General features: G+C 43.1%; 1 protein-coding gene across 1 annotated transcript; it reads right to left on the reverse strand.

Annotated features, from left to right (window-relative positions):
* Window positions 1-62,825: 62,825 nt before the first annotated feature.
* On the reverse strand, window positions 62,826-242,582 carry LOC126100474 (alpha-tocopherol transfer protein-like). The gene is made up of 7 exons (XM_049911082.1): window positions 242,475-242,582; window positions 160,350-160,491; window positions 102,960-103,119; window positions 94,469-94,727; window positions 69,642-69,752; window positions 69,457-69,559; window positions 62,826-63,329 (listed from the first exon to the last, which is right to left on the reverse strand). Exons 2-7 carry the CDS (start codon window positions 160,489-160,491, stop codon window positions 63,178-63,180), a joined length of 927 nt encoding a protein of 308 aa, XP_049767039.1. The 5' UTR covers window positions 242,475-242,582; the 3' UTR covers window positions 62,826-63,177.
* Window positions 242,583-288,358: the final 45,776 nt, after the last annotated feature.

The raw sequence follows: 288,358 nt of genomic DNA on the forward strand, positions 1-288,358 counted from the left end.
AGCTCCTAAAACGACTGACCTACGTAAAATATAACAGATTTTAGTTATAAATAACCTCTTCCAGCGAAATTCAACACATTACATTTCATAATTTATGTCAAATAAACTTGTGCATTTTCGAGAGTGTACTACACGGGTTCACAATTTCAGATATTGTGGTTCTTAATGTCCAATCGGGTAATTTCATAACAAAAATTCGAGGCTGCATACCTTTATGAATATTATCACATGAAGCAATGTTGAGATACTCGAACTTGTATACTATACTGATACACTTATAACTACGTTGAGACTATCATTTTCAGTTTTCACATTTGTGCATGTTCCAGCCGTATTTCTCAGTTCCAGAACACAGTTCACGTACTCAACGCAAACATCTTAAACACCTTATCCAATCTTCGCCTGATTTATCTACCGGTATGGGACAGAACAATAGATGCATCCCTCATCTGCCATCTGCTCTGTCTTCAGCATCTGTCGAGACGAAGGTAACAGAGCTTTCGAAATCCGCAGAAGATGACAACTCACGTGTCGATTTTCTTTAGCGCCTATTCGTTTTAAACACCTTCGTGTAACTTTTGGATGGCAGTGGGTGCTTAGATATTTTCCCCTTTTTGAAGGTTCTCCTAGATCTTCTAAAATTGTCCTCTTGCGTTTTAGCTTGTCTTGAGCCGAAGGCTCTTCCTAAAGCACATTTTCTGCCTATCCTAAGAGCCTAGGTTTTCTTCCACGTTTCCTCCTTTTACGTAATCTAAAAATGTAGACTTTGGCACTTGAAACACTTTGGACACCTTGAAGACTCTCATTTCCTTATTTCTAATAGTTTCCATAGCCTTCCTCATATTTTTTTCCTCTGCTCAACAATGTGTTTTCTTCCAAACCATCTCCTGAAAAGAAATAAAAAATCAAATCTAGGAAGGGGTGCATTTGTCAGTTAATAGAAATTACGCACCTGTACCATTTGACAAAAATGGCCGAACTACCGAAACATGTAACGAATTGTTGCATTTAAAATGGTTCAAATAGCTCTGAGCACTATGGGACTTAACATCTGAGGTCATCAGTTCCCTAGAACTTAGAACTACCTAAACCTAAATAACCTAAGGACATCACAGACATCCATGCCCGAGGAAGGATTCGAACGTGCGACCGTAGAGGTCGCCCGGTTCCAGCCTGAAGCACCTAGAACCGCTCGGCCAAACCGGCTGGCTGCATTTAAAAGTTGGTAACATGTTTCGTTAAGTACATCGCTAGTAAATAAGACTAAAATCTCTAATTAATTATCACTCAGCTGTGATGCTTGCGTTGTGTCTACAAAATATTACATTCAAATGTAAGATATCAAGAAACAATCAGCTGCGAGCACAGAAAGCGACTGATGTACTTGGCAGCTACTAGGATACTAAAATGGCGGAAGCACGAGGATTTCAACTAGTTTCCTCTTCGGCACCGCTGTACAGAGAGCAAATATCCACCTATCCGGAATTAGGCCACCATCCTAAAACAGGACATCTTACCCTACTGCACAGCCGTTACATTACCCTACCTAGCGACGATAGGCATCCGATATCCGTAAACGGTACCAATCCAGAACACAAACGACGTATCTCTCTGCTGAACCCGTAGAGCAGCGTGCCGCAAAGTGCATTGGTACACAGCCACATCCACACTCATCCGGCGCCAGACAAATCCAGCATTCATCTGTGAACAAAACCACTGAGACCGAAAGCCACTCACTTGTTTTGACGAGCTGAGTACGTACAGGGCTGTGTCAAAAATACGAAAACACCAAAAACACAACACATTGCTGTGTGTAATACGGTGTAGGAAACCAGCTGGCATTAAAAACATCTTCCAGTCGTCTCTAAATGGATAAATACGGGTCCTGCATTGTTTTCATGGGAATTTTATACCTTTCTTCCTGCAAAATACACTCCTGGAAATGGAAAAAAGAACACATAGACACCGGTGTGTCAGACCCACCATACTTGCTCCGGACACTGCGAGAGGGCTGTACAAGCAGTGATCACACGCACGGCACAGCGGACACACCAGGAACCGCGGTGTTGGCCGTCGAATGGCGCTAGCTGCGCAGCATTTGTGCACCGCCGCCGTCAGTGTCAGCCAGTTTGCCGTGGCATACGGAGCTCCATCGCAGTCTTTAACACTGGTAGCATGCCGCGACAGCGTGGACGTGAACCGTATGTGCAGTTGACGGACTTTGAGCGAGGGCGTATAGTGGGCATGCGGGAGGCCGGGTGGACGTACCGCCGAATTGCTCAACACGTGGGGCGTGAGGTCTCCACAGTACATCGATGTTGTCGCCAGTGGTCGGCGGAAGGTGCACGTGCCCGTCGACCTGGGACCGGACCGCAGCGACGCACGGATGCACGCCAAGACCGTAGGATCCTACGCATTGCCGTAGGGGACCGCACCGCCACTTCCCAGCAAATTAGGGACACTGTTGCTCCTGGGGTATCGGCGAGGACCATTCGCAACCGTCTCCATGAAGCTGGGCTACGGTCCCGCACACCGTTAGGCCGTCTTCTGCTCACGCCCCAACATCGTGCAGCCCGCCTCCAGTGGTGTCGCGACAGGCGTGAATGGAGGGACGAATGGAGACGTGTCGTCTTCAGCGATGAGAGTCGCTTCTGCCTTGCTGCCAATGATGGTCGTATGCGTGTTTGGTGCCGTGCAGGTGAGCGCCACAATCAGGACTGCATACGACCGAGGCACACAGGGCCAACACCCGGCATCATGGTGTGGGGAGCGATCTCCTACACTGGCCGTACACCACTGGTGATCGTCGAGGGGACACTGAATAGTGCACGGTACATCCAAACCGTCATCGAACCCATCGTTCTACCATTCCTAGACCGGCAAGGGAACTTGCTGTTCCAACAGGACAATGCACGTCCGCATGTATCCCGTGCCACCCAACGTGCTCTAGAAGGTGTAAGTCAACTACCCTGGCCAGCAAGATCTCCGGATCTGTCCCCCATTGAGCATGTTTGGGACTGGATGAAGCGTCGTCTCACGCGGTCTGCACGTCCAGCACGAACGCTGGTCCAACTGAGGCGCCAGGTGGAAATGGCATGGCAAGCCGTTCCACAGGACTACATCCAGCATCTCTACGATCGTCTCCATGGGAGAATAGCAGCCTGCATTGCTGCGAAAGGTGGATATACACTGTACTAGTGCCGACATTGTGCATGCTCTGTTGCCTGTGTCTATGTGCCTGTGGTTCTGTCAGTGTGATCATGTGATGTATCTGACCCCAGGAATTTGTCAATAAAGTTTCCCCTTCCTGGGACAATGAATTCACGGTGTTCTTATTTCAATTTCCAGGAGTGTAGTTACAAATTCAGACATCGATGACGGAGGTATTTCAGATCACGCACAACTCTCTCCAAACTACGCCACAAAAGCTCAATAATATTGAGAACGGTGGTGGCCGTCCTCGTGTTCACAAAACCAGTGCTGCACGATGCGAGCTGGGTAAACAGCGGCCCTATCTACTTGGAGAACAAACGTTGCATCATGGGGTGCACCTGATCAGGGAAAAAGGTCACACAATCATTGGCAGATATGTGCAGGAACTTTCGCACAATCAGCTTAACAGCTCATGCATCCCATTTGCTGGCAAGAATAATACTCAGTTAATGGAAAAGAGAATAGAAGACCTGTTAGATGACGATCAGTTTACTTTTAGGAAAGGGAGAGGTTCAGGAGAGGCAGTCCTGACATTGTGATTGATAATAACAGAAGCAAGACTCAGAAAAATGAAGACACTTTTATAGGATTTGTTGACCTGGAAAGAGCGTTCGACGATGTAAAAAGGTCGAAAATGTTCGAAAACCTGAGAAATATTGCCGTAAACTGAACAGAAATACAGATAACATATAGTACCATCAGCGAACACCGGCCGAATTTCACTCCTGAGTCGTGAACTCGGCCAGAAGTTGTAAATAGTATGAAGCAAGACTCATCCTACGAAACGACTTCCTTTCATTGCTCCGTCGTCCACGTGTTAATGGCTTCGGAGCCACATCTTCCTGTTACACGCGTTTGAATTACTGATGAGTGGTTTTGGAATGCCATTTTCTTTGATGACAGTTTGTCACCATCACTCAACACATACTTTCATCCGCGTTGTGACTTAGCGGATGATATTTTTTCTTTGCCCTATATGGGGTCTAACATACTGCGTGGTGTCTGTTCTAAGTCGTGTCTCCCTACCACTTTCGCGCAACGACGCTCTGAGCGTGTTTTTTAGGGAATTGACTAGTTTGAACCTGGGACCTGTTGCTGGTAAGGAGACGCCAGACGACACATGACATGTAGAGTTCAGAAGAGTTCAGTGAACCTAGCGATGATATAATCAAATACTTAATGATTTCAGCGTCAGCTCCACTGCACTCCCTGTAAAAGAATCTTAATACTAACTAAATTTAGTGGAAGGGGTTCAAGGCTTTCCTATTTTTTAGTTAGCTGGTAAAATAACGTCGAAGAAACAGTTAAGTTTACCATTGGAAATTTTATTCTACTCACAAAACATGGTTTATAAATTGCACTATTGATAAAAGGAAATATTTTAATACAGGATGATAAAAACCAATTGGGTTCAACAAAAATGTGAACGAATATTCCCTGAATGTGTTTCCAAGTTCTACAATGGATCGAAGGATGACCTATGCCATATCACATCTATAATCTAGATTTAAGTTTCATAAAAGAGAAAACTATCAAAATGGTCTACAGTGACCCTCAATTATCTTTAATTACTTATCTAACTTGTAAATTACAGTGGCTGATGTGGCTTCTCAATAATTATATAACAGAAAAATCATCGTGTTTCAGATTCTAACTTCACATAGCAAACGTGAACACCATGAGATTTAATTGACGATCGACACTAGTATTACGTAAAAAGGGGATGTAACAGATGAGACTTCTGCAGTTCTGAGTGAAGCCTTATCCGCTCAAAAATGCGGCATCGCGTGCGTTCATTATCTTGTCGGTGTTTAGGCAGCGTCAGGGGGCGGCGGGCGGTGCAGTTCCTCACATCTCGCCGTCTCGGAAGCAGCTCTCTCCTAACTTCTCCTTACTACAATTTACCGAAGTTGCTTTAAAAAAAGATATCTGGCTGTGGTTTCAACTGAGCAATCAGGGTCTCAGTGTTAACCTTAAGCTCTGCCTACAAAAATTCTGTCTATCCAATGAGAAACGTTATACTTTTCGTGGTGGGGCAATGTTTTTAATGTTTGCAGCGTAACAGAGACGCGAAAAAGTCTCACGCTAAAACTTGCAGCTGGTGTGGCCCTTTTAACATGGGCTGGGGGCTGGTTTTGTCGGTCAGCTGGCGACGTGGGTGTCTGTCCGTTATCGTACGGCCTTCTGGCTTAACACAGTTCTGCTCTCGGCTTCTGTTCTCGTTTCTCCCCTCGGAACTGCGTCTGTTTCACAGTGGGAAGGTATGACATGCATTTAGGCATTCTTGTGTTAGTCTGTGGCATTCCATTTGCTCACTCATTGATCGTATTACTTTGGTTAATTTAATGTCAGTATTTCTTCTGAAGTATGTGACATACTGCCAGATTTGCTATCATGTCAGGGCTTTCATGGAAGGTGTTGGATTTCCCTGACACCTTACAGGGGTATAAATCTTCGATCTGTGCCTCTTGAAACACCAAACACTTCGACTGAATCGACTACGGAAGTACTCACCATGAGCTCCAACAATTTACCTGCGCTCTAAATCACATAGTTCCGACACAATGCACTCACAACTATACTCTGCTCATCGTAAAAACAATCACGATGTAAACAAACATATACGCAGGGCTGGTCTACGGTAGTTGCACACGTTCACGGGTGTTGTTACGCCGTTGGAAGTAGACCATACTTATGTATTTTGTGTTATATTACCGCAAATGAAACTTTAAGATGCCCAAGAGTATTAACAGACAACAACGGGTTTGTTTTTCACTACTCTAAATGCTTACGCTATGTATTTCCTATTTCAAATCTCAGTGTACAGTTGCTTTCTCTGGATTGTTCTGAGCATGACGTTATGGCCAGTTCTGATCGGTATGTGTCGGCTTGCTTTGTAAATAGTTTCTCAATTTCTCCTTTGAATAAAAAAAGTGCCAAAACGATTAATTTTCCACCCTCTGTTTAATAAATTAAAGAACAATGCTATAGTGTTGTTGTTGTGGTCTTCAGTCCTGAGACTGGTTTGATGCAGCTCTCCATGCTACTCTATTCTGTGCAAGCTTCTTCAACTCCCAGTACCTACTGCAACGTACATCCTTCTGAATCTGTTTAGTGTATTCATCTCTTGGTCTCCCTCTACGATTTTTACCCTCCAATGATAAATTTGTGATCCCTTGATGCCTCAGAACGTGCCCTACCAACCGATCCCTTCTTCTAGTCAAGTTGCGCCACAGACTTCTCTTCTCCCCAATCCTGTTCAATACCTCCTCATTAGTTATATGATCTACCCATCTAGTCTTCAGCATTCTTCTGTAGCACCACATTTCGAAAGCTTCTATTCGCTTCTTGTCCAAACTAGTTATCGTCCATGTTTCACTTCCATACATGGCTACGCTCCATACAAATTCTTTCAGAAACGACTTCCTGACACTTAAATCTATACTCGACGTTAACAAATTTCTCTTCTTCAGAAACGCTTTCCTTGCCATTGCCAATCTACATCTGATATCCTCTCTACTTCGACCATCGTCAGTTATTTTCCTGCCCAAATAGCAAAACTCCTTTACTACTTTAACTGTCTCATTTCCTAATCTAATTCCCTCAGCTCCACCCGACTTAAGTCGACTACATTCCATTAACCTCGTTTTGGTTTTGTTGATGTTCATCTTATACCCTCCTATCATGGTATAGTATCGTTATAAAAATATAACTAAATCTACACATTTGTAGTAGCGTAGTGGATACACGAAGTGACTTGGATACGCAAGGTCGTTGGTTTGATTCCACTCTAAGTTCATTTTTTTAATGTTTATTGAAGTAACATCCTGCGTTGTACACTTGGGAGTAAATGTAATTTGCGGAGGGAAATCAGTCTTTGGATGTGACAATGCGCGGCTGGCCATTCCTCACTTTTTAAGTGGTGATCGTCTGTAAACGAGCGTTCAGTTACATCGTCGTTCTGAAGAAACATCCGGAGGGTAGGATGGTACAAACAAGCTTCCCCCGTTGTAACTACTGAAGAAAATGGTGGGAAGTCTCCTTCCCCCCCCCCCCCCCCCGCCAAAAAAAGGTTTTCAACAATTTCGCGGACGGTCATTGTGGTGGTTCTTACTCGTTCATGTTCCCCTCGCGTACGATGAAAATGGCTGAGACTGTGTCGTGCTCTTTTGTGAAACACAGAAGAAGAACACAGTTGGAAAGCGGTGAAAAACTGATAGTTCAACCATGTTTTCGAGAACCTATCGGAAAATTGTCTGTCGCTATTGGTAAAGGAACTTGTAGTAATGACATCTGATTTCACCGGTGTTTCTGTGACAAATGTAATGTGTGTTCTTGAAGAAAGACGAAATACGGGTAAGCTGTCAACCCCAGGAAAGACAAGAAAATGTCAATCGTATGTTTTAGGAAAATGTTATTATTTCCTTGAAAATGCTGTGTGTTTAAAGATGTACCAATTTTTCTTCAGGAACTAAATGCCTACAATAGACAAGGTAACTCGGGTCGTAAATAATGACAATAACTTCCCTGCATTTAAAAGAACGACATTTTATTAAACTAATAAAAGATACTGGATTTCATTACGAAAGTAGGAAACGAAGTAGCGTATTTACAAATAGAGAGGACATTGCTTAGTGAAGGAGGCGTTACGTCAAGTAGATTCAACAGCTCAGATGCGAGAAACGGAAGATTTATTACCTTGCCGAAAAATTGGTTAACGCAGGACAAGTGAACAAAAAGTGTGCACTGGCAAAACAGTGACTGATAAGATATAAGCTTTTGTTGCACGTCTATCATAGGGGCTAAAAAATCCGACGGGAAAAGGAAAAGGCTAATAATAGCGCATATAGAAAGCAACTGTGGTTTTGTGGAGGGTGCTGAATTGATTTTTGAATAAAAAAAGACTGGAGATCATCATGAAGACATAAATGGTGAAGTGTTCTTAAAATGGTTCAAAGATATTCCACTTAAAGTAGAGACGAACAGTGTTATAATCAAGGACACCGCTTCATATCACAGTGTTGAAACTGAACGGAGGCCACAGAAATTTTGTAGGAAGAAAGACATTATAAACTGGCTTATGGGAAAAGAAGCACTTGTCGACCCTAATGCCATTAAGCTTCAATTACTGAAACAGGCTGAAGCTTACGTTGTAAATCAGTACATTATTGACGAGCAAGTGCAGTCTGTGAGTCACATTGTGGTTTGGTTACCGCCACGCATACTGCAATTTGAACCTCATAGAACTTATTTGGAATCAAGTGAAAGGATGTTGCTAAAAGTGATACGACATTTAATCGACCAGACGTGCTTGAATTAATGTACGACTATGAAGCTCTGTCGCACGTTGCTACCGAACGCTGGTAGCATACAGAATAAACAACACGTAGTAGAAAGAAAGCGAAAATGTGACACTTGGATGGTTTCATAAACTGTGCTGTTGAGCGGCTACTCATCAATGGTGAAGATGGCAGTTCCTCTGACTTTCATTTCATTTCATTACACAGCAAACACTCTTGCAGACACAGTGTTTATGCAAGTACATTTGATGGTATTTCTCTAAACTAAAATATTGTTTCCACCTGGTCCCTAAGGAGTTTATTACCGGAGAGTTACTGCATATTTATCTCTTTTAAAATTTAAATCTCATTTCAAGTTTTATTATTTGTCTGCTGTTGATCGATTTTATTAATTATCTGGAGGCGTAATATTTCGTCTAGTCTGCTTCCGAATGTTTTATTTTAACAATTTTGACGCGAATGACTTCAGTGACCAGCATTTTCAAATACGTATCTGTAAGAAGTGTTAGAATAAAGCAATTGGTAAGATATTGGACGAAACATTACATCTACATCTACATACATACTCCGCAATCCACTATACGGTGCGTGGCGCAGGGTACTTCGTACCACAACTATCATCTTCTCTCCCTGTTCCTCTCCCAAACAAAACGAGGGAAAAATGACTGCGTATATGCCTCTGTACGAGCTCTAATCTCTCTTATCTTATCTTTGTGATCTTTCCGCGATATATAAGTTGGCGGCAGTAAAATTGTACTGCAGTCAGCCTCAAATGCTCGTTCTGTAAATTTCCTCAGTAGCGATTCACGAAAGAACGCCTCCTTTTCTCCAGAGACTCCCACCCGAGTTCCTGAAGTATTTCCGTAACACTCGCGTGATGATCAAACCTACCAGTAACAAATCTAGCAGCCCGCCTCTGAATTGCTTCTATGTCCTCCCTCAATCCGACCTGATAAGGACCCCAAACGCTCGAGCAGTACTCAAGAATAGGTCGTATCAGTGTTTTATAAGCGGTCTCCTTTACAGATGAACCACATCTTCCCAAAATTCTACCAATGAACCCAAGACGACTATCCGCCTTCCCCACAACTGCCATTACATGCTTGTCCCACTTCATATCACTCTGCAATGTTACGCCCAAATATTTAATCGATGTGGCTGTGTCAAGCGCTACACTACTAATGGAGTATTCAAACATTACGGGATTCTTTTTCCTATTCATCTGCATTAATTTACATTTATCTATATTTAGAGTTAGGTACCATTCTTTACACCAATCACAAATTCTACAGTCACTCAACGACGACACCTTCCCGTACACCACAGCATCATCAGCAAACAGCCGCAGATTGCTATCCACCCTATCCAAAAGATCATTTATGTAGATAGAAAACAACAGCGCACCTACCACACTTCCCTGGGGCACTCCAGATGATACCATCACCTCCGATGAACGCTCACCATCGAGGACAACGTACTGGGTTCTATTACTTAAGAAGTCTTCGAGCCCCTCACATATTTGGGAACCAATCCCATGCGCTCGTACCTTAGTTAGGAGTCTGCAGTGGGGCACCGAGTCAAACGCTTTCCGGAAGTCAAGGAATATGGCACCCGTCTGATACGCTTCATCCAATGTTCGCAAGATATCATGTGAAAAAAGGGCGAGTTGCGTTTCGCAGGAGCGATGCTTTCAAAAGCCGTGCTGATGCATGGACAGCAACTTCTCTGTCTCAAGGAAATTCTTTATATTCGAACTGAGAATATGTTCGAGAATCCTGCAACAAACCGATGTTAAGGATATTGGTCTGTAATTCTGAGGATCCGTCCTTCTGCCCTTCTTATATACAGGCGTCACCTGCGCTTCTTTCCAGTCGCTCGGGACATTATTAACATTCAGTTGTAGAATGCCAAACAGAAACAAATGAGCTACCAAACGACTATCTGCAGTTGTTCACATTAATTCGGACTTGACGGACAAGCTTACTCGTTTAAGTGCGCCTGTAAGGCGTTGTGTGCTATGTTACCTTCGCTGAGCGTAAAACATAAGATTATTATTGTACCCGACTATACACAGCAGAAGGTCGGCGGGAAATAAAATCCACTGAGGTACTAGCAAACACGGAAGATTACGTAGCGTGATGTTTACATAAGAGTTGTTCTTATGATAAACAGACTATACACAGAAAACTGTTCAAACCACGTCTGGCACTTACAACGTATAGAAGACATTGCACGCTGCCTTCGTGGTCAAATACAACAGCACAGCCTGCAGGCTTGGGTAGCATCTGCGTTTACGTTCGACCATGTATTTCCATATTTTTGTCCAGCCCTTGTAACTGGTATGACTTTTGTGAAAATAGCCGGAAAATATTCCCCCGATTACACACAATTTTGACACAGGAAAGAATAGTAACGTGAACTGACTGCTATTTGCCTCCTCAGAATTAGAAAAGGCCTGTTTCTTTTTTAACTTAAAGTGATACTGAATACGTATTCAAGTGAGTGTAACATTAACGTCAACACACATTACTCTCGTGATATAATCCATAACTATTATTGTGCCCTTTAGCACGAGGGCAGTTCAATAAGTAATGCAACACATTTTTTTTTCTGAAACAGGGGTTGTTTTATTCAGCATTGAAATACACCAGGTTATTCCCCAATCTTTTAGCTACACAACACTATTTTTCAACGTAATCTCCATTCAATGCTACGGCCTTACGCCACCTTGAAATGAGGGCCTGTATGCCTGCACGGTACCATTCCACTGGTCGATGTCGGAGCCATCGTCGTGCTGCATCAATAACTTCTTCATCATCCGCGTAGTGCCTCCCACGGATTGCGTCCTTCATTGGGCCAAACATATGGAAATCCGACGGTGCGAGATCGGGGCTGTAGGGTGCATGAGGAAGAACAGTCCACTGAAGTTTTGTGAGCTCCTCCCGGGTGCGAAGACTTGTGTGAGGTCTTGCGTTGTCATGAAGAAGGAGAAGTTCGTTCAGATTTTTGTGCCTACGAACACGCTGAAGTCGTTTCTTCAATTTCTGAAGAGTAGCACAATACACTTCAGAGTTGATCGTTTGACCATGGGGAAGGACATCGAACAGAATAACCCCTTCAGCGTCCCAGAAGACTGTAAACATGACTTTACCGGCTGAGGATATGGCTTTAAACTTTTTCTTGGTAGGGGAGCGGGTGTGGCGCCACTCCATTGATTGCCGTTTTGTTTCAGGTTCGAAGTGATGAACCCATGTTTCATCGCCTGTAACAATCTTTGACAAGAAAGTGTCACCCTCAGCCACATGACGAGCAAGCAATTCCGCACAGATGGTTCTCCTTTGCTCTTTATGGTGTTCGGTTAGACAACGAGGGACCCAGCGGGAACAAACCTTTGAATATCCCAACTGGTGAACAATTGTGACAGCGCTCCCAACAGAGATGTCAAGTTGAGCACTGAGTTGTTTGATGGTGATCTGTCGATCATCTCGAACGAGTGTGTTCGCACGCACCGCCATTGCAGGAGTCACAGCTGTGCACGGCCGGCTCGCACGCGGGAGATCAGACAGTCTTGCTTGACCTTGCGGCGATGGTGACACACGCTTTGGCCAACGACTCTCCGTGCTTTTGTCCACTGCCAGATCACCGTAGACATTCTGCAAGCGCCTATGAATATCTGAGATGCCCTGGTTTTCCGCCAAAAGAAACTCGATCACTGCCCGTTGTTTGCAACGCACATCCATTACAGACGCCATTTTAACAGCTCCGTACAGCGCTGCCACCTGTCGGAAGTCAATGAAACTATACGAGACGAAGCGGGAATGTTTGAAAATATTCCACAAGAAATTTCCGGTTTTTTCAACCAAAATTGGCCGAGAAAAAAAATGTGTTGCATTACTTATTGAACTGCCCTCGTATACAGAGGTTACTTGCAGTGAGGATGTAAAACCTCACTTTGTAGGGTCACGGGATCCCGGGTTCGCTTCCTGGCCGGGCTGGGAATTTTCTCTGCCCGATGTCAGGGTGTTTGTGTTATCCTCGTCTTTCCATCATGATTTGCGAGAGTGGCTAGGTTGCACTGTGTACGGATTGGGAATGTAAACGGGCGCTGATGACCCCGAAATTGAGCGCCTCACAAACCAATCATCATCATCATCAACTCACTTCGTATCGTCGAACACATATTCACAATGAACATGATACAATAATCATCCTTCTCATATTCAGGATCAGCATCAATTCTAGTTATTCTCAGCAACATAAACCTCCCTTTTCTCACTGTACAGCGCGTGCAAAGAAATTGAAAATACTTCTGCTGACGGCAGGTTTCCCGCGAAAACGATCCTGCTGAAGTTAGAACGTGTCAAGTGAATTGTGCTCGCATCAGCTACCAATTTAAATAAGAATACATGAGGACGTGGGAACATCCAGGAAAACACTCTTAATTTTGAAGAATGACTGTGGGATGAAAATAACACTACACAACAACAACAAACTTTTTTTCAGATACAGAGATAAAACATGGTAGACCTAACTAATTTGGACTAACTGATTCTGAAAATGCATTTAGATTTTCGCCATCACACTCCAACTTTTTGTTACGGAAGTTTTTAAATGCCTGTATCCATAAACAGAGACTAGATTGGTCTACACTAAATTTAGGCAATATATAACATACTTAATGCCATAAAAATATCTTACTCCAGTTTTCTGGGCCTAATGTACATTTTTACAAGCAAAATTGCAACATTCATGTGCTCGATGATGATGCTGATGCTGGAGGGTTGAATCTTTTTGATGACAGCTTCCTCCTGTGGGATATATGTCATTCACGCTTAAAAAGCTAACAGTAGTCACTTAACACTGAAGGGTTTCCTCTACCTTTATAGCGGCTTTCCATTTGCAAAATGTCCTGATGGAACCTTTCTCCGTGTTCGTCACTAACCGCTCCCAAACTGGTAAGGAAGAAATCTAAATGAGAATGAAGGAAGTGCATTTTTAGTAACATTCTGCATCCAAGATTTTTATTGTTCTCTAAAAGAGTTCCCACTGTTTTCTGTTGTTGTGTTCCCTAGGAAAACTTCAACGGCATCCTTAAAAGAACGCCTGGCTACAAGTTCTAACTGACTTAATTTTTCTTCGAAGTTCTTATCATGCATTAACTTGCTAATTTGTAGCCCAATAAAATGCCCCTCTTTCAATTTGGCGTCACTTAATTCAGGGAACACTTCACGTAGATACATGAAACCATTAGCATCTGTGTCCATTCCCTTGACAAAATTCTTCATATGTAGATGGGGAAGGAAAACATTTTGTGAATCCACCAAAGGTACATATTTCACATTTTCTCTCCCTGGAGCCAATTTCTCTTGTGGTGGCCACTGTTTAACGGTATAATGTTTATCTGTAGCGCGGCTGTCCAAAAGACAAAGGAAACAGCAGTACTTTGTGAAACCACTTTGGAGACCAGTTGGTAAACCAGTCCCCTTAAGATCACCACACATTTTCCAATTTTCTTCGTTATACTTTATAGCTTCAAGTATCTCTGACAAATTTCCGTAGTTCTCTTTCATAGTCGCATAGTACCCTACAGATACAGATGGAAACGTATTACCATTATGCAGTAGTACAGGCTCCGGACTTGCCTTGGAAGTGTCAATAAACAAGCGCAATTTAGTAGCAGTATGTTTTAACCGTTTCATTAATCCTACTACATCACTACAAGCTCGACGTTGCCCACCATACGGTAATATGTCATCAGATCATTATTACGTTGCCTGAAGTGATTAATTCTTGTTTCTTCATGAAGTAAGTTCCATTCCTTGAGCCGTGAAGATAAAATTTCTGCATTCTCATTGGATAAGTATAAATCACGAACACTTTATCATTCAAGTCTGCTTATGTAAATAAATGTAGCCTTTGTTCTGGAAAGTGCTCCTCTTCAGTTGATTGACATTGTGCTTCCTCAGCATTTGTAGATTCATGATCAGAATTAGGGACGTCTTCCCACACTAGTGGAGGGGTTGGTTCAAATGGCTCTGAGCACTATGGGACTTAACATCTATGGTCATCAGTCCCCTAGAACTTAGAACTACTTAAACCTAACTAACCTAAGGACATCACACAACACCCAGTCATCACGAGGCAGAGAAAATTCCTGACCCCACCGGGAATCGAACCCGGGAACCCGGGCGCAGGAAGCGAGAACGCTACCGCACGAGGAGTGGTTGGGACGGGCGGGTCTTGACCTTGGGGAACAGGTCTAATTGCTGAGGGCAGGTTAGGGTACTTAATATTCTTCTTATTCTTTGATGAAAAGCCAGTTACGTAGTCAAACAGAAGTAGCAACCATCAACATGATCTTGAGGCACTCGCCAGATCATTAGTATGTCAAATGGTAAGTGCTCTTTTTTTCCTTTCAGCCATTGTGTTAGTTTAGAACTGCACCTAGTGCAAGTTATGTGAGGTGCCCAGTCTTTATCCTGATCTCCCAGTTGGTATTTGAAGTATAAATGATACGACGTCTTCAGTAAGTTAGAAATTAGTCGTCTTTGTTTCCTTCTCGTGAATTCACCACATTTACATCTACATCTACATCTACATGGATACTCTGCAAATCACATTTAAGTGCCTGGCAGAGGGTTCATCGAACCACCATCACTATAATCTATCATTCCAATGTCGTATAGCGCGCGGAAAGAATGAACACCTGTATCTCTCCGTACGAGCTCTGCTTTCCCTTATTTTATCGTGGTGATCGTTCTTCCCTATGTAGGTCGGTGTCAACAAAATATTTTCACATTCGGAGGAGAAAGTTAGTGATTGGAATTTCGTGAGATGATTCCGTCGCAACGAAAAACGCCTTTCTTTTAATGATGTCCAGCACAAATCCTGTATCATTTCTGTGACACTCTCTCCCATATTTCGCGATTACACGAAACGTGCTGTCTTTCGTTGAATTCGATTTACTCCGCTAGTACTATCTGGTAAGGATCCCACACCGCGCAGCAGTATTGTAAAAAAGGACGGACAAGCGTAGTGTAGGCAGTCTCCTTAGTAGGTCTGTTACATTTTCTAAGTGTCCTGCCAATAAAACGCAGTCTTGGGTTAGCCTTCCCCACAACATTTTCTATGTGTTCCTCCCAACTTAAGTAGTTCGTAATTGTAATACCTAGGTATTTAGTTGAATTTACGGCTTTTAGATTAGACTGATTTATCGTGTAACCGAAGTTTATCGACTTCCTTTTAGCACTCATGTGGATGACCTCACACTTTTCGTTATTTAGGGTCAACTGCCACTTTTCGCACCATTCAGATATCTTTTCTAAATCGTTTTGCAGTTTGTTTTGATCTTCTGATGACTTCCCTACGAGCCACTTGTGTGGTACAGTGTCAAATAAGTTGTCAATAACACACTTCATGTGAATAAAGAGCTAGTTGTGTTTCATAGGAACGATGTTTGCTAAACCCATGTGGACTGTATGTCAATAGACCGTTTTATTCGAGGTAATTCATAATGTTCGAACACAATGTATGTTCCAAAATCCTGCTGCATATCGACTTTAACGATATGGACCAACATATAGCAAAATGAATCGGGATGGTTTGTACACCCACGTTTTGATATCTTCATGTTGTATTTTCAATTCTTACAAAACACTTTTCTGTCGAATGAACTTAGCCAGATCAATTCCTGAAAAAGAAAAGAAAAATTCAAAGACTTGAGATAACATAGAAGGAAGAGTAAGCAAATGTATCTGACTGGAGGGTTTAAATGCACAATGTAAAATACACTAACGTTATATATTATATTTAAAAATTAGTTCACATTAAAGTTAACAACACTGCACTAACTTTCATCAAACTCCTTTCAAACACGAAGAACTTAAAAATTATACAGTAAATTCAGCTATGTTATATAACTTGCGGGTCATAACTTAATCATGACGTAATGTACACTTTCTGATTCCACATTTTATGTCACATTACAATATAGAATTAAGTTTTACATGTATTTTGTCTGTACCAAAACCACTGTTGACTAGTGAACAGACCGTGCGGTTCTAGGCCCTTCAGTCTGGAACCGCGTGACCGCTACGGTCGCAGGTTCGAATCCTGCCTCGGGCATGGATGTGTGTGATGTCCTTAGGTTAGTTAGGTTTAAGTAGTTCTAAGTTCTAGGGGACTGATGACCAGAGATGTTAAGTCCCATAGTTCTCAGAGCCATTTGAACCATGTGACTAGTGAAAAGACATATTGAGTAACACCATACGAGGGCTATCCACAAAGTACATTACGTTTTGGAATTAAAAATAAATAAAGTATTGGAATTTTTTTTATTATATACAGATGAAAGCCACACTTAAATACTACTTTTCTACATAGTTGCCATTTAAATTAAGGCACTTATCGTGGTGATGGAAGAGCTTGGAAATTCCTTCGTCGTAAAATTCGGCCGCCTGCGCCTTCAACCACGTGGTTACCTCTTTTGGGACAGAAAAGGTGTGATTTTTGTGGATTTCCTGGAAAGAGGCACTACAATAAACTCTCAAAACTATTGCCAAACTTTGCACAACCCCAGAAGAGCAATACAAAACAAGCGCAGGGGAAAGTTGGGCTCAAAGATCTTGCTGATTCACGACAACGCCCGGGCCCACACGGCAAATGCCACTCGTGAAGTTATCGAATCTTTTAAGTGGGAGTTGTTTCCTCATCCGCTGTACAGTACCGACCTGGCACCGAGCGACTTCCACTTATTCCCAGCAATGAAGAAGTGGTTGGCTATGCAGCGTTTTGATGACGACCCACAGCTTCAAGAAGAGGTAACCACGTGGTTGAAGGCGCAGGCGGCCGAATTTTACGACGAAGGAATTTCCAAGCTCGTTCATCGCTACGATAAGTGCCTTAATTTAAATGGCAACTATGTAGAAAAGTAGAATTTAAGTGTGGCTTTCATCTGTATATAATAAAAAAATTTCCAATACTTTCTTTATTTTTAATTCCAAAATGTAATGTACTTTGTGGATAGCCCTCGTATTATTATTCAATAAATAGGTGAGACTTTGCGTAGTAAGGTTACGTTTGTCTTCTAACATATCATGTTGTGAAAAATTTCACTGATCATTTAAATTAATACAAAAACGTATCCCACATAATCTTAAATTGCTCAAGTAATAATAAATTAGTGGGATAGTAACGTGTGTCATGGGATACATCACAGACGAATAGATGAAATAACATCGTTGAATGAAATATTACGTTATTGTACGCATGTAAGTCACGATCCCACCGCAAACTCCTGAAGGCTGCAGCATATAAAATAGCCATCGAAATGAAAGACCAGACACTAATCGGAATAATGAAGGCAGCATCCTCGTAATGCACCTTGCCCCGACACTCCTGGAAACACGAGTGTGCTTTGCCTGTCCATCAACTCCAGCACGCTTTTCAATCTCTGCCGCGCCGATTTCGGATTGGTGAGACAGCTACCACTCCAAGCTATATCTTCACTGTACAGAGAAAGACTGTGGCATTCGAAAGCAGACGAAAACAGTGTGCAGTGTTTTATTATATTTTAATTAATTAATTTATTTATTTAAGAAATTTTGTTTAAAAAATTCTCTGCTTCTTATTTATTTTTGGTATTTTTAATTATGATTTCCAGTGATTTTATGTATGTTTTAGCTTTAGTCTTTTAAAAGCTAAAGAATATAAGTCTTTGGTTTTAAATACCACAGGAGAGCTAGATATATGTCCCGCAGCGTCTATCTCGCTGATACTTCTCGTCGGAACTGCTCCACCTGAAATCTCTAAAATGTTTATTTCGCTACAAAGATCGCTCGGCACAACGAAGTGTTATGCTGTATGGTGCATATGGATTGATGTGTCCAACTTTTTTGTCAGCGAAAAGTTTATTGCTTCTGAGGTATTCTTTCGAAGAATATTGACCGTGAAAAGATGCAGGCTAGCAATATCATTCCACACTGCACTTCCGATCGATCTATGTCACGTGATATCTGAAGAATGTTTGTCAAATCTTTTATAAATTTATAAATACACACCTTGAATGTGTATTATTTTCTTGAATTTGTTTATTGTGCCATCGGCTTACTAAACATTAACAGTGGAGATTAACAGCGTCGCACAACAATGGCAGAATCTCTCCATCATAAAACACGTCCGATCTCTGTAATCGCTTCACACAGAGTCCTCAAATATTCATCTTTGGTTACTTATTCCAGAGAGACGCGTCCGTAGCACGGAACGTCCCATTCTCGCAAGCAGTTTATACCACTGTGTACTTTCATCTTGCCAACGACTAATACTACTCATACTGATAAACGATTTGAAAGACGTTTTATAATGGATAGCTTTCAAAGACTTCATTCCAGATGTTCCCTTACGCTCCCTCCATGCACAGCGCAGTGCTCGGTCTTTACAGTATAATTCGTAATGAACGCCTAGAGACCATAATGATCGTAGAGACAGTTGCACACAGCCACTGTGTTAACATAGCCCTTCAAGTGTCCTCCAAAAAGGCAATTCGGTTGTATTTTTACGCGCCCTTATCTGTCTGGTGACGTCAGTTATGAGCTTTTACTACGAGGGTCGGTCAAAGCTAATTTACCGCTCAAGATACGCTGACAGAGTGCATACCCAGGCGTTCCTTGTCCTATTCTCGCGTTCTACGATAGTGCACTGAGAACTAACGTTTACTTTTTACCTCCTATATACGAGTAGAGGTGCCTGTAGGCAGCGAATTCCTGTGGTAAAAAGGGTGTTGAGATCGACATTTGCGATGATGAATCAAATACAAACTATACATACCATAAGAGAGCTGTTCGCCCCCTGTTGCTGAGTGGTCAGTGCGACAGAATGTCAATCCTAAGGGCCCGGGTTCGATTCCCGGCTGGGTCGGAGATTTTTCTCCGCTCAAGGACTGGGTGTTGTATCATCATCATCATTTCATTCCCATCGGCGCACAAGTCGTCGAAGTGGCGTGAAATCGAAAGACTTCCACCCGGAGAACGGTCTACCCGACGGGAGACCCTAGTCACACGACGTTTACATAAGAGACCTGTAAAAGTTTTTTGAGTAGTTTACCATAGGGGATAGTCAGGGCACAAACAATAAATCTGTTGCCATGCCAAATTACGACCGTGCTGTGGATATACAGGGCTATTACAAATGATTGAAGCGATTTCATAAATTCACTGAGCTCCATTCATTTACATATGGTCACGACACACTACAGATACGTAGAAAAACTCATAAAGTTTTGTTCAGCTGAAGCCGCACTTCAGGTTTCTGCCGCCAGAGCGCTCGAGAGCGCAGTGAGACAAAATGGCGACAGGAGCCGAGAAAGCGTATGTCGTGCTTGAAATGCACTCACATCAGTCAGTCATAACAGTGTAACGACACTTCAGGACGAAGTTCAACAAAGATCCACCAACTGCTAACTCCATTCGGCGATGGTACGCGCAGTTTAAAGCTTCTGGATGCCTATGTAAGGGGAAATCAACGGGTCGGCCTGCAGTGAGCGAAGAAACGGTTGAACGCGTGCCGGCAAGTTTCACGCGTAGCCCGCGGATGTCGACGAATAAAGCAAGCAGGGAGCTAAACGTACCACAGCCGATGGTTTGGAAAATCATACGGAAAAGGCTAAAGCAGAATCCTTACCGTTTACAATTGCTACAAGCCCTGACACCCGATGACAAAGTCAAACGCTTTGAATTTTCGGCGCGGTTGCAACAGCTCATGGAAGAGGATGTGTTCAGTGCGAAACTTGTTTTCAGTGATGAAGCAACATGTTTTCTTAATGGTGAAGTGAACAGACACAATGTGCGAATCTGGGCGGTAGGGAATCCTCATGCATTCGTGCAGCAAATTCGCAATTCACCAAATTAACGTGTTTTGTGCAATCTCACGGTTTAAAGTTTACGGCCCCTTTTTCTTCTGCGAAAAAAACGTTACAGGACACTTGTATCTGGACATTCTGGAAAATTGGCTCATGCCACAACTAGAGACCGACAGCGCCGACTTCATCTTTCAACAGGATGGTGCTCCAACGCACTTCCATCATGATGTTCGGCATTTCTTAAACAGGAGATTGGAAAACCGATGGATCGGTCGTGGTGGAGATCATGATCAGCAATTCATGTCATGGCCACCACGCTCTCCCGACTTAACCCCATGCGATTTCTTTCTGTGGGGTTATGTGAAAGATTCAGTGTTTAAACTTCCTCTACCAAGAAACGTGCCAGAACTGCGAGCTCGCATCAACGATGCTTTCGAACTCATTGATGGCGACATGCAGCGCCGAGTGTGGGAGGAACTTGATTATCGGCTTGATGTCTGCCGAATCACTAAAGGGGCACATATCGAACATTTGTGAATGCCTAAAAAAACTTTTTGAGTTTTTGTATGTGTGTGCAAAGCATTGTGAAAATATCTCAAATAATAAAGTTATTGTAGAGCTGTGAAATCGCTTCAGTCATTTGTAATAACCCTGTACATACCATTGACAGGCAGGTGTTTCTGTCCTCACTCCACATTGAAAACCACACGAGGCGATGAATACTGTCTGCAAGAGAGACGCTGCCGCAAGAAGAGCTGGGAGTGATAGCGTGTGAGAGATGTTTGTACATAGACAAGGCCCATCGAAACGATTACTGCCGCCTATAGCTTGAAAATGATGTACGTACATTTATATGCGTTTATCCCTCTACACTACTCTCTCGGCGAATATAAATACAGCGCGATAATTCATCAAGCCATCGCTCCCGAAATGCGTCCTATCGCTTTGGCGAACTCTGCTGATACGAGCGTTGTTATATGGCCCTGCAGGTTGAAACGTCCCCTTAGAACAAATTATACACGACTGTGCTTAACCTGACACACAATATTATTTAGCGCAACGCAATCTGACTACCAAAGATCCCTGCAAAAGAATGGCATTGAGTAACATTAAACTATACCTTTCACAAATAACTTACCTCACAAAAATCTTCATTACTCGAACTACTGCAAAACAGCGAGCGCCACTACTGCCAGCTAAATAAAAGATTCAAACTACGGAAGTCACTAACTACTGATAGGGATAGTTAGCAAATGAAAGATTTTAATAGAGAACAAACAATGTATTTACCTTAATAGTCATAATATATATAGCAGTTCATGACAAATTTCAAAACTCTGCCATCTCTCTCCCCACATCCACCACTGCTGGCGGCTCACCTCCAACTGCGCAACGCTACGCGCTGTTCACATCCAGCTGCCGCTGCCTAACACTTCAATGGCAGACAACAATGCAAACTAGCCACAGGCTGCACACAGCACAGCCAGTGATTTTCATACAGAGCGCTACGTAACGTTGCCAATAAGAAAATATAAACAGCCTACTTACATAGCCCCCACGCTCCCCAAAAAAAATTTTACAAAATATTTTTGGGCAGTGGCCAATAATGATTTGAAAAAATTTTTCATAATTACAAAAACAAAGATATCAAATGCACACACTTATTTATACAATGTTGGTCAAAAGCTAAAATTTTCTCACAGTCCATAAAGATAGTCCTGATCGTTCATCATAATAGTAATTACAGTTTTTGTTTTTCACAAAGTCTCATTACTAAAAGAAATTGCACACAGAAGTAGGGGATTTTCATGCAGTCTTGAAGAAGTGGTGTTCTCCTTCCAACAGAAAGACAGTGCTGACTCTTGACATGCAGACAGGTAATGGGCCACAACAGAGTAAACCCACAGCAGAGTCAGTCGAAGTTTTGAATAATATTGGTAGGTAGGTCATCACAGAGTAGACCCACTGTAGTCCTGGTAGAGATTGTGGTATTGGTGGGCCACCAGAGGCGCAGACCCACTCCAGTCCTTGTAGAAATAATGGTATTGGCGGGCCATCAAAGATGCAGACCCACTGTAGTCCTTGTAGAGATGGCCAGCAGCCATCTGTTGCGATTGTGCAGGTGCACATTCACCATCGAAGAGTCTTGCGGAGAATATAGCAAGTCCATAAACCACCACTCGTCCACTCAAGAATTTTTTTGGAATTGTCCTTAGAACCAGCAATGCTGTTATCCAGTCCCTTGCTGAATTATCAACACACGTGCAAACACTAACAGTCCCTACTTCTCACATATTATCCATATACTATGACCAACGGAAACGTGTGCAGTGAAATGTAACTTACAAGTTACTAATATGATGAACTGGTGTCAATTACAATTTTATAACATAAGAATACTATTACAAAGGTACAAAATACATCATTAAAGAACATAACAATACAGATAACATTTGTAGTACAAGCTTTACAAAAGAATTGAAATAACATATACATCAGTGTTACAGGAATTATAACATGAGTACAAAAATAAAAGATCAGAATCACTTTCGAAACATCAACTTCACACATGAGCATTAAAACAGAACAGAATACATAATGTCTAAACATCTTTACAAAGAAAATACCATATTATTAATGCAATGTATATTTGAGGATAACAGTATTCCTCATCATAGTGAATGTAGCTTAATATTAAAAGAAGAAAAAATTCTATGAAACTACACAGAGACAGGAAGAAAACAAATACACAAGGGTACACGAACACATAGTGGGATAACACAAAAGGAAAGGACAGGGTTTGTTTTACTGCAGTATTTTGCATGGATATCTCCCTTCATTCATTATTATTCCCAAAAGTCCTATCTAAGCCTGCTTTCTGTATTCTGTTCACATCCTCTGTCAAAAATAGTTTTTCTCCACTGTACAGTATCCTTTTTTTTCCCAAACCATTTTCATATATCTTCTCAATACATTTCTTCCAAGTCATCATAGTTAGTTTCTTATATAGTCTACCCCTCTTAAGCTAACTTAAATCTACTGAGCTCAGATGCTAAACTAAGGGACGAGGCAATGCAGCAGCACATAACAAATTAACACAAACCACAAGGACAAAAAATTCAAATTGGCAAAGCAATTGCAATATTACAACTAATATAAGGCACTGTGCAGCAAACTAGAGACATAAATCCGTAGTAAAACTAGCTTAGAAGAGTAAGACAAATTAAAATTCAGTAGCACTACGCCTGGCAAACAGCAGCAGCAACTTATATCTAAACATGACATAGCTCAAGCAGAAAAAATATTACAGTAAAAACAACAATGCAGATAAGGGAAATGTATATTCACATCTTAATGTCTAGGTAATTAAAGTGGTCATCTTAATGTTTATGTAATTAAAGTGGTCATCTTAATGTCTATGTAATTAAAGTGGTGCACCACAAAAACTAATTCTACAAAAGAAATTACCAAGTACTTGAAAAGAAAATTATGTGTTACTGTTACTAGTTCCTTCTTATTGTTCTTTCCTTTCCAAGTGCTCCTTTTTTAAAGAATGTGGATCATAAAATAATTATTTAATAGATCTGTTGACAGAAAGTGTTCACATTAGCAAATGCATCTAAGTTTATTTTATAAAACTAATGCTGTAACACAGCTGGAAACAAGATATTAAATGAAATAAGCAATTACGCAAACCAAAGCATAAAAATATCATTCAATAGTCATGTGACATTTCATAAGTTAGTAGAAATTCTCTCAACTCTCGTAGAAAGATGCTTGTCGTAATCAGGTGTGCAGATGTAAAAATATTTCTCGTCATTTCATTAGGCATTTCAGTAAATATCATAAATTACGAGCTCCACAGTATGCTTTCAACAAGGAAATGTCAATAGCGAGGATAATGGCCTCCCTTTTTTTTTCTACCTGTGCTTCCGGAAAGGCACACCCTAATGGCTTGTTCTCCAGGTGTCTGACACAGCTGTGTGCCGACGACGCACATGCAGGTGGTCACTTAACTTTCTTACAAATATATACGACAGCAGTTTCTGCTACAGTGGCAGTCTCATATAAAAATATTTCACAGGTCAAGAATTTGCATTGCAAATGTCTAGAAACAAAATCTTATGAATATAACAGTGTTCAAAACGTTTTCGTCCGCATTGTGATGCATTTACGCATATACACACATTTCATAACTCTTAAAGTAGGTTTCTTGGTTTCCAACATCCTTTTCATAAATCAGAGTCCCTAAACACTACTCATTATTCCTTACCTTATTCGTCGACACTTCTTCAATATTTCATCATAACAGATACATAGCATAATCAAATAACTCATATAGCATCAGCTTATGGATCATAAACTTACCGCAACAACATAATACACATAGTCATCGTAGTAATAACATCATAACACCTCAGTCAACTCTCAAAATCGTCGTAGCTTTCTGCAATAATTTCAAAACCTAAAGAAAATTCTCTGCTCATTTCAATAGTGTCATCTACCTCAAACGTACTTTAAAAATCATGATCCCATACCAAATACATCATTCAAAGCTCTCATAGTAACACAATGGTTCCAAAAAAATATGAACAGTCCACAAAGTACAGACAAAATACAATTTCGTAACTGTGAAGTTATCCAGCGGTGTAATCACGTAAACATCTGTCACTGACGTAATAAAAAAGTTTGTCTCTCTCAGTTAAATGATCAGATAGCTGTGTAATTTGTGTTAGAGAAATATGGTACCGATGTGTAAAGTTGTATAAGCAAATACCATATTAGCTAGGGCTCCTTGTGCTTGCCAAACACATGATACACAAAGTAAGCGTGTACCCCCCTGAGGATTAATGTAATTATACCCTCAGGTGCTACAGATTACAGCAATGGAATGAAATGTATCATGGAAAACTTTCTTTGTAATTCAAAAATCTTTAAAAATAAATGTTTTAAGTACAAAATTAATCACTCAAATACGTGTCCTGTAGCGCTAAATGTGCGTCTTGCTGTAAGATCATCTCTGTGGAAGCCTCGTAGTTATTGTCCACCGAAAGCTAAGTTCTGCAAAAGTCAATGTACTTACCTCATGATAAACAAAAGTGAAATGCTTTGCGTATAGATTTCTTAGTTATTATGCTTATTGTTGTGATGATGAAAGTACTGTGCTGTAACATATTGTTGTGCTATGGAAAAGGCTGTCTCCTTGTAGCTATACCACAAAAGTTACTGACAAAACATGTTTTGCTGTCCAGAAGAATTCAGAAAAACTGTGCAGATATAAAACAGAAACACCGCAAAATCAATAATGTAAATTATGTCACACATTAGTAGTGTCGTAATTTAAGCGTGTAGCTGTCAAAGAAACCAAATACTAAGTCATCTTTAATCTCACAGAAAGTACTTTAATTCAGAATGTATTTTCAAGTAAACCAAAATGTTGTATTAAAATCTCATTAGCAGTACTGGTATATGTCCTAAGTATGTAAGCCTTATAGTCGTTACGTAATCGTGCAACTAACAAGCAAGAATGTACACACACAATAACACTGTCTCGTCTGTTCGCAATAACAATGCAGTCGTAATTTCTGTTTAAATAAGTTCTCTTGGTTCTTGAGTGGATATTGAACTTCAAAACATTGTTGCATGTTATCAGTTTCTCAGTGTGACAAATTGTACAAGTAGCGTGAAGTGAAACGTTTTATGGCAAAGACAAAGTTAAAAAGCAGATTATCTTTCAATAAACGGTTTTACATGTGAAATGTGGTGTAAACCTTTTGCTCTTCTCAGTATGCAGAGTTTCAACTTGAATGCAATTATCATGCGGTATTCGTCCGTAAAGAATACGGGAATTTTGCTCGAGGTTAGCGTCAATGTTATTTTTCCCTGAGCCAGCCGGCGCACTCGGCAGCCTGCGGTGCGAGTCATTGTCTGTTCCTTTGTTGGCGCGCGTCGTTATTGGGATGTGGAGACCTAATTTCTACAAATTCACCGTGACGAGAATCCCGCCAGTTCTGATGCAGTTCAGGTCTGTCGTTACGATCATATCGTCTGTCGTCATGTCGGTAGATTCCATAGTTTCTTTCTTGTCGGTCACGTGGTGGAGAATTTCTCCCTGAGTCATAACTGCGCACTGGACCGTTGCGTCTAAAGTTATTCTGTCTCCCTTGATAATAATTGTTTTGGTTCCCATATTGTCTGTTTCTCTGATTGTCTCTGTGATAGTCATTACCGCGGAGATGTGATCTTCCCTGTAATTATTACTACTCTGCCAACATTTGTCATACGGGTGATGTCTGTTTTGGTCACGATTTGTGTTGTGAGAATAGCCTTGTCGTGTCCAGTTATTGTTTCTGTCGTCACGGAATTGTGACGGATGTGACCTGTAGTGATTGTTTTCCTGTTTCCACATCCCGCGACTGTCTGTGTCAATTTCTAGTTCTTGTAACAGTCCCTGATAAGCTTCAATGTCGTCTTTGCAACGTCCTGCTAAAATAATATGTCGTAAATGTTCAGGCAGTTTGATTAAGCAAATGCGGATCAGTTCTGAGGGGCTGTATGGGTTTGACAGGTACTGATTCTTGTGCAACATGTCTTCAAAATATTTCACAAGACTGGAAAATTCAGATTGTTCGAAATGTTTCATCATTATGATGCCATGTTTTACTCGGTCTTGTGTGGCTTGAGACCAATATGCTGAGAGGAAGGCATGGTAAAATTCTCCTTCACTGTGACAATCGTAAATGACCGATCGCATTCTAACAGCTGGTTCATTCTCCAAGTAGCCACACATAAATTCTAACCTGTGCTCCAATGACCAGTTGGGAGGGAAACAATGAGAGAATTGATGGAGCCACGCTTGTGGATGAATGTCGTTGGCAGAATTCTTAAACGTTATGAATTTACGTGTAGTAATGAACAGCTTATAGTCAAAATCATAGTGTCGGCGAGTAGCATGTCGGTCATTGTTACGTCGTGTCGGCGGCTCGATCTCAAAATTCGGTGCAAATTGCCAATTTCTTTCATAACTTCCGAAATGCCCTGTGTTATTATTTTGTGGCTGTTCCGTATTTCTATGTCCCTCTTCCCGTATTGGAGCGCGAGTGTCCTCTGAAATACGTAATTCTTGTATTACCTGTGTCAGCTGATCTTGTACTTCCCGGATTTCTCTTTGGTGTTTCATTCAGATCATCATCTACCTTTGTAGATAAGTTAGTGACCTTATCCGAAACTTTGGCTACTTTCTCCGATAGTGTACTTATTTCCTCCATGTGTCTTTCTGAACCAATTTTCAGGGTAACTACTGTGTCCTTTAAATTTTCCTGAGTTTTTGCAAGTTGCGTAACCGAATCGGTAGATGCAACTAAGTCAATTTTAGCTTGCAAGGTCTCATGATTTTCATGAACAATAGTTTGCAGTTCTTTTATGGCTGCTTCGTGATTCTGTAATGCATTTTCATGACGCGAAAAAATAGGTTGGAAATGCTCACAAATTTGTGTTTTTACGTCATTACAGACCTTTTGACATTTCGATTCGATGTTATGTAACTCAGTGGTTAAATCTTCACGTGTTTGTTCAAGTGTGGTGTCTAACTTTTGAAGATTTTGTTCCATTGTGTCTAACTTTTGAAGATTTTGTCCCATTTGTTGCATTAATTGTAATAACAATGCATTAGTGTCTGGAATCTGTTCCTCTACACTTTTCGGCAGTGCATTTGCACCGGCAACATTCACATTTTGACAAGCTGAAAATGTGTCTTGACTTATTTGAGAAAACGGTGAGGACCCAAAACCCAAGTCTACAGTATTTGCAATATTGTGTTCTGTCATTTCGGATTCCTGAGGCGAGCTGTTGCCGACCGATCGATCGATAATGCTTCCCTGTTCACTACCTGTTTGACTGTCTACACCATTATTTGCCGCCCGCTCCATTTGCCTATGCACAATTACCAAATTACTACTTCGAATGTCTGTTAATTCACTACCCAGTGGTGCTGATAAGCTACGCTCGTCGTCACTATTATTTCTCAGTTTACTTTGGAGCCGAGTGTTACGTTTTTCACACGCCATTATTGTCACAATATTTCACACGACAACATAGAAAAACACAATTTGAATAGCAAAAATAGGAGAACACATTAACATAGCACTGAAAATAATATCTAGTTAATTGCAAGCGTAGCTGCGAAATACTTGGTGCAAATCTACCTGCATGCCACAACTGTTTTACTGTACAACAATGAAAGACTGCAACTACAAAGGAGATTCCCTCTACAATTACGCGCTAGCAATAAACAAAATCTACGCTAATTACACAAACTACAAGAAAAAATCAGAAGATTCCAGTGAGGTATCCTAGGCTAAGGGTCGCCATATGAAACGTCCCCTTAGAACAATTATACACGACTGTGCTGATAAACCTCTTACACTATTTGCTTTTCAAACAGCTGAGCAAAACTGAACGTACTCAAACATTCACTAAAGTAATACACAATATTTTTAGCGCAACGCAATCTGACTTTCAATAATCCCTACAAAACAATGGCCCTGACTAACATTAAACTATACCTTTCACAAATAACTTACCTTACAAAAATCTTCATTACTCGAACTACTGCAATACAGCGAGCGCCACTACTGCCAGAATTATACACGACTGTGCTTAACCTGACACACAATATTATTTAGCGCAACGCAATCTGACTACCAAAGATCCCTGCAAAAGAATGGCCCTGAGCAACATTAAACTATACCTTTCACAAATAACTTACCTCACAAAAATCTTCATTACTCGAACTACTGCAATACAGCGAGCGCCACTACTGCCAGCTAAATAAAAGATTCAAACTACGGAAGTCACTAACTACTAATAGGGATAGTTAGCAAATGAAAGATTTTAATAGAGAACAAACACTGTATTTACTTTAATAATCATAATATATATAGCAGTTCAATTTCAAAACGTCCGCCATCTCTCTCCCCACATCCACCACTGCTGGCGGCTCACCTCCAACTGCGCAACGCTACGCGCTGTTCACATCCAGCTGCCGCTGCCTAACACTACAATGGCAGACAACAATGCAAACTAGCCACAGGCTGCACACAGCACAGCCAGTGATTTTCATACAGAGCGCCACGTAACGTTGCCAATAAGAAAATATAAACAGCCTACTTACAAGGTGTGGTGGACTGTGCTCTGCCGAGAGCATCTGGGACGACAGTGGGCAAGATGAGCTCGCCTTGAACCCACCTTCAACAAATTACCGTGAGTGCTTTCGGTCTTCTTTCATTCCATGCTACTAGACTTTGGCGCCGCCACCACAACCACCACCCCCACCACCACCAGAGCGGAAGAAAAGCTACATATCAAAATGGTTCAAATGACTCTGAGCACCATGGGACTTAACATCTGAGGTCATCAGTCCCCTAGACTTAGAACTACTTAAACCTAGCTAACCTAAGGACATCACACACGTCCATGCCCGAGGCAGGATTCGAACCTGCGAACGTAGCAGCAGCGCGGTTCCGGACTGAAGCGCCTAGAACCGCTCGTGCTACATGTCACCAGGCAACAGTATGTAACTTAGCGTATGTTTTCGTAACGTATTTTGCCTTACTGTTACCAGTTATTAAATCCAGGGTGCCAATCCCTTGGTAAGCATACTGTAACCTCGCTCCCCTCCCATCGGCTCTCACGAGTGCGTGGAGCGTGGTGTTTTTGTTAGAGAAAGCTAGACGATCGACGCCACGTGCAATGCCAGCAGACACATGGTGAGCATAAACGCAAATTGTGCACTTTGATGGAAGACAATTAAAGCCTTTACCAGAAAAACTTGCGCTCTTTACATCAATTTCAGCTGTAGTTGTATAAGCGAAGTACAACGAAAAGTGAAATTTCCGCACTCGTCTTTCGCCTGATCGACGTAACAATATGCTGCGTCGCCACGGTTATGAAACCAACATACGTGGACTTCATCCGAATTCAGTGTTCGTTCTAACTGAGAGATACTTACAATCTCTGTAGCTGATATTTGCGAGTGGACTTACTTTTAAATTTTATTCGCATATCATGTCGAGAGATCAGCAGTCAGCCGTGCTGAGAAACATTTACACGCGTACTCCTAATGTGAACCAGCGTTAATTGCGAGAACTGTGCCGAGTATCTAAACTATCTGAACTGTGATCTTGTATGACTGCAGGGCCAGTAATCGAACAGATTGACTGAACAGCGACAATAGGTTCCACCCCAACGGACTATGTAACTGAAGTATTAGTTACAGCTCAAGCAATCGTGTGCTCAACCCATCTGGAACAGAACAGCCAAAGCTATTTTGTTTTACTGCTAGAATATACAGGGTGATTCAAAAAGAATAACACAACTTTAGGAATTTAAAACTCTGCAACGACAAAAGGCAGAGCTAAGCACTATCTGTCGGCGAATTAAGGGAGCTATAAAGTTTCATTTAGTTGTACATTTGTTCGCTTGAGGCGCTGTTGACTAGGCGTCAGCGTCAGTTGATGCTAAGATGGCGACCGCTCAACAGAAAGCTTTTTGTGTTATTGAGTACGGCAGAAGTGAATCGACGACAGTTGTTCAGCGTGCATTTCGAACGAAGTATGGTGTTAAACCTCCTGATAGGTGGTGTATTAAACGTTGGTATAAACAGTTTACAGAGAATGGGTGTTTGTGCAAAGGGAAAAGTTCTGGACGGCCGAGAACGAGTGATGAAAATGTAGCACACATCCAGCAAGCATTTGTTCGCAGCCCAGGAAAATCGACTCGCAGAGCTAGCAGAGAGCTGCAAATTCCACCATCAACTGTATGGAGAGTCCTACGAAAAAGGTTAGTTATGAAACCTTATCGTCTGAAATTGGTTCAAGCACTGTCTGCAGCTGATAAGATTAAAAGAATCGATTTCTGTGATTTTATCCTTGCTCAAATGGAAACAGATGAATCTTTCGTATCAAAGATTGTGTTTAGTGATGAAGCAACTTTCCACACTAACGGGAAAGTCAACCGTCACAATGTCTGTATATGGGACACTGAGAATCCGCGGGAAACAACTCAGTATGAACGTGACTCGCCTAAGGTGAACGTTTTCTGTGCCATTTCAGCCAATAAAGTTTTTGGTCCCTTTTTCTTCGAAGGTGCTACTGTAACTGGACTACAGTATCTGGAGATGTTAGAGAATTGGCTGTTCCCTCAGCTCGAACAATAAGCACAACAATTCATATTTCAGCAGGATGGAGCGCCATCACATTGGCGCTTATCTGTCCGTAACTACCTGAACGTCAACTACCCGAGGCGATGGATCGGCCGCCAGGCAGCCCGTGACAGAGCACTTCATCACTTGCCTCCAAGAAGCCCTGATCTTACCCCCTGCGATTTTTTCTTATGGGGGTATGTTAAGGATATGGTGTTTCGGCCACCTCTCCCAGCCACCATTGATGATTTGAAACGAGAAATAACAGCAGCTATCCAAACTGTTACGCCTGATATGCTACAGAGAGTGTGGAACGAGTTGGAGTATCGGGTTGATATTGCTCGAGTGTCTGGAGGGGGCCATATTGAACATCTCTGAACTTGTTTTTGAGTAAAAAAAAACCTTTTTAAATACTCTTTGTAATGATGTATAACAGAAGGTTATATTATGTTTCTTTCATTAAATACACATTTTTAAAGTTGTGGTATTCTTTTTGAATCACCCTGTATTTGTGGCCCTTATTGTGTGCATACTCTCTGAAGCTCCAGCTAATTAATAACCACTTTCATGACCAATCATACAGCGCACAGCAAGATTAAGGGGCCACTTTTTTGAAACACAGTCATTTGTTCCCATTGAGGCACGGCAGTCTTGAACTTGCCTACAAGCTTCCTCTGTAATGGTACAAAACAGTGACGCCTCGTGACGTCACTCTCGGGCTCGGCGCGTTTCATACTGCCAGGCGTCGACACTTGGAAAGAAAAAAAGGAAAAAAAAAGCCAGAGTTCAGCTGTTCGTGTAAAGTGGGTTAATGATGTCGACAGGCATCAGACTTCATCACAAAAATTCTGTGCAGTGATGTCGTGGACATTTCACGGTCGTCACATCCTCCTTTACCCACATCTCCACTCCTTCTCTTCACGCCTCTGCTACCTGCATTTACGATTATTTTGTAACCTTGAAACGCGTACGTTTCATATGTATTCAGTACCAGCGATGGCGAGCCATGAGAGAATCTCTGACCAGAGAGTTATTTATCGTTGCTAGTCTGCGCTTGACCGCGCGAGACGACAGTAGTAGTCGAGTTCAGTTGCTAGTTGCACTCAGTTCGGTCGCGTGTAGTAGTTGCGAGTGGACGGTTGTACTGAGCGGGCGTCGACATGGGTCGGCTGCGTGCTCTCCCTCCATCTCTGGTCACGGTTCTGGACGAGGTATATTGTTGTCGAAGGTAATGAAGCAGCATTGCGCTCAGCTAATAAAGTATGTTGATTGTAATTAATTTGTTCAAGAATTCCCCCAATAATAAGTTTTTATAAAGTGGATCTTTTAAACAAAGTAATCATTTTAATTTAAAGAGTTTTTCCTATGCATTTCCTCCAAGAATCAGAATTAAATATACGCCAGCATTGCACGGAGCTGTGCCGAATCATACGAGCAGATATTGACGGAGTTTACTAATGTAAGAATTTTGGTTTTTGAGTTCAGATTTAATTATTGCACAGGGCCAAGGGTCAGCGCGGCTGCCCTTATAAAATTTACCAGGTTCATTTCAGCGTTAATTTTGTGGCGAGCTAACATTCTGGCTCATTTGCATTTTTTACTTAACATTGACATTCTTAATTTTGCAACGAGGTTACACTTTCTATATTATTGACTTTAAAAATTCTTAATGGGAGGTTGCACTTAGCTCAATTCCCATTTTTTTTATTATTTTCATTTAACAAAACTATTTTTCTTGGGAGGTTACAACCTCTGTATAAGTTTATGATAGTCTGTGTAAGGTGGTGGGATATCGCCTTTTCTTCGATTATTATACATAGTCTGTTTCTAACGACCGAGTCAAAATGTTCCTGGAAGTAAATAATAGCAACATGTGTTTCTAGGTTGGCTTCATGTCGTTTTTCTGCGAGAATAATTCCTTTAATATCGAAATTATTATCGTTCTCTAGCGTTTCTTCCTAAATCCACTTTGTTCTTCTTCCATAAACACATCTGCTATCGCTCTCAAACGATTATTATTTTAATGCTTCTGAGTAAATTTTGTAAATCACATTTAAAAAAGACTTATACCTCTGTAATTGACACTTGCTTTTCTTTAGCCTTGTACAGGAATAAAAAATTTTAGTGTCACTGATATTAAGCATAAAAACAAAAATAAAAATACAGGCGACGAATAACAATCGACCAGATTACATGAACTGCTGCGTAAAGGCCTCTTCTACACTTTTCCATTAATTACGATATTCTACTATACACATCCACGTTAGTGCTGCTTGTTTTGTAATTTCCTCCACCACCTTCCATTAGCTTCTCGTTCCGATCTCTCATCTCTTGGTAGATGAACTGGGAAGTTGTTTTATGGATTATCTCTTGCATGCCGTCAAACAACTTCCCGGTTCATCTACCATTCTTTCGCCGACCGCGTATAATTCGCAGAACAATTCAATTTTCATTTCGTTCACAATTACGTCTCCTATTCCAATTCGGTCTATTTATTTGTTTTCCTGTCTCTTCCAGTAATTTCTGAAAGGCATACCAACATTGCACACTGAGAAAACCTCAATTATGGGTTTTGCCTTATCAGTTCATATTTCACTACTATAATTAAGAAGACAGTAATACTTAATAATGTAAATTTTCCGTTTCAGACACACTGTAATGTTTCTATCAACAATTTTCAAATAGGTACATGTCCTGCAGAAAACTAAAGTACAGGGTGTTTCAATAAAAATAACGTGCTTTCAGAACTTGATATTTACTGACAAAAAATACTACAAACATGGGATGAATCACAAAACACAAATTTTTAAAATTTTAACTATGCTGTTACAAATGCTCTGTGTGTCCACCAACAGCAGCACGCATAACATTTAGACTATAGCTAAATTCGTCATAAACTAAACACGAGGTACCTGCTTTTATAGAAGTTGTGGCGGCTATTATTCTGCTCTTTACTTCTTCTATGTCACGAGGTAAATGGGGATGAACACGCTTTCGTTCTTACACATACACAATAAAAACTCGCATAGGGTCATCTCTGACGACCTTAGAGGGCAAGAATGCAGTGTCTCGCGGTTCCGTGCGCCCCATCCAGCGTTGGCCCATCTTTAAATGTTGCAGAATTTACTTTTTCCACAAATTCAGGGGATTTCAATGACTTCATTTTCCAAGATGATGAATCTCCACCACATTGGCACAAAACATACGTCAGTTCCTGAACGACACACCGCCTCAACGCTGTATAGAGCGCAAGGGACGCCGAGACTCTACCCTAAATTCTTGGCCTCCAAGATCGCCAGGGATGACCCCAAGCAATTTTTCGTGTCGGTGTATGGGAAGGAAAAATCTCAACTGTGTGGCCTTCATCATTTATGGGTCGTTAATTTAGTTCCCGGCATTACTATTACTGTTATCATATGTCATATGAACTTCATACAGTTTCGCAAACTTGCCATCAGCCAAACAATTTAACGAAAGGGTCACAAGTGTCTAATTTAGGGCGTGTAATGCGACACGTGCGCTTCAACCCGAGACGAGTTTGAGCCAAGACATTTCGACTAAGAGGAGCTGCATGTGATCCCGAACATGTTTGGGATGTTAGCTCAGAATTGCGGGCTCGTCTGGGATAGGAATTTGGAAAGTGTTAGTTGAGGGATGAGAATCTTCCAAAGTGTTGGAGCAGGATTGGATTTTGGACAGTGTTAGTTGCGGAAATGAAATCTGGAAAGTTTTAGGATTGGGTTTGTACACTCCTGGAAATGAAATGGAATGGACACCGGTGTGTCAGACCCACCATACTTGCTCCGGACACTGCGAGAGGGCTGTACAAGCAATGATCACACGCACGGCACAGCGGACACACCAGGAACCGCGGTGTTGGCCGTCGAATAGCGCTAGCTGCGCAGCATTTGTGCACCGCCGCCGTCAGTGTCAGCCAGTTTGCCGTGGCATACGGAGCTCCATCGCAGTCTTTAACACTGGTAGCATGCCGCGACAGCGTGGACGTGAACCGTATGTGCAGTTGACGGACTTTGAGCGAGGGCGTATAGTGGGCATGCGGGAGGCCGGGTGGACGTACCGCCGAATTGCTCAACACGTGGGGCGTGAGGTCTCCACAGTACATCGATGTTGTCGCCAGTGGTCGGCGGAAGGTGCACGTGCCCGTCGACCTGGGACCGGACCGCAGCGACGCACGGATGCACGCCAAGACCGTAGGATCCTACGCAGTGCCGTAGGGGACCGCACCGCCACTTCCCAGCAAATTAGGGACACTGTTGCTCCTGGGGTATCGGCGAGGACCATTCGCAACCGTCTCCATGAAGCTGGGCTACGGTCCCGCACACCGTTAGGCCGTCTTCCGCTCACGCCCCAACATCGTGCAGCCCGCCGCCAGTGGTGTCGCGACAGGCGTGAATGGAGGGACGAATGGAGACGTGTCGTCTTCAGCGATGAGAGTCGCTTCTGCCTTGGTGCCAATGATGGTCGTATGCGTGTTTGGCGCCGTGCAGGTGAGCGCCACAATCAGGACTGCATACGACCGAGGCACACAGGGCCAACACCCGGCATCATGGTGTGGGGAGCGATCTCCTACACTGGCCGTACACCACTGGTGATCGTCGAGGGGACACTGAATAGTGCACGGTACATCCAAACCGTCATCGAACCCATCGTTCTACCATTCCTAGACCGGCAAGGGAACTTGCTGTTCCAACAGGACAATGCACGTCCGCATGTATCCCGTGCCACCCAACGTGCTCTAGAAGGTGTAAGTCAACTACCCTGGCCAGCAAGATCTCCGGATCTGTCCCCCATTGAGCATGTTTGGGACTGGATGAAGCGTCGTCTCACGCGGTCTGCACGTCCAGCACGAACGCTGGTCCAACTGAGGCGCCAGGTGGAAATGGCATGGCAAGCCGTTCCACAGGACTACATCCAGCATCTCTACGATCGTCTCCATGGAAGAATAGCAGCCTGCATTGCTGCGAAAGGTGGATATACACTGTACTAGTGCCGACATTGTGCATGCTCTGTTGCCTGTGTCTATGTGCCTGTGGTTCTGTCAGTGTGATCATGTGATGTATCTGACCCCAGGAATGTGTCAATAAAGTTTCCCCTTCCTGGGACAATGAATTCACGGTGTTCTTATTTCAATTTCCAGGAGTGTATTCTGCAAAGTGTTTCCAAAAGTATTATCTGAACTTCGATGGGTAGGACCTCTCGTAAAAGTTAAATATGACATCGGTTCAGGACGGAATACTAGGTTTCTTTAATAGTCGTGAAATTTCTCACAGTTAACGACATTCTGTGATCTAGGTCCCAAGTCTGCGGCAGTTTAGACAGTTTGATTGGGGGCTCTGAGCTACGAATTTTGCAACAATTGTGTGAACCGAGTTTTAGCAGTGGTTAGGAGTGATAAAAAAAACAGTAAAACGGACGAAGAGGCGACATCGAAAGCACGTGGTTCCAGCCAGCAGCGACATCTTCAACGGCGATTTATCGCGCAGCGGCGGTTGCAGTACCACAGCAGAGGCTACGAGATCTTCAGCGTCGGCTTCAACTGCAACATCGGCGGCAATACCATGGCAGAAGGATCCAGCACGACAAAGCTAAGTATCTGCGCTGACAGAGAGACTATGTATGACTCTTTAGTTCAATCGCCTATAATAGACGTCGCTAATATTAAGCAGTCGGCCAGTTTGTGTGGGTTCGAAAATACTAGCGAGCCGCTTAGCCCCAAGTCGGAGCGGGAGAGCATGATCGACGGTGAATTTAGTGGGGCAAGTAGTCCGAAATCAGGCAAGGGAGATGAATCTGTGAGAGACGTGATGTCGCTATTAATGCAAATGATAAGAGGACTGGGATCCAAAATTGATTTTGTTAAAACCGATAATGTGACGTAAATTTAAAAATTTATTTCGTTCAATCCGATATAGCCTCGATTGTGGAAGACGCAGTAGGTAAAATTGCTAGTGGAATCGAAGAACTGATAGTCTAAAAATTAAAAACCATTCGGGATGAAATGGGCGAAATTTTTGACCAACTTGGCATGCTTGACTCTAAGGCAGATCAAGCGGAGAAAAATCTCAGTGATAAGATTAAGAAGTTGCAGGCAGATCTGGGAGGCAACGTAAGAAATTGTACGAGCAGGCAAGATGCTCTAATGTCTGAGACGACAAAGGCTATTAGCAACTTATCCGTTCGAATAGGTAAAGGGGGGAAAGAAGTAGATAAAATAAAGGAACAAGTAGAATCTGGCATTGAAATTGAAAAAAGTGAAGTTAAAAAGCAAATCAATGAAATAAAAAGCTAAATTAGTTCTTTAGCTGCACATCAAACCTCTACAGTGATCAGTGTTCCGTAGATGAACTCGGGATCGATCAAATGTTTTGGAGACGACTGGAAATATCACCCAGTAAATTTTCTAGCAGTATGCAGGGATGGTTTTATAGGGGGAATGTCCGACGAGGCGAAGATAAAATTCGTGAAAAGACATTTGAAAGGTGAGACGCAATCTTGGGCAAATATACACAGTGATACGTTCACTACCTACAAAATATTTAAAAGCAGTTTCCTGAACAAGTTCTGGACTGAAGCGAAGCAAACGCGACTCCAAAATGAAATTTAAATACGAGAACGGGTCGATGCGAGAATTTTGTAAACGTGAACTTGCGAGATTATTGCATGTGAAACGTCCATTGGGAGTGCTTACTGACATTACGACGTTGAAAAGGCGGTTATCGGAAAATTTGCAGTGGGATTTCGTGCACAGTCCTAGCAACTCATTAAAGGAATTTTTGGACTTTGTAGAAAAATTAGAACAGGCGTTGAAATTTAAACCGCCAAGTAAGCAGACAAATAGTTTTCAGAGTGGAAGTCTTAACTACAATCCGAGTAATTACTATGAAAGACATCCGGGAAGTTATCAACGGAACGCCAGCAGCGGTTCTGATAAGGGAAACGGTAACAGGAACCCATCCAACGATAAATTTCAAAGGGGCAATGGGAAAGGATACTTTTGTGACAGGGAGAGACACCAAGAACATAGATTTGAGGGACTGGCACCTGGCGAAATGAACCAGCGTAATGAGAGATGGAGAAATTAAGTTTCGCCGCATCTCAGGTCCAGAGATGGCAAAATAAAATGGCGATGAATAGGACGGGAGTAAACGGAAATGTGATAGGTATTAATAAATCGGCAGAAAGACGTCAGAATTTTGAAATGAAATTAGTAAGAGATGAGAATGAAATAGGTAAATTTTCAAATCAGATCATACATACATCTACATCTACATGTATACTCCGCTAGCCACCAAGCGGTGTCTGGCGGAGGGCACAGTTCGCACCAAAGTCAAAATCAAATGGCTCTGAGCACTATGGGACTTAACATCTCAGGTCATCAGTCCTCTAGAACTTAGATCTACTTAAACCTAACTAACCTAAGGACATCACACACATCCACGCCAGAGGCAGGATTCGAACCTGCGACCGTAACGGTCGCGCGGTTCCAGACTGAAGCGCCAAGAACCGCTCGGCCACCAAAGGCCGGCACCAAAGTCATGTTCCCCCCTCCCCCAACTGGTAAGGGTCCCACACAGACGAACAATACTCTAATCAGACTGGACGAACTGACGTATTGTAAGCTATTTCATTTTTTGAAGGACTGCATCGCTTCAGGATTTATAAAGGCACATTTGCATGCCGTGCGCGAGTCTCCTCGGAAACGCGAAATCTTAATTAAATAATTAATATCATCATCATCATCATCATCATTTAAGACTGATTATGCCTTTCAGCGTTCAGTCTGGAGCATAGCCCCCCCTTATACAGTTCCTCCATGATCCCCTATTCAGTGCTAACATTGGTGCCTCTTCTGATGTTAATTAATCTCTGACAAATAAATAAAGACTATGGCACAGAACTGCAGCGCTATGCCGCTGATAAAACAAAATACAATTACAACACTCTTATGTTTCATTAAGAAGAAGTAGGTCTGGTAGAATAGCTGGTGCGGGAAGCACGTATATTTTATTAACTGGCACACCGCCATATTTGATGTTCTATAAGAACACTGCGAGTTGCAATCTCACTAGGCACTCGACCCTGTAAAGATTCTATATTTATGAAAGTAAGTTGAATTATTTAACTGTAGGCTTATTCGTTGAATATATCTGATTTAACGAACTGTATAAACTTTTTATGTGTAGTAGAGAGTCACTTCTGTACGACGTATTGACATGGCTGGCAAATTATTCTAATATTGAGATTTTGAGTCCGCACCTACCGCAGCAGTCTTTGGAAACGATTTAAATACGAGGTCCGATTATTTGAGCCTTATTTCACGGTCAACTACGAATAACATTGCATTTACGAAAAAGCCATTGTCAAGCGTCTGATACCAAATAATTATACGTCCACGTTCCAGATAAGCAAATATTAATTACAACCAATCACTATCATGCATATACAATAACCAATATTTTATTTTATTTTTTTATTTATTTATTTTATATTGGCGACTGCGTGTCGGACTTGTTATTTTGTCATTTCTTACATTGTTCTCTTTGTTTCATGTGAAAAATCAACTTTCTGGACCTGGACTTTAATATGTGAGAAATAACAAATCTGAAGACATTTTCCAATTCTAAAATTTTGCGGGAAGACGCAACGAAGCTTGCAGTAAAATAAGGTAAGACGCAGCATCTTTGCATTGGCAGGCTTGACCAGACGCATAATTCAGTGAATTAGTAGATAGTGTAGTATTTCTTTCGCGCGTAGCAGTTTTCAGTGATAAATTTCATTCTCAGTACTTTTCCTTGAACAATAACTTCTGCAACAATACCAATACACGAGTGTTCAATATGGCCGACTTCTGTAGGATACGTTGTAACATGGCCAGCAGCCATTAAGAATAATCCGATATTCAGTTTACATTTTTAAATTAACAAACAGCCATTGGTGCTACGAGCGATTCATGTTCAACTGCATTTTATTTAAAAACCAGTGTCAAACTTTATTTTCTTGAAGTATATCTTACGTGTGGCATGGTCATAACCAGAAAACAATACGCAAAGATGGAACAGCCAAGACATACTATTCAGACGCAATCCGACTCAGACGCGAGACAAATGTTAGAAAATGACTTTACGACAGCTACCGGTAGTGACGATTCATCAAATATTGACGCAAGTGTTAACGGAAATTTTGACAATAGGCCGTCCACCACAAAAATTTCAAAGTCTCAGTCAGAGGCCATGTTAATACATGAAGTCACGTCTAATGACGCGGCGGGGGCAGAGACCTTGCAAACAGTAAACATTGCCAACATGTTACAAATGCTAATGAAACCAAACGCAGAAAATATGGCAACCTTAAAGACACAAAATGAACAGTTAAAGACACAAAATGACGAAATTAAATCTGACCTCATAGCAATCAAGACATGTGATGACACTTTATGTAAGCGTGTGGAACTTATAGGTGCCACACTGACCGAACGGATGACTGAACTCAATACGAAATTTTCCAAGCTTAATACGATACAAGAAAAGACTACAAATGACGTAGCACTTTGCAGACACAAGTAAAAAACCTTAATGTCACGTGTGAAGCTCTTACTGGACAAATTCAAACATATCCTTCAGTACATGACAACCTTGAAGAACGAATTACCTACGTGCAGAATAAATTTGACGATGTTGAACAACACCTGACTGACAGATTACAATCTGATGCCACAGCTCATTTTCAAAATATTAATAAGGAATTTCATGATTGGGTAGAGAACAAAGACAAACATTTTGATAGATGCATACGTGAAAATTTACCAACAATGGTGCACGACTCCGTAGCGGAATACATCACTAATAACAAACAGCTGATTAGTGACGCAGTACAGTCTGTCACTGCACCAATGAAACAATTCACGGATCAACCACAGTCTGAATGTAACGAAAATATCAGTTAAAATGTACAGTTTAGAAACCAATATACATACGAGTATGACGCACACATACCGCACACGACAAACACACAAGAACAAAACACACCACGACAACAACACATACCACGACGTGCAAACACAAACACAAGCTATTATCGTGGTAAACCACAGCAACATTATCGTAATTTCTCGCCATCTGAACATTACAGTAATTACAGTGGAACAAATCCATATCATAATGCAAAGGAAGAAGAAAGCTTAATGAAACACAGGCAATTTCAGACTTTTATCCCAGAAAAACGAACCATCCATCCGGTGATTTTTCTTAAATCTTTTAGTAACGCATTTCCACGCACTTGGAGTGACCGGAAAAAGATTTCATATATTGTCGGCTACATCCAAGGCGATGCAGCTGTCTGGGCATACAGTCAAGCTGACGTAAGTACCACGTACAGTGAGTTCGAGCGTGCCTTTCTGAACAAATTCTGGTCGCAATCCGTCCAGGAGCGACTCAGAAGACAAATTTTAGAACCTGAAACTTTTAACAGTAAAAATGGTAACTTACACAGATATTTTGAAAAATACTTGAACATGGGACTTTTTTGGACGAACCAGTCGCAACACGTGATATACTCCGTGCGTTGAAGCCCAAATTGCCTTTCAACGTTAAAGAAAAACTCTTACATATTCCGGATGACAATCCAGATTATTTTTTTAACAGCTTTAGATCCGGTTGACATGTTGCTAGAAGATCAGCGTTTCGCGCGGCATAACAGCAGCCACAATGTTTATATCAGCGGTATGCAAAACATACAGGCTTGCCAACTCAATTCTGGAGCGCCGACAGTTGGATACGCGGTACAGCAAAAACAGCCAACTCACATGCCGTCTCAATACGGAAATCAAAATCAACACGCATATTCCAATACAAACAACAGTTACAACAGTAATAATACTTCATGCGGCAATCCATACAAAAGGCACCGCGGTAATAACAACAACGGTAACAACGGATACAAATATAACAACAAAAACACAAACAGAAATAGAAACAATAATAACTAAGAGCCAAGACAGCATCAAGGCTGGACTCTTAGCGATCAATACTTTCATTCGAACACTGCTATACCACAGCAGCCACCAGGACAAAATTGGAGCATACCTTATGACCGACAGGTAAGTCATAAGGCGCAACAGCAACAACAACCGCAAAAGTTTGGAAACCACAACAGGCAATATACGATTGTGAATGTAATAGAAGTGGCACCTGATACACAACCTCAATCTGTGTCAGTACCTAATAGAAATGCTAATCCAACAAACTAGAAACAGTCACTTCTGTGCCCCGGGCCGTGGCTGAAGTATTCTTGGGGGGCGACTTCAATGTTAATCAGTTATTTGACACCACCATTGAACAACAAAAAATGGATATGCCTAATAATTGTAAACAAAACTACCTGTTTTATTCATATACAACCACAATGAGAATACATCAGATGAACTTTTGCAAGACAGTACACAATGTCGTTCAAACACAAATGAAATTGTTTTAGCCTCTACTACTGGTATAGTAGGTGGGATTCCAATACTATTATCTTAGATACAGGTGCAGCTGTGAGCGTTTTGTCTTTTAATTTCTATAAAAAGATGTGTGAATTGGAGCCTGTGCCTCAGTTTCCTGCCCAAAACTGTAAAATAACTACTGCTCTAGGTAATAAGTCATGTAGGGTTAAGAAGCAAGTTTTTGTAAACATTAAAATAGGTAATGGAACCGTACAATGGCCATTCCTGGTTGTACAAAACCTTGAGACAAATTGCAATTAGAATTAGATATTATGAGCGAGAAGGACTGCATTATAGACTTCTCCAAAGGTAAATGTATTTTAAATGAAAAAGGCAGTGTAATTATTATTGATTTGGACAGGAGAACTCTAAAGCATGACAAACACTGTACAGGGTACAAGGTTCAGTTAGTACTTGTCAATAACATTGAAGACACGCACACACACTCATCTGACAAAGAGCTAATGGATTTGAAAACATTGATTGATCATAAGATAAATGAAGCTACAGCTCTCAGTGTACATGAACGTATGAAACTACAGGAAGTGTTATCCAAATATTTACAAGTTTTTACCAAACGATTAGGTGTTATCAAGACGTATGTCTACAAGATTGAAGTTAAGCCTCACAAGATCTTCTACCACAAGACATACAACGTACCGTTATCTCAACGACCTGCTGTGTGGCAAGAACTAAAACAAATGTTAGACTGGAAAGTCATTGAACCATTACCTAAGTTGTCAGACAAGGAAATCACACCTGAACAGAAAACAAAAGAAGTATTGACTACACTGACACATCACGCACAGATACGAAACAAACATCACACAAACATAATAAAAATAAATCAAAAATTCAAGGCTGGAATGCTTGTACTACTTCGTACTCATCATAAAACTGTAGCACTCAAGCGACGCAATGCTAAGTGGCGTCTGCTATATGAAGGACCTTATATTATTGTTAACATACCGCATCCTGGTGCGTATCTGTTACAACATCCTAGAACTAACAAAATTATTGGGCTATACGCACACCGAGATCTTAGAGTATTTCATGCTAAATAATGTCAAAGTCATATCCATGAAAACATTGCTAAGAAGCTCGCAAAACTCTGTTTGCTACAACATAGATAATAAGTAGTATAGAAATTTTCATTTCAGCTGTACCAGTGACGCAGTTGAAGACAGAAGAACTTTACTTTCAACGCCGCGGCACTACCAAGAAGATTGAATATTAAGGTAAAATTTATGATTACGAAGCAATGAACGATATATTAATTTTTCACGGAACATACGTGACTGTAGGTACCACTGACTTGGTATGACACCTGACGAACCGACACACGTCATCTGTGAAGCGATCTTTTACTTCGAGAAATAGATTAGACGCACATCTCTCAGCAACAAAAGCTTCTACCAGTAGCCAAGGCCACACAGACGCTATACACACACGCTCAAAATATGAGGAATCTAACAGTTTTCCGCCTCATATTATTTTGAATATTTATTGAGTAGTGACAACGCCTGGTCTTGCCTACTGATGTAATGAATGTTGTGTCTAACCTATCTTAATTTCAGACGACATCACAAAAAACATCGATAAAAACCCAGTAAAACCGTAAAAGAGAATGCAAATATCTGCAATTCACGTAATCAAATGTGACATAATGTAATAATTTATAGCTATGTAATGATTTAAACATGTTTATGTGTAGCTATTATGTTTATGCTAAGAAAATATGTGACGTGTATATGTATGTTTTTTTGAAAAATGATGTATAATGTAACTGTTGCTATGTGAAAATTTAAACGATAACGAGTGCCAAAATGTGAAAATTTTTTTAAAAAATTGCATAGTGAACCACTGTTCAGGGACATTAACGTACATTACTAAGTCTGCAACTACGCAGAAACCTATGTGAAAGAAACTGTTAATGATATTCATCATGCATCGTACCTTTGTAAAAGCAATGAACGATTTCTTTGATGAGTAACTATGAACATTTAGGTGAGCTATATTTAGCAAAAAACTGAAAATGTGAAGTGCATAATTGGTGCATCGTCTAGTGACATTACTACAGTATCTAACTTCAAGATGTTAACTGGATTAAATGGTCACAACGTGCTTGTCCAGAAAACAACACGACGAGTGGAAGAATTTTGGTTGGAACTTCAGGGAATGGAATGTTCTCGAAATGTGACGGACACACCTGGACTATCCAAGGATAGACGCCAGCTGTGTGCCGTCCGAGGTTCTGCAACCAAGCTTCCAAGGAATATCGAAAACGAACTGCATATGGACCCATTACTCGACGGGTCACGTCCGATCTGTAATAACAATGCTTTTTGTCACAACGAACTGCATCACAACGACTTTAATGGAAATAGGAAATGGACATGCTTATGTATCAATTACGTTGTTATACAGCTATGTTTGTGATCGAAAAAATTTTCCACGACTACACTAACCTGTGAAACATTACTGTGCAGCAGATGAATATAAACTGTAATAACGACACGATGTGTATAGGTCAACGCACCTGAAACAAAAAGACATTTTTCTTTGAAGCATTTCAATGCAATACTATGTAACTAAGAATATTCAACAACATAAAGTTGTATTGCATTATAACAAATATCGTAATTTTAAAATTAAGTTACCTCTCATAGAATGTACTCTTCACATGTAACCTTGGTGGAATATTTTCTTTGTGCAACGACTAAGAAACGCGCGCGCACACGAACAATATTGTGCCGAGTGATATAAATTTACGATACAACGGCAGCGCCGGAGTCACATAGACGCTTCTGCGCATGCGCGCACTCTATTTTGCCAACATAAGAACTTTTACGGCGCACGCGCGTCATTCAATTGTTGTATCTAATATACTGTACAATGTATGTCATGTAAATAGTTGTAGATAACTTAGATTTTCTTGTGCCTTTAGGTGAATCGCTCGCCTGCAGGTGTGTCCTTTCGCCTCGCAATTCGGGGGCAATATAAAGGCACATTTGCATGCCGTGCGTGAGTTTCCTCGGAAACGCGAAATCTTAATTAAATAATTAATCTCTGACAAATAAATAAAGACTATGGCACAGAACTGCATCGCTATGCCGCTGATAAAACAAAATACAATTACGACACTCTTATGTTTCATTAAGAAGAAGTAGGTCTGGTAGAATAGCTGGTGCAGGAAGCACGTATATTTTATTAATTGGCACACCGCCATATTTGATGTTATATAAGAACATTGCGAATTGCAATCTAACTAGGCACTCGACCCTGTAAAGATTCTATATTTATGAAAGTAAGTTGAATTATTTAACTGTAGGCTTATTCGTTGAATATATCTGATTTAACTAACTGTGTAAACTTTTAATGTTTAGTAGAGAGTCACCTCTGTACGACGTATTGACATGGCTGGCAAATTATTCTAATACTGAGATTTTGAGTCCGCACCTACCACAGCAGTCTTTGGAAACGATTTAAATACGAAGTCCGATTATTTGAGCCTTATTTCACGGTCAACTACGAATAACATTGCATTTACGAAAAAGCCATTGTCAAGCGTCTGATACCAAATAATTAAACGTCCACGTTCCAGATAAGCAAATATTAATTACAACCAATCACTGTCATACATATACAATAACCAATATTTTATTTATTTATTTATATTATAGATTGTACCAATAAACAGCAATCTAGAGTTCCCCTTGCCCGTTACTTATGTAATCTGATCATTCTATTTGAGATCATTTCGAATAGTCACACCCAGATACTTGACGGATGTTACCGTTTCCAAAGACTGGGCGTTTATTTTGTACTCTTACATTAATGGGGATTTTCGTCTTGTTATACGCAGTAGGTTACACTTACTAATATTGTGAGATAACTGCCAGTCATTACACCACGCATTTATTTTCTGCAAATCATCATTGATTCTTTCACAACTTTCGTGTGATACTACTTTTACATAAAAGGCGTAATCCTAAGTTAAACGCGATGACGATGATTTAGGGGTAAATGATTTGTTTTATGAATGTGAGACGAAAGAGTGTGTGAATGTTAATACAATGAAAGATTCTAAGTGCCAAAAGGAGGCTGAGGTGGAGCTGAATTGGGTGGAGTTAGATGGTATAGAAAATTCAAAATATGTACTAACCAGTGGTAACGATCGTATTGATAAAGGTGATGATGTTTCAGGTGTTATTGTGACTGCGAAAGTTGTTAGGAAGGGCGGCGTAGCACTAGTCCCGTCAGCTGTTGATGAATTTGTGTGTGTATCGGCGGATATTGGTTAATTATTTTTAAAGGAAGGTAGTAATGATGTTTTATGTGTTTAAGTTACGGAAGTTGAAGCTGCTGGTATTGATACTTCTGAAGAAGAAATCTGTGCTTATCTTTCTACTAATGTAGGTAAACCCGAAATTCTGGATAGATCTGTCGATCTTGAATGTTTGTTTGAGAATGAATGTGGATCTGAATTTGATGTGCGATCTGAAATTAATTTGGCGCAGGAGCGTGTGGGAGAGGAAAAGGTATTATGCTCAGGTTTAAATCAAAACACAGTGGAATTTAATGGTACTGCTGATTCTGAAATTGCATGACACTCTAGCTATATGTGATGTAATGGCAGAGGATGGTGAAACTATGAACCGTTCTTATATTGGTGATTTGTCGACGGATGTAAATGAGGTTTTATGTAGCCAGTTGTATGATTTACCTGCAGCTGCTGAAATTGCTGTTTGTGAAGGTGCTCGTAATGTCGTGGAAGTAAAAAGTAATGCTTTATTTCATGGTAATGATGTTGTAGCTACTAATGTCAATAATTTTAAGGGAGAATACAGTGAGTTTGATTGTAATATAGAAAGTGAAATTTGGACAGAATGGTATCTTAAGGAAGAATATGATTTTACTGTAACTGGTTGGTGATGGTACGGTAGAACATAACGATCGTTATTGCCTCATTTGTGGACTCGGAAGAAGTTTAAGATAGCGTGAGGTCTAGAAGGGAGAAATAATGAAATTGAGGCGAAAGAAGCATTTAATGAATTATTTTCGGACGAGTACGAATTTGAGGGGTGGATCGAACAGGATATGTGTACTCTAGAGACGGAAGAGAAGGGACGAGACATAGACTTTGATTTATTGAGGGTGCTGTGTCTAGACTATAAGATTATTTGGAGGGGTAATTTGCAATGTTTTATTTCAGGATTTATTGTAGCTTGTTTGTTGTTTGGTCACTTTTTTTTCCTCAGTGTCTATGCAGTTATAAAGAGATAGTTTAGGTGCACATCTGGGTGCGAGGAGGTTGGAGAACACAGTTATTTGGTGAACGGTCTCAAGTCAAAAGTCAGTGCACAGTATGCGTATAAATTAGGTTTTTGGGGGTATATAAGGGTTTTATTTATGTGTAGGCAGGTGTTAGGCTTAAGTTTTTGAATGGTTTTATGTTTGTTGTAATTTCCAAATTATAAGTTATGGTCACGCCAATTTTGGTGCATGGAGGTCACAAAAATTTTAAAATGAAAATTAATAATGCCTACCTAGGAAGATAGATGTATTTTTATCCACTTATCTGAGAATATTGTGGAGGAATAATTTACTGTTGAATGGAGTATCGATTTGTATGCAGCTTGACTGCACGGAATTAAACGAGGGGTAAGATTTGTTCATATTTGTTGTTAGTTTTGAGTCTAAGGGAGCTGTTTGAATTAAAAGAAAATATGAATTTGCCGATGAAGTCGATTGGGAAACTGTCACGAGATGCATGTCTCTAGTGGGACTTGAATAACGCGTCAGAATCATTGAAGAATTTACGAGCATCTTGCAAATACTGTAAATGAATTGTTTACTGTGTAGTTTAGATTTGTTTTTATCAATTCCACTAGGAGAAGCTTTCAGTGCAGATCCTGAATGGTTTCGGAATGTGTCTGTTTTCTGCTATCAATACCCGATTCGAATTTCAACAGATTTCTTCCCAAAAAGAACGTTGGCGATGGAATGCAGAGCCGTACAGAATTTCAGCGGGACACTCTGCTCTGAATCTGTGGAGTGCCGCTGGAGACTTCGTTGTGACATAAAGGTTCTTTGAAAGTGAGTGCAGTGGCGCTGATATTTCTGCGGCATTTCAATAGACAGTCGATTTTGATAAATCTATAGTTTTATTTGGCATTTAACGAATATGCCGCAATTCATAATTTATGTTAGATATAAGTTATGTTAGATATAAGTTAGATATATTATAAGATGGAATGTAGTCAAATTAAGTCGGGTGATGCTGAGGGAATTAGATTAGGAAATGAGACACTTAAAGTAGTAAAGGAGTTTTGCTATTTAGGGAGTAAAATAACCGATGATGGTCGAAGTAGAGAGGATATAAAATGTAGACTGGCAATGGCAAGGAAAGCGTTTCTCAAGAAGAGAAATTTGTTAACATCGAATATAGATTTAGGTGTCAGGAAGTCGTTTCTGAAAGTATTTGTATGGAGTGTAGCCATGTATGGAAGTGAGACATGGACGATAACTAGTTTGGACAAGAAGAGAATAGAAGCTTTCGAAATGTGGTGCTACAGAAGAATGCTGAAGATTAGGTGGGTAGATCACGTAACTAATGAGGCGTTATTGAATAGGATTGGGGAGAAGAGAAGTTTGTGGCACAACTTGACTAGAAGAAGGGATCGGTTGGTAGGACATGTTCTGAGGCATCGAGGGATCACAAATTTAGCATTGGAGGGCAGCGTGGAGGGTAAAAATCGTAGAGGGAGACCAAGAGATCAATACACTAAGCAGATTCAGAAGGATGTAGGTTGCAGTAGGTACTGGGAGATGAAGAAGCTTGCACAGGATAGAGTAGCATGGAGAGCTGCATCAAACCAGTCTCAGGACTGAAGACCACAACAACAACAATAAGTTTCTTTAAATTTAAAGCATGCTGCATCATCTCCACTACAAATAATTACACTATTGATCTGGCGCTTGGGATATTTATGTTATTGTCTTATGAATTTGTGTCTTGTAAATTTGGGTGCTACTCCGTAACATATACGGCACGGCAACATGTTATGAAGTGGGGGTGTGTGAGTCGACGAGCATTTCACTCTCATTTAAATATATTGCCGAAAGTGTCAGCCTACAGGAATTGTGAAACTAACCCTGTCGTCCAGGACCGTGTGCCACAAAGAGCGCAGATTCGCCATGAGATGGGGAAATTCACAGGCGTCTATTGTGCTGAATGAGCCCTAGGCGCTGTAGTGTGCAAGTGAAACAGACGAGAACCTACGTCATAGGGAAACCCTGTAGAAGCCGTTTGTGGCCAGGGAGACGTAGCAGTGTTAAATATGGTGGACCTAAGATCAGCCAAAAAGTGAAAATTCATGAAAACTATTTAATTCTGTAGTAATGCACGGAATGAAGCCACAGTAATTTTGATCTGCCATCCTTCATAAATTATCATAGTGATCCCAATAAAACTTCAATATTGATCATATCTGTAATAGAAACATCCCCCAGGCTGTGGCTAAGCCATGTCTCCGCTATATCCTTTCTTTCAGGAGTGCTAGTCTTGAAGGTTCGCAGGAGAGCTTCTGTAAAGTTTGGAAGGCAGGAGACGAGGTACTGGCAGAAGTAAAGCTGTGAGGACGGGGCGTGAGTCGTGCTTGGGTAGCTCAGCTGGTAGAGCACTTGCCCGCGAAAGGCAAAGGTCCCGAGTTCAAGAGTCTCGGTCCGGCACACAGTTTTGATCTGCCAGGAAGTTTCATATCTGTAATATTTAGGATTTACTGTTAAAGTGAAATTAACAAGTTCTGTAACACAGGCCCAAATGCTAAAATCTGAATTCTTTGGTCAATCTTAACGATCGACATTTCATATAGAAGTGCATCATTAAAATGACAAACGTTGTGAATATCAACTCTGTAACTCTATTTGTTGAAAGATATAGTAAACTTAAATTATTTGAATTTTCATTTAAGCGTCACGTCATCATTTCCTCCACACAAAACACATTGAACGATGACAGCATGACACCGTATTGAATCATTAGGTAATAGAATATTTGTTGTGTAAAGTTTAGTGCATAATAGTTACTTTTTTTCTTTATTTATTTATCAGAGAGCACATTGGTGCAAGACTACTGGCCGTGACATTCAAAGTTAAGAAGGAAATTCTATTGGTTTTATGTACAGGGCTATTACAAATGATTGAATCGATTTCATAAATTCACTGTAGCTCCATTCATTGACATATGGTCACGACACACAGATACGTAGAAAAACTCATAAAGTTTTGTTCGGCTGAAGCCGCACTTCGGTTTCTGCCGCCAGAGCGCTCGAGAGCGCAGTGAGACAAAATGGCGACAAGAGCCGAGAAAGCGAATGGCGTGCTTGAAATGCACTCACATCAGTCAGTCATAACAGCGCAACGACACTTCAGGACGAAGTTCAACAAAGATCCACCAACTGCTAACTCCATTCGGCGATTGTACGCGCAATTTAAAGCTTCTGGATGCCTCTGTAAGGGGAAATCAACGGGTCGGCCTGCAGTGAGCGAAGATACGGTTGAACACGTGTATCTGGACATGCTGGAAAATTGGCTCATGCCACAACTGGAGACCGACAGCGCCGACTTCATCTTTCAACAGGATGGTGCTCCACCGCACTTCCATCATGATGTTCGGCATTTCTTACACAGGAGATTGGAAAACCGATGGATCGGTTGCGGTGGAGATCATGATCAGCAATTCATGTCATGGCCTCCACGCTCTCCCTACTTAACCCCACGCGATTTCTTTCTGTGGGGTTATGTGAAAGATTCAGTGTTTAAACCTCCTCTACCAAGAAACGTGCCAGAACTGCGAGCTCGCATCAACGATTCTTTCGAACTCGTTGATGGAGACATGCTGCGCCGAGTGTGGGAGGAACTTGATTATCGGCTTGATGTCTGCCGAATCACTAAAGAGGCACATATCGAACATTTGTGAATGCCTAAAAAAACTTTTTGAGTTTTTGTATGTGTGTGCAAAGCATTGTGAAAATATCTCAAATAATAAAGTTATTGTAGAGCTGTGAAATCGCTTCAATCATTTGTAATAACCCTGTAAAAGAATTTAACATTTATTATGTCATGGATATTATTGTTACTTTATTTAGAACGTGAAAGTGGTCATGCTTTGATTAAATATGTTATCGTGTAGAATAAGCTGTAGCCAATCAGACGGACGGCTTCAGGAAAGGAAACTGCCATAGTCAGTTGAGCGACGATGTTTGGCACTCCGGAAACGCGGCCGGGCAGATGCGAGAGCGGACACTTCGGCTGGAGACGCCAAAGTGAACAGTGCTGGTCTGGACACCAAAGGGAACAGTACGGATTAGAGATGGGCAAACTGAAACACGTAAATGTTTCGAAACAAATGAAACAGTACAATGTAATGTTTCGATACGGTGTTTCGAAACAGTGAAACAGTTTGTTTCGTAATCTAATAAACCTACACATTTTATCATCTTGAATGTCTACTGTATAAGTATGTCCATATAAACAGAAATGAGGTGCGAGAGCGCTAATCATATCGCAGAAAGTATGAAACTATCACTTAGGCGTCTTGGTAGTTTCGTATTTCCTGCAGCAAATGCGCTGCTTTTGTGTCATGTGACTTTCATACTTTTCAATTGGCTGAGGAAAGCCGTAGCTGAAGACAGAAGAACCACCATGAACGGAACTGGAGGTGGGAGCAAACTGCAGAAACAACAGATATGCTACTGGGATTCCCACATTCCATTAGTATGGCTAATATACCCATCCTGCTAATTTCCATGCACACAAAGGGAATCACTGTGGATAATAGACACAGTGACTATAGACTCACAAATAACGCCAAATAATCCGAATAAATAACAAAATATAACAGAAAAAAATTGTGTGTTTCAAGGTGTTTCGAACCGTTACTATGAATTTACGATGCTTCCCGTTCACCATTATACTATCAGTGATATGTCAAACAGATTGCTTGCAATTATACCTGCATCAAATTTATATACATGTCTAATAACTGTCACTCTACGCCTTTTTTTTTAAATGTTGTAGTCTTACTTGCGTTTCTTAATATGATTACTGTACATGAACAGAGAAGCGTATGTTATAAAAAAAGTGTAATTTAACTGAATGATTTTCACATATTTACTATTTTGAATGCGAACATTATGCGTTGTTTTATTGTTTGGTTAGTGTTTATAAAGCAGATGTTGCGCCATTTCAAAATAGGACAGTCAGCTAGAAACGAAGCTTTATTTTCGGATATCTTGAGCTTCATGCTATTGCTTGTCAAAAGATTTCGACACTCTTGAAAGTGTTTCATGAAGTGGTATGTTGTGTTTCAGTACCTGTGCCGAGCTCGAATCTCGCTCAGCACAGAGCGGAATGAAACATCACTGTTTCGATACAATTAATCCGTTCCAGGCGCAGGTGGACTGATACAGTCTTATTTTGAAACAACGATACAGTTTCTGTGTCTGGCTCGAGATCCGAGACAGGGGCGAAATGAAACACCACTGTTTCGAAACAGTGAACCATAGCCGTTCCGAAACACTGAAACAGTTCCAGGTTTCGACACACTGTATCGAAACATAGAAACAGTGGCCAAGTCTAGTACGGATTGAGACGCGAAAGCGGACAGTCGGTCTTTAGGCGGCTGGGAGGTGAGACAACTTAGAAAATTTCGCGTTGTGGGGTAACGCGGGACTTGGTCTCTGAAAGGTGGGCAGCGGCGCGCCTGGAGTGAACTCTAACTTTTCGTGTAAATAACGAGGTGGCGTATTGGACTTGGGTTTCGCCATGAGGTTGTGAATGATCGAACTGTGTCCAAAGGGTGTGCGCTCGAGTGTAACAGGAACTCTAAATTCGACCACTTTCGCTATTAATCTGCTTTCTGAATAAACATTATTCTAACCAAATAGCAACTGTGTGGTCTACATCATTTATGGGTCGTTAATTTAGTTCATGACATTACTATTACTGTTATTATAGATCATATTATCTTCATACAATTTCGCAAACTTGCCATCACCCAGACAATTTAACCAAAGGGTCAAAAGTTGAAACGTCTCCTTAGAACAATTATACTTGACTGTCCTTAAACTGATTCACAATATTTTTAGCGCAACGCAGTCTGACTTTCAAAAATCCCTACAAAAGAATGGCCCTGACTAGCAATAACCTATACCTTTCACAAATCACTTACCTCACAAAAATCTTCGTTACTCGAACTACTGCAATACAGCGAGCGCCACTACCGCCGGCTAAATAAAAGATTCAAACTACGGAAGGCACTAACTACTGATAGCCATAGTTAGCAAATGAAAGATTTTGATAGAGAACAAACAATGTATTTACCTCAATAGTGTTCAAAAGTCATAATGTATATAGCAGTTCATGACATCCATTCTGTACTCAAAAATCCGCCATCTCTCTCCCCACATCCACCACTGCTGGCGACTCACCTCCAACTGCGCAACGCTACGCGCTGTTCACATCCAGCTGCCGCTGCCCAACACTACAATGGCAGACAACAATGCAAACTAGCCACAGACTGCACACAGCACAGCCAGCGATTTTCATACAGAGCGCTACGTAACGTTGCCAATAAGAAAATCTAAACAGCCTACTTACAAAGTGTAATGCGACACGTGCGCTTCAACCCCTAGACGAGTTTGAGCCAAGACATTTCGACGAAGAGGAACCACATGTGAGCCCGAACATCTCTGGGATGTTAGCTCGCAACCGTTTAATATCCGTTGATAGCTTGTACTGTACCACTAATTCTGAATCTGTAAGCTTCACTACAAAAACTGTTTTTGTTATGTAATGGATGTAACAATGTATTTATTTCTGACTGATAATTGTAATTGTAATGTGAATTTTGTAAATTGCTGGGTTATAGCCAAGGCAACTTTATTCAAACGTATGGATAGCAACGACGAAATGGCAGTAGCTGTGCCGTTGTTTATCTTTGCGTATGGAGAATCTCTGTCGCACTGCGGCCAGAGAAGAAGCACAGCAGCTTGAATCATGAAAGTGTGCGGAAACTTCTGATGGGCGCTCCCGCAGATGTGGTGTGCAGCTATGATCACGTCAATGTAGGCGCACCTATTTCGTTAACGCGCGAGTATTGAGATGGGAGTGAACAGGGGATGGAAGCTGTAGTTCTAACTATTGCCTGTGTAACATATTTGTACGTGGCTCTGGAGAAGACTCGTTGTTGTCAACCAGAAACAGCAGCAGTTCAGGATTGTCGTCTGCTACATTCTTCGTCGTCCGCACAGCTTCAACATCGTAACACTGTTAACTGACAATATATAGCTAATATTGTGCAGGCATTACCCAGTGGCATTTCTTTCACAAACTTTAATGACTAACCTGAATAATAACCTGCAATAGTTAAAACTTGTAGGGCACTTGTGTTGTCATTGCTCTTAGACATTATTACCCAGCAGGCTGCCTTTTCCTTTCCATGCAGTCACCGAATGTCGTAAGAATATAAAACGTTGATTAGTTACTGCCAGTTTTGTTTGTTTGCTAATGACCAGTTTCAATCTAAATTTTTCTGCCTTTGTAACTGTTCATTCTTGTATTGCGTAACACAGGCTTAACTAACTTGCAATTTTGAGTGTTAACTTCACTGAAAGTAATGTAACATTTCACTAATAACTAAAGATACAACACAAACAAAGACTGCGCATTTTCATTTATTCTGTATTTAGCTTCACGAGTGACTTCTGCTGTCTTGGAACATATTTTATTGTTCTTATGTTACAAGTAAATCAGTTGGTCATTTGCTAAAAGTAAATTCAATTTGATCTTTCAATAATTAAAAGTAAATTTCTTGCCATTTTCCAAATTTTGCATTACGTTACGCTGAAATTAGTGAAAGTTATTTTTTACATAACAGAGTTTTTGTTCCAACCAGTCGCTTATTTAACCAGCAACTTCATTTAAGATTGCTTTCAAAATTTAGTATTTCAGATTAAGTAACTGCGCATTCAGTTCTTTCCGATTCATTTATTTTCTCGTGAACTGTTGTGGGAAAGTGTGACAACCTTCTGATACCACAACAATGATTATTTGCTTAATTTTCTTTGCTATTGACTTTCTTAAGATTCTGGATATTCATTACCCCAGTGGGCTAACGACAGTTTAGGTATGCATTTTTTGCTTATCAGTATTTATTATATTATCAATATTTTTTGTATTAAAATATTAAGCGGTACCCTTTTCCCCCTGTGTAGTTCGTGAGCTATTGCACTATATTCCATCCTTTTCAAAATCATCATCAGTATTTAGATTAGATTTAGAATAGATTCTTCCTTCAGAAGGGTTTGTTGTACGCTTTCCTACTACTAACCGGTATTGTTTTCCTTCGGTCACGATAGCCTTCGTCACTGTAAAATTTCGTTAGGCATATGCGATCACAGTCAATTATATCGCAATCCAGGAAGCCGATTACTAAGGGAGAGGTTACAAGTTGTGGAACTTCATTTGCATTGTTGCGCCAATGCTACACAACATTATTTAAATCTTGTTTAACAAATCTGAAACAATTTATTTATTAAAGCGTCATTTTTTTTAGTTATCGTCCCAAAGATAACGAGGACAGCATCGCCATCGACGTTACAAAAATCTGTCACAAGACCCGTATCAGCCACAACACTGTTGCGCTCCAGGATATTCTCCCTGGTGGACACTAAAAATTCTTCCAAGTTGTACTTTAGTAGTTCCAGGAATCCCAACAGCCTGTGTTGATGACCACTAGAATGTAGGCTAGGGGGAAATGCTGAACGTGTTGCGGCAAACACGGAAGTTGTCGCAGCACTGGGGAATGACCGAGCACCCAAGTCTGTAAGCGAAGCTAATGACTTCACGGAAGCCGAGAGATACCGCCATACTAGCGACAAAGCAGAGTGTCGTAAGGAAGGCTGGGTACAACGCAACAGTAAGTATATAGATGCTGAACCAGCAGCAAAGAGCCCGTGAAAGGTGAAGTTGCGAAACTCTGAAGTCACTTGGAGAGACGACGGTGAGGTAAATCCGGGACACACGAAGTCATAGCCGTCCCCATCGCCACAGAGCGCACTGGGAGCGCCAACATAAATATTCTGCTCTTCTTATCAAATCGCTGACTGACGACTGCCAGTGTCAAATCTGAGCAGAGTTGTAGATATCCTGTGAGAGGGGAAACTGGTGATCGACTCGGCATGGTTAACTGTCTGTGATCGTGTTTCCAGTGAGAGACCAATTTGATGGCCTGTCACTGTAGAATGTTTGACTTCGTTGACGGAGCCACAACCTCACCTCTGCTTGCACCCGTTCATCGCTCTCAAAGTGAAGTCTTCGAAGGTGTTGTGTAAGTTTTCAAAGAAGATGAAAACTGAATGGAGCCAAATCGGCACAGTGTGGAGGATGATCGATGACAGTGAACCCACAGTGTCTGATTGTTGCAGCGCTTGTGTGTAGTCTGGCATTGTTATCCTGTAGGAGAGGGTTCTGTGTGTGTGGATGAACTCTCTGAATCAAAACTCGATTACAGCCAACTGTTTCTCATACGCACCATTATTTTACACACTACAATTCGCGGCCCTCTAATGGCAGAATTCTGCATGTATGTAGACACGAAGATGTAGAATGTTAATAACGTTTGTTTTATTTAAAAAGCTTTAACAGGTTCCGCATAAAAATTTAGAGGTATCATTCTTTAGCTTGCCCCCATATTTTCACATAAATGTCATTCCTATTGTTCACTGTAATATACAGTGCAGTAGGCTATAATGATAATGGAGTGAATGATTTGGTGTTTTAATATATTAAGTATGAATATATTACCTAATTAATTGTAGATTAATTTGAGAGTATGTGGATCTTGACACTTAGATAAAACTGTGTGTGTGTGTGTGTGTGTGTGTGTGTGTGTGTGTGTGTGTGTGTGTGTGTGTGTGTGTGTGTGTCTTTCATAAGTGGTGGGTTCCTGAATGTTTCTTGAAATAAATATCCCATTGCAGAAACACATATCAGAATGTGAGTGGTTTGTACGTAAGTGTGCTTACAGATTTCCACATTGCTCACCTTGGTACCAGGTTGAGTCATGTCACTACACTCATCAGGTAATGAGCTTACATAACCAGGAACAAAAATTGTACCCACACACTGTTCAAATGCTCTTGATGAACTTATGCTACATATGAATCTTACCACAACTTCATCAGTGTCCATTTTATTCGCAACAGGGGGGTGATGTTACATAGTAGCTACTTCCCAAAACTGTCATGCAATGTATTTCTTGATCTTATACGCTCATACCATGGGTCGGTGCAGTCGATCTCTTACAATGCATCACAACTGCAGTCGGTGTTCAGTACTACTAGTGACTGTCAGCTAACTGCTCCTTTTTGCCTTTTACTACTGTGAGGGACTTGTTATATTTCTGCAGGGTGGAAAGCTTATAAGCAGGATGAGGCTGATGTAGCAGTTTACTTAAAAGAGCCAAGGGATGCCATAAATGGGTTCACAGCTAAGGGCTGACTTCAGCACAGGTAGTCGAAGGTGGAAATCATTTCGTCCACTCCTCGCACTCTGGTCGTTACAAAGGGCAAACTATCTGCCAAAGAAAGTATTGTTTGAGGCACGGGGAAGAACCCTTTTACAAAACATAATGATCTAAGCTTGGTACAGCCCTCCACGTATGCTACAGCGCGAGAATCGCTATTTGCCTCGCCAGACTTTTCACAGAAGAACGTTCGTTTAAATCCTTGTAATAGCCCTCGTCATTGGTTGATAGTGTTAATTCCTGTAGAGCGCATGCTCTCTCATACCTGACTTTGCGTAAGGCTTTCTGTCTATCAGCCTCAGAATCGTATCATGGAGTGAGAGAGGTTTCCGGCAACACACCACAGCACTATTGGTTAATTATATTAAAATCTACAGGAGATGGAGTATATATAACCTTTTTTACAAAATAAATAGTGCATAGGACTCGCAAAGTCCGCTGTGTTGGCCAGAGAGATCCCTGCTAGGATAGAAACAGCCAAGTTTCAGAGCGTTGAGATAGAGAACACTTGTGGACCGATGATGGGCGAGTTAACAATTTTCGGCTGACGACCGAAGAGTTAAACACTTGCAGACAAGCGAGACTTTGGGTTGTATAGAAGGATGTGTGTATTGTAGTACTGAGGAGCACACTTATTTTGTAGAGGCACAACGTTGGTTAACTCTCTTCAGCACCTAACTGCTCAATTTTTAACGTTTTGCAGCTTGCTAGTTTCTTCTGTCATGCACTTTGGCGATCTTACTGGTGTTCATACACTCCTGGAAATGGAAAAAAGAACACATTGACACCGGTGTGTCAGACCCACCATACTTGCTCCGGACACTGCGAGAGGGCTGTACAAGCAATGATCACACGCACGGCACAGCGGACACACCAGGAACCGCGGTGTTGGCCGTCGAATGGCGCTAGCTGCGCAGCATTTGTGCACCGCCGCCGTCAGTGTCAGCCAGTTTGCCGTGGCATACGGAGCTCCATCGCAGTCTTTAACACTGGTAGCACGCCGCGACAGCGTGGACGTGAACCGTATGAGCAGTTGACGGACTTTGAGCGAGGGCGTATAGTGGGCATGCGGGAGGCCGGGTGGACGTACCGCCGAATTGCTCAACACGTGGGGCGTGAGGTCTCCACAGTACATCGTTGTTGTCGCCAGTGGTCGGCGGAAGGTGCACGTGCCCGTCGACCTGGGACCGGACCGCAGCGACGCACGGATGCACGCCAAGACCGTAGGATCCTACGCAGTGCCGTAGGGGACCGCACCGCCACTTCCCAGAAAATTGGGGACACTGTTGCTCCTGGGGTATCGGCGAGGACCATTCGCAACCGTCTCCATGAAGCTGGGCTACGGTCCCGCACACCGTTAGGCCGTCTTCCACTCACGCCCCAACATCGTGCAGCCCGCCTCCAGTGGTGTCGCGACAGGCGTGAATGGAGGGACGAATGGAGACGTGTCGTCTTCAGCGATGAGAGTCGCTTCTGCCTTGGTGCCAATGATGGCCGTGTGCGTGTTTGGCGCCGTGCAGGTGAGCGCCACAATCAGGACTGCATACGACCGAGGCACACAGGGCCAACACCCGGCGTCATGGTGTGGGGAGCGATCTCCTACACTGGCCGTACACCACTGGTGATCGTCGAGGAGACACTGAATAGTGCACGGTACATCCAAACCGTCATCGAACCCATCGTTCTACCATTCCTAGACCGGCAAGGGAACTTGCTGTTCCAACAGGACAATGCACGTCCGCATTTATCCCGTGCCACCCAACGTGCTCTAGAAGGTGTAAGTCAACTACCCTGGCCAGCAAGATCTCCGGATCTGTCCCCATTGAGCATGTTTGGGACTGGATGAAGCGTCGTCTCACGCGGTCTGCACGTCCAGCACGAACGCTGGTCCAACTGAGGCGCCAGGTGGAAATGGCATGGCAAGCCGTTCCACAGGACTACATCCAGCATCTCTACGATCGTCTCCATGGGAGAATAGCAGCCTGCATTGCTGCGAAAGGTGGATATACACTGTACTAGTGCCGACATTGTGCATGCTCTGTTGCCTGTGTCTATGTGCCTGTGGTTCTGTCAGTGTGATCATGTGATGTATCTGACCCCAGGAATATGTCAATAAAGTTTCCCCTTCCTGGGACAATGAATTCACGGTGTTCTTATTTCAATTTCCAGGAGTGTATTTTTATCGTGATTACCCACCTTGTGCCAAGGTTAGATTTCGAAGTTATACTCCCTTGTCCAATTATTAAATGTGCAGTTTTTTGTCTCAGTGCGTAATTGTGTGTTGATGCTTCACAGTAACACAACTCATTATTATAGTGACCACTTGTTTCCTTTATAGGTAGATGATACTAGCCTCATTAACATACCCCTGTGTGTTATAGTACTCATATTTTCATGGTTGATTTGGCCAGTCCCATCAATTATAACTCAGTAAAACGTTTCCCTTTGAGTGACTTTAGCATTTCCTTGAAGTTTTTAGCATCTTATGAGGAGGTTCACTTCCCTGTGTGTCACCATAGATCGGACATCTAACATCCTAGGAATATGCTAAAGCTCAACCAACACCCCACAAGTCTACAAAACGTGTTGCGAGCAAACTAATACACTGAAGCGCCAAAGAAACTGGTATAGACATGCGTATTCAAATACAGAGATATCTAAACAGGCGGAATACGGCGCTGCGGTCGGCAACGCCTGTACAAGACAACAAGTGTTTGGCGCAATTGTTAGATCGGTCACTGCTGCTACAATGGCAGGATATCAAGATTTAAGTTAGTTTGATCGTGGTGTTACAGTCGCTGCAAGAACGATGGGGCACAGCACCTCCGAGGTAGCGATGAAGTGTGGATTTTCCCCTACGACCATTTCAAGAGTGTGCCATGAATACCAGGAATGCGGTTAAACATCAAATCTCCGACATGGTTGCGGCCGGAAAAAGATGCTGCAAGAACGGGACCAAGGACGATTGAAGAGAATCGTTCAACGTGACGGAAGTGCAACCCTTTCGCAGACTGATTCAGGATTTCAACGCTGAGTCATTAGTAAGTGTCAGCGTGTGAACCATTCAATAAAACATCATCGATATGGGCTTTCGGAGGCCCAGTCGTGTACCATTGATGACTGCGCCACTCAAAGCTTTACGCCTCGCCTGGTCCCGTCAACGCCGACATTGGACTGTCGATGACTGGAAACGTGTTGCCTGGTCGGACGAGGTTCGTTTCAATTTGTGTCGAGTGGATGGACGAGTACGGGTATGGAGACAACCTCATCAATCCATTGACGCAGCACGTCAGCAGGGGACTGTTCAAGCTGGTGGAGGATCTGTAATGGTGTGGGGCGTATGCAGTTTGAGTGATATGGGACCTCTGATGCGTCTAGATACGATTCTGACAAGTGACGTGTATTCTGTCAGATCACCTGCTAAATACAGAAGGATATGAAGACAATTTGCAGCATTGTGGACTGCCTACGGCAGAGGAACAGCTATCAGCAGACGATTGCTTTCGTCAACGTGGCATCATGTTGCAAAGCAGCATCTATGCATGATAATGTTTTGTGGGCAATAATATCCATGAAATGGACTGGCCGGCCGAACTGCCTAGAGTCCTGATGTGAGCCCAATGGAACACCTTTATAGTTGCAGTCAGGTCTTCGAAGGAAGCACTTGAGGTAAAAATTCATGACATCCATAAACAGGTGACCCCAGTATGCCAGTATCGCTAATTTTGAGAGGTGAATATGGGGACTGAAGATGGCATACTGAATTGCCGAAACTGGTAGCGAAAAATAAAATAACTTCTTAATTTGCACCGCTCTTTGGTGAATTTCTTTGTTAAACCTTTGGGATGAGTTAGAACGTAGACTTTTCACTCTAGACCCCAGCACCCAATATCAGTAACTTCTCTGGTTTCGACTCTTGAGGAAGAATGGATCAATCTTCCTCCAGAGATACCACACTGGAAGTGTTCCCAGAAGAACCCGTCATAAAGATGAAGAGTGGACGCACCTGTATTAACGCCCCTAATAAGTGTCCATGTACAAATAACGTAGGTATCACAGCTATGACACCTAAAACCCCTTCACATCCCGGTATAATTACTATAGGTGATATTTCAGTAGAAATTTTTTCATCAGTCGACAGTATCTGAGAAACCAAAGTCTACTTATCAATTTACAAATCCAGCAGTTTATTAACAAAAACAGAAATAACATCTTTAAAACATTTATTGATAGCTTACAATTGACTGTCTCAGGAATCACAGACTAAAATAAGGAACTGACAGACTCAAGCCACGTCTCCTCAAGCAATGTAATCGGTAGCAATTAGTTAATTTTGGTCCAGCATTATCACACACAAGTGATGCGCTGGTTGACCTTGCTCTGAAGTCGTTTTGCACACGATATCAGTCTTAATGACGCGTAAGATAACAACTTGGGGAGACTGCCGTCTGATTTCTCTTCCCGCAAGTGCACGCTGCACGTGCACTGCACACCACCCGTACTTAGGGCCGCTGCTCAGTCCACCACGAGCTGTCGGAACGAGCCCTCCACGCCGAACAGGTCGCTGCTGGTTTTCGGCTTTCCTGGCCGCTTCGTTTCGTCGCTGCGGTACTTCCCGTCCTCCTTGAAGAATTCTCCAAGGCTCTCGAACCTCTTCCTCCAAGGCGCTGCAACACGTACAGTTCGCAAAATGGGCCTATTGTTGTAGTGCATATATTTTACATATATAGACATTGAGAATGCATGTGAACAAATGCTACGTGTACACACACACACACACACACACACACACACACACACACACACACACACACATAAAAGGCGCAAGAAAAACCGGTCCTCAGTACAAGACAGCTCATTGTCGGCCCCCAATTGTCACCTATTGTTTCTTGCTTGCATTAGCTCAATTGTTATTTCTTCACTACCTAATTATTACATGTTTATCTATTTGTTGTTGCATCTCCTTGTGGCAGGCAACAATTCGTGCATAACTGGCGAGCAGTCTGTACTTGGGGCCGGTTTTTCGTGTGCCACTCTCTACGACTCAGAGGCCAAGTTTATCCCCGGACCCTCGACATTGTCAGTTCCAGCATTTGCCACCGATAAAGGATTTCAGAAGAAAGACAAGAATAAGTGTTTGAACGAGTTCAAAACGGCTCCACATTCTACTGTTACAACCGTTCAGCTTGCTCGACTAAAAGCGAACTAATTTCTTATCCCCCTCTCTTTTCAAATTAGCACAAGTTTGTTGCTGGCCGGTATTTTCACATTATAGGTCTCTACTATTTGGAACTTATTCCATTGTAGATTGTCTCTGCTATTTCATGTTAGCACCAAAGTTTTTAGTTTATTATACTGCTCCACGATTTGTCCTTTTAGTTCGTATAAAATCTTATCCTTTTTTGTAGGTAAACTAATAGAATTCCTACCTGAGTGTAGTGTTTACTACTCGTGACTTATCTAGGTTGTCTGTATGTGGACTGAAATTACTTTAGTTTCCATATTCTTCCCGTCAATCAACTCCTTTGTTTGCAAGACTCTCACCTAAGTTCTCAACATAAAAAAGTCAAACTTACGATTCATTTTCTCTATGGTTTTCTAATATTCCAAAAGCAAAGGCCACACTAATGCAAGATCTTCGTTTCCGAAATCCACACGCGGTAGGCATCTGCGCAACCGATATCTGCATTTTATTATTATTATTATTATTATGGTATACATTTTATTAACGTAATTCATCAATGCCGTTCCCTGAGTCGACACGAACGCTTTTGTTGCCTTTTTTTTAAAAAAAAGTTTTTATCGTATTCCCTACTTTTTATTCATCTGAAGTCATGTACCACACCTATTTGAAAATCTTAACCACCCGCTGTTATTTCAGTTTCTGGTCCACCAGAAGTATTTCCATATTCAGCCCATTGCATCCTGTGTTACTTCTGTTGCTTAAGATCTTCAGCGTTGCACCAGAGTCATGAATTGAAATTGCGGTCTATTTGATTTTACGTTCAGCTTCTGTTGTACATAGGTGTTCTTGATTTAATCTTGTATGACACCGAGATTCTTGTCAGTGAGCTAGAGTGTTACTACCACTGCTTTATTCCTGTCCTCTCAAATCTTTTATTTCTGGACATCTTAAAACCAAATCTTTATCATAAATTCATGACCTTCCTTAGGCCTAAAAATGACAGGAAGAGATGGGAAGAACTTGTCTCTAAACTTTACATTACTTTTTTTTACTCCTACCTTTTTGATATTTTAACAATACTTTAACTAACCAAATTGTTCTAAATCTTTCAGATTTTCGTTTCTAAAGATATTTCAATGACTTGTTAATTGTAATCAGTGCTCTCTCAAATGGACTGCAGTATTATCGCCTATAAACTTCACATCAATTTGATCGTCTTATGGCGATAATGGACACTGCATACTTTAGATTATATTCTGCCATGGTCTGCCGCATTCTCTACATGTGACATCCTATTCGCTGCCTGAAAGCTAACGTCTTCATTGATTACCGGTAATTCTTTGATATTCCTGTATTGCGTTTTATTTCAGTGGTCCTTACCCATTACACTTCTGCGGCCACCTCGTAACGTTACGATGATTTAATTTCTACTCAATTTATGCCGTTGTCTGCTATTTGTATATTTGACATTGTTCAACAGTCTTGAATATATCATTACTGCATTTTCGTGACTTTCCCGCCTCTAGCACAGAGGGGTCTCATATTCCGTTCTAGTTCAACAGTCCTTCCATCTCTATGGACTTACCTAGGTACCACCGCCTGGAATACCTGTAGTCTCACTCTTTCTTGATCCGTCTTTTATATAATTTGAATCGGGTTATTACTATTCGGTAACTACAAGAATGGACATACAACCCGCATTATGCCATGAAGGTCCACGACATCTTTTTCCTAAATGTTGATCTGAATAGGATGTGATGCGGTTGCTATCTTTCAAAGACTGCTTTTGGCAGATACATCTTTTCGGACTGCTACGGGGTGGAGAAACTTCTTTAGAAGCATCTTGACATCTTACAGTGCATGTTCCGACATTCCCGTCTTATGTACCACCCTTGCTATGGCTATCACATTTCAATAACATTTTAAAAGTTCGTAATGTTACATATATTTTATTATTCTGATTACATCTATCTGATAAGAAGTCTTGGAGATTCCCTCCCTACATTCTTAATTTCTGTTAAGTCTATACTCCAAGTTGTGCATACTTACGTTCAGTTTTCCTCTATAAAATCCTAACTCCCCACACTACTAAGTCTCTATTCCGAGACTATTTGCTTCTTTCGTCATCTCACTTTTCCCTCTCTTCAGCTGTCCCCACTTTTGGAGAGAAACAGGGAATTAGTTTACCTTTGGAATTTTTTCTGAGGACGTTGTAAATCTACATTTCCTGCTAATGTACCTAGAAATTCCACTTGAATAATTACAGTCGCCAACTGCAGTTCTACGCAGATCGTCATTGCAGAGTCTCTTTCCAGGTAACCCATATGTTTCCAAATCGGTTCTCTTAGTCATCGTTTCCTCATACGCTCTTAAAGACTTTAGCAGTGACCCAGGCAGTAAAGCGCCGTCAGTGGCTTAGATTTTTAATGAGAATTGTACCAACGATTGGGATGGAACTCTGTACTTACTACTCCTCCTCAGGTGAAGTGACCACTTAGGATGACGCTAGAACTTTAATACTTTTCCTGTCTGGAGGTTTGCCCTTCTCCATGCGTTCCCTGCTCCGACTCCTTTGTTCATCATCTTTTCTTCTGAACACATCTCGTTGCAGCATTTGGGACTCTGACCAACTTTTCTACGTATTTGCTAACTTCCTTATTATCTGTTGCTGTCTGTTGCTTCTTCGAGAGCTAATTCAATATGAGTTTCGTTAATTATTTCCGTTTATTCTGCACAGGTGTCGAAAAAACGTTAACCTCCGTACCCACCGCATATTCTCCGAAATTCCGCTCATGTTCTTGTTGGGCTTCTCTATTCCTCCACAGTTTACACCAGTCATCAGTCCAAACTGCAATCGTGACTTTTCTTACAAGTATACTTCCCAAGGCTTCCAGCTTCTGCAGGCTACAGTTCATCGTGAAGCATTCATTCGCGTAGACTCTGATGACTATTTTAGTTCCTTTCCAGGAGATGAACTACTTATTGTTCATATGTTTCGTCGGCCAGTACGTTCTTTGGGATTCTATGACCAAGACATGCTTTGTCCAGTCCTTTGAGCTGTATTGCATCACCAAGGTAAAGCAAAGCACTTGCATTTTTTGACCATTTCAATCCTCTATCCAGTTTCAAAGAATTTTTGTCCATGTTTAGCGTTCGGATTTTTGTGTGTCTGTCTATTAGGAAAATACAGGGTTTCTGTCGACTGGGAAAACACAGCATTGCACCGTGGTTCTGCGCCCAAGTAAAGTGAAGGGCCCCAGCACTGGCAGGGTGTGTCAGTTCTAGTGTCGAAGGAAGACAAAATGGTAGATATCGAAATAGACGACAGAGGGATAGAGAAACAATTAAAATCGCTCAAAAGAGGAACGGCCTCTGGACCTGATGGGATACCAGTTCAATTTTACACAGAGTACGCGAAGGAACTTGCCCCCCTTCTTGCAGCGGTGTACCGTAGGTCTCTAGAAGAGCGTAGCGTTCCAAAGGATTGGAAAAGGGCCAGGTCATCCCCGTTTTCAAGAAGGGACGTCGAACAGATGTGCAGAACTATAGACCTATATCTCTAACGTCGATCAGTTGTAGAATTTTGGAACACGGATTGTGTTCGAGTATAATGACTTTTCTGGAGACTAGACATCTATTCTGTAGGAATCAGCATGGGTTTCGAAAAAGACGGTCATGTGAAACCCAGCTCGCGCTATTCGTCCACGAGACTCGGAGGGCCATAGACACGGGTTCACAGGTAGATGCCGTGTTTCTTGACTTCCGCAAGGCGTTCGATACAGTTCCCCACAGTCGTTTAATGAACAAAGTAAGAGCATATGGACTATCAGACCAATTGTGTGATTGGATTGAGGAGTTACTAGATAACAGGACGCAGCATGTCATTCTCAATGGAGAGAAGTCTTCCGAAGTAAGAGTGATTTCAGGTGTGCCACAGGGGAGTGTCATACGACCGTTGCTATTCACAATATACATAAATGACCTGGTGGATGACATCGGAAGTTCACTGAGGCTTTTTGCAGATGATGCTGTGGTGTATCGAGAGGTTGTAACAATGGAAAATTGTACTGAAATGCAGGAGGATCTGCAGCGAATTGACGCATGGTGCAGGGAATAGCAATTGAATCTCAATGTAGACAAGTGTAATGTGCTGCGAATACACAGAAAGATAGATCCTTTATCATTTAGCTACAAAATAGCAGCTCAGCAACTGGAAGCAGTTAATACCATAAATTATCTGGGAGTACGCATTAGGAGTGATTTAAAATGGAATGATCATATATTGTTGATCGTCGGTAAAGCAGATGCCAGACTGAGATTCATTGGAAGAATGCAATCCGAAAACAAAGGAAGTAGGTTACAATACGCTTGTTCGCCCACTGCTTGAATACTGCTCAGCAGTGTGGGATCTGTACCAGACAGGGTTGATAGAAGAGATAGAGAAGATCCAACGGAGAGCAGCGCGCTTCGTTACAGGATCATTTAGTAATCGCGAAAGCGTTACGGAGATGATAGATAAACTCCAGTGGAAGACTCTGCAGGAGAGACGCTCAGTAGCTCGGTACGGGCTTTTGTCAAAGTTTCGAGAACATACCTTCACCGAAAAGTCAAGCAGTATATTGCTCCCTCCTACGTATATCTCGCGAAGAGACCATGAGGATAAAATCAGAGAGATTAGAGCCCACACAGAGGCATACCGACAATCCTTCTTTCCACGAACAATACGAGACTGGAATAGAAGGGAGAACCGATAGAGGTACTCAAGGTACCCTCCGCCACACACCGTCAGGTGGCTTGTGGAGTATGGATGTAGATGTAGATGTAGAAGACACCGGTAAACATGAGAACTAGGACCATGCCTAGTAAAGCACTGTGGTATTCAAAACAGTCCGGGCGTTGGTGGCAGTTTTACTCATCAATAAGTCTAAAATAATAAACAGTATTTGGTGGGCATCTTCAATTTTGTTATACTCCTGTTGGTATTACACACAATGCGATAAAAACTTAAAATCTAGTTTTAGAATACGACAAATTCGAGAAAATCATTTTAACGTGTTTTGTCGTTTAGAATTTAGCTCCTTGATTCTACACACGAAGCTTGATGTAATTATTAATGCACTGGCATTCTGTCGGGACCTCTGCGTACCTCTGTTGCAGCACAGGAACTCTGGCTGTGACAGTTCAATCTCTCTGTTCACAGACGACAGAAGAAAAATAAACTGTCATACGGCTTTGTTGCTCATTTCGTCGAAAGAGTTCAAGGGCGCTGCTGACGTGAAAGGGCGTTACTGCAATTGTTTCCAAGTTTATAATTTGGTTTCATACTTTTTTTAGTTAATGTAAAATGATATTACTAAAGCAGTACGTAAGTAACCCAATGAAGTACGTTGCATATATCCGAACAGGACCCTCACGTTGCAGTCGTGTTTTGTACATAAATTAAATATATGTATTACAACGCACTACTCTGTTTTTAGTGTTCTTGGTAATGTTCTCTCCTAATATTAATTCCTTTGAACAGCTTTTCACAGTTTGAGCAGGAAAGGGGTAACATATTGACAGCCTTTACCTACCTCATGATGCCCACTTCAAGACCTGTAAAAACTCACCTGCAACGATTTCTATCGGTCCCGCACTGCCGCCGTACTCATTCGGCAGTATGTCTTTGTCGAAATACTCCAGCAGCGAGTCCAAGTTGGAGTGCATTACAACCTACAGCACAAGGAAGCAAGGATGAAACACAAATCTATTAACAGTAAGAATAAAATCTGATAAGGAATGACTGATCACTTACCCTCCGCCTGATCTTTTCCTTCATCAGGGGAAGAAACAGTCCAGTTAGAGCCTCAGAAAAACTGGGGGCGTTCACGAAGTGCATTGCTTTCATTCTCAGCGGGTATGCATCCTGCAACAAGGGAAAAAATAATTTACATTTGTGTGGTTAAGGTATGGGAGAGGTAGTTGATAGCATGTGGGGATGGGTTGCACTCGACGAAATTCAGCAAATCGCGAATTCCTCTGTTGTGCCAATCTCTCCATTTCCGAGTCGCTTCTACACCTAAGTTTTCAGTTATTTAATTTATACATTTCAGTGTACGTCCGCTTGCAATTTTCACCCACTGACGCTCGTTCTAGTAACATGGAAATTATTCCTGACGTGTTAATAAACGTCCTACCATCCTGTCCATCATCTAGTCACTGGTTTCCACAGAGTCCTTTCCTCATCGATTCTGTGAAGAATTTCATATCAATACCTTTCATTTTCACCATCATTTAACACTACCTAGATGGCTAAATAAAATGTGTGTTATTTCACTCATATCTGTTATTCAGAAATTTTAGTATATCTTTCAGAATAAAATTCAGTCGAAAGTTGCAAATATATTTTCGTTTCACTTTACCGGTTTCAACAAATTAATCTGTTATCTTCAGAAGTCTACAAAACTGGTGATACTATATATATTACAGTTTGGCTATACATTTATGTAAAGTATGAGAACTGTATCAGAGAAACAAATGCTGATATCTTCTTCACATAAGCATAATGCCGTTTTATGTCCAAAAATGTACATATTGTATGGGATTTTTATAAACATAGATGGCAGTAACCTAATCATGTGTGTGTATATTAAGCTGTTGCACCATATTGCATAGCATCTCTTATAGAATGTGATAATTAGATGATTCCTTTTATATACTAGAACTATTAGCAATAGTTTTTAAAATGTATTATTTATAACTTCCTTATATACCTAGATTACACTTTTTATATGCTTTTATGTACGTAATACATCTAAGTTAACTACTTAAACTTCAATTTTTTTTGCTTTATTAGCGATCATTGACTTCTGTGGAGTACTAAACTCCTTAAATGTTAACTTGCTTGTGCTTCTGAAATACTCGATATTTTCATGAGACTATAGTTTATGCTTTGCATAAGTGTAAATGCAAAGAGAAGAGCTAATTGGTTTACTTGAAAGCCATTCTTAATTAACTCTTTAACCAGTATTGAACGTAACTTGAATAGAACAGTGATCACAGTAAGTAGTTATTGACCATTCCAGTTTAAGGGCCAACTTAAGGAACACCTGCTTCTCAAGTTTCTTGAAGCATGTATATTCATGTATTTGTGTATAGAAGTGTTTCCTCATTGTGTGTTACCAGCAGAGTTCGGTTATGTTCTTAGCGAAATAACAGAATAATTTCTCGGTCCTCATCCTAAATGCTGAGCCATAATTACAATTATGACATTACATAGTGTTTATGGATTCTTCTGTTACTTCTTGCTAGAACAGTTCCATATTTAATGTTGAATAACAAGTACAGTGTTTGTGTTAAATTGATTTTTGTTTATTTTGAACTAGTTTTCGTATTATATCTTTATGAAAAACCAACTAGCATGTGGAAGTGACACTGGTTCTTGGGTAATCATACATTATAGGTAAAGATACAATCACTTGCACAGAGTGTGGTGCATCATGCTTGTTCCTTAATGTTGACGTTACATTTTGCAGAATGTAAAATGTTAAGCACAATAAATAAACTATATCACAGGTTAAATGATTTTTAAACATTGTAAACTAAACTTCAGGCAGTGGACAGTATTATACACAACAATTAGAACATATAATCTTACATTATTATAGCTTATATGGTTATCATCCTACAATTTGTGAAGTTGTGGCATTGGGTGAGAGCTATCTAACTGAACACTAGTAATGTACCTCGAGAAACAATCATATTTTACATTTTTTATGCAATGGGCAATATTGAACAAAATACATGGTAAAAATACAAAACATTAAAGTAGTACAAGTTATACTGTTGAAGTTTGTCTGGCCAGGGATAGAAAATTCTGTTGTGTTTTCTGTAACAGTATGTGTCATTCTGGCAGTTTGTGGCTATATGGCTGGTTGACAGCATCATGTGAAGCTTAAGAGTGAGAATGTTCTCACCTATAATGGATCATTCACAACTGTAAGCTAAATGTGTGTCTGCCTCAAGTGCTTCTGATAGGCTTAGTTTTCTTCCTTTGTTGGTTGCACGTAGTACTACTGTGTTAATTTGGTATTTCTGTCCTTCGTTCAACAAAGGTGGAGTCTGATTTACATAATCTCCAGCTGTGTTTGTATTCAATCAGTCTCGTTGTTATAGCCCTGCCTGTCTGACCAATATACAGTTTGTTACAGTCATTGAAAGTGAATTCACTTAAATAAATCTGTTCTGCCCTTACTGTTTAAGAGGATATGGGCTGTAGTGCCTCTTACATAAAATGATTTTCCATAACTGCAGGATTTGATAGCTTTGGCTAATTTGTCAGATAGCTTTCCAAAATATGGGATAGTACACTAGTTGGTTTTGTATATGACTGTTGCAGCAGACGGAGCATACACACAGTGTATCTATTGTTTCTGTGCAAAATGTTAATTCAGGGGAATGGCCACTGTTTAATGCAATATATTTAATGGCGTCTAATTCTGTTTGAAAATTCTGTTGTGACATTGGTATGGATGCAAGATGATATACCATGGAATGAAAGGCAGCATGTTTGTGAGATATTCGGTGTTGTGAACATAAGGGGATTACAGTGTCCGTTGATGGTTTTCCATAAATTTCAAAGCTTTGTGTATTTGTAGTGTTATCTCTGTTGAGGTCTAAGAAGTTAATAGATTTTTCACCAATCTGCATGGTGAACTGTACATTTTTGTGTTGTGACTTTATATGTACAAAGAATGTGTTCAGTTGTCTTCCAGTTACAGTTCACCGACACAGTACATGATCTACATATCAGTACCAATAATTGATATTATCACTGAGAGGCTCACTATGTAGGAACTGTTTCAAAAAGGTCCATGAAGAGTCCTGCTAAAAGAGGACTAACAAGAGACCCCATTTCCAAACCCTCTGTTTGTATAGAGTACCCTCAAATTGAAAATAATTTTGTTGTAAACATATCTGAATAGACAGTTTTATGTCTTCTTCTTGTACAGGATTGACACCTGCCCTGTACAGTAGTTCTGTCAAAATATCAAGGCATTCTTTCATTGGTATGTTTGTAAATAAACTGCCAATGTCAAAGATACTAGTTTTGCACTATGTGGAGGGAGGTCTCTAATTTTGTTAACAAGGTCCACTGAATTCACAATTCCTTAATTAGATTTAAATTTTGTCTCTATTTTCATACAGAAATCTACCTCTTTGGTAATTTTGTAGTTCGGTGTGGTGTAGGCTTGCACAAGAGGTTGTAAAGGTTGGCCTTCCTTGTGATGTTAAGGTAGTCCACACAGTTTAGGAAGTACTGGATTCATGTTGATGAAATATTAGCTTCATTCCCACTTTTAAGCTTCACATAATACTATCCATCTGCCACATACCCACAAACTGCCACAATGACACATACTGCTACACAAAATACAACAGAATTTTCTATTCGTTATGACAAATCTCAACAATACAACTTTTAATACTTTAATATTGTTTATTTTAACCACGTACTACATTCAATGTTACCCATTGCATAAAAACGTTATTTACAACATAAAACATGTTTATTTGTCAACATAAGTTACTAGATCTCAGATAGTTCTCAGCCAATGGCACAACTTCACAACTATGGCATCATAACGATATAAACTATAATAATGTAAGGTTATATAATCTATTACTGTGTGTAATACTGTATATTGCCAAAAGTTTAGTTGACTATGTTAAAAAATAATTTAATCTCTAATTTAGTTTAAATTAATTATTTATTGTGTTGACATTTGCCATTGTGTAAAATGTAATTTCAACATTAAGAAACAAGAGTGATTCACAACACTATCCAAGTGATTGTATCTTTGCGTATTAGGTTATCTAAGAACCAGTCTCCCTTCCATAAGCGTGTCAGTTGTTTCCTGAAGATGACCAAATAAGCTGAAAACTAGTCCGAAATAAACAAAAATCAGTAGAACACAAACACTGTACTTGTTATTCAACCTTAAATATGACAGTATAAGTACTTACATTGTAGGAATCATTTTAATAGTTTTTGTCTTCTAAGGCTAACTGGACGCAACTGTTCAGATAATAGAGTCAAGGACACCATTTTTCATAAATACCATATTTAATGCAAAGAAGTAAATGCTATTACAGAAACCAGATAATAATCACATCAGTTGACATAACCAGTTGAACATCAATTATATTGCAGTGGTTTTTTCATAATTAATGTGTAAAAGCTCCTCATGAAAATTAGTGAAGCTCCACTCTCATACATCGACACTGTGTAATGCACATTAGATTTTTAGTGTTGAATACGAAAGTATATGTTAGACTGATTTTGTTGTCAGACCACTTTAAGGATCCAGCTATGTTACTTATATTTCAATTCTGTTCCAAGGCTTGTTAGACTGTGCTACTACACTCCTGGAAATTGAAATTAGAACACCGTGAATTCATTGTCCCAGGAAGGGGAAACTTTATTGACACATTCCTGGGGTCAGATACATCACATGATCACACTGACAGAACCACAGGCACATAGACACAGGCAACAGAGCATGCACAATGTCGGCACTAGTACAGTGTATATCCACCTTTCGCAGCAATGCAGGCTGCTATTCTCCCATGGAGACGATCGTAGAGATGCTGGATGTAGTCCTGTGGAACGGCTTGCCATGCCATTTCCACCTGGCGCCTCAGTTGGACCAGCGTTCGTGCTGGACGTGCAGACCGCGTGAGACGACGCTTCATCCAGTCCCAAACATGCTCAATGGGGGACAGATCCGGAGATCTTGCTGGCCAGGGTAGTTGACTTACACCTTCTAGAGCACGTTGGGTGGCACGGGATACATGCGGACGTGCATTGTCCTGTTGGAACACCAAGTTCCCTTGCCGGTCTAGGAATGGTAGAACGATGGGTTCGATGACGGTTTGGATGTACCGTGCACTATTCAGTGTCCCCTCGACGATCACCAGTGGTGTACGGCCAGTGTAGGAGATCGCTCCCCACACCATGATGCCGGGTGTTGGCCCTGTGTGCCTCGGTCGTATGCAGTCCTGATCGTGGCGCTCACCTGCACGGCACCAAACACGCATACGACCATCATTGGCACCAAGGCAGAAGCGACTCTCATCGCTGAAGACGACACGTCTCCATTCGTCCCTCCATTCACGCCTGTCGCGACATCACTGGAGGCGGGCTGCACGATGTTGGGGCGTGAGCGGAAGACGGCCTAACGGTGTGCGGGACCGTAGCCTAGCTTCATGGAGACGGTTGCGAATGGTCCTCGCCGATACCCCAGGAGCAACAGTGTCCCTAATTTGCTGGGAAGTGGCGGTGCGGTCCCCTACGGCACTGCGTAGGATCCTACGGTCTTGGCGTGCATCCGTGCGTCGCTGCGGTCCGGTCCCAGGTCGACGGGCACGTGCACCTTCCGCCGACCACTGGCGACAACATCGATGTACTGTGGAGACCTCACGCCCCACGTGTTGAGCAATACGGCGGTACGTCCACCCGGCCTCCCGCATGCCCACTATACGCCCTCGCTCAAAGTCCGTCAACTGCACATACGGTTCACGTCCACGCTGTCGCGGCATGCTACCAGTGTTAAAGACTGCGATGGAGCTCCGTATGCCACGGCAAACTGGCTGACACTGACGGCGGCGGTGCACAAATGCTGCGCAGCTAGCGCCATTCGACGGCCAACACCGCGGGTCCTGGTATGTCCGCTCTCGCAGTGTCCGGAGCAAGTATGGTGGGTCTGACACACCGGTGTCAATGTGTTCTTTTTTCCATTTCCAGGAGTGTATTTTGTGTCCTATTTGGAAAGCAAATTTTAGTACTAAGTATTTATAGTAGTTAACGATCTTAATTAACAGTTAGCCACTTGACTCAGCTTTTCCTAGTTAGACTGGTGGACGTTTTGATCTTTTATGTAAATTGCATTTTACTTTAAAACTTACCACATTTTTTGTTTGAATCCTCTTTACTCTACTACTGTTTCCTACCAGGCACAGCATTTCGAGAAATGAAACGTAGTCTGATAACTATTCCATTAGCATACAGTCATGTTCATTTTAAATTCCTTTCATAGATGTAACATTATTGAAAACTTGCTCTTATAGTGTTACAGGTAAGTAGTATACTTGTCTTTACACCAAACAGAACTATTAGTGATCGGTAGTGTTGCAACTTTAAATACTTTACATACATGTATAGCGAAGGTCCAAAAGTTTGTAGTATCCCTAATATAGTAGGGTTCTGAAGAGGATTAATTTGTCGAAACTGGTGAAACGAAATTAAAAGATATTTGCGACTTCCGACTGAATGTTATTCTTACACTACTGGCCATTGAAATTGCTACACCAAGAAGAAATGCAGATGCTAAACGGGTATTCATTGGACAAATATATTATACTAGAACTGACATGTGATTACATTTTCACGCAATGTAGGTGCATAGATCAGTACCCAGAATAACCACCTCTGTAATAACGGCCTTCATACGCCTGGGCATCGAGTCCAACAGAGCTTGGATGGCGTGTACAGGTACAGCTGCCCATGCAGCTTCAGCACGATACCGCAGTTCATCAAGAGTAGTGACTGGCGTATTGTGACGAGCCAGTTGCTCGCCCACCATTGACCAGACGTTTTCAGTTGGTGAGAGATCTGGAGAATCTGCTGGCCAAGGCAGCAGTCGAACATCATCTGTATCCAGAAAGGCCCATACAGGACCTGCAACATGCGGTCATGCATTATCCTGCTGAAATGTCGGGTTTCGCAGTGATGGAATGAAGGCTAGAGCCAAGGGTCGTAACACATCTGAAATATAACGTCCACTGTTCAAAGTGCCGCCAATGCGAACAAGAGGTGACCGAAACGTGTAACCAATGGCACCCCATACCATCACGCCAGGTGACACGCCAGTATGGCGATGACGAATACTCTCTTCCAATGTGCGTTCACCGCGATGTCGCCAAACACGGATGCGACCATCACGATGCGGTAAACAGAACCTGGATTCATTCGAGAAAATGACATTTTTAGCCATTCGTACACCCAGGTTCGTCGTTGAGTACACCTTCGCAGGCGTTCCTGTCTGTGATGCAGCCTCAAGGGTAACGGCAGCCATGGTCTCCGAGCTGGTAGACCATGCTGCTGCAGACGTCGTCGAACTGTTCGTGCAGATGGTGGTTGTCTTGCAAACGACCCCATTTGTTGATTCAGGGATCGAGACGTGGCTGCACGATCCATTACAGCCATGCGGATAAGATGCCTGTCATCTCGACCGCTAGTTATACGAGGCCGTTGGGATCCAGCACGGCGTTCCGTATTACCCTCCTGAACCCACCGATTCCATATTCTGCTAACAGTAATTGGATCTCCACAAACGCGAGCAGCAATGTCGCGATACGATAAACCGCAATCGCGATAGGCTACACTCCGACCTTTATCAAAGTCGGAAACGTGATGGTACGCATTTCTCCTCCTTACACGAGGCATAACAACAATGTTTCACCGTGCAACGCCGGTCAACTGCTGTTTGTGTATGAGAAATCGGTTGGAAACTTTCCTCATGTCAGCACGTTGTAGGTGTCGCCACCGGCGCCAATCTTGTGTGAATGCTCTGAAAAGCTTATCATTTGCATATCACGTCATCTTCTTCCTGTCGGTTAAATTTCGCATCTGTAGCACGTCATCTTCGTGGTGTAGAAATTTTAATGGCCAGCAGTGTAAATACAATGTCTGTTTACTAGAACGTTTCGGCATCTGCCCTTGTTCATTTTTTTCTTTCCTTTTCTTTGCGAAAATGTCCGGTGTACAGTTGTTACGGTAAGGTACACGTACAGCATTATGTTGGCGCTGCTGGTAGCATGGAGATAGTTGACGGTCAGTGTGGATCTGTTCCTTATATAGATAGGAAGATGCGCCGTCAGAATTCTTTTGCTCCAATGTTTTGAATTTACTTCGAAGCAAAAGAAAGTCGTTCTTTTCCTGGACAAAAAGTTGGAAGTACGTAACAGAATAGGCAACGCAGAACTGCTGAGAAATATAGCTGCAGCTGTGTCAGGCTGCAGGAAGAAACGAAAAGAAACTGAGGACATCTGCTTCAAAATGATAACTAAAGACCGTTTGCAGAACCGGAACACATTAAGGTAAGCAAGATATGAAACGCTCGATGAATCATTATTCGTTTGGTTCAGTGAGAAAAGAGCATAGTGTTCCGATATCAAGGCCAGTCCTGCAGGAAAAGGTGTTAAACAGCAAGCTGCCCGATGGCTATCGCAACTTCACAGCCAGCCATGGTTGGTGGGATAGATGGAAAGCTTGACATATTTTCCTGGGGATACAATGGGCGCAGAAAACTTCAAAAAAATTTTGAATACGCTATATCCTTCGAAAACGTAACCACACACCAGATTTATAATGCAGATGACTTTGAACTTTTTTCTCGTATGCTGCCAAGTAAGATGCTGGATTCCAAACCAGATGACTCGGCAAACGGTTGTAGAGTTAAAATTATGGCGTGTAGCAATGCATCCAGAAGACACAAATCGCCTCTCCTTTGATAGGAAAATCAAAACATCCGCGTACCTTGAAATATATTAACCCATTGCCGTACTTTGATGAATGTGACTCATGATAATTTTGGACCAAACAAGAATATCTCGAATCAGGCTCGTGGAAACTAATGCGGGCCAAACGCAAGCACCACGAGTCTAATTCATGAGAAGAGTATTTACCAGTTACAATCGTGGTTTAGTTATTACCGTAAGGCCGTGAGAAATGGTCACACTTCGTTAAATCTGAGTTACAAAACAAGGTTTTTGAACTCGCGTTTTTGAAGACAAATTTAATACACCCTTACATAGTGTTAAGAATTGGGCGTTTACATGAAAGTAGGGATGAAGGATCTAGTGGTAGCGACGTAGTTGTACAAAATAGAAAGGATGCGGAACGTTCAATTATAGATAACGATAGTGATAGAGAAAATTCAATACGTAAATTACGTCTAATTTGGATTTGGGGGAAAGCGAAAAACACAGACATTCGGAAATAGACTCGAGACATAGAAGCATCTGTTGGACATCATTTTAGTGAAAAAGCAGTATTATTGGAACTATTTTCTATTATATTGGAGACAATTTTTTGGGATACTTGTCACTGAAACAAATCTCTTCGCACCGCAGATAACCGACAACGAATGGGAAAAACGGAAAGTGGACTACAATTGGTACCTCGTCACTTTCAAAGAAATGAAGGCCTACTATGCAGTGTGCATTTTTATGGCTCACGCCAGAAAACCAAACATCCAAATGCATTGGTCTAAAATATCAATATCAGAAACGTCAATATCTTAGAAAGTAAGGCCTTTGAAAAGATTTAAACAAACTTCGAGATTCTCACATTTTTGCAATATGAAACTGCCGGCATTACTGAAAGGCTTCGAAAGATAAGGCCTATCATCAACCTCTGAAATGTGAAATCTACAGAAATTTACACGTCAGTTGAAAACGTCAGTGTAGACTAATCCTTAATGAAATATAAGCGAAACGTGTATACGATATCCACGAAACACGAAAGTGCACAGATGATCGAACACACAAAGAGATTTGTTTTTTTAAAATGAACATGAAACCCAAATGCATCATGGAATAAAGAATGGAATGGGTGATACTGATCGTCAAGATCAGATGTCTGCCTGTTTCGCAACCAGGAGAAAAACCTCAAATAGTTACTGAAACTATTTATGTGCTGGATATGGCGCTTATCAAAACGTACAGTATCCATAAAATAATACACGGTCGAAGAAAGGAAAAATGAATAACAGAGGTAATTTTACAAACCGTCCAACGTCTACGAAGAGCGTGGAAGACCTTCACTAGCTGAGACACCTCTTCGCAATATTGCGCCCATTTACCAAAACATATCGATGCGACGCCTAACAAAATACTCTCAACTAGGATGTGCAAAGTTTGTGTGCAACACCAAGTTCGAAACGAAACGACATGAGATTGCACTGAGTGTAAAGTAGCTTTAGATGTGCCACAATGCTTTCGAAACTACCATATCATGCAGGACGACTAATTTCTGCAGTTGTAGGCATTTTCCTTTTAGAAAATCGTTCAAGGGTAGCATTTATTTTTCTAATTAAATTGTTTGCTATGTTATCTGTATCGTTTGACACACACACTATATATATAGGGTGTTACAAAATGGTACGGCCAAACTTTCAGGAAACATTCCTCACACACAAATAAAGAAAAGATGTTATGTGGACATGTGTGCGGAAACGCTTAATTTCCATGTTAGAGCTCATTTTAGTTTCGTCCACCTACGCTCCTTGGAGCACGTTATCATGGTTTCATACGGGATACTCTACCTGTGCTGCTAGAAAATGCCTTTACAAGTACGACACATGTGGTTCATGCACGATGGAGCTCCTGCACATTTCAGTCGAAGTGTTCGGACGCTTCTCAACAACAGATTCGGTGACCGATGGATTGGTAGAGGCGGACCAATTCCATGGCCTCCACGCTCTCCTGACCTCAACCCTCTTAACTTTCATTTATGAGGGCATTTGAAAGCTCTTGCCTACTCAACCCCCGGTACCAAATGTAGAGACTCTTCGTGCTCGTATTGTGGACGGCTGTGATACAATACGCCATTCTCCAGGGCTGCATCAGCGCATCAGGGATTCCATGCGACGGAGGGTGGATGCATGTATCCTCGCTAACGGAGAACATTTTGAACATTTCCTGTAACAAAGTGTTTAAAGTCACGCTGGTACGTTCTGTTGCTGTGTGTTTCCATTCCAAGATTAATGTGATTTGAAGAGAAGTAATAAAATGAGCTCTAACATGGAAAGTAAGCGTTTCCGGACACATGTCCACATAACATTTTCTTTCTTTGTGTGTGAGGAATGTTTCCTGAAAGTTTGGCCGTACCTTTTTGTAACACCCTATATATATATTGTTGTTGTGGTCTTCAGTCCTGAGACTGGTTTGATGCAGCTCTCCATACTACTCTATCCTGTGCAAGCTTCTTCATCTCCCAGTACCTACTGCAACCAACATCCTTCTGAATCTGCTTAGTGTATTCATCTCTTGGTCTCCCTCTACGATTCTTACCCTCCACACTGCCCTCCAATGCTAAATTTATGATCCCTTGATGCCCCAAAACATGTCCTACCAACCGATCCCTTCTTCTAGTCAAGTTGTGCCACAAACTTCTCTTCTCCCCAATCCTATTCAATACCTCCTCATTAGTTATGTGATCTACCCACCTTATCTTCAGCATTTTTCTGTAGCACCACATTTCGAAGGCATCTATTCTCTTCTTGTCCAAACTAGTTATCGTCCATGTTTCACTTCCATACATGGCTACACTCCATACAAATACTTTCAGAAACGACTTCCTGACATTTAAATCTATACTCGATGTTAACAAATTCCTCTTCTTGAGAAACGCTTTCCTTGCCATTGCAAGTCTACATTTTATATCCTCTCTACTTCGACCATCATCCGTTATTTTACTCCCTAAATAGCAAAACTCCTTTACTACTGTAAGTGTCTCATTTCCTAATCTAATTCCCTCAGCATCACCCGATTTAATTCGACTGCATTCCATTATCCTCGTTTTGCTTTTGTTGATGTTCATCTTATATCCTCCTTTCAAGACACTGTCCATTCCGCTCAACTGCTCTTCCAAGTCCTTTGCTGTCTCTGACAGAATTACAATGTCATCGGCGAACCTCAAAGTTTTTACTTCTTCTCCATGAATTTTAATACCTACTCCTAATTATTCTTTTGTTTCCTTTACTGCTTGCTCAATATACAGATTGAATAACATCTGGAAGAGGCTACAACCCTGTCTTACTCCTTTCCCAACCACTGCTTCCCTTTCATGCCCCTCGACTCTTATAACTGTCATCTGGTTTCTGTACAAACTGTAAATAGCCTTTCGCTCCCTGTATTTTACCCCTGCCACCTTCAGAATTTGAAAGAGAGTATTCTAGTTAACATTATCAAAGGCTTTCTCTAAGTCTGCAAATGCTAGAAACGTAGGTTTGCCTTTTCTTAATCTTTCTTCTAAGATAAGTCGTAAGGTCAGTATTGCCTCACGTGTTCCAACATTTCTACGGAATCCAAGCTGATCTTCCCCGAGGTCGGCTTCTACCAGTTTTTCCATTCGTCTGTAAAGAATTCGCGTTAGTATTTTGCAGCTGTGACTTATTAAACTGATAGTCTGGTAATTTTCACATCTGTCAACACCTGCTTTCTTTGGGATTGGAATTATTATATTCTTCTTGAAGTCTGAGGGTATTTCGTCTGTCTCATACATCGTGCTCACCAGATGGTAGAGTGTTGTCATGACTGGCTCTCCCGAGGCCATCAGTATTTCAAATGGAATGTTGTCTACTCCCGGAGCCTTGTTTCGACTCAGGTCTTTCAGTGCTCTGCCAAACTCTTCACGCAGTATCTTATCTCCCATTTCGTCTTCATCTACATCCTCTTCCATTTCCATAATATTGTCCTCAAGTACATCGCCCTTGTATAAACCCTCTATATACACCTTCCACCTTTCTGCCTTCCCTTCTTTGCTTAGAACTGGATGGCCATCTGAGCTCTTGATATTCATACAAGTGGTTCTCTTCTCTCCAAAGGTCTCTTTAATTTTCCTGTAGGCAGTATCTATCTTACCCCTAGTGAGACAAGCCTCTACATCCTTACATTTGTCCTCTAGCCATCCCTGCTTAACCATTTTGCACTTCCTGTCGATATCATTTTTGAGTCGTTTGTATTCCTTTTTGCCTGCTTCATTTACTGCATTTTTATGTTTTCTTCTTTCATCAATTAAATTCAATATTTCTTCTGTTACCCAAGGATTTCTATTAGCCCTCGTCATTTCATCTACTTGATCCTCTGCTGCCTTCACTACTTCATCCCTCAGAGCTATCCATTCTTCTTCTACTGTATTTCTTTCCCCCATTCCTGTCAATTGTTCCCTTATGCTCTCCCTGAAACTCTCTACAACCTCTGGTTCTTTCAGTTTATCCAGTTCCCATCTCCTTAAATTCCCACCTTTTTGCAGTTTCTTTAGTTTCAATCTGCAGTTCATAACCAATAGATTGTGGTCAGAATCCACATCTGCCCCAGGAAATGTCTTATAATTTAAAACCTGGTTCCTAAATCTCTGTCTTACCATTATATAATCTATCTGATACCTTTTAGTATCTCCAGGATTCTTTCAGGTATACAACCTTCTTTTATGATTCTTGAACGAAGTGTTGGCTATGATTGAGTTATGCTCTGTGCAAAATTCTACAAGGCGGCTTCCTCTTTCATTCCTTCCCCCCAATCCATATTCACCTACTACGTTTCCTTCTCTCCCTTTTGCTACTGACGAATTCCACTCACCCATGACTATTAAATTTTCGTCTCCCTTCACTACCTGAATAATTTCTTTTATCTCGTCATACATTTCATCTATTTCTTCATCATCTGCAGAGGTAGTTGGCATATAAACTTGTGCTACTGTAGTAGGCATGGGCTTTGTGTCTATCTTGGCCACAATAATGCGTTCACTATGCTGTTTGTAGTAGCTAACCCGCACTCCTATTTTTTTTTATTCATTATTAAACCCACTCCTGCATTACCCCTATTTGATTTTGTATTTATAACTCTGTAATCACCTGACCAAAAGTCTTGTTCCTCCTGCCACCGAACTTCACTAATTCCCACTATATCTAACTTTAACCTATCCATTTCCCTTTTTAAATTTTCTAACCTACCTGCCCGATTAAGGGATCTGACATTCCACGCTCCGATCCGTAGAACGCCAGTTTTCTTTCTCCTGATAACGACGTCCTCCTGAGTAGTCCCCGCCCGGAGATCCGAATGGGGGACTATTTTACCTCCGGAATATTTTACCCAAGAGGACGCCATCATCATTTAATCATACAGTAGAGCTGCATATATATATACTGTGGACGTTAACACTAATTTAAATGGTTCAAATGGCTCTGAGCACTATGGGACTTAACTTCTGAGGTCATCAGTCCCCTAGAACTTAGAACTACATAAACCTAACTAACCTAAGGACATCACACACATCCATGCCCTAGGCAGGATTCGAACCTGCGACCGTATCAGGAGTTACATAAGTGTTAACGTCCACAGGAACAGTATCGCATGAAACAAGTGAGTGTAAAGCTACGTACCAAGTATCCGCATGTCGGCTTTTGTTTTGATTGTCTCCGCAACGCGCTGGCCCGTTTAGCATGTTTCGTCTGCAACCACTTTGACACGGATTTTTTAGAACTAAATGGCACAACAAGGGATTAATCGGTCTTGTTTGCCAGTTGCCTACAGATCACAAAGAAGTACGTGGGTTGACAGTGACATTTTAATAAAATGGTTTCATGATCATTTTGTGCCAAGTTTGGAAAGATATTTGGATCATCATCTGTCTAAGGCCGTACTGTTTATGGACACTGTACCGTCACATTCTAGCGGATAGCTGCTCGTTAGTTGTGACATCAAAGCGAAGTTCTCTCCTCCTAACGTAACGGTTCTTCTACAACCGATGGATCAAGGTTTACCCGACAAAATCAAGTGTCTATACAGAAGACAGCTACGGGTAAGTTAAGTGATTGCTGAAATCCGTAAATTGAGAAGATATGATTTTTATGGTTGCATCTTGTTGAGACCAACGTACTGGACCATCAACTCTGAAGTCACGGAAAACAGTATGACCTATGTCTGATTCCACCATTGAAGTCTGTGTAGTTGTCAATACCCCTGAATTCGTTGAAATGTTTACGAACTTTCCTGGTAGTTCGGATGTGGACGAGAGCGGCGGGACGCAGAAAGTCGGAGGCTCGATGACCGATGTCTGAATTTGTATAATTAACCTGAAAATGACAGGCAGGTGCAGTCGAAATATCGTGCGATGAACTAAATGACGACCGGCTCCAGGTCCGAAATTTATTTGAACGTTCAATCCACCGGGAAAATTTTAAAATTCACGAAGCTTAGCTTAACCTTTCATTCATTGTACGGTGTGGTCTTTTGTCAATGTTGTGATTTATCCGTAGTATCAAAAATTTAACGCACCTGTTTCTTATATTTCATTGCTGGAGAACATATTTTTAACAGCTTGTGTAGTTCTAAGAAAAGAATTTTATGTACGGGGTCGGATCAAAATTCAATTATAATCCACGTCGCTTGAATCGTGTATTTTCAATATTTTCTTAGATGCCTTTCCCTTTAGATGACTGACACCAGTATTTATTCCTGTGCTTTGTAGCACCTGGAAAAATAGTGAAATTTGCATCTTTCAACAACGCAAGCGAAATTCATGTATGTATCTCACACACGACCGGCAACAGAATCGTTTAGTCTCCTGTGTCTGCCATTCCATAATGATTTAACTTTCCTATCACGATGATGCATACAAAAGAGAATTTTTTATATGCTACGTTGAATATAATAAATTCAAGAGGTACTGAAAATACTGACAATAATGAGCAAGTTCTCACCGAAGTTAAATGAACTGACATTTCAGTCAGTCTCGGAAAATACCACTATTGAAAGAACCTTTACATAAATAACGCAATGTTTTGCCAAATTCAGATAACATATTCCAAGGTTCAACAGATTTTTCTCGGAATCACTTGAATATCTATTTTTAAAAGTGTTGATAACGTTTAAAACTTTCTTTGGAACGTAGGCTGTAATTCAGTCTTATGAAACTTATTTACTATCGGTTTTCTGAGAACCTGGAGGCTATCTACGAAGGAAGTGTTGTAATATCAATTATCTGCTACTGACAGAAGAAGGCTGTTACTCGTAAAATTGTGAGCACTTCATGGGGCTCCCTTAGAAGTTTTCTTCAATTAACTTTACACACATTTCATTTACCTTATTAGTTTAACTCGTTTTTTACTATAATTAAAACAGCTATGTTATTGTCGGAGTATATTTTTTCTCTAAGGTAGATTTTGATTATCTGATGACTCCGCTAGAACGTTTCAGTGTTAACAGTAATGCCATTTAACAGTTACTTGTGCACCTTCACGCAAGGTACCGATAATATAATTATATATATAATCTTCCAAAATATATTATCTTCCATAACACTACGAAACCGTTTACGCCAATTTTTTGATGCTTTTGGCCTAACTGCACAGATTAATTTTTCAACAACAGTTCTAAACAATCTATGCCTTTGTTGAAGAGCGAATTCCAATTTTCATTGACTCATAGTAGTATAACTTTTCAGTCTGTCTTTTTGGGCTCGACATTTTTTAAATGTTTGACTTTTTTAATGTTAGAGAAATTTTATGTCACACACACACACACACACACACACACACACACACAGTACTTTGACACTTCCTAGTAGGAATGTTTGACACGATACAGTGTTCTGTTCGTACTGTTGTAAGGCATCAACCTCTAAGTGTACTGTCCTGGAATTGAAATATGAAAATTTACGGATATTGGCATTTTAACCACCATCACCATTTCGTACCTGTCTGTTAAAAATTTTGACATTAACACTAATTCAAGGAAGGGTTTAGCAGTCGGATGTCTTAACTGTTGTTGATTCTTCCTGTATTGTATGGTAGTGTATTGCGTATTAAACCGGGGACTTAGAAACGACGGAGAGCCTTCGTCCTGCCGTAGCTCTCAATGGTTCACAACCTCAGAACAGGCCACAGCAGTCCACCCACCCCACCGCTGCCCCACACCGAACCTAGCGTTATCGTGTAGTCCGGCCCCAGTGGAGCCTCCCCTCTTACCAGACGAGTGTAATCCATATGCTTGTGTGGTAGAGTAATTATGGTGTACGCGTACGTGGAGACTGTTAGCGCAGCGATCGCCGACGTAGTGTAACCGATGCGGAATAAGGGGAACCAGGCCGCATTCGCCGAGATAGATGGAAAACCGCCTTAAAAACCACCCACAGGCTGACCGGCACACCGGACCTCGACACTAAAGGTCGGGACACACATGTCCGGACTGTGTCCGTGCCGAGACACGTCCGAGTATCGGCCGTCACCCGGACACCGAAATACACCATTAAAACAAATGTAGCGGGCCCCACTTGACCGGGCCGTGCACGGGGAACGTCAACGGGCCGGAGCCGGGCCGGGCGGGATTCGCCGTGTTTAATTTTTTACGTGACGGACACGGCCTGATGGTAGAATTGTCTTGTGAGCTGTGCAACTACGCAAGACTGTTCTGTGTACAAAACATGGATGTGGAACGACTAATAGAAGAAGTTCGTAAGTTTCCTGTTCTTTACGATCAGGGAAGTGAAAACTACAGGAATATCGAGTACAAAGACAGAGTTTGGAAGACAACTGCAACAGATCTACAGGCCAAAGGTAAGATAAAAACTATACAAGTTTTAATACCCGAAAGATATTTATTTACTTTTTATTTTACAAACAGATGTTTGGTTTATGTCATCGTTATATCGCCAAGGTGACATGTTCTTGCCATTCCACAGTCCCTTGTGGAGAATTCAGGAATTTTTTGAGTTGTTCTCGTACAGCAAATGCAGCATCTGTTGATCTCCCACGAATTCGAGGTAGGTTTCGAAGATTTGATGATCTTCCGGATTCCTCAGCAGTTTCCTTTTGATCCATCCTCTGTTCAGGCACCCCATAACCTTCGATTTTTCGAATAAAGTTGTACGGTACACGCGCAGCCGTCACAATCATTGTAAGGTTATTAGAATCTCCCTGAAGGATTCGAAATTTCTGTTGCATTATACCGAATGCATTTATGAATATTCTTCTTGCCCGACTCAAACAATAATTAAATATAGCCTTGTCATTTGTTAAGTTCCTGCCACGATATGGTCGCATCAAGTATGTTTTGAGAGGAAAAGCTTCATCGCCTACAATTACCATTGGAAATTCAATATCAGTTCAGGGTAAAGTTTTACTCTTTCGGACGCTAAGCGTATTGTTTTCCAATAACTTTCCAAGGTTTGAATTTACTAGAATGCCTCCATCAGACTTTTTTCCGTACGCTCTCACGTCTATTGCAATAAAATTATAACATGGGTTAACCAGAGCAAGAAGCACAATGGAATATGTTTTTTTGTAATTCCAATAGAGACTTCCTGAGTTGTTTGGAGCCTGTATTGTTACGTGCTTTCCATCTAAAGATGAGATGAGAAAATAATGAATCGAAACTCTCCCTGTACTGGTCTTGTTTTCCAGGCACTGTGGATCCATAATTTCTTCTTCTTGTTTGCCTTCGTTCTTTTTCCTCTTCGTCTAAAGCAAGTGCTGTAAGTCCTAATTCACTATTACGAAAATTGGTGAACATGTTTTACAGCGTTCACAAACAGAAACACAGATCACCGCGTCCGAGTCGCTACAAGGAACAACAAAGCCACGCGGCGCGGACTTGTGTGTCCCGACCTTAATCCGCCGGCACGGGAAGCAACGCATTAGATCGCGCGGCTATCCGGACGAGCGAAGTTATGGTGGGGGTCCAAGACACTTTTCTCTTCGTAAAGTTTCCTCCACAGCTGCGCTGGACATTTTCGGAAGTTCTCCTGCTTCTGCCGAACTCCCGTCAGTTGGCAAGACTCAGCGAATCCAGCAGCACATCAGAAAATATCCATCGCAACTCTGGACGAAACTTTACGACGGGAAAATTGCATGGACCATGACCACACAAACCCGGAATAATCAACATTAATAATAATACGGAAGGATTCATGTTTGCAATACAGGATAAAACAATAAACACCAGATATGACAGCAAGCATATTATTAGATATCGCAATACCACAACAGATAAATGCAGACTTTGCAGACAACAGCCGGCCGGAGTGGCCGTGCAGTTCTAGGCGCTACAGTCTGGAACCGAGCGACCGCTACGGTCGCAGGTTCGAATCCTGCCTTGGGCATGGATGTGTGTGATGTCCTTAGGTTAGTTAGGTTTAATTAGTTCTAAGTTCTAGGCGACTGATGACCTCAGAAGTTAAGTCGCATAGTACTCAGAGCCATTTTTTTGCAAACAACAAATAGAAACAGTAGAATACTAGCAAATACAGAATACACTAGAAGACATGACACTGTAGCAAAAGTAATACATCAACAACTTGCCATACGACATCAACTAATAAAACAACACGTTCCCACATACAAGTATGCACCACAAAATGTACTGGAGAATGATGAATACAAATTATACTGGAACAGAACCATTATAAGAGATAAAACAAGACCACATAACAAACCTGACATCATACTCACCAAGAAAAAGAAGAGGGTTGGTTTGGGTTGTTTGGGGAAGGAGACCAGACAGCGAGGTCATCGGTCTCATCGGATTAGAGAAGGACAGGATAGGAAGTCGGCCGTGCCCTTTCAAAGGAACCATCCTGGCATTTTCCTGGAGCGATTTAGGGAAATCACGTAAAACCTAAATCATGATGGCTGGACGCGGGATTGAACCGTCGTCCTCCCGAATGCGAGTCCAGTGTCTAACCACTGCGCCACCTCGCTCGGTAAAAAAAGAAGAAATTAATACAACTACTCGAAATATCCATACCCAATACAACAAATATACAGAAGATGACAGGAGAAAAAATTAAAAATACATCCAACTGGCTGAGGAAGTCAAGGACATGTGGCATCAGGACAAAGTTGACATCATGCCAATTATACTATCAACTACAGGAGTCATACCACACAATACCCACCAGCACATCAACCCAATACAGCTGCATCCAAACGTATATATACAACTACAGAGATCTGTAATTATTGATAGATGTTCAATTACCCGAAAGTTCCTAAATGCTATGTAACATATACCGCACAGTTAAAAGGAAGTCACGGTTGATCAAGGTCCGCGTCACTTTCCATTTTTAATCAGACATAACGTCTGAGAAAGGAAATAAATAATAATAATAATAATAATAATAATAATAATAATAGAGAGAAGCTAATTGCTCACAGTTGCGTGAGATTCCTTTTTTGTTTCCATGTCTTATTTAGTAGCTTGCTGGAGAGATTCAGGTACTCTTCGTCTGCACTAAACACGGAATTCATAGTACAAGATAATTTTGGTCCTTTAGAGGCTATTCTCATTGCATGCTGTATCAACTAAGCAACAGTACCGTAATGCATGAATGCGACGAAAATTTGGGCGGCAGATGTTCGCATTGCCTTTGTGCAGAATATGCTCCAGGAAATGGAGTGTCAGACAATCAAAGACGGCCAGGTAACAGCCCCTGCAAAGGCTGTATTGATTTACAATCAAATATAAACGAAAATCTGAACACATCTGAGATCCTAGGAAGCACGACGCATCCCATGACACAACAGTGATTTCAATATCTTTAAAATCACGAATGTTAATAATTTACAGTGAATAAACATTTACTCACTGAATCTGTAACTTAACTTTTAATCGCTTCATGCGATTTCAACAAACTTTATCTCTTATGACAGAATTTCGCTACAGCTACCATCCCTGAAAATTACGTTGTCGTGTATGTTTTAGTTACTGATTTGGAATGCCTTTTGTATCTGATTATGCCAATGTTCATCAGAACATTGTATCCACCACAATTACACAGTTTCAATACTCCAAAAGTGGCTCAAATGACTCTAAGCAGCATGGGACTTAACATCTGAGGTCATCAGTCCCCTAGAATTAGAACTACTTAAACCTAAATAACGTAAGGATATCATACACATCCATGCCCGAGGCAGGATTCGAACCTGCGACCGTAGCAGCAGCGCGGTTTCGGACTGACGCGTCTAGAACCGCTCGGCCACAACAGCTGGCCGTCAATACTCCATATTGTCATACTTGTGTATTTATTTGATGAACAGTTTAGTATTTTTGCTGCATCTTTATTTCAATATGTTGTTTCCAAGTGCTATTAAAAAACTGAGCTTATTTAAAAGTGTTCAGTCACGTGTTAGCAGACATCACAATTCAGAAAAGAACCATAAGACACTTCTCTCAATAAGGCCCAGATAATTTTTAAATAATATTTAACAATTCATTGTGATTTAATTTTAGCACACTTGTGTAAGAATGCTAGCTTATTTATTTATGAACAACTATAACGTATATTTGTTGTAAATGATCTGATTCTAACCGAATGTTTATGACATTTCTTTATTTAAATATTGTTGTAATGCATTAGTTTAGTCCAGAAAGTGGTCATTGTTGATCAATCCATGTCTATAGAGCTTCAGGAAGATATATTTGTGATGGGGATGGCCTTCAGCCAATAGAAAAGCCGATAGTAGCAGAACACTATTGGAGTCAAGTGGGGAGTGCCACTTCTCGAGTGAAGAGCTCAAGGGAGGTATGATGGACACTGTTACGCTAATGTTGGCAGGAGGGAGACTGCTTGTGGTAACAAGTAGTATTCGATTGTGAAGGTGATTGACTCAGAGCAGTGAAGCCCACTCCGACCTTTAGCTTCTGGAGGGACTTATTTTTCGAGAGGTTTGAATGTGCTCTAGAGTAGGACTCCCAATTGTTCCGCTTGACTTACAGAACTGAGAATAGATAGGGCATGAGTTACTATTTTTTGCACCGAATGTGTTAATTTGTTACTCAACGTGAGTTGAACTGTTTCGAGCTGGTGAATGTTCGTATATTGTGATTATGAAATGGAATTAGTTTTTGCGTATCTTCAATGACTATTTAGTTTGATGATTTTGCTACCATTTTTGCAACGTCTCAACATGAATAAATAAATGTCGTGTGACTAAGGCCTCCCGTCGGCAGACCGTTCGCCGGGTGCAAGTCTCTCGAATTGACGCCACTTCGGCGACTTGCACGTCGATGGGGATGAAATGATGAGGATTAGGACAACACAACACCTAGTCTCTGAGGGAAGAAAATCTCCGACCCAGCAGGGAATCAAACCCGGGCCCTTAGGATTGACAGTCTGTCGCGCTGACCACTCAGCTACCGGGGGCGGACGTCGCAACATAATTTCCACTTCATTTGTGAGGTTACTGTCTCTGAATTTTTACTGAATATCGTAGGAGCACTTCCCATTTATTTGGCATGTCCTTTCTTGAATAATTATCACTCAACGTAACTGTTTGTTGAATAGAACTTTTGTTAGTAAGCTATTCATTTAACTTTTACTTTTTCTTTCTGAGTCTATTACTATCTCGCAATTCTAGCCAACACACAGATTAATTCACTGCAGGATCACAGCTGCGGGTTACTATTTGCAGCAAATTAGCTGCGGGGAATGAAAGCATGTGCGCTCGGCTCGACTCTGTGACACAACGAGCTTCTTTTAACAGAGCCGTGCATAGCCTAAATACCTCTAACGTATGAGCAGTATCAAGCGAAATAGCAACCGGTTTGCTCGTATGGACAGCGTTGAGGAAGGGAAATTACACAGCATTAGCCGTCAGGTACAGTCGACCGGTCCAAAGAAAAATCAACGGTCCATGCATGCCACGAACTTTTGATACCGCAGCAAAATGTGTGGAAGGTTTTTGCGACTGCACTTACATTTCAAACCGTACCGTCTGCCGCTCGTACTACAATTAAACCAAAAGATTGTGGTCGGCGCGTCACTGGATTGGGCCCTGGGGCGAAGATGATGTGGTTCTGGTCCCTTCAAGTTGCCTGACCTAACGACTTGTGACTTTTTGGTTTGGGGATACATTGAGGACCATGTTTACATACCCCCCACTTTCAACGACAGTAACAGCTCAGAGAACGCATCAATGCTGCTGTGGTGACTATTGATACTAACGTATGTTGCTACATAAAGTATGGAACGAACTTGACTGCTATTTGGACCTGAGTCGTGTGACGGCGGCAGGGGCACTCACAGAACACTTTTGAGTGCGAAATGCCAACTTCTTGTGTTTACAGTCCTATTAGTGCATCAGTCTGGTTTGTACCTATAATACACTACTGGCCATTATAATTGCTACACCACGAAGATGACGTGCTACAGACGCGAAATTTAACCGACAGGAAGAAGATGCTGCGATATGCAAATGATTAGCTTTTCAAAGCATTCACATAAGTCTTCTGATAAACCTTGCGGGATGCAAGGTCGTGGTCCAAGAAACTCTTCAGCTCTACTATGATCATTCACACAGGGTTGGCACCGGTGGCGACACCTACAATGTGCTGACATGAGGAAAGTTTCCAATCGATTTCTCATACACAAACAGCAGCTGACCGGCGTTTCCTGGTGAAACGTTGTTATGATGTCTCATGTAAGGAGGAGAAATGCGTACAATCACGTTTCAGACTTTGATAAAGGTCGGATTGTAGCCTGTCGCGATTGCGGTTTATTGTACCGCGACACTGCTGCTCGCGTTGGTCGAGATCCAATGACTGTGAGCAGAATATGGAATCGGTGGGTTCAGGAGGGTAATACGGAACGCCGTGCTGGATCCCAACGGCCTCGTATCACTAGCGGTCGAGATGACAGGTATCTTATCCGCATGGTTGTAATGGATCGTGCAGCCACGTATCGATCCCAGAGTCAACAGAGGGGGACGCTTGCAAGAGAACAACCATCTTCACGAACAGTTCGACGACGTTTGCAGCAGCTTGGACTATCAGCTCGGAGACCATGGCTGCGGTTAACCTTGACGCTGAATCACAGACAGGAGCGCCTGCGATGGTGTACTCAACGACGAATTTGGGTGCACGAACGGCAAAAGGTCATTTTTTCATATGAATCCAGGTTCCGTTTACAGTATCATGATGGTCGCATCCGTGTTTGCCGACATCGCGGTGAACGCACATTGGAAGCGTGTATTCGTCATCGCCATACTGGCGTACCACCCTGCGTGTGGTATGGGGTGTCATCGGTTACACGTCTGTCACCTCTTGCTCATATTGACGGAACTTCGAACAGTGGACGTTACATTTCAGATGTGTTACGACCCGTGGCTCTACCCTTCATTCGATCTCTGCGAAATCCTACATTTCAGCAGGATAATACGCGACCGCATGTTGCAGGTCCTGTACGGGCCTTTCTGGATACAGGAAATGTTCGACTGCTGCCCTGGCCAGCACACTCTACAGATCCCTCACCAACTGAAAACGTCTGGTCAATGGCGGCCGAGCAACTGGCTCGTCGCAGTACGCCAGTCACTACTCTTGATGAACTGTGGTATCGTGTTGAAGCTGCATGGGCAGCTGTACCTGTACACGCCATGCAAACTCTGACTCAATGCCCAGGCGTATGAAGGCCGTTATTACAGCCAGAGGTGGTTGTTCTGGGTACTGATTTCTCAGGATCTATGCACCCAAATTTCGTGAAAATGTTATCACATGTCAGTTCTAGTATATTTGTCCAATGAATACCCGTTTATCATCTGCATTTTTTCTTGGTGTAGCAATTTTAATGGCCAGTAGTGTACTTGGGAAAAGATAGAGCTTTGAAAATGAATGAATCATTTATCGTAACCTTGTAGTTTTTCCCATAATTATTCATTCACTGGATGAGCACTGCCTCATTCACAGAAATGTCATTAAATTACGGAATATCACCCCAGGTGTAGGGAGGTAAAGCTCAGCTGGAAATATCTGAACTTGTGTGCTCAGACCCCACTGGGTCAGTGGAGCGAGGCGGCGACGCACCTGGAGGACGGTGGTGCACTTCTTGACGGACGCGGGGCCGAACATGGCGGCGTGCGACAGCGAGCAGCCCTTGAGGTCGATGAGGGCCACGGTGCCGGTGAGGACGGCCGCGTCGTCCTGCAGCAGGGCCGCGTCGCCGCCCATGAAGTTCATGCGGAAGATGTCCTCGCCCGTCACCTTTTTGGGGTCGAGCTGGCCCAGGCGCAGCACGCTCACCCGCTGCCCGTGCTTGTCCAGCTGCGGCAGGTAAGTGATGAACCTGGCCGGAAGATTGGCGGTCAGTCTACATAGTTCCATTAGAAGTATATAAAATCGATAAATTCGATCGCCACAGCAAGCGATATGAACTGTTACTATTTGGAATCTATACACTTCAATTTCACACCTTAACCGCATTGAGTTCCTTAAACATGAAATGTTGATGGTGCAATCGACATTGATCAATTGACGATCTTGGGAGTGAATTGGCCAACTCATTTGTTAAAGCCATCCTAGACAGGAGGTGCGGAAGCGAGTCGAACCGATCGAGAAAGGTAAGTGGGGAACGTTCTGGAGGGAGGGATGAACGACAGAGGCGAGCGGGAGGGAAGGAGGGAGGGAGGGATGAACGACAGAGGCGAGCGGGAGGGAGGGAGGGAGGGAGGGATGAACGACAGAGGCGAGCGGGAGGGAGGGAGGGAGGGAGGGAGGGAGGGATGAACGACAGAGGCGAGCGGGAGGGAGGGAGGGAGGGAGGGAGGGAGGGATGAACGACAGAGGCGAGCGGGAGGGAGGGAGGGAGGGAGGGAGGGAGGGATGAACGACAGAGGCGAGCGGGAGGGAGGGAGGGAGGGAGGGAGGGAGGGATGAACGACAGAGGCGAGCGGGAGGGAGGGAGGGAGGGAGGGAGGGATGAACGACAGACGCGAGCGGGAGGGAGGGAGGGAGGGAGGGAGGGAGGGATGAACGACAGAGGCGAGCGGGAGGGAGGGAGGGAGGGAGGGAGGGAGGGAGGGAGGGATGAACGACAGAGACGAGCGGGAGGGAGGGTGGGAGGGAGGGAGGGAGGGAGGGAGGGATGAACGACAGAGACGAGCGGGAGGGAGGGAGGGAGGGAGGGAGGGAGGGAGGGAGGGATGAACGACAGAGACGAGCGGGAGGGAGGGAGGGAGGGAGGGAGGGAGGGAGGGATGAACGACAGAGACGAGCGGGAGGGAGGGAGGGAGGGAGGGATGAACGACAGAGACGAGCGGGAGGGAGGGAGGGAGGGAGGGAGGGAGGGAGGGATGAACGACAGAGACGAGCGGGAGGGAGGGAGGGAGGGAGGGATGAACGACAGAGACGAGCGGGAGGGAGGGAGGGAGGGAGGGAGGGATGAACGACAGAGACGAGCGGGAGGGAGGGAGGGAGGGAGGGAGGGAGGGATGAACGACAGAGACGATCGGGAGGGAGGGACAACGGTGGCGATCGGGAGAGAGGGACAACGGTGGCGATCGGGAGAGAGGGACAACGGTGGCGAGCGGGAGAGAGGGACAACGGTGGCGAGCGGGAGAGAGGGACAACGGTGGCGAGCGGGAGAGAGGGACAACGGTGGCGAGCGGGAGAGAGGGACAACGGTGGCGAGCGGGAGAGAGGGACAACGGTGGCGAGCGGGAGAGAGGGACAACGGTGGCGAGCGGGAGAGAGGGACAACGGTGGCGAGCGGGAGAGAGGGACAACGGTGGCGAGCGGGAGAGAGGGACAACGGTGGCGAGCGGGAGAGAGGGACAACGGTGGCGAGCGGGAGAGAGGGACAACGGTGGCGAGCGGGAGAGAGGGACAACGGTGGCGAGCGGGAGAGAGGGACAACGGTGGCGAGCGGGAGAGAGGGACAACGGTGGCGAGCGGGAGAGAGGGACAACGGTGGCGAGCGGGAGAGAGGGACAACGGTGGCGAGCGGGAGAGAGGGACAACGGTGGCGAGCGGGAGAGAGGGACAACGGTGGCGAGCGGGAGAGAGGGACAACGGTGGCGAGCGGGAGAGAGGGACAACGGTGGCGAGCGGGAGAGAGGGACAACGGTGGCGAGCGGGAGAGAGGGACAACGGTGGCGAGCGGGAGAGAGGGACAACGGTGGCGAGCGGGAGAGAGGGACAACGGTGGCGAGCGGGAGAGAGGGACAACGGTGGCGAGCGGGAGAGAGGGACAACGGTGGCGAGCGGGAGAGAGGGACAACGGTGGCGAGCGGGAGAGAGGGACAACGGTGGCGAGCGGGAGAGAGGGACAACGGTGGCGAGCGGGAGAGAGGGACAACGGTGGCGAGCGGGAGAGAGGGACAACGGTGGCGAGCGGGAGAGAGGGACAACGGTGGCGAGCGGGAGAGAGGGACAACGGTGGCGAGCGGGAGAGAGGGACAACGGTGGCGAGCGGGAGAGAGGGACAACGGTGGCGAGCGGGAGAGAGGGACAACGGTGGCGAGCGGGAGAGAGGGACAACGGTGGCGAGCGGGAGAGAGGGACAACGGTGGCGAGCGGGAGAGAGGGACAACGGTGGCGAGCGGGAGAGAGGGACAACGGTGGCGAGCGGGAGAGAGGGACAACGGTGGCGAGCGGGAGAGAGGGACAACGGTGGCGAGCGGGAGAGAGGGACAACGGTGGCGAGCGGGAGAGAGGGACAACGGTGGCGAGCGGGAGAGAGGGACAACGGTGGCGAGCGGGAGAGAGGGACAACGGTGGCGAGCGGGAGAGAGGGACAACGGTGGCGAGCGGGAGAGAGGGACAACGGTGGCGAGCGGGAGAGAGGGACAACGGTGGCGAGAGGGAGAGAGGGACAACGGTGGCGAGAGGGAGAGTGGGACAACGGTGGCGAGAGGGTGTCGCGAATAGTAGAAGATAGAATTAAAATCATGTAGGCTGAGGCTGGAAAATTATTGCTACAGATCAAGCGAGGCGGACGTGACCAAACTATCTCGTGTGTAATGTGTACTCGACTAACAAGAGCGGAGTATGCAGTATCACGAGGCTCAAGCACAGTTAGTGGCAACCCTTGGACACAGCAAACAGTGGAGAATGGCAAGTTCATCACGTATGCATCACATGCTGCCGCGTGACTAGCCTACTCAGGGCTCAAAGTTCGGGGGTGCTAGAACCTGCTAGAACCTTCTAGAACAAGTGGTGCCGGGTGCACTACCCCCTATAAAAGCGGATAGCCGCTAGATCGAAGGACAGTGATGGAGTGAGGTACTTAGGATGCCGGTCCACGTTAGTCTGCGTCGGGATGCTGCAAGAGTTGCAGGAGAATATCGAGCACAGCAACAAGTAGGGACTTAGGCTGAATCGACACAGCTGACACTTAGTCTGGTGCGCTCGCCTCTGCTGTTTTAGGACTTAGGTTTGGGAAGTTAGGAATGGCAACTGCATATCCAGATAGACAATCATTGGAGACTGTATATAGAATCTTATTTAAATCACAAGTGCCAGGGGTACTTCCAGTATAATCATTCTATACATCGAGTGTTCATACATGAAAGCTTCCCTAAGATCCTATCCGAGTTCCGTACTCTAGCTCACCTTGCAGCCTTCTACTACGGAGCAGTGAGGAGTTGGCGGCCCACACCATCGAGACCTCATGCCAAGTAAGTTCTCTGACGCGCACCAACGCAGTCCTTCCACTCCCTCTCAGGACACGTCAGTGGGACACGACAGAGGAGAGAGGGAGGGAGGGAGGGACAACGGAGGCGGACAGGAAGGAGGGAGGGACAACGGAGGCGGACAGAAAGGAGGGAGGGACAACGGAGGCGGACAGAAAGGAGGGAGGGACAACGGAGGCGGACAGAAAGGAGGGAGGGACAACGGAGGCGGACAGGAAGGAGGGAGGGACAACGGAGGCGGACAGGAAGGAGGGAGGGACAACGGAGGCGGACAGGAAGGAGGGAGGGACAACGGAGGCGGACAGGAAGGAGGGAGGGACAACGGAGGCGGACAGGAAGGAGGGAGGGACAACGGAGGCGGACAGGAAGGAGGGAGGGACAACGGAGGCGGACAGGAAGGAGGGAGGGACAACGGAGGCGGACAGGAAGGAGGGAGGGACAACGGAGGCGGACAGGAAGGAGGGAGGGACAACGGAGGCGGACAGGAAGGAGGGAGGGACAACGGAGGCGGACAGGAAGGAGGGAGGGACAACGGAGGCGGACAGGAAGGAGGGAGGGACAACGGAGGCGGACAGGAAGGAGGGAGGGACAACGGAGGCGGACAGGAAGGAGGGAGGGACAACGGAGGCGGACAGGAAGGAGGGAGGGACAACGGAGGCGGACAGGAAGGAGGGAGGGACAACGGAGGCGGACAGGAAGGAGGGAGGGACAACGGAGGCGGACAGGAAGGAGGGAGGGACAACGGAGGCGGACAGGAAGGAGGGAGGGACAACGGAGGCGGACAGGAAGGAGGGAGGGACAACGGAGGCGGACAGGAAGGAGGGAGGGACAACGGAGGCGGACAGGAAGGAGGGAGGGACAACGGAGGCGGACAGGAAGGAGGGAGGGACAACGGAGGCGGACAGGAAGGAGGGAGGGACAACGGAGGCGGACAGGAAGGAGGGAGGGACAACGGAGGCGGACAGGAAGGAGGGAGGGACAACGGAGGCGGACAGGAAGGAGGGAGGGACAACGGAGGCGGACAGGAAGGAGGGAGGGACAACGGAGGCGGACAGGAAGGAGGGAGGGACAACGGAGGTGGACAGGAAGGAGGGAGGGACAACGGAGGCGGACAGGAAGGAGGGAGGGAGGGAGGGACAACGGAGGCGGACAGGAAGGAGGGAGGGACAACGGAGGCGGACAGGAAGGAGGGAGGGAGGGAGGGACAACGGAGGCGGACAGGAAGGAGGGAGGGAGGGAGGGTCAACGGAGGCGGACAGGAGGGAGGGAGGGAGGGTCAACGGAGGCGGACAGGAGGGAGGGAGGGAGGGTCAACGGAGGCGGACAGGAAGGAAGGAGGGTCAACGGAGGCGGACAGGAGGGAGGGAGGGAGGGTCAACGGAGGCGGACGGGAAGGAGGGAGGGTCAACGGAGGCGGACGGGAAGGAGGGAGGGTCAACGGAGGCGGACGGGAAGGAGGGAGGGTCAACGGAGGCGGACGGGAAGGAGGGAGGGTCAACGGAGGCGGACGGGAAGGAGGGAGGGTCAACGGAGGCGGACGGGAGGGAGTGAGAGACAACGGAGGCGGACGGGAGGGAGTGAGAGACAACGGAGGCGGACGGGAGGGAGTGAGAGACAACGGAGGCGGACGGGAGGGAGTGAGAGACAACGGAGGCGGACGGGAGGGAGTGAGAGACAACGGAGGCGGACGGGAGGGAGTGAGAGACAACGGAGGCGGACGGGAGGGAGTGAGAGACAACGGAGGCGGACGGGAGGGAGTGAGAGACAACGGAGGCGGACGGGAGGGAGTGAGAGACAACGGAGGCGGACGGGAGGGAGTGAGAGACAACGGAGGCGGACGGGAGGGAGTGAGAGACAACGGAGGCGGACGGGAGGGAGTGAGAGACAACGGAGGCGGACGGGAGGGAGTGTGAGACAACGGAGGCGGACGGGAGGGAGTGAGAGACAACGGAGGCGGACGGGAGGGAGTGAGAGACAACGGAGGCGGACGGGAGGGAGTGAGAGACAACGGAGGCGGACGGGAGGGAGTGAGAGACAACGGAGGCGGACGGGAGGGAGTGAGAGACAACGGAGGCGGACGGGAGGGAGTGAGAGACAACGGAGGCGGACGGGAGGGAGAGAGACAACGGAGGCGGACGGGAGGGAGTGAGAGACAACGGAGGCGGACGGGAGGGAGTGAGAGACAACGGAGGCGGACGGGAGGGAGTGAGAGACAACGGAGGCGGACGGGAGGGAGTGAGAGACAACGGAGGCGGACGGGAGGGAGTGAGAGACAACGGAGGCGGACGGGAGGGAGTGAGAGACAACGGAGGCGGACGGGAGGGAGTGAGAGACAACGGAGGCGGACGGGAGGGAGTGAGAGACAACGGAGGCGGATGGGAGGGAGTGAGAGACAACGGAGGCGGACGGGAGGGAGTGAGAGACAACGGAGGCGGACGGGAGGGAGTGAGAGACAACGGAGGCGGACGGGAGGGAGTGAGAGACAACGGAGGCGGACGGGAGGGAGTGAGAGACAACGGAGATGGGGCAAATTGAAGATGTCTGTGAGAGTAACACCATCGACACTTTGAGAATGATGGAAACGATTTGTTCAGGGTTTTACAGTCGGAAAGAAGCTTTTGTTTGCCACAGATTCGGATGTCCATGAGGGAATTTATGTCTGGCTTCTCCAGAGTAGCTATACCTTTCTTTTTGCAATGTAAATAAATGTAGAGAAGTGCAGTGTGAACCTATTGCACAGGACATGCGGTCAATGAGTTATGAAATGCAAGAATATTTTCTTCAACGCTGCCGGCGAAACATTGGATTGTAGTGAATGTTTCCAGCAGCATGGAGTCTTAAATATACTCGTCGGTAGAGTGATAAAGTCCTCTGTCATTGATCACATATTACATCAAGAAATGTGTTCATTTGAATGGTAGACATAATAACTTTGCTTAACAGATTATTTTGTGCCTGTGTTCCACGTAGTGGGTCCAATGCACCCAAAGAAGTTAAACCGTGAGTATGTGTTGTTATGCCGACTTAAGTTGGAACACTATTCAGTAAGTACAGTCCGATTTCGTGGCAAAGGACTCTTACCACTGAAAATTATGCAACTTGAAAAATTAAAGTTTAAGGATAAACTGTAGATCACTGAAGTAATCCGTGCTTTACACGGGTAATGGATCAGGGAAGGTCAAACTCACATGCAATATCTTTGTATGGCCATCTTTGTAGAAGATGGTTTTTTCGACGTCGGTTTCTAAATTCGGAGAGAACAGTAGTACAATTTCAGCCGTCCATTCTGAACACTACTGAAGAAGAAGAAGAAGAAGATAATAATGATGATGATGATGTCGGTTTGTGAGGTGCTCAAGTTGCGCGGTCGTCACCGCCCGTACACATTTCCAGTCAGTACACAGTCCAATCTAGCCACTTTTATGAATAGTGATGGAATGATAAGGACAACACAAACACCCAGTTCCTGGGCAGAGCAAATCCCCGACCCGGCCCGTGATCCAGAGGTAGCAACGCTAGCCCGTAGTCCACGAGCTCTGGACGCTCCCTATTGAGATACCAATTTCAGTGTTACATTACATCGTCACCACGCCCCTGCATAAACAACAATATAATCAAATGTAACAAACGATAATAATGAAGGGAACAATTACCTGCTGGACGAACAACTGTTTCAGACAATAGGTCATACAAAAGACATATAAAAATTAATGTAACAGTGACGTAAACAGAAAATAATTGCCAAGATTCAATTTAACCAAAGTGCCTCACCAATGTGGACGTAATAATTAGTTATACTGAAGTGGAATCAGTATACAATAATTACAGTTAGTAGGGAAAAGATGTGCGTTGTACCCAAGTCATATAAAAGTACTGAATTACAGGAATCAGAACGTATCAGCTGAAAGTTAACAGGCGGTAAATGACATATCGAACGATGTATGGTGTTTGATGTCTGTGATAATAAAATAATTTGTAACGGGGTGCTAGTGGTAACTGTAACGAACTTTCACTACTTAAAAATACCTAAGAAACACGTAAAACACAAATAGGTAAAAATCACGAAAAAATCTTAACCAGGTAAAAAGTACATTCATTAAGTGACTGAACCATGTCTGGGCAGGCAGATCCGAGATCAAATTAATGTTGCTTGTACAGGAAGCGACTAATCCATGTGTAAGCAATAACCCCATTACAGAACGAGCTAGGAAGGTGGAAGGAAAATTAAGTATGCAAGTTAAATAAAAGAGTAAACTAAGAAGATGACAGTGAAATGGTCACACAACTTAAAGATAAAAGCAATAAATCCGAAAACGTCGAAGAAAAAAAAAAAAGACAGCTGTGAAGTAGGTGAAGTATCTAATATAGAATGTTTCTACGCTAGAAGTAATATGTCTTGTGTATGCATTTCTGGGATTTTCCTTCTTCCCTGCTGGTTATACCATGGGATGATACCATAAACACGAAACTAAGGGTAATTCTCAATCTCTAGAATTCGGTATTTTCCTAATTAATTATTTTTCTTACTTTTCAATAGGTTAAGATCAAAAATGGTTCAAATGGCTCTAAGCACTATGGGACTTAACAGTTGAGGTCATCAGTCCCTACAACTTAGAATTACTTAAACCTAACAAACCTAAGGACATCACACACATCCATGATCGAGGCAGGATTCGAACCCGCGACCGCAGCAGCAGCGCGGTTCCGGACTGAAGCGCCTAGAACGCTCGGTCACAGCGGTCGGCTCAATAGGCTAAGACAAACACCGAAATTGTACGTTGCCACTTTGTAACTCGTTATCAATATTTAAATTTTTTTGCAATATTTTGCTTAAGCAAGCGTCCTATGAGTTTCCCCCATCCCAGTATATGAACGAACAGACTCACCCTGCATTGAGGATCTCTTGTATCTTGGGCTCCAAGGGGTCCCTGTTGGCGAACAGTTCCGGAGCCGCCGTCTTCATCGTGTAGTACATGTCCATCTTGTGCTTCGTCTTCTCCAGAGAGAACTTGCAACCTCGAAGAAACGTCACAATCCACTGGTCGTCTGTAAGAACAACATTTCGTCTGAGAACAGAATTGGTGTACTAGAGATGTAAGTAGTTTCCGTATTGAGGGTGGGTCAAATGTTTGGGGTCAACATATAGCAGTAGAGGTTCCGAAAATAATTATCTGAGATACAGCTTCGGTGATCGCTAGTAATTAGTTCAGGCGGTACTATGTCTAAATGAGCAATGCGTGTATGGTGCTTGTTTACGAACTACTTAAGTTTGATGGCACTATTTTGGAAGATAGTACGCTATTCTTTGATTGCTTATGAAATTCATAAAGGAACCTGTGGTAGGGCCGTAACTGCTCATCTCAGTGTACAGTAAGCGACACTGATATTTAAGAGAGCATGACAGAGATCTTGTACTCCAGGATAATTCTAGATTCAGGCTGACAGTCATCGCTTTGGAGAGTTGCTATAGACTTCAGTGTATGGCATAGCGTGCAAGTAGTCTAGATAATTAAGAACCTAAATATTTATTTCCAGCTATTACACAGTCCTCCCACATTAATGTAACCAACGCTTATCTTCGACATCAACGTGCAATAATCAATCACAGACAATGTGAGACCTTAGTTTCTCCCGGCGTATAGAATTTTCAAACAACTTTCGGGAATTCAGCCAAATAATATTTACAGTGAAACTTCCTGGCAGATTAAAATTGTGTACCAGACCAAGACTCGAACTCGGGACCTTTGCCTTTCGCGGGCAAGGGCTCTACCATCTGAGTTACGCAAGCACGACTCACGCCCCGTCCTCACCGCTTTACTTCCGGCAGTACATCTCCTACTTTCCAAACTTCACAGAAGCTCTCCCGGTTCGCGGGAGTAAAGCGGTGCGCACGGGGCGTGAATCGTGCTTGGGTAACTCAGATGGTAGAGCCCTTGCCCGCGAAAGGCAAAGGTCCCGAGTTCGAGTCTCCGTCCGGTACATAGTTTAAATCTGCCAGGAAGTTTCGTATCAGCTCACACTCCGCTGCAGAGTGAAAATCTCATTCGGTACAAGGAGTACATCCCGCCATTGTAAAGGCACAAACTGCAACGCACAGACCGGCCAGAGTGGCCGAGCGGTTCTAGGCGCTACAGTCTTGAACCGCGTGACCGCTACCGTCGCAGGTTCGAATCCTGCCCCGGTCATGGATGTGTGTGATGTTCTTTGGTTAGTTAGGTTTAAGTAGTTCTACGTTCTAGGGGACTGATGACCTCAGATGTTAACTCCCATAGAGCTCAGAGCCATTTGAACCATTTTTTGCAACGGACAGGCGATGTACAAACATATTCGTATCTTCGGTTCTGGAGTAATTCAAGAAAGGTAAAACACACACACACACACACACACACACACATACACACACACACACACACACACACTATTGCTACCAAAGATGACCGAAGTCAGAGGTATCGATAGTGAAAGATTACGAACTAGCAGGTGAGGTAACATTGACTCTGTCCCTCTGTTTCTTGGCAAGGGAGAGAGCAAGATTCCAAGCAGAGTTTAAACAAAAACCTCCGTCCTTGTTTACAAGGCTGTTCGCTAATTTAGTCTCAACAGTTTCGTTAATAACACTGTCCCAATAGCTGGCCGTGCATTCGAGTATCTGGGTATTGTTATACAGGGTGAGTCACCTAACATTACCGCTGGATATATTTCGTAAACCACATTAAATACTGACGAATCGATTCCACAGACCGAACGTCAAGAGAGGGGCTAGTGTAATTGGTTAATACAAACCATACAAAAATGCACGGAAGTATGTTTTTTAACACAAACCTACGTTTTTTTAATTCACCACCAGAATAAGAATGCAACGTGTCACACGCCTCGGAGTGTACGTACGTGGTTCGAAGAGCATCAGGATGATTTTACTGTACTCCCTTTCTCACCAAACTCCCCGGATCTAAACGCAATCGAGGAATCTATGGGACCACCTCGATTAGGCTGTTCGCACCATGGATCCCCACAACCGAGGTACCCAGCGCAGTCGGCCATGACATTCCAGTTGGTATGGCTCCACATCCCTGTTGGTACCTACCAGAACCTCACTGATTTTTCTTCCACGTCTGCGGTCTCTTTTCAGTCAACAGACGATGTCAGCGTGTACGCTTTTGTACTGTACGTGTCCCCTAACGTTTCCACTTCACTATGACATCGGAAACGGTGGACCCAGGGATGTTTAGGAGAGTGGAAACGTCGCATACAGCATCGTGAGAGACAGACGTGACACAAGTGACACCCAATCACCTGACCACGTTCTAAGTCCATGAGACCCGCGGAGGGCCCCATTCTGGTCTCTCACGATGTCTAATGGCTACTGAGGTCTCTGATATGGATTACCTGGCAGCACAATGCAACTATATGAAAAATCTATGTTTTTGGAGGGGTCCAGATTCTTTTGATCACATAGTGTATTAGTTACAGTTGCGAACGAAATGTTGTGGAGGTGCGAACCAATAGGCTCCTTTCCGGCTGAGCACGATTACGTGGAGAGTGAAGGGGAAGGAAGAAAATATTGAGAAAGAAGGGGTTGGAGAGAGACAGGGGGAGGGAGAGAGATGCAGATAGGGGGGGGGGGGGAGGAGATGGACTAATAAAAGACTGGAATAACTATACACGCGGGCAACACCGAGTACTCAGGTGGTATATGTAACTGCTAGCCCATTATGCCAACGTGATGGTGGAACTGCACACGAGCCAAACGGCAGTTGTACCCACTCTTTCAATTACGTTCATTTACACAGGTGCCGACGAGTGAGGTGGCCCTGTGATGAGACGCTGGACTTTTATTCAGGTCGGTGTTTCGAATTTCTCTCTGGCCATCCAGATTTAGGTTCCCAAAAATGCCCTTAAACACCTGAAGACAGGTGCTGTCATAATTTGTTCGAAATGTCCCATCCGATTTACTTCCCAATCACAAATTTTGAACTGTTTGCACAACCCACATTGTCTACTGTACGTGAAACCTTAGTAATCCTTTCTCTTACATTATCTCGCGTGTAAACGAAGGAAGAAGGAAGGAAGATTGAGTTTAACGTCCCGTCGACATTGAGGTCATTACAGACGGAGCACAAGCTCTGATTATATGAAGGATGAGGAAGGAAATCGGCCGTGCCCGTGTCAAGGGAATTATCCCGGCATTTATCTGCAAATCACGGAAAACCTACATCTGGAGGCCGGACGAGGGTTTGGAACGTCCTTATTCCGAATGTGTCTAAACGAAGCTGGATGACAGACACAGATACGAAGCGCATCTGGCATACTGCTTTAAGACTCCTACAACAGGAGCTGGAGTGTCCGCTATTTCTTCCCCGAAGTATAGGATATTCATACTTGTTTGCATAGGAGTTACGATAGGAGTGGAGATTTCTAAATAAATTAACTGAAGAACTAGTGTTTACATTTCCCAGTGACCCGGAACGAAGAAAAAGGTGGGCCATAGATTGTCGGTGAGACAACTGGGAACCAGGATGTGGCGCTCAATAGTGTATTGTAAACATGCGTTAATAAAAATTGTAATAAATATTCAAACAAGTTATACAATTCAGATTTTTCACGCAGTCGAAAAGTATAGTGAAGCATTTCATCTCAAAATTTTTGCATTCCTGAGATATTTACGCAAGCGACGAAGAGAAAAAGAATATTTGTGATGTGTTTACACGTCATTATCAGAAACATACATTCACGAACTGAGTAATACTGAACTCCATTTCTCATATAGGTACGTTAGGACGAGTGATGTAAGATATTTTTGTAACGGATTTCTCATTTTAAGGTAACTTGCGCAAGTAACATAACGTTCAAAGAACAAAGTTTTTACTAGAACTCAACAATAAAGAAACCTATCATGAAGCACACAAAATGAATAGTGGTTAAATGATAGACGAAATTATTAATAAAAATTCATTTCACTGTTACTTAAAACTATTCTTTCCCCTCTCTGTACAATAAAAATGCCACATACCTTAAAGTACCTACGTACGATTAAAAAATAAACACCACTTTTGCAAGTGGCTACATATGGGCAAAAACTAATAAATATGCACAGGTTGTACAGATTTGAAGACATTGATACCGAGGTCTTATGGTTCAAATGGCTCTAAGCACTATGGGACTTACCATCTGAGGTTATCATTCCCCTAGACTTAGAACTGCTTAAATCTAATTAACCTAAGGACAACACACACATTCAAGACCGAGGCAAGATTCGAACCTGCGACCGTAGCAGCAGCACGGTTCCGGACTGAAGCGCCTAGAACCGCTCGGCCACAGCGGCCGGCGACATCGAGCTCTTAGCGCATTGCATTTAATACTTACGAACTACCACTCGAGTTCCGAGACTGTATCTTCATAGCCGTGTAATATTACATTTCAGTTTTCCCGTTACGTGAAAAGAGCATTCTAAATATCTCTATATACAGTAATTACTGTTCGGTACACTTCATACATGCTGTATTAAATATTTTATAAGAAATATTGTGTAAAGCTGCATGAACAGGTTTACCACCCACAAGGGAAACATTGCCGAATCTCAGTTTGGGAAAACGTAGCAGGCGTTTCAGCCTATCACATAGGAGCTCTACACTGGTAGCTGACGTCACACGGCGAAAGGTTCTGCTGACGGCACTGGAGATTTCACTGCCGTTTTCCTCCGTAAGTTTCAGAGTGAAACAGCGTACAGTGAAAGGTGGCTACACTGAGTAACAGCGCCAGAGATTGCGCCAAAGAGTATTATTCCGCCGCCTCCAGTGGCGCAGTAGTTGTTCAGAGAATGTCGAGGGCAGTTGTAGTTCTGAGGTTGCGTGGGAAGTGCTTGTTGAGAGGATGTCGAGAGCAGTACTGGTTGAGAGGATGTCGAGAGCAGTTATTGTTCTGTTGGGCGAGAGAGTAGATGGTGTTCGATTGGTGTAAGGTATAGATGGAAGATGTTGCAATGATCACAGTGTACTTTTCGTCAATATATATGGAGGTAACAAAAATTTTTGTTTCAAATTTCCTAAATAACAATGCCTCTTGGTCACAGGTTCAGTCGACAAAGCATCTGGCTCGTGTTCATGTATTAGACTTGTAATTCTGGTTTCTATGTGCAATTATAGTATTTCTGGTTTTTCAATTAGTTCATTGTAGATGGTGTTTAAAATATCTCGTCGTATTGAGGAAGAACCGTGCCAGATACATGTACGTTGAGTCACACTACCACACACAGAACTGTTCAACATTACTGGGTGCCACTGATAGAACTGCTTCCACTGAAATGATGTCACTTGTTGGTGTCTGCACCTGCTCGCCATTGCTGGGTGCCACTGTTGGAGCTGTTTAAATATTGCTGATAAAATGTTAGGGGACAGCTATTTGCACCTGTTGACCATCGGTGGGTGCTACTGTTGGAACTATCAACTACTCTGAGGAGTGCTGCTTGTTTATTGAACTATTGAAAAGATTTTATGTGAATATTTGTATAAACTGATTTTTTGTATATTTACTATTTATGAAATGTTGTGGGACTTTTACCTGCACCTATTCGTCATTGCTGGTGCCATTGATTGAATAATACTTGTGTAAACTATTATGTAAAATCATATGTATGCAAGCATTTGTATTCCTTACTGTATTTTATATATTAGGTTATTGAAGGGTCAGTGCAAAGCCAAAATTTATTTAGTTACGTGATATTTACTTATTAATATTATCTTTTAAGTTTGTCTTCTTTTTTTGGACGATTTTGGTGGTATTTTCACCACCAATGCTGGCAAAAATACCATCAAATTCTAGCCTGTGGAGGAGGGGCATATGAAAGGTGGCTACACTGAGTCACAGCGCCAGAGATTGCGCCAAAGAGTATTATTCCGCCGCCTCCACTGGCGCAGTAGTTGTTCAGAGATTGTCGAGGGCAGTTGTAGTTCAGAGGTTGTCGTGGGAAGTGCTTGTTGAGAGGATGTCGAGAGCAGTACTGGTTGAGAGCATGTCGTGTGCATTTATTGTTCTGTTGGGTGAGAGAGTAGATGGTGTTCGATTGGTGTAAGGTATAGATGGAAGATGTTGCAATGATCACAGTGTATTTTTCGTCAACATATATGGAGGTAACAAAAATTTTTTTTATTTCAAATTTCCTAAATAACAATGCCTTTTGGTCACAGGTTCAGTCAACAAAGCATCTGGCTCGTGTTCATGTATTAGACTTGTAATTCTGGTTTATATGTGCAATTACAGTATTTCCGGTTTTTCAATTAGTTCATTGTAAATGGTGTTTAAAATATCTCGTCGTATTGAGGAAGAACCGTGCCAGATACATGTACGTTGAGTCACACTACCACACACAGAACAGTTACACTTGTGCTTTGTTGTTTCGTAGCTTTTATAGTTGCAGGGGACTTAATGTATTGTGTTAATGGAAATTTCCTTTCATTCTTTATTGTTATTTTGTGCAGTCAGATTGTGTACTAATACTAGTCAGGGCCAACCAGTTACGAGACTTCGTAACCAGACACACAACTCCTAAAATTATTTTCATTTTATAATTAAGCCTCCATGTAACAGTTTAGCACAGGATCTAAATAGTGAAAGTGAATCACGGGGTCCATATGCCTGAGACGTAGCGTGAAGTCACTGTCTAATCCGTTTATGACACAGTGGCAGGAATTCTGACGTGAGAACCATTCACAAACAGAGTTACTTTGTATGCGTTCGAGAGACGACTATTAGAGGTTCTAGGAGATATAAGAAACGAGCACATCAGTCAGTTAATGGACTGGAGATGATTATGGATATGGAGGCGGGCAAGATATGTAGCTGGCGGAATGAATGGTAAATTTTGACCGGATTTTAAGAACTCTATTTGGAGTATAGGTAAATCAGATAGGAAGAGAAAATAAGCTTTAGAAATATGGTGTTGCATAAGAATGCTGAAGATTAAATGCTTAGATCGAATAATAAATAAGGAGGTGCGGAATCGAATGAAGGAAAAAAGAAATTCATGGCAGAATTTGACCGAAAGAAGGCAACGGTGAATAGCACACATCCAGAAGCATGAAGGAATAGTCAGTTTGGTGACTGAGGTAATTGTGTAGAGGGACACAGATGCTTAAACACAGTGAGCATGTTGAAATGCATGTGGGTTGGGTAGTTATGCAGAGATTAATAGCTGTGCACAGGATACACCAGCACGGAGAGCTGCATCGTATCATCAACAGAACGAAGCCATGGACAGGAATCAAACTACAAAAAGATTATAAGTGTTTTTATATATATATAGTGCTCGTGACGCATCTCCTATTAAATGAATGGACAGATTTCAACCAAAACCTGTACTCATATCCCTTACTGTCAGGCAGCAATTGCTGCCTGACAAAAGAATAACCTAGCTATCACGTCCGCAGCTCGTGGTCTTGCGGTAGCGTTCTCGCTTCCCGCGCCTGGGTTCCCAGGTTCGATTCCCGGCGGGGTCAGGGATTTTCTCTGCATCGTGATGACTGGGTGTTGTGTGCTGTCCTTATGTTAGTTAGGTTTAAGTAGTTCTAAGTTCTAGGGGACTGATGACCATAGATGTTAAGTCCCATAGTGCTCAGAGCCATTTGAGCCTAGCTATCACAGTTCACGAGATATGACGTCACAAACAACGAGATACGTGAAAAACTGCCGCGTCATGCGTGACGTTCAAATTTATTACCTGTTTGTTACTATGTTCGCAACATATTTCGCTGACAGTATCCGCATATGCCGCTTAATACACCTACACAAATATATCATTCTACGAAAAAAATGGTTCAAATGGCTCTGAGCACTATGGGACTCAACTGCTGAGGTCATAAGTCCCCTAGAACTTATAACTACTTAAACCTAACTAACCTAAGGACATCACACACATCCATGCCCGAAGCCTAGAACCGCTCGGCCACTAAGGCCGGCATCATTCTACGACACACAGTTCAAGAGATATGGCGTCTTAAACACTGAGATGCGTGAAAAAATGCAGCATCTTTCATTAAGTTTTAATACCTTTATTCTTTACTACTAAGAGATTCCTAGGGTAGAGTCACATAAGGAAATTCGTGACACCCGGGCGGCAGCTTTGACAGCTTTCAACTGCTGTAGATGAAAACAATAGCCGTTCATGGAGTTTTGAAGAGGCGTTGTCATAGAGACGCTTACAAAATCACGCTGTAGACACACAAGCCAGCTGCGTTCAGCGCTCACAAAAAGTCCGATATACTTTACTTATACATTTGTACACTATGCATATTTCCTTCTACGACTGTCTGATAACATTAAAGGTGTTTCCACGATACATGGAAATGAAATTTTTTCGATTCTTCGCTATAAACGCAGCTAATTTTTTGTTTTTGTTTCTAATACAGAAGTAGTAAAATAATACGTGGGTTTGTGAGTTTGTATATTATAACGTTCTAAGGTTACAAGAGATAATACTATGGGCGAAAGACAATCCACAAATTTTACTCAAACCAAACTGCATTTAGAAGAATGGAATTGGAAATAATCGTTTGACTTTATTGGCAGGGGGGGGGGGGCGGGGATCCCTCCTCACTTCAGAAACCGTTACATCGAATTCCGATACCACGGTAGCGTTCAGCAAATGCAAATTTGCTCGGCTGCTGTAGGCGTGTGTGACGCTTATGCTCTATATACCGGTCCTCCACGGCTGTGTTGGTCTGATTACTGTTATAACATGCCGCCACTGCACGGTATACGATTTGACTGATTTACGCAGGGACACAAAACAGGTTGCCCGCAACGAAAAACTTTTTGTCTGTTTCTCTCCCTGCAATTCTAGTGAAAGCAGCTGGTACATTTAAAGAGTAGTAGGATGACTTTTGCTTAAATAGTTTTTTTCGTGAATTAATGATCCGAATATTCTACATCTTTCGTTCTCCAACGTTTCGCACTGGAAAATTAGGAATGGTGTGATTTCAACCCCCTTACTACACAATCCGCACTCACGGTCTGTTTTCTATACACCCATCGTGAGTACGTAGTACTTTAAGTTCCCATGGCCAGCCATCAATCCTAGCACGAGTATAATCTGTCTCCTGATTACAGAACTTCTCTTGAAATATGGCTTCCGCGTCATTAGCTTGCCACATTTATGTTTTTGGATCTTAGTCCAATACTCTGCACAGGCCCTTCTAATCCAGCTACATACTTTTGATTTTACCATCGCCTTAGTGATGGCTCGGACAGGTTCCGGGCCAACAAATGGAGTCCTCACAGCTGTTCTGGTCAGCCTATCAGCTTGTTCACTGCCACTGGTTTCCAAGTGACCAGAGAACCCTGAGACAGTTTGCTTTCCCCTATTCTCATAAGGCCATTGTGGTAAACTGAAACTGTTTCTGATCTCGTTGCTGGGCTGTCTGAATGAATGAATGTAAGCGGTATACAGTAGACACGCGTCTTACGCTAAGCAAGTTGTTTTCAGAGTTTGTGCTCTTTCTGCATACACCATCTTTTGTTTCTGACTGACGTAGCCCCACCCAACCGAACACTCAGTTGTCTTGTTTGTGCCTTCATAATGACGGGGTGGCACTAGGATCAGAAACCGAGCGAGTACAAGAGTGATGTTGCGGGTTGCAAACTTTGCAAATTAAGGCACCACTGCTGCATCGGCGCTAAAGGGCTTCCTTTGTTCCCGCTGTACTTCCACGAGTATGTGGATTCTTAACTGTAGCACTGTGGTTCTTGTTGTTATGGAAGATGAGTACACGATCTTTTTGCTGTGAAGTAGCATTGAAAAAGCGAAACGACCGATTGTCGGGATCCAACAGCCTAAAAAAGCTGGGTTTTGTGAGACTGTGGAAAGTGTAAGACGAAAATTAATTTATGGACCGTGCACAATTTCAAATGTGTTCCATTAGAGTAGAAGCGATGTCTGGAATAAGGTTTACCCAGTAGTCGACACTTCAGGCGAATAAAACCGGGCGAGGTGGCGCAGTGGTTAGGACACTGGGCTCGCATTCGGGGGGACGACGGTTCAAATCCACATCCGGCCATACTGATTTAGGTTTTCCGTGATTTCCCTGAATCACTCCAGGCAAATGACGGGACTGTTCCTTTGAAAGGGCATGGCCGACTTCCTTCGCCATCCTTCCCTAATCAGATGGCACCAATGACCTCGCTGTTTGGTCCCCTTCCCAAAAATCAACCAACCAGTCACACGAGAAATAGACAAATTACGTCCAATACAAACAAAATGGTTGTATTCATGTTTATTCCACCTCCACGGTGAGAAAATATATGTGCTGCGTCACACGCAAACTGTGCATATGGCAATGTCACAGTTATATCCCAGCGACCATAAAGCGCGCTATTTCCGTATTGTTTTGGCCATGGCAAGTTGCGTTTAAGGGCTAACAGCGATCTGTTTATCTCAGCCTACCATTCGTTTCCGCAGATGTCTCGAGGACTGTTATAAATTTGATCTTATAATCAATCAAAATTTAAAGATTACATTTCATCATCATCATCATCATCTCATGTTTCCTGGCGCAGTTGTTGCTGACTCAGTAACGCCTGGAAACAGGAGAGGGGGGACAGGAGAGAGGGGACAGGGGGAGCTTTAGACCTTCTCAGAATAGATATTAAATAACGAAAATTACAGCAGTCGTCAAAAAAGTATATATTTGAACTATATTCACTGCTAATCTATCAGTCACTATATTGCTATTTAACAATATTGTTATGGCTAATGTTTGTTTATATCGTTTAGGCAAATCGGACATTTTATGGCGTTTCAACTTGCACTTATGTACAGCTGTAAAGCCAAATTCATGACTGAGTGAAATAAATGAGTAACAATTTACAGTCTAATTGCGGAAATTCCTTTCAAGATGGTTTCGCATGTAGAGGGAACGCCACGAGTCCGCGATTACAGTTGGGAACTCGTGTACTCGCTCTCCTTCCTGAGCGAGTCAGACCACTTCTAACCGACAGGAAACGGAGCTGTTAAGTGGGCGGTGGCGGAGCCTGACGAACCGAGTCCAAGAGCACCAGGGGACGGCGAGCTTGGAGATGACATCATACGACTCTCTGGCGGGTTTGGTTCAAATGGCGCTGAGCACTATGCGACTTAACTTCTGAGGTCATCATCAGTCGCCTAGAACTTAGAACTAATTAAACGTAACTAACCTAAGGACATCACACACATCCATACCCGAGGCAGGTTTCGAATCTGCGACCATAGCGGTCGCTCCGCTCCAGACTGCAGCGCCTAGAACCGCTGTAAGAGGTCCGAGCAGATGTAATTTCGATGTATTGCTCATGCGCTGCCTGCGATATGCAAGGTTTCTGACCAGAGAGCAGTATTGACTACAGTACGAACTGTGTAGCTGTAGCAGTAAGTTGTTGCTAATCTGGAGTCTGGTCTGGTCTGGTCTGGTGTATCGTGTTGGCTGGCCCGGTCGCAGTGCAGCGATGCCGGAGCCTGAGTATTATTGTATAAGGTAAAAAGCAGCCTCGCGCATATGTAGTAATGTTATCTCAAGTCGCATGTAAATGTTTTAAAAATCTCGTAATAATAATCTTGCTCACAAAAAGTAACTTTTGACAACCATTCATTTCAATTTAAAGAATTTACTAATTTCTCCCATCCACGATCATCCCGATTGTTGCAAAAGAAAAAAAATCAGTTGCTTCCTTTCATAAATGAGAGATATATCGGCCAGCATTGCACAGAGCTGTGCCGGAAAAATTTCTTGTAAGAGCAGATATATCCGGCGACTTCATTGAGGTAAGAATATTTTCCTTTTTTTATTCAGAATGATCTTTCAGGGCCATGACGCAGCACTGCTGTCGTCCAAAATTTACCAGGTTAAATTCACAGTGAATTATTGAAAAATCGTAAGTGAACGACATAATTATAATTTTTACTGTTGAGAGGTTTAGGAATTTTTCTGTTTTGAGGTTACGCTAAATGTGAATGAATTTTGAGCTTAGATTAAATCAGAAAGAATTTTTGTAGGGAGATTAAATATGAATGAATTTTGTAGGGAGGTTACAAATGAATGATAAATTTTGTGCGGAGTTTACACCGCACGGCCACTCCGGCCGGCCTCTGGCGGGTTTAAAGCGAGTATAACGCTCCTGATTTCGTGCACGCTATTTGAACATTCAAAATGAAGGGAGAAGTTTTTTTTTTGCTGAAGATTTTAAGAGTAGATCGCGTACACAATGAAGAAGTACTGAATAGAGTTGGATAGCAGGTAACTTAATGGCACAACTCGACTGAAAGAAAGGGCACAGCCAATCCTGAGGCGTCACTGGAGGTACATGAGCGAGGGTGTAAAATTTTGGGCAGGATACTAAGGTAAGGAGGTTCAACTTAATACGCCTCCCAACAGTTAGGCAGAGATGAAGAGGCTTGCACGTGAAATCTAGCGTGGAGAGCTGCGTTAAGCCTGTCTTCGGACTGACCACGACCACGAGCATTTTTTTAATCTGGTAGAGAGCGTATTCAAATGGTTCAAATGGCTCTGAGCGCTATGGGACTCAACATCTGAGGTCATCAGTCCCCTAAAACTTAGAACTACTTAAACCTAACTAACCTAAGGACTTCACACACATTCATGCCCGAGGCAGGATTCGAACCTGCGACCGTAGTGGTCGCGCGTTTCCAAACTGAAGCGCCTAGAACAACTCGTCCCCACTGGCCGGCAGGGCGTATTCACTCTTCAGTAGTAATAGCTGTTTTACATTCACGTTTACTTGTGCGTCTTGACCCCACAGAGATTTCTTTTACTGATTGAGCGATACACGTGGAGTGTATACACTGATATGTTTGATGCTTACTGCATATAAGTGGAGCTTTCTGCATCTAGAATTCGCGTGTTTTGAGTGAGTTTCGCCTGCCAAATTTACTCGCGCTCATGAAGTGTGGTTCTACAAGAATGTGTTGGCAGGTGGGTCATATCCCCTGTCTAAGACATTAAATGACAGTTATAATTACAATTTCCACTCCAGAAAATTGCCAGAATTTCTGGATGACGTGCCACTCGCTACAAGACAGCACTTAAGGAGTTCCAGCACGCCGGGGCGCCGGCACATTTCAGTCGTCCTGTTCGTCGATTCTTTAACCGAGAGCCTGCACAGAAGTGAATTGGCAGAGGTCGTTCTGTACCATGGCCTACTCGAACCCCTGGTTTGAACCTTCCGTACTTTTTTTTGGGCGATATGCGCAACCTAGTTTACAAAACCCTTGTTGAATCAGACAAAGATCTGGTTGCCCAGAAAAGCAGCAGCAGCAAGGGAAATTAAGGACACTCCAGCAATCTTTATGTTAGAACACGATACTTCTGCGTAATCTTTGTGTACGAGTCAACAGAAGCATTTCTTAACTAACTGCTTTGTTAATATTTTTGTCTCTTGATAACAAGGAATAAAAAATTGTGTGTGTTACTTTTCGTCTACTGCAACTAAGACTTTATGTGGTGGTGGTGGTGGTGGTGGTGGTGGTGGTGGTGGTGGTGGGTAGTGTTTAACGTCCCGTCGACAACGTGGTCATTAGAGACGGAGCGCAAGCTCGGGTTAGGGAAGGATTGGGAAGGAAATCGGCCGTGCCCTTTCAAAGGAACCATCCCGGCATTTGCCTGAAACGATTTAGGGAAATCACAGAAAACCTAAATCAGGATGGCTGGAGACGGGATTGAACCGTCGTCCTCCCGAATGCGAGTCCAGTGTGCTAACCACTGCGCCACCTCGCTCGGTAAGACTTTATGTCTTCTTAAAAATGGAGCCTCATAGGAAAGCATATCGAAAAAAGTGTTTTCAGTGTCCCTTGCAACCTCAAAGAGTTATTGGTTTAATTTTCACCCAGAGGAACTACTATCACCGCATTAAATTCTAAGAAGAAAAAAGGGCGGTAGAGAAATATATTTCTTTCTGTAAGCTATGCACCATCCCAGAACTTGGCGGTTTGTATACAGCAGCATTCTTGTTTGCATGATCAAGAGAGTCGAAGTGTGAAGAATGATAACTTGCTCTAATTGTAGAAAAATGTAAGTTAATGGAGATTAATAGGAAAAACAATCCTGGAAGGTTCGAATACAGTACCGGCGGCGCGCTGCTTTACACAGTGACGGCGCTAAAATATGAAGGTGTAAAGTTGCAAACAAGCAGTAAACGGAACGGGCATGTGAATTCGCCAGTAGAGAAGGCGAGTGGTGGCCTTCAATTGATTGATAGAATGTTATGAAAGTCTTCATCTATAAAGGGGATCACATGTGGAACACTAGTGCGACCCATTCTTGACTACTGCTCGGGTGCTTGGGATTCCCTCCATGCCAGATTAAAGGAATACGTTCAATCAATTCAATAGTGTGTTGCTAGGTTTGCTGCCGGCATGTATGATCAAGATGCAATTATTGCCATGCTTTGTCAACTGAAATAGGAATACGAAATGGCATGCAGGTCAGAAGGAATATTGCATTGTACTCCTTGATAACACAGGCAATAGTCTTTCGTATTAATTCCCCAATACCAGGCTCTCGACTGTCAATAAATACATTCTTTCTGGACGGGACTAAACGTACGAGTGAAGGATGTAACACAATGACGACGATATATGGAAGTTTTGATCTGTCCGTGATTCGCGCAAGGGCAGCCGAAGCGTTTAAGGCGACCGCTCGCGTAAAGTGGGAAATCTGGGTTCGAGCCTCGGTCCGCCACAAATTTTTACTGTCTTAATTCCAATATACGGCTGATGATGGTTCATATTAGCAATTGCGAATACATTTCGTGTATCCGATGGGAATCTCTGGAGTCAAGACGACATTCTTTTCGCGAAGCACTACTGAGAAAATTTAGAGAACCGGCATTTGCGGCTGACTGCGGAACAATGTTACTGCCGCAACCATGCATTTCGTGTAAGGCCCACGAAAACGATGTAAGGGAAATTAGGTCTCGTACGAAGGTATATGGACTGTCGTTTTTCCCTCACCTTATTTGTGAGTGGAAGAGGAGAGATAAAGACTAGCAATGGTACAAGGTACCCTTCTCCAGGCACCGCATCATGGCCTGCAGTGTGTGAACGTAGATGAAGGTGTCAGTTTATCAGACATGTGAAGTCAGAAACTCAGTTGCAACGCAGCAGCTCTTCAGTTCACGGAACTTAACTTCTTAATTAGTGCACAGTAACTTATCGAATGAAATGAAAGACAAAAAAAAATATGACGGGTACTGCAATGCAAAAGTAATCACCACACTGCGCCTTTTTGAGTCATTTTCCCACTTTCGTGAACAAAGGTCTAATCCAGCGCATCGATGAACCTCGTAACCCAATTTTGTTGAATTTTATGGGAGAAGGATAAACAGTTTCTTAAAAAATAATACCAAGTGAACAGATAAAGTTGCTACACGTGTTATTGACAGGTTAGAGGAATCCACGCACTTTCATATCTCCATTTGATAATGGAGTTTCTGGTTACTGGAATTACGAAGTTCTCAGCGACAGATAGAAGATTTTCATAGCATGTCATCGACATGTAAATGCGACCAGCTGATTTATTGATTTATTAACTCCACTCACTTACCTCCAAGAAGGAACACAACCGATCTATACGGATCTTCGTTCTGCTGGCACCTTCCTTCAAGTGTATCGAATTTCTGGAAAGGAACTTTGGACTGGCAGGAGGAAGTGCCGACACTGCGCAGAGGACGTCAGACAGAGTAGTAGAGTGTGTGTGTGTGTGTGTGTGTGTGTGTGTGTGTGTGTGTGTGAGAGAGAGAGAGAGAGAGAGAGAGAGAGAGAGAGAGAGCGAGAGAGCGCGTCACCGTGGAGTGGCGTTACTCACACATTAGAAGCCAACACACACACACACACACACACACACACACACACACACACACACACACACACTACTGATAACACCGAAGCAGCGGGAAGTAGTGCTCTATCGCAGTATTACCTTCGCCGCGGTTCCAGAATTTCCTCCTTTCCTGCAGACACTGTCTGCTGAGTGATGGCGATGTGAATTTCTGTTCACAATGTGGGCCACACAGGATTTTCTTTATCTCTTTTTTTTAGAGACAGTGATTCGTTTCAATAGTTGTTCTGTACTCCACGGTACACACATCTTTTATCCAGGAACTCAGGAACTGACGTCGTAGAATGGAAGACGAGTGACAAATTGCTAACCAAACTGAAGTTGTTAAAATACTAGAATACTATGTTTCGTCATTGTTATTTAATGTGTATAATAGCAAATTCTTAAAGCAATCCCAGACATGCCTCAAAAGCACTCAGATTAGGACTTACTTCATAGAAGTTATCGGAAATAACCGTTGCAGGCCGTCACTATCATACCAGTGAAATTCACTGTAGTGGCTAAAAATTGAACTCTGATTGCTATAGGCAGTAGAATGAATTTCCTGTCTCGCCAATAAATACTTTTAATTGTATGTGGAGTACTCTATTTCAACTTGGAATAAGTTCTGTTCTGACCAGAAATATGGACATTTGAGTAACAACGTAATTGATACGAGAAATGCTGCATCATAAATATAGTTGCCTAAAAAAATAATTTAGCTTGAACATCATGTGCACTTGCTCATAATGTGGTACGCAAACAAATTTTTCTCTGCGGTTCGGTGAAAATTTATGACTTCGCTTTAGTGGAACATCTGTCTGTTCCTTGCTGCTACCTTATTACATTTCAAAAAAACTTCTCTATCAAAATCAGTATTTATTATGCTGCTTGAAAAACTGGCGTGTCTATTTATACAGCTGTGTGTCATTTTTTACGCACGACCCTACAGAAGTCCTACAGTAACTTAGCGATATGTTCTCGACCATTAGTGCTTGAAGTCTGTGGCTGTGTGCCCAGAGTATATTTATGGCATTTTTGTTTACGAAGTATCTTCCGCAAAGAGAACGTATTGAAACGTAAGCTAGAAGATGCTTTTGAACAAATGTGTACAGAATTAAACATGAAGTAAAATAAAGTGGGAAGGTACCGTACGAACTTGGACACAGCCACTGAATGACAACAGTGGTATATTCGAGATGACAGTACCTGTAAGTTACGATTAGAGTCAATGCTCCACAATTCAGGCGGTCAGCAATTAAAACTGGTGCAGTCTGTCAAAGTTGAAGTGTAGATGCGATATTTGTGTTGCAGTAATAGTAATAGGAAAATAATTTCTTTCTAATCCTTTTACTTTTTGTGAATAACCGACGACGTACCAGTTTAATGCGCAATTCTGAGCTATAATCTATTGACTGTACACCGAATATTCCGTGTCGTCATCAGCGTTTACTACACTTTCTTCAGCGCCCCTCCTCAAAGAGGTTGACCTATGATTGTGTCACATACACTCTGTGCACCTTTCCGGTAACTGTTGCATACATCAATGTTCTTATTCGTCGGCACAGGTAGAAAATGGCCCCTTCCTGAACAAAGTACATCCATTGTATTTCTGAAAAGACGACCATCTCTGTTGACGCCGGTCAATCTGTCACGCAGAATTAATGATAAATGTCTTGTTAATACACCGGGTGAGGTGTACGGCTATCATTCTCGATTTTCAAAAGTAGCTGTTGTAATGGATTCTATGCGGTGCGAATCCCGCCTCATTCACGAAAAATACGCCAAATACTGCACATGGTAAGCACTCTGTCTTTCGCAGAACTGTAATATGGAATTGTGCTTTTGTGGTCAGAGAAAACGCTGTAAATGAAATGATTAACGTAACCGCTACTGCAGAATGAAGCACGCAGAGCCGTAGCTGCAGTTATTTGCACATTTATTTCACGACTATCGTTGACACGTTTTAGCACATGCTGCTTCATTTCTGACGCACGAACTGTATGAGGTCTTCCAAGATCTTGCTAACTATGCTGTATCTGTAACGTGTTGGAGGAGCCTGCTAAACACTAGCAGATGGAGGACGACAGTGTAAATACGACGACTATTTGGAAAGTAAGTTCCGATCGGTCACGAAATGGAGACCATTGTGAAAATCCGATGACGGTTTACATAAATGTGCTGGGTAGTGTCTCTAGTATGTCCATCGACCGCAGCACGTCACTCTTTTCAATTCTGGGTGCACAGTGAGTACGTAAAGATGCCTAGATAAATAATGTTTCCCGCCAAGTACGAGGGACTAGTGGCAGATTTCGGCTGATGTCGTGCAGCCCACACAACATATCTGTCATGCTTTCCGTCCTTCATGATAATTCTTAGCCACACACTGCAGGGGCAATGAACATCCTCCAGCAGTGTTTTCGAAGCGAAGTGCTTGGTCACCTACAATACAGTCCGTAATTGTCTCGTTCTGATTTTCGTATCTGCCCACATCAACTGCTGGCTGTGAAGACAACATTTTGGCACAGACATCGAGCTGTAAACGAGCGTAGATAACTGGCGGAAAGCACTGGCGGCTGCCTTCTGTGACGAGGATACCGCAAGATTGGTACTACGCTACTTGCACATGTCTAAGTCGGAAAGGTAACGATGTAGGAAAATAAATGTAAGATATATCTTACTATTGCAAATGAAACAGTTTGATTTTCACAGTGATTTCCATTTCGCGACAGATCGGGATTTACTTTCCGAAGAGCCCTCGTACTATTTGGCAACCATGATGCTGGATTGTCCTGCCTCCAATGACGAACAATAATAGTTGCTACAACGGTAGGCAGGGACTGGAAGATGTACGAAACACTTGTGACTGCTATGACTGAAATTTCCATCACAGCAAAGAATGCCTCCTCGCAGAACACGAGCAGTTTATGTTTGTTCGTGGTTGCTAACACAACCAAACCTGTCACTACCTTCATAGTGCTGAAAGCATTACCAATTATTCATTTTTGCTGTCATGATTTCTTTAATAATGTTCCACTGGATGCATAGAAAACAGTAGCAGAACTATTTTCTCCCTTTGTACAGCAGTATAACTTTCAGTTTCAAAAATCTTGATATCTTGCCAATAACTACCGTATGTCACTACCTAATCAGTTATGACTATTTCGCCAATAAACAAATAAAAGTTACATTCACTTGTTTATTTTGCCACTTCGCGTTTCGATTGTTCCCACCATCATCTTCAGGTCGAAAATTGTTTACTTGGTTGGTGTTATTGAAGAGGACAGTCGTCTTTCACAGTCGCAGACCAAGGGCAGAGTACGTTATTATACGTATTTTGAGGGACGGTAGATTTGTGAAACGTCTGCATGATGTTGCCTCACGTAGGCCCTCTTCACTGCACATTACATTTTGAATGTAAATGTAATGTGTAGTGAAGAGGACATAAATCACGTAACAGTATGCAGACCTTCTACAACTCTACCACCCCTCGAAAGATGCAAAATAATCTGCAACTGTGAAAAGGCGTCTATACCTTTCACCAACACCAGCCATGGGAGTAAACCACTCTCTACCTGAAGATGATGGTGAGAACCATCGAAACACGTAGTGACAAAATGAACAAGTCACTGGCGCAGAAACTATTTTATTTGCAGTAATTAGTTATGACAACTGCGAACAAATGTTAATCATATGTCAACTGATGACGGTAAAGTGTTTCTTCGTTCACATTAGAGAACTGTTCATTCTCACACGGACCATTGCTAGGAGGGTGCCCAGCTTCAGATAAACGTTGGGTTTAAATTAAAAAAAACTTGTTTTCATTAGTAAACAGATTTTGTTTGGGTGACACGTATGTTCACAAAATGGAGATTTCCTGCCATGTTTACTCATAACGTAAGACAACAAACATTCAGTTGAAACGAGGAAATCTGATCCACGTTAAAATGATCTCCAAATATGTTGCGTTTTTACAGACTCTCACATCCATTCGTTTTCAGTTTTCACTCAGCTACAGAACAAACACTGAAGTGCAATTGCCTGTCACGCACAAGATAAGTTATCGGATTATATAAGGTCTTGATAAACTTTCGTTTGCAACACGTAACCTGCAATGGAGATATGACTATAATTACCTCACACTGAAAATAAAACTACGGGAGTCACATACAAACGTCGCTTGTGGCGAAATAAATAAAAAAAGATTTGTCAAATTGTGTTTTTTAACTTTAGAATTTTTGAAAGGCTTTTTTACGGATTGTATTGACCGGCTTGAATGCGGACAAATACAGTGCTGCGTGAAATATGCCTGTAATATAATTTACCATTCCGATTAATTACATTTTGAATTCTACGTCATTGTTGATTTAATCAGAGTTCTCACCTTAGACGTAGAATTAGTCCTTCTGCCACAATATTAATTCATCAGTCGCCATCGAAGTTCTTCTCTTTGTTGACCGTGTGTATCTTCCTAAGTCGGCATCGGTTCACTTCACAAAGACGGTGGAAACCAAGGAATACAATGCTACGTTGCTTTAAATAATTTTCGTAACACTTCGATACTTCTCACTATTTTTATTCAAAAGACAATAAGACTTGCTCTGCTCGTCGCACAAACCATAATTACTAACAATATGGCTGCCTTTCCGCAGACACCAAAAATTACGTCCATCCTCCACGAGGCAACAATCAAAAGTGTCCCTTAGCTCCTTCTTGGAGTATGAAACAAAAGAGAATCCAATGTGAACATTACAAAGATTATAACCTACATGCCTCTCAATTTAATCTTTGGCGCAGCCTTTAAGGTATTGTATGTCTCTGCGTCGGAATGTGTCATTACACGCTGTAAGAAGAGAAGCGAAGCGTGGCTGGTAAAGGAAACTTCAAGGTCTTCCGTGACACAAGCTGGCGTTACAGACATGGAAACACTTACTACTTCTCAAGCAAAACGCACTGTCAGCCAGATGATCAGCGGATTCAGTACTGAATTCAAACCACACAATCGTCGACGCAAGCAAGCAAGCTCTTTGATGGCTATTCCCGTTGAGTGCATGTGAATATCATATGACACCTGTGTCACCGGTGGTTTACCACACCAGTGGAATGACACAATCAGTATCTTCACTACGCGATAAAAATGGTGATGTTATTGATGACAGTGGCATTAAATCAGAGTTACTAAATACGGTTATCCGAAACTCTTTCACCAGAGAAGAAGTAGTAAATGTTCCAGAATTTGAATCTACATCTACATAATTACTCTGCAATTCACATTTAAGTGCTTGGCAGAGGGTTCATTGAACCACAATCATACTATCTATCTACCATTCCACTCCCGAACAGCGTGCGGGAAAAACGAACACCTAAACCTTTCTGTTCGAGCTCTGATTTCTCTTATTTTATTTTGATGATCATTCCTACCTATGTAGGTTGGGCTCAACAAAATATTTTGCATTCGGAAGAGAAAGTTGGTGACTGAAATTTCGTAAATAGATCTCGCCACGACGAAAAACTTCTTTGCTTTAATGACTTCCATCCCAACTCGCGTATCATATCTGCCACACTCTCTCCCCTATTACGTGATAATACAAAACGAGCTGCCCTTTTTTGCACCCTTTCGACTTCCTCCGTCAATCCCACCTGGTAAGGACCCCACACCGCGCAGCAATATTCTAACAGAGGACGAACGACTGTAGTGTAAGCTGTTTCTTTAGTGGACTTGTTGCATCTTCTAAGTGTCCTGCCAATGAAACGCAACCTTTGGCTCGCCTTCCCCACAATATTATCTATGTGGTCTTTCCAACTGAAGTTGTTCGTAATTTTAACACGCAGGTACTTAGTTGAATTGACAGCCTTTAGAATTGTACTATTTATCGAGTAACTGAATTCCAACGGATTTCTTTTGGAACTCGTGTGGATCACCTCACACTTTTAGTTATTTAGCGTCCACTGCCACCTGCCACACCATACAGCAATCTTTTCTAAATCGCTTTGCAACTGATACTGGTCTTCGGATGACCTTACTAGACGATAAATTACAGCATCATCTGCGAACAACCTAAGAACAACTGCCAACGTGAGTAACTTAGAAGCAAATATCCCCAATGTAGCAAAGCATCTTAAATCACTTAATAAAGGCAAGCTCTCCCGTCCTGATTGTATGTATGTGAAGTTCCCCTCAGAGTATGTTTACACAGTAGCTCCATATTCAGCAATCATATACTATCGATCGCTCATTGACAGATCCGTACTGAAAGTCTGAAAAAATGCACAAGTCACACCAATATCCGAGATAGGAAATAATAGTAATCCGTTGAATACAGACCCATATCTCTAACGCCTATTTACACTGGGATTTTGGAAGATATACTGTGTTCAAATATTATGAGTTATCTCCCAGAAAATTTCAATGACAAGCTGCCAAAACGGGTTCAGAATATATCGCTCTTGTTAAACACAACTGGCTCTTTATTCTCATGTAGTAATGAATGCTACTGAAAGCAATGTCAAATTTAATCCACGCTCTAGGTTTTCAGAAGGCTTTTGACACCGTACCTCACCAGCAGCTTGTAATCAAATTACGTGAATATGGATTATCATCTCATTTGTGCGACTGGATTCGTGATTTACTGTCACAAAGGTGACAGTTCGTAGTAATTGACAAAGTCATCTAGTAAAACGGAAGAAGTATCTGACATTCCCAAGGATGTGTTGTACGCCGTCTGCTGTTCCTGATCTTCCTAATCGATTTAGGAGGCAATCTGAGAAGCACGAAGATTCTTTGGAGACGATGATACGATTTACCATCTTATAAAGTCATCAGATGATCAAAACAAATTTCAAAATGATTTAGACAAGATGTCTGTAAGGTGCTTAAAGTCGCAGTTGACTCTAAATAATGGAAAGTGTGAAGTCATCCACATGAGTTCCGAAAGTAAACCGTTAAATTACAGTTACGCCATAAATCACACAAATGTAAGAGTTGTGGATTCAACTAAATACTTTGGGATTAGAGTTACGAATGATTTAAATTGGAACGCTCACACAGATGATGATGGGGGTACAGCAAACAAAAGACTACGATTTATTGGCAGAACACTGAGAAAATGCGCCATGTCTACTAAAGTTATTTCTACACTACGCTTTTATGTCGTCGTCAGGAATACTGCTATGCGGAGTGTGATCCGCATCGGATAGGATCGACGTAGGACATCGAAAAAGTTCAAAGAAGGGCAGTTCATTCTGTATCATCGCGAAATAGGGGAGGGATTGCCAATCAAATGGTACGTGCATTGGGGTGGCAATCATTGAAAAACAGGCGTTTTTCATTACGTCAGTATCATCTCATGAAATTTCAATCACCAACTTTCTCCTCAGAGTGTGAAAACTTTTCGTTGGTGCTTATGTACAAGGGGAGCAATGATCATTATAAAATGTGAGAAATGAGAACTAGCACAGAAAGATTTAAGTGTTCGTTTTTCGTGCTGTTCGAGAGTGAAACGGTAGAGAAATAGCTTGAACGTGGTTCGATAAATCGTCCGCCAGGTACTTAATTGTGAATTGGAGAGTGATCCTGCAGATCCAGATACCTGTGATTGGTTGAATTAAAACATCTGTATTTTGTTTCAGTTAAGGCATAGTTCTTGCTGTGAAGCCAATTTTGCATAAATAAGAACTCTCCAAAACCAGACTAAATGTTGCATTTCGTACCAATACCTGAAATTGTTGCCATACGAAAAATAACATGCGAGTTAACTTATCTAAACTAACTGTATACAGGATAGATGTAAATAACTATAGAGGGATCTCTCCGTCTAGTCACGTACAAGTTATTATGTATACTGCAAACAACCCAAACGCAATTTGAAGTTAAGATAGGCAAAATACCAAGCGGCCTTTAGATCAAGACCCTCGTTTGCGGAACAAATCTTCAATCCAAAAAACACAGATATAAACCAACCCGAAACAGCCAAATTATCCGCACTTCTGTTGACTTCAAGAAGCCAAATGCCAAATGCCACGCGGACACTCTTTGTGACGTCCTGTAAGAACACAGCCTAGACTTAATGACAGTAAGCCTCATCAAGCAAACGCCGACGGACACAAAGTCGAAAGTAAATTTTGTAGAAGAAATATCAAAGCCCTTTGTAATTAAAAAACCGGTATTCGTCAAGGAGATGCAGAATCGACACGCCTCTTCAATCTCATCGAAGACACAGTCGTTGCAGAATGGGGAAATAATTATAAAACCAAAGTCTCTGGAAGCGTATTGACTTGGACGGACTAAAGATGAAATTAAGGTCGCTTGCTTAGCTTTCGCAGACGATTTGGCTGTGCAAGCAGGCTGTGAAAATCACATCAATCTAACAGTTAGCAGTTCCCAAAGAATGCGTTAAAACGCCACCTCACAAATCTCATTTGAAATACCTGAATTTAATTCCAGTAAGTATATTCTTTTAGAAATACAGGAAAATCAAGAGGTCAGACACTTCGAGTATCTCCGTGAGATCACAGAACCAACAGGGCTATAAATGGAAGCAAGTACAGGGCTATTAAAAATGATTGAAGCGATTTCATAAATTCACTGTAGCTCCATTCATTGACATATGGTCACGACACACTACAGATACGTAGAAAAACTCATAAAGTTTTGTTCGGCTGAAGCCGCACTTCAGGTTTCTGCCGCCAGAGCGCTCGAGAGCGCAGTGAGACAAAATGGCGACAGGAGCCGAGAAAGCGTATGTCGTGCTTGAAATGCACTCACATCAGTCAGTCATAACAGTGCAACGACATTTCAGGACGAAGTTCAACAAAGATCCACCAACTGCTAACTCCGTTCGGCGATGGTATGCGCAGTTTAAAGCTTCTGGATGCCTCTGTAAGGGGAAATCAACAGGTCGGCCTGCAGTGAGCGAAGAAACGGTTGAACGCGTGCGGGCAAGTTTCACGCGTAGCCCGCGGAAGTCGACGAATAAAGCAAGCAGGGAGCTAAACGTACCACAGCCGACGGTTTGGAAAATCTTACGGAAAAGGCTAAAGCAGAAGCCTTACCGTTTACAATTGCTACAAGCCCTGACACCCGATGACAAAGTCAAACGCTTTGAATTTTCGGCGCGGTGGCAACAGCTCATGGAAGAGGATGCGTTCAGTGTGAAACTTGTTTTCAGTGATGAAGCAACATTTTTTGTTAATGGTGAAGTGAACAGACACAATGTGTGAATCTGGGCGGTAGAGAATCCTCACGGATTCGTGCAGCAAATTCGCAATTCACCAAAAGTTAATGTGTTTTGTGCAGTCTCACGGTTTAAAGTTTACGGCCCCTTTTTCTTCTGCGAAAAAAACGTTACAGGACACGTGTATCTGGACATGCTGGAAAATTGGCTCATGCCACAACTGGAGACCGACAGCGCCGACTTCATCTTTCAACAGGATGGTGCTCCACTGCACTTCCATCATGATGTTCGGCATTTCTTAAACAGGAGATTGGAAAACCGTTGGATCGGTCGTGGTGGAGATCATGATCAGCAATTCATGTCACGGCCTCCACGCTCTCCCGACTTAACCCCATGCGATTTCTTTCTGTGGGGTTATGTGAAAGATTCAGTGTTTAAACCTCCTCTACCAAGAAACGTGCCAGAACTGCGAGCTCGCATCAACGATGCTTTCGAACTCATTGATGGGGACATGCTGCGCCGAGTGTGGGAGGAACTTGATTATCGGCTTGATTTCTGCCGAATCACTAAAGGGGCACATATCGAACATTTGTGAAAGTCTAAAAAAACAGTTTTTGTATATGTGTGCAAAGCATTGTGAAAATATCTCAAATAATAAAGTTATTGTAGAGCTGTGAAATCGCTTCGATCATTTGTAATAACCCTGTAGTTTGATTACAGAAACACACAGAACGTATCGGCGAACGCATGTTATGTCCATACACATAAAGATTAGGCATTTCAACACAGTGGTCGAAACTGAAGCTCTGTGCACAAGTGAAACTATTTCTCATCGCAAAAGGTGACCTGATAACATTCTAAAGGATGAACGAAGGATTATGAGTAAAGTCTAAAATAGAACAGAAATCATCAAATCTCGCAGCCGAAGTTAGGAAACTAAGACAAATTTTATGCACATGTTCAAGGACTCCCCAACCATGAGGCTTACGCGTAAAATTACGATGCACTGATCTAAAGAGCTGAAAATACCCCGAGAGACCGGACAGAAGCAGTACGAGTAGTGGGAAAGTAACTGTTCATTGAAATGGAACAACTGTCGGGTATTTCTGCTAAGTAATGTGGTAAGAAACAGAAACCAACATGTTGGATAGTAGAAAATTATAATTTCAATTTGTTTGTTTAGGAGGGGGACATCAAACGATACCACATTCGATCCGCCACCCCACCCCGTGCATGGGTGGCGTGGGGGTTGGGTGGGGGAGGGGGGGCGTCTTTGAAATATTCATTGGGAAATCCCATTTTTTGTAGCAGATTACGATTCTACAGCAAAATCTACACACATGTTGATGGTGTTGAGAGAGCATCCAGCTACAAATTTATTTTCAGTTCCTTTATTCAAAAGATACCCTTACCGATTTCGAATCATTACGATTCATCGTCAGACGGTTTCATTCTTTCATTACATGTGGTGCGTTTTTTTTACAGATTGTGTGTGTGTGTGTGTGTGTGTGTGTGTGTGTGTGTGTGTGTGTAATGACCAAATATTCCGATCACGAACAAAATGTGATTTGACAAACTTCATAGTACAGGTAATAAAACTACAGAGTTTAACGTGGACTCCGAACAAAAGCGGGACTTGGAACTTTTCTGTTTATTTGCAAATCTTTCACAGGGATGAAAGAGGCGGTAATCAAAAAGATCCTAGGATCGTCAGCGGCTTGAATTCCGAACCTTCTGATTTCTAGCACACAGTTCACTCACGTTAATATGACCGCCGCCTAAGTTCGATGTCGGCAAGCAATAACCTCTTACAGATAGCAGGTGGCAGCATTAGCAGTGAAGAATACATCAAACATTTCAGGGGAGAGGGGGAAGGGGGGGGGGACACGGTAAACAGTGGAGTCGTCATCGTCGTACTGCGGAAACTGAACGATTTATCTGGCGTCCCAAAAGGTATGATCATCGGCTTTGGGACCAAGGGTGGAAGATTTTCCAAAACAGCTACGTTTATAGAGTGTTTGTGTGCCGCCATCATTGAAGTACACCGCGTATGTCAAAATAGTGCAATTGGAAACTGGCGCCGAGGCAACTGAAGTGAACCACGGGCCGTAAATAACGTGTCTATGGAGTAATAGACCTGCAACTGCTGAGCAACTGCTGAGCAACTGCTGAGCAACTGCTGAGCAACTGCTGGGCAACTGCTGAGCAACTGCTGAGCAACTGCTGAGCAACTGCTGAGCAACTGACCGCCTCAATGACACAAGGGGCTAGGAAGTCTCTTCAATGACCGTTCAGCGAATATTGCTGCTTATGAGCTTCCGCAATAGGCGCCTGGTTCATGTACCAATGCTGACAGCTGTTCGTCGGCGACGAAGGCTGAAATTTGCACGCAAACACCACTACTGAACGTCCACTGATTGGCGGTTGGTGGGCTTTACGGATGAATCACGTCTTATGCTCCATCGAACAGATGGCCGTTGGCGTGTATGGCGTAAAACGTCTGGAAACAAACACGCTACAACAGTCGTCGGAAAGGTCGTGACCAGAGGTTGGAGCGTGATGGTCTGAGGAATGCTTTCGTGGCATTTACTGGATGATTTTGTCATTCTGGAAGGACCGATGGATGAAAACAAGTATGCATCTGTCCTTGGAGACCACGTCCACCCCTACTTACGGGTTTGTTTTCCCACTGCACGATGGCACCTACCATGACAGTGCAACGCGTCCTACGGCTCGCTGTGTACGTGCGAGGTTCGAACAGCACCAGGATGGGTCTACCTTACTCCCCCGGCCACCAAACTCCCCGGATTTTAACCCAGTCGAGAATCTGTGAGACTATATCGATCGCGCTATTCGACCCGTAGATCCTCGACCTCGAAACCTTGCGCAGCAGACGACGGCATTGGAGTCGACAAGGCTCCACATCTCTGTCGACACGTTCCAGAATCTCAAACGAGTCTCTTCCTGCACGTCTCGCAGCGGACAATGCTGAAAAAACGCCGTTATTCAGGCTTTTGACAGGTGGCCACGTGTGAATGGACAGTGTACAAGCATTTCTTTAAGACAAAAGCACTCATATAGAACACGATTTTCCCCTCAGTAAAAAACACTCATTTACAATAAAAGATAACATACGATAATTATGGTTTGTTCGGAAGAGAGCAAATTCAGTAATCTAAGTACTGTTTATTTGCAATGCTTATATACTCGTTTCTCATTTAAGAACCAGCGAAAGGTTATTTTCCCCTCACACTATACAGTTCCTGCGTTACCGACACTCTGATTTGTGTTACAGTAATATGAAATTGTTGAATACTGTAAGTCGATGCTGACACCGAACATACCAAAAGGAAAGTAGCTGTACTTACTGATATCAGTAATATCTAAACGTCCCTAAGCGTAAATACAATCTAAATCATTAAGTCCTTTAATGTGATCACCGTGCTACTTTTACTTTACACTTTTCTTGATCTATATTTTGATCCGGGTATGCCACTTACAATGGACTGTATTTATGCAAACGTTTGCAACTGGTTTCACAATCAGAACCGAATAGTAATGAAAATAAAACAAAGGAGATTTTTATTCCATTAATTGACAGCCAGTGTAAAATGTTGTCATGCATACAATCTGTGTAGCTTGTGGGTCCCCTTACAACCAAAAGATTCATCCGAGATGCTTACAAGCACAATTTTACGACTTATAACAGAAATACCATCTAACAAGGACGATCTCGGCTTCGATCACGGCAGTGCTCCGTGTCAAAGGTCACCTGGCAAGGTCCACAGCATCGATAACCTCCCTAGTTGCATCTAGCGGGTACAGAAATACTCTGATAAATGCATGATACACACTGTGCTGTCTTACAATACATTTATTCAGAGCAGGTTTCGACCATGGATTATCATCACAGTGGAAAATTATCTGTTCTGACAGCTTCACATGTCGTACATGCTATTTAACCAGGAAAGTATACGCTGACATGTAAACGTCAGGAAAAGATACTCAACGGCGTAATACCGGCTTAAGCAAACAGAAAACATGACAAACATGAAAGCGTTTGACAGCAGTAAGTACACAGCACCACTGCCTGAGCACCATTTGAAAAGATACGAAACGGCCAGAAAGCATTGCTTCCCCTTGGGTCCGCATTTAGCCAGAGGCGGAACCTTCTCGTTCGTAGACAGCTCACTATGTCCTAAGAATAAGGGAATGATGTGTTCTGTATTTTATATCGTACAGTTGGATCCGCCGTTGTGTTGCACACCGACTAATACGTGCACACCATCTCACGAGCAACTTCCTGTGTTGTTCAGTAGAGTGGTGCGGTCAGAGGCGTTAGCATGAGGTCCACCTCCAGCCTGTTCAAATATTCTCATACGAGAATAACATCAGTGGTCTACAGTACGGACTGTTGGTACATCAAACACACCATGTCCCCTCGCATCAGCTTTCGTCAACATAAATTAGAACTAATCATCATCATCATCATCATCCACTGTTATTAACAGTTATAGTTTGTTCAGTAGGCAGTTTAGTCTTGTGGCAGCATTTCACCTGAATCGGGATGTTACTAGCAGATACCTAAATGCGCAATGTTTAGACAGTTCCGAAATTTCAATTTCCGAAGCGCTCTCTCTCTCTCTCTCTCTCTCTCTCTCTCTCTCTCTCTCTCTCTCTCTCTCTCCGTGATATTTCCCCTTTGAATGTAAAGAAAGACTGTGCTGGTAAACTATGTTATTTGATAGAGAAAGAGCTGAGTAAAACTGACACACAATATTTTAGCGCAGCGCAATCTGACTTAATAATCCCTACAAAAGAGTAGCCCTGACTAACAATAACCTATACCCTCCATGAATCACTTACCTCACAAAAATCTCCGATGCTCGAACTACTGCAGTACAGTGAGCGCCAATACTGCCAGCTAAATAAAAGATTCTAACTACTGAAGGCACTAACTACTCATAGGCATACAGTTAGCAAATGAAAAATTTTGGTAGAGAACAAACAATGTATTTACCTTAATAGTGTTCAAAAAATCATAATTTATATATAAATTCTGGACATCTGTTTTGACGAATTTCCTTTTTCTGACAGACACATGTCCAGATCGTCCGCTCATATTAACATCTTAAAACTCTGGCTTCTCTCCCCCCACATCCACCACTGCTGGCGGCTCACCTCCAACTGCCCAACGCTAGAGCTGTTCACATCCAACTGCCCAACACTACACTAGCGGATAATCCAACCATGAGTCCAACCAGCCACAGAGTGCACACAGCGCAGTCAGCGATTTTAATGCAGAGCGCTTCGTGGCGTTACCAACATAAAAACCTAAACAGCCTACTTATATCCGTGTCACAGGCACTCGTCCGAATTCAACGAGGTCTCCAGTTTTTCTCACTCGTTGTGCTATTGTCACTCAGACGTCCAGAACGAAGCCTGACGTAGAAATGTCTCATACTTTAAGGACATGTATCAGAAAATTCTAATATTTAGATGCAGCTGTACAGCTACAGAGAAAATGGTCGGAAACAGAAAATAAATCGAGATAAGAATCTTATAATGAAAAATAGTGTGATGGATGAGAAAGGCTGGAGCACATACATCAGAAGCGACCCGTGCACCGTTGGAGCAGGGGTATAAATAGTGTTGGCCAGAGAAGTCGCACTCGGAGAAACGTAAACACAGAGTGCTGCTTGCGTCACGAGCGCCTTGTATCGAACGAGTATAGTAAACAACTGGCGAACCTGAAATGTTTCTTAGAGCGCAGCTGCGTGTTCCGGCTCACCGACAAATTTCCTTGAATCCTGGTCATACCATGATGGCAGTTCGAAGGATATTAATGCAATGGCAACCTTCTTCAGGGCCGTGACGCGCGGCATGACTAGTGAATGGGTGTCACCTGGGCAGCAAATCCATCAGCCCATGCTGACTGTTAGTCACCTGATCGTGAAGTCGAAACGTGGAGGAACAAGCACAACTAAACAAAGACCAGGCACACATCACGTTCGGACAGGGACCGTCGAGCATGGGGAGCGTAGTTGTTAAAACCACATAAGATCAGCGAAAGGGATCACGAATGGGTTCCGAAGTGCTACCAGAGGTGTCGGTTACGAAGTAACTGTACTTGGGCGCTTAAAAACTACTAGGCACGAGGTCTGAGCCGCTCCTTGTAGCCACACATTTCTGTAGGGAGTGCTAAGCGACAACTGACGTCGTTTTAAGACCGACGTCACTGGATAGTGGATGACTAGTAACGGCGGTCTGGAGTGATCAATCACCCTATAGCCTGTGACAGCCCTGGAGAATGTTACCTGCCGTCACTGCTAGGGCCAATAGCGAAGTACAGTCTTCTTCAGTCCAAGAATAGCTTCGATGCAGCTCTCCAAGCTACTCTATCCTGTGAAAGCCTCTTCACCTCAGAGTATCTACCGCAATCTACTTCCTTCTCAATCTGCTAACTGTATTCATATCTTTGTCTTCCTCTGTAATTTACCGGGTGATGAAAAAGTCAGTATAAATTTGAAAACTTAATAAACCACAGAATAATGTAGATAGAGGGGTAAAAATTGACACACATGCTTGGAATGACATGGGGTTTTATTAGAACAAAAAAAAAGTATTGCTAGACGCGTGAAAGATCTCTTGCGCGCGTCGTTTGGTGATGATCGTGTGCTCAGCCGCTACTTTCGTCATGCTTGGCCTCCCAGGTCCCCAGACCTCAGTCCGTGCGATTATTGGCTTTGGGGTTACCTGAAGTCGCAAGTGTATCGTGATCGACCGACATCTCTAGGGATGCTGAAAGACAACATCCGACGCCAATGCCTCACCGTAACTCCGGACATGCTTTACAGCGCTGTTCACAACATTATTCCTCGACTACAGCTATTGTTGAGGAATGGACATATTGAGCATTTCCTGTAAAGAACAACATCTTTGCTTTGTCTTAATTTGTTATGCTAATTATTGCTATTCTGATCAGATGAAGCGCCATCTGTCGGACATTTTTTGAATGTTTACTTTTTTTGGTTGTAATAAAACCCCATGTCATTCCAGGCATGTCTGTCAATTTGTACCTCTATCTACATTATTCCGTGATTTATTCAGTTTTCAAATTTATACTGACTTTATCACCCGGTATATCTCCCCCCCCCCCCCCCCCCCACTTTCCTCCAGTACTGAACTGGTGTCCTACCAACCGATATCTTTCTCTAGTCAGGTTATGCCACAGATTTCTTTCCTACCCAATTCTATTCAGTACTTCCTCATAAGTTACGTGATCTACGCATTTAATCTTCAGCATTCTTTTATAGCACCACATTTACGAAGCTTCTCTTCTTGTCTAAACTGTTTATCGTCCATTCACTTCCATACATGACTGCGCTCCAGACAAATACTTTCGGAAAAGAAATTCAGGGGGAAGTAGTATTACGGTATAGGAGTGTTTTCCATTGTTAGGGTGTGGTCCCCATGCTGCAAGCTAAATGGGGAAGGTAACGAACACATTGTCTTGTATTGTGCCCTGCTTCTGATAATGTAACAGTTCGGAGACCTCAGCATGACAAAGCAACCTGCCAAAGCACCGTATGTGAGGCAACGGTCTACGGACAATAATTTTCCTGAAACAGAGTTGCTTGCCCAGACTCCTGACTTCAAACCCGATGGCACACCAGTGGGTTGAGTTAGAATGTCGACTTCGCTCAAGACCACGGCATCCAACATAACTTTATCTGGTGTCCATTATGAAGGTAGAAAGGGCTATCACATTTCCAGACATTCAGACAGCTCACTGAAAGTATCCCCAGTAGAGTTCACGCCGTCAAAAAGTCGAACGGTGGACATACCCCTAGTAATGGTCACTAATAGGTCTCTGGATAATTTTTATCAGGTGGCATATATTCTACATTATACTGCCTGGCGTAGCTCTAATATCTGCTTGGCATTTACAATCTTAAACTAATTATAGTTATTAAAATATGAGATGCACTAAGGGAAAACTTGGCCCGCCCGGTAAGCCGAGCGTTCCGGAGCGGGAAGGAGCGCCTGGTACCCGGCCCGAATCCGCCCGGCGGACTTTTGAAGAGGTCTGGTGAGCCGGCCAGTCTGTGGTGGTTTTTAGGCGGTTTTCCATCTGCCTCGGCTACTGCGGGTTGGTTCCCCTTATTCCACCTCAGCTACACTATGTCGGCGATTGCTGCGCAAACAAGTTCTCCAGGTACGCGTACACTAACCATTACTCTATGTTAGCGTGGTAGGTGTTACACTCGTCTGGTGTGAAACGTTCTCCGAAGGGGGGGGGGGAGGGAGGGGGGCGTGTTTGTCCACCGGGAGCCGAACCGCACAGTAACCCTGGGTTCGGTGTGGAGCGACGGCAGGGCGAAGTGGACTGTGGCAGTCGTCGTGGGGTTGTGGGCCACTGCGGCTGCGGCGGGGATGGAGCCTCTCCGTCGTTTCTAGGTCCCCGGTTAACATAAAACATACAAGGGAAAACTTCGCATGTGTAGTGATCATCCTTATGTGACTGGTCGAATTCTCCCTGCATTACAACAGTCCACAAAGTTATCTACAAACTTCTCGCAGTTTCTGTAGTATTTCCTGTCATTAGTAGCCTCGACAGAATATTTAGAACATACATGAATCTGGAAATACCATCTTAGAATATGAGAACTGACTCTGGAAATATAACAGTTTCATTATTAGCAGTTGTTCAACTCTCCTGAACTTATAAATTTACCTGCTAAGAAGTCCGGAGTTGTCTGGGTATTTACCGTGTTTATAGCTGTGCCCAAGATTCCATATGCGTGGAATTCATTTCTGACTTATAAACCTTTTTCGTTTACAAGGTTTGAGAAGCTTGTTTGCTTCATTAACATTGGAGAGAGCCACATAGTGTTGAATGTATTAAAATCAATTGTCACTATTGTCCAATGCTGTAAACCGCAACGTCTGTCCTCGTGATATCTCTATGGTCACGGTATAACTTAAGCTCTCTGGAAACTGTATACGTTTAAAGGAATATGCAAAAATTTTACGAATAATCGAGAAATGGAGTATAAAAGCTCGCTCGCCTGCGCCAGTTCCCGTCAAAATGTACATTTCTGTAATACTTTGGAGAGAAATAAATAAGTCTTTGTGAGTGAAGAATTCTGAGGAGTGAGACAATGCATGACACTTTCCAGCAGAGGTACAGCGCACCACGCTTTCGGAAGGAGTTTCCAAAGAGTGAAGTAAAGCCTGATGTTGAGCCACAGCATGTCTTGCCTCACCATCTTCAACGGATTTTTGAGACTGCATAGTGCTCAGTCTTTTAGTCATTTTGATATTTTCAGAAAGACCTGACTGTTTTCTAGGCATTTTTATTCATAAAAAAAAGACAAAAATGTAACGAGTAGGCACCCCAATCACAAAACTTAATAAATTATTTTTCCTAGCAATGAGTACAAAAACCTATGGAAAGAAGCAAAGCAATGTCGTTATATTTTCAATACACAAAGAAAAATCAATAAATTTGTACATCGTACCCGTGTAAATTCACAGTTTGTATTCTTGAAGATAAGGTTGCGGAGCTTAATTCTGTCACTAATGTAAACCCCTGAAAATGCGTTTGTCATTGAGATAAAAAAACATTAACTATGCCATCTATTGGGTCTTTGGTGTCCTACGAAAATAAACAACAGCATCTACTGGTTCTTTGGTATACTATGCTGTCATGCTTAAATATGCGAACTACTAAGCTGAACAGATGATTTTAGATTAGTTTTAGTTACATTATTTGTTTCCGTGTTCCTATTTTGATAAAGTAAAGTCTATGTTTTCCCACAGGTTAGTTCAAGTTACCTGTGGAACTTCCATGAAAATTGAAACTTCCTGACAGTTTAAAACTGTGTGCCGGACCGAGACTCAAACTCGGGACCTTTGCCTTTCGCGGGCAAGTGCTCTACCAACTGAGCTACCGAAGCACGACTCACGCCCGGTACTCGCAGCTTTACTTCTGCCAGTATCTCGTCTCCTACCTTCCGAACTTTACAGAAGCTCTCCTGCGAACCTTGCAGAACTAGCTGTGAGGACGGGGCGTGAGTCGTGCTTGGGTAGCTCAGTTGCCGGCACGGTAGCTCAGCGTGTTCGGTCAGAGAGTTTAGCTACCCTCTGTAATAAAAAACTGAGTAAACGGGTCAACGAACACCCTGAACGAGTGTCTTCGCACGCCCGCCACGAACAAATTCAACGACCAATATAGATCAAAATGAAAATTAAAAAAAAAAAGTTGGTAGAGCACTTGCCCGCGAAAAGCAAAGGTCCCGAGTTCGAGTCTCGGTCCGGTACAAAGTTTTAATCTGCCAGGAAGTTTCACATCAGCGCGTACTCCGCTGCAGAGTGAAAATCTCATTCTTCCATGAAAATTATTCCAGTATTTTTGAAAATTATCGTGTTCAAATAGAGACGACGGTTTAACAAATTTCATTATTAGTACAAGTATAGATGTTCACCGGCTCATGTTTCACACGTTTATCTTGGTTATTCGACCAGTTACATACAGTTAAGACCAATGTTTAAGAGGCTGCAACGAGCTACCGTTGCTGAAAAATAGTGAAGACTAAGTAACCCTGCAAACAACGGAACACCTATCACACTGAGGTGACAAAAGTCACGTGATACCTCCTTATAACAGTTGGTTCGGAGAACGCAGCCCATTCCACGTAAACACAGCCCACACTGTTATTGAGCCACCACCAGCCTGCACAGTGCCTTGTTGACAACTTGGGTCCACGGCTTCGTGGGGTCTGCGCTACATTCGAAACCTACCATCGGCTCTTGCTGTTACGGCGTAAAGTCAAGCGCAGGCACGCCAGTCGGAAACGAGAGATCTGTGAAGAAGACGTCAGCCAACTGCATGCTGACCGACCCCTCTCCAGGTTTACAACGCGACGTCACCGACCCCTATGCCATGAGGACATAAGCGCCGTGCCGACTTGTCGCGGTCCAATTCTACAGCAGCATAAATATTAAGCATTTCAAGACCAGTGACTGAAGAGATTTCTTATTTGCATCTCGTCATTTGCTTGCCACACTGTGTTATTGTCAAAGTTAAGTATTGTCATTGTTCATTTCGTAATAAGAACTCATTAATACAATTTGAAATAAGAAACAAGAAAGTGGATCCTGCAGCTTTTCAACAACTGCATGAACCAGTGCCAAATACCAAAGATCTGGCGAAAGAGCAGGGTAATAGCTCTTCTGAAACCTGGAAAGGAAGCAAATAATCCCAAGAATTTCAGACCAGTTAGCCTTTGGAGTCAACTTTATAAACTATTCGAACGTATGATTCTAAATAGAGTCCTACCAGTAATAGACCCTCTTCTCATACCCGAACAAGCAGGATTTCGACCAAACAGAAGATGCACAGGGCAACTTTTGAACCTCACTCAGTTTATAGAGGATGCCTTTGAAACCCGTCAAGTAACGGGCGTCGTCTTCGTGGACCTCACAGCAGCGTATGATACTGTCCATCATCGGTTACTCAATGCAAAATTGTACAATATGATCAAGAACGCCCACCTCGTTAGACTACTCAGCACCCTCCTCCAATACCGCAGGTTTTTTGTTGATTTTCAAGGACAACGCAGTCGCTGGAGAGCGCAGAAAAATGGTCTACCTCAGGCAAGCTTCTTGGCTCCACTTCGCTTCAACATTTATAGCAACGACCAGCCATTGAACCCAGGCACAAGGAGATTCTTATATGCAGATGACCTAACCCTTGCTACGCAGAGCTCATGCTTTGAAAGAGTGGAAAGAAACCTGACAACAGCACTTAGAACACTGCCAAGCTACTACAATCGGAACCAACTCAGACCAAGCCCTTAGAAGACACAAGTGTGCGCCTTTCATTTAAGGAACGGGGAAGCTAATCGAGAGCTACATATTGCATGGTCAGACATCCAACTCCAGCATCATCACGCACCTAAATACCTGGGAGTCACTCTCGATAGAAATCTGACATTCAAAACTCACTGCAAGAACACCAAAATGAAAATCTCCGCTCGAAACAACGTAATTCGCAAACTAGCGGGGACACAGTGAGGATCACATACACAAACTATTCGCTGTTCTGCAATGGCACTGTGCTTTTCTACTGCTGAATATGCTTCTCCAGTCTGGTACAGGTCAAGTAGACATTGCTCTCAACGAAACCTGTAGGTTGATCACAGGTTGCTTAAGCCCTACCCCAACTGATGAGCTCTACTGCCTGGCTGGAATAGCGCCACCATGGGTGCGCAGAACAGTGGCTGCCAACAAGGAGAGACTGAAAGTGGAACAGGACAGTGCCCATCCACTGCACGGACATAATCCACCACAGCAACGGCTGACATCGCGAAAGAGCTTCCTGAGAACATCCGAGAAGCTCACCATTTCATCAGAGAAGGCAAGGCTGGAGTTATGGAAGCAGTCGACGCCTCACCTGCAGACGCCAGAAGCTGAAGAACTGCCACCTGGACACGACGAGAGCTGGCTGGTGTGGAAATCTTTAAACAGATTACGATCAGGAGTTGGAAGATCCAGAGACAACCTGAAGAGATGGGGCTTCAGAACAGAAGATACATCCTGTGATTGTGGACAAGAACAAACCGCAAGCCACATGCTCCAGAGATATATATATATATATATATATATATATATATGTGTGTGTGTGTGTGTGTGTGTGTGTGTGTGTGTGTGTGTGTGTGTGTGTGTGTCTTCTGTAAATTTGTATGTTTCTGTCTCGAGAATAATAATACAATTTTCTTGAATTGTCTAGCGATCCCAGACAGCAGATTTCCTAGACACCCCATATTCGACGACTAGGCAGGATTCAACACTTTCCAACTGAAATCGGGACTTAGCTGACCAGACCACGGTTTTTCCCATGTTCTACGGTCCAGCCGGTATGGTTACGAGCTCAGGAGAGGATCCGCACGCGATGTCGTGTTGTTGAAGTCATTCCTGTAGATCGTTGCCAAATTTCGCCGCACTGTCCTAACGGCTTCGTTCATCGTACGTCCCACACTGATTTCTGCGGTTATTTCACGCAGCGGTGCTTGTCTGTTAGCGCCGATGGCTCTAGCGAAACGCCGCTACTATCTGTTGTTAAGTGAAGGCCGTTGGCCGCTACGTTGACCATGGTGAGAAGCAGGTCCTGATTTTTGGTTTTTCGGCGCAGTCTTGACGCCGTGAACCTCGGAATATTGAAATTCCTAACAATTTCCGAAGTGTAATTTCCCATGCGTCTAGCTCCGACTTCCACTCCGCGTTCAAAGTCTTAATTCTCGTCTTGCGGCCATAATCACACTGGAAAACTTTACATGAATCACGTAAGTACAAATGTCAGCTCCGCCAATTAATTGCCGTTTTATATCTTGTGTACGCGATTATACCGCCATATGAATGTGCATGTCGCTATCCCGTAAGTTTCGCCACCCGAGTGTACGCAACCGCAAGTAGTGAAAACACATCGTGTAGCAGCAAACATTCAGTAACGGACACGTATCCGAAGAACAACTATCGCGTGGTGTAGAAATGCGTCTCATCACCAGATAGTCAGAGGTGTGATTACTGTCGTATCTCCCTAAACGACCCTGTACCTGGAACTCAAATACTTGTATCTAAAATTATATTTACGCAGGTTAGATTCGAACAGAAGTGAAACGTGGACAATGCCAAAGCCTAGAAGGCTAGAATTCTACCGAAGTTAATGATGTGACGAGGCGCAAGAGTTTATCAACACTCTTTGTCAGCGGTACTGACGAGACAGGCAGCGTTCAACTTAAGCTGGTGGCTGAAGTCTAGAGCAGGGGCCTCCAAACTACGGCCAGCGGGCCGGAACCGACCCGCGTTAGCTGGCCGGACATCCCTGGTATCCGGCCCGCCAAGTATTTGAGGTGGTACCAACACTGCCAACAATTGAGTTTCGACGCCTATCGCGACCAATACACCGCGACATTGTCGGAGCTCTATCTTTACAAAGCGGAAGGTCATGGTTAAACTTGTGGCTATCTACAATAAACAGACAGACCATTCTCCGCGCGATAGTGAAAAAAAAAGGAACGGTTAACAGATTAGTTTGGCAAAAACATTTTAAGTAAAAGAATTATTTGCATTTTATTCTACTCACGAGTCTGGTGCAGGTCTTTCAAATGGACGACACTTCGGCGACTAGCCTTAGTAATCAATCATTATGGAAGATTCTTCTTAAGCGAGGTTTCACTAGAACACTAAAAAATTCTTGAGACACTCGCAACAGAAGTATCAAATATATGCTCTAGCTCTGCTACTCGCTACAAGACTACATAACTAAACTTATTGTTGCGCCGCTTGAAATAACAATGCGTTGACATACTCTACCTCTGTTACGTCTTGCAGTAATAGTGTTGCTAACAATGATTTTGAGATTTCGTTGACTTTGCAGGACGCTTTCCTGCAAGTCCGCAGCTCGTGGTCGTGCGGTAGCGTTCTCGCTTCCCACGCCCGGGTTCCCGGGTTCGATTCCCGGCGGGGTCAGGGATTTTCTCTGCCTCGTGATGACTGGGTGTTGTGTGCTGTCCTTAGGTTAGTTAGGTTTAAGTAGTTCTAAGTTCTAGGGGACTGATGACCATAGATGTTAAGTCCCATAGTGCTCAGAGCCATTTGAACCATTTTTTCCTGAAGAATGTGCAGTGACATACTTATTTGTCGGTGAAATTTGTCAGAATAAAATACGCCAGAATTTCTGTGAGGTACGTTCACCAATCAAAATTGTTGTTGTTGTTGTGGTCTTCAGTCCTGAGACTGGTTTGATGCAGCTCTCCATGCTACTCTATCCTGTGCAAGCTTCTTCATCTCCCAGTACCTACTGCAACCCACATCCTTCTGAATCTGCTTAATGTATTGATCTCTTGGTCTCCCTCTACGATTTTTACCCTCCACGCTGCCCTCCAATGCTAAATTTGTGATCCCTCGATGCCTCAGAACATGTCCTACCAACCGATCCCTTCTTCTAGTCAAGTTGTGCCACAAACTTCTCTTCTCCCCAATCCTATTCAATACCTCCTCATTAGTTACGTGATCTACCCACCTTATCTTCAGCATTCTTCTGTAGCACCACATTTCGAAAGCTTCTATTCTCTTCTTGTCCAAACTAGTTATCGTCCATGTCTCACTTCCATACATGGCTACACTCCATACAAATACTTTCAGAAACGACTTCCTGACACCTAAATCTATATTCGATGTTAACAAATTTCTCTTCTTGAGAAACGCTTTCCTTGCCATTGCCAGTCTACATTTTATAACCTCTCTACTTCGACCATCATCGGTTATTTTACTCCCTAAATAGCAAAACTCCTTTACTACTTTAAGTGTCTCATTTCCTAATCTAATTCCCTCAGCATCACCCGACTTAATTTGACTACATTCCATTATCCTCGTTTTGCTTTTGTTGATGTTCATCTTATATCCTCCTTTCAAGACACTGTCCATTCCGTTCAACTGCTCTTCCAAGTCCTTTGCTGTCTCTGACAGAATTACAATGTCATCGGCGAACCTCAAAGTTTTTACTTCTTCTCCATGAATTTTAATACCTACTCCGAATTTTTCTTTTGTTTCCTTTACTGCTTGCTCAATATACAGATTGAATAACATCGGGGAGAGGCTACAACCCTGTCTCACTCCTTTCCCAACCACTGCTTCCCTTTCATGCCCCTCGACTCTTATAACTGCCATCTGGTTTCTGTACAAATTGTAAATAGCCTTTCGCTCCCTGTATTTTACCCCTGCCACCTTCAGAATTTGAAAGAGAGTATTCCAGTCAACATTGTCAAAAGCTTTCTCTAAGTCTACAAATGCTAGAAATGTAGGTTTGCCTTTTCTTAATCTTTCTTCCAAGATAAGTCGTAAGGTCAGTATTGCCTCACGTGTTCCAACATTTCTACGGAATCCAAACTGATCTTCCCCGAGGTCGGCTTCTACCAGTTTTTCCATTCGTCTGTAAAGAATTCGCGTTAGTATTTTGCAGCTGTGACTTATTAAACTGATAGTTCGGTAACTTTCACATCTGTCAACACCCGCCTTCTTTGGGATTGGAATCATTATATTCTTCTTAAAGTCTGAGGGTATTTCGCCTGTCTCATACATCGTGCTCACCAGATGGTAGAGTTTTGTCATGACTGGCTCTCCCGAGGCCATCAGTAGTTCTAATGGAATGTTGTCTACTCCCGGGGCCTTGTTTTGACTCAGGTCTTTCAGTGCTCTGTCAAACTCTTCACGCAATATCTTATCTCCCATTTCATCTTCATCTACATCCTCTTCCATTTCCATAATATTGTCCTCAAGTACATCGCCCTTGTATAAACCCTCTATATACTCCTTCCACCTTTCTGCTTTCCCTTCTTTGCTTAGAACTGGGTTGCCATCTGAGCTCTTGATATTCATACAAGTGGTTCTCTTCTCTCCAAAGGTCTCTTTAATTTTCCTGTAGGCAGTATCTATCTTACCCCTAGTGAGACAAGCCTCTACAACCTTACATTTGTCCTCTAGCCATCCCTGCTTAGCCATTTTGCACTTCCTGTCGATTTCATTTTTGAGACGTTTGTATTCCTTTTTGCCTGCTTCATTTACTGCATTTTTATATTTTCTCCTTTCATCAATTAAATTCAATATTTCTTCTGTTACCCAAGGATTTCTATTAGCCCGCGTCTTTTTACCTACTTGATCCTCTGCTGCCTTCACCACTTCATCCCTCAGAGCTACCCATTCTTCTTCTACTGTATTTCTTTCCCCCATTCCAGTCAATTGTCCCCTAATGCTCTCCCTGAAACTCTCTACAACCTCTGGTTCTTTCAGTTTATCCAGGTCCCATCTCCTTAAATTCCCACCTTTTTGCAGTTTCTTCAGTTTCAATCTGCAGTTCATAACCAATAGATTGTGGTCAGAATCTACATCTGCCCCAGGAAATGTCTTACAATTTAAAACCTGGTTCCTAAATCTTTGTCTTACCATTATATAATCTATCTGAAACCTGTCAGTATCTCCAGGCTTCTTCCATGTATACAGCCTCCTTTCATGATTCTTGAACCAAGTGTTAGCTATGATTAAGTTATGCTCTGTGCAAAATTCTACAAGGCGGCTTCCTCTTTCATTCCTTCCCCCCAATCCATATTCACCTACTATGTTTCCTTCTCTCCTTTTTCCTACTGACGAATTCCAGTCACCCATGACTATTAAATTTTCGTCTCCCTTCACTACCTGAATAATTTCTTTTATCTCGTCATACATTTCATCTATTTCTTCATCATCTGCAGAGCTAGTTGGCATATAAACTTGTACTACTGTAGTAGGCATGGGCTTTGTGTCTATCTTGGCCACAATAATGCGTTCACTATGCTGTTTGTAGTAGCTAACCCGCACTCCTATTTTTTATCCATTATTAAACCTACTCCTGCATTACCCCTATTTGATTTTGTATTTATAACCCTGTAATCACCTGACCAAAAGTCTTGTTCCTCCTGCCACCGAACTTCACTAATTCCCACTATATCTAACTTTAACCTATCCATTTCCCTTTTTAAATTTTCTAACGTACCTGCCCGATTCTGGGATCTGACATTCCACGCTCCGATCCGTAGAACGCCAGTTTTCTTTCTCCTGATAACGACGTCCTCTTGAGTAGTCCCCGCCCGGAGATCCGAATGGGGGACTATTTTACCTCCGGAATATTTTACCCAAGAGGACGCCATCATCATTTAATCATACAGTAGAGCTGCATGTCCTCGGGAAAAATTACGGCTGTAGTTTCCCCTTGCTTTCAGCCGTTCGCAGTACCAGCACAGCAAGGCCGTTTTGGTTAATGTTACAAGGCCAGATCAGTCAATCATCCAGACTGTTGCCCCTGCAACTACTGAAAAGGCTGCTGCCCCTCTTCAGGAACCACATGTTTGTCTGGCCTCTCAACAGATACCCCTCCGTTGTGGTTGCACCTACGGTACGGCCATCTGTATCGCTGAGGCACGCAAGCCTCCCCACCAACGGCAAGGTCCATGGTACATGTAATTAAATTTATGTAATTAAATAAAAAACTTAGTTCGTTTCAGTGCTAGCTATTTCCACAGCTTTAGATTTTTGCGATTTCATCTTTCCTTTAGCCTTACGTTACGGTGATCATGGTGTGCTAGGGTGCTTTAATCCCACTAGGTAGATCTTGGCTCTTATGACTTCGTGAAGGAGTCAATGTGGCCCGCGGACTAAAAAGTTTGGAGACCCCTGGTCTAGAGAGAGAGAGACGACGGAGCGGTTTGCTGCATGAAGAGAATCGAGATGGGCACCAATGCATCTAAAGGAACTGTGGAATCGTTTGTAGGAAGCGGAGACACATGACTGGCGATGCAAATTGCTTTAACGTTCCATACATGAGGTGATCGTCGAGAAACAAATTAAGAAACGTTTCAAATCAGTGGAAGCACACGATGATAAACATTCATGTGGATCGACAACGAAAACAAATACTTTTACAGTTGTTTCTGGTTTCTTTGGAAACTCAAAATTCAATGTCAGAGCACCGTTACAGCCAAAACCACAGCGAAACGATTAGTGGGAAAACACAAAAGGAGTAGTAATCTCCGATAGCACTTCGTGTACCGGTGACAGAGCTTAGAGCTCAGAGATACTGGAGGCGGGAGCATCCAGCCTATTAATCCCGGTGTTATTGCTGTCTGGCTGAAGTCTGTACCCGCAACACCTGCGCAAACGCGCGACCGACTTCCATATCACGTAAGCCGCTGTCTGGTTCTCCTCAGAAGTCTTATCACCCGAACGGGGCTCGTTAATACTGTTAATAGTGTCAGAGGTCGCCTGCTTTGAGATAAAAGCAGTTACGACCGAACAAATATGAAGTACATATATCTCACTACATTCCGGGGATTCAAAATTTCCAAGATACAAACATTATAAAAAACACGAACTCTAAATAAATTTGCCTCTGGCTAAAGGGAAGGTTTTTAATTTTCTATTGCACTGTTTAATTCGGGACTTTTGTTACAGCAGTGCATAAACAAAACAGCAGTATTACTTAGACTGTGTTTTACAAGTCATTAGACCACTATTGGTCGTATTATCAAATAAACGTTCTTACGCTAAAGTCACACTGTGCATGAAATAACAATTACTCATTCTTGGGTATAACAACAATACAATGCAGACAACATTGCAGTTAGGGCAACCAGAGATATGAGTAATCACCTTGAATTTTAATAAAGCGCTTCAGCTGTATTTCATCCTTTATCTTTAGGCGACTGCCGGTTTCCAGGCACTAACAGCCGTATCCTAACGTTCAGATCTCCATAATAATAAATCGAGAAGGAATAAGAACCCTGCGATATCTACTGATACGATGTTTTTTTCTACAATCATTTTAAGATTTGTTTCAACTTTTAAAAGCTTTTACATATCAATGTTAAAATACTTGTACACTTGTACTCACGTAATTTACCCATGTTAACTGTAGTCACAAATTTGACAACCAGTTTAAATTTGCTTTAAAAGCGAACATTTTAGGTTAGGCTTTACCGTGACTGTTATTGACATTAAATGAAACAGCAAGTTCACTTACCAGCAATTGCCTACACCCTTAAAATGCACACACACACACACACACACACACACACACCTTAACACTTACCATAAATATTGACAGCCGCGAAGAGTACAAGAGACTGACCTCATTTACAGATAATTCATCACACCAACAGCTTGTACCCCTTGTCAGCTTGAAACTATATGTACATCAACTACTGACACATATTGTATACCTATCTGCATATTTTAAAGCATTAACCAATGTATTACCCCAACCTTTAGGCAGCTAATATATGTAACATGTAATCTCAAGACCCCTTGTCTTCTAAATGTTTGCTCTCATACAGTCACTCTATCCACCCTCCCTCTCTCTTCCTCTCCTTCTGCCTCCAGCCCCTCACATCTGTCTTTTAATCCCAATCAAATATTGTCATCTATGTATAATTTTAATGCTGTAGCCAATATGATTATTGTACTTAAAGTCTGTAACATTTCACCTGATTGTTATTAATAGGTATGAAATTTAAGCCATTTTAACATTTCACCTGATTGTGTAAACGACTACGAATGTTAAGCTGTTTTAACTTGTCAAAATCATATTTATATACCACCTGAAGTACACACACATATATTCGACACCTCAAAACAAACATCTCCAAATCCTTTAAATAATTATTCTGTAATAATGTTGTTACGAGGTATATTCTATGTACTTTGCGATTATGTCTTCTCTTCTGCTATACGAACCTTGCACTCAGCAGATTCCAGACGCCATATTTGTTTACAAATGTGACAGTATACATGTCGTGTGTTACGACAGCGAATAGGAACCTGTGACCACTGGAGGTACTCTATTTTACTTATTTTATGTTTACCATTAGATATCAGTTTAATTTTTTGTCAGAAGAAATCCAAAACCATGTTCTGAAATAGTGTCTTGTTTCTCCACTAGGCAGTGCCACAAGTTCCTCCGAAAATCGTAACACAAGACACACACGAATGTCACACTAAATAATGTAAATCCACCGGATGATGGAGGTTTAAACCTTTGAAGCGCGTCGTGGAAAATAAATAAAACTGTGACTGGTAACAGTTTACATTTGAATTAAGAACAGTATACTTAAGAATATGAACCAGTAGTTATTAATTCATGTTACCAAGTTCTGGCATTAATAGTTGTTCAAGAGCTACGGCGTGTATTCTTTGCACCTAAATAAAAAGGGTCATTAACTGTGCAAAAAAATTTTATTTCACGTAACAGGTTTCAACAGATTAATCTGTTGAAATTGATAAAGGTATGAGGTAAAAGTGAGGACTTTATTTTAATGGGAAGAGTAACACCGTTTTGCCTACTGTAATAAAACTGCTTATTGTGAGATAAAATTCACTAACCGCTTTTGAATAATATGAAGTGAGTGATTCCCAAGTTAAAGGTTCAAAACCCAGAAATCCTCTACCAAACAGCTATAGGAAGATGTATAAACGTCAATATATATGAACACTTTATGTCATTACTATGGTTATTACGAACTTCTTAAAAAGATAGGCAATGATAAACAATTATTCGTACTTTGTGTTTGTAATGAACGTTACAAAGATGGTTTTGCATGAATAGATCCATACATGATATTTTCTTTGGTATCTGTTGTTGTAGGTGTTTCTTTGTTCTTGTTTAGTATCAGTGTGGAGTAGGAGTATAGAGTATGAGTGGTGGATGTGTTGAGTTACCACGAAGGTTGAACTTTATTGTACTATAAATTGGAGGTGGAGTAACTAAAAATGTATCTATTCCAGAATAGAGACTCAACCATTGTTCATATCATTTAAGAAAATTGAGCCGAGCGTCCCCTACACCATTATATGAAGTTTCATTTCAGAATCTAGCATGGACATGGATTAAGAGCCTACAACTTTCGACAACAACGAACAACAGTAACAGATGAATACTATGAAGACTGATTAGTTAAATTCTAACGTTGCTACCTCTCTCTGCAGTGTATCACTAGCTCAGCCTGCAAAGTGCTGTGAAATTGTGACCATACGCCCAAATTTAGACTTGCTTCCAATTTAACAAATCGACTTTGCGTTACAAGGGGGAGGTGACGTTTAGAATACAATGCAGCAACAATTAAAGGAAATTTAAATGTGAACCACTACATCTGGCGATGGGGCTGATAATCCTGCAATTGATGATACAATAAAAAAAGAACCAGCCTCGTCGTCAGAGGTTTTTTTATTTTTAATTTCAACTCATCACACGACTGCGTTCCACCTTCCATCAAAAAGGGATGTTGAAGTATATTCAAACAATGATTTATTTTCGTAAAAGTTTTGGAGTTGCAGACGTGACTGTTTGTCAGAACACAATGTGATGCTAATAGTTGTTTTTATTAAACATACTATGCATTTCAGTTCCCATGGTCACACTTCTGGTGTATCTATGTAGCTAAATTAATTTTCCTGCTCTTAAAGGTGTGATGCTTCACCATAGTGTATTCCTATTATCAGAACTATATGATTTCTGATTACTTCGGAAATCGCGAAAAAGGAAATGAATGAAAATGAGAATATCTGAAAACAAATATCGTTACATAATTACTTTACTATTAATAAGAAAGTTCACCAGCAGAAAAAGGGATTGGCCAAGGCAGATCTGTTTCTCTGTCACTTATAAAATAGTTTTATGAAGAAGCTTAAAGATAAAACACACAACTGGAAATACGTGGATGACACATTACTACTATATGGTAATCTGCCAGTACCCCATTTCCTACCTTCCTGTGAGGACGGTACGTGAATCGCACTTGATTTCCCGCGAAAGGCAAAGGTCCGAGTTCGACTCTTGGGCCAACGCACGGATTTAATCTGCCACGAAGTTTAGTGAAAAATTCTTTCTAGAAATGCCAAACTCTTTTTAAAAAGCTATGTCGCAATTGCATTCTCTACGTCTAATAAGCTGAGACACTTATAATCTCACAGTATAGGAAGAGATAACATAAATATTAGTAGTAGTTGGGTATACAAGGTTCAATTTCCTAGCTGTCCCATTTACGAGGGGCGTTCAGTAATTAATGCAACAGTTTTTTCTCAGGAAATTTAGGTTGAAGCAATGTGGAACCTGTCGTCGGACATCGTGGAATGTCCCGGCTACAGCCCCAATAGTTCCGTGAAATTCCGATAGGGGGCGGAGCTGTATGTAATCTTCAAAATGACGTCTCTAACGCAGGTACGTGCCAAGCAAACAGCTGTCATTCAGTTTCTTTTGGTGGAAAACCAGAGCATCTCAGATGTTCATGGGCCCTTGCGGAACGTCTACAGAGACCTGGTATTGAACAAAAGCACGACAACTCGTTGGGCGAGGCGTTTGTCACCACGGCAACGAGGTCACGCAAACCCGTCGTATCTGCCCGGCGCCGGCCGGGTACTCCCAGCGGTGTCGGAACGAGTGAAATCAATCATTCGAGTTGATCGACCAATGATAAACAGACCTCACTGTACAATTGGATGTCTCTGTTGATAGTACCGACACACTCGTCCAGTTGGGCTACCCAAAGATGTGTTCCTCCTCACCACCTAACACAAGACTATAAAGATCAACGAAGGGCCATTTGTGCTGAATTGCTCCGAGGGAAGCAGTACGCGGATGACTGGGATGTTACTGCTGCAGCAATACGTTGGCTCCAACACTAACAGTCTTACCATGCGGGCATAAAGACCCTCCCAGTAAAGTAGCGTAACGCTGTCGCTTTGAACGGAGATTATGTTGAAAAATAGGGTTTTGTAGCAAAAACAGTGCGGAATAATACGATGTATTGGAAACTTGAATAAAACCAACTTGTTTTCAGAAAAGCTGCGCCGCGTTATTTACTGAACGCCCCCCGTACTGTTTTTTTTTTGTGGTTTTAGGGCGCACAACTTCAATGGTCATTAGCGCCCTGACGACGTTAAGAATGCACCGCGAGGCACAAGTTTCAAACAACAACTAAAAGGGAAAACACGATAAAAGACAGACTGACAGGCATAGGATTAAAAAACAGCATCATCAAATGTCCTTAGCGAGGTTTGTCAAATTGATAAAACGAAGAACACGAGCAGCTGCTCGTGGGTCATCCGCTAAAATGGCATCGAAAGTACTTGGCAGGTTAAGATCTAGACGCAGTGTGCTAAAATCTGGACAGGACATTAAAATGTGTCGAACCGTCAGCAAGTGCCCACATGGGCAGAACGGCGCCGGCGCAGCCGTCAGCAGATGGCGATGGCTGAACCGGCAGTGTCCAATTCTTAACCGGGCTAAAACTACCTCCTCCCGCAGAGAAGGGCGTGAGGAGGACGTCCAAGCCACGGGAAGAGGTTTTAAGGCCCGAAGCTTGTTGTCGGTAAGTGCAGCCCAATCGGCATGCCACAGCGATAAAATGCGCCGACAAATGACCCTGCTAAAATCGGACGAAGGGACACAACAAGAAGCTTTCAGAGGCTGGAGGACCGCAGCCTTGGCCGCGGCATCTGCAGCTTCGTTCCCAGGGATACCGACATGGCCAGGAACCCACATAAAGCTAACCGGAGAACCGACGTCCACCAGCTGCTGAAGAGAGCGTTGGATCCGGTGTACGAAAGGGTGAACCGGGTACGGATCACTGAGGCTCTGGATGGCGCTCAGGGAATCTGAGCAGATGACATAAGCAGAATGTCGGTGGCGGCAGATGTAAAGAACAGCCTGGTAGAGGGCAAAGAGCTCAGCTGTGAAGACCGAACAATGGCCATGGAGCCGGTATTTGAAACTGTGCGCCCCGACAATAAAGGAACACCCGACCCCGTCATTGGTCTTAGAGCCATCTGTATAAATGAAAGTCATGTTGATGAACTTCGAACGAAGTTCCAAAAAACGGGAGTGGTAGACCGAACCGGGGGTGACCTCTTTTGGGAGCGAGCTGAGGTCAAGGTGAACGCGGACCTGAGCCTGGAGCCAAGGTGGCGTGCGGCTCTGGCCCACTCGAAAGGTTGCAGGGAGTGAAAAATTAAGGTGTTGAAGGAGGCGACGAAAGCGAACTCCAGGGGGTAGCAGGGCAGAGACATACAACCCGTATTGACGGTCAAGAGAGTCGTCAAAAAAGGAACGATAAGACGGATGGTCGGGCATTGACAGTAGCCGACAGGCATACCGACAAAGCAGTATATCGCGCCGGTAGGTGAGTGGCAATTCGCCAGCGTCAGCATGAAGACTCTCTACGGGACTGGTATAAAATGCTCCGATCGCAAGTCGTAAACCCCGATGTTGTACGGAGTTGAGGCGGCGTAAGATGGATGGCCGTGCAGAGGAGTATACGAAGCTCCCATAATCCAGCTTGGAGCGGACGATCGACCGATATAGACGAAGTAGGACGGTTCGATCCGCTCCCCACGACATACCACTGAGAACACGGAGGACATTTAAAGAACGGGTACAACGGGCGGCCAAATATGACACATGTGGAGACCAGCTAAGTTTCCTGTCAAAGGTAAGGCCTAAAAATTTGGTTGTCTCCACGATTGGGAGAGCAACGGGACCGAGTCGTAAGGACGGTGGGAGAAACTCTTTGTAGCGCCAGAAGTTAATACAGACCGTCTTCTCGGCAGAAAAACGGAAGCCATTGGCGACACTCCAGGAGTAAAGACGGTCAAGAGAACGCTGAAGACAGCGCTCCAGGACACGTGTACACTGCGCGCTGCAATAGATGGTAAAATCGTCCACGAAAAGGGAGCCTGATACATCAGCTGGGAGGCAATCCATTATTGGATTGATCGCGATGGCGAAGAGAGCGACGCTCAAAACTGAGCCCTGTGGCACCCCATTCTCCTGGCGAAAGGTGTCGGACAGGACAGAACCCACACGTACCCTGAACTGTCGATCCATTAAAAAGGAACGAATAAAAAGAGGGAGGCGACCGCGAAGGCCCCATGTATGCATGGTGCGGAGAATGCCCGCCCTCTAACAGGTGTCGTAAGCCTTCTCCAAATCAAAGAACACAGCCGCGGTCGGGCGCTTCCGCAAGAAGTTATTCATAATGAAGGTCGACAAGGTAACCAGATGGTCAACAGCAGAGCGGCGCCTACGAAATCTACATTGTACATTGTTAAGTAGGCGTCGAGACTCGAGCAGCCAAACCAATCGAGAGTTAACCATTCGCTCCATCACTTTACAGACACAGCTGGTAAGCGAGATAGGTCGATAACTGGAAGGCAAGTGCTTGTCCTTCCCCGGCTTAGGAATCGGGACAACAATAGACTCGCGCCAGCATGCGGGAACATGTCCCTCAATCCAGATGCGATTGTATGTACGAAGAAGAAAACCTTTACCCGCAGGAGAAAGGTTCTTCAGCATCTGAATATGAATAGAATCTGGCCCTGGAGCGGAGGACCGTGATCGGCCAAGTGCGTTTTCGAGTTCCCGCATATTGAATGGGGCATTATAACATTCACAATTCGAGGAGCGGAAGTCAGGTGGCCTAGCCTCCTCTGCCTGTTTGCGGGGGAGGAAGGCAGGGTGGTAATGAGCGGAGCTCGAAACCTCTGCGAAAAAGCGGCCGAAGGCATTGGAGACAGCCTCAGGGGCCACAAGGCCGTCATTCGCGACCTTCAAGCCAGAAACTGGTGAGTGGACCTTAGTGCCAGATAGCCGGCGCAGGCTACCCCAGACAACAGAAGAAGGAGTAAAACTATTGAAGGTGCTTGTGAAAGCAGCCCAGCTGGCTTTCTTGCTTTCTTTGATAATACGACGACACTGAGCACGTAATCGTTTATAATTGATACAATTCGCCACTGTAGGGTGGCGTTTAAATGTGCGTAAAGCACGTCGACGAGCACGTAAAGCGTCTCTACATGCTGCGGTCCACCAGGGGACCGGTACGCGACGTGGAGAAGGAGGGTGAGGGATGGAATATTCAGCAGCAGCGAGAATGACTTCCGTGAGGTGTGCGACCTGACGATCGCAACTTGGGAAGGTTTGATCCTGAAAGGTCGGGAAGTGGTCGCTCGAATATGTATCAGAAAGTGCATACCACTCAAACCGGCGTGCAAGTTGGGGAGTACATATAGAGGTCTAAATGGGAATAGGTGTGAGATGTGTTCGAAAGAAAAGTAGGGTCAAGAAAGGTCAAGAAAAGTGTCCGGGTCGATACAAGGTCATTGTTGACCTTTTTTCATGACCCTATGCACAGCCGTCACGCCGTGCTCAGCGAGGAAAGATTGAAGCTCCTCGTCAGTCAATCCGTCGAGGGAGCTAGTATAGACTACACCACGAGACGAATTCAAAGTGCGGTGGGCCTCCACCCGGACAGGGAACGTGTACAGGAGTGTGGCCCGAAGCAGTTTTTGTGCCTGAAAGGCACTCTCAGTTTCTAGTAATAAGGTACCGTTACGCAACCTGGTACAAGATTTGACAGATCCGGCTATGGCATCTACGCCCTTCTGAATAACGAAAGGGTTGACAGAGGAAAAATCCTTTCTGTCCTCAGATCGAGAAACTACGAGGAACTGTGGGGCAGGCGGTAGTACTTTTGTCACTGTTGGCTGGTCACGTTTCCGTTTTTGGGTCGAAGTCGAAAGCGATGGAGTAGAATCCATTGCGGAGGAATCCCCCATGATTGCCAGCGTCTCCGATGGCGCGCTCCTTCCTTGTGGGGACCCTCTCAGAGGGCACTCCCGCCTTAGGTGAATGTTTTCACCTCAGGTCACACCTCCCGAGAAACAGACGGAGGGACCAATCGGCATGGTCAGAAGGTATCAGCTCAGGCAATCACCCCTCCCCGGGCCTGGCCTTTACCAGGGGATACGCGCGTGCCTTACATGTCTACCCAGGGCGGGGACTTACGCGTTACCCCGTCACCGGCTACGCGTGCGAACGCGTGGGTCGGCCTTCAGGCACGCACAGGGAGGAAGGAAGAAGAGGAAAAAGAAGAGAGAGGGAGAAAGAGGACAGACTGTCTCAAACGCCGAGGCGGAGACCAGAGAAGGCAAGGAGAAGAAGGCAATGAGAAGGCAAGGAGAAGAAGGCAATGAGAAGGCAAGGAGAAGTCAAGGGAAAGAGTAAGGAAGACAGTGAGGTGGAGAAGAGCAAAGAAAGGAACCAACAAAAGGAAGGAAGAAACGAGAAGTGAAAAACCAAAAAGACCACAATAATAGGTCGAGGAACCGTCCGTCTCCGGACGCAGGCGCTAACTACCCCCGTGACCCCCGTACTGTGTAGGAGGAACAAGTAGAAGTTTCTAGATCTGGTTTCAAGAGCATATGAGAGCTTTCCGATCGAAGCATTTTCAAAAATCGGGTATTGCACATCATGCTCAACACCAACCACCTGTTTAATGATATACAAAAGAACCTAACAGTTCTACACACCCGACACAATGGAAAGAACCTGTGTCTACAGGACTAAATGTAAATATCATCAAACTAAAAAAATAAATTAAAAATCAATCACTGCTAAATGAGCAAGCACAATTTGTTAGTCACAACTTTCTCAGTAGTTTTAAACAGTATTGTTACAGTAATCACTGCTAACACTAAAAATATTTCTTCGCAATGCCGCAAGTCGTGAAGTTCTAACTACTATCGAAATAACATATTGTACATCTTTGGCACTGTAAATCAACATACATCCGTGGTTGGCGCTTATTTTACACCAAAGCTATGAACTTTTTATATCTATAGATAAACATGTGCGCCTTGAGTGAAGTACTGTTGCATAGTAATACAGAATTATCATCATTTAACACAGTAATAAGCAAAAATGTTTCGTTCAACTCATCTAATAAGTTTTGCATGTTGTCATGAATTTTCATTTTTATTCGTTTTCTGTTTCGCCCATTTCCAAATTCAACACACAAGTTTCTAATACCTGAAACGCACTATTCTGCATTGTCTCGCTCAAGAACAAGAAAACTCATGTAACTATCCACAAACACCTGAAGATAGGCCCACAGTGTCAGAAATACATACTTTAACACCGGTATTATAAAACAAAAATTTCAGTGACTGGAGACGTCGTTTCAATACACTTGCAGAACAATTTTTTATACCAGATGTATAACTTATTTTAACATCAATAATGGTTAGGAAAAGAACCCGAATGAGGTAAGAGTTCAATAGGGGACTTCGAATTCAGTAATCCTTGGTCCGTTACCACTGGCCGGCTATGCACCGTTATGGAACTCTTCCATAAAAAGGCAGCCATTAAGCGTGTAGCGCACGGAAATGTGTTCATTTAAGTTAATAGCCCCAGACAATACCTGTTATGCAAAACAGCGGAGTTACTGGTTGAATTAGCCAGGGTAATTGTGTGAGCTTAACAGTCAAAGCTGCACAAACCTCCAATTCCTCCCCACTCCTAATTAGGGCCTACGTTAATACCGATTTTTCTCTGATGCTTAATGAATTAAAATTGACTACAACGGAGGTACGGTAATGGCATTAAACTATTAAGACAATACCAGCTCAAGAATGAATAGTTTTTAATTTTACGAATTTCCATATTTCACATTGCATTGATTGTCGTAAGTACTTAATGATTTGTATGTTTTTATCTAGGCTTTTTTAGCCTTCACAAACAGCTGTTTCTAAATAGATCTCACTGTGTCAGGAATAAACGGGTAACATCCATATCGTGACAAGGTGTAATCCAGAAAGCGCAGATGTTTTATCATCTTCACCGAATGCCCGTCATGCATTCTCAGACGTTTCTGCTGATATTTGTATCTCGTATCCGATGCCACGTGAAGGATCAAGGTAAAAATTCCTTGAGTTACATTCCAATGCTCAGTGCCTGCTGTCATGGTTCTGTTATGTGTGTATTGTTTCAGTATTTCTTGAAGCATTAAAAAGTCAGTAATAAAATCAAACTCAGGCCGCACTTCTTTTTAGGAAGCTCAATAAAAGTGCTTGTCTTCCATACCCGACATCTAAAACTATTCTCATTGGCCGAATTTGTCATCGATATCACTTTTCCTCACTACAGGTGTATGATTAGTGCCACTAGATATATTGTTGAGACTCTGTTTTAATTATTTAAGTTACATCAGAATAATTTGTTTCTTGTGTAGGCGAGCTGAAACTACTCTGCTCGATTACTTGTAATCATTTTTCTTCCATATTTTTAGGGGAAGTTTCTCGCCAACGTTGACGAATGACCCACAGTTGCGCTTATCTAGACAATATTTCAAAACCGCGATACTCTGAAAAGAACCGAGTATTTTTCTATTTTTCAGACTGTACGATGTCCCTCTCAGAAAGGTACTCTAGAGTTGTTGAAGAAGAAAAAAACCACTATGATGAAGTGCTGAGGGGGCCTGGAGGGATCCAGTTCTCCTAGATCCATTTGGAACTGACATATATCCACACAAATTATAAAAATATATGTATGTATGCATCTGTTTATATACATAAGTATGTATGTTCCAAATCTCCTCCTAAACCACTGGATCGATTTCAACCGAACTTTGTAACGTGTGACTTATTGTCTGGAAAGGATCACAATAGGGGTAAGTGCCAAACACCCGTCAAAGTGTTAGGGATGGGGGTGAAAATGCAGTGTGGCCCGCGACGCGAGACTACCCATACTTTAACTACCCATTATTTCAGAATGAGAGCACTTAGAGTCTTGCAACGAACTTCACACACAATTTCAAACTTGTACGAAATGTTTTATCGCTGACGAACCTCACAGAATGAAAGGATAAAAGTTTGTCGCTTACTGCGTTTTCGCTGTTCGTACAGTAAAACTGTGCATGAAGCATGATGATCTGATTTATCACTTCTTTACTACTAACTGTATCCGTGACATTTGGCTGACAGTAGGCACATAAGCCACTGAATGTATCAGAAACATTACATCGTTGTACGGCACTTATTTCAGGAGATATGACGTCAGATACTGAGATGCGTGAAAAAATGCCGCGTCATGCATGACATTTTAATTTATTATTTACTACTTAAGTCACGACATATTTCGCAGACAGTAGGCACATATGTTGTACAGGGCATAGTCAGGAAATAGGATATCATCAACATTAAGCTACGTGGAAATAAAACTTTATGGCGGAATTCGCTGGACATACAGGTGAAATATTTGTACAAATACGCGTGAAATGCGTTAAATATGTGTGAAATATGCGTTCTACTGTGCAAAAGGTTTGACTACTTCAGAACCGCAGCACGTTATAGTGCTTCACAGATACGTCAGTGTGTAGTTGGAAGCTGTAATTGACGACAACAGTCATCCTCGTATACATCATCTTTCAAATTTATTCGTTAAGTATCCTCCGCCACTTGATTTTTCCATTCTCTACAACATCTTTTCTTTTGTCTCTTGTATGGAGGTTGCCACCATGGAGGCTGACATTTCTTTCAGCTATCGTTCAAACCCTAATCTCATCACAAGCCCATACCGTTTTCAATGCCGATTTTCCGCATGTTCAGTGATCAACGTGAGAGATTTAATTCGCTTCCTAATTTCTTTATTTGGTATCTTCTTCCGCATTGATACTCTAGACATTCTCTAAAAAAAAAAATCGATTTGTACAGCTCAAGTCGTCGTCTATTTTTGTCATTTCTCAGGATTCCGCTCCTTATAAGCACTTTTATATTACTGATTCATTTAACCTTTGTCTTGTCCTGATTTTATATGACCAAATTATGGAATTCAGCTGGTTAATTGCTTCTTTAAGGTTATTTTGTCTTCTGTCTTACTTCTTGTTTAATGAAATCCTTGTTTAAAATTAAGTTCCCAGATATTTAAACTTTTGACATGCCTCGATTGTATTTCCATCGACAACAATGTCTTGTTAATTTCTTATAGTTAGATTTCTGGAAAAAAATTGTACAGCTTTCTTGTACGTTTCTAAGATTTCTTCGCCATGTTTTCTGGTATCGTGGTCATTTGCAGCCAATGTTATTTTAGCACTGGTGTATAGTTAACGCGATAGATAAAGCCCATTTATGTCTACATCCATTCCTCCACAGTTTTTCTTCCAGTCTTCATGAAATTCGTTCAGATAATATTTAAACATGGGAGGTGCTACGCAGTACCCTTGTCTAGGACCTTTGGTTGGTTTGGCAGATTTGTTCTGGTATTTTATTCTTGTCCCTGATCTCTCGAAAACTTTTTCACCGCAGCAACGTATATGTATTGAGCTCTCGTCAAGATGTCGATAAATGGAGATGGACCGTACGCTAGTTGTCATGATTTTCACTTGGTGAGAGGCGTGTGTGGATTGTGGCATTCATTCTGCAAGCTTTTGTAAACCATGTTTTGCTATTTGATGTTTATTATTAAGATCAGGCACTGTCAGTGCAGCTTCAGTAGACCAGGTCTGAAAATGAACACCTGACGCTCGAAATTACTTGCCTACTGTAAATACTGAAATTGTTGACAATCGTTAATAAACGCTTTAAGAAATTTAATAAAGCTACCCGTTCCCTGTCAACAAAATGCTGAAACTGGAAAAAATAAGTTGTCTAATAAAATGACTCCTCCTCGACAGTCAGTCACTCTCTCTCTCTCTCTCTCTCTCTCTCTCTCTCTCTCTCTCTCTCTCTCTCTCTCTCTCCACATTCAACCCCACCAGTTTGCCCCCTTCTTCCTTGACATTTTTCCAGTCACAGGACTAGGTACTACTCCAGTTATTAGTCCAGCGAGACTCACCGGTCCTGGCCGTGAGGTGTGGCTGCTGTTTGAGCCAGTCCCTGATGTGCTGGATGTCTTTCTCCAGGCGGCGCGGGTCCTCCCCCAGCTCCTTGGCCGCCTCCTGAAGTTGCGGGCTCAGCGGCCGCAGGTTTGGACTCATCTGGAGACAAAAGTACAATAATTAAAACGCTTGAGACAAATGTACTAAATATGTATGCTAGGGCCGAAAAACAGACGTAAATGGCAACTGCAGCGCAGGGAGCACTTACATTAGCATGAGCACAGCGTTGTGTGATAGTGAAGCACAGACTGTGGGAAAACCAGAACCGATGACCGTCGTAACATTTGAGATGTGGTGCTACAGACGAATGTCTAAAATTAGGTGTACTGATAAGGTACAGAATGAGGTGGTTCTCTGCAGAATCGGTTAGGAAAGGGATATATGGGAGAAAGTGGCAAGAAGAAGGAATACAGTGGTAGGGTATCTGTCAAAACATCAGCGATTTCTATGGTACTAGAGGGTGCTGTAGAGGGTAAAAGGATAGAAACTGGAATACATCCAGCAAGTAATTGAGGACATATGTTGCAAGTGCTATTCGAAGATGAAATGTTTGACACAGTAATTTATGGCCGGCTGCAGCAGACCTGTCAGAAGACTGAAAAATCATAAGAAAAAAACTTGTCGGTGTGTGACGTGACCAGACAGAGAAGTCATTCCCAGGGGACACCTGCTGCCAGCAGTTGTGAGGATATGGCATCAATCCACATTATTTCTGAATCAGGTTTTTAGGAGGGGGGGGGGGCGGCGGAAATCTGGTGCCACAGGGGTCACCTGGAACCCACCTCAGATGCATGGTTGGAAAATGCAGTATGTGTTGCATGGGGACCAATAGAATGCTGTCTTTCAGGTCTTCTTTCTGTCCCTCTTCTCCTCGTACGGTTTCAAAGTCTACAAGGGCTTTCCCGTCCCACTTTCAGCGACAGAGTAGGAAAGCGAAACACTATGATCACAACCTCTGGCAGCTCCAGCCAGTGGCTGGTATCTGGTAAGGGAGCATCCTGGAGGACCCTTTATGGTGAGGGATGCTGTAGGAGGATGCTGCTTCTGTAGCTGGGGTGTTGGTGATCGATGTCCCCAATGGGTGGGGAGCGAACAATCGCTAAGTGGGTATGAGGGAAACACTATGAGGAGGGTCCCCGACCTCCTTTGGAGTAGGTGTCGTCAAAGCAGCTCTGACGGTCTGACATGGATGGGATGAAGAGAAAAGGTATTGTCGCCATAGGGGATGGCGTTCCTGTAGCCCCAACAAACGTTATCATATGTGGAAGCGGCAGATTACCATAACATTTTTTGGCCTCTTAATACATGAGCCATTCTATATTTGTGTTCCTGGAACATCGCGCAGTGGAGTGAGCAGGGGAAATGACATTCCCTACACTCGATACAGACGAGTGTAGCGGGAGGAGTCAGGAGTGTCCCTGTGCAGCTGATGTCCACAATCCCTACAGACACGGTTGACGTTAGGACGAGAAGGCATGAGCCTGTATCTCACACATTTGAAGGGCTGCATGGGAGGGGGAACTACAGTTTCACATTGCATTGATACACCATCACTTTGGCCATTGGAGGCAACGAGTCTCCTTCAAAGGCCAAGATGAAGGCCCCAGTATAAATCCTATTGTCCTTTGGCCGCCACTGAACGCGATGGACGAAGTGCACAGCTCGTCACTCAAAACTGCAACTGACTCATCAGTCTGTAAAAGGAGGTCACAGTGTACCATACTGAGACTTACGGGGGCTGAGAGTTACAGCAGGTCATAGAGACTGTCATAGGCCAGTAATGCCTGCAACTAAAGAGTGGATGCCATTTTAATCTAAACTGAACCACTTTCAATTTTTGAAGTTGCTGCTACTTCCCAAAACCATCCTCAAGATGTTCAACAAAGAATAATGAGTTTCTGGGAAAAGAAAGAATCCCTGTCAGAAAGTAAGCCCTACACTTTTACCACAATGTAGTCAGGGAAGGAAACTCTGTTGGGTCATCTCTCTCCACATTGTATTAATCCTTTCCTTCAGAAGAGACTGCTGGTGCTGTACAGCCACCAGTGGAAGAAAGTCTGAGCCGCTTCTTTTGCAAGTTATCTGCCTTGGTGTCATCCACCTCAGAGCAGGACTTTCCCCATGGGCGCCACCCAGCCAGATCAATAGCTGCATGGCCACCGAGCTGTTGGTCAGAGACCCCATGCCCCAGCTACATGAGGTAGCCGCGTGGTCCAGGGCGCCTTGCCACGATTTGCGCGGCTCCCCCCTGCCGGAGGTTCGAGACCTCCCTCTGGCATGGATGTGCGTGTTGTCCTTAGGGTAATTTAGTTTAAGTTAGATTAAGTAGTGTCTAAGCCGAGGGGCTGATCCCCAGCAATTTGGTCCCATAAGAACGTATCACCACCACCACCACGCAATTATGGAGCCTCCACCAGTTTCATCAGTGCCTTGTCGACACTTGGGTCCATGGCTTCGTGGGGGTCTGGAAATGGCTCTGAGCACTATGGGACTTAACATCTGTGGTCATTAGTCCCCTAGAACTTAGAACTACTTAAACCTAACCAACCTAAGGACATCACACACATCCATGCCCGAGGCAGGATTCGAACCTACGACCGTAGCAGTCGCGCGGTTCCGGACTGAGCGCCTATAACCGCTAGACCACCGCGGCCGGCTCGTGGGGGTCTGTGCCACATTCAAACTCTGCTATGAGCTCTTTCCAACTGAAATCGGGACGCATCTGATCGGGACACTGTTTTCCAGTCGTCTAGCGTACAACTGATATGGTTACGAGCCCAGGAGAAACTCTTCAGGCGATGTCATACTCTCAGCAAAGGCATTCGCGAAGGTCGTGTCGTTACGGCAGCCGATCAAAGCCAAATTTCGCTTAGCTGTCGTAACCGATACGTTCATTGTACTTCCCACATTGATTTCTGCGGTTATTTCACGCAGTACTACTTGTCTGATAGCACTGACAATTCTGCCTTCGGTAGTTAAGCGAAGGCCCTCGGCCACTGCGTTGTCCTTGGTGAGAGATAATGTGTGGAATTTGGTATTCTAGACATACTCTTGATACAGTGGATCTCGGGATATTCAATTCCCTCACGATTTCCGAAATGGAATGTCCTATGTTTCTAGATCCAAATACCATTCTGCGTTCAAAGCCTGTTAGTTCTAGGCCGCTATTACGCCGGGAACCTTTTCACATGAATCACAAATGACAGCTACGACAATGCACTGCCCTTTTATATCTTGTGTACGCGAATGTATATGTGAATATCGCAATCCCACGACTTGTCACCTCTGTGTATGGGAATGGGGAGGAACCTCAAATCGTTAAATGGTTTTTGGAAAGTTACTGTGGCCATATCAATCTTTAGCACTGAAACGTGAACTTCAGTGCAGGATCCACGGAGTGTTATTGTTATTGCCTTGAGTTTCTTGTTACTGATGCTCCTGTGTTTTATCCATTACGTAGAATGAAGTATGTTTAAGCGAAGTGCTCACTTGCTGTTCAATTCAGCTCTACCACTTCCCTGTCCCATCAGAAACATGTTGTCTCCTACTATACATAACTTGGAAATGATCTCGACGATTCAAGTCAAAGGAATTCGATGTCATGCGAAGAGCTACGGGCACTCTTTCTTACTGCTCGCCATCCGCGAACGGAGCAAGAAAGGTGGACATAAATAATAGCAGCGGTACACGAAATACTTCGTGCCATAAGTCGGCTACCAGAGTGTAGGGGTGTGCGAGGGTGGGGAGTGTGGAGGACCGGGCGTGTGCGCGTCGTGGAAGCAGAAAATATGTTAGCGCTGAAGAGGTGCGCACTCTATGACAGTGCAAAGTGTCTGGTCTCCATCAGCTGGACGGCACAGGAACTAAAAAAACACGTTACTCAAACTCGGCCTGTACTCTTCCGCCGTTGCGTCACCGCCTCGCTAACTGAGGCACACAAGCTTAGCGTTCTATCTGTGTGCCTCGTCGCTTCAAACAGCACGCTAGCGGTTATCTCAAAGGCTCATTACGTGCGCCACGACAGCATGCGACTCTGCCAATGTCACCATGACTCAGCTCCATCAAGCGCCTCAGTGTTGAACGCTCTTCGATGTACATACTGATTGGGTCAATTATCCGAATTACGTGCAAGCAGAAAATTTATCTATTTTCAGCACTGGTCATAGTTACGACTTCCCTACTTTCCATCTGAAGAAATCATTCCACAGGAGAAGGTTAATTTGTTCAAGAGATCATTTACGTTCTTGCTATGGCTAAAACTTAACACTTTGTCGTCCGCACGTCTCATACAAATTTATTAGCTTGGCGCCAGCAGCGCTAAGTCGGGTTACTTGGCTTGTCGCCGGCCGCTTGTCACCTTTCCGTTGATGACGACCTTCAGACACATTGACTTTTGCGCGCTTTAATTTTCCGGAAATCCTCTATTTTGCCATATCGTCCCACGAACTCGAATTTTGTTTTAAAGTAACTTCTCTGCAAGCTCTACACTGTTATAATAATTATCCATGCAGAGTTGAAGCCACTTTCCATCAGAAGGTGTCAATAGTTCCATCAATGTTTTTGCTAAAGGCTGTCCAGCGCCGGAATATACAGGGTGTTTCAAAAATGACCGGTATATTTGAAACGGCAATAAAAACTAAACGAGCAGCGATAGAAATACACCGTTTGTTGCAATATGCTCGGGACACAGTACATTTTCAGGCAGACAAACTTTCGAAATTACAGTAGTTAAAATTGTCAACAACAGATGGCGCTGCGGTCTGGGAAACTCTATAGTACGATATTTTCCACATATCCACCATGCGTAGCAATAATATGGCGTAGTCTCTGAATGAAATTACCCGAAACCTTTGACAACGTGTCTGGCGGAATGGCTTCACATGCAGATGAGATGTACTGCTTCAGCTGTTCAATTGTTTCTGGATTCTGGCGGTACACCTGGTCTTTCAAGTGTCCCCACAGAAAGAAGTCGCAGGGGTTCATGTCTGGCGAATAGGGAGGCCAATCCACGCCGCCTCCTGTATGTTTCGGATAGCCCATAGCAATCACACGATCATCGAAATATTCATTCAGGATATTAAAGACGTGGGCCGTGCGATGTGGCCGGGCACCATCTTGCATAAACCACGAGGTGTTCGCAGTGTCGTCTAAGGCAGTTCGTACCGCCACAAATTCACGAAGAATGTCCTGATAGCGTGATGCAGTAATCGTTTCGGATCTGAAAAATGGGCCAATGATTACTTTGGAAGAAATGGCGGCCCAGACCAGTACTTTTTGAGGATGCAGGGACGATGGGACTGCAACATGGGGCTTTTCGGTTCCCTATATGCGCCAGTTCTGTTTATTGACGAAGCCGTCCAGGTAAAAAAATAAGCTTCGTCAGTAAACCAAATGCTGCCCACATGCATATCGCCGTCATCAATCCTGTGCACTATATCGTTAGCGAATGTCTCTCGTGCAGCAATGGTAGCGGCGCTGAGGGGTTGCCGCGTTTGAATTTTGTACGGATAGAGGTGTAAACTCTGGCGCATGAGACGATACGTGGACGTTGGCGTCATTTGGACCGCAGCTGCAACACGGCGAACGGAAACCCGAGGCCGCTGTAGGATCACCTGCTGCACTAGCTGTGCGTTGCCCTCTGTGGTTGCCGTACGCAGTCGCCCTACCTTTCCAGCACGTTCATCCGTCACGTTCCCAGTCCGTTGAAATTTTTCAAACAGATCCTTTATTGTATCGCTTTTCGGTCCTTTGGTTACATTAAACCTCCGTTGAAAACTTCGTCTTGTTGCAACAACACTGTGTTCTAGGCGGTGGAATTCCAACACCAGAAAAATCCTCTGTTCTAAGGAATAACCCATGTTGTCTACAGCACACCTGCACGTTGTGAACAGCACACGCTTACAGCAGAAAGACGACGTACAGAATGGTGCACCCACAGACTGCGTTGTCTTCTGTATCTTTCACATCACTTGCAGCGCCATCTGTTGTTGAAAATTGTAACTACTGTAATTTCGAAAGTTTGTCCGCCTGAAAATGTACTGTTGTCCCAAGCATATTGCAACAAACGGTGTATTTCTATCGCTGCTCGTTTAGTTTTTATTGCCGTTTCAAATATACCGGTCATTTTTGAAACACCCTGTATCTTGAATGAGGAAATGTATCCCGTACTCGAATCACACGGCATCCGAATGAGTATGCCGTATTTCGTAATTTTCGAAATACAGTAAACTTTAAAATTTGACCGTCCACGCCACGGTATCGTTCCTTCATCAGTTGAGATGTTTTAACTTCGATTAAACGTTTCTTTAAACTGTTTGGAAAAATAATCAATTACGAATTGCACTTTGACAAGTCAGTCGGCATTATCCACTTTGTCGGAAAAATGTAAAAATGATAATATTTGTCTGAATCGGTTGCAGGACATCGTTTTGCGAAATATCGGTGTGTGTATCAATGGATTCGTTGACCAATAATTACTGATCCTTGCTTTTCTTACAGTTCCCATAAGGATAGCAAGCCCAAACCATTTCCTAAGTTCGGGTCCCGTAACGTCGACAAATTGGCATTTTTTAAAATCCAGTTTCCTTCTATTGCAATTTTGACTGTAGTACTTTTTGGTTTCGTTGCTAACATATTCAAATAGATCGTTCCCAATATATACTTGTACTATATCCTCGACACTGTGTATCTTTTAGGAAATATGTTTGGACCCGGGGATCCTTCAAGTTTATTATTGGTCCTCGGTAATTCAAAGTCTGACCACTGCGCACTGTCTTCTTCGTCTGATTCAGCCGAATCAGTTTGCAACCGTAGCGTTCGCCGAATTATTCTTGGACGTATTTCACTATCTTCCTAGGAGTCTGCTTCACTTTCATTTTTTTGATATCCAATGTCTTCTTCCCATACTAACGTGCTGTCACTGGCCAATGCGTGAGGCTATGCTCACGACACCGCTGTGGTATCGCTGGCCACTGAGCGATACTATGCAGACACCACTGGGGTGTCGCCGGCTGTTGACCGCTATTTCGCGCACACCAATGTGGTGTCGCCGGACACCATAGTGTTAATAGATATTCAACAGTATGGTAGCGACAAACGGTTTTGTGCGAAAATTGTTTTAAAAAGCAAGGAAGGAAGGAAGATTACAGAGTAACGCCCCGTCAATAATGTCATTAGAGACCAAGCACAAGCTCGGATTGTTTCAAGGACGCCCTTTCGAAAGAAGCATCGCGCCATTTGCCTGGAGCGATTTAGGGAGATTACGAAAATTCCAAATCAGGATGACCGGGCGCGGGTTTGAACCGTCATCCTCCCTAATACGAGTCCGGCGTGCTAACCACTGCACAATCTAGCTCGGTAATTATTTAAGTTTCTCGGCACTGACAGTCCAAGTCAAGAACATGCTCTGGTGAATAACTGTTATACCAGCTATAATTTAAATTAACGAATCATGTGTTTATTCTCGTCATATGTCTGAGATACTGAGGTTTAATGAGAAATATGTAGAATGTGAGACTTTCTGGCAGACGAAAATTATGCGCCGGACCGGAAACCGAAACTATTTTTGCCTCTCGTGCGTAAGTGCTTTACCGTCTACGCTATTCGAGCGAAGAGGAAAGGAACAGATTGGAAAGAGAGACGACTGATACAGAATCTGTATTTACACCAGAAATTAAGGATAAGGATTGGAAATTAGATGTCAGAAGGAAGCAGCATTGGACGAGGTATTAGATAAGGTTGTTGCCTTTCCCCGCTGTTATTTAACGTATACCTTGAAGAGATTATTGCGAAAAGCTTAGATGGGAAAAGAGGACTATGTATTGGTGGAAAGAGAATAGAAAAATGGTTCAAATGGCTCTGAGCACTATGGGAGTTAACATCTGTGGTCATCAGTCCCCTAGAACTTAGAACTACTTAAACCTAACTAACCTAAAGACGTCACACATTTCCATGCCCGAGGCAGGATTCGAACCTGCGACCGTAGCGGTCACGCGGTTCCAGACTGAAGCGCCTAGAACCGCACGGCCATACGGGCCGGCAAAGAGAATAGAATGTATAAGATTTGCTGATGACATGGTATTAGTGGCAGAAAGTGAGCGGACAGTGAATAACCTGCTGAAAGATATGAATCAAGCTTGTGTGGAATATGGGACGCAAATAAACACAGCAAAAACAAAGAGTATGGTCATCAGTACAAGACGCAGACTGTCCTACATTAAAATAGGACAATCTACCATTAGCGAAGTAAGTGCATTTAAATATCTTGGAAGCAGAATAAATGAAGACTTGAGATGTCACCAGCAGGTGAAAACTAGAATTGCCATAGCGAAGGAGGCATTCAACAGAAAGAGGAGACTTATGGGGCTAATTAGATAAAGAACTAAGGAAAAGGCTTGGCAAATGTTTTGTCTGGAGTGTGGAACTATATGGGGCAGAAACATGGACGCTGAGAAGAGGATGAAAAGAGGTTAGAAGAATTTGAGATGTGGATGTGGAGGAGAATGGAGAGAATAAGCTGGATGTAAAGAGTGAGTAATGAAAGAGTACTAGAAAGGGTTGGTCAGAGAAGTCTGCTGAAGGTTGTAAAAGAAAGGAAAAAGAACTGGTTGGGACATTCATTGAGAAGGGAGTGTTTGCTAGCAGATGCTTTGCAAGGACTGGTTTGTGGGAGAAGACAGAGGAAGGAGGAGATACAAGATGATAAATGACATGAAGGGAAAATTATGCGGACCTGAAGAGGATGGCAGAAGACCGGACAGCCTGGAGAACTACCATGTGAAAACCTGCCTTCTGGCAGAACACTGATGATAATGATGACTATTCGAATACAACTCACGACCCGCCCTCACAGCCTTACTTCCGGCGCAGTACCTATGCTACTTCGCTGCAGAGTAAAAATTCATTCCGAAAACAATCTCCAAGGCTGTGGCTAAAGCATGTCTTCGCAATATCTTTTCTTACAAGCGTGATGGCCGTGTAACTTACGCAGGCGAACTTCAGTGAAGTTTGGAAAGTAGGAGATGGGGTACTGGCCGAAGTAAAACTGTGAGAAGGGAGCGTCAGTCGTGCTTGTATAGCTCAGTCGGTAGATTTGGTTAGTTCGTTGATTTGGGGGGAAGGGGACCAAACTGCGAGGTCATCGGTCCCATCGGGCAAGGGAAGGATGGGGAACGAAGTCGGCTGTGCCCTTTCAAAGGAACCACCTGCCTGAAGCGATTTAGGGAAACCACGGAAAACCTAAATCCGGATGACCAGACGCGGGTTTGGACCGTCGTCCTCCCGAATGCGACTTCAGTGTGCTAACCATTGCTCCACCTTGCTCGGTGTTCAATCGGTAGAGGACTTGCCCGTGAAAGTCACAGGTTCTATCCTTGTGTGGAGCACTTTTAATCTGCCAGGATGTTTCAAATCACTGCACACTGCACTGCGAGTGAAAATTCATTCAAGTCCAATACAGTGAAGCAAGAAGGATGCACCACCAAAAGAGATCGGAATGGGACGAAATCGGTAGCTGTTATGTACTTGTGTAGACGAACAAGTGATTAGACTTTCAGAAAAACTGAAAGATTTATTCAAGACACAAAGCTTCGAAACTTGAGCAAGTCAGTAAAGCGTTGGTCGACCTCTGGCCCTCATGCTCGCTGTTATTCTACTTCAAAGTAACACAGTTGTTGAATGTTCTCCTGAGGGATATAGTGCCAAATTCTGTCCAACTGGAGCATCAAATCTTCAATATCCAGGAGCTGGTTGGAGCTACCTGCCCATAACGCTCGAAACTTTCTCAACTGGGTAGACATTCAGCGACGTTGCTGGCGAAGGCATGGTTTGGCAAGCACGAAGAGAAGCAGTAGAACCTCTCGCCGTATGCAGACGGGCATTACCTGCTGGAAATTACGCCCAGGATAACTGACTACCCGTTGCCACACAATCTGGTTCTTCGTAATATTTTCCGTCGGAGAGGAACATGTGTGTCAGAACATGTTTAAAAAATTCTGTGATACAATCGTCAAACTTCTCCGCGATTAGTTCCAAGGCATCAAAGTCGAAGTCTTACTTAAATGGGACACTACATTGAAGCTGATCATAGCATCCGTATCCTGAAGCCTCAAGTAACTGAGGCGGTTTACAAAATCAAGGGAGGTGAGATGTGGTGTTCGGCCTTCCCCACATATTCGGGGAGAACGCAATTCAGGTATTTTCCCTGCTGGTTTTTACACTAATGGAAAAAAAAAACCGCAAAACCATCAAGGAGTTGGGTTACATGAACTGAAGCTGGTAGACCTGTTTCTACATCTGAAAGATGGTGTCCACTCAAATTTCAATCCGTCGCATAAAAGTGGTGCTAGTCGCGCCACAATGTGGATGCAAATCACGTTTACTCTAAATGCACAATGTAACGGTTGTGCGCGTTAGTTACTTTTGGAACTGGAGGTGGTGAGCTGATGTCGGTCAAAAATGCCTTTAAGGCGACAAAGGCACCATTATCAACATCTCACTGAGTTTGAACAAGGTCGTGTAATAGGGCTACTGAATGCTGTATGTTCCTTCTGCGATACTGCAGAAAGAATTGGCAGGAATGTCGGTCACCAGAAGACCGAGCTCTGGATGGTCACGTGGTACTACCGAAAGGGAAGACCACCGTGTTCGTTGTATGGCTTTGGCACATCATACTGCATCTGCAGCACCAGTTTCAGAAGCAGCTGGCACCGTAGTGACAAAACGGTCACAAATCGGTTACTTCAAGGAAAGCTCGAAGGCAGATGCCCTGTGCAATCCATTGACCGAAAACCACCGCCATTTGTGACTTCAGTGGTGTCAATCGAGAGCTCACTGGAATGCAAGGGGGTGGTCTGTTGTGTTTACTTACGAAAGCTGATCCCTCTCGGTGCATGTTGGTTAGGAGGCGGCCAGTTGATGGTTTGCAATGAACCTGTCTGCATGCTAGACACACTGGACCTACACCTGGGGTTATGGTGTATTGTCTGATTTCCCATGACAGTAAGAGCACACTCGTGATCATCCCACGCACCCTGATTGCAAATTTGTGCATCAATCTGGCGATCCCACCTACTGTGCTGCTATTCATGAACCACCATCCCACAGGTTGTTTTCCAACAGGATGACGCTCGCCCACATACAGCTGCTGTAACCTAACATACTCTACAGCGTGTCCACACGTTGCCTTTGCCCGCTCGATTACGAACACTCGAGCACAATTGGGACATCATCGGACGAAAACTCCAGTGACACCCACACACTGCATTAACCGTTCCTGTACTGACAGACCGACCAAGCGCAACAGATACTTAACTCCATCCCATAAACTGACATCCGGCACCTACCGAACGCAATGCATGCATGTTTGCACGCTTGCATTCAACATTCCGGCGATTACACTGGTTACAAATATACCAGCATTTCATATTTCAATGGTTTTTCTCTCGCTTACATTAACCTTCGATCTTGCTATGTTTATCACGTACCCATGTTACCCAGAGAAATTTATTCCCGAAGTTTGATTACTCAACATTAATTATTTTTTCGTGTTGCGACCTTTTTGCCGTCAGTGTAGGTGCGTCAGTATTACAAACTGCGAGTGTTAGAGGAATTCCTTGTGTACCTTAGCTAGGCTATATAGCCGTGGTGGTATCTTCATAGAAGCATCGCACACTGAATTTAAACAGTGAGCTCTTCCGAGATTGGCGATGTGTCTCTCATGGCGTAGCCCATGCAAGTTCGATGGACATCTTCCTGTCATCCTGCTGCTTACTAAGTAACGCCGTGACGAATTATACTCTTTTTGTGTCCATATTTTTTTAGTCCTATATCCAAGGTTCACATACTGACGAGAATATTTAAAAACGAGCTGTTTGAAAGCTACCTTTGTTCCTGTAATTAGTGTCTTCCACGCTAGGTATTTCGGGATGCACAGTATTACAGGTCCTTTTTCAATGACTGATACAATAGTATAATCTAACATATGTTCCATTTATGTTCAGGATCAACTGCCAGTAGCTGCACCAGGTGTCTATCCTCCCCAGTCTACATGAATTTAATTACAATTCCCTGGCGTTGGAATTTCGCACGTTCAACAGCATCATCAGTTAAAAGCATCTTGGAGCTTACTACTTTAAGCAGCAGACGACTTATACAGCAATCGAACAGAAGCTGCCCTGTAACACTGCCCTTGCACTAGTTCTCAAGTCACTTCAGTCGGGCGATGTTGTTATTTTCAGTCCGAACACTTATTTGATGCAGCTCTCCATGCTACTCTATCCAGTGCAAGCCTCTTCTCTGAGTAACTACTGTAACTTCCATCCTTCTGAATCTGCTAAGTGTATTCATCTGTTAGTCTTCATTCACAGTTTTTACCCCCCCCCCCCCCCCTCAAACGCTTCCTAATACTAAATTGGTAGACCCTTGATGTCACAGAATGTGTCCTATCAACCGATCCCTTCTTCTAGTCGGCTTGTGCCGCAAATTATTTTTCTCCCCAATTCTATTAATTACCTCCTCATTAGTTACGCATTCTACTCACCTAAGCTTCAGTCTTCTTCTGTAGAACCACATTTCGGAAGCTTCTATTCCCTTGTTTAAACTGTTTATCTTCCATACAAATACTCTCAGTAAAAGACTCCTAAAATTCTACATTCAATTTTAACAAATTTCTTTTCTTCACAAATTTTTTCTTGCCAATGCCAGTCTACATGTTTAGCCTTCCTACTTCTGCCATCATCAGTCATTCTGCTTCCCATGTAACGAAACTCCTCTACTACTGCAGGGGTCGTTTCCTAATCTAATTCCTCCAGCAACATCTGACTTAATTAGCCTACTTCCATTATCGGTGCTTGAATTTTGTTGATGTTCATCTTAAATTCTCCTTTCAAAGACACTGTCCATTCCGTTCAATTGCTCTTCCAGGTCTTTTGCTGTCTCCGACAGAATTAAAATGTCATCGGCAAACGAAGTTTCTGTTTCTTCTTCCCGAATTTTAATTCCTGATGCAAATTTTTCTTTTGTTTCCTTTACAATCTGCTCAACGCACAGACTGAAAAACATTGGCGATATGCTACAACCTCGTCTCACTCCTTCCTTAATCACTGCTTCCCTTTCATGTCCTTCGATTCTTTTACTCCATCTAATTTCCGTACAAGTTGTAAATAGCCTTTCGCTCCCTGTATTTTACCCCTGCTATCATCAGAATTTCGAACTATCAGCATAGTCGAAAGCTTTCCCTCAGTCTACAGATGCTAAAAATGTAAGTTTTCCTTTCCTTAGGCTACGTTCTAAGGTAAGTCGCAGTGTCAGTATTGCCTTGGGTGTTTCTACATTTTTCCGGAATCCATACTGATCTGCCCCAAGGGTGACTTACAAGTTTTTCCATTCTTCTGTAACGAATTTGTGTTGATATTTTTCAAAAAATGGTTCAAATGGCTCTGAGCACTATGGGACTTAACATCTGAGGTCATCAGTCCCCTAGAACTTAGAACTACTTAAACCTAACTAACATAAGGACATCACACACATCCATGTCCGAGGCAGGATTCGAACCGCAGCGGTCGTGCTGTTCCAGACTGTAGGGCCTAGAACCGCTCGGCCACCCCGGCCGGCGATATTTTGCAACTATGACTTATTCAACTGATAGTTCGGTAATATTCACGTATGTCATCACCTGCTATCTTTGGAACTGTAACTGGCGATATAGCCCGTCAAGGAGCGTCGCGTTCTGTCTAACAGGAAACTGGAGAAATGAGACGTCATTCTGGACTGGTTTTCTTGTAAAATACCTAATAATGTTATGCCTTATTTCACGTGTGGACACAATATTTATTACATGTACTCAAGCCGAATGTGTTAGGTTATGTCTGCAAGGTATCATACCTTCTGTAGTGGAAGATGACAATACATAGAGGGACTCACCTGCATCGCATCTCTGAGCTCAAACTTTAATAGCTGCCCAATGTTTTTTTAAAGGCGTGTTCCGTATCTTCCGAAATGCATTCGATGCAGTTCTATACTGTCCATTAGAGTGGAAAGTACAAGCTTACCGAATATGGGTCTATTTTGTGACAACCTCAATAACACATTCTTGACGGGGCAAAGTCAGCCTAATGTGAAATGGCTGCCAAGATAATTGTAGAAGAAACAGATTCATTGGAAAAATCTGAAGGAAATGTAACTCATACATAAAAAATAGCTTATAAAACACCGACCGATTCTTGACTATTGTTCATGAGTCTTGGACGCTTAGCAAGTAGGATTAACGTAACACAGAAAGGATGATCAAATAACATCGGCACGTTTCGTCACGGCATCATTTAGTCGATGCCGAATCGTTACAGGGAAGCTCAACTAGATCCAGTGGCAGTCGCTATAAGAGACACGTTATGCATCAGTAAAAGGCTTACTGTTGAATTTCAGAGAGCGTACGTTCGAGGAAGCGTTTTGCAACATTTTACTTCCTACCACACATGTATCGCGAAATCTACCACGAGAAAAAAATCACAAATCTCATACGTAAGTTTATAGACAGTCTTGTTTCCCACACACCATTTGCGAATGGAATATAGAAGGGGAAATTATAGTGGTATCAGACTGAACCGTCGGACACTGATCTTAAGGTAGCTTCTGTAAAATCAAGCCGAAGAATCCATTACGAACGAACAGACCGCGAGAATATCCGCTATTTTACCCAGAGTAACTGAAACACTACTGCGACTACTGGGTCCTTCGATAAGATCTGGTGTCAACTTTAGGAGTCCAGGATACAAAGGGGAAGTGTTACCACCAAGAAAAGGGTCATCTGTTTGCACTGGGCACCGACTAGAGGGGGATGCGGACAATATCCGTCGCATCTTTTTAAGCACGTTTTGCGACAAAATGGCGTTTTTCTCAGTGATCACGTATCTGGTGCGAGTGAACAGGGGGAAAGGTGTCTGAACAAGATTAATGTTTTCGAGTGATCTCCTCTTGCCTTAGGTGAACAGTTAGCGATTATTGTTCTAATTCACTGGCCAGTTTGAGTCGGTTGAACAGTAGCGGAAATCAGTATAAAGGCATGAATATTTGTGTGAAAACTAACACTATCGGTTGAAATAGTTGTGCACAGTTTATATGCTATGTTATGAGATACAGTATACTGACAAATTCAGTCAAATTGTACCGCATTTTATGTCAATAGCACACACTACAACAAGACATCGACGAATCAGATGGCAGAGGGTGGAACTCTGTATAATGGCAGTCGGTACTTTGCAGTGTGTGTGCGCCTACGTGTCTTTCCTGAAGATAAGAAACAAATACCATTAGGGCCAGTGCGTATTGCGTACATGAAACACGACTGTGACAGTGCCACGCGGAAAACAGTTATGTGATGAAAATGCAAAAATCGGTGCATAGAAGTAACTGAACACTTTTTGTTATCGCACTTGAACCGCTGAAGTACAACAATACAGGGTTATTACAAATGATTGAAGCGATTTCACAGCTCTACAATTACTTTATTATTTGAGATATTTTCACAATGCTTTGCACACACATACAAAAACTCAAAAAGTTTTTTTAGGCATTCGCAAATGTTCGATATGTGCCCCTTTAGTGATTCGGCAGACATCAAGCCGATAATCAAGTTCCTCCCACACTCGGCGCAGCATGTCCCCATCAATGAGTTCGAAAGCATCGTTGATGCGAGCTCGCAGTTCTGGCACGTTTCTTGGCAGAGGAGGTTTAAACACTGAATCTTTCACATGACCCCACAGAAAGAAATCGCATGGGGATAAGTCGGGAGAGCGTGGAGGCCATGACATGAATTGCTGATCATGATCTCCACCACGACCGATCCATCGGTTTTCCAATCTCCTGTTTAAGAAATGCCGAACGTCATGATGGAAGTGCGGTGAAGCACCATCCTGTTGAAAGATGAAGTCGGCGCTGTCGGTCTCCAGTTGTGGCATGAGCCAATTTTCCAGCATGTCCAGATACACGTGTCCTGTAACGTTTTTTTCGCAGAAGAAAAAGGGGCCGTAAACTTTAAACTGTGAGATTGCACAAAACACGTTAACTTTTGGTGAATTGCGAATTTGCTGCACGAATGCGTGAGGATTCTCTACCGCCCAGATTCGCGCATTGTGTCTGTTCACTTCACCATTAAGAAAAAATGTTGCTTCATCACTGAAAACAAGTTTCGCACTGAACGCATCCTCTTCCATGAGCTGTTGCAACCGCGCCGGAAATTCAAGGCGTTTGACTTTGTCATGGGGTGTCAGGGCTTGTAGCAATTGTAAACGGTAAGGCTTCTACTTTAGCCTTTTCCGTAAGATTTTCCAAACCGTCGGCTGTGGTACGTTTAGCTCCCTGCTTGCTTTATTCGTCGACTTCCGCGGGCTACGCGTGAAACTTGCCCGCACGCGTTCAACCGTTTCTTCGCTCACTGCAGGCCGACCCGTTGATTTCCCCTTACAGAGGCATCCAGAAGCTTTAAACTGCGCATACCATCGCCGAATGGAGTTAGCAGTTGGTGGATCTTTGTTGAACTTCGTCCTGAAGTGTCGTTGCACTGTTATGACCGACTGATGTGAGTGCATTTCAAGCACGACATACGCTTTCTCGGCTCCTGTCGCCATTTTGTCTCACTGCTCTCTCGAGCGCTCTGGCGGCAGAAACCTGAAGTGCGGCTTCAGCCGAACTAAACTTTGAGTTTTTCTTCGTATCAGTAGTGTGTCGTGACCATATGTCAATGAAAGGAGCTACAGTGAATTTATGAAATCGCTTCAATCATTTGTAATAGCCCTGTATATAATTTCATTAGATAGGGTGAAAGATATGGACAGAATGGAAAAAATGGGAATAGTAGAAAATTATCTCAGGCATCGAAACGGTTACTTTTGCGCAAAGCAACTTGTTGCTGCTTTACAGTAGCCAGTAACTACTAGACGTCTACCGCAAATTGTGTCAAATCAATATATCATGCATTAAAGAAACGGCTGCAAAAACCTACTCTGACACCTAATCAAACAGGCTAGACTGGCATTCGCTGAAGAACATGTCGTGGTCTTGAGAATGGGGTAAAGTGATCTTCAGTGATAGAAGAATTTAGATGGTCTGGATTGATTTCAGTATGAACGGTATGATACGAAAACAGAGCAGCATGTAGGAATTAGCAGATATTTCGGTGGAAGTAGGATGAGAAGTTCCGCCTTATGCAAGACACCTTTTTTCTTTTGTTTCACCCATATATGTTTCAGCACTTTTGTGCTATCGTCAGTGGGTTCTATTTTTATTTGTAACTGTAAATTTGTTGTTAATATATCAACATTTGCGTCGTTTACAACATTATGTAAAAGTTGCATTTATAACTTAATTGGCGAAAAGTAACATACCTTACATTATGTTATTGTCCTCTTGTTTTGGTAGCTGTTATGCTACACAATATACAACATGTCATCTGTAAACAGCAAAACGTAATTTATTTTCTGTTTGTTATGCATTTACGAACGGAAATAAGTCTGTGTCACGTTTTCTTTCTGTAACTTACAGTTTTGAAGTTGTGGTACGTTTTCTTGTGTTGTTGGCGAAGTAAATAGGCTTACTTCTTTGCCTGTGTTCGCGTGGCAATGCAGTTTTTCGATTACTCAAAACATAGGCGGAGTTTTCGCTGCCATTACGTGTTGTTGTGGCTGTGTGGCGTTCATTTGTTTCTTAGCAAGCACGGAGACAAGAAGAAGAACTGCACCACAAGATGATTATTTGGTGGAAGTGTTATGATTTGGGCGATATTCGCTCAGTTCTTGGATAAACGCTAAAATGATCACTAGTATGTACGGAGACGGAATCGATTAGAATGTATGAGACGTAGGGATACAAAGTCAAATGTTTCAGCAAGATAATGCATCTGTGGATGGTTCTGCTACAACAAAGATATCAGTGTCTTGCCCTGGTCTGCAAGGAGCCTGGACTTTAACTCCGCCTATAACCTTTGGGGAATATTTACAAGGCGTGTTTATCTCAATGGAAAACAATTTGAGGCCGTATATGAGCTTAAAAGAGCGATACGCGAAGAGTTGGTGTAGATTTCACTGCAACAACTACAAGCCCTAACAGAAATCAATGCCGAAGAGTGTTTCTGACGTAATTAGGAAGAAGGGGGGTTGGACAAAGTACCATCAATGCAATAACACAATAGGGCAGTGAGTGCCTTTATACAAACTTCCACCCAGGAAATGCAGATGCCTTATTTTGTTTCGTGTGTTATGAAACTGTAATTCCGCCATGACTGTTCATGTCGTAAATATGTACTACCCGTGGTCTTGGGGTAGCATCTTTGATTCATAATTTTCGGTACCGTTCGAATCCCGCCGCTGCTTAAATTTTGATTAATAATTAACATAGGCGGCCGAAGACTTCCGGCATAAGAACTCACCCTCATTCTGTTAACGGCCTTACCAAAGAGGGTGGAGGAGAGGACAGCGGTTTAGGGCACTCTTATCCTAGAGGTGGAGAACTGCCCCTGAAGGTGGAAGAATCAACAAAGATCAACGGCATGAGGATGCAGAAGGCAACGGTAACCACTGCATTAATGACACGTAACGTGTGCCTGTAATTGAGAAAGTGTCATCATGATCTCTCCTTTAGCGAAAGATTCCGCAATAGTACCCTATTGGAATCTCCGGGAAGGGACTGCCAAGGGGGAAGTTTCCATGACAAAAAGACTGAAGAATCAACGAAAAAATAACATACTACGAGTCTGGGCGTGGAATGTCATAAGCTTGAACGTGGTAGGGAAACTTGAAAAGGAAATGCAAGGGCTCTATCTAGATATAGTAGGGGTCAGTGAAGTGGAAAGAATAAGAGGCTCAGATGAGTACAGGCTAATATCAACAGCAGCAGAAAATCGTATAACAGGTGTAGGATTCGTTATGAATAGGAACGTAGGACGGAGAGTGTGTTACTGAGAACAGCTCAGTGATAGGGTTATTATTATCAGAATCGACAGTAAACCAACAGCGACGATAGTTCAGGTGTACATGCCGACGTCGCAAGCTGAAGATGAAGATATAGAGAAAGTGTATGAGAATATTGAATGGGTAATACATTATGCAAAGGGAGATGAAAATCTAATGGTCATAAGGGACTGGAATGCAGTTGTAGGGGAAGGAGTAGAAGAAAAGGTTGCAGGTAAATATGGGCTTGGGACGAGGAACGAGAGAGGAGAAAGATTAACTAAGTTATGTAATAAACTCCAGCTAGTAATAGCGAATACTCTGTTAAGGAGTCACAAGAGGAGGAGGTATACTTGGAAAAGGCCGAATGATAGGGGAAGGTTTTAGTTAGATTACACCATGGTCAGACAAAGATTCCGAAAGCAGATACTGGATTCTAAGGCGTACCCAGGAGCAGATACAGACTCAGATCACAATATAGTAGTAATGAAGAGTAGGCTGGAGTTCAAGACATTAGTCAGGAAGAATCCATACGCAAAGAAGTGGGATACGGAAGTACTAAGGAACGACGAGATACGTTTGAAGTTATCTAAGGCTATAGATACAGCAATAAGGAATAGCTCAGTAGACAGTACGGTTGAAGAGGAATGGACATCCCTAAAAATGCGATAACAAAAGTTGGGAAGGAAAACATAGGTACAAAGAAGGTAATTGCAAAGAAACCATGGATAACAGAAGAAATAATTCAGTTGATCGATGAAAGGACGAAGTATAAAAATGCTCCAGGTAACTCAGGAATACAGAAATGTAAGTCGCTGAGGAATGAAATAAATAGGAAGTGCAGGGAAGCCAAGGCGAAATGCCTGCATGAAAAATGTGAAGAAATCGAAAACGAAATGATTGTCGGTAGGACTGACTGAGCATACAGGGAAGTCAAAACAACCTTTGGTGACATTAAAACAAGGGTGATAACATTAAAGAGTGCAACGGGAATTACAGTATTAAATGCAGACGAGAGAGCGCATTGATGGAAAGAATACATTGAAAGCCTCTATGGGGAGGAAGATTTGTCTAACGTGATAGAAGAAGAAACAGGAGTCGATATAGAAGAGATATGGGACCCGGTATTAGCATCAGAATTTAAGAGAGCTTTGGAGGACCTAAGGCAGAAGGGATAGATAATATTCCACCAGAATTTCTAAAATCGTTGGAGGAAGTGACAACAAAACGACTATTCACGTTGGTGTGTAGAATGTATGAGTCTGGCGACATACCATCTGACTTTCGGAAAAACATCGTCCACACAATTCCGAAATCGGCAAGAGCCGTCAAGTTCGATAATTATCGCACAACAAGCTTAAAAGCTCTTGCATCCAAGTTACTGACAAGAATAACATACAGAAGAATGGAAAAGAAAATTGATGCGCTAGATGACGATCTGTTTGGCTTTAGGAAAGGTAAAGGCCCGAGAGATGCAATTCTGACAATGGGGGTTAATAATGGAAGCAAGAATAAAGAAAAATCAAGACACGTGCATAGGATTTGTCGACCTGGAAAAAGTGTTCGACAGTGTAATATGGTGCAAGATGTTCAACATTTTGAGAAAAATAGGGGGTAAGCTAGAGAGAGAGAGAGAGAGAGAGAGAGAGAGAGAGAGAGTTCAAACACAGCGTGTACAACAGCCAATAGGGAATAATAAGAGTGGACGACCAATAACGAAGTACCCGTATTAAAAAGAGCGTAAGGAAAGGATGTAGCCTTTCGCCCCTACTGTTCAATCAGTACACCGAGGAAGCAATGATGGAAATAATAGAAAGGTTCAGGAGTGGAATTAAAATTCAAAGTGAAAGGATATCAATGATACGTATCAAATATTGCCCTTAATTTGAGCAAGAAATTTCTGAGAATGTACGTCTGGAGTACAGCATTGTATGGTAGTGAAACATGGACTGTGGGAAGAAGAGAATCGAAGCATTTGAGATGTGGTGCTACAGACGAATGTTGAAAATTAGGTGGAGTGATAAGCTAAGGAAGAATCGAAGAGGAAAGGAGTATGTGGAGAACACTGATAAGGAGAAGGGACAGGATGATTGGATATCTGTTAAGACATGAGGGAATGACTTCCATGGTACTAGAGGAAGCTGTAGAAGACAAAAACTGTGGAGGAAGACAGAGACTGGAATACATCCAGCAAATAATTGAGGACACATGTTGCAAGTGCTACTCTGACATGAAGAGATTAGCACAGTAGAGGAAGTTGTGGCGGGCCGCATCAAACCAATCAGGAGACTGATGACAGAACAAAAAAGAATCTACTACTTTCATAATAAATTCGATAAATGTACGCTTCAGACAGTGTCTATTACTTTCGTGGGAACCCTGCCTTTATAGCGATTTCCGCTACTGTATTGTTCTCAAGCCCCTTCGGCGAATGCGTGACTGCTTCTAACTCACCCCAGAAAATTAGAATAAAAAACGCAGGCACCAAAAAAAAGAGTTTACATTGTTAAGCGACAGTTATTCTACAGTCAAAGTTTTAAGTATCACATGGAAAAATAAATCTACAGAATTAGTTTTTGTTTGCACGTACAAAAATGGTTCAAATGGCTCTGAGCACTATGGGACTTAATTGCTGAGGTATCAGTCCCCTAGGACAGAGAACTACTTAAACCTAACTAACCTAAGGATATCACACACATCCATGCCCGAGACAGGATTCGAACCTGCAACCGTTGCGGTCGCGCGGTTCCAGACTGTAAGTGCCTAGAACCGCTCGGCCACTCTGGCCGGCTTGCACGTACATCCCCGCCGCCATGGCACATACTGAATTTCCCGAAGTGCAACAATAGGTGCCAGAAGAAAATGGCACAGCGTGTTGATAGATTGGAGATGGGTTGCGACAGACTTATTTTGCGCCTGTTGTAGTACTGTGCGAATTTTTTTATGTGCTACGACTGTGGGGATGTAAGTGCTAGCAAATAAAAAATTAATTATACAACTTTATTTGAACGAATAGAAAGTTCTAAGCTTACTACACGTTAATAAGGAGAAGTGTATGGTTTCAGCAAGGACGTTTCTCCGAATAAACAAGTTACTCTTTTATAATACGCAACGAATCTTTAGGTGAGGATGTAGCGAGGTGCAGTCCTTCTAGGAATTCTTTAAATTGTGTGCTATGGTTACCTCTTGAAATTTTTAGTAGCAATCGATACACAATAACTACGGGCTTTTTCCTATAATTGCCAATCCAGTGTTATCAGACGTAAATTTCGTTCTCTGAGGTAATTACTTCTTATCTCCATAAAGCAGTTTGTGGACTCTAAACTTAGGCGAAAGGTAGGTCATGATCTCTTGAAGAGACAAACAGAAGTGTTAAATGAACGATAAGGGTGAAGGTTATCTAGTTTTAATATGAGCATGAGCGTCATCATCGTTAGTTCAGTTAGTTGAAGTGTTTCTCTCACTTTTCTTCTTTTTTTCACTAGGTACCTGGGAGTATTCCATTCGAACAGCTAATTATGTTAATAGATACTGGATGAAAGATGTGATAAACGATGTATCTTCGTTGCAGTGCGAAATCGTGGTTTATCGCCTTCGACTGTTGTCAATGCATATCTTTTTCTGTTTGCAAGCTGGAAGCAAAATATAATGCTGAGAATATCCGACAGAAACCGAAACTGCGCTATATGCGTAACAATTAGGGAATAAATAATTGTCATTGGATGTAAAATATGCCAAACTGATTAACTGACTGCAGCTTAATATACCAAACAGAAATATGAGCAGGATTTATTTCTTACTCTGTGGAAAAATGAAATGACATAACTTCAGAGACTTCACTGGCCTCATACAGATATGTGATCTATATAGAGTGAAGTGACGAGTTAAAATCTGTACTAAGGCCGGGAATTGATCCGGGTCTCCTGCTTACAAGGCAGATGCGTTAGCCACTAAGCCACCTTGACACAGCAGTTCAGTTCACACAAGTGCACGTATTACCCTGTTATGCCTCCTTCCTCGACCCAGATACTCACTGCTGCCTCCGTAAGGAAGAACTTAAAGTAGACTGGGCCAGCAGTGAGAATTTGGATCAAGGAGCGAGGTAATTCGTGCGCTTGTGTGAACCGCTGTGAAAAGGTGTCTTAGTGGCTAACACATCTGCCTTGCAAGCAGGAAACCTGGGTTCGATTCCCAGCCTTGGTACAAATTTTCACTCGCCGCTTGTGTCTATAGACACGAAATTACACTACTGTGTTCGGAGTTTTCTCGGTAAAAACTGTGTCATGTCAGCACTTACTGATAGTCGCATCATGCATAATGGAAATACTCGTATTTTAGATCTGGTAGCCACGAACAGACCAGACCTCATCGACGGTGTCAGTGTTGAGACAGGGATTAGTGATCATGATGTTGTCATGACGACTGTGGTTACGAAAGTTAAAAAAGTCGGTCAAGAAGGCTAGGAGAGTATTCTTACTAGAAAGAGCAGATTAGCAGTTGTTAGCATCCCACTTAGTAAATGAATCGACTTCATTTACTTCCAGTACGATGGACGTGGAAGAATTATGGGCAAATTTTAAACACATTGTAAATCACGCATTGGAGAAGTATGTGGCGAAAAAGTGGGTTACGGACAGAAAAGACCCACCGTGGTTTAACAGCGCAATTCGGAGAATGCTCAGGAAGCAAAGACAGTTGCACTCGCGGTACAAGAAAGATCGGGATAATGAGGACAAGAAAAAGTTAGTAGAGATTCGTGCTGCTGTAAAAAGAGCGATGCGCGAAGCATACAACCACTACCACCGTCATACCTTAGCAAAAGGCCTTGCTGAAAACCCAAGGAAATTCTGGTCATACGTAAAATCGGTAAGCGGGTCGAAGGCTTCCATCCAGTCACTCACTGATCAGTCTGGCCTGGCAACGGAAGACAGCAAAACGAAAGCTGAAATTTTAAATTTAGCATTTGAGAAATCTTTCACGCAGGAGGATCGTACAAACATACCGCCGTTTGAGTCTCATACAGATTCCCGTATGGAGGACATAGTGATAGACATTCCTGGGGTTGTGAAGCAGCTGAATGGGTTGAAAATAAATAAATCGCCAGGTCCTGATGGGATTCCAGTTCGGTTTTACAGAGATTACTCTACTGCAATGGCTCCTTACTTAGCTTGCATTTATCGCGAATCTCTTGCTCAACGTAAAGTCCCTATCGACTTGAAAAAATGGCAGGTGACGCCTGTATATAAGAAGCGTAGAAGGACGGATCCTCAAAATTACATACCAATATCCTTACCATCGGTTGGTTGCAGGATTATCGAACATATTCTCAGTTGGAATATAATGAATTTCCTTGAGACAGAGAAGTTGCTGTCCATGCATCAGCACGGCTTTAGAAAGCATCGCCCCTGCGAAACGGAACACGGCCTTTTTTCACATGGTATCTTGCGAACCATGGATGAAGGGTATCAGACGGATGCCATATTCCTTGACTTCCGGAAAGCGTTTGACACGGTGCGCCACTGCAGACTCCTAACTAAGGTACGAGCATATGGGATTGGTTCCGAAGTATGTGAGTGGCTCGAAGACTTCTTAAGTAATAGAACCCGGTACGTTGTCCTCGATGGTGAGTGTACATCGGAGGTGAGGGTATCATCTGGGGTGCCCCAGGGAAGTGTGGTAGGTCCACTGTTGTTTTCTATCTACATAAATGATCTTTTGGATAGGGTGGATAGCAATGTGAGGCTGTTTGCCGATGACGCTGAGGTGTACGGGAAGGCATCGTCGTTGAGGACTGTAAGAGGATACAAGAGGACTTGGACAGGATTTCTGATTGGTGTAAGAATGGCAGCGAACTCTAAATATAGATAAATGTAAATTAATGCACATGAATAGGAAAAAGAATCCCGTGATGTTTGAATACTCCATTAGTAGTGTAGCGCTTGACACAGTCACGTCGATTAAATATTTGGGCGTAACACTGCAGAGTGACATGAAGTGGGACAAACAAGTAATGGCAGTTGCGGGGAAGGCGGATAGTCGTCTTCGGTTCATTGGTAGAATTTTGGAAGATCTGGTTCACCTGTAAAGGAGACCGCTTATGAAACACTAATACGACCTATTCTTGAGCACTGCTCGAGCATTTGGAATCCCTAACAGGTCGGATTGAGAGAGGACATAGAAGCAATTCAGAGGCGGGCTGCTAGATTTGTTACTGGTAGGTTTGATCATCACGCAAGTGTTACGGAAATGCTTCAGGAACTCCGGTGGGAGTCTCTGGAGGAAAGGAGGCGTTCTTTTCGTGAATCGCTACTGAGGAAATTTAGAGAACCAGCATTTGATGCTGACTGCAGTACAACTTTACTGCCGCCAACTTGTATTTCGCGGAAAGACCACAAAGCTAAGATAAGAGAGATTAGGGCTAGTACAGAGGCATATAGGCAGTCATTTTTCCCTCGTTCTGTTTTGCAGTGGAAGAGGGAGAGAAGATGCTAGTTGTGGTACGAGGTACCCTCCGTCACGCACCGTATAGTGGATTGCGGAGTATGTTTATGTAGATGGGGCAATGACCCATCTTCGGACTGGGAAGCACCGGAGGTTCTCTGGCGAGGTGGTCGGCAGCGAGAGAGGTGCTTGTGGACTGCAGTGGGGCAAGTTGGAAGCGTGGCCGGTGGGCCGAGGGAATTGGCCGGAAAGAAGTGGTTTACTTGGAGCCCTGCTCGAACAGTGTTATTGCAGAAGTATCGATACTTTATCAGAAAAAGTGATAGCTGCATTTCGTGGCGATGTTAACACCTATGTAGCCGACGTTTGAACTAAAGCTCGATTGTACTGTGCCTCTGCTGACAGTTTACTGCAGAATCCCTTTGAACTGTGCACTGGTGTGCCTCTTGTGAAATACAGAGTGCTATTTGTGGTTCGGAGACAATGTGCTGAATTTAATAGTGGTCAGTCGGTTGGAATGTGGCAATGGTGTAGTGACAGGAATACTAAAGGCATCCTTACAAGGCGCCGAAGTAACAGATGGATCTTCTTGTAAAAGTATCGGCAGCAGTCTGGCGCTACTGGCCTCATGGGTGCTTGTATAGTACTTGTTAAGCTGACGAAACGATGTTTCCATGTGTGAAACACACCTTTTGCAGGTTAACAAAACCAGTGTCTAAGTGCTATCTTTATCAGACCACGGTCTGTGTCTGACTCCGTGTAATGTTGGTTCAGTAAAAGGAAAGTACACTTTATATGATGCTGAATTACTGGACACGATAGTGGGAGCAGTTTCGGCGTGCTGCAACAGAAAGGAAGCATCATTGTTTGTTCATTATGGATTTCTGTATTTCTGTAAAGATTGTTCATTTAAGGTGTTCTAATCTGCATCAAAATACCAATAGGTTCCATGACTGTTTGTTATATTACGTTTTTATAAAGGTAAGAATTTTGGATTTTATATTTGTTGTTTTTAAAGATTCTTATTGAAACTTGCTGTTGGCGTTGATTATCATAAACTACACTGAAGAGTCAAAGAAACTGCCACACCCGTCTAACATCGTCTAGCGCCCCCGCGAGCACGCAGAAGTGCCGCAACGGCATGAACTAGACTAATGTCTGAAATAGTGCTGGAGGGAATTGACACCAAGAATCCTGCAGGGCCGTCGATAAATCCGAAAGAGTACGAGGGAGTAGAGATCTCTTCTGAACAGCACGTTGCAAGGCATCCCAGATATGCTCAATAATGTTCATGTCTGGGGAGTTTGGTGGCCTGCGGAAGTGCTTAAACTCAGAAGAGTTTTCCTGGAGCCACTTTGTAGTAATTCTGGATGTCTGAGGTGTCGCATTGTCCTGCTGGAAATGCCCAAGTCCGTCGGAATGCACAATGGACATGAATGGATCTAGATGATCAAATAGGATGCCTAGGTACGTGTCACCTGTCAGAGTCTTACCTAACGTATCAGAGGTCCCATATCGCTACAACTGCACACGCCCCACACCATTACAGAGCCTCCATCAGCTTGAACAGCCTCTACTGAAATCGAAGGTCATCTAAATCTACATTTCTACTCCGCAAGCCACCCAACGGTGTGTGGCGGAGGGCACTTAACGTTCCACTGTCATTACCTCCCTTTCCTCTTCCAGTCGCGTATTGTTCGCAGGAAGAACGACTGCCAGAAAGCCTCTGTGCGCGCTCGAATCTCTCTAATTCTACATTCGTGAGGTATAAGTGAGGTATAAGTAGGGGGAAGCAATATATTCGATACCTCATCCAGAAACGCACCCTCTCGAACCTGAACAGCAAGCTACACCGCGATGCAGAGCCCCTCTCTTGCAGAGTCTGCCACTTGAGTTTGCTAAACATCTCCGTAATGCTATCACGCTTACCAAATAACCCTGTGACGAAACGCGCCGCTCTTCTTTGGATTTTCTCTATCTTCTCTGTCAACCCGACCTGGTATGGATCCCACACTGATGAACAATACTCAAGTATAGGTCGAACGAGTGTTTTGTAAGCCACCTCCTTTGTTGATGGACTATATTTTCTAAGGACTCTCCCAATGAATCTCAACCTGGCACCCGCATTACCGACAATTAATTTTATATGATCATTCCACTTCAAATCATTCCGTACGCATACTCCCAGATATATTACGTAAGTAACTGCTACCAGTGTTTGTTCTGCTATCATATTGTCATACAAGAAAGGATCCTTCTTTCTATGTATTCGCAATACATTACATTTGTTGACGTTGTCTCCATACCTGTTCACGTCCATCACCTCGATACAATTTGAAACGAGATTCTTCCACTAGGTGACATGTTTGCAGCCATCAACAGTCCCATGTCGGTGTTGACGGAACCAGGCGAGGCGCAAAGCCTCGTGTCGTGTAGCCATCAAGGATACACGAGTGGGCCTTCGGCTCCGAAAGCCCATATCGATGGCGTTTCGTTGAATGGTTTGCACGCTGACACTTCTTCATGGAATAGCAATGAAATCTGCAGCAATTGGCGGAAGGGTTGCACTTCTGTCGCGTTGAACGGTTCTCTTCAGTGGCCCTTGGTCCCGTTCTTGCAGTAACTTTTTCCGGCCGCAGCGATATCGGAGATTTGATCCAACTCTCCCATAGGTCTTCCGTTTCGCAGACGTACCAAGTGAAGAAATCTTTTGAGCGTTACGCATGTTCCACGTCAAGACTTATACGTATTTTGTATAGCAAATAAATCAGAATCAATCTTTATTTCATAGAACTTACTCGCTGTGGCCGGAAACTGTAAACAGCGAACGACAGCTAATGCAACGCAGCGTAGCGAGGAACCCCTCCCCAGGTGACTGCGAAAACTAGCTGACGATCGAACTCCTTTGAAGTATGATGTTGGTGCTGAGTTACCTTCTGTCTAAATTAGGGCTAAAATTTACCATTCTTTGGACACAAATCAACTATTTTGTTTCACTTAGAAATGGAAACAGTTAAGAATCCAAGAGAAACTGCACGTGTTTCACGTTATTCGTAGGAAATATCTAACTTGTCTCCTATCCAAAGTCATCATCCCGTCTCCATTGTAATGTTAATAACTTCTATGATCATATCGCTGCAACAGGGAGTGACAAACTTGGCACGTATAGATTGGGAGAGTCATGCTATGAAAACCGGTGCCAGAGACAGGAATTCGTATGACATTATTCTGAATGTGTTGTCCGAAGATTGCCTGAGAACCAACTCGTAAAGGTAACTCTTACAACACCTAGCAACAAACAGACCTGAACTTACTGAATTAGCTGTTTGCTTAGCGGGGATGTCAGGATACGAACTGCAGAGTTCAGTATCAAATATTCACTGCTGAGGATGAAGAGACAAAGCACAGATGGAAAAACTTGAAAAGAATTGTTCAACATGCCTTAGGCAAGGGTGTTCCGATGAAGGTCTTAAGGGATGGGGAAGAGACACCGTGCTTTAATACCCGTGCTAGAAAACTGGTACATAAAGAGTTTCATCGCCGATTCAAGAGGAGTCAAAACCTAGCTGAACGAAACGATAATGAGCGTAAGGAGAGCGATCAGATAATCGTTCAACGACTTTCAAAGTAGAAGTTTCTCAATCTATCTGACTAAAAACATTAATAGGTTTTCGTCTTACGTAAAATCAGACAATGGTTCCAAATAATCTATTCAGTCACTCAGTGATCTCAGTGGCGCAGAAACGGAAGATAACACAGAACGCAGAAATACTGAATCCCAGCCTTCAAAAGTGTTTCACCGCGGAAGACAGTAATACGGACCTTCCTTTCAATCACCGTATGAACGTCGGAATGTCAGATGTTTGAGATAACCAACTGTAGAATAGAAAAGCAACTACAGTAGTTTAGTAGTGGAAAAGCGTCAGGACTAAATGAGATGCCTGTAAACTAAGGAGGTTCTGTGAAAGAACTTGCTCCTCTTCTAGAAGCAGTTTATCGTAGTTCGCTGGGGCACCGAAGGGTACCTAGCGACAGGAAAAAAGCGCAGATCACTCTCGTTTCCAAGAAGGATCGTAGGACAGATGTACATAGCTATACGCCCATGTTGTTGACGTCAACCTACTATAGAAATGTTTCGTGATCAAAAATTATGACGTTTTTATGGAACTAAAATCTCCTCCATAAAAATAAACATGGAGACCGCAGACAGATATCTTGGGAATCTCACCTCGATCTGTTCCTTTCCGAGATCCATAGCGCTATAGAAAACGGCGCTCAGGGTGATTCCGCGTTCCCTCACTTCAGGAAAGCGTTTGACACCGGGCCGCACTGCCCGTAGGTGAAAAAAAAAAAAAACCAACTTACCGAGTACAGGACTAGATTAGCGGCTGGATTCTGGACTTCATTGCAGAAAGAATTCAACAGATCGCTCTTAACGGAACAAAATCAACACATGTAAGGGCAGTATACGGAGTAACCCAAAGAAGTTTGACAGGACCGTTACTGTTTACAAAGCATTTTATTGATTAGCATAAAGCGTAGAAAGCTCCAACATTCTTTAGTTGTGATACTAAATGTAACTGGGTTTTCTCTTTTGATGCTAGTCAACTGTCAGGATGAGCATTCTAAAGCATTATGTCAGAGTGAAAATACTAGATAAATTACTTTTTCTCTCTTAACAACATGTGGGCAGGGTGGGTTCTTCCTTGGCTCGGGTATGAGGTACAATGAAACAGCATTTTTACATAAGATAACTTTTATTGCAATTTTCGTACAACGGTTTTCTTACTGGATTGTACTGGCTCGGAGAGCGGCAGCTGTGCCGTTTGCGAAGCCTTCCGCAGCGGCGGCGGCGGCGTCTGATTACGCGTAGCGGTGTGTATCTCGTGTCGCCGTCTCGCCCAGTTGACTGGAGACGCGCCTCGTGCGGTGGCCCGTTTAATTATTGATAGCGAAGTCGTGCATCGGATGGTGATACCTTGGATGTGGCGTCCCAGTGTTTCTCTTCTCTAAGCGGCCGCGTGTGTTGTGCGTCGGCCAGTGGAGCGGTGCGGCGGGGGAAGGCCAGTGTCCCGGACTTGAACAACGGACTCCCGCTTGCCAGTCTTCGGCTGTCAGATCTTCATCCCAGCTCACAGGTGATTGCTGATGTGAGGCCGTCTCCTTCCCGTCCTCACGAGTCACCCGGGTATGTAAAAATCCGTCTTCAAATACCTTTTAACTTCTGTCTTCTGGCGCCGAGGCTGCTGCTTGCTATTCCATTACAGCGGCGGACTTGGTGCGTCTGTGTATGATGTAGTCTCTTCTTGCATGACGGTCTTCAGCACCGAAACTAACTGAAAACTACTGCTACTCTTCTCTTCTTCGTCTCTCGTCTCTGTCTGTCGGGCCCACTGCGTCTCGCGTATTTATTCACTTCAGTTTACTGGAGGTGAACGACTTCACGGTCATTGCCTCTTCTGTCACGTTCAGAAGTTTCTCGAAGAACCTTCTCAACGTCGGTCACTGGCTCTTGGAATGTAGGCTAGGGCCTTTGCTCACATGCGACAACTGAGAAACACGTGAGCCGGTCGAGCGATGCCCTGACGGCTTAATCGACAGTGCCCGCTTATGTGGAACTTGCTGACTTCACGGTCATTGTCTCTTCTGCTCTGCTGTTCTGCCCGCTGTTTGCCAGTATGTAACTCTCTAAACTGAACCAAGTTTTTCATTTATATTCTAATTTCTACTTCACTTTGATTTCACTAATTTATTTACTTAAGTACCACTCAACAGGTAGTCCACAAACAAGTAGCATCGCCAAGGGACAGTATCGATTTGCAGAATGACATACAGAGGAGTCATCAATGGTACAGATTCTGGCAGTTGTTCCAAAACGTAAATAAATATGACATGTTGCGCATACACAGGAAATGAAATACACTTCTGTTCAACTACACTATTGATAAATTGCTGGAAACAGCATGTACCACAAAATATCTAGAAAGAATTATCCAGAGCAACCTTAAGCGGACTGACCACATAAAACAAATATTAGTAAGAAAATCAGAGGCCAGACGGATTCACAGGCTGAATCTTAAGGAAATGCAGCTCTTTCACGAAAGAAGCGGCTTACAAGGGCTTCTTTCATCTATTCTTGAGATCTTTAAGACTGTCCCAGTATGTGTGCTGACGCAGGCTGTCGCCAGCACACTGGTCGGCAAAGATTTAGCAAAAAGATCGATAGTAGGCGCTGAACGAAGTGCTCCTGTGAGGAGAGGCCAAAGACACCCTCGCAAGCAACGCTCCACCAACTCCCACTTGACCGCAAGTATTTAGATCGCTGCCATGGACCGGAGGGCTCAGTCTCTCCGTCAGTCAGTCTCAGTCATTAGCTGAGTCACTGGCGCACTAACTCACATTCTAGTTCGGCATCTGTCGTTCAATGCATAGTGGGACTTTTAATTCACCATCAGCGGGGCTAGTGTGGCCTATTAGTGAAGAGCTTGTACCATGACACATGGACTCTGAAAGTTGAGTAGCTTCCTGTTTATGTAAACAAAGAACCATTTTAACACATATAAAGTTGTATTGTAGAAAGAGGATACTGGCCACCAAACAACATCCTCTCCCTTGATTTCTATGGTACAAAACCTAACAGTAAGTGCCATACTCCTGTTGCGTTACGAGATGCCCACCGATCCAGAGCCACAGATGATAGTACCCAGTCTTCAGTACCAGCCGCCTATGATGGGTAGCCCAGAGGCCTGCTAACACCATTCCAGCCTGGGGCACAAACTCTTCTAACTCCAGCATCCCTTGAGTCACACTGACCACCGACACAGCAGACTGGGATCAGCATTGAACATTATCTCACAGCATCCGACATCGTGGTTCGTCTGATGGGACAACACACCTGTAAGGAACAGAGTACTCCCAGAATGGTGTGTGAGGGGCAATACACATGGATCGTGGTCATCGCCACGATGGGGCACACTTTCCACAACATGGATGGCATTGGGCTGATGTAGCAGGATACAACTGCCTGAGCTAACCAGTGGCTTCAGCAGATTCCTCGCCAGCTTGCTAAGCCACCAGGCGTGCCGAAGGAACAGCGACAAGATGTATTCAGAGAAACAAATTAAGTAATAATTAATCCTGTTTTATTGCGTCTGGCGACGCCACATAGGTTACTTGGCCTCCATCCTGACAAACAGCAGGGGTTCTCAGCCTGGGAGTGCACGACCCCTATAAATTAGTGTAATTGTCGTCCAGTCGGCGCTAGTGCCTTAGAGATATGCTCAACAACCAGCAATGGCAGACGCTAGAAGAGAGGCATTGTGCATTACTTTTTCCCATACACTGCTTGAGCCATGCGCGAGCCGAAGCTGGTGCTGTTTGTGGGTTTCCGCCCTCTCTTGGAGGCCAGACCGTATCGTTTACTTGGCATGGTTGCGGTTGTTTGTCTTCTTCTCGTCTTCACTGGCGGCACTCGTTTCGCAAGCGTTGCTTGTCTGCTAGTGGCAGCAGCGGCGGTTATCGATATGTAGTAACTGTTTCCCTATCTTTGGGGCGACGTCGTCGTTTTTCCGTGTCGTGTAAGTGTGGCAGTTCGGTTGGGGACTTAGGAGGAGCCAGCTCTGCGCAGTGCGATAACACGCCGGGACTGCTGGTGGCGCACATGGACTGACGGATGGAAGGGCTGTGGTCACAAGGGTGCACGACCTCGTCGTAAACCAGATCCTGCAGGGTTTAAGATGGGTGCATTTCAATTCAAGTAGACAAACCACCATTGTGAAATCTCGCGATTCTCCAGTGACTTGGATTCGTGTTGCTGCTCGTGGTGTCGCCGAGGCGAAGAGCAGCGAGTGGAGTGCTTGGGGGAAACGGATCTGGTTAGCTTTCCTCGACCTCTTTTTACTATTTACTGCGTTCAGCTTGTTACGATTAGTTAGGTTCAACCAGCGGTATTTTTCCTGCCTTGTGGCCGCTAACGCCCCAGTTACCTGCCCTGGGGGGTACGTTTCCTCGTCTTGCAGCTGCTGTCTAGTATGGCGCGTAATTTTGACAGCTTTCCTGATTGTAGGCCGTCTGTGACTCTTCTACTCTGGTGGTAGTGATTCCTTTCTCATTCCAGGCACTGTAAACATAGTATTCTGGAATAGTGCAGACCGTCGGTTCCGGCTTTGGCGTATTGTTCCATCGTTGTATTTGGTTCATCGGACATCAGGTAGCTTCAGCAAGATTATCATTAGTTATTTGTTAGACTGCCACTAGTCTGAGTTACCATCTTGTGAACTGAATGCAACTCTTGGCTGCCTATCTCATCGCTCGCGAAAGTGTTTGTTGCTGGAGATTCTCAGAGGTCGTTTCCTGCAGCCCCGTCTGTGACTGGTCCTTGTGTTTATTATTGTATTATTTATTATCATATCTTGTAATGCCTACAGTATGTCTAGTTAATAGTTCCGGTCGCCTTTTGGAATAAATGTAGCAATGTAAGAGTTGTGTTACAAGGTTACCATCATCTTATTTCACCCGTTTTGTGGTCAGTTGATTGTTTCTTTTAATTAACCTTTGCTCGTATTTGCTGTTTTACAGCACGTTTCTAAATTTTTAATATAACTGCAGTTCCTGGCGCTAAGGCCCTCAGCCGTGATTGTGGTCATTTACTTCCAAAAAAAATTCGATATTTGTATTTTAGCAGTAAGCCTCAAAACCTTATTTACTGTCTGTCCTGGCGTTTGATATCTCCTTCTGTGTTTGTGGCCACTTTTTAATATTTCAGTACCTGTAAGTTTTAATTGCAGTGAGTTCTTAAACATTCTTAATTTATTGCCATTCTTGGCGTGTAAGGCCTTCAGCCGTGATCACAGTGGCTTGTGTTTTTTAAACATTATCTGTATTTTATGGTGATTTGATAAGTTGTAACGCACTGAAAACACTTATTTACACTGTAGTTTATTCTTTCATTAATAACATGTATTTTTTATTTATTGTTGAGTCTGGAATTACTGTTTTAAAAATAAATATGTGTAACTGTAAAAGGCAACAAACAGTAACTGATTACGGCCCCGTCCCCAATCTTACCCGAATCCTGCCTTCCCTTGACAACCAGGTTTCACTGCTGTTTGGAGAGTGTTAAACACCAAGATCGAGAGACGTGATCGCAATGAAATTTACTCCACCGACTAGGGGCATGACACTACACTAATAATTAGATTTACGCCTACACACACTGTACATGTGGAAATTCAGTATGGAGTAGCACCACCAACTGCTGCCTAAATATACTGCTGGGGAATACTCTCCCACACGGTTTGTAGGGGCGCCCACGAAGCCTCAGCTGGGCCCGGGAAGCAGTGGTAGCCGTCTTTCTTCAAAGAAGGCTTGCCCATTTCTCACCACATGATGCCGGGCGTTGTCTTGCTGAAATATGGCGTGCGGAACGGCCTGCAAGAGCGGCAGTGTCTCGGGCTGTAAAACCTCCGTGATGTAGCAGTAGCTGTTCAGATTAGCCTCAAGACAAAGGAGGCGAGATTGTGTGTTTTTAGGCAATGACGCCCCAAAGCATCACACTTGTCGTCTGTCCCCATTGTCGCCCAACAACAGTTTGTCCGACTGCGTCGAGCACGTGTGGGGCAATGACTGTAGGATAAGTTGAAGCGGGACTCGTCCGAAAACATTACAGTTTCCACTCAGCACGTCAGTATCGACGTTTAAGTGTTCGTTGTAGTCTGCAGCGATGGAGGATTGTGGTCAATGGAAGCCGACGGAATGACATGCGTATCATCTGTCCATCCTACAGTACACTGCGGCGAGCCATTGACGGAGAGATGTCCACACCTGCTGCAGTGCACCAACGTAGACGAAGCTGTTCTGTCCGTTACAGCCAAGCAGACAAGATGGCGGCCATCTCGCGCTGTTGTCACCTTGTGTCGTCCAGTACGCTGTGGTCGCCGTGTACAGGCCCTCTTCTCTCAGCTGGTTCCACATGCGCCTCTATTGCAGCAGCGCGCCCTGTACGAGCAGCAAAGCGTCACTGATCGACAGACCTGCTTCCCTGACACAGTTCATCCTGTCCCCTTCGGAAGCACTCACATGCCAGTACTCCGTCCTGTCGTGTGCCTATGTGCACGCCATCTCTCTGTCATTTAAATGACTTATCGCTTCGCTGTTCTACGCATCCTCTTTTATCGTGGCGTGTTGTAGACCATCGATTCTTAGTGTCTCAATTTTTTTCAGAGAGTAGTGTAGATCACGCGAAATGAAAAAAAATCGAGAAATTAGAGCGTTACCAACTATTTTTCTTCCTACATGCCAGTTAGCAATACACCCTGAGGAAGGCGCCTTGCAACAGTCGCCGAAACGTCGGAATTCTAAAGATGACAATGCGGCTTCAGACCCAGAAGAATTTTACTGACTGTGACAACGGCCGCGGAAGCCTACGTTTACATTTAACGTTCAGTATCCCCTGTTAATCTTATTTGGTACTGGGCCTACATACTTCAGCAATATTCTAGAACGGAACGCACTATTGACTTGAAAACTCTCTCGTTTGTAGTCTGATGGGATTTCCCTAGCTTTCTACCAATAAACCTGTCTGCACCTGCTTTACCTAAGATTAACCTTATGTCATTATTCCATTTAATATCTCTCCAGTGATCTGTACGAACTTACCAATTCGAACTGTGATTCATCGATGTTACTGTCACAGAAAGTACTTTTTTTCGTTTTCTGAAGCATGCAATATTACAATTCTGAACATTTAAAGAACTTTGTCAATCTTTGCACGTACTGAAATCTTTGCAACATCTGACAGTGTCTGTACCTGTACAGTTATCAGACGGTACTCCATTCCACGTAATTGCACCTGAAGTTGTTACTAATATGGTTTGCAAAGTCATCAATATACAACAGGAACAGCACACTTCCCTGGGACGCAAGAGAAGTTACTTCTACCCACGTCGGCTCTCCACCAAAGATGACAGTGTGTGTCCTCCCTACCATAAAGTGTCCAATCAAAACAAATTTCGCTTCATACCCCATACTATCGAAATTATGATAGTATGAGTAGGTGCGATACTAAGTCAAACGCTTTTCGGAAATCGACAAATATTGCATCTCTCTGACAGCGTCAATCCAAAGCATTCAGCATGTCATGGGAAAGACCGAGCTGGCTTTCAGATGATCGATGTTTTTCGGAATCCATGCTGCTTCACATGAAAGTCGTCCTGTTAGAAATTGTATTGTATTGTATTGTATGTTAACCAGGGACGTAGAAACGACGAAGAGGCTACGTCCCCGCGGCAGCTGCAGTGGTCCACAACCCCACGACGACTACCGCAGTCCACTTCACCCTTCCGCCGCCCCCACACCGAACCCATGGTTATTGTGCGGTTCGGCCACCGGTGGACTCCCCAGGGAACGTCTCACACCAGACGAGTGTAACCCCCATATTTGCGTGGGGGAGTAATGGTGGTGTACGCGTACGTGGAGAACTTGTTTGCGCAGCAATCGCCGACATAGTGTAACTGAGGTGGAATAAGGGGAACCAGACCGCATTCGCCGAGGCAGATGGAAAACCGCCTAAAAACCATCCACAGACTGGCCGGTTCACCGGACCTCGACACAAATCCGCCGGGCGGATTCGTGCCGGGGACCAGGCGCTGCTTCCCGCCCGGAATCTGTTAGAAATACTTCAGCACGTTTGAGCTCAGAATATGTTCCAAGCCGTCCTCACACGGGACGAGGCAGTTGTGGATGCGGATGGGCCATCCGACCTCACGAGAGACAGGAGTGCCGTCAACACAGGACGATCTGGTGAAGATGTTTTACGCTCTCAGCGACCGTTGTCAGCTTTATATGGCTCGCAGAACAAAGAGTTTCCTTACGAAAATGAACGCACGTAAAATAGCTGCCTTAACTGTTAGCGATTGTGAAGATGAGCGGAGAAAATCGCCAAAAAGATTCTGGACTCATCGATGGCTTTAACAGCTAATTGCTGGTACAGGAACACTACCTAATGGTTTACAATGATTTCAGTAGAAGCCAACACGAGTTATAAGTTAACTCAATTCCATTTTTCATTTCATTTTCGGTTTCAAATTGAATACAATTATGGTATAGTGTTTAATGTCAGTTTGCGAGTGCATAACATCCATATTCTCGATGTTGTGTTTACTACCAACAATGAATTTCAAGGTTGAGCTTCGTTTCGTAATTTCATTCGAATGGAAGAGGAAACGTTTTTCGAAGCTGCTCAGCCACACCGGAAAAGACATTTACCGGTAACAAACAAACGAGACCCAGTCCATTAACCAAGAAATAGGTATACACATCTTACAGAAAGTTTTGTAACAGCAAAAACTTCCAATGTGTAACTTTCTTTTACTTTCAGAATGGGAGCCACAATAAGATTTCTGGCCACTGGGGAGACATCCCAGTCGTCGTCTTTTGCAAGAAGAATTGCAGCAAATACATTATTTATAATAACATTGTTTTTGAGATAATGCTTCTACCAAATTCATTTGAAAGATCCAGAATCTCTTACAACAGAAACCGTAGAAAAAAGTTTTGGAAGAGGATGGAAGCGAACTTGCTATCTTGCTCCCCTCAGTTCAGAGCTCACGACGCTATCTACTGCCCTGTAACTTCGACGTAGCGACCTCTGTTTGTGGTCTACAATCTGAAGACCGTATCTGCACCAGTCATTTAATATTTAATCTGCACATTGTCCAGAAAGACGCGCTGTGCAGTAGCATTGCAATGGTACACTTTCTTCACAGACAAGTAATAATACTAAAAATACCAACTACACGGAGTCCATCTACAAACATGTAGTTCCTGGTCATTTTATTGTAACAAGTTGTAGCTAAATTGACGCGTTTGCGAGAGATCTGCAATTTTCTGATGATTTGAAAGATTGGTTGGTTTAAAGACGGGAGAAGGGACCAAACTAGGAGGTCATCGGTCCCTTGTCCCTAATAAAACAATGCCACAAGTGTGAGAATGAAACGGACGAAACATGTAACACAAAACGGAAAGAAAGGAAAAGCCACAAAACGAAGGGGAGGCAACGAACACTAAAAGGAACGAAAGAGGACAAGAAAACAACAGAGAGGCGCTAGAAACAGAAGAGAGTGAAACATGAAAGCAGATTACAGTGGCTGGCCAACCACGAGAATAAAAAGGGAAAGCCAGCCACTCTGCAACACATTAAAACCTCCACCCTAAAAGCACTAGGGTGGAGGACACAAAGGACATGTGCTAAAACCTACATAGAGGTATAAAACCCACTCTCATGGATAAAACGTAAAACTAAAGTAGCTGTGGAGACATTGTCGCCCAACACCGAAGGCAGGGTGATGTGAAAGTTAAAAGTCTGCCGCAGAGCGGCTAAACGTGGGCAGTCCAGCAAGAGGTGGACGACTGTCATTTGGGAGCCACAGCGACACTGAGGCGGGTCCTCGCGATGGAGTAGGTAACTATGCGTTAGCCACGTATGGCCAATGCGGAGCCAGCAGAGGACAACTGATTCCCTGCGACAGGCCTGCATGGAAGACTTCCACACTTTCATAGTCTCAATGACACGCAGTTTGTTGTGCGTGCTGTTATGCCATTACGTCTCCCAAAGCCGGAAAATCCTGCGGAGTAAGACAGAACGCAGGTCAGCTGCGGTTTCCGCGTCGCCTGTCGGCAAGTTCGTTGCCGGGGATTCCGATATGTCCTGGGGTCCACACAAACACCACGGAACGGTGGGACTGTTCCAGGGCATAGATGGACTCCTGAATGGACGCTAACAGAGGGTGACGAGGGTAGCACTGGTCGATAGCTTGTACGCTGCTCAATGAGTCAGTACACAGGAGAAATGAGTCGCCAGGGCATGAGCGGATGTACTCAAGAGCACGAAATATGGCTGCCAGCTCTGCAGTGAAAACACTGCCGCCAACTGGAAAGGAGTGCTGCTCAATATGTCCTCCATGAACATATGCGAAGCCTACGTGACCATCAGCCATTGAGCCGTCGCTGTAAACCACTTCAGAGCCCCGGAACACGTCAATATTGGTTGGTTGTTTTGGGGAAGGAGACCAGACAGCAAGGTCATCGGTCTCATCGGATTAGGGAAGGACGGGGAAGGAAGTCGGCCGTGCCCTTTGAAAGGAACCATCCCGGCATTTGCCTGGAGCGATTTAGGGAAATCACGGAAAACCTAAATCAGGATGGCCGGACGCGGGATTGAACCGTCGTCCTCCCGAATGCGAGTCCAGTGTCTAACCACTGCGCCACCTCGCTCGGTTGAACACGTCAAGAATCGAGAGGAAGTGACAGCAGAGAGCGGCGGGGTTAACGGAGGATTTGAAAGAGCTGATCATTCCGCGTACTCTACGAGAAAGAAAACCCACCGAATACGATATTTAATATAATACGGTGGCTCCTGTTGTCTGCTTGTAAAGCCGTCGGCACACGGGACGAGGCAGCTAACGTTGACGCGCATGCAGACGTGATATCCAACGTCGGCACACGACGCGAGCTGCTTAACATCATTATGCGTCCTCAGTGCCCTGCAGTGGGAGTTGTCGGCTTTATTTGGCTCCCCAAAACAGGACAGTTTGTTCACGAAAATGGACGCGCGTAGAATTGCTACGTTAGCTCTACTGAAACACATTTCCTCTCTTGGCCATATGGGGGTCACGTTGTACTGTGTGTGGTACACACAAAAACTGCAATTTCTGTGACCATGTAATAGGACAAAAAAAGAGTACGTGTCGACTCATCAAGAACCTCAGCTTATGGCAGTTAACTAAATCTAACACACTCACTCGTGACAGAGCACGATTATATTTACATCTACATCTACATTTATACTCCGCAAGCCACCCAACAGTGTGTGGCGGAGGGCACTTTACGTGCCATTGTCATTACCTCCCTTTCTTGTTCCAGTCGCGTATGGTTCGCGGAAAGAACGACTGTCTGAAAGCCTCCGTGCGCGCTCTAATCTCTCTGATTTTACATTCGTGATCTCCTCGGGAGGTATAAGTAGGTGGAAGCAATATATTCGATACCTCATCCAGAAACGCACCCTCTCGAAACCTGGCGAGCAAGATACACCGCGATGCAGAGCGCCTCTCTTGCAGAGTCTGCCACTTGAGTTTGTTAAACATCTCAGTAACGCTATCACGGTTACCAAATAACCCTGTGACGAAGCGCGCCGCTCTTCTTTGGATGTTTTCTATCTCCTCCGTCAACCCGACCTGGTACGGATCCCACACTGATGAGCAATACTCAAGTATAGGCCGAAGGATTGTTTTGTAAGCCACCTCCTTCGTTAATGGATTACATTTTCTAAGGACTCTCCCAATGAATCTCAACCTGGCACCCGCCTCACCAACAATTAATTTTATATGATCATTCCACTTCAAATCGTTCCGCACGCATACTCCCAGATATTTTACAGAAGTAACTGCTACCAGTGTTTTTTCTGCTATCATATAATCATACAATAAAGGATCCTTCTTTCTATGTATTCGCAATACATTACATTTGTCTATGTTAAGGGTCAGTTCCCACTCCCTGCAGCAAGTGCCTATCCGCTGCAGATCTTCCTGCATTTCGCTACAATTTTCTTATGCTGCAACTTCTCTGTATATTACAGCATCATCCGCGAAAAGCCGCATGGAACTTCCGACACTATCTACTACGTCATTTACATATATTGTGAAAAGCAATGGTCCCATAACACTCCCCTGTGGCACGCCAGAGGTTACTTTAACGTCTGTAGACGTCTCTCCATTGATAACAACATCAAATAAGAGAAATTATTTCTATTAATTTCATAGGAGAGTCGCACAAGCCTTTATAAAATGCGAAAATGGAAAAAAATTGTACATACGAGGACACTACTTAGTCTCGTAACACTCGAGTTATAACACGAAAATAACCACGAAAATTCTTTAATCACCGGTATGACGTCTCCCGTCACTTTATTGCAACAAATCGTACCAGTAACGACTTTCTCCATAAATTCATTGTGGTAGTGCTTAGAAGCAGCACATGTTCATATTGTGTAACGTATAACATAAAACGAAACGCATATGGGCTTATAATGAACACGAAAAAGACAGTATGGCGCCCTGCTTTCTGGTTGTCACTTAGGAAGCGTTCTTGCTTCCTACTGATTCTACTTTACGTGGCATGTTGTCGCAATATCGCAGAACTTATTTTGTGTCTCACGTCACGAACTGGTTTCTTAACGTAAAGTAGGAGCAGGAAACGACGCGAAAACACTCGTAGAACGCCACGTGAACGTTATCTAACTCGTCCCCTGTGCCGTCGGCTTAACGTAAAACGATGTCGCTGGCGACGTTCCCCTCCAGACAAAAATCTGACACACCAGATTATTTCACGCTCCGCAGTCGCTGTGACGTCACCAGCTGCTCGCCCACGTGCCGTTTTACGTCCCGGGAGGAAACTATGCAACCAGGCCGCAGCCAAGAGCAGGTGTTTGTCACTGAACTGGGTGGTCAGCTACTGGGACGGCAGAGCACGAGCGCCGAAATCACCGAAATCAGCTCACCGTGGAACAATCCCAGTTGCCGAGTGCACTGGGACCAGCTACTCTGAGCCGGCCGGAGTGGCCGTGAACTTCTAGGCGCTACAGTCTGGAACCGAGCGACCGCTGCTGTCGCAGGTTCGAATCCTGCCTCGGGCATGGATGTGTGTGATGTCCTTAGGTTAGTTAGATTTAATTAGCTCTAAGTTCTAGGTGACTGATGAGCTAAGAAGTTAAGTCGCATAGTGATCAGAACCATTTGAACCATTTTTGAAGCTACTCTGACGTGACTGACTTCTGCGTCGTCTATGTGCGCTGCCGGTTACGCCACGAAACTGTCTATAAATCTGACAGAGGAGACGAAGATATTGTGATCGTATGTAAAGAACACAATCAGAGAGACAATACCTTCACTGATGACAGAGTCACTGAAGCGGAGTTATTAGATATGGTTTTCCGAAATTCCTTCACTAAAGATGAAGTAATTATTTCAGAATTCGATGCAACAACAACTGTCAAGATGAGGAACTTAGTAGATATTCTCGGCGTAGTATAGCAGCTTAAATCACTTAATAAAAGCAAGGCCTCTGGTCCTCTCTGTATACCATTCAGGTTACAGTATGCTGATACAGTAGCTCCATATTTAGCAACATACACAGCCGATTGCTCGTTGAAAGATGCTTACCTTAAGACTGGAGGTTGCGCAAGTGACACCAATACCCAAGGAACGAAATAGGAGTAACCCGCCGAATTTCAGACCCGTATCACTAACGTCGCTTTGCAGTAGGATTTTGGAACATGTGCTGTGTTCAAACATTACATGTTATTTCGAAGAAAACAATTTACTGATAGTCAGTCAACGCGTATTCAGAAAATACCGCTCTTGCGAAACAACTAGCTCTTTATTCTCACGACGTAATGAGTGATATTGGCGGCTGGTGTCAAGTTGATCCCATACTTTTAGATATCCTGAAGACTTCTGACACCGTACCTCACAAGCGACTCTTAATCAAATTGCGCGCCTATGGACTATCGTCTCAGTTCTGTGACTGGATTCGCTATTTCCTGTCAGAAAGGTCATAGCTCATAGTAACTGACACAAAATGATCGAGTAGAACAGAAGTAACATCTGGCGTTCCCCACGGAAGTGTTATAGGCCCTCTGCCGTTCCTGATCTAGATGAATGATCTAGGAGACAATCTGAGTAGCAATCATTTTTTGCAGTCGACGTTGTGATTTACCGTCTTCTAAAGTCGTCAGGTGATAGAAACACACTAGAAAACGATTCAGGGAAGATATCTGTATGGTGCAAAAAGTGGCAGCTGACTAAATCATGAAATGTGTGAAGTCATCCAAATGAGCACTAAAAGACTCCAGTATGTTGTAGTTACATGTTAAATCACTCAAATCGAAAGGCTGTAGACAACTAAATTCTTAGGGACTACAATCACGAATAACTTAAGCTGGAACGATCTCACAGATAACTTTGTGGGTAAAGCGAACCAGAGACTACGATTTATTGGTAGAATACTGAGAAAATTTAAGTCTACTAAAGAGAGTGACTAAACTACGCTTACATGTCCTAATCTGGAGTACTGGTGTGTGGCGTGGGATCCGTATCAGATAGGATCGACGGAGAACATCGATAAAGTTCAAAGAAGGGCGGGTCGTTTTGTACTGTCGTGAAAAAGGGGAGAGCGCGCCACGCATATGATACGTGAATTGGGGTGGCAAAGGACAAAGGCGTTTTTCGATGCGGCAGGATCTTCATGAAAGCACCAACTTTCTCTTCATAATGTGAAACTACTTTGTTGGCGCCCACGTTCATAGGGAGGACTCATCATAATCTATAATTCAGACCACGTATACAGGGTGGTCCATTGATCGTCGCCGGGCCAAATATCTCACGAAATAAGCGTCAAACGAAAAAACTACAAAGAACGAAACTTGTCTAGCTTGGAGGAGGAAACCAGATGGCGCTATGGTTGACCCGCTAGATGGCGCTGCCTTACATCAAACGGATATCTACTGCCTTTTTAATAGGAACCCCCATTTCTTATTACATATTCGTGTAGTACGTAAGGAAATACGAATATTTTAGTTGGACCACTTTTTTCGCTATGTGATAAATGGCGCTGTAATAGCCACAAACATATGGCTCACAATTTTAGACGAACAGTTGGTGACAGGTAGGGTTTTTTTAAATTAAAATACCGAACGTAGGTACGTTTGAACATTTTATTTCGGTTGTTCCAAAGTGATACATGTACCTTTGTGAACTTACCATTTGTGAGAACGCATGCTGTTACAGCGTGATAACCTGTAAATACCACATTAAGGAATAAATGCTCAAAATTATGTGCATCAACATCAATGCATTTGGCAATACGTGTAACGACATTCCTCTCAACAACGAGTAGTTGGCCTTCCGTAATGTTCGCACATGCATTGAGAATGACCTGACGCATGTTTTCACGCGTTGTCGGTGGATCACAATAGCCAATATCCTTCAACGTTCCCAACAGAAAGAAATCCGGGGACGTCAGATCCGGTGAACGTGCGGGCTATGGTATGGTGTTTCGACGACCAATCCACCTGTCATGAAATATGCTATTCAATATCGCTTCAACCGCACGCGAGCTATGTGCCGGACATCCATGATGTTGGAAGTACTTAGCCATTCTATAATGCAGTGAAACATCTTGTAGTAACATCGGTAGAACATTACGTAGGAAACCAGGATACATTGCACCATTTAGATTACCATCGATAAAATAGGGGCCAAATTATCCTTCCTTCCGTAATGCCGCCCCATACATTAACCCGCCAAGGTCGCTGATGTTCCACTTGCCGCAGCGATCGTGGATTTTCCGTTGGCCAATAGTGCATATTATGCCGGTTTACGTTACCGCTGTTGGTGAATGACGCTTCGTCGCTAATTAGAACGCGTGCAGAAAATCTGTCATCGTCCCGTAATTTCTTTTGTGCCCAGTGGAAAAACAGAACACGACGCTCAAAGTCTTCGCCATAGAAATATGGTACGGGTGTAATCGGTGTTGATGTAGCAATCTCAACACCGACGTTTTTGAGATTCCCGATTCTCGCGCAGTTTGTCTGGTAATGATGTGCGGATTAGCCGCGACAGCAGCTAAAACACATACTTGGGCATCATCATTTGTTGCAGGTCGTGTTGACGTTTCACATGTGGCTCAACACTTCCTGTTTCCTTAAATAACTTAACTATCCGGCGAACGGTCCGGACACTTGGATGATGTCGTCCAGGATACCGAGCAGCATACGTAGCACACACCGGTTGGGCATTTTGATCACAATAGCCATACATCAACACGATATCGACCTTTTCAGTAATTGGTATACGGTCCATTTTAACACGGGTAATGTATCACGAAGCAAATACCGTCCGCACTGGCGGAATGTTACGTGATACCACTTACTTATACGTTTGTGACTATTACAGCGCCATCTATCACAAAGCGAAAAAAGTGGTCCAATTAAAACATTCATATTTCTTTACGTACTCCACGAATATGTAATAATAAATGAGGGTTCCTATTTTTTAAAAAAACGCAGTTGATATCCGTTTGACCTATGGCAGCGCCATCTAGCGGGCCAACCATAGCGCCATCTAGTTTCCCCCTTCAAGCTAGACGAGTTTCGTTCTTTGTAGTGTTTTCGTTTGATGCTTATTTCACGAGATATTTGGCCCGGTCACTCTCAATGGAACACCCTGTAAACATAGCTGACTGTTCTTTCTTCCCGCTCGCTGTTCCCAAGTGGAACGGTAAACAAATAGGTTGAAGGTGGTTCGATGAATCCTCTGCGGCCGGCCGATGTGGCCGAGCGGCTCTAAGCGCTTCAGTCTGGAAGCGCGTGACCGCTACGGTCACAGGTTCGAATCCTGCCTCGGGCATGGATGTGTGTGATGTCCTTACGTTAATTAGGTTTAAGTGGTTCCTAGTTCTAGGGGACTGATGACCACCGATGTTAAGTCCCACAGTGCTCAGAGCCATTTGAACCATTTAGATACCTCCGCCAGATACTTAATTGTGAATTTTAGATGTAGACCCGCCCATTGTCCTGTTCCAGCCGGTTCGCAGTGGCTCACAAACGCAGTCCTTGGTCGACTTCAACGCCGACAACCTGCGTTTAAACGCTGGCCCTGCCGCATACGTCATGTAGGGTACGACAGGGGCACGCAAACGGTGGCTTGTCATGCGTGAGCCACGAGTCTTCGCCGCACTCCTGAGACCACCGGGCTGCGAAGGAGGGACCTCTGCCTGTCTGGCCAGCGCAGGCAGCCAACACCGCACCTCCGCTCGCTCCTGCTCTCCAGTTGCCTGTCACAGTCCGCATGTCGAACCCTGCCAGTGCTACCCCCGTGTCACTGGGACAGCGTGGCCCGCCGTTGAGACACATGGCTCTGCTGGCTGGCATTGCTCCGAGCCGACAGTCGTGTTTAAGCCTCGCGAGGCGTCTTCGTCACCAATCCGTGTCAGCGCTCCACTGTGTAAGCAGTTCGCCCGTGTCGCTGCCCGAACATCGCCTGCCGCTCAGCGTGAAATATTACGTAAAGAAGAAAATCCATTTGAATAACTATACTAGCCGGATAGAACAACTAGCGACTTATTCGTGTTCATGGAGGAGTCTACCTGAATGATTGAATAAAGGACTCTGTATCTAATCGCCGATGGTTTGTCTGTAGCTTTCCAACACGTCTCACCTGCCTCCAGAGCCATCTACGGACCCCACCACGCTCACAGGAAGACTAACCCATCCAGACAAGCAAGGACTACATCTACATCCACACCCCGTAAGCCACCTGACGGTGTGTGGCGGAGGGTACCTTGAGTACATCTATCGGTTCTTCCTTCTATTCCAGTCTCGTGTTGTTCGTGGAAAGAAAGACGGTCGGTATGCCTCTGTGTGGGCTCTAATCTCTCCGATTTTATCCTCGTGGTCTCTTCGCGAGATATACGTAGGAGGGAGCAATATACTGCTTGACTCCTAGGTGAAGGTATGTTCTCGAAACTTCAACAAAAGCCCGTACCGAGCTACTGAGCGTCTCTCTTGCGGTGTCTTCCGCTGGAATTTATCTATCATATCCGTAACGCTTTCGCGATTACTAAATGATCCTGTAACGAAGCGCGCTGCTCTCCGTTGGACCTTCTCTATCTCTTCTATCAACCCTATCTGGTACGGATCCCACACAGGTGAGCAGTATTCAAGCAGTGGGCGAACAAATGTACTGTAACCTACTTCCTTTCTTTTCGGATTGCATTTCCTTAGGATTCTTCCAATGAATCCTAGTCTGGCATCTGCTATACCGACGATTAATTTTATATAGTCATTCCATTTTAAATCACTCCTAACGCCTACACCCAGATACTTTATGGCATTAACTGCTTCCAGTTGCTGACCTGCTATAGTGTAGCTAAATGATAAATGATCTTTCTTTCCATGTATTCGCAGCACATTACACATTGAGATTCAATTCCCATTCCATGCACCATGCGTCAATTCGTTGCATATCCTCCTGCATTTCAGTACAATTTTCCATTGTTACAACCTCTCGATATACAGCATCATACGCAAAAAGCCTCAGTTAACTTCTGATGTTATCCACATGGTCATTTATGTATATTGTGAATAGCAACGGTACTACGACATTCCCCTGCGGCACACCTGGAATCATTCTTACTTCGAAAGACTTCTCCCCATTGAGAATGACATGCTGCGTTCTGTCATCTAGGAACTCTTCAATCCAATCACACAATTGGTCTGATAGTACATATGCTCTTACTTTGTTCATTAAACGACTGTGGGGAACTGTATCGAACGCCTTGCGGAAGTCAAGAAACTACTAGCATTTAACTCCGGTTTCCCAGAAGCTGCACCTGTCCTGCCACAGTTTTAACATTGTACAACAAATACGTGCCAAAATTGTTGAACGGTAGTATTGTGGACACACAACGGAAACTCTGCAGCACATAATGCGTTATCAAGGGAAACATTGGCCAGTCGTGAATAAGACTTGCGCTTTGAGGGTTCCGTACAAACTTAATTTTTTATACAGACTGTTTATCCGTCCCGAGAATCTCTACGATTCTGGCCTGTTATCGACACTGACAGTGGAATGATATCGATCCCGGGAATTCCAAGACTTTCTGGAAATTTTTGAGTTTGAATTGGATAACAAATGACAAAAGAAATATTTTTTCGTGTGGCAATTACAAATTAACAACTTACGAATTTTTTCCATTACTTTTACTGTGCAACTTCGCTGTCAACCAAATTTCATGATTTTTGGGTCAAGTACACTACAGGTTTTCAAGAGTGAATTTGCGATTGTCAAAATAAGTGACATAAATGGTCTTATTTTTGCTTGCAGTTACGTACTTAGATGCTTACATCTATAACACGCCCAAGGGACTGTAGAGCTTAGCATGTTACAAATTTCAGCCAAACAGGTCTACCTGTTCCTTAAAAAGTTTTTAACAGACCGACGGACAACAAACTAACCCTCCAAGTAAGCGTGTCATGGCATTTTTTTGAATACAAAGCAAAATAGTCTCTCGCACAATATTAGCAGCAGTCTACCGCGAAATAATCAAGAATAATGTCTGGTTATTTGGAAACGGAGAATGGCCATAAAAATTTGTTTATTGCACGATAAGAACGGCGGCGTTTCATCGGATGTAAAAAATTTAGAAGGTGACATGCAATTTAAGTGAAATCGAGCATGTGCCAAGATACAAGCCTGCGAAAATACATGGCTCTGAGCAGACACGCCCTCATACATGTACATATCGTGCAAGAACAACCAGTCCCTTACGGCCAATAGGAGATTCCGATGCCAGTCACGTAATTTGCATTCCAGTCAGCGCCAGACGTTACTGTGCAGAGCAGCTGTTTGCATCATTTTGTGCTTCTGTGCTCCCTCGCAGTAATATTGCACAATACTGATGTTAGTAATTATTATTATGAGAACACGCATACTTATCTGCTGACCGAATTTGAAGTAGAGCAGAGAAACTACAAAGGAGGCCGACAACTGTAATAAAAGTGGAATATAGTGAGGCCTAACAGTCAGCGCGTGGAGTAAGAAACCTTGGTGCAGGATGGAGACCGGATATAAAGGCCTACGAAATTTAGATCGCAAAACTTAAATAAAACGAATTTTCATACACAAATACGATGGTAAAGGAAAAACTCCTACTGATGAAGCAGTTGAACTCTAGAGGTCCCAGCAACATATAAAAGAGCAGAAGTCTGGTTAGAAACGTTGACTGACCATTACGAAGCTTTTTTCTTAACCACTAGCTAATTCACGTCTCAGCCTTCCAATCTCAGATGACAAGAAGAAAGATGTTGACAGTTTACCGTAAACCGGAAGACTGGCGAAACCAAGTGGACTTACGTTGGTATACATCAAAATTATTCAAATGGCTCTAAGCACTATGGGACTTAACATCTAATGTCATGAGTCCCGTAGACTTAGAACTACTTAGACCTAACTAACCTAAGGTATCTCACACATCCAAGCCCGAGGCAGGATTGGAACCTGCGACCGTAGCAGCGGCGCGGTTCCGGACTGAAGCGCCTAGAACTTCTCGACCACAGCGGCCTGCTGGTATACATCCATCACCGATGATATACCCAGGTTGTTCAACACACAGGTAGGGGAAAATGACTATTTGAAAGATAATTGTGGTTTATACGTTTAAGTGCAGCGGTTTCTTCAAAGAATCTTTCTGATAATAGTTAATTCCATTGTTACATCGTTATATTCTGTTATGGTGATTTGAAATATTTTACGTAACTGAAGAAACAATAAATTCAGAATTTTCGGTGAAACACTGAAAGGAAATATCAATGTTACAATTGCTAATTTCTAGTTTTTCCTTTATATCACATACTAAATTGTTAGAAGTAAGTAATATGGTACAGTACAGCAAGAATTATACAAAACAATAAAAGTTATTTTGAAAACCAAGCTGATACTTGCTTTTGAAACTTATTGAAAGCCGAAAACTTCGGAATGGTTCACACACATGAGAACATGTCCATATTTAAAGGTGTCTCAAAGCAATATTTTCATTGTACTTTCGATTTCCGCATATGAACTGCCTTTTGGCACAAAGGTCAACGCGCTTACATTGCAATATGTTATTTTCATTTATGTGTATACCTGGAACAAACGTTATGTTGACTGCGAAAAATTGCATTTAGTTGACACGCTCATCTTTGCATGTCACATCTCGAAGACTTAATAAAGGATCGTGGGTATGGACACAGCTGGTTCGTCTGTAGCTTTCCCACAAGTCTCACCTTTCTTTCAGACCATCTAGGGACCTTACCAAGCTCGTTAGAAATGCTTACGTTCAGCTGCGGTTTCCCTCACGCTACACCTGTCCTGCCACAGTTCTAAACATTCTACAACAAACGAATGTGAAGGGTGTCAGGCGGTAGTTTTGTGGACGCACAATGGCAACTCTAGCACACAACACATTACCAAGGAAACAATCAGAATTCCAGTTTCACACTGAAGTGTCATGGTAGTTTTTGGAATACAAAACTAAGTAAACTACCGTACAATATTAATCACCATTCTGCTATGAGATAACTAAGAAGAATGTCTGGTTATTTGGAAAGGGAGAATGGCTAGTAAAAATGCTAACTGTGCGATAAGAGCGGTTGCCGTTCTTCGTATGAAAAAAAAAATGCAGTTGCGTCCATTGTACAGAGGAGGGCATTTACACGTCACTACTTTTCTTTGTGTGTTCCTTTAGTAACTCTAAAAATACTGCTAAGTACAAAATTGAACCATATTAAATTTCTCATAAAGAAGTTCGTACTCGTTTTTTTTTTCTCTACGACTCAGTTTCCACGTTATAGGGGTTGGAAAAATCGCAACGTTATTGAAAATTAAGTTTTAATGGTATACAAGTAATGTTTATTTTTTAATGAAGTGGGCCAAGATAAAATATTAATTATGTGTTCACGTAAAGTGAAAATAATTCCACTACATAAACGGATGCTCAGTGAAGTTATTTTGTCTGCTGACGTAAGAGAACTCGTAGGAAACGCGGGAGAGGTGTAGCTTGTAAATTCAAAAGCGAGCAGCGCCCGTGTAAGGGTAAGTTACCTTTCACTGGAGAACGTCACATCTGCCGCTCTAGCAGTACAGAAAAGTAAGCAGAGATTTACGTAGATGTTTTCTGCACTCATTTCTTGCGTTGGCGTGGTTGCTAACTCGTATCTGTATTCTAGGTAGTGTTTATAATGCATTTTGTGAAAAATGAAGACCCTGGTCACGTCTGCGCAATACGTCGCGAGTGATTCATGAAGTGTGCTGCAGGGGGTACGTACAACTTTGCGAAGCACGCTGTAGTTTCTTCTTGTGGCGTTGTGGGTTTAGAGGGGGAGGATTTGCCTTCTTGCTCTTCAGTTAGCAGACCCACGTAAGATCGTAGTCAAGGCCACAATCCGGGGATCTGCCTGTCTTCGCATTTCTACCCTCCAACCTTCCCCTCGACTCCGTTTACAACGCCAAAACACAATATCTGTTAACACAGCTCTTCTGCACGCATATGTCGTACACACATTTGTTGTTGTTGTTGTTGTTGTTGTTGTCTTCAGTCCTGAGACTGGTTTGATGCAACTCTCCATTCTACTCTATCCTGTGCAAGCTTCTTCCTACTGCAGCATACATCCTTCTGAATCTGCTTAGTGTATTCATCTCTTTGTCTCCCTCTACGATTTTACCCTCCACGCTGCCCTCCAGTACTAAATTGGTGATCCCTTGATGCTTCAGAACATGTCCTACCAACCGATCCCTTCTTCTAGTCAAGTTGTGCCACAAACTCCTCCCAAATTCTATTCAATACCTCCTCATTAGTTATGTGATCTACCAATCTAATCTTCAGCATTCTTCTGTAGCACCACATTTCGAAAGCTTCTATTCTCTTCTTACCCAAACTATTTATCGTCCATGTTTCACTTCCACACATGGCTACACTCCATACAAATGCTTTCAGAAACGACTTCCTGACACTTAAACCTATACTCGATATTAACAAATTTCTCTTCTTCAGAAACGCTTTCCTTGCCATTGCCAGTCTATATTTTATATCCTCTCTACTTCGACCATCATCAGTTATTTTGCTCCCCAAATAGCAGAACTCCTTTACTACTTTAAGTGTCTCATTTTCTAAACTAATTCCCTCAGCATCACCTGACTTTATTCGACTACATCCCATTATCCTCGTTTGGCTTTTGTTGATGTTCATCGTATATCCTTCTTTCAAGACAGTCCATTCCGTTCAACTGCTCTTCCAAGTCCTTTGCTGTCTCTGACAGAATTACAATGTCATCGGCGAACCTCAAAGTTTTTATTTCTTCTCCATGGATTTTAATACCTACTCCGAATTTTTCTTTTGTTTCCTTTACTGCTTGCTCAATATACAGATTGAATAACTTCGGGGATAGGCTACAACCCTGTCTCACTCCCTTCCCAACCACTGCTTCCCTTTCATACCCCTCGACTCTCGTAACTGCCATCTGGTTTCTGTACAAATTGTAAATAGCCTTTCGCTCCCTGTATTTCACCCCTGCCACCTTCAGAATATATTTAATGAATCATAAATAATAATATATTTAATAAATTCCATTCCATCGTGGCAGAATGTTACAGAAACCAGTTTAAAAGTGTTTCAGAACAGAACCAGTCTCGCTTGCGAAATTATTGAATGTCAATGACGCATTTCACTGTTCTGGGGCATCATAAAATTGTCGACAAGAACAAGAAACCAGTCAATTAGGTACAAATGGAGGAAAAGTGCATGGTCCTATATTGCACGGCTACGCAGACAACTTGAGCTAAAAGTGATAAAAACGTACGTAAAAGTAGCTGGAAACGTGGTCCATCAGTCATAAAATCACATGTAATGTAAAACAGACACCAAGATAATCGGATATACAGGGTGTTACAAAAAGGTACGGCCAAACTTTCAGGAAACATTCCTCACACACAAATAAAGAAAAGATGTTATGTGGACATGTGTCCGGAAACGCTTAATTTCCATGTTAGAGCTCATTTTAGTTTCGTCAGTATGTACTGTACTTCTTCGATTCACCGCCAGTTGGCCCAATTGAAGAAAGGTAATGTTGACTTCGGTGCTTGTGTTGACATGCGACTCGTTGCTCTACAGTACTAGCATCAAGCACATCAGTACGTAGCATCAACAGGTTAATGTTCATCACGAACGTGGTTTTGCAGTCAGTGCAATGTTTACAAATGCGGAGTTGGCAGAGGCCCATTTGATGTATGGATTAGCACGGGGCAATAGCCGTGGTGCGGTACGTTTGTGTCGAGACAGATTTCCAGAACGAAGGTGTCCCGACAGGAAGACGTTCGAAGCAATTGATCGGCGTCTTAGGGAGCACGGAACATTCCAGCCTATGACTCGCGCCTGGGGAAGACCTAGAACGACGAAGACACCTGCAATGGACGAGGCAGTTCTTCGTGCATTTGACGATAACCCTAATGTCAGCGTCAGAGAAGTTGCCGCTGCACAAGGTAACGTTGACCACGTCACTGTATGGAGAGTGCTACGGGAGAACCAGTTCTTTCCGTACCATGTACAGCGTGTGCAGGCGCTATCAGCAGCTAATTGGCCTCCACGGGTACACTTCTGCGAATGGTTCATCCAACAATGTGTCAGTACTCATTTCAGTGCAAATGTTCTCTTTACGGATGAGGCTTCATTCCAACACGATCAAATTGTAAATTTTCACAATCAACATGTGTGGGCTGACGAGAATCCGCACGCAATTGTGCAATCACGTCATCAACACAGATTTTCTGTGAACGTTTGGGCAAGCATGTGCCTTTACAAGTACGACACAACATGTGGTTCATGCGCGATGGAGCTCCTGCACATTTCAATTGAAGTTTTCGTACGCTTCTCAACAACAGATTCGGTGACCGATGGATTGGTAGAGGCGGACCAATTCCATGACCTCCACGCTCTCCTGACGTCAACCCTCTTGACTTTTATTTATGGGCGTATTTGAAAGCTCTTGTCTACGCAACCCCGGTACCAAATGTAGAGACTCTTCGTGCTCGTATTGTGGACGGCTGTGATACATACGCCATTCTCCAGGACTGCATCAGCGCATCAGGGATTCCATGCGACGGAGGGTGGATGCATGTATCCTCGCTATCGGAGGACATTTTGAACATTTCCTGTAACAGTGTTTGAAGTCACGCTGGTACGTTCTGTTGCTGTGTGTTTCCATTCCATGATTAATGTGATTTGAAGAGAAGTAATAAAATGAGCGCTAACATGGAAAGTAAGCGTTTCCGGACAAATGTCCGCAAAACATTTTCTCTCTCTGTGTGTGAGGAATGTTTCCTGAAAGGCCGGCCGCGGTGGTCTAGCGGTTCTGGCGCTGCAGTCCGGAACAGCAGGACTGCTACGGTCGCAGGTTCGAATCCTGCCTCGGGCATGGGTGTGTGTGATGTCCTTCGGTTAGTTAGGTTTAAGTAGTTCTAAGTTCTAGGGGACTTATGACCTAAGAGTTGAGTCCCATAGTGCTCAGAGCCATTTGAACCATTTTTTTCCTGAAAGTTTGGCCGTACCTTTTTGTAACACGCAGTATAATCCATCCGTCAAGAAACATCTAAAACACGCAGTGGACCTATTGAAAGGTGAGAAACAGCCAGAATAACAGCGAGCAGGTACAAATATGTGGCGGAAAAATTTCCACGGTTATCGCGTGTTACCTCGAGTACACCAGCTGTCTCCGCCGTGGTAGTGAAAGGTGGAGCCACGCTTACAAAACCGCGGTACGAGTCCCACAATGTCTGTATTGGCGTGCTCACAAACATTACAGTGACAAATTGAGATATGGGTGCCGCGTATAGTGCGGCCAAAAGTACTCAGGAGGCGCACATGACCAGCTTAAGGCACATTTTTCGAAAAACAAGAGTGCGTAAAACTAGTAATTAAATTGCATATAAGCAAACCAACGCACACACACAATCCGAAAGTAAAATTAGAAGTACCCTCATATAAAGCGCAAATAATAGGTAATATGACTACATGAGAAACAACGAATCAAAATATGTCATTAAACTCCGTCACACGTAGTAAAACAGATAAATTTTGGAATACATTCATAGCATATGCATTCTGAATAGATAAAACTTCAAGATACCAGGATCTTTGATAGTCTTAAGCATCACAAACAAGAGGAAAATATTTTTAAAAATGGTTCATATGGCTCTGAGCACTATGCGACTCAACTTCTGAGGTCATCAGTCGCCTAGAACTTAGAACTAATTAAACCTAACTAACCTAAGACATCACACACATCCATGCCCGAGGCAGGATTCGAACCTGCGGCCGTAGCGGTCACGCGGTTCCAGACTGAAGCGCCTTTAACCGCACGGCCGCACCGGCCGGCAAAATATTTTTACCCGTCAGAATAATGGGTCAAGTTATAAAATGTAAAGAGGTAATCTCATCTAAAGCAAAAAAGTCATTAAAAGCCCGATTTCAAATATGACTTCCCCAACAAATTGAGAGAGATGCTGTCGGCATAAAGCTATCATTGCAGCAACATTCGGAACACTGGTAACATTGTATCATAATATATTTGATTACTGCTAATCAGTTGATCTTCCAGCAATCTCTGTCTGTCAACATCGAGATGTTTAACCATTTACAGCTCCTCTAGCAGAGCCAACGTCGTCGCCTTCTGAACAAGGTGCGGTGTCCTCAGGTTCTCTAATGTCGGAGACTGGTGGCCACTTGACTTCCGAAGATCAGCAAGATGGTCTTTAACCATCTGCCAGTCTGGCCTATATACGACTTTTCGCAATCGCTACACTCCTCGTTTCTTGTTTTTGTAAACATTCTGAAGATGCCCAAAAGGGTGAAACGCGTCGTTACCAATTTCTCAACGGGGACTGGTTTTGTTCTGAAAGGATTTAATATCTGTTCTCAGTCCACTTCATTTTAAAAATAAACAATTTTATGTCATTAAAACACTATTTTAATAGTCTGCGATTTTTCCATATCCTTGTAACGCGGAAACCATTATAATGAAGAAACTAATTTTGTACATGAAAATGTTTCACTAGAAGCCGCTGTCTTCAAGTTATTCGACAAAACAAAGTAACCTTTAAACGCTATAATTCCCCCTTCCTTCTAACTTTTCAGGAATTCTAGCATATAGTTCATAGCAATCACTCCTTTGGTCTTCGTTGACTGGGCTACAGAAACACTAGCAGGGCGTGCCTACCGATCAGGGAGCAGTGGGGGTGCATTGAGGAATATGACAGGCAAGAATTGGTCTTATTACTATTTTTAATCTATTTAGATCATGTAAGGTGTTTACTACTGACAGACAATGGGACTACAGGGTGTAGGGCTTAGGCCGATAACCTTGTTAGTACCCCAGGTCGGAAACCCCCTGTTGTGACTGTCAAAATACTGCACCGTGAAACAAGCTGTTAAGCCAGTAGTACACGACACACCTAACGTGTGAGAGTCAAATGTAGGCGGCCTGCCACCTCGCTGCAGAACGGGTGAAGCTGTTATTTGTGTTGTGGATTGGCAAGACAGCCAACCCACTATGAGAGGAAGCCGAAAGGCACGCGTTTTAGCTCACGCAGGCTGGCGTGAGGTCTGGAACAGGTCAAGGAAATTAGACTAGCAAAAAACGTACGTAGCTGCTGGAATACTTTAATCCATAATTGGTGAACATCGCTCTTGACGGTACATGTTTTACAGCATCAATAGTAACTGGTAATGGCGCCTTGCTAGGTCGTAGCAAATGACGTAGCTGAAGGCTATGTTAACTATCGTCTCGGCAAATGGGAGCGTATTTTGTCAGTGAACCATCGCTAGCAAAGTCGGCTGTATAACTGGGGCGAGTGCTAGGAAGTCTCGCTAGACCTGCCGTGTGGCGGCGCTCGGTCTGCAATCACTAATAGTGGCGACACGCGGGTCCGACGTATACTAACGGACCGCGGCCGATTTTAAGGCTACCACCTAGCAAGTGTGGTGTCTGGCGGTGACACCACAATTTGAATATTGTTTATCCACATGGAAGAAATAGAAACGGTTCTTTTCTGCCGTGGATCCGCGCATGCACGGTAGAATTAGTGTGTGAGCGCACATGCGTTCTCTTTTTCGTATTTCCATTGAGAAAAGCTATATATCTCATGATATCTTGTTATTGTAGAAATGGAATGAAAGAAAGAAAATATAAACGTGTTTATTGTGGTATACTGCAAGGAAAGGTATCTGAGCAACAGAATACAAACTTTCATACTCAATGATGTAACCGAAGCGCGTAGAGGCTAACGGAAACACTGTAGGTTCCGGATTTGTAACATTGGGGCGCTGGTACGGACTTGGTATACAGTGTGTGTGTGTGTGTGTGTGTGTGTGTGTGTGTGTGTGTGTGTGTGTATCGTAATATCGGTTTATTCAGGATTGGGATCACCTGCCCCCATAGCAGCTTAACTGGCCCGCTCTTCGCTCTTTACATTTCTGGAGGGAATGAAAGACGAGTAAAAAACCAGTGAGGGACGTACCGCTGTCACAACAGTGGCCAGGGCAATAACAGTGGCAGACATTGCTACATTGGAAGTAAGCGTATCTTCATTAATAGTACGAATAGCTATGGTGATAGTAGTATTGTGTAGCATGTAATACTGTTTATTGGATCATTAGTTGCCAACGTATAGGAAAGAATTTGCTGTAATAACGAATGCAAGAATTAACACAGCCTGTGTCTAAAATACACATAACTGGCTATCACGAAATAAATCGTGAAATCGGCAAATGATAATCCCAGAGACAGCGTACAGTAAGCTACATATCGCGATATGGAGCACACATTACACAGTTAATTATATATATACTGTCGGTCCTGTGTGTATCGTTGTCTGTCACTATTATTGATACATTTTATTGTTTCTCTGTGTGAAATCTACCTTCAGACAAAACTACGTATTACTATATCCACTTTTAAATTCAAACAATAGCATGCGTTGTGAAAAGAAACAGCTGTTGGTTAAGTCTAGTATTTTGCAGACACGCTACGTCCGTGGTCCCTTCCATTATTTTCGTGTGGATATGTCGAAATTCGAGGTTCCAACTGAATACTCCGCTTGTCGGTTAAACAATTTTTGTAAATACCACGTTGAAAATTATACATAATTATAAAGTATAAGTTGACTGAATAGAAGTTAAAGTCAAGAAAAGTTGTTTGCTAGCTGTACATGGCTGATCCACCGGCGCGAAATACTCATATGCTCTCTATGACTTTGAACTTTCTGAAGAGCTTACAAGTCAAGGCAAACAATCGATAAGTGTTATCGGTGCAGTACTGATTATTTTATCCGGAGCGCAAAATTACTTGTTAAGCTCTGTGTCCTATCTGTGCCTGTATCCAAAATTCTGAGTAATTCCTTTGCTCATTTTCACAGACATTTGGTGATAACGCACTTTCCCCAAAATATAACTGTTTACAGCTCCACTGTCCACTTCTAAAAATGAAATGTACTGTATTGGTCAGTATGATTATTTGATAGTACAGTAGCCACAGTGTTACACATTCTCATTTACTGAAGAGCTAAATCTAAATTCCTTATTTTATACTCGTGCAAATATTTCTTTGCCAGACATGAAAATATCAATACTGAGGCAGTTCACATCTTCAGTGGTAATGTGGGCCCAAACTCTGGGACAAAACGAAATATAAGACCGTCTGATGAAATATTAGTATGCTAGCACGAATTAGTAACTTTAGATTTTCACGAACAATGGTCTGTCGTTCTCCCTGGGTGTAGCCTTAGATGACTATCTCAGCAGGGCAGAAAATACTGTTGTGAAATTTACAAGCTTTTTATCTTCAGTTACCTATTAATAGTATCTCCTGTCTCTTACACTATCTGAGCTCTTTTGTTGAACAAGGTATTCTTTACTTGCGCACGTCTACTACTTTGCTTAAGTTATGCTGTGCGGATAGGAAAATTCACTTCTTCTCCGTTTTCTGGAGTTTTGGTATTAAGCAAATGGTTATCTTCTACTATTCTTCATTACTTTCGTCTTCGTTTATTCTTAAAAACCTTCTGTGCTAAGTATCATATCCATTCCACTCAATTTGTCTGCATTACACTCAGCCAAATGAACCAACTGCAACAGACTCTCACTTTCCTTGCGATGGGGAATATCTCATTTGTCCAGCTGAATGAACCTATTTCACCACATATAGCGTAACTACGAACTGCACTGCAACCTAAGCAACCATTTCGTAATTATTATTTCATTAGAAGCGCAGATTTTCAGTGAACTGCAGAAGCCCTTTCCCTTACTACGTAATTTGTTTAATTCATGCATATTATAAAAACTAATAAACGAATGAGTATGTATGTATGTATGTATGTATGTATGTATGTATGTACGTACGTACGTACGTACCACATCTCCACCTAAACCACAGGACAGATTTCAACCGAATTTGGTACACACATCTCTTACTATCGGGTAGCAATCGCTATCTGGATAAGAACCGCCTACCTCTCATAGCTCAGGAGATGTGACGTCATAAAGATGAGTGGAGCAACTGCCGCATTATGCATGACGTTTCAATTTGTTACTTATTTGCTACTACAATTCGCAACACTTTTCAGACACTATTCACACAAATGAAATTATTCACAGTTGCGAATATAGGCAACTATTAGCTGAGTAATGCAATGACAACGATGAAAATGTGTGCCGGACCGGGACTCTAACCCAGATTTCCCACTTGTCACGAGCGGTCGCCTTACCATTTGGCTACCCGAGCACGACTCACGACCAGACTCAAACTTTCATGTGTCGTCAAGCATGTATCTACAACTTGCACTCTTACCTCTATTATGTACACTATGTGATCAAAAGTATCTGGCCACCCTTAAAAACATCCGTTTTTCCTATTAGGTGCATTGTGCTGCCACCTACTGCCAGGTGCACACTATCAGCGACCTCAGTAGCCATCAGACGCCGTGAGAGCAGAATGGGGCGCTAAGCGGAACTCACGAACGTGGTCAGGTGACTGGGTGTCACTTGCGTCATACGTCTGTACACGAGATTTCCACACTCCTAAACATCCCTACGTCCACTGGTTCCGATGTGATTGTGAAGTGGAAACGTGAAGGGACACGTCCAGCATAAGAGCGTACAGGCCGACCTCGTCTGTTGACTGACAGACCGTCGACAGTTGAAGAGGGTCATAATGTGTAATATGCAGACATCTATCCATACCATCACACAGGAATTCCGAACTGCATCAGGATCCACTGCAAGTATGACAGTTAGGCAGGAGGTGAGAAAACTTGGATTTCATGGTCGAGCGGCTGCGCATAAGCCACACATCACGCCATTAAATACCAAACGACGCCTCGTTTGGTGTAACGAGCGTAAACATTCGACGACTGAACAGTGGAAAAACGTTTTGTGGAGTGACGAATCATGGTATACAACGTGGCGATCCGATGGTAGGGTGTGGGTGTGGCGAATGCCCGGTGAACGTTATCTGCCAACGCATGTAGTGCCAATAATAAAATGCTTAGGCGGTGGTGTTATGATGTGGCCGTGTTTCTCACGGAGGGGACTTGCACACCTTGTTGTTTTGCGTGGCACTATCACAGCACAGGCCCACATTGATGTTTTAAGCATTTTCTTGCTTCCCACTGTTGAAGAGCAATTCGGGGATGATGACTGCATCTTTCAACACGATCGATCACCTGTTTATAATGCATGGCCTGTGGCGGAGTGGTTACACGACGATAACATCTCTGCAATGGACTAGCTTGCACAGAGTCCTGACCTGAATCCTATAGAACATCTTTGGCATGTTTTGGAACGCCGGCTTCGTGCCAGGCCTCACCGGCCGATATCGATACCTCTCCTCAGTGCAACACTCCGTGAAGAATGGGCTGCCATTCCCCAAGAAACCTTCCAGCCCCTGACTGAACGTATGCCTGCGAGAGTGGAAGCTGTTATCAAGGCTAAGGGTGGACCAACACCATACTGAATTCCAGCATTACCGATGGAGGGCACTACTAAAGTCATTTTCAGGCAGGTGTGCGAATACTTTTGATCACATAGTGTATATTCCCGTACAGAGGGAGACATTTTACTTGGAAGTCACTTGCCCGGTGTCGGTGGATAAGTATGAGATTGCAGCGCCTTTGTTACTCATAATTACGATGAACTGTTCCTTCGGGAATGCATGCGGCTACAACCGTCCATTATACAACTGATTATTATCCATGCTCTCAAACGAGAATGCATTTCATGTGTTTCACGACAGCTGTAGTCGCCGCGCAGCCTGTTCCCTCGGACATGGAACCATGTCCGAAGTAATATTGGTTGGTTGGTTGGTTTGGGGGATGAAAGGGACCAGACTGCTGCGGTCATCGGTCCCTTTTTCCACATACAATGAACACCCACAGAGAATAAAAACGAGGAACAGAATAGATCACAGACGATACAGAACAAGAGAAACGGAGACAAGGACAAGACAAAACGAACTAAAACCACACAGAGTGTGACAGTGGTTGGCCGACCAGAGAAATAAAAAAGGAAAAGCCAACCACTTAGAAACACATTAAAAGATCAGTTTAAAATCATAGGCCAAAGGCCAGAATCAAAACAAAAAATAAAATAAAACAGAAACACTCAGATGAAAGAATAAAAACTCCCTGCCCTAATAAAACGTAAAACTAAGGCAGCCATAACAGGGTCATCGGATAAAACGGCAGGGAGCGTATCAGGCAGCGCAAATGTCTGCCTGACCACAGCTAAAAGGGGGCAGGCCAACAGGTTGTGGGCCACCGTCAAAGCCGCCCCGCAGCGACATACAGGAGGGTCCTCCCGGCGCAGTAAATAACTGTGTGTTAGCCGGGAGTGGCCAATGCGGAGCCGACAAAGGACGACTGAGTCCCTGCGGTTGGCTCGCATGGAGGACCGCCACACAGTCGTCGTCTCCTTAATGGCACGGAGTTTATTGGGTGTAATCCGATCGCGCCATTCAGCGTCCCAAAGCGCAAAAACTTTTCGGCGGAGGACCGCCCGCAAATCAGCCTCTGGGAGGCCAACATCCAGAGATGGTTTACTCGTGGCCTCTTTCGCCAGGCGGTCAACATGTTCATTGCCCGGGATACCGACATGACCGGGGGTCCACACAAAGACCACAGAGCGGCCGCAACGCGCAAGAGTATGCAGGCACTCATGGATAGCCATCACCAGACGAGAACGAGGAAAACACTGGTCGAGAGCTCGTAAACCGCTCAGGGAATCGCTACAGATAACGAAGGACTCACCTGAGCAGGAGCGGATATACTCTAGGGCTCGAAAGATGGCGACTAGCTCAGCAGTGTAAACGCTGCAGCCAGCCGCCAAGGACCGTTGTTCGGAATGGTCCCCTAGAGTTAGCGCATACCCGACACGACCAGCAACCATCGAACCGTCGGTGTAAACAATTCCAGAGCCCTGATACGTGGCCAGGATGGAATAAAAGCGGCGGCGGAAGGCCTCTTGAGGGACCGAGTCCTTCGAGCCCTGTGCCAAGTCGAGCCGAAGGCAAGGGCGAGGAACACACCACGGGGGTGTACGCAGAGGCGCCCGGAAAGGAGGTGGAACAGGGAAAAACCCAAGCCCACAGAGAAGCTCCTTGACGCATACGGCGATCGGACAACCCGACCGGGGCCGACGGTCTGGCAGATGGACGACTGACTGCAGGAACAGGACACGATAATTTGGATGCCCAGGCAAGCTTAGAACATGGGCAGCATAAGCGGCCAGCAAACGTTGGCGCCGGAACCGCAGTGGAGGTACACCTGCCTCCACTAGTACACTGTCCACAGGGCTGGTGCGGAAAGCACCAGTGGCAAGGCGTATCCCGCTGTGGAGAATTGGGTCCAGCACTCGTAACGCAGATGGGGATGCTGAGCCATAAGCCAGGCTCCCATAATCCAGACGGGACTGGATTAACGCCTGGTAGAGCCGCAACAGGGTAGAGCGGTCGGCGCCCCAGCGGGTGTGGCTCAAGCATCTCAGAGCGTTTAGATGCCGCCAACACGTCTGTTTAAGCTGCCGGATATGAGGCAGCCAAGTCAACCGGGCATCGAAAACCACCCCCAAAAACCTGTGGGTTTCCACCACAGCAAGGAGTTCGTCGCCAAGATAAAGCCGCGGCTCAGGATGGACTGTTCGGCGCCGGCAGAAATGCATAACGCGGGTCTTGGCTGCCGAAAACTGAAACCCATGCGCTACAGCCCAAGACTGCGCCTTACGGATAGCGCCCTGTAGCTGACGTTCAACAGCGGCAATGCCAGTAGAGCTGTAATAAAGGCAGAAATCGTCAGCATACAGGGAAGCAGAGACAGAATTTCCCACGGCCGCAGCGAGCCCGTTAATGGCTATTAAAAACAGGCAGACACTTAAAACAGAACCCTGTGGCACACCGTTCTCCTGGACGTGGGTGGAACTATAGGAGGCTGCGACTTGCACGCGGAAGGTACGATACGACAGGAAATTGCGGATAAAGATCGGCAGAGGGCCCCGAAGACCCCATCCATGAAGCGTAGAAAGGATGTGATGACGCCATGTCGTATCGTACGCCTTCCGCATGTCGAAAAAGACAGCGACCAGGTGCTGACGGCGGGCAAAGGCAGTACGGATGGCCGACTCCAGGCTCACCAGATTGTCGGCGGCGGAGCGGCCTTTCCGGAACCCACCCTGAGACTGAGCCAGAAGGCCCCGAGACTCCAGTACCCAATTTAAGCGCCGGCTCACCAGCCGTTCGAGAAGCTTACAAAGAACGTTGGTGAGGCTAATGGGGCGGTAGCTGTCCACCTCCAGAGGGGTCTTTCCAGGTTTCAAAACGGGGATGACAACGCCTTCCCGCCATTGCGACGGAAACACCCCCTCGACCCAAAGACGATTGTAAATATCGAGAAGGCGCCGCTGGCAGTCCACTGAAAGGTGTTTCAGCATCTGACAGTGGATGCCATCTGGCCCAGGAGCGGTATCAGGGCAAGCAGCTAGGGCACTGCGAAATTCCCACTCACTGAATGGAGCATTGTAAGATTCTGGGTGGTTGGTGCGAAACGAAAGACTCCGACGTTCCATCCGCTCTTTAATGGAGCGGAAGGCCTGGGGGTAATTCGCAGAAGCGGAACTCATAGCAAAATGCTCTGCTAAGCGATTGGCAATGACGTCGGAGCCAGTACAAACTGCTCCATTCAGTGAGAGCGCAGGGACGCTGGCAGGGGTCCGATAGCCGTAGACGCGTCGAATCTTGGCCCAGACCTGCGAAGGAGTGACATGGAGGCCAATGGTGAACACATACCGCTCCCAGCACTCCTTCTTGCCTTGGCGGATAAGGAGGCGGGCCCGCGCACGCAGCCGTTTGAAGGCGATAAGGTGGTCTAAGGAGGGATGTCGCTTGTGACGCTGGAGCGCCCGCCGGCGATCTTTAATCGCTTCAGCGATCTCAGGCGACCACCAAGGCACAGCCTTCCGCCGAGGGGACCCAGAAGAACGGGGAATGGCAGATTCGGCGGCAGTAACAATGCCGGTGGTGACCGATTGAACCACCGCATCAATGTCGTCATTAGAGAGAGACTCAAGAGCGGCAGTGGAGGAGAACAAGTCCCAGTCAGCCTTATTCATAGCCCATCTGCTAGGGCGCCCAGAAGAGCGACGCTGTGGTAGTGACAGAAAGATCGGAAAGTGGTCACTACCACACAGGTCGTCATGCACACTCCATTGGAGAGACGGTAAGAGGTTAGGGCTACATATTGAAAGGTCAATGGCGGAATATGTGCCATGCGCCACACTGAAGTGTGTGAAGGCACCATCATTTAAAATCGAGAGATCGAGCTGCGACAATAAATGCTCAACGATGGTGCCTCGACCTGTTGCCACTGACCCACCCCACAGAGGGTTATGGGCGTTGAAGTCGCCCAATAGCAAGAAAGGTGGCGGCTATTGGGCTATCAGCGCAGCCAGGACATGCTGCGAGACATCACCATCCGGTGGAAGGTAAAGACTGCAGACGGTAACAGCCTGTGGCGTCCACACCCGAACAGCGACAGCCTCTAAAGGTGTGTGGAGAGGGACAGACTCGCTGTGCAGAGTGTGAAGGACATAGAGGCAGACGCCACCCGACACCCTTTCATATGCTGCCCTGTTCTTATAATAACCCCGATAGCCACGGAGGGCGGGGGTTCGCATTGCTGGAAACCAAGTTTCCTGAAGAGAAATGCAGAAGAAAGGGTGACGGCTGATAAGTTGTTGGAGCTCAGCTAGATGGTGGAAAAAACCGCCGCAGTTCCACTGGAGGATGATATTGTCCATGGCTGAGAAAGGCGTGAAAGGACTGGGAAGGAAATTTACGCCGCTTGTTCACTCACTGCCACTGATTCAGTACCCGTACGAGAGGCATCCATGGCGTCTGAGGGACCAGCGAGATCAAGGTCCTCAGCGGACGCTAGAATCTCGACTGCATCCTCAGACGCAGAGCGCGAAAGGTGCGGTGGGGCTGGCGCCACCGCAAGTTCTTTGGCCTTAGAGGTCTTTCTCTTGGACTTCTCTCGCTGAACCTTGGGTTGCACCGGCTGGGAAGGCTTCACCGATTCAGTCTCCGGGACAGAGGAGGATCGTGAAGCCCTACGCCCGGCCGCTGGTGAGGACTTATGCCACTGGCGGCCGTCATCCTTCCCGCTGGTGGAACCCTGGGAAGGGAGGGTCCCAAGGGAACTCTTACGGGCGAGAGTAGCCGAAGAAGTTAGACGCTTCTCCGGCTGAGAAGCGGGGACGGACGTCCCCGACGGGTGGGAGGAGGTTGCTCCTGAGGTAGGTGGTGCAGGAGCAACCGGTTGGGTAGAGCCCCCCACAGGCAAGGGGGCAGGAGGAGTCTTACTGCTTATCGAGCTGGCTGGAAGTCTCGAAACTGATGGGGCTAGCACAGTTGTCGTAGCAGCTGCATAAGAAGATGGCATTCTCACAGGATGGAGTCTGTCATATTTCCTTTTGGCCTCAGTATAGCTCAGCCGGTCCAGGGTCTTATATTCCATAATTTTGCGCTCTTTCTGAAAGACTTTGCAGTCAGGCGAGCAAGGTGAATGGTGCTCCCCGCAGTTGACACAGATGGGAGGCGGGGCACATGGAGTATCGGGATGAGACGGGCGTCCGCAATCTCGACATGTGAGGCTGGAAGTGCAGCGGGAAGACATATGGCCGAACTTCCAGCACTTGAAGCACCGCATCGGGGGAGGAATATAGGGCCTGACGTCACATCGGTAGACCATCACCTTGACCTTTTCCGGTAACGTATCACCCTCGAAGGCCAAGATGAAGGCACCGGTAGCTATCTGATTTTCCTTCGGACCCCGATGAACGCGCCGGACGAAATGTACACCCCTGCGCTCTAAGTTGGCGCGCAGCTCGTCATCAGACTGCAAAAGAAGGTCCTTATGGTAAATAACTCCCTGAACCATATTTAAACTCTTATGCGGCGTGATCGTAACAGCAACATCCCCCAACTTGTCACAAGCAAGCAACCGTCGTGACTGGGCAGAGGATGCCGTTTGGATCAGGACCGATCCAGAGCGCATTTTTGACAAGCCCTCCACCTCCCCAAACTTGTCCTCTAAATGCTCGACGAAGAACTGAGGCTTAGTGGAGAGAAAAGACTCCCCATCAGCTCTCGTACAAACTAAGAATCGGGGCGAATAACTATTACCTCCATCCTGAGACTTACGCTCCTCCCACGGCGTGGCCAGAGAGGGGAACGTTTTCGGATTGTACTTTTCAGCATTAAATTGAGCCCGAGAACGCTTAGAGACTGCTGGCGGCTGGCCGCCAGCGAGAGATGATGTACCACGCTTCATTGCGGGTCATCCGCCCTGATGCCACCTACTCCGACCAAGGGCCCTCCCCACGGGCGCCACCCAGCCGCAGCAATAGCCACCTGGCAGGATGTCCATTGCCGGGAGTCCTGATGCCCCAGGGAGACGGGCATCTACTCCTTGGCATACGTGGGGAGTTAACGGCGCAGGCATCAGTAGAGCGATCCCTGTGTTGTCAGGGGGCTACAACCAAGAGGGTACATGGCGGCCCCACCACAACGGACTGGCTACCGTGCTGGATATTAGGTGCAAAACTGTCCAAGGTCGTCGTCGCAGTTAAAAGAAACACTGCAGAGTGCAGCGTGGGAATCGCACCCAGGGACGTATCCTCGCCCAAGAGATGGAAAACGAGCGGGACACCATTGCAACGACGAAAAAGCCGGCTAAAGGTCTCAATGCACGACGGATACAGTGCACCACGTAAGGCGCCCTTCCCCAATTGGCTCGCTCTTCGGAATAATTTAGAAAGATGGAGGTCAAACCCGAGAGGGGACCATCACATAAGGCCGAAACATGTGAGACTCCTTTTAGTCGCCTCTTACGACAGGCAGGAATACCGCGGGCCTATTCTAACCCCCGAACCCGCAGGGGGGGGAAGTAATATTGCACCGTAATTCGGAATAACATAGGCACTGCAACACCGAAGTATCCAGATATGTCGCTGAATGCTTCTACAAAATTATATCATTCTACGGCACACAGATCAGGAGATATGACTTCATAAACGCTGAGATGCGTGAAAAAAATGCCGTATTATCCATCAAGTTTTAATACATTTATTCTTCACTACTGAGACAGTTCTACAGCTGAGTCAACTTAAGGATCTCTGACACCTGCCAACGCTTTTGATAGCTTTCAGCGCAAATTTGAGTATATCTTAATTCGTATATACTAAATTTCCTTCACACAGAAAAGCTTCTGTGCACTGATCAGTACGGATTTAGAAAGCATAGCTCGTGTGAAAATCGTCTTGTTCTTTTCTCACACAATATCCTGCGAACTATTGAATGAGGGGCACCCGGCAGATTCCATATTGGTTGACTTCCATAAAGCGTTAGACACGGTCGCCCACCGCAGGGTTAACGAAGGTACGAGCATACCGAATTGGTTTCCACTCACATGAGTGGCTCGAAGACTTTTTAGGTAACCGAATGCAGTAAATTGTCCACGAGGACTAGTGTTCATCAGAGAATAGTGTGCCAACAGGGAAGGCTGATAGAAAGGCTCTTTCGCTCTGTTTGCAGAAATAATCTGACAGAGTGAGGAGAAATCTGCGATTGGTTGCTGATGAAGCTGTAGTATGCCGAAGATGTCTGATTGAATGGAAGGATACAGGATGTCTTAGAATTTCCGTTTGATGTGGTGGATGGTAGCTAGCTCTTAATGTATGTAGATGTGATTTAATGGAGATGAATGGAGAAAAAAATCCTGTAATTTTCCTGTTTGACACAGTCACAATCGTTATACACCTGGACGTGACGTAGCAGTGCGATAGCACATGGACCAAGCACATACGGTCGGAAGTAGGGAAGTCAATTGGTAGAAATCGGTTCACTAGGGGACTTTTAGGAAAGTGGATCTCAACTGTAAAGGAGACAGCGTATAAAACGATAGAACAGGCCATCTTGAGTGTCGCTGGAGTGTTTAGCATCCCCGCCAGTTCTGAGTCACTGAAGACATAACTCGTGTGGATTAATGAGATCCTTCTTGAACTCAAATGAGAATTCGTGGAGGGAAGAGGACGTTCTTTTCGCGAAACATTACTGAGAAAATTTAATGAAGCGGCCATTGGAGCTGACTGCAGAATGATTGCACTGCCACCAACTCACATCTCGCTCAAGGGCCGTGAAGAGAGGGTGAAATCAGGGCTCATACGGAGGCGTATGGACAACCATTTTTCCCTCGCTCCATTTGCGACTGCTACAGGAACAGAAATGTCCAGTAGGTATCCCCCTGCCATGTACCATATGATGGCTTGCGGACTGTGGGGAGGTAGCTTAGAGTTTAATATCCCTTCTACAAAAGGAGGGGCAACCCGACAGCAGTTCAAAAATACAAAGGGAGATATGGTATCGGGATCTCTTTAACGTGGTCTGAACCCTGTTCCTTTCAAATTCGAGTCCAATGCCTTCATCAGCTCACTTCGTCACCTCCCCTTATAAACAAAGTCTTCTGCCTCCCCACCCCACCCAAAGCATTGATGAGTGCCTCCTGCGGGGGAAGCAAAAATATCAGTGGCGAGACTTTAACCCCAACGACTGCATTAGAATAAGCGTTGCTCTGTGACGCCATAGGAATTGGAAACACTTGTTTTCGTCGATAATCCATGTTTAAATTTATTATCATTACCATTGTTTCTACAATGTTGTGAACGTCGCCAGTTTTTTTTAATTTTTTTTGGTCAGGATTTCACCATCCTCCGTATTTTTCTATATTGTACTAATTTTATATTTACTACTACATCCAACTTCTTCTATACTCTGCCTACCATATTCTAGTCTTTGCCTGCCGCTACACGTTTTCCGCTTTGCTGGTTCCTAAGGCGTCAAATTTGTTTCTGAATACAGTGGCGGATGTTGCACAACCTGACCCTTCTTCAGGTAACGATCTTCCACAGACTCCTTACCTCACCCGTTCTTTTCAGCCCTACTTCATTTCGTATTTTATAAGTTCACTTAATTTTTAACTCTCTTCGACAGTACTACACTTCAGGTTCTACCAGTTATTCGTTCTCTCTTTATGTCAGATAGTACACGTTTCATATTCATCCCATGGTGTGTTTAACAGACAAACGTTGAAACATCCCCTTAGAAAAATTAAGAATGACTGTGCTGGTAAACCTCTTACGTTATTTGATTTTCAAACAGCTGAGTAAAACTGAACGTGCTCAGACATTTCTCTCTTTACCTAATATGATCAACACTAAACTGACACACAATATTTTTAGCGCAACGCAATCTGTCTTTCAATAATCCCTACAAAAGAATGGCCCTGACTAACAATAACCTATATCTTACATGAATCACTTACCTCACAAAAATCTTCGTTACTCAAATTACTGCAATACAGTGAGCGCCAATACTGCCAGCTAAATAAAAAATTTTAACTACTGAAGGCACTAACTACTGATAGGCATAGTTAGCAAATGAAAGATTTTGATGGAGAACAAACAATATTTACCTTAATAGTGTTCAAAGGTTTATATAAGTTCATGACATCCAGTCTTAGAAATTTCCTTTTTCTGACGGACACACGTCCAAATCGTCCGCTCTCAAAACTCTGCCATCTCCCCCCCCCCCCCCCCCATCCACCACTGCTGGCGACTCACCAACTGCGCAACGCTACGCGCTGTTCACATCCAATTACCCTACACTACAATAGCAGATATTCCAACAATGCAAACCAGCCAGAGACTGCACACAGTGATTTTCATACAGAGCGCTACTTGGCGTTACCAACATAAAAATCTAAACAGCCTACTTACAACGTTAGTGACCCATTTCCTTATTTCAATATAGATAGCATTCTTTTGCTGAAGAGAACTTTGTTTGCCTATGCCACTCTACTCTTTATATCTTCCTAGCTTTGGCCATTCTCCTTAATCTTGCTTTGGAAGTAGCAGAAATCGTTCACCTGTTCGTTCATCGCGTTGTCCAGAATTTTTATGGGATCAAGTTGTTAGTATCCTTTCTACTAGTATTCATAACCATCTTTGCTTTGTTTGTCATAAGATGTATTCTGTGCTACGTATAATGACAGTCCTTTCCTGGAAGTCTTCCTTACAGAATTACGTCCCGAAATAAGCTGGAATACGAGCCGTAACGTGGCAATGCTTCGGGTCTCACTGACAGCACTCACAATCTCTGGTGTAAGAGTACGCAAGCACTCCCGTTTCCAAGCGAATCTCGCTTATCTCTGTTTACAGTAATAGCCGCACACTCTACAGTGTGCTGAGTCAAATCAGACGACGTGGCAAGTGCATTGCTGTTGTGCAGGTTGGATATCATCGCCAGAATATCGTACTGGTAACTGCCACGGAAATCACTGCACTGCTCTCGAAATCTTAGTGATGAAACAGATACACTAATGTAACACATTAAGTGGTCTGTGGAAACGAATGATAGCTTGGGAGCATGTTGTCAATGTCTACCAGGATGGCACAGAGAGCCGAATGTCACACTTCGTGAAGTCAGCGTTACTATAGCGCCAAACGGGGATGGTCGCTTAACGCGAGGCAGTTAACCCATTAAGTACCAGTGTCCTATTTTGAGGACAGAGCACATATTTATGTATAAATACACAATAAATTATTAATTTGCAACTATTACTGGTCTACGTCATTTTTTGATGCTTTCTATAACAAATGTATGCTTACAGGAAATTGAAAGCAATAAATCCTACCATTAATTGAGTATTAAATACTAAGTCACACTTTTCGTTATTACAGGTATTTACTTTATCGACAATTTAGTAATATTTGAAATATGTGGCAAAGATCTTTTTCTGATTATTTATAGTCAACAATGTGTTTTTTAAACTACTTGCATTGTTAGCGCAATTGGAGGTATCCATTGTTTTCCATTGTTATAAAATTTGGTTTACTCTAAATAGGACACTGGGACTTGGTGTTATCATTTCAGTTATTTGTATTGCTGCACATTCGAATATGAAACTCTGCGACTGCTAATGTATTTTCTTTTAAGAACATGGTAATTTTGCCAGATTTTGTTGCTGAGGTAAGTAACGACCCCCCTTTTATGTTACCCATTAGTAAATAATACAGTTCCAGATGGACACAGGTATTTACACATTCCCTTTTCTGTAGTTTGTGCTAATGTATTATTCTTTAATTTCACTTTATTTTATTTCATTTCATTTTATGTAGATTATAATGGCCTTCAGACGAGGTAGATACCGCACTAACGAAGAAATAGAAGAAATAATAAACAGTGACGCATTCTATAATGCGGTATCAGATGATCAGGACCATATTGGTATCACCGTATGTTCTCGTGAAGTAGACTGTATGACCAACGAAGAAGAAGGTCCAGACGACGTTACTGGAACCGAGTAGTCCTAAACATGCTGGACTGCATTGAAAAACCCGAGAATCATTGTGTATACTTTTAGAATTTCTTCACTAGTAGAGATCTTCTGATTCACCTGAGAAATTTGGATTTTCGAACAACTGGGACTGTCAGAGAGAATCGAGTTGGTGACTGTCCACTACTGAGCAGCAACGAACTGAAAAAGACAGTTCGAGGAAACTATGACTACCAGCTCTACAGGAATGGTTATTTGTTCGAGGGCACGACAACAGATGCTTTACAATTGGTACAAATTTTGACAAAGTTGAACCTTTGAGAGCAGCTACGTGGTACAGTAGACAAGGAAGTAAGAAGACAAGTGCAACAACCTGCCGTTTTGAAGTCGTATAACGCGTACATGGGAGGTGTTGACCACCATGACTGGTTAGTTGGAAAATATGCGACGGTAATTAGAGGGAGAAAATGGTACGGGGTCCTATTTACACGTATGCTGGAAATGGCCCTCGTAAAGCCTGGCTCTTCTACAGACTAGTACATGGGAAAAATGCACTGGATTTACTGGATTTCAGACGTGCTGTTACACTTACATACCTAAAACTGGACACTGGAAGACCGAATATTGGACGTCTAATGGAATACCCGTCAAGTCAGTTGAGAGTGATACCAGACATCAGGTTTGATGGAATTGGTCATATGATTGACAAAAGAAGCACGCAAAGAAGATGTGTAAGAGCTAAATGCAATGGGAAACCAAAAACACATTGTGTGAAATGCCGTGTAACACTGTGTATGAAGTATTCTGTACCATTTCACAAGAAATAAACAGTGAAGACTTGAATACAGTTTAGTATGCTATTCGATACTGTTAGATCCCAGCCTCCTATTTTGAGGACGGCCATTATATCAGCATGTATAAATATTCTTTGGCTATTTTTGTACTTATTGTGGTTCATACAGTATGTACATTGTAATTAAGGAATAAAAAATTCAATTTAAAAAAAATTAATTTGGGACTTAATGGGTTAAGGAATCGGGAAAGTACAGTGCGTCTGAATCAGCAAGCAGGTACGGTGCACTGGAGCGGTCTTTACAACAACATGGCCCAGAGGCATTTTGAGGACTTCAGACGGGAAAGAATCATCGGGAAACTGGGGGGAAAAGTGTGGCGAGTGTAGCTCAGGAGATTGGTATTTCTCACAGCATCGTTTCACGTGCGTGGGGAACGTCCCGAACCAAAATCACTGCCGCCCGAAGGAGAGGAGGTGGCCTACCACGGTCAACTACAGTAGCAGATGACGCTACGTTGTGCAACAAGTAAGAAGGACCGATGTCCAACGACGCATGCAATTGTAATCACATTTAACACGCAGAGCGCGTAATCTCTTCTCTTAATTCTCTCTCTCTCTCTCTCTCTCTCTCTCTCTCTCTCTCTCTCTCTCTCCCCCCACAATTCCAAGGCGACTGCATGGGTGCGGCCACTTTGCCCCAACGACCAGTACGTTGTGGCAACGTACAACCTGCACAATGTACCTTCACATGTCTACATCTACATTTATACTCCGCAAGCCACCCAACGGTGTGTGGCGGAGGGCACTACATGCCACTGTCATTACCTCCCTTTCCTGTTCCAGCCACGCATGGTTCGCGGGAAGAACGACTGCCGGAAAGCCTCCGTGCGCGCTCGAATCTCTCTAATTTTACATTCGTGATATCCTCGGGAGGTTTAAGTAGGGGGAAGCAATATATTCGATACCTCATCCAGGAACGCACCCTCTCGAAACCTGGACAGCAAGCTACACCGCGATGCAGAGCGCCTCTCTTGCAGAGTCTGCCACTTGAGTTTGCTAAACATCTCCGCAACGCTATCACGCTTACCAAATAACCCTGTGACGAAACGCGCCGCTCTTCTTTCAATCTTCTCTATCTCCTCCGTCAACCCGATCTGGTACGGATCCCACACTGATGAGCATTACTCAAGTATACGTCGAACGAGTGTTTTGTAAGCCACCTCCTTTGATGATGGACTACATTATCTAAGGACTCTCCCAATGAATCTCAACCTGGTACCCGCCTTACCAACAATTAATTTTATATGATCATTCCACTTCAAACCGTTCCGCACGCATACTCCCAAATATTTTACAGAAGTAACTGCTACCAGTGTTTGTTCCGCTATCATATAATCATACAATAAAGGATCCTTCTTTCTATGTATTCGCAATACATTACATTTGTCTATGTTAAGGGTCAGTTGCCACCCCCTGCACCAAGTGCCTATCCGCTGCAGATCTTCCTGCATTTCGCTACAATTTTCTAATGCCGTAACTTCTCTGTATACTACAGCATCATCCGCGAAAAGCCCCATCGAACTTCCGACACTATGTACTAGGTCATTTATAATTATTGTGAAAAGCAATGACCCCATAACACTCCGCTGTGGCACGCCAGAGGTTACTGTAACGTCTGTAGACGTCTCTACATTGAGAACAACATGCTGTGTTCTGTTTGCTAAAAACTCTTCAATCCAGCCACACAGCTGGTCTGATATTCCGTAGGTTCTTAGTTTATCAGGCGACAATGCGGAACTGTATCAAACGTCTTCCGGCAGTCAAGGAATATGGCATCTACCTTGGAGCCCGTATGTTGATTCCTACAGAGTAGATTCTGGGTTTCCAGTAACGAAATGATACGCGAGCGAAAAACGTGTTCTAAAATTCTACAACAGATCGACGTCAGAGATGTAGGTCTATAGTTCTGCGCATCTGCTCGACGACCCTTCTTGAAGACTGGGACTAACTGTGCTCTTTTCCAATCATTTGGAACCTTCTGTTCCTCTAGAGACTTGGCGGGACACGGCTGTTAAAAAGGGGGAAGTTCTTTCGCATACTCTGTGTATAATCGAAATGGTAGCCCGTCAGGTCCAGTGGACTTTCCCCTGTTGAGTGATTCCAGTTGCTTTTCTATTCCTTGGACACTTATTTCGACACATGGTGAGAGAAGGGAGCACGTAATGCGCATACATTTAGTTACATCGCCGCACATGATCCTTTTGGTGCTCACGTGTTACAGTGTGGGGATGCATGATGTTGCATGGCATACTGACCTCATGCCATTGAACATAGTACACTCTTTGGCCAACGCTGTTTTGACACTGTACTCCTTCCCCACGGACGTTTTCTGAGATGTGCGTTCAGCCCCGCCTACATTTTTGTAGCTGATAGCGCGTGACCGCATCCAACAACGCTGGTTGAGGATCTTTTGGAACGAGAGGGTATTCGGCGAATGGAGTGAACTGGGCTGCCCGTTCCCCCTACTTAAATCCTGTCGGGCACGCGTGAGAAGCGTTGCAGAGACGTATTGCAACTCTCCATGAACCAATGACCATCCAGCTCTTGACAATCGCGCTGGAGGAGGAATGTAACGCTCCACCTCAACATCTCACCAATTTTGTGACCAACATGCGAGCTCGTTACAAAGCGTAAACTGCTGTCCGTGTGTATCATACGCCCTATTAAGAACTATGTCTCGCCTTTTGTGATGGTGGTGGTTGTGACGACGACGACGACGGTGGTGGTGGTGGTGGTGGTGGTGGTGGGGTGTGGGGCGCATTGTGGTCATTAGCGGCGGTGCTAGTTCCCAATCTGTACATTTCCAGTATCGCCACGTCTCGAATGATGAGATGATAGGACAACACAAACACCCAGTCCCCGGGCGGAGAAAATCCCCGACCCGGCCGGGAATCGAACCCGGGACCCCGAGAACCAGTGGCAGCCATCCTTTTGTGATGGCGAAAAACTGTCATAAATCGCGGCGACTTGAGCAGTTATTGTCTTTGAATGAAAGTGTATTGCATATTTCTTTGATAAATTCTTCACTATACTTCAGTAGTTCTTTCTACGTTTGGTCCAAGTTTCATGGAGCTGCATTACTTGGCAGAGACATCATGCGAAAGTTACTTTAATTCTTAAGTTTTGCATTGATTGACTGTTCCGTTGGTTCTTGGAAGAATATTTTATGAGCTGTGAGGGAAAACACAACACTGGTGTAATATTCTACAATATTTATTATTTATTTCACAAACCGATTTTCGGCTGTTACGCCATCATCAGGTACAAAGATTATTTTTTATCTATTGTAAGCTGTCACACCATCATCAAGTACAGAGATTATCTTTGTACTTGATGAGGGTGCAACAGCGAAAACTTGTTTGTAAAATAAATAATGAATATTGTAAAATATTATACCAGTGTTGTGTGTGCTTTCATTGATAATCCTAGGTTTTGCTCAACAGCGTACGTACATTAAAAATGTTATTCTTCGGCAGCAAGTAATTGACCAGTGTCACTGACTTTTTCCAACCTGTATGGTATAGTATTTCCACACCATGGTGTTACCCGCGGTTGGACAGACATTTATATAAAGTGTTCAAGTTTGTATTTATTCAAATCTTCTATTAGTCGATCTCTCTCCCCCCCCCCCCCCCCCCTCTGTCTCTGTCTGTCTCTCTCTCTGGCCATCTTCTTCTCCTCCTCGTCCTCCTGTCGACGTTATTACCCCCACTGCAAAAGGAGGATCATGGTGCTTACACACCACAGTATATTTTTTTCCAAATCTTGACTAAAATGAGTACCAAATTTGGCTGTAATTGTTTCCTTGGTTTCAGACGAGATTTTTACCATGGCTTTGCCAGCAGCACACCTTGAATACATTTCACATGTATTTGGACACATTTCAGCTGTATCTCTAACGAACTTCACCTAGAGTTTCATTTTCACACAGCTCAATATTTATGCCGTATCTCCTGAACTGAACTGTCTCGTACAATGATAGCATTTTGTAGGTACATTCAGTGGTCCATGTGCCTAATGTTTTAGAAATGTGTCGTGAACAGAGTTAGTAGTAAATAAGTAATAAAACGTCATGCTTCATGGGGCAGTTTTACTGCGTGAAATGTATTAAATGTATTAAACGAATAACTTTTTTCCTGTTATCTTGTGGGAGTTGTTACCGAGAAAAAGTGTCGTACAACTTTGGAATTATTTGTTAAGTTTGTTGCAAGCCAGTGAGTGCACCATTCTCAAATACCGGATGAAAGAAGTATCGGTATTCGGGAGTCGCGGGCTGCACTTCTTTTTGACCCCTACACCTTTTATAGGTGTATACAAGATATCCTGTGTGTTAACTCAAGGTATAAGCTATCTCTGTTCCAAAATTCATCCTAATCCATCCAGTCGTTTCAGCGTGAAGAAGTAACAAATTTTTCCTTAATTTACGTTAGTGCTGGCTCAACACACAAACTGAAGGACACTGGGGATAGACTACAAGCCTGTCTCACTCCCTTATCAATCACTGCTTTTTTCATACCTTTCAACTCTGAACTGCCATCTTTTTTTTTCAGAATTTCAAAGAGTGTATTCCGGTCAAAAGCTCTGAGTCTACAGATCTTATGAACCTTGGTTGACCTTCCTTTAACATATCTTCTAAGATAAGTAGTTGCCTCAGCACTGTCTCTTACCCCTTTCCACCCTGGTCTGCACGATGGTACGGGTTTAGTTTTAAATCCTTCGTGGTTCAACTACATCACGTTTCTTCTTCACTCCAGACTGAAGCGATGGTGCAAGCTCCCGGATTCTGTTTGGCATCTGTTTTATTTCATATTGTGACCACCAGAGCGCAACGAATCATTTAAAGCTTCAACCAGAAGATAAAACCATGCGCTACCGCTATAAATGCACTCTGTTTTCCTACATTTCGTTAGTTTAAGGAAATTCATGCATCATTTTAGACAGAGAGTGTTTCATTTACCGAATGTGAGGTGTCCAAATGCTTTCATCAAATGCTATTTGCATTTTATGCCTGTTTGAATCTCGAGTAGCACGATAATGCTAGTGACATCTTGAAGAAACTATCACTATGCGAATTTTTTCAGTGTTTTTACCTGATGCTATACGTCATAATGTATGGAAATTGATACACATCACATAAAACTAAAAATTTTCTCTGGGTGGAAAGGGATATGTTCCAACAATTACAGGAATCCAAGCTTATCTTACCCGAGACTGGCATCTACCAGAGTTTCCATTCTTCTGTAAATAATTCGTGTCACTATTTACAGTTATCTTATGAAATTGATAGTTCGGTAATTTTCACACCCGTTAGCATCTGCTTTCTTTTGGAATTGGGATTACACTGCATTGTGAATACAAGGATAAAAGTAACTTTCACGGGGTGTTCTACTGTCAACTCTTTCATACATCTATGAAACTTTGAACATACGTATCAATTTCAACAGTATCGAACACAAGGTAACAAACGAATACGCAATGATACGAAGAGAAATGACACTTTTATTCAAAGACAACAATAAACTGTAGTCTCCGGCATTTTATGATGGTTCCCTGAACATTATAACAACTAGGAAATCGTTGTTGATCGTTGCTTGATCACCACACACGGCCGTTCATGCACTGCAACGTGGCTTGCGGAATATACATTTTGATGTAGAAAACGGGCCACTTCAGCGTAATTATGTGTTGCATGCAGTAGACGTAATGGCAAAATTCGTCTGCTGTCATTAATAAGAGGTTTCACTTTGCAAATGAAATTTTGTATGTTCAGATGACAGTATAAGCAGCATATAAAGTTACTTCGGTGTGATGTTACATATCACAGAAATCAGTTAGATTCTGAGATGCATGTTGACATAACAAGAAGCTCCTTACATTTAGACTGAAACCATGGTAATGAAGCTGTGCTTCTGAAGGTACGTTGGCGAAGCATAAACGTAGTCGATGGAATTTATTAAGTTTTACGTTCATTATCCTGGATTGCCGAGAACGGCCAGTACTGCTGCAAAGAAGCTTTATGGAACTATTCTACCTGGTGAGCAAGATGTATCAGACTGGCGAAATACCTTGCAACGCGATTGACCACTGTTGGATGATCATTGGTGCATATGGACGTGCTACAATACGTCTACTTAACGCGTCCTTCTCTTACTCGGTGGGATTTAAGTCGGGGTAACGGGCAGGTCACTTCATTCGAAGAATATCTTCTCGTTCCCTTAATTGCTCCACCTGCCCTGTTCGATGCAGTCGCATTGTCATCCATATAAAAGTAGTCAAAGTCGAATGCACTCCTGAAAAAACCCACGGGGGATGAAGTACAGTGTCACAAAGTTGATCGTTGTGTGTACCTTGTTCGAAGATCTGAAGGTCACTACGCCCATGCAACTTTTGCCTCCCCACAATGTAACGCCTCGACCACCAAAACTATCATCTTCGACAAAGCTGAACTTACCGTCATAAGTAATGCTCCCAGGAACATTGTTGAACATGATCGTTCTGGTCGTCAAGGTGCTATGGTATGGGGACATGCTCAATTAGCGTGCTGACCAACTCACTCAGTGCTTGGTATGTCCAGGGAACCATCATAAATCACGGCGATGTAGTTTAATTACTTTCTTTTCATATATGTTCGTCTCATTGCCTATTTCTTTCGGTCACTTTCTGCACTGTGCTGTATACGTTCTCCCTATGTGTGGTCCAAATTCATCGAGATAAGTTAACTGGCAGTGACATGTCATGCGAAAGGTGCTTTCGTTAAAAAAAAAAAATAAGTGTGAAATCTTATGGGACTTAACTCCTAAGGTCATCAGTCGCTAAGCTTACACACTACTTAGCCTAAATTATCCTAAGGACAAACACACACACCCATGCCCTAAGGAGGACTTGAACCTCCGCCGGGACCAGCCGCACAGCCCACGACTGCAACGCCCCAGACCGCTCGGCTAATCCCGCGCGGCCTGCTTTCGTCTTTTAAGTTTTCTACACCAGTGTTACATTCTTCAAGTAAGAGGGCATTTCGCCTCTCTTATACATGTTACTCACAAGGAAGAATAGGTCCATAAAGCTTCTTTGCAGCAGTACTGGTAGTTCTCGACAAACCGAGGTAATGAAGAACGTAAAACTTGATAAATCACATCTACTATGTTCATACTTCGCCAACGTACCTTCAGCAGCACAGCTTCATCACCATGGTTCCAGCTGAAATGTAAGGAGCTTCATGTTATGTCAACATGCATCTGCGAATCTAGCCGATTTCTGCGATATGTAACATCACAATGAAGTAATTTTTACATGCTGTTTACATTGACATCTGAACATACAAAATTTCATTTGCGAAATGGAAGCTCTTATTAATGACAGTTGAGGAATTTTGTCATTACGTCTGCTGCATTAAACATAACTACGCTGAAGTGGCCTATTTTCTACATCTAAACACATATTCCGGAAACTACCATGAGGTGAGTGACAAAGGGTGCCTCGTGTATGGTGTTCCAGTCGTGAATAGTTCGATGGAAGAAAGGTTGCTGGTAAGCTTACGTGTGGGGTCTAATCTCTTTAGCTTTACCTTCACGTTCGTTTTGCGAGGTATAATTAGGAGGAAACAATGTACTTTATGTTTAGGAACGGACGCTCTCCGAACTTTAACAGTAAACCACACCGTCATCAAGGGCGCCGCTCTTGCAGCATCTGCCAATATTGAGGATCTCTATGGCGCTTTCGTGCTTACTAAATGAACCTGTAACGAAACGCGCTGCTCTTCTTTTGGAGAAGTCACAGCGGAAAATGGCCCGATTCAAGAATAAACATCCGGGCTACGAGAAAATCATTGTCGTTAGTCTCTCGGGTGTTAGAAGAACAGGGGTTTTGTAACTAACACCAGTTAAAAGTGACAGTGGAGGTGCTAAACGTGTGCTACTGCTAAAGACTGCACATTATTCCTCATTCTTTGAATGCTGTAATTTATGACTGCAATTGTCTGTCACCTTATTTATGTCATTTCATTGTAAGCTAGCCATTTTTTGTTACTGTTTTAGTGGAATAACAAAAAAAGCAATAAAACCTGACAGTGTTTAAATATTGGCGACTCCTTAAATATTTCTTACAGGCCGTGTCTCTTATTTTGGCCATCATAATGAAACTGTTCAAGTATTGTAATCTGTGTCACGGTCAAGAAATAAAAATAACATACAAAATCTGACATACTCCTCCCGCCCCCCCCCCCTCACCACCCAAACGCACTGTTATTAGCGAAGTTTTATATAGCTCGTGCAAAGGGCCCCTTCGGAGAACAGAACTAATTTCAGCGAAACAGACAACCTTCGTCACAAGAAACAAAATTTCATACTCTCGATCAGAAAACGTTTAGCTGTGTTGTATCGTAATATTACAGTAAAGAATCACTGTGCAGAGATGTACGCCCATTCGACAGAATAGGTTAAATTTTGTGTTTCACTTGTAAACAGTTTCTTGAGCTGATGTTTGTTTACTGAGCAGGTGCACTGTTTACATTTCAACAGCTATATGTTAACAACGGATGTCTTCATAAATAATAAATGTATCTGCGTAAATAATAAATGCATTAGTAATAAACACAGGTCCTTACGATGCTCGAGAATAAATAATAGGTATACATGGCTGCTCGTGAATTAATGATAGGGAATATATGATGCGTACAGACCACAACAACGATATTGATTTCCGCCATATCAACAGTACATCCCTGTACAATCACAACATCCCCCCTCCCCACTGATTGTACACCATATGACGTAAGTCAGAATCAGGAATCACTTCTGTAAGCGATATTGTAACTATGCACTTTTTTTGGACTGTCACCATTTTGTGAGTCCGTGGCTTCACTTTATATGATTCGTTCTAAAAATCAAACAGCCTGAAATTCACCAAGAGTTCTACAACCTTAGAGAAATTATACGTATGAATATAGCTACTCTTCGCATTTTAACTATATAAACACTCGTAGTATCAAGTAATGAAGGCTCTGACACTAGTAACTCATCTGAAACGTTTTAAACAATACTCCTGTCACCTACACATACAGCGCTACTAGATGTTCAGTTATGATAAAGATTTAAACTAGTGTGTCACATGCGGGGAAGCAGTAACACGAAAGTGACGTTAACGTCGGATTCATGGTAAATTATTCTTCGTCAGATACAGAAACGCGGTAATTTTCCTCCTTGCTGAAGCCGTTTGTTAACCACTTCTTTCTCTTTAGGAGCTGCTGCGCTGACGACCAAGACATAATGCACTTACCGTGGCTATTGCAGATTCCCGCGATGTATTACACGTACTGCCACGGCCCGCTCTGACGCTGCACTGAATTAGGTTAGCCGGTGCACCGAGCCGCGCGCTACGCACCCGACAAGCAACGTTCGCTGCCTGTGACGCAACAGCCCGCAGCGTCATCGCTACGTCACCGCCCGCCTGAGTCAGGACTCCGCGGCTGTATTTACATCCTCACGCCGCCAGACACGTCTGAGACGGAAATCCCGTTAGCTTCTGCATTCATAGCACTGTGGCATTAGCCACTTCCTCACATCATTTGTCTCGTGGAGCAAACAGTACCATTTGGCTAGAGAAGATAGCATTCAGATCTAAATATACAGGGTGTTACAAAAAGGTGTGTGAAAAATAGAAAACAGAAGAAAGTGACGAGGATACGGGATTGGAAATTGAAGGAGAGTGAATGTGCTGAGAAGTACAGAGAATTAATAACACAAAAATTTCCAAAAGAAGTTTTCTGCGATGTAGAAAAAGAATGGAGTTTATTCAAAGACACTTTAGTCGAAGCAGCACAAAAAGTATGTGGCAGAACATCTGGAAAGGAAAAAATAAGACAGACAAGTTGGTGGGATGATACCACAATCCAAGCAGTTAGAAGAAAAAATGGAGCATGGAGAAAATGGTGGAAAACTAAAAATGACGAAGACCATAAAAGATATATAGAGGAAAAGAAGAAGTGCAAAGAAATAGTGGAAACAGCAAAGAAAAAGGCGTGGGAAGAGTTTACAAAAAAACTTGAAGAAGATGTGAAGAGGAATAAGAAAATGTTCTATAAAATGATGAAAAATAAAAGGAAGGCTTCTGAAGTACCAGTAAAGATGGAAACAGAGGACGGTACCATTATTGAAGATCCAGGGAATATAAAAGATCTCTGGAAAGAACATTTTAAGAAGCTGTTAAACGCTGAGGACCAGGTACATGAGGAAACAACAAATAATGGAGAAAGTGAGAGAAGTTGGGAAGCAGAATTAGGACAAATTACACAGGAAGAAATGGAAAAAGCATTGAAGAAGATGAATGGGGGGAAAGCCCCAGGACCTGATGAAGTATCAGTGGACATGATAAGAGCAGCAGGTCCAGTGGGAATGCAGTGGCTGTATAGAGTACTATCAAGCGTTTGGAGAAATAGTAAAATACCTGGCGACTGGAGAACAGGAGACATTGTTCCCATCTTCAAGAAAGGCAATAAAAGACTTTGTAAAAACTACAGAGGAATAACCCTCATGAGTCATACAGCCAAGATTTTTGAAAGAATTTTACTAAATCGAATAAGTGAAAAGATAGAAAAGGAGCTGAGTGAAGAACAGCATGGGTTTAGGAAAGGAAGGAGCACAATCGACCTGATATTTTCTATCCGTCAACTGATGGAAAAAAGTTGGGAGTATAACAAAAGGGTGATAATGGTTTTTATTGACATAGAAAAGGCATATGACTCAGTTGACAGGGAAAGACTCTGGGAAGAACTGAAGAAGATAGATATAGAAGATGGATACATTAATGTTATAAAGACAATGTACAGAGGCCACAATTGTAGAATTAGAACACCATTGGGGAACTCTGAATACTTCGAAATAAGAAAAGGACTTAAGCAAGGAAGTATTCTATCTCCTGCGCTTTTCAATGTTGTGATGGAGGGAATGAATAGGGCAGTTAAAGATATAGTAAAAGAAAAAGACAAAAAGATGATTTTTGCAGATGATATGGTAATATGGGGTGATAAAGAGGTAGATGTACAGTTACAGCTTGATGCGTGGAAGGAAATAATGAAAAGGTATGGATTAAGAATAAATAAATATAAGAGTGAAGTAATGGTATTTGGAAGAGAGAAAGGAATCAATGGAAATATTACCTTGAATGGAGAACCCCTCAAAGTGGTAGAAAGTTTCACTTATTTAGGGAGTGAAATATCTAGGGATGGAAGAATAACTAACGAAATTAATAGGAGGTTACAGAAGGGAGGCAATTTCTACCAAACAATAAAACATCTGATTTGGAATAATGAAGTGCCAGAAAGAGCAAAACTCCTGATGTATAAGAATTATTACTTCCCTATTGTCACCTATGGTGGAGAAACATGGACAATGAAAGAAAGGGACTGGAGCAGACTGCAAGCAGGGGAAATGAAATTTCTCAGAGCAGTAAAGGGAAAAACAAGAATGGACAGAGTAAGGAATGTAGAGATTAGAAAAGACCTCAAACAAGAAAGTATGAGAGAAGAAATTGAAAGAAAGAGATTAAGATGGTATGGGCATGTTAAGAGGATGCATGGGCAGAGACTCCCCAAAATTATGGAAGAACTAAAGATGGATGGGAAACGACCTAGAGGGCGCCCAAGAACACGATGGAAAATGGGAGTGAGAATATCTGTTGAAAGGAGAGGTGTGACCTGGCAGCAAGTAGAGGAAGAAAAGTGGTGGGAGGACCGAGCCAAATGGAGAGGACTCGTCAGCACCCAGACCCGGCAGTAGCTGGAGCGGGATTCGGATATAGATAGATAGATAGACAAAAAGGTACGTCCAAACTTTCAGGAAACATTCCTCACACACAAAGAAAGAAAATATGTTATGTGGACATGTGCCCGGAAACGCTTACTTTCCATGTTAGAGCTCATTTTATTACTTCTCTTCTTATCACATTAATCATGGAATGGAAACACACAGCAACAGAACGTAGCAGCGTGACTTCAAACACTTTGTTACAGGAAATGTTCAAAATGTCCTCCGTTAGCGAGGATACATGCATCCACCCTCCGTCGCATGGAATCCCTGATGCGCTGATGCAGCCCTGGAGAATGGAGTATTGTATCACAGCCGTCCACAATACAAGCACGAAGAGTCTCTACATTTGGTACCGGGGCTGCGTAGACAAGAGCTTTCAAATACGCCCATAAATAAAAGTCAAGAGGGTTGAGGTCAGGAGAGCGTGGAGGCCATGGAATTGGTCCGCCTCTACTAATCCATCGGTCACCGAATATGTTGTTGAGAAGCGTACGAAGACTTCGACTGAAATGTGCAGGAGCTCCATCGTGCATGAACCACATGTTGTGTCGTACTTCTAAAGGCACATGTTCTAGCAGCACAGGTAGAGTTGGTTGGTTGGTTGTTTTGGGGAAGGAGACCAGACAGCGTGGTCATCGGTCTCATCGGATTAGGGAAGGATGGGGAAGGAAGTCGGCCGTGCCCTTTCAGAGGAACCATCCCGGCATTTGCCTGGAGTGATTTAGGGAAATCACGGAAAACCTAAATCAGGATGGCCGGACGCGGGATTGAACCGTCGTCCTCCCGAATGCGAGTCATGTGTCACAGGTAGAGTAGCCCGTATGAAATCATGATAACGTGCTCCATTGAGCGTAGGTGGAAGAACATGGGGCCCAATCAAGACATCACCAACAATGCCTGCCCAAACGTTCACAGAAAATCTGTGTTGATGTCGTGATTGCACAATTGCGTGCGGATTCTCGTCAGCCCACACATGTTGAGTGAACATTTACAACTTGATCACGTTGGAATGAAGCCTCATCCGTAAAGAGAACATTTGCACTGAAATGAGGATGGACACATTGTTGGATGAACCATTCGCAGAAGTGTACCCGTGGAGGCCAATCAGCTGCTGATAGTGCCTGCACACGCTGTACATGGTACGGAAACAACTGGTTCTCCCGTAGCACTCTCCATACAGTGACGTGGTCAACATTACCTTGTACAGCAGCAACTTCTCTGACGCTGACATTAGGGTTATCGTCAACTGCACGAAGGATTGCCTCGTCCATTGCAGGTGTCCTCGTCGTTGTAGGTCTTCCCCAGTCGCGAGTCATAGGCTGGAATGTTTCGTGCTCCCTAAGACGCCGATCAATTGCTTCGAACGTCTTCCTGTCGGGACACCTTCGTTCTGGAAATCTGTCTCGATACAAACGTACCGCGCCACGGCTATTGCCCCGTGCTAATCCATACATCAAATGGGCATCTGCCAACTCCGCATTTGTAAACATTGCACTGACTGCAAAACCACGTTCGTGATGAACACTAACCTGTTGATGCTACGTACTGATGTGCTTGATGCTAGTACTGTAGAGCAATGAGTCGCATGTCAACACAAGCACCGAAGTCACGTTACCTTCCTTCAATTGGGCCAACTGACGGTGAATCGAGGAAGTACAGTACATACTGACAAAACTAAACTGAGCTCTAACATTGAAATTAAGCGTTTCCGGACACATGTCCACATAACATCTTTTCTTTATTTGTGTGTGAGGAATATTTCCTGAAAGTTTGGCCGTACCTTTTTGTAACACCTTGTATAGATCGCTGTGTGTGGGGAAGGACACATGTTGCTCTGCTATCATTTTGCTCTTTTCCTATTCTACTCGCCTATGGCATTGAAGCGAAGGCTGTCAACTGCCCTGGTTTGATGCTACTCTCCACCCTACTCTCTCCTGTGCGAGTCTCCTCATCTCAGAATGACTACTGCAACCCCTATCTCTCTGAAACTGTTTACTGTATTCATTTCTTGGTCTCCCTCTACGATTTTTACCCCCACCCTCCACACTTTTCTCCAGTACTAAACTGGTGATCGCTTGATGTCTCAGATTGTCTCCTTTCACCGATCCCTTCTTTTAGTCAAGTTTTGTAACAATTTCTTTTCTCCGCGATTGTACTCAGCATCTCCTCATTAGTTTCGTGCTCTGTCCATCTGGTCTTCAACATTCTTCTACAACACCACATTTCAAAAGCCTCTGTTCTCGTCTTCTGTAAACTGTTTATCGTCCATGTTTCACTTCCAACTGTAGGAGCAAAACTTTATAATTTCTTCGAATTTTGTAAGACAGGTTCACTGTTACCCATAAAGCCTTTCCTTGTAATGGCTCCCAATGCAGTTGGTTTACTGCTGGCCAATAATATTACGAGGCAAGTGACAAACGTGAAATTAGCATGAAGTGCACTACATGCTTACATATTATTAACTAGCAACCTAGCAATGATTCGCAATTGCTATATTTACTTGATAACTTTTCTTTTCCGCTCTCCCTCTCTCTGTCTCTCTGTCTCTCTCTCTCTCTCTCTCTCTCTCTCTCTATCTCTATTCATCTCCTGCTCCTCCCCCATCTGTCTCTCTAAATCTTCTTCTTCCACCCTATGTGTCCTTTTTCTAACCCCCTTACTCTGTCCATGTCCTCTTATCCTACCTCTCTGATCTAGACTCTTGTTTATTGTTATTCTACATCTACATCTACATGCTTACTCTGCAATTCACATTTAAGTGCTTGGCAGAGGGTTCACCGTACCACAATCATACTATCTCTCTACCATTCCCGAACAGCGCGCGGGAAAAACGAACACCTAAACGTTTCTGTTCGAGCTCTGATTTCTCCTATTTTATTTTGATGATCATTCCTACCTAGGTAGGTTGGGCTCAACAAAATATTTTCGCATTCGGAAGAGAAAGTTGGTGACTGAAATTTCGTAAATAGATCTCGCCGCGACGAGAAACGTCTTTGCTTTAACGACTTCCATCCCAACTCGCGTATCATATCTGCCACACTTTCTCCCCTATTACGTGATAATACAAAACGAGCTGCCCTTTTTTGCACCCTTTCGATGTCCTCCGTCGATCCCACCTGGTAAGGATCCCACACCGCGCAGCAATATTCTAACAGAGTACGAACGAGTGTAGTGTAAGCTGTCTCTTTAGTGGACTTGTTGCATCTTCTAAGTGTCCTGCCAATGAAACGCAACCTTTGGCTCGCCTTCCCGACAATATTATCTATGTGGTCTTATTACAAATTCCGATTCCGTAGCAGTATTCTAATCACAAATCGACAAGCTTACATACTACATAATGATATTTATTTGTTACATATATGAAAAATATGTAGCGTATGTCCAATGAAACGTTTGTAAGAGTAATGTCTAAAAATCTGAAATAAATCGGTCAAAAATTTTCGAGATTTTTGATAAAAACATTTCGCCTTCATATAAACTTGTATATTTACATATTGTATATTTAAAAAAATATATTATAGTCCATGTACACCTCATTGTTCATTAGAGTATCGTGCTAAAACTTGAAGTAAATCGGTCAAGATCTTTTCCAGTTTTTTGGTAACAATTTTTCTCCTTAATTTATTACATACACATTGATCAGCCACAACATTATGACCACCGATCTACTACAAATATGAACCTGTCCAAGCCACAGCAGCCACTCCAGGCGAGGAATGACTGCTAGTCAGACAAATGCACGGTGCATGAAGTATCAGTGAGCGTTCCGTTCGTGTGTAGAATGGGGAAAGCGCGTGATCTGAGTTTGATCGAGGTGGATGGTTAGTTATGTGGCAAATTTGAGAGCAAGATTACCCAAGGCCGCTCGAGTTTACAGTGGACGCAAGCTGGTGTACCAACAAAGTTTACGCCTCTGCACGCGGTATTTACCATAAGCTGCGACGTGCTGCCGACAGCAAGGTTGCTCTCTCCCTCCGAAATTCCTACAAAACTAATCAGCAGAAACTCTCCCAATGTTTCTCGTTATGCGAGAAAACATGTACTCAGCCCTAGTCTTATTATGTAGTGATATATACGTGCATGGTTGGAGCAGCGTGCATATTACAGTGTCTTCTCAGTTCTCGCAAGAACAATGAACTAATTTGACTGGTTTGTTTCTCCACAGTTGGAGCTAAACGTTGCTACAGCTAATCTCTAGCTGGATTGCAGCCGCTGTGAAAGGAGTGTCCACACAATTTTTTTGCTCTGCGTCGTGCAGAGCATTAAGCACTCCGCTCTGCACTTGACGCCAATTCAGAGAAGAGTCCTCGAAAATTTCTCTCTTTTCCTACTCATGGCAGAACTTCCTCCCCCACTTGGGTTCATTCGTTCTTCAAGTCACGGCCTTTGTCGACCAATAGGAGCGTTCCTCTTATTTTGTGGAAACTCTCTCTGCCAATCGCAATGTCCCTTCTATCAAACTGCGTCGAAACTTCAGTATTTTTCTCCTTCCTAGTGCGTTTCCGCCAATCGGACGTTTTGTGCCTGTTCTAGACGTCTAAAGTACATGACCTTTCTGTGTGCTGCGCTCGCTGGACACGTGATCGAAATGCGTCACTAGTTTTGTTCGTATCCGATTGGAATCCCGAAACGCAGTTTTCTAAAGCTTTTTCTCTGTCCGTTGTGCAGATGTCCCGATACACACGGTCCTCCATCCTGAATCACCTCCTCGGGGTCGCTGACCTTCCTCCTTCCACCCTTTCAAGTGGTTTCCATCGTAACGCCTGGCTTTTCAAACTAAAAACAACTCGCGTTGCCTCTTCCACCTTCCACTCAAAGGCATGCACTGTATATAATTACCGTCGATTGACTGTTATCCCTTTTTGCAAATGTTCTCATTGTTGTTGTTGTGCCGGCCGGAGTGGGCGAGCGGTTAAAGGCGCTACAGTCTGGAACCGCACGACCGCTACGGTCGCTGGTTCGAATCCTGCCTCGGGCATGGATGTGTGTGATGTCCTTAGGTTAGTTAAGTTTAAGTAGTTCTAAGTTCTAGGGGACTTATGACCACAGCAGTTGAGTCCCATAGTGCTCAGAGCCATTTGAACCATTTTTTTGTTGTTGTTGTGGTCTTCAGTCCTGAGACTGGTTTGATGCAGCTCTCCATGCTACTCTATCCTGTACAAGCTTCATCATCTCCCAGTACCTACTGCAACCTACATCCTTCTGAATCTGCTTAGTGTATTCATCTCTTGGTCTCCCTCTACGATTTTTACCCTCCACGCTGCCCTCCAATACTAAATTGGTGATCCCTTGATGCCTCAGAACATGTCCTACCAAACGATCCCTTCTTCTGGTCAAGTTGTGCCACAAACTTCTCTTCTCCCCAATCCTATTCAATACTTCCTCATTAGTTATGTGGTCTACCCATCTAATCTTCAGCATTCTTCTGTAGCACCACATTTCGAAAGCTTCTATTCTCTTCTTATCCAAACTATTTATCGTCCATGTTTCACTTCCATACATTGCTACACTCCAGTCAGAAATGACTTCCTCACATTTAAATCTATACTCGATGTTAACAAATTTCTCTTCTTCATAAACGCTTTCCTTGCCATTGCCAGTCTACATTTTATACCCTCTCTACTTCGACCATCATCAGTTATTTTGCTACCCAAATAGCAAAACTCCTTTACTACTTTAAGTGTCTCATTTCCAAATCTAATTCCCTCAGCATCACGCGACTTTATTCGACTACATTCCATTATCCTCGTTTTACTTTTGTTGATGATCATCTTATATTCTCCTTTCAAGACAATGTCCATTCCGTTCAACTGCTCTTCCAAGTCCTTTGCTGTCTCTGACAGAATTACAATGTCATCGGCAAACCTCAAAGTTTTTATTTCTTCTCCACTGATTTTAATACCTACTCCGAATTTTTCTTTTGTTTCCTTTACTGCTTGCTCAATATACAGATTGAATAACATCGGGGAGAGGCTACAACCCTGTCTCACTCCCTTCCCAACCACTGCTTCCCTTTCATGTCCCTCGACTCTTATAACTGGCATCTGGTTTCTGTACAAATTGTAAATAGCCTTTCGCTCCCTGTATTTTACCCCTGCCACCTTTAGAATTTGAAAGAGAGTATTCCAGTCAACATTGTCAAAAGCTTTCTCTAAGTCTACAAATGCTAGAAACGTAGGTTTACCTTTCCTTAATCTTTCTTCTAAGATAAGTCGTAGGGTCAGTATTATGTTCTCATAACCGCCGAATTACGTTAGGTGTCATATTCACCTTCTCGTTGCGATGTATAAAGCTCTCATGTAAGGAGCGAATCTGACCATTTATTCTGCCACCTTACAATGTTGATTAAAATTCAATCTCTGGTTCCGTTGTATGACCAAGCCTCTTGTAACTTTTTTATGCTACTTCCATCTAGTTTAACTGTAGATGTAACAGGGTATCCAGCGACGAGATGGCTACGATAAGCTGCTTGATAATAAAATGTAACACCGGTGACGGAAAAAACATTTATTCATAAACATATTTCAGTGCAATTACTGTACCAATATATTTTATAGCTTGCCACAATTTTAGCAAATATGGTAAGTATGAGAGCTTCAGCCAGTATTATATACAAATTTTATGATTTTACATTGTACACAATTAAAACTGTTCACTTTCCGCTCCCCACTGTGTGTGCTTCTGCCTTGTCTTGGACAAACGCATGTACTATAAAACAGAGGGAAACAGTTCTCATTAGAAAGAAAGTTTGACTTTCGGTTTAGATCAGTGCCATAATTACTAATACTATAAGAACATAGTCCGCTTCTCGTGGTGTCGCAGTAGTGTTCTCGCTTCACGAGGACAAGGTTCCGGGTACGACTCCCGGCGGAGTCAGGTATTTTCACCTGCCCCAAGATCACTGGGTGTTGTTTTGCCATCTACATCATCATCATTCATCCCCATTACGGTCGGAGGAAGGCAACAGCAAACCACCTCAATTAGGACCTTGCCTAGAATGAGGGTGCGGGTCTCCCGCATCGTTCCCCTATGCTCTGTCAAGAAGCATGGGACTTCATTTCCACTTTTCCATAAGAACAGACGGCAGTAGACGTAAGTGATGAAAAAAGTGACAATACCAGAGGGAGTTACGTGACATAGATGAAATTTGGTAGGCGTGTTTCTACCTTTGAAAGATGACGTCTGTTCATATTTTGTTCTTGTCGCATAAGAGTGGCGCTCGAAGCGCCACTATGAGGACTCATACCAGGTTTGCTTTAATTTCTCTTTGTAAAGGGGTCGTAGTGAGTTGATGTTAGTCAACAATTCCTCTAAGATGACAAAGACGTCATTATCAATACCTCACTGACTTTGAATGAGGTCATGTAAGACATCTAAGAGAAGCTAGATGTGCCATCTGTGATACTGCAGGACACCTTGGCAGGAATATAGCTACTGTACATGATTGCTGGCAGCAGGGGTCATGGGAAGGTAACGTCGCAAGAAGATCTGGCTCTGGATGGTCACGTGGCACTATCAAGAGGAAAGTCCTACGTGTTCAGCGTATGTCTGCGGCTCATCTTACTGTGCTGCAGTAGCAATTCCAGTAGCTGTTAGCACCACAGGGTGACTCAACGAACTGTTACGAATCGGTTACTTCAACGACTGCTCCGAGAGGGACGCGCTTGCTTGCATTCTACTGAACCCAAACCTCCGCCGTGTGCGACGTCAGTGGTGCCAAGCGAGAGATCACTGGAAGGCAGGGTGGAGGTCTATTGCGTTTTCTGATGAAAGCTGATTCTGCCTCGGTGCCAGTGATGGCTGTGTGTTGGTTAGGAAGAGGCCAGTTGGGGGCCTACAACCAATGTGACAGAGTGCTGGACACACTGGATCTACACCTGTAGTTATGGTCTGGGGTGCGATTTCGTATGATATCAGGAGCACTCTCTTGATTATCCCACGCACCCTGACTCCAAATTTGTATGTCAGTCTGGTGATGAGACCTGTTCTGGCCCCATTCATGAAGAGCATTCCAGCGGGTGTTTTCCAACAGGATAACACTCGCCCACATACCGCTGATGTAACCAACATGCTCGACTAATTGTCGACATGTTTCCTTGGCCTGCTCGATCACCTGACCTGTCCCCAACCGACCACCTATTGGACATCATCAGACGACAACTCCAGCATCATCCACAACCATCATTGACTGTCCCTGTATCGACCGACCAAATGGAACTCCAACAGGCCAACAGGCATGCAACTCCTAGCCCCAAACTGACATCCGGCATATGTACGGCACAATAAATGCAAGTTTGTATGCCTGCATTCAATATTTTGGCGGTTATACTGGTTATTAATGTACCAGCATTTCTCATTTGCAATGGCTTATCTCGTGCTTACATCAACCTGTGATCTTGCAGTGTTAATCACTTAAATATATTAACTAGACAAATGCCCGCATCTCGTGGTCATGCGGTAGCGTTCTCGCTTCCCACGCCCGGGTTCCCGGGTTCGATTCCCGGCGGGGTCAGGGATTTTATCCTCCTCGTGATAAAGCCAACCTGCTTTCAGAAAAAAATGTGTTGCATTACTTACTGAATCCCCCTCGTAAAACACTGCAACTTGTAATGGTTCTTTATTTACGTGACCATTACGGCACTCCAACCCTAGTTCTCAATACCAGTAATATCGTACTACTTTTCTGCGAAGTAACAGACGTATATTTGTGTCAATATCCACATTTGGTTTTATTAATGTATAGGTACTCAGATTTATCGATATATTACAGTTATGTGGTTCTTGTGTGAATTCATTTCTGTGAGACTGTCATAATCTTTGACTTACTTGTAACCGTTTTTGGCGCGAATGCGCACAGAGCAGTCTTTGTTTCACTTTGCAGAAGTTAAGTTGTTATTTCGCTTCGTAAAAGAACAGTCAAGTCTTGTGTTTGGTTAAAGTGGAAATTAAATATATGAAGATTGATACAAAAACTGTTTTCTTGATGATGTGACAATTAAGAAGAAGTATATCTGAATTTACAAGAAGTTTAATAAAAATGTGGATCGTGAACACCAAGTCAAAAATTATTTCTACCGTACCATTTTTCTGATCTGGGATTGTTTGATCATTAAGAATTTCCTGAAAAACGCATTTGTTAGGTCTTCAAATATTGCTAAAATACAGATCAGGACCTTCTAGCAGTCAAAGTGGAATCACCCTAGAATCGACAAGATGAGCCATAACAACTTCGACGAAATCTACGTAGGAATCCATTCAAGATAAGTGCCAAAATTAATTTTACTACAGTGACTTCATTATTTCCATTCTGATGATACCATCCACAGTCATTAACTTTGTTGTTTCCCGATAAAGTGAACATATGCTGCGTGAGCAACATTATTAATCTGATATCTAACCTACTATGCAAGTGGTGGTATTGTTAGAAACTGTAATAAGTTTAGTGAATTATCTGCAACCAGTTACTTTATTTTTCCATTACGACAGTTCAAGATGCCCTGCATCCCATCTTAAGATGTTTGCGTTTTTTAAGGTGTCGTGAGCATTGTTCTTCACTAACGGAGTGTTGTAGAATTTTGGAGCTGACATTTTCAAGACAGCTAATGTAGAATGTGTAATAAAAGAAACAATGTTCACGACGCGTAAATGAATGTTGTTTGATGTTGTTGTTGTGGTCTTCAGTCCTGAGACTGGTTTGATGCAGCTCTCCATGCTACTCTATCCTGTGCAAGCTTCTTCATCTCCCAGTACTTACTGCAACCTACATCCTTCTGAATCGGCTTAGTGTATTCATCCCTTGGTCTCCCTCTACGATTTTTACCCTCCACGCTGCCCTCCAATGCTAAATTTGTGATCCCTTGATGCCTCAGAACATGTCCTACCAACCGGTCCCTTCTTCTTGTCAAGTTGTGCCACAAAGTCCTCTTCTCCCCAATTCTATTCAATACCTCCTAACTAGTTATGTGATCTACCAATCTTATCTTCACCATTCTTCTGTAGCACCACAATTCGAAAGCTTCTATTCTCTTCTTGTCCAAACTATTTATCGTCCATGTTTCACTTCCATACATGGCTACACTCCATACAAATACTTTCGGAAACGACTTCCTGACACTTAAATCTATACTCGATGTTAATAAATTTCTCTTCTTCTGAAACGCATTCCTTGCCATTGTCAGTCTACATTTTAAATCCTCTCTACTTCGACCATCGTCAGTTATTTTGCTCCACAAATAGCAAAACTCCTTTACTACTTTAAGTGTCTCATTTCCTAATCTAAGTCCCTCAGCATCACCAGACTTAATTCGACTACATTCCATTACCTCGTTTTACTTTTGTTGATGGTCATCTTATACCCTCCTTTCAAGACACTGTCCATTCTGTTCACCTGCTCTTCCAAGTCCTTTGATATCTCTGACAGAATTACAATGCCATCGGCAAACCTCAAAGCTTTTATTTCTCCTCCATGGATTTTAATTCCTACTCCAAATTTTTCTTTTGTTTCCTTTACAGCTTTCCTTGCACGCCCCTCTACTCTTATAACTGCCATCTGGTTTATGTACAAATTGTACATAGCCTTTCGCTCCCTGTATTTTACCCCAGCCACCTTTAGAATTTGAAAGAGAGTATTCCAGTCAACATTGTCAAAAGCTTTCTCTATGTCTACAAATGCTAGAAACGTAGGTTTGCCTTTCCTTAATCTTTCTTCTAAGATAAGTCGTAGGGTCAGTATTGCCTCCCGCGTTCCAAACTGATCTTCCCCAAGGTCGCCTTCTACCAATTTTTCCATTCGTCTGTAAAGAATTCGCGTTAGTATTTTGCAGCTGTGAGTTATTAAACTGATAGTGCGGTAATTTTCACATCTGTCAACACCTGCTTTCTTTGGGATTGGAATTATTATATTCTTCTTGAAGTCTGATGGTATTTCGCCTGTCTCATACATCTTGCTCACCAGATGGTAGAGTTTTGTCAGGACTGGCTCTCCCAAGGCCGTCAGTAGTTCCAATGGAATGTTGTCTACTCCCGGGGCCTTGTTTCGGCTTAGGTCTTTCAGTGCTCTGTCAAACTCTTCACGCAGTATCGTATCTCCCATTTCGTCTTCATCTACATCCTCTTCCATTTCCATTATATTGTCCTCAAGTACATCGCCCTTGTATAGACTCTCTATATACTCTTTCCACCTTTCTGCTTTCCCTTCTTTGCGTAGAACTGGGTTTCCATCTGAGCTCTTGATATTCATACAAGTGGTTCTCTTTTCTCCAAAGGTCTCTTTAATTTTCCTGTAGGCAGTATCTATCTTACCCCTAGTGATAAATGCTTCTACATCCTTACATTTGTCCTCTAGCCATCCCTGCTTAGCCATTTTGCACTTCCTGTCGATCTCATTTTTGAGACGTTTGTATTCCTTTTTACCTGCTTCATTTACTGCATTTTTATGTTTTCTCCTGTCCGCCCCAGTAGCTGAGTGGTCAGCGTGACGGATTGCCGTCCTCCGGGCCCGGGTTCGATTCCCGGCTGGGTCGGAGATTTTCTCCGCTCAGGGACTGAGTGTTGTGTTGTGTTCATCATCATTTCATCCCCATCCGGCGTGCAGGTCGCCCACGTGCAGGTCGCCCAATGTGGCGCCGAATGTAATAAGACCTGCGCCAAGGCGGCCGGGTCTGCCCCGCGAGGGGCCTCCCGGCCAATGACGCCAAACGCTCATCATCATCATCATGTTTTCTCCTTTGATCAATTAAATTCAGTATCTCTTCTGTTACCCAAGGATATCTACTAGCCCTCGTCTTTTTACCTACTTGATCCTCTGTTGCCTTCACTACATCATCCCTCAGAGCTATCCATTCTTCTTCTACTGTATTTCTTTCCCCCATTCCTGTCAATTGTTCCCTTATGGTCTCCCTGAAACTCTGTACAGCCTCTGATTTAGTCAGTTTATCCAGGTCCCATGTCCTTAAATGCTCACCCTTTTGCAGTTTCTTCAGTTTTAATCTACAGTTCATAACCAATAGATTGTGGTCAGAGTCCACATCTGCCCCTGGAAATATCTTACAACTTAAAACCTGGTTCCTAAATCTCTGTCTTACCATTATATAATCTATCTGATACCTTCTAGTATCTCCAGGATTCTTCCATGTATACAACCTTCTTTTATGATTCTTGAACCAAGTGTTAGCTATGATTATGTTCTGTGCAAAATTCTACCAGACGGCTTCCTCTTTCATTTCTTTTCCCCAATCCATATTCACCTACTATGTTTCCCTCTCTCCCTTTTCTTACTCTCGAATTCCAGTCACCCATGACTATTAAATTTTCGTCTCCCTTCACTACCTGAATAATTCCTTTTATCTCATCATACATTTAATCAATTTCTTCATCATCTGCAGAGCTAGTTGGCATATAAACTTGTACTACTGTAGTAGGCATGGGCTTCGGGTCTATCTTGGCCACAATAATGCGTTCACTATGGTGTTTGTAGTAGCTTACCCGCACTCCTATTTTTTATTCATTATTAAACCTACTCCTGCATTACCCCTATTTCCCTTTTTAAATTTTCTAACCTACCTGCCCGATTAAGGGATCTGACAATCTACGCTCCGATCCGTAGAACGCCAGTTTTCTTTCTCCTGATAACGACGTCCTTTTGAGTAGTCCCCGCCCGGAGATCCGAATTTGGGACTATTTTACCTCCGGAATAATTTACCCAAGAGGACGCCATCATCATTTAACCATACAGTAAAGCTGCATGCTCTCGGGAAAAATTACGGCTGTAGTTTCCCTTTGCTTTCAGCCGTTCGCAGTACCAGCACAGCAAGGCTGTTTTGGTTAGTGTTACAAGGCCAGATCAGTCAATCATCCAGACTGTTGCCCCTGCCACTACTGAAAATGCTGCTGCCCCTCTTCAGGAACCACACGTTTGTCTGGCCTCTCAGCAGATACACCTCCGTTGTGGTTGTACCTACGGTACGGCAATCTGTATCGCTGAGGCACACAAGCCTCCCCACCAGTGGCAAGGTCTATGGTTCATGTAAATGAATGTAAACATCTGAAATGGGATCAACATAAGTAGAATTATTCTCAAAGAAACTTGTTTCGAGGCGTAGTTTCGTATCGTGACGTGTTGGAAATGGGGTGTCATTCACACCAGGACGTTATCCCATAAAAATTTAACGTTCAGGACCCTACAGTCCTGATTTTATGCGCTAGGAGCGCTGATGTCGCGTCATATAACGAGGTAGCCCGCGAGCGTAACAACGTACGTGAAACAGGCCCGCTGGTCACCAAAGGCTACGCATCGCTGACGTATATTATCCTGCTCTCTTAAGAGAAACTTTATCGTAGCCGTTTACAGTGCACACATTCTCATAACATCCAGCTTATGTCGTTTACTATCTCCAGCCCACGTACCCTTGAAGTCTACTATACATTCGTATCCACAATTACAAATAACAGATCATTGGCTATGAAGAAATCTGTATTAGTCTGAGGCCGAAAGTGACTTAAAAAGTGTCTGAACTTTGTAACGTGTATTTGCACGCCATCAGCGTCATCTTCTCAGCACAGACTGGAAGAGAAGAAGTAACGCTGCACTGACGACGTGGTCTTCAGAAACGTAACACCTGTCCGGATTGGGAAAGGACATCGGCCATGCCCTTTCCAAAATGACAATCCTAGCATTTTCTCAATAGGATTAGCGAAACCTAGGAAACCTAACCAGGTTTGCGGAGGGGATTTTGAACCGAAGTCCTCCAGAAGACGAGTTAATTGTGTTACCACTGTCATCGTGGAACCTTTACCGTTATCGGAACAGTCGACTACGCCCTCTATAATTTCATCTATATCATAGTTCATATTGCACGTATCGGGTGGTTATAATTAAAATCAGCTTCTCACGGAGTTCAAATGTTGGCTGCAACTGTCATGTAACAATGAATCTTGGTAGACATGCTAATGTGTTGAAGTGGAACCGATGTACGCCGGAAATAAATTAGTTCTAGTTTTGGCCACCACTTGCATATCTGGCGCTACACACGTTTTGTATGACGGTGCGTTGTGAACATCCACGATGTAATATGACAAACCATAACGTATTACAGTATGCCTGTCGAGAAGAGAGAGCATGCGCTATTAGTGCAACTGTTTCATGTGAACGGCAGCAATTAAAGTGCTACATTGAGAGATTATTGCCAACTGAAAGGTCTGAGGAGCGGCCCGAAAGTCATTAAACAGTTTAAGGAAGATGATACTGAAATTCGGAAACTCGTGTGAACTTGATGTGACAGCTGGAATAGGAAGTCGTCCTGCGCCGTTGGAAGTTAGTGACGAGGTTACTGTTGCTCTAACTGACCATGCAGCACACACCGTGGATAGTACTTGTGCTTCAAATAGTTCAAATGGCTCTGAGCACTATGAGACTTAACTGCTGAGGTCAACAGACCCCTAGACTTAGAACTACTTAAACCTAACTAACCTAGAGACATCAAACACATCCATGCCCGAGGCAGGATTCGAAACCTGCGACCGTAGCAGCAGCGCGATTCCAGACTGGAGCGCCTACAACCGCTCGGTCACAGCGTACTTGTGCTCGTGCAGTGTCAGGAGAATTGTCTGTCCCATGGTCAGCAGTATCGAAAATTTTGCTGTCTATTTGCACTGGTACACGTAGAAGATCAGGCGGTGCAGCAACTGAAACCTCACGATTCGCAGAAACGCTCTGAATAAGCCCTTCGGTTTCAGGGACGAATCGGAAATGATGACATGTGGCCGGGCAATATTCTGTGGAACGAAGAGTCCCATTTTACGCTATAGGGCGCAGTGAATACACAGAATTGCCGAATTTGGGGTACCCGTAAACTGCGTGTTGTGCACAAAGCGCCATTGCTCTCGTCGTATGTGACTGCATGGTGTTGAATCACAAACACTTTATTTTCGGTCACCTCTTCTTTGAAGAGAAAACACACAGCTGGGCCATCAGGCGTACCGTGACACCTGCACGGTATTGAGACCTCCTTGTACAGCGTGTGATTCCTGCTTTGGAGGAGCGCATCTGTGTGGAAACCACTGTTTCTACATCTACATCTACATTTATACTCCGCAAGCCACCCAACGCTGTGCGGCGGAGGGCACTTTACGTGCCACTGTCATTACCTCCCTTTCCTGTTCCAGTCGCGTATGGTTCGCGGGAAGAACGACTGCCTGAAAGCCTCTGTGTGCGCTCTAATCTCTCTGATTTTACATTCGTGATCTCCTCGGGAGGTATAAGTAGGGGGAAACAATATATTCGATACCTCATCCAGAAACAGAACCTCTCGAAACCTGGCGAGCAAGCTACACAGCGATGCAGAGCGCCTCTCTTGCAGAGTCTGCCACTTGAGTTTGTTTAACATCTCCGTAACGCTATCACGGTTACCAAATCACCCTGTGACGAAACGCACCGCTCTTCTTTGGACGTTCTCTATCTCCTCCGTCAACCCGACCTGGTGCGGATCACACACTGATGAGCAATATTCAAGTATAGGTCGAACGAGTGTTTTGTAAGCCACCTCCTTTGTTGATGGACTACATTTTCTAAGGACTCTCCCAATGAATCTCAACCTGGTACCCGCCTTACCAACAATTAATTTTATATGATCATTCCACTTCAAATCGTTCCGCACGCATACTCCCAGATATTTTACAGAAGTAACTGCTACCAGTGTTTGTTCCGCTATCATATAATCATACAATAAAGGATCCTTCTTTCTATGTATTCGTAATACATTACATTTGTCTATGTTAAGGGTCAGTTGCCACTCCCTGCACCAAGTGCCTATCCGCTGCAGATCTTCCTGCATTTCGCTACAATTTTCTAATGCTGCAACTTCTCTGTATACTACAGCATCATCCGCGAAAAGCCGCATGGAACTTCCGACACTATCTACTAGGTCATTTATATATATTGTGAAAAGCAATGGTCCCATAACACTCCCCTGTGGCACGCCGGAGGTTACTTTAACGTCTGTAGACGTCTCTCCGTTGATAACAACATGCTGTGTTCTGTTTGCTAAAAACTCTTCAATCCAGCCACACAGCTGGTCTGATATTCCGTAGGCTCTTACTTTGTTTATCAGGCGACAGTGCGGAACTGTATCGAACGCCTTCCGGAAGTCAAGAAAAATAGCATCTACCTGGGAGCCTGTATCTAATATTTTCTGGGTCTCATGAACAAATAAAGCGAGTTGGGTCTCACACGATCACTGTTTCCGGAATCCATGTTGATTCCTACATAGTAGATTCTGAGTTTCCAAAAACGACATGATACTCGAGCAAAAAACATGTTCTAAAATTCTACAACAGATCGACGTCAGAGATATAGGTCTATAGTTTTACGCATCTGCTCGACGACCCTTCTTGAAGTCTGGGACTACCTGTGCTCTTTTCCAATCATTTGGAACCTTCCGTTCCTCTAGAGACTTGCGGTACACGGCTGTTATAAGGGGGCAAGTTCTTTCGCCTACTCTGTGTAGAATCGAATTGGTATCCCGTCAGGTCCAGTGGACTTTCCTCTGTTGAGTGATTCCAGTTGCTTTTCTATTCCTTGGACACTTATTTCGATGTCAGCCATTTTTTCGTTTCATGCAAGATGGGGCAACACCTTATGTCGCACGCCCAGTGAAAAGATCTGCTTAATGCAGCATTCCACGAACGCGCTATCTCCAGAGGTCTTCCAGATGCATGGCCTGCAAGAACACCTGATCTGAATCTGAGTTACTTTTGGCTCTGGGGATATCTAAATGAATGCGTTTAAGAGGGACCCGTTCGGTCTGTACCTGGTCTAAGGGTCAGTATACAGGAACGCATTGCTCAGATTCCTCAGCAACTGCTGCACGCAACTGTTGATCAAGTCGTTTTACAGATGCAGCATCTCGTCGACGTGTCTGCTGCTCAAATTGAACAAGTTGTGTAAGCGGCGGTTAATAATAAAATCAACATTATGCCTACTTAACTTGTTTGATGTTTTCTGCTCACGTCCCGTTCCTAATCCATTACCGGTACATTTGAAAACATTTCTGTACGTCTTTCTTGCATTCACAGCGCCAGATTTGCACCTGGTGGCTAAAATTCTAACTATATTTTTTTCAGAATATCTGTGTTCCGCATTAATGCATTATAATATCTACCAAATTTTGCTGCCATACGATAATTACAACACACTCTGGACTACCGTAAGTACTGCTCTTTAATTAAAGCCAGCTGGTACCGCAGCAATGAATACGTGCTCGACCTTATCTTTTAAAGTACTTGTTTTAGACACTTATGAGAAGAGTGAAGCTAACTGTTGCCAACACACTTTCATCCTCCTACCTTGTCCGTCTTTAGGACAGACTGTAGTAAGCAACGGAAAAACGCAAAAGGCTGCATTTCGACACGAAGTCGCATTCAGCAGGAAGAAACTTGTGACTTATCTTCTTACCGAACTTTCCAATCAGTTAAGGTTCTGTTCCAGTGGCCGCAAAACGAACTTTCGATCAAGTAGTGCGTGAATTGTTTCTTATCAACCTTTGTTATCACAAGTTGAATCTATCTGTAATACGTAAACACGTTAGAGGTCAACTGATAAGAATGGTGGATATCTCCAGAATGAAAGTATAGAAAAGAGCACTGTACAAAAGAGTTTATAATCCAGCGGTCTGTTTGTTAGGTAGCGGCATACTGAAGAATATTGAGAGTCAGAGGGCATAAGATAAAAAACAAACGATTATAATACCACTCTCGCTCAATGTAAGTTGAAAAGTGTTACCCATTTTACAGGATTAAGTGACCATGATCGTGTGTCTAAAGGATAAAAACAAATGGACTGTTCATTTCGTTTCGAAACATAGCTTTCTATTAAAAATGGACAATGTTACTGTGAACGGATTCGTAGCTAAGTACGTTCAGAACTCAGAAATAAAATGTAAGCTCTTGACCTTAGAATTAGGCGAGAACATGTTAGCAACATCAATCACAAATTCTGCAGGGATCCCTACAGTTATGCACGAACAAAGTAATAAAACTTTCCACACTCTGACATTTCTAACTGACCAGCTAAAGAAAGCATAACACTTGTTTAACGAAAAGTAATAACTCATCAAACTAATTTGTAACATATGCTGACAGCTTAATACAGCAGAATACCTCTTTATCGAAAAATAATAACCGATCAAAATAGTTTCTAACGTATGGGGATCCTAGAACTGTGATATCTTTCAACAACACTTGCAGTAGCACTTTTCATACATAAAAACGCATAGTGCATTTGTTAGATTGGGTAGTACGAATTCCAGTCATTTCGGAATATTATGCAAATTTAAACTAACTACTTTCTGCGGGAATTTAGTTTTTCAAAATCACATTGAACGATTTATGAACTGCAGTACCTTTTAAACTATTATAATTGACTCAAGTCTTTCAACACTTCAGTTATTAATATTGCCAAAAAGTCTAATAATTAACTTTACATGTATTGGATACTCGAAAACTTTCAGTATTAGGAAGAGGACCCTAACACTTTTGTTGCCTTTAGTCCAAGGGAACGTAAAGTTTCATTTGATTAAAAGCACCTATGCCTGGGTTTCAGGCAGGATCCCTACTTTGTTCGATGCTGAGGTGCTATTCCAGTTCAGTTGGAGAACCTCTGCTATGCTTTTGAGTTTATGAGGAACACCAAGTGGGCTGATGAGTGAATGGGAACTTGGACTGAGGAGGGAGGCGTGCTAAGGTTGTCCGTGGAATTGTGAAAATCCGCTGTGGCAGGGTGGCGTAGTGGTTAGCGCATCTGCCTAGGCATCAGGAGACCCGGGTTTGAGTCCTGGCCTTGGTACAAATTTTCGTTTCTCGTTTCAGCCTGTATACATACGTCATGGATGTTTCTGGGACGACATATTTTCATCTGATTTATTTGTAAATAAGGCTACCTGATGAACATTTATGAGTCTTTTTTTAAATATACACATGTAAGTCAGAAATTTCTATACACCACCTTTTACACATTACAATAATCGTAATTCGTTTACGGAATAGATGGAGTTGATAAAGAGAAATTTTTTCAGTTTCTTTTCAAATTTTACTTGCTGTATATCTAACCTTTTATATCACTCAGTAACTTATCCAAAATTTTAGTTGCTGTACTGTGCACCCCCTTTGTGCGAAAGACAATCTTGATATGGAGTAATAAATGTCACCATTCCCTCTGATATTATAATTACGTACATCATTGTTTCTTTTGAACTGCAGTGTATTATTTACAACAAACTTCACGTTGGAATAAACATACTGTAAAGCAGTAGTTATAAAGCACAACCCCTAAACAGATGTCTGCAAGATGATCGCACAGAAACGAATCTTGTAGATACAAAAATGTACTAAAATTTCATTTATTGTCTATGTGGTGATGAAATGAACATGCTTTACGAGAGCTATGTCGTAGAACATCAGCGTTATGTTGCAGATTGTGTATAGCGAAATCCAGAAAAGCTTATATCTAAATGTTAGTCACTTTTTTAATCAAAAGCCCAATCCTGACAATAATTCGAAATGGTGGCAACCTGGAAACCAAAGCTAGTCGCCGTCTCAGAAGCAAACTATTCGGATTATGGAAGTGACGGATACCAACGCTACATCGGCCCCCAAGGGGACAACAAGCTGGACGCAACCGTACCCAGCCTCCGGTATGTGTCGCGGTATCGAGTGAGAGCACTGGATGCAACAGTGTATAAACATGTTATGATAGGGTTATAATTTAGTCATTTGTGAAGAATTATGTAGTGATATTGATACTGAATACATTCACAGTTCACATAATTAGCATTTTTATAATAGGCAACAACACAAATAGGTCTTCAGTGGTGTGATATCGTTCGAAACTCACATTTATTTATTTTTTTTTTTTACTGTTCGCGGAAACTTTACATAATCTTGGTGGGCTTGATTTTTATGCTGTTGGATAATCTGGTTCTGTTATATTCCTCAGAAATGATTCGGGTATTTCAATCGTGTAATCAACGTAACTGTGTTTTTTCCTGTTATTTATTTTGTCGCACAACGTGTACGAATTCCAAAGGCCAATATCGAAGAGGTAAAAGAATTTTTTTGATATCCTTTCATATATTTATTCATGATGGGGAAGCTTGCTAATCTTTGATCTTGTCAATAAGTTCGAGTCATTCTTTTGTTGTACGCAGTAACACAACTTGGGTTCGAAGTACGATTCAATTCCTATGTAATCGTTTCTTAAGTTTCGTGTTTTGTTGCAATTTGAATATCTCGCTTATCTTTCCATTCCACAGCGAGTATTCGATTGCAGCTCCTCATTCTGTATTCCTCCCTCCCCTTTTTAATTTTAGTTTACAGAAATCTTTTGGGATGTTCTTTGTATTCGCACAACTGTGTCAACGGCATTTGTTTTACAATTGTGCGATAGTCTCATAAGTAAGTTTGGTGAAGAATACCAATTATCTACGTACAAAGTGTGTAGTCTGTGTAACACCGACTACGATAACTCTTTGACAACACTTTCGGAGGCGGTGTCATCACGATTTATATAAACAAGGCCTGTACGTATTTCAAAGTCATAGTAATAACATGAATCCGACTCACGTAACTTGTAAAATTTAATACCCGATCGTGCCCTATTTGATTGACTGAATTGTTTGTAAGACTTGCGCCCCTTAAATTTCTTGAGCTATTCGTCCACAGTTCTGTCCTGTTTCACTGTATACACCTATTTACATTTTTGATTCAGATACTAAGTCACAGGGTTTTCCAATTATGGGCGTTTCTATACCAGCCTTCTTCGAACAATTCAGCTGAATTCTTGTTTTTTCACGAGCTCTATTATTATGGACAATGAAAAATATCTTTCAATTTCATTAAAATCCGCAGGAAACCAACTGTTGTCGATTCATCGTATGCTAAGTGGATTGGTTCGTATTTTAGCGTACCGGTCACTCTCAGTTGCAAAATCCTTCCAGAAAGTTATCAGATATTAAAATAAATATATCTAGTTGTCTTTTATTTACTACTCTCTGACGTAAGGTTACCTCTTTCACGCCAGGAGTCATGGTATAGTTCCAGGTTTTTGGGCTGTTTCGTGTTTCTTTCAAAATTCAGCGTTCTGGTCGTTGACCTTCTTCATCTGTATCATCCTCAAATACTAATCGCCTGCATTTTTGTCGAACAGGACGTGAGATACCAGTACGTTCACTGTTCGTAGCAGAGGTATTAACATAACGCTCGCCACAACATTTACGTTTTGAAACATTTGTGGTATTTAAGAACATAAATTTCGACATGTGAACGTGGCCAAGAATAACATTTAACTGAGTGTGATAAAAAGAGATAATATCACGAGCCTGGTCTGCGCTGTGTGTTGTGGAACACATCACATGTGGCGACAGTCATGTAAAGGACCAGGCCTGTAATGTTTACGTTTCGCCCGACCAACGCAGCGCTGGCCTGCCTCTTGATAATTGCCCGAAAACCGGACCACGAGTCTCATGGCCGGCCGTAGTGGCCGAGCGGTTCTAGGCACTTCAGTCTGGAACCGCGTGACCACTACGGTCGCAGATTAGAATCCTGCCTCGGGCATGGATGTGTGTGATGTGCTTAGGTTAGTTAGGTTTAAGTAGTTCTATGGTCTAGCGGACTGATGACCTCAGATGTTAAGTCCCATAGTGTTCAGAGCCATTTTTTGAACGAGTCTCATCCGTGGTTGTTGTTTAATGAGTATACTGAAGAGACAAATCATTATAACCGCCTGCTGAATAGCTAGTTTTTCCGTCTTTGGAACGAAATACGTCACTGACTCTGCCTGTCCGGGATCGGACAGTTCCTTGGTAGGACTGTGGAGGTATGTGTCATTAGATGTGTACGCACAGGTCGCGTAATTTGCGTATACAGGGTGTTACAAAAAGGTACGGCCAAACTTTCAGGAAACATTCCTCACACACAAATAAAGCAAAGATGTTATGTGGACATGTGTCCGGAAACGCTTAATTTCCATGTTAGAACTCATTGTAGTTTCGTCCACCTACGCTCAATGGAGCACGTTATCATGATTTCATACGGAATACTCTACCTGTGCTGCTAGAACATGTGCCTTTTCAAGTACGACACAACATGTGGTTCATGCGCGATGGAGCTCCTGCACATTTCAGTCGAAGTGTTCGTACGCTTCTCAACAACAGATTCGGTGACCGATGTATTGGTAGAGGCGGACCAATTCCATGGCCTCCACGCTCTCCTGACCCCACCCCTCTTGACCTTCATTTATGGGGGCATTTGAAAGCTCTTGTCTACGCAACCCCGGTACCAAATGTAGAGATTCTTAGTGTTCGTAATGTGGACGGCTGTGATACAATACGCCATTCTCCAGGGCTGCATCAGCGCATCAGGGATTCCATGCGACGGAGGGTGGATGCATGTATCCTCGCTAACGGAGGACATTTTGAACATTTCCTGCAACAAAGTGTTTGAAGTCGCTGTGGTACGTTCTGTTGCTGTGTGTTTCCATTCCATGATTAATGTGATTTGAAGAGAAGTAATAAAATGAGCTCTAACATGTGAAACGTCCCCTTTGAAAAATTTATACATGACTATGCTTAAACTGACACACAATATTTTTAGCGCAACGCAATCTGACTTTCAAAAATCCCTACAAAAGAATGCCCCTGACTACCATTAACCTATACCTTTCACAAATCACTTACCTCACAAATATCTTCATTAGTCGAACTACTGCAATACAGCGAGCGCCACTACTGAATTATGAAAAATTTTATCAAATCATTATTGGCCACTGCCCAAAACAATTTGTAAAATTTTTTGTGGGGAGCATGGGGGCTATGTAAGCAGGCTGTTTATGTTTCTATGTAAGTAGGCTGTTTATGTTTTCTTACTGGCAACGTTACGTAGCGCTCTGTACGAAAATCACTGGCTGTGCTGTGTGCAGTCTGTGGCTAGTTTGCATTGTTGTCTGCCATTGTAGTGTTGGGCAGCGGCAGCTGGATGTGAACAGCGCGTAGCGTTGCGCAGTTGGAGGTGAGCCGCCAGCAGTGGTGGATGTGGGGAGAGAGATGGCGGAGTTTTGAAATTTGTTAGACTGAATGTCATGAACTGCTATATATATTATGACTATTAAGGTAAATACATTGTTTGTTCTCTACAAAAATCTTTCATTTGCTAACTATGCCTATCAGTAGTTAGTGCCTTCCGTAGTTTGAATCTTTTATTTAGCTGGCAGTAGTGGCGCTCGCTGTATTGCAGTAGTTCGAGTAATGAAGATTTTTGTGAGGTAAGTGATTTGTGAAAGGTATAGGTTAATGTTAGTCAGGGCCATTCTTTTGTAGGGATTTTTGAAAGTCAGATTGCGTTGCGCTAAAAATATTGTGTGTCAGTTTAAGCATAGTCATGTATAAATTGTTGAAAGGGGACGTTTCACATGGAAAGTAAGCGTTTCCGGACACATGTCCGCATAACATATTTTCTTTCTTTGTGTGTGAGGAATGTTTCCTGAAAGTCTGGCCGTACCTTTTTGTAACACTCTGCATAACGGGCCGCTGATTTGCGCACGAGGTGATTGCGCCTGGTAGAGACCCAGACGGGTTCCCTACCATTTACATCAGGCAAATCTGGCCACCGAGACATTAACGTGAGATCGCTATAACGCCCCGCATATCACAGTAGCACGGCCCTGACTCCGAGACACGGCCATGTTCAACAATGTATGAACGGTGTGCTCCGAAACCCTTGCGTGTGTCTCATCGTTGTGCTCTTTCGGCAAAGACGTCGCAGATCACTGTCTGTCCTACTTTATAGGGTAGACAAGTATCCGAACCCCATGTTCTGTGAACAGTTGGGAACGTCCAACCATTTAGCGCCTAGTGGGAATCTACCTCTTTCCGTAGATGCTCACGACAGCAGCACGTGAACATTCGACCGGCTCCGCCGTTTTCGGGATACTCGTTCACAGGCTCTGCGTAACAATAATAATCTGCCCTATCAAAGTCGCTTATCTCAACTGATTTCTCCACCTCTTAGCCCATATCTTCAGAAGGGTGATCCTCCTTCCGTGTCTGCTCCGCTTACATACTTTTTGCTACGATGTCAAGTTGCCCGCAACGCCACCAGGTGGCATCCAACGCCACTGACATCGGTCATAGTGTTTTGGCTTATCAGCTTGTCTGTGTGTCTGTGTGTGCGTGTGCGTGTGTGTGTTTGTGTGTGTTTATATTACATATACATATCGTATATGTAATATACGACTTATCTTAGAAGAAAGATTAAGCATTTCTAGCATTTGTAGACTTAGAGAAAGCTTTTGACAATGTTAACTGGAATACTCTCTTTCAAATTCTGAAGGTGGCAGGGGTAAAATACAGGGAGCGAAAGACTATTTACAGTTTGTACAGAAACCAGATGCCAGATATAAGAGTCGAGGGGCATGAAAGGGAAGCAGTGGTTGGGAAAGGAGTAAGACAGGGTTGTAGCCTCTCCCCGATGTTATTCAGTCTGTATATTGAGCAAGCAGTAAAGGAAACAAAAGAAAAATTCGGAGTAGGTATTAAAATTCATGGAGAAGAAGTAAAAAATTTGAGGTTCGCCGATGACATTGTAATTCTGTCACAGACAGCAAAAGACTTGGAAGAGCAGTTGAACGGAATGGACAGTGTCTTAAAAGGAGGATATAAGATGAACACCAACAAAAGCAAAACGAGGATAATGGAATGTAGTCAAATTAAGTCGGGTGATGCTGAGGGAATTAGATTAGGAAATGAGACACTTAAAGTAGTAAAGGAGTTTTGCTATTTAGGGAGTAAAATAACTGATGATGGTCGAAGTAGAGAGGATATAAAATGTAGACTGGCAATGTCAAGAAAAGCGTTTCTCAAGAAGAGGAATTTGTTAACATCGAGTATAGATTTAAGTGTCAGGAAGTCGTTTGTGAAAGTATTTGTATGGAGTGTAGCCATATATGGAAGTGAAACATGGACGATAACTAGTTTGGACAAGAAGAGAATAGAATCTTTCGAAATGTGGTGCTACAGAAGAATGCTGAAGATAAGGTGGGTAGATCACGTAACTAATGAGGAGGTATTGAATAGGATTGGGGAGAAGAAAAGTTTGTGGCACAACTTGACTAGAAGAAGGGATCGGTTGGTAGGACATGTTTTGAGGCATCAAGGGATCACAAATTTAGCATTGGAGGGCAGTGTGGAGGGTAAAAATCGTATAGGGAGACCAAGAGATGAATACACTAAGCAGATTCAGAAGTATGTAGGTTGCAGTAGATACTGGGAGATGAAGAAGCTTGCACAGGATAGAGTAGCATGGAGAGCTGCATCAAACCAGTCTCAGGACTGAAGGCCACAACAACAACAACAACATACATATCGTAAACTGTGTACGTTAAACACACCCTGTTTTAATAAGCTGAAGAATGTTGCTGTATTGTTTACCATTTTATGCACCATTTGCTAAAGAAACTTTGTAATCGGAAATTATGGGTAATATGGGAGCCTCAAGGACCAGACTGCGGCTATGCGGTCCATTTCCCCTAATCCCGTGCCCGAATAGGTGAAAGAAACAAATATTTGATCGGATCGCAGTTAATACAGTTCCAGACATCCCTTGTGATCATGTGATCGCTAGAAAGTACTGCGCCAAAAGTCATTGCTGCTAACTTTGTAACGCAGCGTGCAGTCAAAAGAAAAACTTTGTAAAAAGACAAAAAATTATGCCCCACTGATAATAAGCAAACTTTAACTGAATTCAGGAAGTAAAGTGTCTTCAAACCATAACTTCCAGAATTCAAGGAGGCAGTGAAATACATCTTGTAAATAGAAAAATGTGCTAAATTTCATTTATTACTTATCATGCTGTATAAGAGCTATGTTGTAAAAGGTGAATGTAATGTGTAAGAGGTCCATGATTAAGGAATTTGTTGCTAGCGCACTCGAGCAGATGTAATTTCGATGGATTGCTCACGCGCTGCCTGCGATATGTAAGCTATAAGAGAATCTCAGACCAGAGAGCAGTGTTGGCTGCAGTAGGAACTGTGTGGCAGCAGGATTAAGTAGTAGCTAGCAGTCGTGTGTATCGAGTTGGCTGGGCCGGTCGTGCGGAGCGATGGCGGTGCCCTGGGCGATGTACTATAAGGTAAAAGCAGCCTCGCGCGTAAATGTTTTTTAAATAATCTCTTAATAACAATCTTTCTTATAAAAATTAACTTTTGACAATCATTCATCTCAATTTAAAGAATTTACTAATTTCTCCAATCCACGGTCATCCCAATTATTGTAAAGAAAAATCAGTTGTTTCTTTTTATACATGACAAATCTATCGGCCAGCATTGCACTGGACTGTGCCAGAAAAATTTCTTATAGGAGTAGATATATATGCGTTATCCGCCGACCTTATTGAGGTAAGAATTTTCAATTTATTCAGAATGATCTTTCAGGGCTATGACGCAGCACTGCTACGTCCAAATTTACCAGTTCAAATTCACAGTCAGTTAATTATTGAAGGGTAATATGTGGGCCACAATTTTATTGAGAGATTAGTCACATTTTATTATTGGTAGGTTACGGAATTTTTTTATTGGGAGGTTACGCTGAATGTCAATGCTATACATATTTTTTACTGTTGGGAGGTTACACTAAGAATGAATAATATATAAATATATTTTTTTCTGTTGGAAGGTTACTATTGGGAGGTTACTGTTGGGAGGTTACAAATGTTACAAATTGCGAATAACGAAAATAAAGCAGCAAAGAAATTGTACCTGAATGTTATCCACATTTTAAAATAAAGTTATGGAAGCGAGGTCTTCCTCTTTCAATGCTCACTTGACCTCTTTGTGTGTTCCATTAGTGAACAGAATTATGTGTAATTGCTATGTGTTATTTATTATTATTATTTAATAATAAGGCAATTTTTTAAAAATGTTTCTACAGTCACTTGTAGAATCCTTTAGGATCACATATGCTAACCTGGTCTATGAGTCTCAATACTTCAGGTCTGTGTATCAGGATTGTGGACACATTGTTCGGAAGCAGAACGGCTGATACCTTGTCGCCTCGGGTCTTTAACTGTTATGTATATACAAAGTTGAATTCTTATATTATTTTTATGCGAAGTCGGGATTCATACTTTTTGTCATCCTCCAGAATGAGATTTTCACTCTGCAGCGGTGTGTGTGCTGATATGAAACTTCCTGGCAGATTAAAACTGTGTGCCCGACCGAGACCCGAACTCGGGACCTTTGCCTTTCACGGGCAAGTGCTCTACCATCTGAGCTACCGAAGCACGACTCACGCCCGGTCCTCACAGCTTTACTTCTGCCAGTATCTCGTCTCCTACCTTCCACACTTTACAGAAGCTCTCCTGCGAAACTTGCAGAACTAGCACTCCTGAAAGAAAGGACACTGCGGAGACATGGCTTAGCCACAGCCTGGGGGATGTTTCCTGAATGAGATTTCCACTCTGCACCGGAGTGTGCGCTGATATGAAACTTCCTGGCAGATTAAAACTGTGTGCCCGACCGAGACTCGAACTCGGGACCTTTGCCTTTCGCGGGCAAGTGCTCCACCATCTGAGCTACGGAAGCACGACTCACGCCCGGTCCTCACAGCTTTACTTCTGCCAATAGAGCACTTGCCCGCGAAAGGCAAAGGTCCCGAATTCGAGTCTCGGTCGGGCAGACAGTTTTAATCTGCCAGGAAGTTTTTGCCATCGTGTTTGTGGAAGTCAGTACGTCAATACATTCGAACACTGACGATGTAGAACAGCAGTCACCAGGGCTTCATACATCGGCAGGACACCAGAGAAGTACTTACTAAAGCTGACGAAAGCTAACCAAATAATATTAATTTTTTTGATGTGTGTTGTAGTAGTAACCGCAAGTACCATCGCACTTCTTATATGTCTTTTCAGAGGCAAACCTTTCTTAGCCAAGTTGTATATGTTTTGGTAACAGCTAAATATTTTTTGCAAATTTTACTCTGCCAGTAAGAAAGAATACTGTAAGTAGGCTGTTTAGATTTTTATGTTGGTAACGCCACGTAGCGCTCTGAATGAAAATCACTGGCTGTGCTGTGCGAAGTCTGTGGCTGGTCTGCATTGTTGCAATACTGCTATTGTAGTGTTTGTCAGTTGGCTGTTAACAGCGCGTAGCGTTGCGCAGTTGGAGGTGAGCCGCCAGCAGGGTGGATGTGGGGAGAGAGATGGCGGAGTTTTGAGAGTGGATGATCTGGACATGTGTCCATCAGAGACAGTAAATTTGTAAGAGTGGATGTCATGTACTGATATATATATAATGACTTTTGAACACTATTAAGGTAAATACATTGTTTGTTCTTTATCAAAATCTTTCATTTGCTAACTACGCCTTAGTTAGTCCCTTCAGTAGTTTGAATCTTTTATTTAGTTGGCAGTAGTGGCGCTTGCTGCATTGCAGTAGTTCGAGTAACGAAGATTTTTGTGAGGTAAGTGATTTGTGAAAGGTATAGGTTAATGTTAGTCAGGGCCATTCTTTTGTAGGGATTATTGAAAGTCAGACTGCGTTGCGCTAAAAAATATTGTGTGTCACTTTAGTTTTGATCAGAATAGGTAAAGAGCGAAATGTCTGAGTGCGTTCAGTTCTGCACAGCTGTTTGAAAATCAAATAATCTAAGGGGTTTACCAGCACAGTAATTCATTAATTTTTCTAAGGGGACGTTACATATGTCGACCCTTGGCCGAGGATACCTCACTGGGATCTTCTGATTTTTTCTTATAGGTTCTATAATTAGTGTAGCTATTATCTATTGCTAGCGCGTAATTATAGAGAGAATTTCCTTTGTAGTTGTAGTTTTTCACTGTTGTACAGAAAAACAGTTGTGGCATGCATGTAGATTTGCACCAAGTATTTTGCAGCTGCGCTTGCAATTAACGAGATATTATTTTCAGTGCTATGTTAATGTGTTTTCTTATTTTGCTCTTCAAATTGTGCTTTTCTGTGTTATCGTGTGAAATATTGTGACAATAATGGCGTGTGAAAAACGTAATACTAGGCTCCAAAGTAAACTGAGAAATGACAATGAAGACGACAGCAGTGTGTTAGCGCCACCTTGTAATGAATAGCTAATGTTCAAAGTAGTAATTTGGTAATTGTGCATAGGGAAATGGAGCGGGCTGCAAATAATGGTGTAGACAATAAAACAATTAGTGAACAGGGAAGCATTATCGATCGATCGGTCGGCAACAGCTCGCCTCAGGAATCCGAAATGACAGGACACAATCTTGCAAATACTGCAGATTCAGGTTTTGCGTCCTAACCGTTTTCTCAAATAAGTCAAGACACATTTTCTGCTTTTCAAAATGTGAATATTGCCAGTTCAAATGCACTGCCGAATAGCACTGAGGAACATGTTTCAGACACCAGTGCATTGTTATCACAGTTAATGCAACAAATGGGACAAAGGCTACAAAAGTTAGACACAACACTTGAACAAAATCAGAAACAAATGGGACAAAATCTTCAAAAGTTAGACACAATGGAACAAAATCTTCAAAAGTTAGACACGATGGAAGAAAAATCAGATACAAACACAGCAAAAGCTTCAGAAGTTAGACACAATGGAACAAAATCTTCGAAAGTTAGACACAATGGAACAAAATCTTCAAACGTTAGACACCATGCTTGAACAAACACATGAAGAATTAACTGCTGAGGTACTTAAAATCGAATCGAAATGTCAAAAAGTCTGTAATGACGTAGAAACACAAATTTGTGAGCATTTTCAACCTATTTTTTGGCGTCATGAAAATGCATTACAGAATCACGAAGCAGCCATAAAAGAACTGCAAACTATTGTTCATGAAATTCACGACACCTTGCAAGCTAAAATTGAATCAGTTGCATCTACCGATTCGGTTACGCAACTTGCAAAAACTCAAGAAAACTTAAAGGACACAGTAGATACGATTTCAACACAAATGGACACTCTGAAACTTGGTTCAGAAAAACACAGTGAGGAAATATGTTCACTATCGGATAAAGTAGCCGAACTTTCGGAACAGTTCACTAAATTATCTACAAAGGTAGATGATGATCTGAATGACACAAGACCTGTAACCTTCACTGACACAGAAGAGTATGAACAAATTAGAAAATTCAAACAAAATCAAATCAATACACAGTACAAAAGAGAAATCCGGGAAGTACAAGATCAGTTGGCACAAGTAATACAAGAATTACATATTTCAGAGGATACTCGCACTCCAATACGGGAAGAGGGACATAGAAATACGGAACAGCCACAAAATAATAACACAGGGCACTTCGGATATTATGAAAGAAACTGACAAGGTGCATTGAATTTTGAGATGGAACCGCCGAAACGAAGTAACAATGTCCGATATGCGACTCGCCGACACGATGATTTTGACTATAAGCTGTTCATTACTACATGTAATTTCAAAACATTTAAGAATTCTGGCAACGACATTCATCCACAAGCATGGCTTCATCTATTCTCTCATTGTTTTCCTCGCAACTGGAGCACAGATTAGAATTTATGTGTGGCTACTTAGAGAATGAACCAGCTGTAAGAATGCGATCGGTCATTCACAATTGTCACAGCGAAGGAGAATTTTATCATGCCTTCCTCTCAGCATATTGGTCTCAAGCTACACAAGACCGAGTAAGACATAGCATCATGATGATGAAACACTTTGAACAATCTGAATTTTCTAATCTTGTGAAATATTTTGAAGACATGTTGCACAAGAATCAGTACCTATTAAACCCATACAGCCCCTCAGAACTCATCCGCATTTGCTTAATCAAATTGCCTGAAGAGTTACGACATATTATTTTAGCAGGAGGTTGCAAAGACAACATTGAAGCTTTCCAGGGACTGTTGCAAGAATTGGAAATTGACACTGACAAACGCGGGACGCGAAAACGGGAACACAACAATTACAGGTCACATCCGTCACAATTCTGCGATGAAAGAAATAATAACTGGACACGACAAGGCTATTCTTACAACGCAAATCGTGAACAAAACAGACACCACCCACATGACAACCACTGGCAGAGTAATAGTTACAGAGAAAGATCGCATTTCCGTAGTAATGAATATGACAGAGACAATCAGAGAAACAGACAATATGGGAACCAAAATAAATATTATCGAGGGAGACAGAATAACTTCAGACGCAACGGTGCAGTGCTAATTCAGGGAGAAATTCTTCACCACTTAACTGACAAGAAAGAAACGACAGACCTGAATTTCATCAGAATTGGCGTGGTTGAAACAGAGCAGGGGCCTCTCGGCAAGGTGAATTTGTAGAAGTTAGGTCTCCTAATCCCAACAACGACGCGCGCCAACAAAGAGACAGACAATGACTCGCACCGCAGGCAGCCATGTGCGCCGGCTGACACAGAGAAAAATAACATAGACGCTAACCTTGAGAAAAATTTTTGCATTCTTTACCGACATATAGCGCATGATAATTTGCATTCAAGTTGATTTGCTGCGTACTGAAGAAAGAGTAAAGGTTTACACCATATTTCACATTCAAAACCGATTATTGAAAGATAATCTGCTTTTTAACTTAGTCTTTGCTATAAAATTTTTCACTGCACATTACTAGTACTCTTTGTCACACTTAGAAACTGTTAACATGCAACTATGTTTTGAAGTTAAATATCCAGTCTAGAACCTAGGGAACATATTTAGACAGTAATTACAAATGCATTGTTATAGTGAACAGACGACACAGTGTTGAAGTGTGTGTACATTCTTGCTTGTTAGTTGCACGATTATGTAGCGACTATAAGGCTCACATATTTAGAACATCTACTGGTACTGCTAATGAGATTTTAATGCAACATTTTGGTTTACTTGAAAATACATTCTGGATTTAAAGTACTCTCTGCGAGATACCAGATTACACAGTGGTTAGTTTATTTGACAGCTACACAATTATATCACGACGCTACTAATGTGTGAAACAGTTTGCATTGTTGCTTTTGCGGTGTATCTGTTTTATCTCTGCACAGTTTTTCTGAATTCTTCTGGAAAGGAAAACATGTTTTAGTAGTAACTTTGTGGTATAGCTACAATGAGACAGCCTTTTCCGTAGCACAACACGTTACAGTACAGTACTTACTTTATCACGGCAATAAGCGTAATAAATAAGATATCTATACGCATAGCATTTCACTTTTTTTATTACAAAGTAAGTACATTGACTTCTACAGAACTTCGCTTATGGACGACGATAATTACGACACTTGGCACATTTTTACCCTTAAGTAATGACAGAGATTACCTTACAACAAGACGCACAGTTTAGCGCTACAGTACATGTATTTGAGTGATTAAATTTGTACTTAAAGCATTTATTTTTAAAGATTTTTGAATTACAAAGATACAAAGGTTTTCCGTGATACATTTCATTCCATTGCGGTAATCTGTAACACCTGACGGTATAATTACATTAATCCTCAGGGGGGTACACGCTTACTTTATGTACCATGTTTTGGCAAGCACAAGGAGCCCTAGTTATATGGTATTTGCTTATAAAACTTCACACTTCACCATACTTCTCTAACACATAAATTACACAGCTATCGGATCATTTAACTGAGAGAGACAAACATTTTTTTTACTACATCAGTGACAGATGTTTACGTAATTACACAGTTGGATAACTTCACACTTATGAAATTGTATCTTGTCTGTACTTTGTGAACTGTTCATATTTTTTCGGAACCATTGTGATACTACGAGAGCTTGGAATGATGTATTTGGTATGGGATCATGATTTTTAAAGTACATTTGAGGTAGATGACACTATTGAAATGACCAGAGAATTTTGTTTAGGTTTTGAAGTTATTAGAGGAAGCTACGACGATTTTGAGATTTGACTGAGGTCTTATGATGTGATTATTACGACGATGTGTATTATGCTGTTGATGTATGTTTATGATCAATAAGCTGATGCTATATGAGGAATTTGATTATGCTACATATTTATTATGATGAAATATTGAAGAAGTGTCGACGAATATGTATATGTGTAATAAGGTAAGGAATAATGAGTAGTGGTTAGGGACATTGATTTGTGAAAAATGTTGTTGCAAACCAAGAATCGTACTTTAAGAGTTATGAAATGTGTGTAAATGTGTGAATGTATCACAATTCCAGCGAAAATTTTTTGGACACTTATATTCATAGGATTTTGTTTCTACACATTTGTAACGCAAATTCTCAACCTGTGAAATTTTTTTATATGAGACTGTAACTGTAGCGGAACTTGCTTTCGTAAATATTTTGGTAAGAAAACTAAGTGACCTTGACGTAATGCGTTATGGGAGACCAGCTGTGCCAGTCGCCTGGAGAAAAAGCCATTAGGTGAAAAAAAAAGAGACCATTATCCTCGCTATTGACATTTCTTTGTAGAAAGCATCGCAAATACGACACTCTCGAACTTGAAAACATATGATTACACTGTGGAGCTCTTAATTTATGATATTTACTAAAATGCCTAATGAAATGAAGAGAAAAATTTTACATATATTGTCTTTCTAGTTGAGAGATTGTTCAATTTGTTTAATATCTAGTTTCTAGCTGCACTGCAGCATTGGTTAAAATAAAATTTAATAGATGTACTAATATAGATATTTTATGCCTACAGATCCAGTAAATAATAATTTTATGATCTACTTTTAAGAAAACAAGGGAACATAAATACACATATCCCTTCACAGGAATTGCATTAATAATTTTTTTACGATTTGGTAACTTGTCTGCTAGAGTAAGTTCTCGTGATGCATCACTCTAGTGTTAAGATCTGACATAGGTATTAAACATGGCCATTTTTACTGTAATATTTTTTCTGCTTGAGCTTTGTCATGTTTAGGTATAAATTATTGCATTTGCTGCTGCTGTGTGCCAGGCATAGTGCTACTGAATTTCACTTTGTATTACTCTGTTAAGCCAGTTTTACTACTGATTTATTTTTCTTGTTTGCTGCACATTGCCTTATATTAGTTGTAATGTTGCATTTGCTTTGCTAATTTAGATATACTGCTGCTTGCTTTGCCAATTTGCATTTTTTGTCATTGCTGTTTGTGTTAATTGTTTTGTACTGCTGCACTGCCTCGTCCCTTAGTTTAGCATCTGAGCTCAGTAGAATTAAGTTAGCTTAAGAGGGGGTAGACTATATAAGAGAGTGAGTTGTGATGAATTGGAAGAAATGCATTGACAAGGTATTTAAAAAAAAGGTTGAAATAAGAGGAAACATCTATGAAATGAAGTTTTGGGTTGGACTGCAGTACCAAATGTCACACTGAAAACAGACCCTGACCTGTCCTTTGTGTTATTCCACTATGTGTCTATGTACCTCGTGTATTTGTGTTCTTCCTGTCTTTATGTGTTTATCTGATAAGACTTATGTTGTACAATATTCCTGTAACATTGATGTATATGTTTATTTCTATTCTTTTGTAAAGCCCGTATTACTATAAATGTTATCTGTATTGTTATGTTCTTTATTTTGTACCTTTTTAATTGTATTCTTATGTTGTAAATTTATAATTAGACTCCAGTTCTTAAAATTAAGTTTCATTTCACTGCACACGTTTTTGTTGCTCATAGTACACGCAGAATATGCGAGAAAATAAAAGGGGACTGGTAGCATTTGCACATGTGTTGATAACTCAGCAAGGGACTGGTTAACAGCATTGCTGGCTCTAAGGACAATTCCAAAAATTTTGTGACTGCACAAGTGGTGGTTTATGGACTTGTTATATTCTTCGCAAGACTCTTCGATGGTGATTGTGCACCTGCACAGTCGCAACAGATGGCTGCTGGCCGTCTCTACAAGGACTACAGTGGGTCTGCATCTTTGATGGCCCACCAATACCATTATCGCTATAAGGACTACAGTGGGTCTGCATCTTTGATGGCCCACAAATACCATTATTTCTACAAGGACTGCAGTGGGTCTGCACCTCTGGTGGCCCACCAATACCGTAATCTCTACCAGGACTACAGTGGGTCCGCTCTGTGATGACCTACTTACCAATATTCTTTAAAACTTGGACTGACTCTGCTGTGGGTTTGCTCTGTTGTGGCCCATTACCTGTCTGCATGTCAACAGTTAGCACTGTCTTTCCGTTGGAAGGACTACTTCTTCAAGACTGCATGGAAATCCACTACTTCCGTGTGCATTTTCTTTTACTGCTCAGACTTTGAGAAAAACACTGCAAATTTACTGTGATGAACGATCAGGACTGTCTTTATGGTCTGTGAGAAAATTTTAGCTTTTCACCAATATTGTATCAATAGGTGTGTGCATTTGATTTCTTTGTTATTGTAATTATGAAAATTTTTAACACATATGTATTGGCCAGGGCCCAGAACAATGTGTAAAATTTTTTGTGGTGAGCATGGGGGGCTATGTAAGTAGGCTGTTTAGGTTTTTATGTTGGTAACGCCACGTAGCACTCTGTATGAAAATCACTGGCTGTGCTGTGTGAAGTCTGTGGCTGGTCTGCATTGTTGCAATACTGCTATTGTAGTGTTTGGCAGTTGCCTGTTAACAGCGCGTAGGTTTGCGCAGTTGGAGGTGAGCCGCCAGCAGTGGTGGATGTGGGGAAGAGATGGCGGAGTTTTGAGAGCGGATGATCTGGACGTGTCCATCAGAGACAGTAAATTTGTAAGAATGGATGTCATGAACTGATATATATATTATGACTTTTGAACACTATTAAGGTAAATACACTGTTTGTTCTCTATCAAAATCTTCATTTGCTAACGACGCCTATCAGTAGTTAGTCCCTTCAGTAGTTTGAATCTTTTATTTAGCTGGCAGTATTGGCGCTCGCTGTATGCAGTAGTTCGAGTAACGAAGATTTTTGTGAGGTAAGTGATTCATGAAAGGTATAGGTTATTGTTAGTCAAGGTCATTCTTTTGTAGTGATTATTGTAAGTCAGATTGCGTTGCGCTAAAAAAGTATTGTATGTCAGTTTAGTGACGATCAGAATAAGTAAAGAGAGAAATGTCTGAATACATTCAGTTTTGCTCAGCTGTTTGAAAATCAAATAACGTACCGTAAGAGGTTTACAGAGGTTTACTACAACAGTCTTTGTAAGTTGCCAAAGGGGACGTTTTAGTACCACTAGAGGTGCTGATCTGTGTATGTTTTTTTTCTTTATTTATTGAGTGTCAGACAAATTATAGAAAACCAGTCAACAATACTATTAATAACGCTGTTATCATTTCTTTTGTTTCTCCATGTATACTGGGTGGGATTGATAAAGAACTCATTTTGCTTGTTGTATATTAGTTGTTTAAATCATTTACATATACGAGGAACAATAGTGGACAGTGATTTTTCCCTGGTTACAATGACATCCCTTTCGCTTAGATATGGCATTATCCATTGGTTGCATATACCATCAATCCCATAAAACTTCGATTTTTCTGGGAGAACACTGCGAGTCACAAGGTCAAATTCCTTAAGACAGCTCGCAGAAAATACCAGCTGGAGCTGTTTTATTATTTGATGCTTATAAATATTGGTGATTTAATATGTAAATGGCCTTCTCAGTAGAGTAACTCTTTTGAAATCCAAACTGTGATTTGCTGAGGATATTATTTTTGCTCAAGTGAGCACTTTCTCAAAAATTTTAGAAAATGGTATCAGCAGTGAAACAGGTCCGTTGTCATTGACATCTCCCCTATCACTTTTTTAAATGAGGAATTTCACAGTGGCATATTTCAGTCTCTTGGGAAAAATGCCTTGAATTACTGATGCATTACTTATTTCATATAAGACACGGCTTACTGTATGGGAACAAAACTTTTAGTACTCTTTGGAAGTACCATCAAAACCAGATGAGCTTTTATTTTTGAGATAATATATATTTTTCTTAATTTCAGAGGGAGAGTTGGTAAGACATTCATATGACTGAACTTCATGAAAGTTGCTTTTTCAAAATACTGCTGCGATTTTTCTCTTGAACTGTTTGCCCATAACTTTCTACTACGTTTAAAAAATGATTGTTAAATGTATTTGCTGCTGCAACACCTCACTAATAGCCCTTCCATTCATTTAAATAGTGAAGTTATCCTACTCTGTGGGCAGTGGTCCTGCCTCTCGTTTCATTGCATTCCATATAGAATTAAATTTGTTGTTGGAATTACTGATTTCTGACATTATGTGCATGTTCCTTGAATTTTAATAGCTTTTCTTAGTAGTTTTGAGTAGTTTTTGTAGTGTGAAACAACTACAGGATCTCTAGTTATTCTTGCCAACAGATAAGTTTCCTTTTACCTTTTACAAGATACTTTAATTTCTCTAGTGATCCAAGGTTTTTTTAAAATGGGTGTTTAATGCCCTTTCTGATTAGCTTATGTGGAAAGCTATTTTCAATCAATGGTATGGATTTATAATGGAACAGATTAAATTTGGTGTTAGTTTTTGGTTCGACATAACTTGCATCCCAGGTCACCTATTGCAAAACGTTCTTAAAAACGTTGATCCTGAACTAATTAATCATTCTAACTGATTTCCACTGAAGAGTATCCATATTGTAAGACACTGTCCTATTTATACTCAACAGTGTTGTGCGAGGTGGGACAGAGAAAAGTGTTTAGCTAAAATCCCACAGCAGTATCCACAACTGTGTATCTCGCTGTTTCTGAATCATTCCACCTCGAGAACAAGGTAGTTCTTTTGTATTTCTCTTGATCTAAGGCCTCCGTTCTAATGACATCCATGTCGTTAAACTATGACGTTACTTCCTTTGTCAAGCTATCCATTCTACAAATGGATCAGTCAGGTAAACAAAGCACACATGAGTTTAATTTACTTACAGCAATAATCACAAAAAGACACATGTGAAGTTACTCTGACAGAGGTGTATTTTATTAACTTTTAATACATTAGTGGAATTTTACTCTTTTCTCTTCAAATTTCGGTAACTATTTCCATGTCTTTACAGTTAATTGATGAAACAGCAAAGACTGCCTTCAACAGCGGAACTTCAAATGCGGGAGTACTTTGTACGGACGAGATGTTAAACCCTAATCTCCCTTCCTTCCATCCAATGCATGACAGAACATTACCTGAAACGAAAATATTTCGGTGTCATTATTGTCAGTCACGAATATAACTTTAGTGAAATAAATTACACAGTTACATTGATAGTGGGGTGAAGTTCGACTTCTTTCACACTTGTACACTTGTAGACTTGTAAACTTGCATACTTGTTAACTTGTCTTATAATACACACATCAAACGTACCAGAAACCGTGAAATTAGAATAATGGAATATATGTACAGCGTTAAGAAAACAAATTATGTCGTTATGCATGTATCCACGATGATGAAAAATGAGATTTAACGCGATGGAAATGTAAATAACTATACCATCGTGCAATTATATTGAACGGTTGCTTACCTCATCTCTCTGGACGCTGTAACAGTTGCATCATTTTGTTGAGAAGCGTGAACAGTAGATACATCCGTTGTAGCCAAGTCAGGGTGCCACATAACATGTTATGCACAAAACGCTTCTTCATACTCTGTTACACTGAATTATCCACTCCACTGGTCGTAATCGACGCGTCGTCCTTAGGCTGCTGTAGAAAGTAGTCCATACCCGTTTTATCAAATGCAGATAACCACACATCAGGTTACATATCATAGTATGTAGTATAGTTTCCCGCTCGTAGTTGCTCCAGGCTTCATATCTGGTCTGTCACAATGAGGACGTTACACACTGAAATGACAGACACAAGAGTCAAGATACGATAAATTTTTAGTGTTATTTCTGGGCATCCCACGGATCTCGCTCAGAAATTAAAACAGCTTACTGCTCTTTTGAGCGTAACATTTTGATCCCTCTGCGTTTTCGGCTCCATTGCTTTGTGCAGCCCTTCTAGGACGTCAACGTCGAGGGCGCTGTAAGTTTTGTTGTACCCCCCCCGTTCCAGTTACAGGAGTCTTTTTCCAGGTTGTTGACACACCGGATACTTTTGAGAAAGTCACCATCCGGCCAGAGATACAAAAGTAGTCGCCATCGCCTCGAGTTAGACACTGACGAAATGTCCTTGTAATTGTGTAGATAGTTTCCCAGAAAACTTCAGTAAAACTGTTTTTCACACTGATGCTGACGTCTTCTATCGGTGTATCCGGAAGCATCGTGCTATAGCTTGTATTACCTGTAACGTTGGTAATTTTTCTCGATGCGTCTCACTGCTAACTTGTGTAAAATTCTGATACTGATTTCGTTACCTTTGCCGGTGTTCTTATACACCTCCGCAATGAATCAGTCGATGCAACTATCTGATTATTTAGCAATGGACACGTGTTTATTACAAAAGATAAGACAACGGAGCTATTATCTATACATTCGCTGAAAAACATCACGCCGGGCTGGAGATGGTGCAATATGTGTCGCGAGGAGTTGCCTTCTAATAGAAGAGCATAAGAACCGTCGGAATCTTCTCCTCACGTACCGAAAGAGATCGAAATCTCTATTGTAACACCACACCGGTTTCCCTTACGACGCAGACGCTTAAAATAAAATCATATAATACGCACACAATAGGACAAAATTAATATCCATATTTTCCAGCGGCCACCTTTCATTGTAAAATGAAACATGCGAACGAATACCCACTGTAGTGATTTTACGATCAATTAGCTTATTGGAGCCTTTCTTTGAATACCAACGGAGGGTAAATGCTGGAGATATAGTGCGTTATTTCTTTGCCAGGACACCTGTGGAGAACAGCGCAACCCTGTGTTCAGGAATAATATTATGTATTTATTTCTTTTCGCTCCGTGATGCATGTATAGGTAATCAAGTATACTGGGCGTGTAAAAGATCAGCTCCATTATGGACAGATTTTGGACATGCTATGAAACGTAGGAAAATGCAGTGTAGAAGGATTCTAAATTCAATAAAATCCAAGGGCTCTACGTAACACACGTGCACCAGGAGGAAAGAATAAAGCTAATATCGTTGAAGAGGGTGGTGTTTACGAAAAGTGCAGGTGCGCGAAGCGTTCTGACCAAGGTGGGACGGAGAATACTTTGCCGCTTCGCCAGGTTGGTCTCTGCCTCTTGTAGCACTATGACACAAAAGTGCCAGCTAATTTTTTTCTTGTATCTTGTAAGTTTTATCAGTTTGTTTACATTTTCTGAAAATTTTGGAATGTTACCTGTGATAGCAAAGAAATATCTTTTTTTGTAATTAATGTAAGTTTAGTTGAACCAATGTAAATTACCGCTGTAATAGATAGTATTTTACACCGGATTATTGCCTACAGGGAAGAGATGGGACTGTTGGGTACATCTTGTTACGGTTGTCAAATAGTAAAGTGAAACCGTCTGTGGCAGCAGCCGTGTGACGTCAGAGAGAGTACGCGGCCCTCAGATGTTAAGACACGTGACAGTGTGGTAGCACGTATTACGTGCAGAGTGAAAAATTACGTCTAGGTGAGACCAAATTACTAACTGTTTGCCACAACGAGTGGGACAAGTGTGGACCGATGTCTAAGGCTCCAAGATCCTGTCCCATAACTGGCCACTGTCCGCCCCGATACCTGAATGGTCGCCCGCACGGTAGCTCAGCGTATTCGGTCAGAGGGTTTAGCTAACCTCTATAACAAAAAAACTGAGTGAACGAATCAAAGATCAACCTGAACAGGCGTCATCGGACGTCCGCCACGAACAAATTCAACGAACAATGTAGAACAAAATGAGATCAACAAAAAAAAATATTAAAAAAAAATGGTCAGGTTGACGGACCGCCGTCCTAAGGAGCCCGGGTTCGATTCCCGGCTGGGTTGGGGATTTTCTCCGCTCAGGGCCTGGGTGTTGTGTTGTTTTTATCATCATTTCATCCCCATCCGGCGCGCAGGTCGCCCAATGTGGCGTCGAATCTAATATGACCTGCACCAAGGCGGCCGGACCTGGCCCGTAAGGGGCCTCCCGGCCAATGACGCCAAACGCTCATTTCCATTTCCATTGGCCACTGTTAATTAAAGTGCGTCGATAGTACATAAAGTAAAAGGAGCATTATCTCAGACGGCGAAGCCATCATCTCAACATTTCCAACGATCTGTAAGACTGTTCAGCTTCGTTCAAATTATAAATACAGGGTTTACATAAAGTCCGGGCACACTTTCAATTATTTATTGCACAAGGACTAAACATTGTACAGATGTTTCCAGAATGAAATTTTCACTCTGCAGCGGGGTGTGTGCTGATATGAAACTTCCTGGCAGATTAAAACTGTGTGCCCGACCGAGAATCGAACTCGGGACCTTCGCCCTTCGGGGCATGTGCTCTACCAACTGAGCTACCGAAGCACGACTCACGTCCGGTCCTCACAGCATTACTTCTGCCAGTAAACATTCCCCAGGCTGTGGCTAAGCCATGTCTCCGCAATATCCTTTCTTTCAGGAGTGCTAGTTCTGCAAGGTTCGCAGGAGAGCTTCTGTAAAGTTTGGAAGGTAGGAGACGAGATACTGGCAGAAGTAAAGCTGTGAGTACCGGACGTGAGTCGTGCTTCGGTAGCTCAGTTGGTAGAGCACTTGCCCGCGGGAGGCAAAGGTCCCGAGTTCGAGTCTCGGTCCGGCACACAGTTTTAATCTGCCAGGAAGTTTCATATCAGTGCACACTCCGCTGCAGAGTGAAAATTTCATTCTGGAAACATCCCCCAGGCTGTGGCTAAGCCATGTCTCCGCAATATCCTTTCTTTCAGGAGTGCTAGTTCTGCAAGGTTCGCAGGAGAGCTTCTGTAAAGTTTGGAAGGTAGGAGCCGAGATACTGGCAGAAGTAAAGCTGTGAGTACCGGACGTGAGTCGTGCTTCGGTAGCTCAGTTGGTAGAGCACTTGCCCGCGAAAGGCAAAGGTCCCGAGTTCGAGTCTCCGTAGGGCACACAGTTTTAATCTGCCAGGAAGTTTCATTGTACAGATGTGATATATATTGCATATATTGCATTTTGAAGAGAAACTATGAAAGGTGTTTTTTTTTTTTTTTTTTTTTTTTTTTTTTTTTTTTTTTTTTTAACCAACATTCGATATGCGAACCATGAGTGTCCCGGCAGATGTCAATACGGTAATCGGATTCTTGCCACACCCGTCCCAGCATTGCATCGTCGACTGTGGCAGTCGCTTCCCGTATTCTCTCCCGTAGCTCTGCTACATCACGTGGTAGAGGCGGCTCATAACCAGATCTTTTATTTGTCCCCACGGAAAAAAATCACACGGAGTGGGATCTGGCGATCAGGGAGTCCATTTCACGTAACAGATGTCCCCTTCTGTAGCACGGCCGATCCAACGATGCGGCAGCTCCGTGTTCAGGTAACCACGAACTTCACGATGAAAATGGTGTGAAGCCCATCGTGCTGAAAGATGAACGGAGAGTCCTACTGCATTTGAAGCATCAGTCATCGCGGCAAAATGTCCAAGTACGAATATCCAGCGACAGTGCTCTCGGCGAAGAAGAATGGATCGTACAGTTTCCGACGTGACAAGGCACAAAAAACATTAACCTTTGGAGAATTACGCTCAAATTCAGTGCATTCGTGTGGATGCTTTGTACTCTAGATTTGACAATTATGTCTGTTCACCTTCCCATTAGTGTAAAAAGTGGCTTCGTCGCTAAAAATTAAGCCATCGACAATGCCATCCACATCCTCTTTCAATTGTTGCAACTGAGAACAAAACTCAAAACGCTTGTGATTGTCGTCTTCTGCACTAGCTCAAATTTGAAAGGTTTCACAGTCAGCTTCTGACGCAGGACTATCCACACTGTCATTGGACCCATTTAGAGTTCACTGGATGCCCGACGCACCGATATTTTTGGACTCCTTATGAATGTCTCTCGTATGCTCTCCACATTCACTTCACTCACACTGGGACGTCAGCTTCTCTTTGCTAAGCACAAGCAACCTGTCGTAACGAATTTGGAGTGCCAGTGGTAAATAGCCTTCCTTGTTCCTTGTTGGTGGCTTCTTACCGTACTTGGTTCTAAACATCCGCTGAACAGCGGTAGCACACTTGTTTTGTCCAATTCCAACACATAGAAAGCTCGCTCCGCACCTGAACTCGCCATGTTTGCGACTAGCGCTGTCTATCGGCAAATTCCCAAACTACGCTGTGGCGGTATACATGAAAAAAAACTTTCAGGGTTTCTCTTCGAAATGACATATGTATGATATCTGTACAACGTTTGATTTTTGTGCAGTAAATAATTGAAAGTTTTTCCGGACTTTATGAACACCCTCTATTGTGAGGCACCCCCCACCCCAATTAGTATG

The sequence above is a fragment of the Schistocerca cancellata genome, chromosome 9, assembly GCF_023864275.1.
Source record: "Schistocerca cancellata isolate TAMUIC-IGC-003103 chromosome 9, iqSchCanc2.1, whole genome shotgun sequence".
NCBI lineage: Eukaryota > Metazoa > Arthropoda > Insecta > Orthoptera > Acrididae > Schistocerca > Schistocerca cancellata.

Coding starts and splice junctions, on each gene's coding strand:
- LOC126100474 (XM_049911082.1), bottom strand. CDS start 160,491: ATGAGTCCAAACCTGCGGCCGCTGAGCCCGCAACTTCAGGAGGCGGCC. Junction 69,560..69,641: donor AGGAAAAGATCAGGCGGAGG/GTAAGTGATCAG, acceptor CTTGTGCTGTAG/GTTGTAATGCACTCCAACTT. Junction 63,330..69,456: donor ACCGATAGAAATCGTTGCAG/GTGAGTTTTTAC, acceptor TACGTGTTGCAG/CGCCTTGGAGGAAGAGGTTC.